Here is a 288358-nt window from a genome sequence, read left to right as displayed (position 1 = left end):
TCCGGACATAAGCATGAAGACGCCGACACCCTCTCTCGTGCGCCTGTCGAACTCGCAACCCCCGACACGGACGACGACATCAGTTTCCTTGGGGCTATCAATTCTTCTGATTTCTCAACCCAACAACGCGCCGATCCAGTGCTACGACCCCTCATCGATTATTTGGAAGGCCAGCCAGCCACCGTTCCTAAATGTTTTTCTCGACACCTGTCGTCGTTTTCCCTGCAACGAGGCGTGCTCTATAAGAAGAACCCTGGTTCCAGTTCGCGCGCGTATCTCCTCGTCGTGCCAACAACACTTCAGGAGGAAATACTTTCTGCGTGCCATGACGAACCAACCTCTGGCCATTTAGGATACTCTCGCACGCTTTCCAGAATCCGCCAGCTGTTCTACTGGCCCAAACTCGCCACTGTTGTCAAACGCTATGTGCAGAGCTGTCGGCAATGTCAGCGCCGTAAGGCCCCGACCGCCAAGCCTCCGGGACTCCTCCAACCTATTGCACCACCACGCGCCCCATTCGATCAGGTCGGCATTGACCTTCTCGGTCCGTTCCCTTTGTCCTCGGGTGGCAACCGGTACATCATCATTGCCACAGACTACCTCACTCGATACGCCGAGGCCATAGCCTTACCCCGTGGCACAGCGTCCGAGGTTGCGGATTTCTTCGTGCATCAGATCGTACTTCGGCACGGCGCCCCGACCTACGTCATTACCGACCGAGGAACCTCATTTACTTCCCAGATGATGGCCGAAATTTTTCAGCTAAGCGGGACGACCCACCGGAAAACTACTGCTTACCACCCGCAGACAAATGGGCTGACAGAGCGGCTTAATAAGACTATGGCGGACATGCTGGCGATGTACGTCGATGTACAACACAGGAATTGGGATACGATCATACCGTACGTGACATTCGCCTACAACACAGCAGTTCAAGAGACGACCCGTTTCACACCGTTCCGCCTCCTCTACGGCAGGGAGGTTCAGACGATGCTCGACGCAATGCTCCCTTGCGCAACCGATGACCATCTTTCTGCTGACGCTGAGGAGTTTACCCACGAAGCCGAGCAGGCTCGTCAGCTAGCCCGTATTCACATCACCCAGCAACAAGACAAAGACTCGCGGCGATACAACCTCCGGCACAGACAAGTCTCCTACCATCCCGGCGACCAGGTTTGGGTATGGATACCTGTTCGACGACGCGGCTTGTCCGAAAAACTCATTTGCCGCTATTTCGGTCCCTACAAAGTCTTGCGGCGCGTCAGCGACGTTAATTACGAGGTAGAACCGGACGCTGAACTTTCCCAGCAGAGAACCCGTCGAAAGCCCCGTCCAGAGATCGTCCATGTTTTGCGCCTGAAGCCGTATTTGGCACGGGGACCCACCCAGAATCTTCGTGCCTCTCTTGTGTGATTAATTGTGCTTGTGTGTGCTTGTGTGTGTGCTTGTGTTCGCGCGCTCTTCTGCGCGTGTTTTTTTTTTTTTTTAAGAGGGGAGGAATGCCAGGTGGCGTTCGTGGCGCTCGGAAAGAAGACGACGCTCGTGGTGCTCTCGTTTTGAAAGACGTTGAAGTTCGCCGTCTCGCCAACTGAAGGACGTGCTGCCGAGCCCTGCCTTCTAACAGGTCCTCTCTTGTCACCAACACCGTGACAATATATCTTGGAAAAAATAGCGAGCCGAGCGGAGATAATTCAGGGACGCATGATTTTGCTGGGAATAAAATAGAGTTTTTAATTCGAAAAAAAAAAGGAGATTTTGGTTAGAAACTCTTCCATATACTTCATAATATAAGGGATGAAATCTAATCAGGAAGGTGTTTTCTCGTGTTCATAGAGGTATACTTTGTCGTAGACATTAGCGTAATTCATATATACCACCAGTTCGGCCTGTTTGTTACAGTAAACCCAAGTGTGCGAAAGTGTGCGTGTGTTATGATCTGGGTTACGCAAGACTGGCCCCTGCAAAAGCCGTGCTTTTCAAAACGAGAAAAGTTGCTCCAATGGAGCAACATACATCTCATGTTACATCTCATGTTATTTAATTTTAAAGGATAAGCTGGTTAGAGAGACAGGGTGATAACTTAAAGGTTTATCTTTTATATAATCATATCATTCTACAATTATTTAACTATCTAATTATCTAGTTATCTAGTTACAAGTTTGTAGAGTGCAAAGTCTTTCTGTATTGTTTTTTTTTTTCATTTATCGAGCAGTTGATTTGCACCAGCCACTGAATAACAGCGAGCACAAGAAATAGGTTCGTGTGCTTCTGGCTTTCTTTAGCGTATTAGTGTGAATATTTTCTATGCTGGCAAAAGATGCACGTTTTATTTTTTTAGTAATGATGATATTTGTTTAGAAAAAAATGCAACAGCAATCCAAGAGTATATATCACGTGTCGGGTCTGATGAAATGACCGGTCGCTTGAAATACAGATGAACTGTTTAGGATGACACAATAAAAAGCTGATTTAATTGTGTGATATAGCTCGGAATAGTGCCTTTAGGTACATGTTCATATATTATGAGGTTGTTAATATATGTATAAAAAGAAAAGAAAAGGTAATATATGTATAAAAAGGTGCCAAATGAGAACCCAATCGGACGTCTGAAAGACACCAATGGCCAATTATATAGTCGAAATGAAATATAAGTATTGGGAGCGGTCAGAGCCATATTCAAAAAGAGGGGTAGAGGGAAAAGCTGCCTCAAAACCACATTGCTGATTTTGCGTGAAAAAATCTATCATTATAGTAAGATAATACAAGCTATATATACCATTATAGCTTTTGTTCAATTGTTAATACGATGTTTATGCTTGGAGGGAAACCGAGCGATTGCTGACTTGAACAACACTTTGTGTGCTTCATCGAAACCAACTTCTGGAATTGAATTCTGCGCATGCGCTACGGTGCTGTACGCACGAGTTGAGCTGCGGGGTGCGCCCACTCATCTGCGAGGTTTTTCCAACAGTGTGCGGCGGGCACCAAACCATGCGAGAAAAGCCTACGAGTGTGTTCACCTGGGTGGCCTAATTAGAAGCACTCGCCGCAGCGGCGCGTGAGTTATGAAATGCGCGGAACCTGGCGACGGCAGCTACCGAACTGCTGACGGCGGCATGTTGCGTGCAGGCGCTGTCGAGCGTCTCGGCCCTCGTGCTCCGAAGCGTGAGAAGCCACGCGTTGAAGTATGATGCAGGAATTAGAAAAACGAAGCAAATATTCCAGAAGCTTGGCGAGCGGTGGCGGCAAATGTTTCGCATAGTTTCTCTCTTCATGATTTCGTTTACTACAGCCTTTTGCCAGGAGTAAAAAAGCGCTGTGACCATATTCATACCCAACATTCTTGGACAAAAATTTTGAATATTGGAAAACTGTGAGGTACTCATATGTGAATATTGAATAGAGTGATCCATTCTTCCCATATGTAGCAAAATATTTTATAGTGTTTCCATCGCTCGCATCGAGCAATTAAGACTGTCATAGAGAAATAATAGGGAAGGCTTCTGACGACGGCAAAAACGTTAACAGCAAACAAAAAAACCTCCTCATAGGACCTCTCTCTTCCTTTCTTCTTTCACTCCCTCCTTTATCCCTTTCCTTACGGCGCGGTTCAGGTGTCCGCCGGTATATGAGACAGATACTGCGCCATTTCCTTTCCCCAAAAACCAATTATTATTATTATTATTAGATGTACAGGTATATTGATTGTTATAGTGAAATCTTACAATATATTTTAAAAATGCGTTCATAAAAGATTTCCTGCTCAAAAATGCTTTTGTCCACATTTTTTGGGTATGTACCAGGATTTTACCTTGTTATTAAAGTATCTTATTAGTGAAACGTTCATTATTCATCTTTGCTTTTGTTGAAATTGGAACAGGTCTTATCAACAGTGTCCTCGCATATCAAAATACCAGTATTTTGATTTCATATATTTTTTTGCACGCAAAAGTTGAGTTTAGGAATATATTTTAAGAATGTTGTCACGCCGTGAGAGAGCTTTCCTTTCCAAAACCCGAAAAAGGAATGACATCGCACGGTGCACGTTAAAGAACCCCAGGTGGTCGAAGTTTCCGGAGCCCTCCACTACGGCGTCCCTCATAGCTTTAGTTGCTTTTGGACGTTAAATTCCATAAGTCCATTTTCTTTTTCGTGTTTTTGAAGGGACACTCAAAAGCACTCTATACAAACTCTTAATCTTAATGAAAGTCGTGTTTTTTTTGCTCTTTTTAATTATGTCAATGTTCAGCCGCCAACGACAAATTTGTTGCTGAGAAAATTTTATTTAAAAAAATGAAGCGTTCATTTCCCACCATTCAAAGCCAACTCGGAACGTTCGTTAAGAGAAGGACTCCCTGATCACTATTGCATTAGGCGGTGCTGCTCGGCTTCAAAGTTCAGCTTCAAAAAGGCCTGACATCAACGCGGTTTATGTGTGAAAACTTCTGATGGGGGCGCCGCCAATATGATTTCTTTTTACTTTGTCTACCTTACAGGATCACTGTATATAGCCAAACTATCCTCGACGGCATTACAACGCGGTAACATGTCGATACGGGCCGACTTCAAGTTGCACTCAGAACTTCTTTATCAATCAACTTCTACAAGTAGAAAAAAAAAGGAAGGCTGAGGTGCTACGGGACTGATTTAAAAACAGGCCCCCTCGAATATATAATTTCAAGTGTCCGATTCTTGGACGTGAATTTTAATTGTGAGGCAACTGTGGAATATTGTAAGGCACTGATATTGAGATATTCAAGGCAATGTTCCATGCGTTCTCCCGGTGCGTCGCAAAATCTTTGTTTTGAAGTTTGTCCATCGCTCGCTACAGTATCTAAGACGGCCGCCGAAAAGCAATGGGGAACGTTTTTGACGCTAGCGAAAAAGTTAACAGCAAAAAAAAATGCAAGCTCCCGCGGGGACAATCCGCGAGTATTTTCATTGTTGTAGCAGAATCTTACGACATATGAAAACATTACGTTCATATACAACTCCCCATTGAAAAATGTTCTTGTCCAGAATTCCTGGGTATGTAATTTTTCACTCGTTTTGCGGCCACTCAGCAACTATCGCGATTTGCCCTTCAAGAAAGCGGAGTACACGGAAACTAAAGAGCAAACTTCGTACTCAGGCAATGCCCACGTCATGCGAGCTCGAAGAGAGGACGAGCCTCTAACGCGCATGTGTTTGACTTGGCTTCTTTCCGGCGAACGCCCGAGAGCAGCCAACCAACACCTGACCACCGCAGAAAGCGTGTTGCTGAGCGGGTGGCTGCTGCAGTCTAATTTAAAGGGGCAGAGGTGGCGAATGCGGTTTAGTAATAGTGGCGGCGGCAGGCCACCAAAATTACTGATGACTCCGCAAGGTGTACGCGCTCCTTAGACCTCGGAGGGAGAACAGCTCCCACCCGAAAAGTCTATTATGAAGCATGTTTTGTTTTTTCGCTACATTGTGCCGTGACAGCCCCAACGTTGGGGATATTGAGTGAAGCCCTTTCGGCGAGGCAGTAGGACAAATTAATATAACATTGTTTTTGTAACGCTGCATTGTTTGGTGTTGCGATTATGAAAACAACTTTGGGAGCGCTTAAACCGCGTTCCTTTCCTGTCGGTTCATCTGAGCGGAAAATGTGACATGAGCTGACTATACTCTACCGATGGTTACCTGGTACATAGTTATCGCTGCTTTTCCGTCTTAAGAATTGTTAAGGCTGTGGTAGTAATGTATGTCCAAAACCAAAAGAGGCCGGCGACAAAATATGCTTGCGTCAAAAAAGTTCCTTTAGAACAAAAACACTTACGAGCAGCTGATGGTGACGAACGATGCATTTCGGCAGGCGTCGTTTAATTAGGTTGTGAGCGTAAATTTATTTGTTGCAATGCAAGCACTGTAAACCATGAGGTCTTTCCTTTTGATTGTTTTGAGCTTCATTCATCACATTCGTAAACACTCGAGGAACTTTTATTTTGAACACTAATCCATATTTTTTTGTTTTTAGTTACAGTTCGCTGTGTAATCGCATTATCAGATGCTTTGTGCGTAAAAATGGAAGACACCTAAGTTTCTGCAGTCAATCAGAGGTTCTGGCCAAAAGAGTATCGTTCAGTCGGCTTGATCGGGTTTGGTGAAGAGAGTAGCATACTTGCCAAGTGCAGAATTAGCCCTTTTGTTTTAAGCAAATTAATTCAGCCGAAATCCCTGCACTTTTTTCTTAATGGTTCGAAGCACGAGCGCACACATGACCAATACACTAACGGTACCGCTTTAGCTTCGAACGAAAGTTCACACAGCCCCCTGAGACAAACCGGTGCGGAAAAACAGGCTGCAGATTGCATTCACAATGTGTGAACTTTGTGCGTACGACTATACTTTTTAATGCGAAAGCAGTACTTCTCGCGGTCAAACCAGCTCGCCGGCTAGTGTGATGCTTGACCTTGAGTGGAGGGTGACCTTGGGCAAACCATAAATAAATAAATATTGCCGCGACTAGGACTAGGAATATTGGCGATGTTTTGCTACCTGCAGTTGTGTGTTTTCTTAGTCTACCTTACAATTTTCGCATTTGCCGGTTTTCGAAAATGCTTTTGGACATTACCACGGTTGTGATTTTTTGTACAAAAATATTATTACCTTCTTTGGCTGCAATAATATCAGTGAACTTATGCTAAAATCAATAGTGCCTTTTTGTATTTTTTTTTTCAATCAATTGCTTCAAGACAAGCCACTTTCCCTATATTGCCACCTGTTGCGCGATTTGGCTCTTTCATCTCGTGAAGTGCCTTCAAAAGCCGTTTGCCGTGGACCTATTCAATGCGAAAATGAAAGAAATAAAATATCAAGTAATGATTCAATCGCAAAGTTGTAATTATTAATAGCCACAAGATCTTTCCAAAATGTTTTCGGGAAAAAATGCATTTTAAACACTTCCATGGAAAACCAGTTTGTCTTTTTTTTTTGCTCTGCAAAAAGAGAGATGCGAAATGTCCAACGTTTTAGCTTTAACAACGCTGTCAACGCGCACGCCAGTAGCAACACCTGTGGCCTCAATTGGCGCGCAGTCACTCCGGCGTTTCTCCCAACGGCGAGTGTTTCCAGAGTGGCCGTGTCACCAAGAGTAAGTTCCCTCGATTCGAAGCGTATGCCTTCAGCGTTAGAGAAATAATAGGAGCCGCATTAAAAGCCGTGACACCTGCTCCGCCAGATTTCATAACCGAATAGAGCGGCTCGTTTTGGTATGAGTGAACGACAGGAGCGACAGTGACCGAACTGTGCACAGCGCGAAACGCGAAGCCACGATCCCCCACGGACGTAGAGTTGTTAGGAATGAAAATAGAATAAGCGTCCAGTATCAGTTTCAAACCACCATAAACATTCTGCGTAACATGAATGCTGAGCGCTTTGCGACGTACGCGTCGGTGGGCTGCTGCTTGACTGAGATTTGCAAGAAATTGTGCCACAGAGTACATCGTGAAAGAAAATGCTTTGCGTCAGTGAGCTGGTTAATGAGAAATGCAGGACGATCTAACTGTGAGCTAAGTTTCCCAAAGCTGGTTCTAGACAACGAACATTAAACCGTTTCGTATCTAGCTTCGAGATCTTAGCTATTTCAAGACCATGCCTCCGTCAGTCCATGAAAGAAGACCCTACTATGTGCGGGATCAGCCAGCAGCTTTCTCTCTGTTCCATCCTAATTTCTGCTTTCGCAATAAGATGTCGAGATTTATGCATGTGAATTGTGGGAATGTATGCATGTGAATTGTGAGAGTTTATGAAATTTGTGTCATTTATGCATGCGACTCGCCACTAACGAATAGTTACGCAGAAGTACTTAGGCACCCGCTACAATTTTAATGGCTACAGGCTGAAAATATGTAAAGGTTTATTACTGCCTCTATCGTAGATTACCAGGCTGAATAGATGGTACCTCTATTTTTTTATGCGTCTTGGGAAAAACATGGCACTAAGTAAAAAATATAGAGCGGGCACTATAAAGCTCTTTTTAAAGGACATTCCGCGATAGCGTCAATGGGTTAATGCTCATATATGCGGAAGTAGTCATTCCAGACTCAAATGTCACTGGGTGTCCTCATACCACTGCTGGAGCAGCTGTGCCGCGCTCATGTGATGCACCCCTGCTCTGCTATAGCAGGCGGTGCCTCCACTGGGGCTTGTCCGACCCGTATTCCTCTTCCTGAGCAACCTCTCACGACCAATCATTAATATAACTGCCACCTCCAACGGTGCGCAGGTTTTGATGACATCATAAGCTCATGTGACTTATGTCGCCCACCTAAGTTTCTTGTGTGGGGATTTTTCGCTCACAGCGCCGACGCTGACGACGCCGGATTATCTGCGGAACGGGAGCCTTAACGCTATCGCGTAAAGAAAGCCAGAAACGATGCTTAGGAAAACGCGGTGAGGAAGGGGAAGGAAAATGTTGGATGTAATGCTGAGGCGCAGGAGGGAAGCGTTGATTACCGATGAAATATGAATCTGGGATAATAAATAGCCTAAATGAGGATGCGTAACTGTGCTTGGTATAGGCTATGTAATGCTCAGAACAAAATCATTTGCGGCGCAAAACATCATAATACAAGAACCTAGTCGAGGTTTTAAGACATTGTATATAGGCGTTGGAAGTCCCCGAGACCATCTAAGTTCATTTGCAGAAGATGCATTTACTGCATGCTGACCTTTATTATCTGTTTTGTTGGGGTTGCTAGCAACGAATTCTTAAATTTCGTTCTGTTTCGAGCAGACTGCGTTTGTGTGGGTCAAATACTTCTGAAGAGGCTTTCTAGATCCTTTGGAATTTTTACAGTCTTGAAAGAAATTACTATTCATCCGTTCAACTCACCCGCCACGGTGGCCTAGTGGCTCTTGCGTTCAGCTGCTCAGCTCGAGGTAATGTGTTCCAATCCCAAAGTGGTGGGTGCATATATTTCAATGGCTCTCAACGATCGCGCTCTTCCCCGCTACCAACACACTCGCGTTTCTTGGCTTTACATGGCAGCAATATTGGTAAACTGGTACTTAGAGCTGTCTCGGGCAGCTTTTAGCCCCGGTGCTCCTACGAGGATGTATCTGGTGAATTAAAACAATTTGACTTGATTTTATTGTTATTAAGTACACACACCTCGTTAATATAATATTCAGTTTGGTCATCCGCGATGCACAAGATCTCAAACAACACGAGGCTCACAAAACCGTTGAGGCCATTCTGCTTTGTAGATTTCCCTGCTCCCTTCCTCCATCCGCCTCTCGGGCACCCGAAAAAAAAAAACAGAAACGTTCCCTCAACAGATGCCTTACCTAGGAGCTTAACGTACCAACTGTGCCGCAACCACCTCATTGCAGACATCGTGTTTCATAGTACACTTGATGAAAAAATGAGATGCCAACCTCAAAACGCTATAACACAATTGTGTTACTCCCTTCCATTGAGTTGCGATATTAGCTGGATTGATATACTTAGATAGTCACGTCTCATTTCTACTCAAAGAACAATCGTCATGAGACACTAGCCCATAGTCATTGTAGAACCTCTTTCCACGCATATAAAACCCCCGGAAAATCCTGGAAAGATGACTAGGGAAGGCAGCTCCGTCTTCTCCATCCTACAGTAGCACCGCGTCTACTGTAGGATGCCACATTCACTGAAAAGGTCTCCACATCTTTAACAGTAGGAACGATTTGCGAACCACTCTAACACCACCTCCACGTATATTGTGTGCCAAAGTTCCCAGACCAAAGGTTTTGATGGATAATGTGTGTGGGGGAAGTTGTCCTTCCAGAACGCCACCCCTTCTCGCCTTCAGTTTCTTAGTAGTTTATGACATTATAAATGAGAAGCTTATCCTTTTTCGGTGACGGGGTGGAAGTCGACGGTGCTGCACTTCAGTCCAAAGGCTCAGCCGCTGCCGCCCAGAGGAAATGTCTCGGCCCCCTGAATGACGCAGGCAGCCAGGCCACCGTGGTGTACTCAGCCGCTAGCGATGACCCCTCGGCTGTCGACGGCTTCATCAGAGTCGTAAGCAAGCAGGCCAAACGGCGACTGCGCAAAGGTGAGGACTCGTCGTCGTCGAGTACGTCCACGATCACGGCGGAGCGAGGATAATCGGCACATACTATCCTATTTGTGCCAGAGACTCCCACCGACAATCTCAACCACATCGACAGGCAAGCCACGTGTGTGTTCCTGGAGGCTCGCGTCCCAGCAAATAATTATGGGAGGTTGAATAGTTTTTGGAATTCCGTCGCCACTGATGTCATGGACCGGAACGCGCATGAGTTTCAGCAACATCAGAACGCTCGGCAGCATCAGCGTTCGTTGCAATGTCCTTCTCGGCAGTTTCACTACGGCAGGCGTCATTTACGACTTCGACGTAGCCATCCGCGACTCTGATCTACCCATTTTTATTCAACCAGCTACCGTCTTGGAAGGACAAAGTGCATCAAGTTGACCTTCCAAAGGGACTGCATTCCAACGTACGTCAAGGTTGGGCACTTTCGGCACGTGGTTAGGCCTTTCGTCCCGAAGCCTCTCCAGTGCCGGAAATGCACGAAGATAGGACACGTGAGTAGCGTGTGCAATTTCTCCATTGTGTGCTCACGGTGTTCTCAGCCACAAAGGACTCTCGATGTTTTCTACTCACGTCGCAGCGCTCGGCAGCCCTTAAGGTGTGCAGGCTACAGCTGCAGCGACATTTTATTTTCAGAGCATGTTTCATTGCTTGTAGTGTCTGCTACGGACCGCATTTCTCTACTTCCTCCTATCCTTTTACGCCTCCCTCATCCGTCTCCCCAGGTACAGTATAGCCAACCGTAACGTTCTTCTGGTTAACCTCCCTGTCTTTCCTCAACCACTTTTGTCTCTCTTTCTCTCTTAAGATGCCAAAAGAGCTACCTATGTTCTCAGAGGTAAAAATTATACTTTTTAACCCTAGAGATGCTTTGCGATTCGGAAGCTACTCTTCTCAAAAGCAGACACTGTGACCAGGAAACTTGTGGCGCATCATTTTACTTTCCTTCGTCTACAGCCGCCGTCAAGGCATCCCTTAATGCATCCTCTTGCTGCAGCGCTCCACCTTCTACAGTGCCATTCGCAGAGGTAGCAAAGCGCCCTACAACTGCTCGTTATGCCCATATCAAACATGATCTCATCTCTTTCATGAGACGTCACAAACGTCATCTTTATATTTTTATGGACTCGATGCCCGGTCATGACAGAACGAAAGAGACCATGCCCTCACTCGTGAAATCATCCGCATTCTGTTGTGAGCAGCTTTAGTTCCGGAATTACATCCACTGAGAACACATTGCCCAACGAAAGGAGCTAAGTCAGCGCTTCAAATACTTCCGCAGTAGCTTCCCAGATCCCACCACTAATGTCACACGCCGAGAAGCAATATGTGCACTCTCTAAATACAAACTCTTTGGTTCCACTGTTACCTTACGACACCCCGCTAACGGCCTTGGAATTTCCTCTTTTCAGGTCTGCAGAAGTTATCCTCACACACAGCACAAGTGCAGGACTTGTCTCAACTTCCAATAATCACCCCACTTCCTTCTCCTACACCTCCTTCCACCCCATGTTCTTTTCCTGTGGGAGAGCATGTCCGCTCCACACACACAACCTCGATGACTCCGTGTTCCGTGTTCTACACGCTAGGTTAACCACTGCGCCCTCGCAGGCTCCTGGGATGCCAATGAGGGCCCCTCTTCGTCCCCCTATTTGCTCTCCCGCATCCACCCGGTAGCATGCACCCCCTCGTGTACACAGTGCACCCCCCCCCCCCCCACTACTCTTACTCACATTCTCCTTGAATGCCCTCTGGACCCTCCCCCTCGGGGCCCGGAGCTCCTGACCACATGAAAGGAATGGGAGATCCTACTGCGCTCAACGGAACCGGCCAGGCAGAAGATCACCACTGACCGGGCCACCCACGTGTTGGAGCTCCCTGAACTCATGAACGTGTAGCGCAGTGAGGTCGTACGGTGACACAGGGACCTACGTGTCCCGAATCCCATGGCCAATAAAGTTACTTCTCTCTTTCTCCTATTCTTCAAAACCTAGATGCATTTTGTGCAATACAATGTTTCACTCGCCTACTCCGACAGGTGCCAGTGCTTCCAAGCTGAACAAACTGGTGCGTTCTACTGGAGGTCAACGCTACAGATGGCATGTGAAGTTTCTATCAGTGCTTTCTCCGTCTTTGCGTTTTCCTTTCTTTCTTTAGTAATATCCCAACACTTTTTATGTTCATCCTTCAGATGGCGCACATTTTTCTCGTATCTATCAATTTTGACATGTCTGTTAATTCTAGCTCATTCTACAGGCTCAGGACTTTCGTACGTAACCTTTTGTGATCGCATCATGCGTTTCATTCTAGAGCTAGCAAAACGATGCCCTAATCATTTTATAAAGCTCCTACATTTTTTGCCAAATATCAGAACAGAGGAGGCTACATTGTTCTTCGCGTCTATGTTAAAACGGTAAACGTTGCTCACTGGTTGCGAGCGTAGCATTAGCATACGCTTGATATGTGGTAATGCGCTTTGTTTTAATACCGCTTTACCATTACACGCATAAGAAGCAGTAAGCAGATGGTAGATTTGTAGGACGAACAACAAATTTTCCAGACTAATAGCCGTCATGTTTCCTTGCTCAGAAAAACCCAAGTTCGTAAAATCAGGAACCGTTTAAAATCTTTTGAGCTCGTTTCTCAGCACCGCGACCCCCATCGTGCGACGCTACCATGCAACATGAGTCCTCGTACATAGTATACTTCCATCTGCAACAAGCTGGCAATAAACCGCGTGCCTATGTGGAAGGAGGACGAAAAGAAAGGGGGCCAAAATGTATTTCTCGCCACGTTGTCTGTTTTCGAAAAAGGCGAAAATGCTAGGGAGCGACGTAAGCGGTAAAAAAAGAAGTGGGCGGGGAGTCACCTGCACCCCCCCCCCCCCTCTTCTGACATATGCCCGCCATAGCTGGCTTACGATCGTGACACTTTAGAAAATATAATAACGTCCGAAATAAATATGTCCTAACCATTACTGAGCCATCATTTCAAAGAATCAACGCGGCAGCGGTATAATTAGGCCACACGGGTCAACATGAAACCCACAAGAGAAAATCTCTTGCAGCGCCGCGAAGAATGTGCACCGTCCTCCCGCTTCTAGCTCCGCAGCCCCACGTTCCACAACACGCCATCGCGCTTAGTTTACTTGCAAAGCAACCGCCACCAGTGAAGCGCAAGGAAAAAGCGTACCGCCACTCCGTGCTCTGATGACCCGCCGCAGTTCCGTATAGATGCGACAGATGTCATGTAGGAACGAGCGAAGGCTAGAGTCGGTGCGCAATAACGTTTTTCTTTTCTTCTTCGCTCTAACCCTTAAATCGTGCTAGGCGACGCAAGCTGCTTGCCACTTCAAGCGGGGTAGGCGTTAATCGCGGCGGCGATAAGCGACTCGTTAGATGCTCATTAGCTGCTGTTAGCTGCGCTCCGAGCGCGCCTCTCGTGGGAACGCGGTACTTTCAGTACGGTTCGCCCGCGGCGCCGTCTTTCCGTAATTCGTTCTCTCAGCTGGCGACAGCCCGTGTAGTCGAGGGCTTGCTTCCGCGCTGTTGAGAATTCGCGAGTCGGCAAGTTGACGGGGCGCGTTTCAGCGTAAATTTTACCTTTGGGTTTCGGCGGTCGGTTTCAAAGTTTCTTCATAACTACGGTGGGCGAAACAGCAGGTTGATTCGCTAACGCGCGTCGAATTTAAGATATCTGCGGTCTCTGCTTACTCCTCGAAACCCGGTTTCGTTCCTCGTGTTCCACGCTAATCGATGTTATATATCACGGGTTATTCAGGGCCATTCAGGCTTCCATTTGCCGATAATTCGACAGCCTGGCAACGAAACTTCCCGGTAAAGGTGAAACCAAAACGGCAAGGTGATTACGCCTCAGCCTTTGAGGCTTATATTCTCACTAAGAGTTGCGTGCAAGTCACTGCCTAAACCTAATTTGTTCGATGGCTAATGTGTGAAAAGGTTCTTGCTCTAATGTAACAATGCAGCTAACCCAAGCAACCTCAACTGATGGCGCGAGTTCCACTTATCTTCAGAACTGCCGGAGAATCTTTGCACCTATCCCTTTCAAACGCAAGTAAGACCAAATTTATTTCCCACGCTGATGTTTAATATGTCAATTATTCCTTAAACTTATCTTAAGAAACTTAATGACACGCTGCAAGAACTGGGTTTGCTAAGGCGCGCCATAGCCTTACCACTGCATGGGTAACGTGTTCTTTAGTTGCGGGCTCCAGTCATCACGTACAGTTGTGAGCAGTTTGAAAGAGAGCAAAATATTAGTAAAAAATTGCTTATTTTCTTATTATTTCTACGCTAAATTTGAGAATGACCTTAGGGTGTTATACGCGAAGAGGATAACTAGTTATAAAAGAAAACAAACTGCGCTAGTTTTATAATTATCCTAAAGTCAATAAATGAATGCTCAAAATTTGTTCCCTCTCGTACTGCTCGCGACTGTAGGTCGCAGTCAATTATTATTGCCTTCGCTGACGCAGGCTGCGATGATCATCATCAGTAAACCATCATCAAGGTTATCATCATCATCTAACTACATCCACTGCAGACAAAGGCCACTCCAATATCCCTCCAAGTGACCCTGTTCATATTCGTCCAGCTGTAGCCTAAGATTACCACAGTTGACAGAGCACTGAGATAGGCTGAGATCTGGCTATTAAAACGCGGCTTTCCCAGGCGCGCCAGCTGGTTCACAGTGTATACTCGCTATAGTAGGATACTACTTAAAAAAACAGCAGTTAAGAATGGGCCGTGCTCCGCGGCGTACGTATTACTACGATAGCCAGTTACAGAAGTACACGAAATCATTTTTTTAATGTTGGACTTTTATTAAACAAGTCAGGTGTCAAAATTCTAGAGCTTTTAGCTTTTTTCTCGTGATTAGTTTCTTTTTTAGGTGACGAGTGAAGTTTTAACAACGGACTACGTCTTTGTGATAGAGGAATTCTGCTCATCGGTCCTAAATATGAGCGGAACTTCATTGCAGACTTGTTGTATCCAACTATAGCATGTCAGCGTCAAGAAAATGTTCAAATTAATACAACTGCCGTGTAACAACCTTGGGCCCGCCACCAGTAAATCAGGGGGAGCACGTCCAGGCTTAAAAGAACATCTAAAATGTGAGGTTAAAACTGTAAAAACAGAACCAACGGAAAAATGCTAGCTAATGCGCATCATAAGGTGCTCACAATAACTCGAAGTAAGCTGTATTCTAAACTGAACCACGCACATACAAACATCCACTCAAAAGCGCACATTCCCAAGGTAATTAGCACAGCACAAAAGTTCCCTTCGTGGTCTACCTCTGATCTGAAGGTCGCGGGATCGAGTTATGGCCCCAGCGGCCGTATTTCTATGCGCGGGAAAGGAAAACGGTCGTGTGCTGTGCAATGCCAGGGCAGGTTGAAGAACCTATGTGATCAAATTTATTCTTAATCTCTGCGCTGCGGCTTCTCTTATATACCATGTGCCGTTTCGGGACGTTGACCTCACGTACCACATACCACTGCTCTCAAGTGTTTGTACCCTCATTTATTAAAGACACTGCTTCGGTTCTTGAATTCTAGGCAGAAACTTCGTGCTACCCTACCAGGAGGTAAAGCTGATGCTTCTTGTTCTAGGGTATCTAAGCAATTTGGTTGCTTTGTCACTATACTTAGTGAAATACATTTCATAACTAAGGCACGAACATAATAATCCGAAGTCGAGAGGTCCACTGCTGAATAATTCACTGCATTGCTCGTAAACATATCTGTGTTGGCCTAATGAAATCTTACCAAGACATCAAATCGGAACACAGTTATAAAACTGCCGCCAGTTGTTTGTTACTTTCAGGAGGCTGGTGGCTATGCAAACTTTGCGCAGTACAGAGGTAGCCTCTTAGATTACTGCTTTAGAGGAGGCTCAAAAGCTAAAGAGGTTTGTCTGATATTAAAAGGTTGTCCATGAAGTTTCAAGCTCCAGAAGCTGCTCCTTGCACGATAAAACGCAGAAATTAATTCCATTGGGGTTCTTCACCCAGGACAGCATTGATGTCAGTGGACTTGCTAGTTAAGCTCAAAGGGCATCTAATTTGTTGGAATCTTCCCGCGTGCGATTGTCTGCAAATGAGCTTGTTTTAGCCTAGCGAGTGAGTATTGCTACTCCCTTGTTACTGTTACGCCAATGGAAATACCCAAAGGGCAGTGTAGGTTCGGCTGAGCACGAGAGGCAAATAGTTGGCCGTGCAGGGGCTGCTTACGACAGTCCTTTAGTGTGGACGCTGAGGCCAGGCTGAACGCTTCGTTATGAGTGAACAACAAAAACGCAATATTAATGGATTCAGATTGTGTGAGCTCGGTCAGGAACAGCCTCTCATAATAGACCAGTTCATTTTTCTTTTAATCAGGCTGCTAGGTTTGGGCATGGCGCGCTCTTGTAGCGATGCTGCTTTATGCACGTAGGCTTGGCTCTTTATATTATCGGACCGCTACCCAATTTTGATGCCTTGAACAGGTGCTTTGTACACGTGGTGGAAGTGCATTTGAGTCTAGAATTGTGTTCTACCACAGAGGAAGCGTGGAAAGCAGCTGCTGCTGCTTTCGGTGCTGCTGGCGGTGCGAATCCCTCGTTCTTTTAACGTAGTATATTATGAATTGGAGTGCTTGTTAACGCTTTGATCCGTTTTCATAAAACAGGACGATGATCGAGATGTAGCTACCTACAACAGGCCTCTGGTTTAATTCACTTTCGAAAGAACACTAACACTTCCTTTATAGCGACTAACGACGCATCATCGTAAGCTGCTATTCACATATGATACTGCCTTCACTCTTGTTTTTAACAAGCGTTGATCCCTATAGAATTATTGCTGCTGCTCGACACACTTCTAACACCTCTTTGAAGTGGTATTGTTGAGACTTCTTACTCCTTCAGTTCTTTTTTTTTTTGTTGGCGATGAACTCTTAGCACGATGATCGGTGAGCATAAACGACAAATTCCTCAAGTACATGTTCCACACAGTACTTCGGCGTACTAATACTCACACAAAGTATTTATAACTGTAATATGTTCCGTTGGTCTTCGTGTTATTTTATTATTTTTTGTTTGCAACGAAGAGCACAGGTTAGTGCGCTGCACCGTCGCAGGCACATGACAACGACCTTGAACTACCACCTGAATTGCCATGCTCGAGACGAATGGCGCTGAAAACCTTGAACAATGATGTCATGCACGTACTTGTCGACAGCGGTAGTACTCCAAGCAGGTCTTTACCGCACGGCATCACCTCTAGCGACCGTCTATAGCCGATGCGTCGAAGACGTGCTCTTCTTTTTGCTTTCGCCTACTCAGCCGAGCTGCCACGCGAAATGATATAGATGGGCCACTTACGCATAGCATGCTTGCGCAAACGCGGCAGGCAGCGGGCGCGCTGGTAAGTGGATCGAGGAAAAGGAAGGACGAATTGGTATCGCGGATGAGAGGGAATGAGGAAGTTATCGAAGTGGGCCGCATGAAAAATGGAACTACGCGAACACACTACGAGTCCAACAGGGAGTACAATGAATAAAAGGATCGAGATGAAAAATAAAGTTAAAAGTGAATGAAGGTCAGGACAGTAGCGAAGAGTCAAGTGTATCATATTAAATGGCCACGAAGGAATCCTATATTGCTCTATATGGAAGTCGGCATATCTTCAAAAGCAGGCTTTGGTTGGTTATCTCACTTTTTTCTTGTTATTGCCATGTGATCACTTCGCCGGCCTGCCATTCCAGCAAGCACTGTGGTGTCCTGAGAAATGATCGGAAGTAACTCGACACCGTTAACGTTGGCCACGTTACAAGTAGCATAAACGCCGACAGCTCTTCTTGGCAGACTGGGGGCAGAGCCTGTCTAGCTGTGTCACTCCGCGAATAGCTCAGCCACAAGACAGCCGTATCGCACTCTGCTCGTTGGGTGGTATTTCGCGTCGTCGCTGGAGGAGGTGAAATCAACTATGGAAACCTCTTGGATTCGGACGCATTTAAACAACTGGTGGTAATCAAATAAATTGTTTTTCCGTGACCCACTGACGTTTAAAATGCACATACACCTGTATATGTTGTAAATATGCCCTAAATAATTAATGTTATCAATAAGCGATGGTTAAAGACGAAACTAACAACTGCAAATTTGGATTATAGCCACTGCGTAGGAAAAACCGCCTTGTTATGTTTCTGTAACCTGCAGGGTTCATTCAGAAATTTAGTATAATTTAGCAGTCAACTATGACTTTAAGATGTATTGTGAGTGTATTTAATAGAGTGCATTAATGTCAGCCACACCGTTTGAGGTAGATTTAAAATCTCTGATTCATCGACACACATTTATTGTTGTATGGTGCAAAATGTTGTAACGTAGCTAGAGGCATGTGATGTATTTTGTGCGGGAATAACTCTTTTTGACCAAAAGTAACTATTTCGCACCGGGAGGATATCAGTGCAAACCTGAAGATGTTCTCTGTTCTTCCTACGCTGGAGCAGCTCGGCAGCTAATACTGTTTATTTATTTATTTATTTATTTATTTATTTATTTATTTATTTATTTATTTATTTAATTATTTATTTATTTATTTATTTATTTATTCAAATACCCTCAAGGCCGGAAGGCATTAAAGAGGGGAGTGGAAAGGACATACATTGGGTCATATACACTGCAGCAGAAAAACAAAATAGAAGAAATGAAAACGCGGCGAAAAAATGAACAAAACAGCCCAAAATAAGGCAAGAGAAGGCAAAGGGGAAAAACAACAATTCCCCCCCCCCCCAAAAAAAAAGAGAACATTTTCGGCAGACAGCAGTAAGACAACGAAAACGAACGCAAATTAAAACTGATTAAAATCTACAAATAAAGATTACATAGGGCAGTCTTAAAAGAACTTGGATTAGAAATATCGAAAATGTGCCTGGGAAGGTGGTTCCAACTGTCAGAAGTGTCGCAGACAAAAGAAGAAAAAGCGTGTTTAGTATGGCATGACGGAACACCTACTTTACGAAGATGATCAATGCGGCCTGAAACATATGTAGGGGAGTTAGTAGCCGGCTCTTAAGGACGGGATTGTAGTAATAGATCTTATGAAATAGGCATAAGCGCGAAATTTTTCTGCGGAGTGAGAGAGGTTGCAAAGATAACGTAATTTTCATAGCAGCAACACTGGAGATACGGTGATAATTGTAAAGTATGAAACGTGACGCGCGGTTTTGAACAGATTCGATTTCAGTAACTAATGATGACAGGTCAGGGTCCCAGACAGATGCTGCATATTCCAATTTAGGCCGAACAAGGGACCAGCGCCACGCGGCCAAGGTACACCACAAGCAAGAACCACAACGAAAGGTTTACTAATACCATAGTAATGCGCGGCCGCGCGCAGAGCAGGCTCTTTAAAGGCAGCCCCCTAAGGGCTGCCTCGTGCAATGTAAGCGGAGGGGGGCGGGAGAGTTTGCCCCCAAATTGCTTAGCAATAAATGTTTTCACCAGCCACCAGACTAGCCGGACAACGACGTCACCCACCACACCTAGTAGCGGGCCAGTTTCGGACATTCATTATCCTGAATATTAATTCGCCGTCATTGTGTACACCGCCCGATAGGATCGTAACTGGAGGAGGAATCGGCGCTTGCATCTGTAATAACTTGCCAACAGGAGGTATAGGGTCTCACAGCCATGGAGTTAGACTATGGGCTTCTGGTTATTTCGCCCACAGCGCACGTAATGGTCGGAGCAGCAATAAACAAGACATTTTATCAGCTGCAGTCCGCGATCGCATCTGAAGCAAGGTTCAGAGCAACAATGTTTAGCGCAGCTCGTTCATAATGCAAACTACGTAGAAAGACGAAAACGCCTGCGAAGCCAGAGAAGTAAGCCCCGTTGTCACTCCAGGTGATGAGTGCAGCACAAGTCACCTTCCCTTTTCGTTGCCAGGGAGGGAGGCGCACGAAAGGACTGAGAGTATTTTAGTCTTTTACTTTCATTTCTTTTTTAATTAAGCAAGGGCTATTAGGATTGAAATGTGGCAGCGTGCCGCATTTCCTTCAGTCAGTTATTGCAGAAGATGCATGTGATTCAGTGATATCATGAGGCCGGTTCCCATTCTGACTTCCTGGCACCTTCACGCAATGGTATGAGGCCTTGGCTGTAAATGCGATAATTAATGCGCACAGGAAGATAAGATGTAGCCAGCGCAAGGTTGGTGCCTTCCTATACCCTTCTCCGGATTCGATCCCAACCGCGGGTTCGATCCCGGCCGCGGCGGTCGAATTTCGATGGAGGCGAAATTCTAGAGACCCGTGTGCTGTGAGATGTCAGAGCACGTTAAAGAATCCCAAGTGGTCGAAATTTCCGGAGCCCTCCACTACGGCGTCTCTCATAGCCTGAGCCGCTTTGGGACGTTAAACCCCCATAAGCCATAAACCAAACCTTCTCTCCCCGCCCCCCTTTTCGACTTGGTTACGCCAGGCTGCGAGGACGTGAATTGACTACGAACACAAACATGCTTTTACAGGGAACCATTGCTGTGTTTCCTTTGGGAAAGTTAGCGCAAGGCACGGGATGCGGGGTGGTCACGTGATCACGTCCCCGTGCGGGGATGCCCGTCCTGCCCTCCATTTGCCACTTGTTCCTCTCCTCCCGGTCACGCTTAGCTACACGCATGCTTTCTGACGCCTACGAGAAACGTGGTTTCCCGGGCAACCTTAGCCTCGACAAATCTGTGAAAACGAAAACGGAGAAACTTTCAGCAAACCTTTGTTCAAGTATTTCGTGCCTTAATCTTGAACGATATTCTTAAGCACCTTTGCTTTACCCTGAGAGCACCTGCTAAATGCAGCTAGGCCCACTCTCCAAAAATCGCTTACCTCGCTGTACCTTAATGTCTATTGGTGACGTGGATGAACCCGGCCGACCCACGGATACTTATTCTTTCCTCCCCAGCAGAAAACGTCTGGTCAGTGCGCTGGTGGTATCACCATTTACACCCTGCAAGGGTGGTATTCTCCACCAAGCCAAGAGGGACCGGTCTCAGTCAAAAATGTAAGAATGAGTAAATGGTCGCGCAGCCCGATTCGAAAGCAGCATTTACCTTGCCGCTTTGTGCAGACAGGCCGAAATGAAAAAGTAATAGCCCCCGTGAACTAACGAAAATATTTTCCTGTGTACTTTCCCCCGCAGTGTACAGCTAGCCTAATTCATATTCTTGACAGAGGATTTACTTAATTCGCCAAGTCTAATTAAGTACTTAAGTTTAGTTTCATCTGCTTTCCTTTTTGTAGTCGTCTGTTTTGTGATTCCCTTTTGAGATGAATAATGAACAGCTCGACCAACCCGCCATCTTGCAATTTAAGTGCATATTCGTAAACCGGTTGCAAATGAATATTTCGCGGAAAAGTGTAGAAAAGCTCGGCATACGCGTGTTCGCGTTTCATTCCTTCCTGACTGCACATGCCGCCAAACGCCTCACAGGAAAGCATCCTCAAATTCATCGAGATCGTGTTCCCCAAAATCTGCTTCGGCCTGGTGGTGCTGCCCGCGGGGCAGTAAGAAGACTGTCACCAACACTGCGACGCACTTCCCGCACTGCAAAGCGGCCATCATCAAACTTGAATAAGCGGAAAGCCCCATCAATAACATTTCCAATCATCCTTTCCTTCAAGCATCACACACACCACCGAGCGCTAACATTATTGGCATCATTTATTTATTCATTGGCAAACTCTCCACGATGGCTCCGTTGCTTTTCGCTAAGCAGCTCCGCCCAAGGCCCTGAGAACGAATTAGGATGCAGTGGTCGCATTTTGGAGGAGGTGGATTTCGAAAAATCCTTTGTGAACACTGTGCTGATAAGATGCACAATGCAAAGGAATAAAGCTGTAATACATAAAAAAAAGGTTGCAGCTTAACAGCATACATCAGTTTTTCTGTTCATACGTTACCTTCCCATTTTTCCTCGGTGGATACGTGTACCTTCTTCAGCCTCTTGAATAAGGCAGTTTTTACCGATTTTTCGTCTAGGTGGCGCACTTGCGGTGGTTGGAAAAAATTCTGTTTGATGTTCGAGCTGAGTGCATATCAAAGAACTCCAGGTAGTCAAAATAAATTTGAAGCCCGCAAATGCGACGCCTGTGCGTCATAGCCAACGTCAGGTCAGGAATTTAGGAGCAACATACCATTTTATTATTTTGTTTATCTCTCCTGTAATTTAGCCCATGCAGGAAAAGCATTACAACAGAAAAAAATTCGCCGCCAGCATAACGCGATACCTATTTGTAACGAAAACAAAATTAACACAAATACAAACAAAACCTCCGCGGTGCCTGAGTAGTTATGGTGCTCGGCTGATGAACTCCAAGACGCGGATGTGATCCCGGCCGTGAAGGTCGCATTTCGATGGAGGCGAAATGCTGGAGGCCCGTGTACTGTGCGATGTCAGTGCACGTTAAACAACCCCAACTGGCGGAAATTATCCCGAGCCTTTTACTACAGCGTCTCTCATAGCCTCAGCTGATTTGGGACATTAAGCGCCCTAAACCCAAACCCGACAAATGCAAACAGAAGAAGGGGAGGAAAACAGATCAAAGAACACCTTAAAGCGTAAGATCAGCTCAACGCGATCGCTTTATGTTTTCTGTGCGTACAAATACGTTTTTTTTTTCTAGCAAGAGGCACTTGCTAGTCAGCCCTTGCATTCAGTTCATTGTCTACATTCTCTAGCCTGCCTTGAAGCCGTGCAGTTATTTTCGCCATGGTTTTATTCCAGAATATAATTCTTGGTGCCAATGATTACAGGACTAAAATTTATACTTGCTCCGAAAGTTCATTGCATGCATATGCCCCTGCACTTCCTTTTGTTCGGATGTACAGCCTGGCGACAGGTGTTCCCACGCATGTTTCAGTTAAATATTTGTACCTCCGGTTTACTCTAAGTCAAATAATATGCTAAAAGAATAGAAGATAATTAGCAGTGCGTTGAATCATCTGACCGCCGGTTCCTCTTCCTATTCCACTGTGTCGCAGTGCATTTTTTTTTTTCAATTCTTTGCGCTACCTCACCGAAATGAAACATCTATTTTAGCTATGCTCTGACCTCACATTGCGTTAAACGGGGGCGTGCTATCTGCCATCCTTGAAGGGCCAGCCCGGGGCAAACAGCATTCCTTGGAATAACGCCGGTTGGTTGCCCGGCGGACGAGACTCTCGAAAAGAACCGTGGCCATGCATGGAAGTCCCCTGGGAATGCGCCCCTGTGTGGCCCGCACTGCGCTCTGGGCAAGGCGGAACTTTACCCGCCTGGCAACAGCGTGGCCGGCTCTTTTTCGGATCTCAGCCGGCGGGAGACGGCGCCAAGCGCATTCAAACTCCCGCGGGACAGGAACGAGGAGAACACCGCACAAAGAGAGCTTTGGGCCGAGGCATTCGTCAAAGCGTCGACGTGCCTCAGCGTCCCACACACAGTCCAGCGCCTTTGCAGGAGAACAGGCTGCCCGGCAACCGCGTCACGCGGAGCACGTGAAAGACACGGGGGATTCGCCATTGCGCGCATTCGCGCTTGTGTCTGTGTGAATATTTTTGCGAGCTTTTTTTTTCTTTTGCGTGATGTGTACGTGGCACATACTGTAAGCTTCAAGGCGTCCTGCAGAGAGTCGAAGAAAAAAAAAGAAAATAAACCCAAAACGTAACGTCGTACCAAGCAGCCCCCGTGGAACAACAAGTGTTTGTGCTTGTTCGGCCCCCTTCCCCTTGCCACCCTGGGAAACGGCATCACAGGGCACGTGACCAGGCACGTGGACTCGGCGTGTTCGTCAGCCGCCGGCGCGTTCCGTAGAGTAGTGGGAAGGGGAGGACTCGCCGCCGTCTGGTAGGCGCCCTGAGAAGCATAATACGCCTCAGTTAATTGCGTGCACCGCTAGAGGAGAACAAGTGCGCGTCAATAAATGAGTGTAGGTTGCTGAACAAACACATTGTGCTACCGCTGCAGAAATGTGGCGTCTTCCGTTTACGGAAGGACAGGCTTAACTCAGTGACCGTACTCTCCGAGTTTCTTGTGGCTTTGAGTGTGAAGACTGCCTGGGAATGGTTGCCAAGATGCGACGGTGGAAGGTAATGACGAGAATGGCGTTGTTACATTGTTGCCCGCAATACTGCACGCAACTAACCTGCGCCGGTACAGAATACGTCTGGCCGAGGGTTGCGACGGGGCGCCGGGCGGATAGAGAATGAAAGAAACGCTTAGGCCTAAAACCCGCGGCGCGTGGGTGTATACGTGCTCCCCACGAGGCCTGGGTGTTGATTTATATCACTCCTAGCGACAAGGACGGATCGCCCCCTGCGGCTTTTTCTTCATGTATTTACTTCCCTGCCCTCTTCCCCATCCCCCGCCGCTGTCGCATGGTGGTGCTGCGATTTGTGGCGTTTCTTTGTGGCGCGACGTATTTGCAGATGGGCCTATCTGCCCCGCTGAAGACCTCCTTTTGATTGATGCGTTTTTTATCCTCTCCCGTGATGTCGCTGTGCGACCGGCGGAGCGAGGCGGAGTTTTCGCCCGTTTCCGCGGCCGCATACACAGCCACCACTGCCAAAATCGTGTGCGCAGTTCCGGGACCAACGCGACCGAATCGCCCTTTTCGAAGCGCACAAGCACGTGACACTTGTTTGGGTGCCTGCCTCTCGTTAGGTGCCCCTCTCCTCGACTAAATGATAATTGTTTGTGGTCGCTTAATTTTTACTTAATAACACCTGCATCCTCTTAGCTAGACAACTCTCTGGTAAGCTATATCATGAAACGATAGATCCGCTCAAGAAACGCCTTTAGGCCTGCAAACAGAGCATAAATTTAAGTACTCTCAAAGGCAATCAATTAATATAAGACGACTGACATAAGGAATAATAATATGGAGAGAATCGACGTCGCTATGAAGGAAGGAGGTAGCCTAAGAGCGGTCAGAAGGAAACTAGGCATAGGCAAAAATATCTGGTATACTTAGTTACTTTTTCGTTCAATTTAACGACAAGGCGCCATTTTTCTACCCACCCCTGTTATAATTCCTTGAGGGATCGAGAGTATCTTGAAATAAAGAAATAAAATCACATGCACAGTGAGGGGGCACAGGGATAATGAGAGGCAACAAGTTTCGAGCTTTTAGTTATTTATTACTGAATAACTAACGAGGACATGTGTACTTTCCCTGTATTATAACTAGCTTTCCTCTACATATAATATGCAGGTTAATCATTCTCAAATTTCGCGCATAAACAAGAAGCAAATTCGCAGTTTTCTGAAAAAGTCTCCCTCTCGTATTTCTCATCACAGTACGAGCTAAGAGAGAAGGAGGACGACGTCATTACCAATGCGGATAACATAGTCAATGTAGCCGAGGATTTCTACAAAGATCTGTACAGTAGCCAAAATAATCAGAATGCTAATGACGGCGCCAGGATTTGGGAGGAATTAGACATCCTGAAGGTAAGGAAAGAGGAAGTAAATAAACCTTTACAAGCAAGGCAAGGGGGGAATACAGCTGGTGAGGATCAGGTTACAGCAGGTCTGTTGAAGGAGGGAGGGGAGAATGTGCTGGAAAAAATTGACGGACGATTGCGACAGTCAAAAATGCGAAGTTTGAGAGCAGCTCATCACACGCCGCTAGCCATCGCTGCAGGTGTTGTCTCACGCTGTTAGATACCCTCCGGCACCTACCTTCAGGCACCTACCCTTGGCAGCCACCATGCGGTTGTTCATTCCTCCGCTCTCGCCGTGGCAGGTGACGTTTAGCTCTGCTATATTACCTGCCACGGTTGTGAGGTATGACGACGACGATGACTACGACGCAGAATCCACGAACGCGCGCCTAAGACGCGCTCTAGAACTACCCACCATGAATACTCCACGCATTATGACCTCGACGGTACCAACACCTTGGAAGGACGCTAAATTTATCCTAATGCATTGGAAAGGGGATGCCAAGAACTTGAAACACTACACACTTATCACCGTAAAGTGCTCTCAATTTCCTCCAAGGCATAATACAACAAAGGTTGCATAGGAGATGGTTGGCGCAACATTTCGCTGGTAAAGAAGTAGGTGCGCTGATAAATGCGCTTTGTTGTGCGCACTTTGTTTTCTGCTTTATGTTGTCTTTTGAATTTGTAAGTAGCGCACAGACTTCGTTGCGAACGTAATTTCTAAAAGGTGTTTACAAAAGTAACCGCTAATAGAATGAGAGCAAACTTAGACTTCCGCATACCAAAGCCAGGCTAGCTTTCTCAAAGAATCATACACCATACTCACACCACATATATATATATATATATATATATATATATATATATATATATATATATATATATATATATATATATATATATATATATATATATATATATATATATATATATATATATATATATATATATATATATATATATATATATATATATATATATATATATATATATATATATATATATAGAAATACTGCCAATCCCAATCGGGATCATCGCAGGAAGGGCAAAAACAGTATTCAACAAAGCAGGTACATAAAACACAGCGTTGCAACTATATGTGAACAGAGGCTGTTAGGTTTAATAGCAATAATAATAATCGGTGAGAAACAACATGGGAGCAACAATACAAGGGAAAAGAAACATTACACATTACACATTAGAAAGAACAATTTTCATTAATTCAAATAGAGCACTGGAGCTGACGAAATGGTGTTTATAATGCACATTGTAAAGCTAGTAGGTGCGCTTTATATGTCCCTAAAAATTTTTTTCTAAAGATGAGATGGTTATACTTGATGGTAGGTTATTCCATTCTCGAATGGCTGACGGAAAAAACGAATGTCTAAAACAGTCTGTGTTGAATCGATATTCTTCCAATGTTTGTGAGTGCTTATGTCTCGTTGTTCTTGTTTCTGATTTTGAAATATACCTTGTACAATCTATGTTCACCATGTTGTGAATAAGTTGATAAACTAGTTTCTGTCGTGCAAGCCTGGCGCGGTTTTGTAACGTAAGTATTCCAGCGTTGTTTATGGGTTCTGTGGGTGATTAAGTTTGTCTGTATTTGTTGTAGATAAATCTTACAGCTTTCCTTTGAACTCCCCCTATTTTCTTTAATAGTTGATCTGTAAACGGAAACCAGGCTATATTCGCATATTTAAGTACAGGTCTCACAAAAGTATTGTAGGAAAGTAATTTAATGTCTGACGGCGCGTCTCGGAGGCGCCTCTTGAGAAAGAAAAGTCGTTTCAGTGCAGATGACGTAATGAAGTTCACGTTCAAGTTCATTTCAGTCCCATATATAGTCTTTAAAGACTAAGAGAAATCATTTGATTTAATCCAAACCTCAGAATCCATGCGGTCATTGTGGTACCAGTGAGTAGAGGAGGCCTACGTAAAGGTGCTGGAAAATATCTATAGCGCCTACATAGCCACCAAAGTCCTCCACAGAGGAAGTGATAAACGCCCACTCAGCAAGGGTATCAGGCAAGGAGACACTGTCAAACGCTATTCATTGGGTGCTATTAGGAGGCATTAAGGTAGCGGTATTGGGAAGAGTTGGGTATAAAAGTGAATGAGAATACCTTATAATCTCTTTTTTTTTTGTGTACGTGATATTGAATTGCTAAGCAACCCAGGGAATCAACTGCAAAGAATTAACGAGAAAGTAGACAGGCAATGCACAACGATGGGTCTAAAGAAAATATACACAAAAAGAAAGTAATATTCAACAGTCTCAACAAGGAACCACAGTTTGCGATAGCAGCGAAGGAATGTAAGTGGCAAAGATATAGGGCACACGTACTTGTGGTAGGTTGTAACCACAGATCCTAAGCACGAGAGGGAAATAATTGGGAGAAAAAGAATGGGGCATAGACAATTAGGCAGGGAGTCAAGGATCACGAACTTCAGTTTGTCAGTATCCCCTTAGAAGGAAGTATATAACAGGTGCAGCTTACTGGCACGCACCTATAGGGGCAGAAATGTAGCGGCGAATGAAAAGGGCTGAACTTAAGTTGAGGCTAACGCAGTGACCTGTGGAAAAGAAAATGACAGGTGGAACGTTATGAGACCGGAAGCGGACAGCGGAAGCGGGATAAAACGCGGTTTAATGAGATCTTAGTCGAAATCAAGGAGAATTAATGGGCTTTGGCAGGGCATTTGATGGGAAAGGAAGAGAACGGATAGTCCTTAAGGGTAACGGATTGCAAGAGAAGGCATATATAGATGGAGGTGGCAGAAAGTCAGGTGGGAAAATGGGATTAAGATGTTCGCGGGATAAGGAAGCCGCAGCTGGCATAGGACAGGTTTAATTGGAAAGACATGGGAGAGGCCTTTGCTGTGCAGGGGGCGTAGTTAGGCTTATAATGATTATGAACGAAAGGAATTGTCTTTATTTAAAGTTGAAACGTTCACAGTACAGGCGGAATCCCTCTCGAAACTTTATCACTCCTGTTTAGGTATTGCAGGGGCCGCACCATGGTTCCGAGTGGGAAGACGCGAGTTGAGTCGCAACTTGAGCGCAACTTTGAACATGTGTTGCCTATTTGATAAACGTTTCAAACCGGTTTCTCTGTGGAAATCATGAACGCTTCCTTTTTTTCAATCTGCATGTTCCATATACTATCTATGATGCTAGATACGATGCTCCCGTCATTCCATTTTCAGTCAGTCTGATTCTCTTAACTGCTGTTGTGTTGTGCTGTTGTGTTTGTCGTAAGAGTTGAGTAACTACGGATTAAGTTCAGCATGTTGGGAGGCAGTATGCTGCTTGAAGATTTTCGGCCTGTATCTATGATTATGTTTCACTGCCATCTTAAGGTGCTCCGCGGGAAAGCCCAACCAGTCTGATACTATAACAGTACGTTGTGTTGGGCAAGTTGGAATTGGCTCATATTTTGGACCAGCGCAAAACGTACAGCGGACCTAGGACAGAGAAGACAACACGGGCGCTGTCTAGCAACTGAATTTTATTGAAAAACCACGTGAAATATATAAGCTTAAAAACGCACTAAAGCAAAAGAACAAAAAAAAAACAATGACACATCGAGGATTACACAGCGGATGGAAGGCTATCTCATTTCACTGTAATGCCACGGATTATTTCACCACACATGTGTCAGTGTTCTTGGCAATCCAATAACCTTCAAAGATTTCCCTGCGTACCTGATAGCTGCTGCAGTATCGGATCTCAGTATTATGCAATTCAGGGAGGCAAGGCTCGTCATTTTCATCTTTGCAAACGCGGCAATGCTGCACTATAGGTTAAAGGAAGGGAATTTTTCGACGTCAAGCGAATTCTCTTGCTCTTTCAGCCTGAAGTTAATGCACGTTTCCGTCTGGCCATAATAAGCCTTTCCGCACGACAAAGGAACCCTATATACGACTCCTCTTTTGCTGTTCATGAACGTTACTGTGTGTGATACTGTGCACTGCCGAAAGTATTTTCTGGACGAGGCTGGCTCCAGCTTCCTTTGCACTGCGGGGCATATCTTTCCAACATTCTGTTTGGCGGTGAACACCACCTGCACATTCTGCCGCGCGGCGATCTTTTACAGACGATGTGAGGCACCGTGTAGGTACGGGATGCACGCGACCTTCCTTCTTTCCTCTTCCTGCTGCACCGGAGGGAGAGGTGCCGCCTTTACCTTCAGCTTGCACAACATTCGTTCTGCTAACCGTGCAAGGTTCCGTTCTTTACATCCTTCTTCACACAGCGCCCGTGTCGTCTTCTCTGTCCTTGGTCCGTTATCTGGTTTGAGCTAGTCCACAATATCAGTCTGATATTACGTTCTCGCGTTGGAAACTGATAATTTCGTACTTTCAGAGAGAGCTCAGTGCTCAATTGAATAATCAGATTAACCCTACACATCAAGCGCCATTCTCGCGTTGTTGGTAATGCGTCGGGAAAAATAACGTTGGGAAGCCAAGTGCTGAAACCTTGTGATGCCTTCTGACCCGGAGATAATGCCTCCATGACAATGAATCTGGAGGAAACTTCTGCTGCTTAAGAAAATGGCGAATGGCGGAAAATTTAGAATTAAAATAGGTGGTGGTGGTGGTAGTGATATTTTATTAAAATAATAGTAAAAAGGAAGGAAAAGATTTTTGCTAGCCCCGGCATCTGCCATCGATACTGAGGCACCTGAGCTGGGGCAGCGGAAATAAAATAGAGTCGGTATTTGGAATCAAAATATTATTCCTGCGCTAGATTCGCAGAGAATAGCTGTCATTTTTTTTTCTTTTGGTCCGTCTGCCTTTCAATCACTCGACAACACCGCCATAGGCTACGGAAGAACGTATCAGAGAATATGAGCATTTACCTCAGACGCGACACTGACCCACCGCAGCGTGGAATAAGTATAAATCGGGATGGAATCAATATGATATACGGCCCGCTGATATCGTTATTATGCGACATTCAAGAGACGAAACAGAAATATATGAATACGTTTTCCAGAGACGGCTGGGGTTTCCACAACTGCATCGACTGCGTTCGATGCTCTAGCCTTTGGAACTTACAAGCTAAAAAAAAAAAATGCTTGCAGCACGCTGCCTTGTGAGACGCGGCAGCCGTCACATTTCTGAAGGATTAGTGAAAAACATCAGGCAATGCTTCCTTTTACGTACTGCCTCCGATTAGCCTAACCTGCAATTGTAGCACCAATGCCATTCGACGAATAAAGTGCTGCCTCGCTTGTTAAACATTACGTTCTCCGCATGGATTTCGGACTGGTTGGAACTTCGGTTCGTCACCGCGAGCTGGTTGCACTTCGTTCGATGTATCTCATCATTTTTGAAAACGGCACCGAAGTCTGGCCATCGCTAAGGGGTGTAGTTTTTGTCTTTTGTGTTGTTGATAAATACTTCCACTTCCACAAGTAACTTTTTCGCATGCAGATACGACTGTAGCTGAAAATGCATATACAACAAAGGAGATAATCAACGACATATACTGTGTGTAATTGTTAATCTTCCACTCACACAATAGGTATGTTCGGGAGGCGGGCGCAAGCTGCCGTTACTGGTGGCTAGCAGTTAAATTGAAAGCGGCTGACCACGCAGTGTTTAACAGTGCCCTAGAGTTTGAGCGCTCGCTTCACATTCGGGAGGTCTGGTGTTAGATCATCGCGGTAGCCGGCGTACCCAGCTGATCAATCCAATGGGATCAGGCCTTGGCCCTGCGCTCGACTTTCCAGGGGGTGCACCGCATGGGAAAGGTAGCCTGGGTCTTTAAAATTCCCTCTTGCTATTTCCACTGGTTGTGCCGCGAAGGCCGACGCAGCAAAGTCGTGACGGAGAAGAGAATGTGTGTCGCCGCCTAGCGTGGTGTCGTGCTACCAATTGCATTTCAAATTTCCTAGCCGTCTCTAGATGACGCTCCCTACATTCTCAATCTCAGCATAAGATGTCTTATTGTTAGCCAGCGACGCTTACTTTGTTCCAAAAATCATCACTATCCTCCATACAGTTTCTTAACTAGAGGGAAAGCGGGCGCCCCGCCTATGGGATTTTGCATGGAGCTTCCTCGAGACTACGTCAGCCACCATGCGCGCTCTAAGCATCATAGGGCGGAGAGCTACCGACTGCAGAGCCAATTACGTTTGGCAAAAAAAAATAATGAAGAAAGAAACATTGTTCGATAATCAAGAATGTTCTAGCATACAATAGCCTGTCTATAAATTGCAACAAACGAGGAGAAAAGCATGTAAATGTATAAAGTTTGTCCAAAATAAGCGATGGCTATTGGCCAAACATTGCATGCCAGGAAAGCCAATATTTCGTGCTCAACAGGCGCACTTTCAAAAATAAATGTTTTTTTTTTGAAAAAATGACGTCGCTTAAACACTTTCAAAAGTTTTTTATTGCAGTTTGGAAAACAAAAACTTTTTATTGGAGTCGTATGCTGTTGCGCTTTCGCTACTATTGTCTTTGCGCAAAGTCGACTGCGCGCGGGGCGCGTCGTGGCCAAAATGGCGAGTCTCAGTAACGCCACTCTGTTCCTGAAAAAACCCGACTGTCCCGCGCCAAGTAGCTCATCGCCCCATGATGCTTTGAGCGCCCATTGTGGCTGAGGTGCAGCACCGCCAGCTTTCCCTCTAGTTACCAGTCAGAAACTCTATGCAGTCCTCACTGCCGCTGCAGCCCTACCATTGCGAATCTGGAGTCGATCGATGGGGGAGTTAGCACTGCAATCATTTTTTTCATGCCGCCGGTGGGATCCCAGCCCATGGCCTCCGCAAGTCCCGTACGGTGCTGTACCAACTTCTCTACGGCGGCGGCTGTCCTCCTTCTATTTCTAAGCGCATTTTCTAATTAATAGAACCACGAACAGTGTGACCCTCTATCACTCTCGAAGCTCAATTCTGGATTACATCAGTCTCCTCAGCCCGTACCTCACAGCAGTGTTGATATAAGGAAACCCCTTCGATGCGTCCATTACTGGTGTGCGCTGTGCGCGTAACATCGGCCGGGGTAGGATGCCCAGCTGACCAGCGTGCCGACCCAGGGTGGCTATCCTATGGCCAACCTTGGGGACGAGATTCTGCTCGGCCTCGCGCCACCCACCATGGTCAAAAAATGAGCCGCTCTTGTGAAAACTTCACGTCCCCCAAGAACACATGACATTGTGGCTGCATCACAGCTTACCCGCCTGATTGCAAGCAAACTTCCCACGCAAGCACTTCTCCCACCATGTGTCACGGACCTCCCTGGCGGCCTTGCACGGTGGGGAGAGGTCTTGCTTCGAAGGTTACGCCTCCGCGTCGCCCTCACCCCAGCGGTAATTTAGTCGTCGACGGCTCAGTATCATGCCCCTTTCGGTGACTCCTGCCCCTTCTGTCCCGCTCCTGTGTGCGAGGCGGACACTAAACATTTGCTTTCTACCTGGTCCTCTTCGCGTGCTATCGGCCAGGAGCGCCTGCTTCGGTTTGGACCGCCCCCAGGCCGTCCGCGAGATGTAGAATGAATTTTTGGGCCAAACCACCGGCTGTTACTAGTCTTTCGTCCAGAGTCTAGTGTGTGCCTACCCAGCAAACAACGTACCTCCCCAGGTGCGCCCAGAAAGGATGGAATTTCCCAGTCCCAGTACAATATTTATTGAACATTTCCAGGCCGTAGAGGCAGGACACAAACACAAGCAAAGGGGAAGTGCGCCCCCTAATGGCCTAGAAACGTTTTTTTCTAGGGTCTTAAGCAGAAACAAAAACAAATCATAGCATTTTGGTCCCAGAAAGGTAACTGGGAGAACGTTTTGGGACCAATGCTTTTCAACAAAAAATACAATTGACTCATCGCTCCCTTTCCTCTCTCCCTCACGCCAAATGCTACGTGGAGAGAAGGTTTTGCTCTTGCACTGGGCGTTTTGAGAGATCAAACAGTTTTGTTCGACCAGCCGAAGGAAGCGCAGTTCACCCCGCATCTCTCTCGTGGGCCGTCGGCTCCATGCTGCGGGCAGGCAGGCGACGGCGGTCTGCCTTTTCATCGCATCGCCGGGAGCGGCGGAGCGGCGGTCACCAACGTGCCAGTCTTCCATAGTGTTTCCAACTTCAGCACGGTGCGGTGGTCCCTGCAGGCATCTCCAACTACCAGCAGTCCTCGTTGCGCCGCTGTCTAGCAGAGGTGCAGTAATGGCCTCCCGTCGCTCACCCGGCTTCCTGGATGGACGGAAACCATCTTGCGCACACGTATTCGCGAAGCCCTTAGCCGCTCGCGCGCAAGCCCCAGCGCGCGGCAGCTCTTGCTGTCATCACTGGGCTGTCGTGAACTTCGTAGCTGCGGATTCATGGCAGCTTTCCCGCGCACCTCGGCGTGCCCACATAAATCCTTTTGGATGCAGCAGCGCATCGCAAGTCTTTCGCGCAGCTTCACGGCCCTACACCATAATGGCGATCTTACAGGCGTCGTTCACGGCAGCGGATTTCAAGGCAATGGGCGACTCCTAGCGCGCACTCTGCATCCCTCAGCGCCTCCGACGACTGTGGCGTGTTGTCGGTGGCAACGTGGTCGTCCACTGCGGTCATAGGCAGGAGAGATGTTGGGAAGCCCACCAGACTCTTGCTGCGAGTGCGCATGGATTAACCTGCTCTACCTATATTGCCGTCCTGTCGTAGCGGTATAGTTTGTGTTGTGTTCGCGTCGCTGATTCCCAACCCACCCCCACAGGATTACTTGTGCCTTGATCTCGCCTCCCACGCCGTATTGTGCCGCGCGCACGCGCGCGCGCTCTGCTGTACCATGGGTGCGGCACGCCAGGGCTCCTACATCAAGACGTCCCCCTTTCCATCCGGCTCCAAGCAGTCTCATCTCCACACTTAGTCACAAGAAAATAAAACGGGGGTGTAACGAGGATGTAAGGCGTATGTTTGAGCGTTCGCTGTGCCACGTGAGAAGGCGCAGGACAGAAGGCTGCGTTGAATTCATGTATATAGTTGCAGCATTTTATTTCATCCCCAGGTTTCCATTGGCAACGTCGTCAAGGTATGTTGGTTTATGCTCGTTTTTTTATTTTCGCCTTATAGAATTAATTTTTTTTCCTCTTTTGATAACACGCTCAAGCTTACTCCGAGGCTCGTGCGAGAGGCAAAGCCTGAGCGAGGTTTCACCCTGCAGAATATCCGCGACCTAGCTGAAACCGCGTATCTGTATCGTACGCCCATATCGTCTTTTCTTTTGGCACCCAGGTTGCTCTTTACATGCGTTTGCTTTTGCGCGTGCATATATGCTTTTATACCCTTTAGAATGTTTGCTTGAGGTGCATCAACTTTCAGCCTGTATTATGTTTTTTAATGCTTTATTTTCCAGATTTCTCAGAGCTAGAGAAAAATTTGGCCATTATTATATGCTGGTGCCGTAGTGCTCCGTACATTGTGTGTTAAATGGTGCATACATATGCGTCTACTGTTTGTATTCATTTAAATGCAAAGAGCACATCTAATAAACTGAAATTACACTTGTATTTCGCTGCTATTTCCTGTTATATGGGCGGGAACGGGCGACTTTTTGAATTCATATTTCCTTTGTGTGTAAAATTTTGGCACATTTCATGTTCTTGTGGCGGGAGCAGCGCAGCACGAAACAAAGAAAAGAGAGACGGGAATCAACGCTGACTAACAACCAGTTTTTAAATCCACGTTCGATCGAATACATACATCTTGATCGTGCAATAAGGAAAGAACAGAAGCATGTCAAACGCATAAGATGTACACGTGGTAAAAAGATTAGGACAACGTACGCAGATAATCAATTTCGCTGTCACGAAACGCTATCGAAAGTATGCTGACGCATATACGTCGCTCTTTTGTCGATTGTTGAAGCCTTCTTCAATCTCCCTGGTCCGTTGATCAAAATATGACGTGATGGCCATTGTGTTGCTAAGCTGCAGGTCACATTCATGCTCTCTGCAATGTTTTGCTAATTCACTGCTGATGGCGCCCTTTAGGGATCTTTTGTGCTCTCGAAGCCGTTCATTCAAACAGCGCCCTGTTTGACTAATGTAGGTGCGTCCGCATGACAGAGGTATTTTACAAACCCTCTTTTAACACATTTCACATGTTTTTTCCGGTGCTTTTTTCTTTGATTAATTTTTCTTTGCTCGCTGTTGACTTTGGTGCACATGTCTTCTTAATTTGTTGGGTGCTGACATGAGCACTTTTACACCAGCTCTTGCTCTTACCCTTTTGAGACTGAGGGAAATGTCATTAATGTAAGGAATGACCGCGTACGGCTTTCTTTCTTCTGATGTGGTTGTGACATATTTTCTGCCTCTAAGTGCTTGCAGAATTCCTTCTGCGACATTGGATAGCAGTCTCGTCGGGTAACCTGCTGCTTTCAGCCGACTGTTCTGGGCGTCAAAACTGCCATGAACTGCATGATGAGAGGATCTCGTCAATGCGGGTCTCATTGCTACTTTTGCTAAGGACTAGAAGAACTAGGACTAGACATAACAAGTGAACTCCCAGAAAACAACGTTATGCAATTTCTTGACTTGACGCTAGCCTTTCTAGGCCCTCACATATGCTGGCGGTACGGACCACGAAGCTAGAAGGGACTGCTCCCCTACACACCTGCGCACTCCAAGATCATCAAGCGGGGGTATAAAAAAACAACAGTGAGAGCCGCATTGACGAGATCCTGTGATCATGAGGTTCAAGGAAGTTTTGACACCAAAAACAGTCAGCTGAAAGCAGCAGGTTGCCCGACGAGACTGCTATCCAGTGTCGCAGAAGGGATTCTGCAAGCACTGAGAGGCAGAAAATATGTCACAACCACATCAGAAGAAAGAAAGCCGTACGCGTTCATTCCTTACAGTAATGACATTTCCCTCAGTCTCAAAAGGGTAGGAGCAAGAGCTGGTGTAAAAGTGCTTATGTCAGCATCCAACAAGTTTAGAAGCCTGTGCGCCAAAGTCAACAGCGAGCAAAGGAAAAAATCAATTCAAGCAAAACGCCAGAAAAAAACATGTGAAATGTGTGAAAAGCGTGGTTTATGAAATATCTCTGCCATGCGGACGCACCTACATTGGTCATGTGGACGCACCTACAAATTCTGCAAAAAATGTTTTCACCATATCGACGCCGGTGCTGGCAAACGCACTACGCTACGTCGCAGTCAAGCAAATCAAGTTAGAAGGCAAAGACGTCGTGATGACATCGTAATCGCCCCTCCGGACAGGGCCCTGCAAGGCATCATCTATCGGGCTTACGATGGCGAAACTCCCCAAGAAATGATGACAGAATTCCGCAAAAGAAACCCTGACATCGTACAAGCACGAACCATGGGAAGAACATCGAAGTCCCTTCTGCTCCACTTCGACGCGGACGAACTACCAGATAGCATCGTCTACTTCGGAGTCCTGTACCCAGTCTACCCTTTCATTCCGAAAGTAGAGGCGTGCACGAACTGCAGAAGAGTCGGACACAGAAGAGACGTATGTCCGGAGCCACCGCAACAACGGTGCCCGTACTGCGGCAACCAGCACCTAAAGGAAGAAATCTGCGACCCAGTTTGCATTGTCTGCGGAGGAGGGCAGCGCACAGGCGATAAGAGTTGCAAGAAACGATTTCAACGACCCCAAACGAAAACATCGGAGCACCAGTCAAGATCCAAATCCCGGACCTGCGACGACCCACCATCCACCCGAAGGAAGGACCGCTCGAGCTCCTTCCAGTCCTTGGACAGCGGACGCAGCAGCAGTCGCAGCGGAGGTGGCAACGGCACCAGCAGCCGGACTCAGAGTCCCGGACCGAAACAGGTGAGCTGGGCGGGAGTGGCCTCTCACGGAAAGAGGACGGAGCTGCAGTCATTACAGTCTAAACTCGATCAGGCACTCCACCACATTCAAATGCTCACGGACCGCATTAAACACTTGGAACAGGAAAATAGTAAACTAAAAGCCCCTGCAAAATCTAAGGACCCTCTTCCAAAACCACTCCCAATGCCGGAGGTCATAGAAATGGAAACTACTGTGGCCGCATCAGTCGAAACACCAGTAAGCGTAGTAAGCAAGGAAGAAACACATCGCAAAAAACGAGCAGTGTTTGACGTAAGAAATACCTCACTGGAAGATAGAGTCCCAAAACTCGAACAACAAGTGGAAGAGCACAGCCAGAAACTCGATAATCTAACCCAAAGAGTTGACAATTTAACACAAAGCCTCGAACAACACATACATGATGTAAATCACAAGTTTGGAGTACTCGACACCGTTTTACAGGAAATTTTACGTCGCCTTCCCCCGTCAGCTCAAGGGGTGCCAATCGATCAATCCTAAAACCATAACAATTTGGCAGTGGAACTCCAGGTCTATGCGCAAAAAGAAAGCACATCTGCAGTTACACATTCAAACGCAATCCGAAAAACCTGACGTAATTGCGATCCAAGAACCCAGAATGTATCGACTAAAACTGCCAGGGTACCTGGCAGTTCTGCCATGTCACATCGCAGAACAGCCATTAACCACTACAATGGTACATAGAAACCTTACCGTGGTTAACCACGAGATTGAAGACGTAGAGCTCGATTGTATATTAATCGAAATTCTACCTAGCAAAAGAAACTCCTCTTCTCTGTTCATACTTAACGCATACAGCCACCCCAGGGCACAGGCTGGACCAGCGAAAGCCGCTATACTCAAAGCCCTACAAATTGCAGGCCAAAACCCAATCCTAATTGTGGGCGACTTCAACGCTCAACACGTGCAATGGGGACACGCAACAATATCCAGGAAAGGCACGGCCCTAATGGATTATATCCAGCAAAGAGGGCTAACCCAATATACGGACCCCATGCAGCCTACCAGGATAGGCAACAGCGTGAACAGGGATACGTGCCCGGACTTCACGATGGGCAAAAATCTCCCAGACTTAAGCTGGAGCAACACCACACAAAATCTGGGAAGTTACCATTATATCATAATGTCAAAAAAAATGGCCAGGCTTAGCTTGGTTAAGCCAAGAATGCGTTGCATATCTCGATGGCGTTCCGTGCTGCTCCGTTGACTCGATAGGCTATTGACTCGATCGCCATTGAAACTGCCCGTGTAGCAGCGCTCGATCGCCTTTGAGTCGATAGACTATCGGTTCGAGGGCCCTCGAAATGCCCGTGTGACAGGGGTATAAGACTGTCCCGGCGAAGGAGCGCAGCTCTTGTATACATATGCCGTGACGTCAATCATAGCGCAGCGCCCCTAGCGGGAGGAGCGGGAGTCTGGTGGTGGCTGCGGCCGCGCGCGACCGCGCGAGTTGGGGCCCAGCTTTTCCTCCGGCTGTCGTGACGTCACGTCACGTGGTTTGGTGGCTGCCCGGCCGCGCCCAAGGGCTGAACTGAGTGATTGCAATATGCAACGCATAAAATCGTCATTGGCAATCTCAAACCCTAACCCAGAAAAAACAGAATCACTGACTGGGACAAATTTAGGACGATGCGTGACCAAAATCAGGGACCGATCGCAGACCTAGCACAGTGGACACAAACCCTCCTATCAGACGTGGGAAAGGCCCCTAAAGACGTAGTGCATGACCTAGGCGTAAGTATGATTGACAGCCGCCTCACACACATGTGGGAGGCAAGGCAAAGCCTAGAAAAAAGATGGCTTAAGCAAAAATAGAACAAAAAGCTTAGAAATAGGATAGTCGCACTCACGGAAGAAATTCAACACCACTCCGCAGAACTAGCGAGACAGCAGTGGAACCATATCTGCGAAAAAATAAATGGCAATCTAGGCACGAGAGAGACGTGGAATCTTCTGCGGCATCACCTTAATCCGGAATCGAACAAAGCTACGACTCATAAGGAAATCACCAAAATTCTAAATACAGACCCAGGCACGGATCAAGATATTATAAACACGCTCCAGCAGAAATACTTCTGCACAACCCGAGAGACGCCGTCCCTACCCGATTATAAAGGACAACCTAACCCCATCCTGGACGCTGAGATAACGTTGGCGGAAATAAGAGCAGCCCTCCTTAAGATACGCACGACATCCGCTCCGGGAGAGGACTGCATTAACAATAAGACACTCAGAAACCTAGACGACGCTTCCATCACAGCCCTCACGGACTTTGCGAACGGATGTTGGAGGGAAGGAAAACTTCCAGCGTCTTGGAAACACGCCATCGTTAAATTCATTCCAAAACCGGGCAAAAAGCTCGCGCTCGAAAATCTCAGACCTATTTCGCTTACTTCTTGCTTAGGAAAAATGATTGAGCACGTCATACTCGACAGACTGCAGTCCCACATGCACAAAGAGAATTTATATCCAAACACTATGGTCGGCTTTAGATCATATTTATCAACACAGGATACGATTCTAAGACTAGCAAACGAGGTCCTATCTCAGGAGCAAGAAAGGAGCACAAGGGCAATCCTAGCTCTAGATTTAACCAAAGCATTTGATAACGTCAAACACAAAGCAATCCTAGATTCTCTTTCACCGTTGAATGTAGGCGAAAGAACGTTTAACTACAACAAGGACTTTCTCTCCGATAGAACGACCAAAATTCAAATTGGCACAATCAAATCCGACACCTTCACTTTAGGAGACAGAGGAACGCCGCAAGGATCGGTCCTCTCCCCCTTCTTATTCAATATAACCCTCATCAAAATGGCACGCGAACTCGCCAAAATTCCAGACCTAGAACACTCCTTGTACGCGGACGATATCACCCTTTCGACCACCAAAGGGAGTATCGGCACGATACAAGATACGCTACAACAAGCGGCAGATGTAGTAGTAGAGGAGGCACAAGCCGCGGGACTTGCGTGTTCCCCCAAAAAATCTGAACTCCTCATCCTACACCCAAAGCGTCAAAGAAAAAATAAAGCACCCGAGATCAAAATATACGCGTAAGGGGCAGCCATCCCAGAAGTGGAAACACTAAGAATCTTGGGAATGCTGATACAGTCAAACCGAAAAAACGACACACTAATTAAGAAGCTGAGAAACACCGTCAACCAAATCTCCATCCTCATCAGACGCATCGCTAATAGGCGAGGAGGAGTTAAAGAAGCCGAGACCAGGAAACTAATCCAGGCCTTCGTTCTTAGCAGAGTCATCTACTCCACACCATACGTCACCCTCACTGTCAGAGAAAGGGACGAAGTGGATTCTCTAATTCGACAATCCTACAAAATTGCGCTGAACCCCCCTCGTCATACCCCAAATGAAAAACTAATACAGTTAGGAATTCATGACACCTTAGCGGAAATGATGGAAGCACACCTCACCGTACAATACGAAAAACTATCAGGCACTGAAACGGGACGTTTCATCCTAAAAAAGGCAGGAATACAATAAGAAGGAATCCGTGCACACACCTTGCCAATTCCAAGACTCGTGCACGAACACTTAATAGTCCATCCTCTGCCCAACAACATGCATCCACACTATGATACAGACAGAAGAAAGGCTAGGGCACAAAAACTTCACGAAAGATTTTCAGTTCAGAAAGACACGGCGCATGTGGACTTGGCAGAACATGCGGACAGAGACGCCTTTTCCCTGGCAGTTGTCGATCATCGAGGTTCTCCCATCGTATCGGCGGCAATCGATAAAACAAAATTTCCGGAGGAGGTCGAAGAAGCTGCCATAACTTTAGCAATTACTTCCACCACTGCCAAATACATCAGCGACTCTAAAACCGCAATTCGAAATTTTTGCAAAGAAAGGGCCCACTCATCAGCCATCAATATATTACAAAAAATCTCCAATACCCACCAGATCACATTGATCCGGGTCCCCGCCTATTCGGGCCATCCTGGAAACGAGGCGGCGCACCAATTTGCCCGAGGATTCGTAGTTAACCGGGAGGTGCGTTACCCCGAGCTCAGGTCGGCCAAGGAGCGAATGACGACCTACAAAGAAATTACTTCCACTTCAAGAAAGACAAATCTTCCCAGACACACATAGATCTCTAAGTAAAACACAAGTCAGTTGGCGGCAGCTCCAAACAAACACTTTCTTTAATCCGTACATGTACTCCATACTGTTCTCAGAGCAGTTCAGCCCCATCTGTTCTCTCTGTGGGCACCATAAGGCAGACACACCCCACATGCTATACTCACGTCCTCAAGACAAGCCGTCGAACAGTCTGCAGCTCTCTAGCCAATCGCAGTGGGAGGGCGCACTGCTCAGCTCGGACACGGAGGTTCAACTCCGAGCCACGGAGCGGCCGAAGAGGTCGCCGAGCGACATCGTCGGTCAGCCACCTGGCGTCCGGCCTAGAAGAGGTGCCCACCGCGGGGAGGGGAACGTCACCCCAACCCGCGCCAAAGACCTTTTCTTTAATAAATTTTACCTCCTCCTCCTCCTACATTGGTCAAACAGGGTGCTGTTTGAATAAACGGCTTCGAGAGCACAAAAGATCCCTAAAGGACGCCATCAGCAGTGAATTAGCAAAACATTGCAGAGAGCATGAATGTGCTCCGCAGCTTATCAACGCAATGGTCATCCCGTCATATTTTAATAATTGGTTTTTGGTGGAAAGGAAATGGCGCAGTATCTGTCTCATATATCATTGATCAACGAATCTGGGAGATTGAAGAAGCCTTCAACATCCGACCAAAGAGCGACCTTCAATAGCGCTTCGTGACAGAAATTACCTGCGTGCGATGTCTTAATATTTCACCACGTGTACATCTTGTCCGTTTTTTGTTTCTTTTTTTCTTTTCTTTTTCTTATACGAGCGAGATGTATATATTCCACGAACGTGCATTAAAAATATGGTTGTTATTCAGCGTCGCGTCCCGCCTCTCTCTTTTTTGTTTCGTGCTGCGCTGCTCCCGTCACAAGATCATGCACCAACCAGCCCAAATTTTCACCTTGTTAAAGCACATTTCATGTAAACAGGTAAGTCTGAATGGCCCAGCCAGCAAGCATTCACGCGAGTGGACTGATGTATTACACCACCTGTAACGTAAGCATGTGCCAGAACTTTTACACGTATGTGCGCTTAGATGCCTGAAGTCTGCATGAAAAAGAAGAAATAATTTTATTGAGCCAGAGCGGAAAAATCTAGAATTAACCTTTTGGGACCGTCCCTGGGACGCACAACTTTTCGGACACGGCTAGTTGTGGGGAGGTTTTTTGGATGTCTTCAGGAAAAATGAGGACCCCTGGGGACATCCTAAATGTCCTGATGGGATATTTCTGGGAGATTTTGAGGAGGTTTTGTGTTTGTTGGGTATATGCACACTGTCGCAGTAAAAAAAAAAAAAAGATTGGTCACGAGAGGATGCTCAAGAGCAGCATCTTGCGTCTCACAAGCTCCACAAATGGTAGCGCCTTCTATAGAAAGGCCGTGGCGCATCACTTAACAGCTGCCCCACTGCGCCAGCAATGACATGAGGACTCCCTGGAATCTACAAATGTAAATTAGAGGATGATTTATACCGCATATGTGAGCATTAAAGCATTAAAACTATCGCGTCATACCCTTCGGGCGGAGCTTAAGTTACTCCGCCAATTTTGTGTATTTTCTCCAGAGAGTTATCCACCGGACCATAGAGCTCTTTGCCCTACAAAATGACCATAATCATTATTTTCACTCTGCATGCGATCTCACGGGTCGCGCATAGGTCATTCCGTCCTTCCTCTCTCAGCGGCGAAATAATTTTGCGCCAAAAATGCAGCTGTGTCGTATTTCCAACCGAAGCAAATTACTTACTGGTTCCTTCCGTGTGCTGCACTTCTTCAATTACTTGAGTAGGTTTTTCGAGGCGGGGTTTATGCGGCCTTCTCGCTCAAGACAAAGCCATTCATCCCACCTAATTTCTTGACAGCAGGCTCACCGCCAGCTGAGTGAAGGTCATGGTAGAAACAGCGCTGACCCGGGACAAAGCAAGAACACAACACTGGTGCTGTGCCAGGGCTGTTTCTACCATCACCGTTAGTACTTATCCTTGTAGAATATGTACATGGAAGCAGTAAGGAGCTCTCTCATTGTGCGTCGAATCATCGCTGCGTTTATGTGACCGCTCCGAACGCACGCAAGCCAGTAAGAATTACTTCATTACGCTGTTAATAAAGCCACCTAAGCTTTCTTTCAAGTCCTGAATCACAGAAACTGCTGTAATGAAAAGCTATATTCCCTTCAGTCATGATGTGCACAATGTCTACACAAATTGTTTTCTGTCGGCTCTGGCTATTGCTCGAGTAGCAGGAGCTGATACACAGGACACCTCCCGACAAGCCACGTCGAAACATTTCAAGTGAGACACGCGAAATAATAATAATAATAATTGGTTTGGGGGGAAAGGAAATGGTGCAGTATCTGTCTCATATATCGTTGGACACCTGAACCGCACCTTAAGGGAAGGGGTAAAGGAAGGAGTGAAAGAAGAAAGCAAGAAAGAGGTGCCGTAGTGGAGGCCTCCGGAATAATTTCGACCACCTGGAGATCTTTAGAGTGCACTGACATCGCACAGCAGAAAAAATCTTCGAGTTCTACCTTGAACGATTAATAACTGGACGCCCCACTCCAGTTGCAGCCAACATTGTGCTGTGCGCGTGGGTTTAATTCCTCTAAAATTGACTAATCACGCGCACAACGTGGACACATTTCTTATTGTGTAAATAGTTTGTATATATTACTTCTCCCCCTATCCTCTCTTCCTGTCCCCTCACCTCTTTCATTTAATTTCTCCATTCTTCCTACTATCCTTTATTTCCGCTGCCCCAGCTCAGGTGCTTCAGTATCGATGGCAGATGCCGGGGCTAGCAAAAATCTTTTCCTTCCTTTCTACCATTATTTTAATAAAAAACCACTACCACCACCTAAAATGGATCTGCCTCCTCTTTAGACGTAAGCACAGTCGTGGCTAAGAAAAATGCTTGCGCTCGTTCGCTTTTTCTCCACATGTAAGAGCATTAAAACCCCCCAAAGTAAGCTGAGCTGTTTACATGGTCAATCTTACTACAGAAAGGTGCCAAGAAAAGTACAACTGACATCCAGTAACCAGTGTAAAGACGCGGACATATCAAGACGCGACTGAACTTCCATAGTTATTCGTTGGGGAGGACTAGATTTTGTGTGTGCTCCGCAGGCATGTTTAAAATTTTGTATGCTTTCCTTCTAGAGGATCATCACTGGGGACTGAAGGCGATAATATCATTCTGCGGGTATGACACCCGCCAGGGAAATGGGATCTACTTGAAGCATCAATTCCATCGGTGTGCTCTCCCAAGACTTCGCAGACAAAATGATCAGCTGGTCTAGCACGCAGAAGCGGCATTTGGGAACTGCTTCATAAAAGCTAGCAGAATTTAATAATTGCGGCTTTACCCCAGGCGGCACTTGTAAAATCACCTTCAAAATCAATAAGTAAGAGTCCGTAAATTTTTAAACTGTGCCCATGACATGTGGTACTTCAACACGGGGTAGCAGCGAAGAAACCCTGACTCGGCACGTGTTTACGGCGAAGGCAAAATGCGTAAACGTTGGAGTGCCGTGCGATGTATGCCCCATAAAGAACGCCCGGTGGCTGAAAGTTTTCTCGAGGTCTGTACTCCGGCTTCCCTCATAGCTTTGCGCGCTACTGCCAAGCGTTCTTTAGTCACACACCACAAAAGGCTTCTGCGAACCCTCACTGTCCATCCCCTCGCCCGCCGCCGCGGTGACTCGGTGGTTATGGCACTGGGCTGCTCACCCGAAAGAACCGGGTTCCATTCCGGCCCCGGCGTCCGAATTTCGAAGCAGGCGAAATTCTAGAGACCCGTTTACTGTGCGATGACAGTGCACGTTAAACAACCCCAGGTGGTCGAAATTTCCGGAGCCCTTCACTACGGCGTCCTTCATACCCTGAGTCGCTTTGGGACGTTAAACACACATAACCCATAAACCATAAACCTCCCCCTGGCCTACGAGCCAGATTCTGCTGGTCCGCTGTGCGAGGGAGAACAGAGCCAGCGCTCGGTTGTTAAATCACGTGGAGCGCTCTCGAAGACAAAAATTTCTAATAACAAATTTTGTCCTCCCACACAAACACATTTTCGGGACTCACTAAATCTCCTACCAAAATGCATGCAAGTTAATGCCATGTCCCCCAAATAATTACCGCAAATATACGCTGAAAGAAAATAAAAACGAGCAAACGGCTCTGATTATTTCCGTGTTTATTAACCGCCAACTGGTTGAGCCATAAATGTGGCGCCCTTCACGAAAGAGCGACGTGCAGGGTGAAGGCCTTCCGAAAGCCGAACAGCGTCGTCACCACCCGTGTCCTTCAGTCCCTACGTTGCTCCTGCGCAGCCCCCTGGCGAGCCTCCACATGTGGCCAACTCGGCTGCTGACTAGCAACTGGCGCCCTAGGCTGCACGGAATAGAATGGCCCGGGCTGGGCCGGCATGCCACCGTAAAGGTACACAACGTTGGAAGGGCCACCGGGAAACTGCTGCTGGGCGCCAGGTGCCAATGGTTGTGGCGCAAACGCAAACATCTGAGGTCCGCCGGGAACCGGCTGCTGCGTGCCCGGAGCTGGCTGCGGTGCTGTAATGTAGTACGGCTGTCCCGGAGCCCCAGGTGGACCGCCCGCTTGAAACGCGTAGGCCGAAGCGTCGATGACTCCGTCCCCCTGCTGTTCTTTGTCCCAGTTTTGGTAGAACTGGTACATTGCATACAGGATGGCACCCTGCGATCAAACACATTTGCACCAGGCAGATGGCAAATGTCTAATTTTTTCGTGTTTAACTTATTCCATGTCAGTACAACTTTAATAGGTTGTTTAGAATGGTGTCAGGTTTTCCCAGAATCGTACAAAACCAGGTTGAAAGCTTTGTCAGTGGTGAAGTGCTACCTTGTAGGTTTTCTACTAAGCCTACGGGCACGAGGTAAGCGCATTGTCAGTGTCTAAACGTACCGGAGCTGACTGGTCTCCATAGAGTTTCTTACTATTAACTTGAGGGAAAGCTGGTGGCGCTGCTCCTGAGCCACGATGGGCGCTCAGAGCATCATGGGGCGATGAGCTACTTGGTGCGGGACAGACGGTTTTTTTCAGGAACAGAGAGTGGCGTCACTGAGATGTCCTGTTCCGTCCATGGCGCAGACGACTTTGGCGCAAACGTAGTGCGCCAAAGCCATAGTAGTGAAAATGCAATGCCACACGAAGCCAATAAAAGGTTTTTGGTTTCCGAAGTGCCATTAAAAACCTCTTAAAGTGTTGAAGCGAAAAAATGTTTTTTCAAAACCATATATTTATTTTTAAAAGGTGCCTGTTAAGCACGAAACGCTGGCTTTTGTTGTCTACAACACTTGGCCAATAAAGGAGAGCAAGCAGTCGCTTATTTTGGGCTAACTTTATATTTAAATGCTTTTCTGCTCATGTGTTTCAATTTATAAACAAAATATTGAATGTTAGGGTATTTTTGATTATCGAACGTTTGTTTTTTTCATTATTTCTCGGCCACAAGTTGTGGTTCTGCAGACGGTAGCTCTCCGCCCCATGATCCTTAGGGCGTCCATTGTGGTTCAGGTGGCCTCGAGGTAGCTCTATGCAAAGTCCCATAGGCTGGCGCCAGCTTTCCCGCTAGTTAATAGTAAGAAACTATATGCTGGTCTCAGAAAGGCACCCCAGTGCGTTTGAATTGGTTTGATGAGCCCACAGGCGCTGCTCAGTACGCACACTTCAAGCCAAACTGATTTTGTCCCGTCTTTTGCGGTATGTTGATGTCGGAAAGGCAGCTAGCCAAAAACCGAGCGTAGTGCTCGCTAAAGAAATTGAACAGCCTATATTACAGGAGCAGTCAGTACTCTGCACTGGTCCCGTAAGATTAGGCAGTGTCTTTGCTTCCGAGATTGGTTCACTTTTCTGCTTGAGTGGACGGCGCTTACGTGGGCGGTAAAATTTTCATGGGCAGTTTTTTTCACGATCATATATCACGACGAGTCTCTGTACTAAGTGCGGAGCTGAAAGAATGTGCGGAAACCTTTACTGTCAGCTTGCTCCCAGAAACAAGCGAGCACTGCGCAGAACCTGGGATGGCCTTATCTGAGCTCAGGCGATTTACGCTAAACATCGTATCGAATAAATGCCATGTTTTCGCGACCCTATTCCGACTGTAGCCTCGTAAATATTGTCACGCCTTGCTTGACGTAGAGGCCGGCGGCGAGCACAGCTGGTGATAGCCGGAGCACAAGAACACACGAACTAGAACACAGGTCCGCCAGCAGCAGCGTCGTCTTCGGCACGCGGCAATCGCACTTCTACTTTCTCTTCGCTACACTACCTCCCCTTATAAAGATGCATCCTCCCGCTGCTAACCCGAGAGCAAAAATCACGCGGCGGAAAACCACACAGGAGCCCAGAAATCTTGCTGGCCTATGTAGAAGGCAGTGGAAAATGCCGGCGATTACAGCGTGTAATACGGCTTAAGCCGGACAACGTGCACAATTTCAGGGCGGGAGGAACGGCGAGACGACGGTCGCAGTCCTACGGGCAGCACCTCGTAGTTCAGCTCACCGATGCGGCGAAGAACCGTATACGGGCCAATGTAGCGCTTCGTGAGTTTCTCGGAGAGACCTCGACGCCGTACGGCGTCCACACCCATACCTTGTCACCGGGGTAAAAATGGACATCACGTCGACGGAGATTGTACCGACGAGCGTCTGTATGCTGTTGGTGCTGGAGGCGGAATCGAGCGAGTTGCCGAGCTTCCTCCGCGCGCTCGCAGACTAGACGGGCATCATCGACTACGTCGACAGACGGCTCGGGTGGCAACATAGCGTCAAGCATCGTGGTGACCTGTCTGCCATGCACCAGCTGGAAAGGGGACAAAGCTGTCGTCTCCTGTACTGCGGTATTATACGCGAAGGTAACGTAGGGTAGTACCTCGTCCCAACTGCGATGGGCGACGTCCACATACATTGCGATCATGTCAGCCATCGTCTTGTTCAGCCTCTCCGTCAGCCCATTGGTTTGTGGGTGGTGCGCCGTAGTTCGGCGGTGGCTAGTGCAGCTGAGACGGAAGATCTCCTGTGTGAGCTGTGCCAGAAACGCGGCCCCCCGGTCAGTAATCAAAACGGCAGGGGCATCATGACGGAGCACAATGCACTCAATAAAAAACTGGGCGGTCTCAGCAGCCGTCGCAGAAGGAAGTGCTCGGGACTCCGCGTATCGGGTTAGGTAGTCGGTGGCTATGATAATGTACTTGTTACCCGACTTCGACGTTGGAAATGGGCCAAGAAAATCTATTCCGATTGTGTCGAACGAAGCATGCGGTGGTTCTAGTGGCTGGAGAAGACCAGCTGGTCGTGTACAAGGTCTTTTCCGTCTTTGACACTCTCGACAAGTTTTACGTAGTGACGGACGTACTTGGGAAGTTGCGGCCAATAATACTTCTCTCGAATACGTGCAAGTGTTCGGCTGTAGCCAAGGTGACCAGCAGTAGGATCATCGTGACAAGCTTCAGCCACCTCGTCGCGCAAGTCTTCTGGCAAAACAAGGAGCCATGACCTCGGGCTGCTGTCGAAGTTCTGCTTGTACAATACGCCATGCAGAATCCGGAACGTCGGCAGAATACGCAGGAAAACGCGGGGCACCACGTCTTCGTGGCCTTCCAGGTGTGCAATCAGCTGACGAATCTGAGCATCATTGCGCTGCCGAGCAGGCATACCTGCCGTGTCCAATGCCCCAAGGAAGCCGTCCTTGTCGTCATTATCGCCCCCTGGCGCCGGATTCACGGGGGCTCGAGACAAACAGTCAGCATCATGATGTTTGCGGCCGGATTTGTAGATGATGGTGACGTCGTATTCCTGTAGCCGCAGGCTCCACCGAGCAAGGCGGCCTGCGGGGTCCTTGAGATTGGCAAGTCAGCACAGGGAATGGTGGTCGGTAACGACGCGAAAAGGGCGACCGTACAGGTAGGGCCGGAATTTGGTGATCGCCCAGATGACAGCGAGACACTCTTTTTCAGTTGTCGAGTAATTGCCCTCCGCCTTCGAAAGAGCTTGGCTGGCATAGGCAATAACCCGCTCGGCACCGTCCTGGATTTGCACAAGCACTGACCCTAGTCCTTTGTTGCTGGCGTCCGTGTGGAGTTCAGTGTCGGCATCTTGATCGAAATGGCATATTATAGGAGGCACTGCAAGGGCGTGTTTTAATTGGCGGAATGCTGATTGCTGCTCCTCGGTCCACTCAAAGGCGACGCTATCCTTGGTAAGACGGTAAAGTGGAGCTGCGATATGGGCGAAGTTGCGAACGAAACGCCTGAAGTACGCGCAGAGGCCGAGAAAGCTGCAGATAGTCTTCTTTTCGGATGGTGAAGAGAAGGATTCTACGGCAGCCGTTTTTTCTGGATCTGGCTTCACATCCATTTGGCTGACGACATAGCTTAGGAACTTGAGCTCACTGTATGCGAAGCGACACTTCGAAGGTTTGAGCGTGAGTCCGGCACCCAGACGCCCGTCGCCAAGGATAGAATTATTGTAGATACCGCGACGCCCCCGATTCGCCAACCGCCATACCGCGTTTCCTTGAAGGAGAGAGAAACCATACAAGAGCAAGTGCGCGAAATGATTAACGGCGACGTCATCCAGCCATCCAACACTCCGTGGGCCGCCTCTGTAGTACTGGTCAAGAAAAAAGACGGGACCCTTCGATTTTGCGTCGACTACAGGCGACTCAATAAGGTGACCAAGAAGGACGTGTATACGCTACCTCGCATCGGCAACACTTTCGACCGTCTCCGTCATGTTCGCTATTTTGCGTCCATTGACTTAAGAGTGGATACTGGCAGATTAAAGTGGATGAGCGCGACCGCGAGAAGACCGCATTTATAACATTGGATGGGCTCTACGAGTTTAAGGTCATGGCGTTTGGCCTGTGTACAGCGCCCGCGATATTTCAACGAGTCATGGCCACTGTGCTCGCCGGACTGAAGTGGCAGACGTGTCTCGTGTATCTGGATGACGTTGTCATCTTCTCCAGCAATTTCGCTGACCATCTTGTGCGCCTTGAAGCGCTTCTTCAAGCTCTCCTAACCGCCGGACTCACGCTCAAGCCTTCGAAGTGCCGCTTCGCATACAGCGAGCTGAAGTTCCTAGGCCATGTCGTCAGCCAAATGGGTGTGAAGCCAGATCCAGAGAAAACGGCTGCCGTAGAATTCTTCCCCAAATGTCACGGCTTGCTTGACGTAGAGGCCGGCGGCGAGCACAGCTGGTGATAGCCGGAGCACAAGAATACACGAACCAGAACACAGGTCCGCCAGCAGCAGCGTCATCTTCGGCACGCGGCAATCGCACTTTCTCGATTCGAACTTTCTCTTCGCTACAATATTGAGTGAATAGTTTCTCCTAATGCCATGTAGTTCTCTCAGGAGTCTGAAGTTTGCTCACAAGACAAAGTGCGACGTGCCTCATCTCCGCAACAACACAAAGTGAACAACGGAGGGGGAAAATAAGAGTGCCAGCGTTTGCGCAAGAGGACTTGTCGACACGCTGGCAAGGACCCCGACGCTTCGCCCTCCCTTGTCCACTTTTGTGTTTCCAGAAACATGTCTACCTGCACTCTAAATAACAGGGGGTCATCTGCTGCAAAGGCCGACCAGGCGAGGCTGCCACTTTCTCATTGCCAACAACACACTGTACAAGGTGTATGGAACACTCCTGCTGGGGATCTAATGCCGAATTTCGTCACCTGTGTAAAAAGGGACTTGTTGTGATGAGTGTTCCGATTTCCCTGTCATGTTTGTCATATTTGTCAACATCCACTTCTGAATTCCTTCGAAGAAAAGTTTTTGCGTAGCTATTTCAGTGCGGTCGTTTCCAACAAGCGGCTAAACGATCGTTGGGATCGGTTGTAGAGTTGGCAATAATCAGACGCAATCGATTCTCTTCCGCTATATTTACGTTGCATTTCAAGTCTTAAGTGCCACTAATGAAGAAGTACCTCGGTTCATCTACCCACAGACAGACAGCTTAGATGGCCAAAAAATGTCACTTTTAATACGGCGGCTGAAGGTACTTCGGCCTCGAATAATATCATTTGCTCTGTCGGGGGTGAGGGTATAGCGTTAGGTACCTTTCCGAATTCTTTCGATAAGAACTGCGCCTTCGGACGTCGCTGCTTTCAGTTTTCGATCATCTAAAGAGTTTAGGGCAGGTTTGTAGATTTATACATTAACTAAGATTACGATGCCAAGAAGCGTTTCAACGCTACATGTAAGCCGCTACTGGGAGAAATAGACGCCTTGGCTTATCTGCACAGACGTGGGGTATCACTCTCACTCGTCTGTTAGTGTTGTTTCAAGCTGGAAAAGTAACACATGTTGCTCAATGCATAGCAGGCTGTGCGGTCACCAAACCGCTTACGCATGTTTATAAATTCGTACTTCCTAACAGCGGCGCTAACGAGACAATGCACACTATTTAACCTTTTAATTTTCGCAGGCACAGGAATAACATTTTTCATATCAGCTTTTTGATCCACTCAGACTGAATAAAGCAGCTCCGGACCAACAATACAGTTTTTTATCACTGGAAGCAGATTTAAACGGTCGTTTGTTGGTAAATGCGTTGATAATTTACACTACAAGTGGTGCGCGCTAAAAGTAAACACCAAAGTAAATGTCAGCCTTCAGCAATAGTTATCATGCCTTCGAAGGCCTGGTTATCCAGAAGTTCACGTCTCTCTCACAAATCCGTAGCTAAAAAATCGCTGTCCACAGTAACCTCAATTACCTCAGGCTGCTTCAGAAGAACGTAAAATCTACATGTCATTGTATACATTCACATCTCCGTTGTCTCGGAAGGAATGCGCCGTGCGACAAGGTACAAATTGCGTTTTCGACATTATACGACTAGTGCGCCATGTTTGTTATTAGCAAGCCGACAGAAAAGGCAAAGAAGTGTGTGGTGGACCACGCAATATCTCATTTTAGTGCTGCTTCTATACCTCCTGCAATGTTATCTTTTAATCGGCAGACCAAACACTGAAGATGTTCAGTCCTACTTGAACAAAACACTACTGAGCATGACTGTAATGTATAAGCGCTGCTATTTCCCCGCAGAATATAATACATCGCATGGTTGCGTTCCATTCTTTTCAACCAAGATTTCTTTAGGCAGAAAATAAAACGGCTAGCGCCCGAAATATCAGAAGGAAAGCATGTCAGGGATGCGTAATGAATCTACTACCCAAATTTTGAATCCTCTATTTTTATAACAGATATTCCTTTTCGTCAATTCCTCTCAGCAAGCCTGAGCATTTGCAGCGTCTTTTTTCGCGTACATCTTTCTGACATATAATATGGTTTTCAATCTAGTTGTCATGAAAAAAGAAACATTCGCTGAAAATTGCGGCTTCTTATGTTCCGGCCTCGTTTGTAGTCTCCTGCCGCAGTGTGTCTGGAGCTAGACACATGGTACCAAAAACCCAGTCAGACACATTTATTTAATATGTGTTTTCAGGTGCTTGTTTTTGAAAATGAAGTTGAAATTTTTATTTCTGTGGATACAATGAAGCCTACAGACGAGGCTATAATTATAGCTGACATGATGTGTCCTGTGTGGATGAATGATGTATGATACTCTATAACGCAGGGGGCGGTGTCGTTTCATTTTTGTACGAGGGGCCAGAGCAGCCGCGCTATTATTTTGACCTTACGCAGCTTATAATTTATTTACGAGGCCAGAACAGCACAACTATATGCCTAGCGAAATTCGACACACAGCTTTTCGCGCCGTGAAATTTCATGAATTATGAAGACGCCGGCGTGCAGCCTTACCTTCACAGTAAACAAGATCGTGTAGAACCCAATTAAGGTCGTGCGAAGTTGGTCCTGCAAACGTAACAGCGTCTCAGTCAAGATTTATCGTTCGACAGTGTGGATCAACGCTAACTGCGATCACCTTAGCGCACCACAAACATGCGCCAAATGAAATGCGGCATCCTCAAAACTGTACGCAGAACCCACCATGGTGGCGTAGTAGATACGGCGCAGGACGGCTGGGTGCGGCGACGGGGACCCAAATCCTGCTGTGGTCGCGGCTTTTCGACATAGGCGCAACGCAAAGACGCCTTCGTGCGCTGCATTGTCAATGCGCGTTTAAAACCCCAAGTAGATGAAACTAACCAAGAAACTACTACTGCCCCCTCTCTCACTTCCAATGTGGAGGTTTGTGACGTTAACCGGCTGTGGTAGAGCAAATTTTAGTAATAATTAAGTTTTTATCACCACAAAATAACACACAAAATACGGAATGAAAACCGTGCAGCGGTGAGAGCGCAGGGATGATCCAAGTCATTCAAAAATGGCGCCAAAAACCACGCCTTCAATATCCGCTGTAACGTTCTGACTTTCATTGAGTCCTCTTATTATGAACCCTCCTTTATGCGTACGAAGCCTCTGCCTCACCATCTGGAAAATAAGAAATTTGGGAAAGGCCTTTACGTCAACGCTTTAAAAGCTGGAAATGAGGGATCCGTCATGCCAGCTGGCCACCCACCCGACCAGTCATGAAGCCGGGAGAGACTGCAGCGTCTCCGTTGCTATAGCAACGCCAGATAATGCGCCTAGCTTTAAAGGGGTAGAGACACCACATTTCTGTGTTGCACCTCTAGGTTGTAAATAATGCGCAGCGATTCTGTAATCATGTCCATTATACGATGTTAGAAGCACGAACTCGTATTATATAATTAATAATCGTACTATTTTTACCCACCAGTTTTGGTATCGGTTCGTAGTTTCTACACGACGTCAAGAACCAGACAATGCGCTGTCACGTGCGCCCGGAAAATCGTGACGTCGAGTGGAGAGACGACGGAGAGACGAGAGCAGGGCAAGTCGCAAATTAATGGCGAATAGCTTCGAGTCAGAAGGCGAAAAATTTTATTTTGGCGAGGACACTGATTATGAGGCATCGAGGGATGACACAGACGATGAAGAAGACGCCGCGTTTGCGGACCCCGACAACCACTTTGTTTTTACACCGCTTGAGATAGACCTGGATGAGTTTCTTCCTCTTTCAATTTGCACCAAACCCTGGCAAATTCCCCACCGTGGGTATGTGCCATCGTATTTGATGCAACAGCAACAACAGCTACTTTATTTTTGACCCGCTGGCCAGGGATTCCGAACAGGAGGCAGGCGTCAGGCCCGACGCAGTTCAGATTCCGCCACAGGGCGCCGAGCATATAGGCAACGTCAACTAGTAGGCAGTGTTGTTGTCGTGTTATTTTGCTGCTCGTCTAAGGAATTTTTGTTTGTTTTCGTCCCAACTTCAGTGCCCGATTTCTTTGCCATTATATCAGTCACTGTCAGTCAAACATATCGCGGACAAAAAAACGAGACCACTAACACGTGCAACCCCGCATGTTGTAGCTCGGTCTCTGCTGTTTGCGTAAACAATGCGTAGATATTTTGTCGCGAGCACCCATTACGCCGTTTGGATGCCATTATTCCCTGAACTGTTTGCACGTGTTCTCCCACGTACATGTGTAGTACCGTAGACTTTGCGTGATTGAGAGGCATAATTTTGCCGCTTCAGAAAGCCAATCGCACACTTCTATTAGTTTCTTTTATTTCTTTGTTCGTGCTCCGTGAAACACACGGTCTTGCGCTTGTCGCATGCTTCGTGACGAGCGTGCGCTAATTCGAGAACTCGCAAAAACGCGTCCTATGCATGCACAAAGCGGTCTTTCCGAAATTGCCTTTGGCTGTGGGCGCGGCGGCTTGCAAGTGTAGTTTTGTGTGCTGCAATAGTAATAATAATAATAAGAATAATAATAATAATAACGACGTTTATCCTAGGTGTGAACGCGGCCGCTGTCGCGCCATGGACACCGTGCCCGAGTCAGTGTGCTGCCGTGAAATCCCTAAAGTAGCTGCCCACATCCCCGAGTGTGCGCAGTGAATCACCAGCAGCAACCTGTTTGTACAGGGGTGCCTTAACATCTACGCTCTGCAACTTGCATATTTGGCACTACTGGAAAACAGACCTGCCCTCGTCAACGCACCAGAGATCCACAGGTAACCGGATGTTGCATGTTCGATCATATATGAGAGGCACTTGCGATATTGTCATGCTCCACTCCTGTATCAGTTTCAATGATGACATTTGTGTCTCTTGCATTACACTCCACATTTGTCTTGATCTTCAAACATAGCTTCGCCACCTTTTCTCTTGCAGCTATACAGTTTGAATGCAGCCACCTTCGTATGAACTAAGTTTTAAGTTTCAGCATAGTGGTGGAAATTTTGGCAATCCCGACAGCAAAGCTGAAAGCAGTGAAATATCGCTACATACTCTCTTATTCTGTCTATACGCCTAGCCGGGCACCTCAGTTGCTGGCACTTGCCACTGATATTGAACAAATAATGGAAAAACTATTAAGGGTTCTGTAACTAACAGTTTTATTTTGTGTTTTGCACATCACCATTATAATGCGGCGACTATTTTTTTTTTTTGCAGTCGTTACAGGTACACGGCGTACCTATAATTTGTGTGCTGGATTTGGCGTCGCCTTAGGAGGAGGAATCTTAAAGTTCTGCCAGGCTGGGTCGTGGGAGAAATGAGAAATGCTTTCCCCGCACAGGGAGACTGTGGGTTTCGCTACCTGGAATAAATCAGTGTCAGAAATGGAATGTGCCCACTGAAGGTATCAAGGTGTACAGTCATTTATTTAACATCAAAATGCAAAGCAGAACCATGAACTCCAGGTAAAACAAAAAATAAAGTGTACATTTGAATTATTACAAGTGAAATTTCGGACAAATGTGTACGTTGTATAGATATACATATACTTTGGCTGGCCTAGCTACACATACAACATATGCATGAAATACTGCCTTCAACAATACAACTGCCGAAATTTACAGCACATAACAGGGCTTGTACCTGTGATAAAATATCACATTGCTCTGTAATCACTACGAATGAACAAACACATTTTCATACGCAACAGTAAAATAGCAGAACAGCTATGCCTGCATTAGCTGCCTTGCATAAAGAGTAACCCCGGCCGAGCCAGTTCGTGCCAAGCATATGCGGGTACAATGAGAGACATCGCTATATAATGGACTTCCTCAGTTGTATGCCCTTTCTGAAAATTCCTGACAAGTGCATAAAGCCCACATACTGCGTCAGGGTGCAAGCCTTGCCTTCTGCAGAGCACTGATTATTATCATGTCAGAATTTCCTCAATATGCATGTTATCCAGACGAACCAGTTTCATAGAATCAAACCCTCTCCCATTATCGTTTTTTTCTCCCATTTGCTCACCTCTGTTTGAAAAAAGCAAACAAATGTTACCCTGATCAGCAGTACACTAATGAAGTTTTGTACAAACAATACAGCACAACAACCTGAGTGCACTTCACACAAAGCAAATACGTGAAAGTAATGAATACTTGAGGGTTGGACAAGTTGCAGTGGGCTAATTTTTGAAGGACAAGGACAGCAGAAAAGTGACACTTGTGCTAATTGAATGAAGGTAATTTGGAATAAGCAACAAATTACAGCTAAATCAAATTAATCGGATGGAGGAACAAAATGGAAAAGGACAGGTAATAGTTGGCAGCAATCATGAACGATTAAGCAAAAACTGTTTGTGTGTATCAAGGAGCTTTCACTGTGAAAGGAACTTCCAAACTCGAGATATCCAGGGTGTAGTACCACCAGGAACCCCAGCTTCTCGCAGTTCCGTGAAAGATTTCAAATTTGACCTTTATATGGGTAATTATGAGCAGGCAGCTACATTGCCTTCATGTAGGTGTTGCGCACATCAGTGAGCACAGGAGATCGATAGGAATGCTGTCAATTTAATCTGAACTCTCGCGAAAGCTATACCCTGGTAAATAAGAATCTGCACATGACCAGATATCTGCTCAACCAAGCTAGCACATCAGTTGTGGTAGGTGTGGTGGCAACCCATTCATAGTGTTTTATAGTAAGAGGTGAGTTATGAAAACAATACTGAGTAACAAAAAGTGTTACTACTTTCAAATAACGCTAAGCATCCGTTCTGGGGCTTCCTCTTGCGGCAGTACCAGGCCTTCAAGCAATAAAAGTGAGCAGCAAGTAAGTGTGAAACTTTTACAGGGCAGTATCCCACTGCAGGCTCGCTACAACAGGTGCATGGTTATGCACTGGAGCACCATAAGAGGTATTCGATCACTGGCCAGCACTGTATGAGGAAAAAAACGCCAACTTTCAAGCTACTAGAAAGCTCTGGGTTGTCTATACCCGTTTAAGATAGCCCAGACTAAATCGTCTAGCCTAGATAAAAGAAAAATGGGCTGCAAGCAGTTGGGGCCATTACGACAATATGTCAGGTCAAATGCATAGCCCATTTTACTCAGTTCTGCATGGGTGTTGTTTGCAGAGTTCCTGCCACCTATGCAAGAATATATAACTGCCAGACATGAGGGGCACTGTGTGATATGTGAAAGAACGTTTCAATTTTTTAAAGGTGTGCCAAAATCTAATTTCTCCACTGTTACTCTTGTGGCGCTATCAATTTGACTTTCACAAAGCAAACTGATCATCGCACTTGCAGAGGAGAAGAAGCCTTTCAGAAGGTAAACAATATTTTTTGTTGCTGTTCTTGATCCTTATACCCCCTGTACACTACCCCCCCCCCCCCCCGCCCATGTGATACCCTCGAAAGAGAGTCTTCAGGGATAAACTGACCAAATAAATAAAAAGTAAGATCTAAGTGTTCTCCAACCTTCCATGAAGAGATGAAACAAGATAGGCTTCACTAACCATTTGCAAATACTGCAGCCTAGAGTTCTAGTTTTAGTTGTCTTTTTTGTCTCATTTTATTGTTATTTTGGCCTTTTACTTCATTTATTATTTTTCCACGATTTACCGCTTTTTCCAAAACATCTCCACCTGAATCTACTTGTGTTACCTCTCTTTTGTCTTTTGTCATCAACTTTCTGCACTGCAAAAATATAAACCACTTGCACACAGGCACGTGCTCCATAGCACCAGTAACCTGTGAGTCTGTGTAAAAAATGCCTTGGCTAGCAGATGCGTAACACTTACTCAACGTGTCACAATAAGAAAAAATTAACACAGGAAGCAGGCCCGTATATGGAGGGCTCAGCTCTATTACAAACGGTTAAAAAAACATACTTTTTACCCAGCACCCTAAGACACATCCAGGACATTACTTCGGAAAGCATACACCTGTGGGACTTTCAGAGGCTATACTAAGCAAGGACATGAACACACACCAAAAGGACGACAGATTTCGGGAATTTTTATTGGACCGATCAACTTGCACAAAGAAAACAGGGCAAAATGTCACTAAGTCTGTGACTGTGGAATCAACTACACAACGAGAAAGAAAGCAAAAGACAGCTTTATGTAGAGGGCTGCTATCATGCAGCTTAGATAAATTACGGTTTATAAATGCTACTTCATCCTGACCCCAACAAGTCCGGTATTTTGTTGGTACTACTCGGACCTACTTTATGATGTGTGCAAGCTATTTTCTGTGGGCCTCCCACTTTTTACTGCTACGATTTTTCTTGTCTCTTAGGTCTGCTTCAGCTGTTTGATTTTTAGAAAAATGTTTCTGAAGCTTCAGCTGCAGAAAGTATTTGTGCTGTACTTGTACTTGCGTGTACTTGGGCCCTGCATCCACCATCCTGTGCAAATATTCACACCTCATCCTTCGATTGCTAAGGCTGATCAGCTAAAGGATAAAGTTAAATGCCTCACTGAGCAGTTTTACTGCATCTATAGAATGTACAAAAGCATAGCACAAGATTCTGCTGTCTTAATTAAACTCAATGAGTAAGAGGTAGTTCTGGCCAAGTTTAAACTACATAGTCTGCAATGTCCAGCAACAGTTCAAGCCAAATGTTAGGTCTGTAAGCGTCCCTTGCACTTCGCAGTTGTTCACGGATCACAGCAGGGATCCGGCGTGGCTGATTGCTATGCTACACTAGAAGATATTGCTTCCACAACAGCTGCAGCCAAACTGGTTTATTACAGCCGCTGTGCGTCTCTTCTTTCAGTTCTTCACCTAACAGCGCACGGCGCTAACATGCCACCACAAGACCTCCCCCTCAGGAGACAGAGTCGTCCCAGAAAAGTCTTCCGGCTAGGTGAAAGAGGGCAGGGAGATGTCGAGAAAAAGTAGAAAGAGAAGTGAGAGGGCAGCTGATGAAGGAAGCACGGTGTTGTCTACGTGGGCAAGCTTTATGTGGTTGAGGTAGATGACTGTGTCATAAATGAAGGCACACGGCGTTTCGTCGCCCCGCGCGACGTCGAGATGGGGTCGAGTATAGGGTGCCTGAAGCAGACGGTAAGCACAATCCACGCATAATAGAGCATAGGCGCTATCTCTCAAATCACGGTTGGCAAAGGTCAGCTTGCACTGGTAGCACGTGGCGGACGGGCGGACATACGGGACAGGAGCGTGGTTAGACGTTCAACATAAAGTATGCCAGGACAGGACAGACATTCCTTTGGGCATGCGGGCACACGAAATCAGCTGGTAGACGCAACGATGCGCCATAGACGAGATGAGAAGGGGCACATACGAGATCTCTCCTGATGGTCGTACTAAGATCTAAAAGGACAACTGGCAAGGAAGTGGCGACGCCTTCGGCTGCATGTAACGTCTTGACCGAACTGTTGGCTTGCCGACGGTAAGCTGTAGTTTTGAGGAGGGTGATGCCGAGAAGCTGGGTCAAACTGGCGATAAGTGCGGACTCCAAATGGTGGCCTCGGTCGGTGATTATCTCCGCTGGCACGCCGAAACGGGCATTCCACGTGGAAATGGGCGTGGAGGCAGTCGTTTCCACAGTGATGGCCTGTATAAGGCTGGCTTCCAGCCAGTGCGTAAGAGAGTGAATTATGGTGAGTATGTAACGGTAACCGTGCGATGATGGTGATGTTCCGACCAGGTCGATGTGAATAACTGCAAAATGGGAGTCCGGAGGCTGGAAACTTCCTACAGGGGTCATAGTGTGATGATAAATTGTGCACTGCTGACGGGCAACAAGGCATGCCAGAGCCCAGATGCGAACGTCGGCGATGAGGCCAGGCGAGACGAAATGCTCCGCAACAAGACGCTGGGAGGCACGGATACCGAGATGAGAAAGGCGGTGAACATCGCTGGAAAGGGTGCGGCGTAGAGGCACCGGTATACGTAAATAAGGGCATGTGTGTCCAGCGACCGGGATCACGTCACAAATAATGTCGACTCCAGGATCTGTACAGTGTACAGGGCACAGGTGCAAGGATGATGAACAAATTGCTTGAAGGTCTTCATCCTGCTGTTGATAACGGGCCTGGACTCGAAGGGTAAAAGAAGGTGTTTCCAAAAAAGGCACTTGGCTGAGGGTACCGGCGGAAATGTTATGGGCGCCCTTGATGTGCGGGATGTCGGTGAAAATTCCGACAGGAAGGACAAATGTCGAGTTTCTTTGGGTGAGTACGTGGTATCGGATGAAGAGAAAGCGCTCGTGAGTGGTCTGTGGTCCGTAAAGATCACAATATTTCGGCCTTCCATGAAGAAACGGAAGTGTTTCACGGCGATGTATGCCACGAGCAGCTCACGGCCGAGAGCACTGTTCTGCTGCTCTGAAGATGAGAGCTTCTTCGAGAAAAATCCGAGAGGACACCACTCGCTGTTAAGAAATTGCTGCAGGACGCCGCCGACAGCGGAACCTGAAACTGACCGTGATGCTCGTGGGTGCGTTGTGCGGCAGGTGAACTAGAAGGGCGGTAAAGGCGAGACGCTCCTTGACAGCATTGAAAGCAGCATTGGCAGCCTCGATCCAGGTGAAAGCGGGTGCCTTTTGGTTGGCCAACTAAAGTAAACGTTTGAGTGGTTGCAGAACGGCAGCACATCCAGGAATGAAGCATCTGTAGTAGCTGACGAGGCCAAAGAAACGCTGGAGCTGACATAGTGAGTCTGGGTGGGGGAAGTCCGCGACTGCCTTGACCTTGTCTGGAAGATGTTGGATGCTGTGGGCGTCGAGGAGATGTTCGAGGAATGCCAAGGATGAAACGCCACACACATTTTTCGGTGTTAACGAGTCCGCAGCCGGAAATATATTCGAAGACGAGGCGCAGACGGCGGAGGTGCTCCGCGGGAGAGGAACTAATGACGAGGACATCATCGTGTGTGAATACGAATGAAAAACCTCGAATAATGACGTAAACGAAACACTGGAAGGCGTGCGCTGCATTTCGTAGGCCAAAAGGCATCCTCATGCATATCTATTAGGTGTCATACAATTCTTACGTAGTAAAATGAGATCGATAATCGAAGCATGCTGTGGTCGTGACTGTACACATAACACTACTCAAGCTCGAACACTAACTCTAGAACAAAGAGAATGGTACAGCGGTGTATATAATAGACACATGGCAGCAAGGAAGTTAGCAGAATCTAAAAGATGTCCCACAGACATACTAAATTTTCAGCACACAGTGTTAGAAAACGTATTTAAAGAAAGAATTTATAATGTCCCCATTTACAATAGACAAAATCCAGGCATTTATAAATTAAACATGCAAACCTTATACACAGCTTGGAACAAGATGCCCTTTTGGACTCTGTCGTATGCGCGCTTTGAAAAGGAGCAGATGCCGGCATTCTCCACGAGTCGCAGGGACAGCGTTGGGCTGGATCCTGTGAACAAAATGGCAGCGGCCAGAAGCACGTTGCCATGTCCAATCTACCTCTGTGTTGGCTGGCTATACTACTTTGTGCTGTGCACATTTGGAGATGTTGTCACCACAACAAGAGAACCGACGACCTGGAATAGCACACAGGGCAAGAATAAACAATTAACGATGGCAGGAAGATATAAAACAGCATATTTAGCATATTACTGTGATCAATTGAGAAAAGTGAACTGCAACCGCTGCAATGGATAAGTGAGACACAGTTACACACCTTCAGTGAAGAATGTGCTGGGTGATGGCACTTCCTGCATAGATTGGTGAGTTGCAGCACGCAGTCCTCATAAACAATGAACCTCCGAAGTGGTGATGGTTCAGAGGAAGACCCGCAGGCAGTTTAGTATTGTCATGTAAATAATGAAACAAAATGCTCAATGTACAACTACCATAAACCCTAAAGAACGACCACCATCAGGTGCTACTATAAACATATTTGCATGTTGATGTTACGCACAGGTTCTACTGAAGCAAATTTGGCCATTAACGAAGACACCTACGTGCTGCTAAGATTGATGTGTGTAACTAGGCCTTGCTTATTAATACGCTTACGCTGCTGAGGTGTCCAAACTTGGTTGCTAAGTGCTGTCATGAAGATTGTCTTCGAATGTTGCAGACAAACCATCCCAGATTGGCGACGAACACCTTGGAGCTGTGTCCTCTTGCAGCACGATATCGGCAACTGTGAAGTGTGTGTGAGATTCTGAAATTGGGAGAATTCAGAGCAATGTGCAGTTGCAAACATTGTGAAAGTAATCGGCCAGAAAGGCAGAGTTGTACCGCAGATGAGTAGTGCGTGTGTCTAGTATCAGAGATGCATTACACTGGTGTACCTCGACTGTTCAGTGCAAAGAAACCAGCATACTGTGTGCATACTTGTAGGTTTATACCACAAAAGCTATGATTTCTATTTCTTGAAGCATAGTACAATGGTTTCTAACTGCTGGGTAAAACACAACTTTTATTGCTGAGGCTGCTCCCTGGTAATGATCAACTGAATAACTAGCTCGCTTACAGCTACTTTAAAAGAAACTTATATCTGGCTTGCCAACACTAAACCACCTTGACGCTTCTCTCAGAGAAGAGCGCTGCTCAACAAAAAAATCACATAATTATTAAAGGATTCCAAAGAAAACCTCACGCTAGTGTGCTTGCTGGTTTGGCTTATGGAGTTTAACGTCCCAAAACGACTCAGGCTATAAGGTACGCCGTAGTGGAGGACTCCAGAAAATTTCGACCATCTCGGCTTGTTTAATGTGCGGCGACATCGCACAGTACATGGGCCTCTAGCATTTAGCCTACATCGAAATGCGACCGCTGAGGCCCGGATCGAACCTGTGTATTTCGGGTCAGCAGTCGGGCTAATGACTATGTCATTAGCGTACTAATGACTATACCATTAGTATTCTTTCTAAGAACACAAAGAATGTTACGTTATATAATCACATGTAATGGCACAATAATGTGTAATTAGTGCTGCTGTTACAGAGATTAACAGCACCAACTACTCACAAAATCGAAATGCATGCATTAAAATATGTTTCTCAATTTTGAAAAAGGAGACAAGTACTCCTTTGCACACGTACTAGCTTTCTTTGTTAAATTCCATGTTTGCACACCAACACTTTTCGTTTTAGGCATGAATGCTGTGCACTGAACCTGTGCATCAGACTTGGTAGGTGCAGGTTTTTTGGCACTGTGAGAAACGGTGCTGCTTGGCCATGGATAAGTGTTAAATCGAAATAAAAAGAACAAAATTGTGCATGGAAACTAATGGCAAGGTTTCAGAGTATACAAACAGGCATTTATACAGACAGACAAACTTATGCGAGACAGTCATACAGGCTGTTTGTCAAGTGCTTGCACCAAAACCCGTGTATCACAAGATTTGATGTGTACAAGTAAACAGTGGATGAATCAATGGTTTCCAATGACCTTCACTGAAACAGGGTGGCAGTGGATGCCACTTTGGTTTGTATTTTTATTCTAAGCCAATCAATCTATGGAACTTTTATTTCAAGTGGAAATCTCGCTACTGTTTAAGCTATTTCAAATCTGAGTCCTGATTTTGTATCATTAGGTCATTGCACTGCTTTTAAACCGCCAATCTTGCAACTGTCTCTGGATAATGTCAGTGATGAACGTTTCACATAAATTTTCATTACTTCTGAAGCCTCTACATGTATCAATTCTGGATTACTACTGCCACATCCTAGGAAGATAGACTATTTGTGTTCTTAAATTACCCGCAATTTCCTTAATTAGTTCTCTTTCTGTAGGCGCGATTGCCGTTTGAAACAGTAGGGCTCAGCATCCTGAATTATCATGGAATTATTCTTTCCCAATTTTCCTTTTCTGTTTCCTACGCAAGCCCACAGCCTTCCTTTCTGCCTCTGTTTAAAGTTCTTTACTTCTGTTTCAGCTGACCCCAAATTATTTTTGTATTCATTTCCGTCCATTTTAAGTCAAGGCTCTTTTTATTGATACCTGAAAGCCTTAAGTGACATAATGTTTTCACCTGATTTCTAACACCATTCCTCACACAAAAATTTTCCCTGCATTTCTCGTCTTGTACAACATCATATTAAGTTTCACAGTGAGCACCTAATGCTGGTATTCCAACAACACTGTGTTTCATTTCTGGAAACTTGTACAACGCTGCTTAAATGCCTGTCTTGCTAAGTTAGAAGTCAACGAGGAACGAAACTGCAGGCACGTCAATTCGTGTGCTCCAAATACAATGAGCACAAATCCCCTAGCTCTACACTGGATTGCATCGCAAAGACATAATGTCCCACTTTGCACTTTGGTAGTGAAGAATTATTCTATGAAGTGCACAAAATCAAAGTAACGCTACACGACTAACAGGCTTCCTAGTACGCCAAGCCACTCCCAGCAGTGCTCCAAGGCGTCCCCGGTGTTGTGCTGTACCAGACTGAGAAGGCAGAGGCTGCCCGGTTTTCTGTCTCATTTCTTTTGCCCTTGGGCAGGCACTGCACTTTCGACACTAAGCTTGTTTCCTCCTCCTCCTCTCAGTCGTTCATACCTATTGCATCCACTCAGAAGTGCTGCAGACTAACCATAGATCGAGTAGCTCAGTAACAATGGTTACAATGTCAGGAGCAATTTCTGCTGCATGAATGCATTGCAGTGCTAAGCTCCTTATTATCATTTGCTACCTGTATTAGCAAAACACGCTTGGGAGAGAGAGGGAGAGAAGAAAAATTTTGATTTTTGGTCTCGAGGGCAGTTCATTTTATTTAACCGTAGCGCTTGCGGCGACGCTACACACACAGCACAATAGCGAAAGCTGGTGGTTGGGCAGAGGTAGAAACAGCGAGGCCATCTTCATACGAAGCTTTAGTAATGTCGCGGCGTTCACACCAGCTTTCAGTACCCATTTATTTAGCGACCTTTTTGTATTTTTCGGGGTTACTGTCATCTTTAGGTAAGCAGCCAACCAAAACATCAATCTCAAGCACCATGAGAAAATCCAAGTAAACCAGATCATCAAAAAATGACAACCTGTGCTCGAAGACGAGAAGTCTGGAGTCTCGTCTATGCCCGCGTATTCCCAGGAGTCAGGAAGCCCGCTGACACCATCGACGACGCACTGCGAAAAAATTTTGCACAAGCTGACGCTGGAGCACGAACATGCACGCCAACACAGGTCATTGAGAAAGCATGCGATACACACCTGACGCTTTGGCACTGTTGGTCCGCTCTGTCAGCTCTCCGCAGCGAGAAGACGCTGCGCTGCTGCGAGGTATAGTACAACGTTGGCATGGCGCCAGGGCTCTGGAAACATTTTTGCTCGAATGCCGAAGCCAACGAGGTATGCCGGGTTGCACTCGTAGCTGCTGTTGTCAAAGTGCAGCGAGCATACAACACTGTACACTTGCTCGGAGTCCAATAGTGGCGCCCAGTTGCACGCAAAAAATCTATCTAGGCTTGTTTCTGGGCGGCATCCCGAGGAAATTTATGCAATGCCGCTTCCGTGCCGGACTTGCTGAGGCAAAGAGAATAACGCAAGAAACCGGAGGCATGGCGATTGGTGTGCCTAGAAGCTCACTGTGCGCGTGAACTAAAACGCAAGCAGGACTGCGTGACTGGCGGGCTCGCTACAACAGCATGCGTTGAATCGTTGGTCGTGAGTCGTAGTCGTGAGTGTTTAGAAAAAGAAAGATTCGCGAGCAAGGTTGCTATAGGCTGCAAAACCGCAAAACTGTGCAATGACGTAAAAAATGCCTCGTGTGTTTTCTTCTCCGTCCCTACGTCGCGTTGATGCACTAGCGATGGGTCGGACTTCAAAGAGCGAGCATTTTCACAAACTTTAAAATGAGATTAAACTATATTCTAGATTTCCCTTGAGTTTAATGCTTGGCTCCTATGGTGCTAGATACCAAGGAAACATATCACAGTCTTTGTACAACCTTGGAATTTGGTGTCTCTACCCATTTAAGGATCAGCAGTTACAGCGCAGCACCTATCGGCCGAGCTTCCTTCTGACGTCGGCACCACGAATAAGGCACAAAGAATCCCTCTGCTCCTCGCAAAAATATAATAAAATAAATAAAAGAGACATCGGTGACTTCCAGCGCGCTTCTGTCACACAGATCAGACAGTTGGGGCCTCTTGCTTTCATTCTTTCATGCTTTCATTCCCCATGGCCTCCGCTCAGTTCGAATTATCCAGAGTCGAGTGTTTCCACCTTGACGACGAAATGGCGTATTCTGCCTTATGCCTCTAACTCATGTTGACTCTACGTACGCCAGTTGGAGTTCTTCCGTTAGAGCATGCATACGTATTTAAAAAAAAGTGTTGAAGGCACCAGCGAAGTGTAGCAAGTTCATCCGCGATCTGCTGTTTCATCTGCGCACGTATTGTCTTCGGCATGCATCAGGCATGTTCCCCTTTCTAGGGCGTGACCATAAGTGTGTGCTTTGCCCTGCATGAGGCGCATCGCCTAAGTCCCTAATTAAAAAGTTATCAGTGGTTTTCACTTACCCGGAACTCCTTTTCTTGCAGATCTTTGAGGTGTTCCTTCTGCAAGGGCAGCTGAGCACAGGGAGATAAAATGCTGAATGTTATTCTTACTATAAACCAAGGGAAAAAAGAGCGCACATGCGGGAACTGGTAAAATAACCTTCGAAGCGTGCAAGGATTATTAAGGTCAAAACTTACAAACGTAAGTCGAAGTCATCACCATCAGCACTATCAGCCTAAATAAGCTTATTTGAGGTAGACAAAACTCCTCCCATTGCCCTTCAATCACCCTAGGCCTGTCCGAGAGTGGCCACATTATCCCCTCAAACTTCCTGATCTCATCCGCGGCCCTGACTTTCTGCGGTCCGTGCTACGCTTGCCTTACCTCAGAACCCATTCCGTTACCCTTAGGGACCACCGGTTATCTCCCCTTCGCACTACATTCTCTGTCCATGCCAATTTCTGATTTATTTCAACCAGAATATGAATAACTGCCGTCTGCTCCACGAAACTTTTTGCCCCATTGCTCTGCCCTAACGCTACACCTATGATTGTCGATTCGATACCTCGTTCCGCAGTCCTCACTTTGACTTCGAGGCTTTCTGTTAACCCCCATGTCTCCGCCCAATAGGACATGTTGGCATACATGTCCAGCATTCTCGGGCAAAATTTTTGAAAACTGGAAAATTGTAAGATACGGTTATGGAAATATTGTAGGTAATGGTCCATTCTTCTGATGTGTAGAAAAATCTTTTCTTTTAAGTGTTTCCATCGATAGCATCTAACAGTTACAGCAGCCATATAAATACAATGGGAACGCTTATGACGACAGCAAGAACGTTAATAGAAAAAAAATACAGCCGCCGCCAGGTGATCTGCGGTTACATTGATTGTTATAGTGAAATCTTACATTAATGAAAAAATTGTGTTCATAAGCTGTTTCCCGCTCAAAAATGCTTTTATCGAGAATTGTTGGGTATTGGCAATAGAGAATACCTTGATAATGTCCGATTAGCTGATGACATTGCCCCTGAAAGTTACTCAGCGGAAGAATTGTAGTGATAGTCAAAGACCGTGACAAGCACAGCAAAACAGTTGGTCTAGAAAATGAATATGAAGAAATCGGATGTGATACTAAAGGGTATCGGGAGGGCACAAAAAGTTTATTATGGGCAAGGATGCTTAGGTAGTTGTTAGGTTCGGCATCTACTTAGGGAAATTAGCAACACCTGCCCCTGATAACAGGAATGAATTACTAGGAGAATAGCATGCAGGTGGAGCGTATTTGGCGGGAAGTCTCAAGTCATGAATGGCAGCTCACGAGTATCCCTAAGGAAGAAAGAGAAATAGCGCCTTGTACTAAATCAGTAGATTTGGTAGACGAAAAGCTAATCACGTCAGTGGCGATGAAATGTTATGCACAGCCGCCTAGTATCCGTGGCTTGTGACATTCGGTGACTTGCACCTTCATGTCTGCGGCAACTTTATTCTTAAAGCAGACATCGGGACAAAAGCAAGTTTCTGAATAAAAGAGGATGTTTGGCGCGTCGCAGCTGACCGAAACAAAGGAGCCCAAAGGAATAATTTGTTTTCTGCTGTTGATAAGTGGTAAATTAATACCAACTATTTTATCCCTGAAACGTAACTAATTAGAAACCAGAAGAAAAAATCCGGACCGACGAACACGATAATCGGTAATGCGAAATGTGAGCGTCGCTCCTAACGTATTTTCACGCCTTCTGAAGCCTGTTTCACATGGTGCTACGGGAACGAAAAATTACGGCCCGGTCGCACTGTCGTTGCGACGGTAATCGCAGCCGCCCTTTCACATGACAACGATGAATTCAGTCGGTGCCGTCGGCACCAGCGCCCTAGCGTCGGTGCGGCCTTTCAGTGGCCGAAAATTCTTCGGCTGCAATAAATGTCAAACATCGTGGCAGGCGTTGATTTCGTAATCATGAGTAATAATATTGAGCTGTGATGCATTATTAAGTTCAATAAGACGTTTTCGAGATTTTCCTGTCATGTCGCTGAACTCCTATTGGCTGACTACTGTGGCCATCGCTGAGACCGCACCGACGCTGCGACAATGCGACCAACTTGTTGAAAGTCTGTCGCAGTGGCCCTGCGACGAGAACGACGCGCATTTCTGTCGCACAGCGGCAGAAATCGCACTGCGCTGCGGCAACAATCGCATCATGTGAAACGGCCTTGACACGGCTGGCGCATTACTCTGCTTGCCACCCTCGGACACATTCCCGTGACAGCCATATTCCGGTTGTCCATTCCTCCGCTCTCGCCGTGGCAGATGGCGTTTCCCTCCGCTCCCTCAGTGGTCAAAGGTCGTGTGGCTCCGACAGCGCAGACGTTTTAAAATTTTTTTAAAATTGTGGATGTGCATGTTGTGCGTGCATCTTTTTCAATAATCGTTCCAGATTTTCGCTCCGGTTTCCCTCTTCTCCGCGCTGAGATGGATACTTAGCAGAGCTCTAGCATTCCCACCCACGCCCCAGTTCACGCTCTTTTAGCAATTTAATACCGACCAGCCAATGAATGCAAGCATTCTTAGGCAAAGCATAAATAAAATGGCGGGGTGACGTTTGTTACGACTGAAGAGGTGACGCCGACCGATGCCCTTCGCATCAAAGGAAATCTATTGTACCGTTACAACTCCGAAATGCATGCAAGGAGGCAACTTCACGGAGTTAGGTTTTTTGATAATCACGTTACCCGAAGCTAGGCTTTCATCTTACGTGTTCACTGAGGAACCCAGCCAAGAACAAAGAAGTGACGTAGCAGAAGGATGTGGAAATGCAGTTCCAGCCCAGGAATGTCATCAGCTTCATCTTCGTCTCTTTCTGCTTCTGTACGGGGGGAAACCGGTCAAGAATGGCAGAGTGTGATTCACAACACTTGCGCAATACGCATAGTTTTTACAGCATACTGGATGCAATGCTTTCCTGCTGCCGCTTAAAAAATCTGTCCACATCGAAATTTTCAGAATTGACCGTGCAGAGATATCTAGATGCTGAGAAGACTTTTGTTATGTTGGGGAGTCTTTATCTGAACTGCGTGTACAGAACATTGCGCATAAATACTTACGCCTATTAGTACAGCGTTTAAACTTAGTGTTACCCACTTCCCCCCTCCCAGCTTTGCAACTACACTTAAGGAGAAGCGGTAATTTTCAAAGTATATTCGCTGTGAGGGTTTATGCACCAGAACTGCGTAGAAAGCGCGTTTTACCTCATATTCGCAAAGAATGTTGGCGAAAGATTTTTCTTCTCCCACATGTGTTACACAGCAGTATGTGTGGAGTTGAGTTTATTACAATTTTTTACAATACAATGCAGCATTGCCAAGGTGCCGGGACAAAACGGGAGTAGTAACTTCCATGACAAGGCCACTAGCGCCCTAAAGTTGCCGCAACACCAGCAGCATAGGCAACGGCACAACATAATTATTCATTACAACAACAATACATAGTACAGCATTTGTACTTTAAATGGATACAAAATAAGATACATTTATTACAAAGCAGACACACATTCAAGCACTTTTTACTGCAGCATTAGAACAAAAAAATTTATGCACCAGACGAAAGTAAGTGACTTTCAGTCGCTTGAACGGAAGGAAATGCACTCAGTGGTTTGCAAAAAAATATTTGTTTTCGAAAAACAGGCTAACTAGAAGATCGTTCTATTATTTTCAGTAATGAATGATGGCGATTTAAAAGCTCAGGAACTTGCTATTATAGTATTTGTGCGCCAATGTAGCTGCGAGACCACTGTGGTGTTACGTCTAGTTGTGTGCTATGTGTAAGCTCTTAGACCTCTAGTTCGTCCCATACATTCTTGACACTGAAGTGGCAACACAGGCAGCGCCAGTACAGCAATGTCCAAGTTCTAAAAGTACTTCAAGGGTAACAACAATCCTTGTCTGCGGCGCAGCTATTTCAAGTCGACTGATCTCGACTGGGCGCGAATGTGACTCCCTTTCATGAAATGGAACGTTGCCAATATACTGATTCTGCTGACACCTGGGCATCCGGTAAGCGGGGAGGTATTGGGTAAAATTGTGGAGAAAGAAATGAAAATCAAGTATATTTAGGACAAAATCTCTCCATCAAAGAACGCAAGAATGCTCATCGTTTTATGTGTGGGTAGGATTCTGTGGACAGGCTGGTTGCAACGTCTTAGTACACGCGCCCGCAATTAAAGATCGTTCTAACAGCACCAAAGTGCTCATCGTTTTATGTGTGGGTAGGATTCTGTGGACAGGCTGGTTGCAACGTCTTAGTACACGCGCCCGCAATTAAAGATCGTTCTAACAGCACCAAAGTAGACGGTTAAGAGATAGGCCACATAACTGTTCGCTGAGGCTTCCTAATTAATTGAGACTGCCTAATTAACGCAGAGTCGTGTCTTGCTTGCGCCGTCCGTCTTAATCGGCTCCTGGCACACCGCTAGAAGTTTCATTCTATAAATCCTGCCCAGTTTCATTCTATAATACCTGCCTAACTTTGTCTTCCATTACGGACCCGCTCTGCTAACCTTGAGAAAAAAGAAGCTAACTCCACCAAAGAGAGAAACATTAATTATGACATATTATTAGCGTTAATGGTTCCCTTGAGGCAACAGGATTGGTGAAGAACTAAGTTTTCTCTTGCATTCGATGCTGTATTCTAAAACATGTTGTAAGCCGCCGAAGGCATAATCATAATAAAACTGCGTTTGTCTGGAAGCGAGACTAGTTACGCGCACATATTCCAGCGTAAATGTAGTAGTAGATTAGAAGCTCAATTTTCTTCTTGTTTACAAAAGAAAAGCAGCTTTCGTCACTGTGTTTTTCGTCTACTTCAAAAATGACAATCGTATAATGAAAGTGAATTTGGCTGAAATGTTCTGAAAACTAAACAAAAAACAGCGATATATGTCAATCGAGGTGGCCTTAACTCGAACATTAGCTGGGGCAGCTTTGGAATTTCGGCATTTCAGTCTCGGCCAGTATGTTTGTATTAAGTATTTCTTTGCGTTACTAAGGCGCCATTGTTTGTGATCATTACTTATCCAACCTATAAGAAACCTCTTCGGAGACATTTTATGTTATACAAAACACGTTTCCAAGCAACTCAGGCATCCGGAACCTGTTCGCTCTTCTATTTTCAAATATCGCAGTGAGGCTGTCAGGTGCAATTTGTAACCCTATACCCTTCAAACAGACAGACGGAAATGCCTCACTGTGAGCTTACTGCACATATGTTCGTGACTATGAGCAGAGATCTCGTGGAAACCTCACTGACCATGCTGCGTCATTTTTTCGCTACTCCAAAATTTAGTTTTAAACCAACGCCTTCTTATTACTCAAAAAACAGTGTTACACCAAGGATAATACTCACGTTTTGTCGCTCGGAGACGTTTTCTCATGTATTGACAATATTTAACTATTTGAGGCATAGAAGTTCGTTTTTGCAAGAAAACAAAATTTTATTGCTCAAACTGCACAAGGGCGCTCAGAAAATAGATATAAGCAAAAATAAAAAAAATTACATACGGCAGCATTGATGATCTGAGGTGGTCACCTGAGATAACCACCGTGCTGGAATGGGGTCTGCGTTCAGTTTCTTTGAAACTCGGCAAAACATGTTTGTCCTCTCTTGGACAAATAGGAGCGTTGCCCTTTTCACACATCCATGTCGTTCTTGATGGGTTTGCATTTGTGCTGCATTTCGCACAACGCCTCGGCGTACACCTGTTGGGTTGGTGCTTTGATTCTCTGGCCCGGACAACTAGAGCTACATATGGCTTCCGCCTCTTTATTTCCACTACATGGATGCTTGACTGTCTTCCCTTTTGGGGAACAGACTACTGCTTCCGCGGTCAATGTACAGATTATATCTCTCCTAAAATTCTACAAGCTCATCTTCTAAACCCCTTTCAGTTCACTGTATATTAGGAAGGCGTTCACGATGCAGCAGTCAAGGAAGCGAAAAAAAAATTCGCTGCCAGCATTTTTTTTAATTCAGATCAATCTGATATTGGTTTTTCTTTGGTCGAATTTATCAAAAAAATTTAATGTTTTGATTGTAGTGTTGCTGTTCATCTGGGCAGGCTAACTTTGTGAGCGTTCCATCCTTGTTTATTCAGTCGACATGTGTTTGAAGTGCTCGACCGTGGTAGTTGGACAGCAAGTAGACGGTTCGCTTGTCCTTCTGCTTCAGGCACGCCAAGCCGTAATCACTCACAGACCAGTCGGTGTCGCCCCTCTCCTATGTTTTATCCGCCTGCAGCGGCGGCTAGTGTTTCCGGTTGGCATTCACCGTCCCACAGGAATAAATGGTGGCATCTCACAATTCCTTGAGGAGTGGGTGGGTGGTGAAGTAGTTGTCGAAAAACGCACGGTGGTGCCTGCCAGTACAAACTTAAGTAAGGCACCCAACTCACGGTGCACACCATTGTCCGACTTTCCGGTATAAATGTCGAACTTAAGATTGTAGCCATTACTAGCGCACAGCATCCATACCTTGTACCCTCGTTTCACGGGCTTTTTCGGCATGTATTGCTTGAGCGAGGTTCTCCCCTTGAATTTTATCATAGACTCGTCAATCGCCAAAAATTCAGTTGGCAAAATAGCTGGCGGCAAATGTCGCGGACAGTTCATTCACGAGTGGCCGCACTTTATACAGCTTGTCAAAACACGGATCTCCCCTGCTCGGTTGCAGGCTATTGTCATTTATATGGAGATGTGATAGCAACCATCCAAACTGATTCACTGTCTTTAGGTTTGATATGAACGGGTCATGAAGGTCCGGAGCACTAGATCAGTGGGGTCGATAACTCAGGGTTCTTTTGATGCCGATCAAAACATTTATTCCTAAAAATGTGCGCGACTCTTCCGCTGTTGTCGGCTTGTATGGCTTGTTTTGTTGCTGAGCACGCAGGTTTGTCTGAAATGGTAGTGGTTCAGTGAACGAGTCTCACCACAAAATGCGAAACACCTCGAAAGGAGTGTTCACTTCAAGGTCCTGGATGCGTTGAGGCAAACCCGTTTGGCACATAAAAGAAAGGGGCGGAGATTCCCTGTAGCTCTGACTCCATACAGGTACAGTATCAGGAGTGTGCTACGCTGCTTCATCGCTCTCCGCGTCCGATGAATCACTCACGGCATGAATACGGCCTTCCTTTGTGGCACCGGTACGCCGACATTTAGCAGTAGTGCTCGGCACCCACTTGTCGTCACTGTCACTGGACATATCACGGCCGGGATAGCTATCAGGACCCGATGGAATGACTTCAAACTGGGATTCTGCAAGAGAAAGCAAAAAATTATGCATACAAAACCCCTCAGACATGGTGGTCGTGACCCCCTTCCGAACGCTCAGCCACAGCACAATTAGGCCCTGACGCTCCGTGTCGTTTGTGCAGCTGCTCTTCTGCACATGCAAGCTGTAAATTATATAGTTATTCACGCCATACTATGTGCACTCACCTTCAGCTTTGTAAAAAACGCTTGGGGTCAATCGCGCGGGGCTCCACTCCTATTGCTGCACGTAAAAACAAAAACGCAATGTACCCAAGGAGGTGGCTCCACCTAGTATGAAGAGCAAGAAAGTTGTGAAAGAGAGTCGCACTAGTCGTTATAAACTTTACCACTGTGGGGCGCTAAAAAAATTTTCAAAAGGTGGTCATCTGAGGTAACCACCGCGCAGCGAAAAACATCATGACAGTAACCCTTTTTCGCGTGCCCTCTGCTTAATAACGATTGTCGAGTTTTCGCTTTATTCACGATTAATTTCAAGTGACAGCCGCAAATTCGTAAAGGTTCCGCGGTTAAAATACACTTAGGACGTACAGCGAAGAAAGAAAAAAAGGCACGCTACACGAATCCGATAAAACTATTCAAATTGATCTCCGAACCGCCGCTTCCCATTTAAAGCCACACTTTGTGTTCTATAAATCGCAGCGGCATGGAACTACACCATGCTTGCTGTCCAACTTGCCACAAAAAAAACGAAAAATCATCGGCATCAGGGGCGAATTTAAGGGGTGTGTGGAGGGCTCTCCTTAAGCGCGAAATTTTACATAAGAAAACAATGTTTAAGCCCGTTTTTCTTTTTGTTCCAACACAGTCGGAGAAGGTTCAAATGTGACCACCTCATAACACCCCCCCCCCCCCCCCCCCGCCCCTCTTTCTAGACGATCCATAAATCTTTCGCTGTTCAGCGTGCGCGTTAATTCCTACAGGTGCTGGCTCTCACCGAAAAACAAGAAAACGAAAAAAAAAGGCGAAAGGCCATGGCCTCTTTCACAATGCCAAATAGGCGCACACACACCTGCACAGCCTTTTTAAAGGGACAGAACGCCAGGAACTGTCTGACTAGAAGATTTATCGAGTACAAGAGTGACCAATCTTCGAGAAAGGTGCATTCTGTTCTTACTTCTGCATTCATACTACGCACCGAGAGCTGCAGGGCTTGCAGTATGATGACGTCACTGACGAGGTTGAGCCCCGTTTCGATTCCATAGAGCACATCGAAGATCCAGCCGCTGCCTGCGGCAACAGGATATGTAGAAGTCACTGCTATGAAATCAGATATGCCAGAAGTTCAGGCTGGCCTCAGCTATTGGACACGGTGTCTTAGTAGGCACAAAAAAAAAGAGAAATGTATGCAACTTAAGGAAAGAAGACCACATCGGAAATCCAAATGGCTGGGGCTGGGATGTCTTCTGCGGCATCTTGTAGTCTATGCGCAGCGGTATATGACGCTGCGATTGAAGCAATCCTGAGAGTGGAAGCCAGATAGAAAGATTGCTGCAAATATGGACGTCTTCTAGAGTCGTAGTAAGGCAAGTGGGACATATTTAAAGTGAAAAAAAAAGATGAACAGAACACGAAAAAAATTGAGAAAACCCGAATTCGGCTTGGAATTTATCATCTTAGCTTCCTCAGGTTGCTGTCACAGAGGATTCGAAAGCTGACAGGCGCCTAAAACATGATATTTTGCGTTTCACAGTATGTTCCTTTATCAGTGGCAGAACTTTGGCAATGACCAGGGGCGCCTTGTAACCGTTCCATGGAACGTCTGGGAGTTTCATTTATCGGGGATCATGTAATATGTTAATCGCTGGGCACTAGAGAATCATGTTACTCCTCCTTCTCCAAGTCTCCGACCATGCACCGAGCAGGAAGGCGTGGCCTGAAATGCCGTAGGCGAGAATACATACCACGTACACGTGATATCATCGCGTGTTCAAGCGGTAGTGAAGTGGTAACGCGTGCGAATCTCAAACATGATTAACGAGCTTCAATTCGCTACACAGAAGCAATCTCTTAAATTTGTTCCTCTACATATCTGGACTCTCCACGCCATGTAGCGAGAATATCTCGGGAAGCTAAAATGCCTGACATTTACTAAATTTGAAGACGCCTTCCTGCGGGGCAAGATGTCGTAGGAAACGATATCAGACCTCAATACTTTTGCGTCGATGGCGCCCATGAAAGCAGTGAGCCTTCATTGAGGTCACAGCGTTAAAGGCAAATTTATCGCATCTGACAGAAAAAAAATGAAGCTGTAAGCGTAAAAAGTATATCGTTCACATACGATGGCGAAATGAAGGCTACCGCGTAAGCTGTAAAAAAATATACAGTCCACTGTTCCTCTCACTAACGCCTGTGCGCGAGTTTACAGCGACAGCGGTTAGAGGCCCGTTCCCTCAGTTTCCCGCAATAGTAGTAGTAGTAGTATTATAGACATTTTCATCGGGCGAGGAGGATGCCTATACTCCTCCTCTCTGAGGTGTTGCAAACCCGTCCCGCTGTGCTTACGTCGGGCGCGCACAAGAGCCCAGCGAGCAACATGGCTTCGCCCAAAGAGCCCACAGAGTGCGCAAACAGAAAGTGGTGAAGGAGGAAGGTATGGCGAGAGCAGCGGATACGCAGAGAAGTGTATTTCATTTCACAGCGATAGCTGCAGCCTGTTAAATGCCCATCTGCGACGAATCGCTTCGCTGTGGTGGTAATAGTGGCAGCAGCAGTAGCAGTAGCAGCAGCAGTAGTGCATAAGCGGAGGGAGTTGCCAAGAGAACCAGCTGAGTGTGGTCATAATGTGGCAGGAGGCGGCTATACCGAGAGTGGTAAGGCGAAACCGGAAGGTGGAAGCTGTGGAAAAAGGATAGCGGTAGCCATGAAAGGAGGGTAGTGGTCTTCCGTAGGAGGAACAGGGCATGGAGAGAGCGAAGGTGGTTACGTGTTACGTTGAAGGAGAAGGGAGAGTATAGGGAGGGCGGAGAAATACAGAACGGCCCCTCTGTGGCAGCTGTTAAGAAACGCGCCGCCCAAAACGATCTAAGCGGTGCTGCCGGCGCGATCATTAAGCGGCGGCCTGGAGTGGAGCACTAGTCGAAAAACGAGTATGGGTGGAAAACAAAAAACAGCGGTCTATAACTGAATACATCTAAGCATGTCGCTTCCGAATTATTTGCCACAATATGTCTTGAAATTAAAATATCACGACAGCTGTTTGTGAATCTTGCGCTTATCAATGGTAATAATCATGCGTGTTTTTTTTTTATTTACGTGAAAGACTACGATTATAGTGTAGAAAATACGACACAGAATCATCTCAATGACCGGATGCAAGAAAAATAAACACCCACCACCACTGCACAGGCCCTTTTTGCGTCCATTGATAACCGATTGGAAGTCTTTCTTCACGAATTCCCTTCACTTTATTCACTTTAAAGACATCCTTCAGGTGGTATTACAACCAATCGTAACTCATTTACTGTCGATGGTAACTGTTTAACCAAAGAATGCAATGCTACTAATGGTTTTTTGGAAAAATCATGACCTAAATGCATGATTTAGCGCTGAATGCTAACTTCACTCGATCAGATATGCCACTGCTACGTCCTTTGCTGGTAACACTTGGAAGTCAGTGAAACTTCTTCCATGCCGCAACTTTTCCTATTTCCCACTCGTCAGGAGTCTCTGCAGGCGCAAAAATGACTCCCTGGAGATGGCACCACGAAATTCTCGATTCATTTCACCCCCCTAATTTAGCTAGATTCGTCGAGCCTATAAGAATCCGCATCTTTTTTCCATTGCTTACCGCGCCAGCAGCAGTTAACCACCTTGTACTCGTCAGCAAGTCAACACCATTTTTCTGCTCCGCGAATGCATTATCGCCTCTGACACGTTCGAGCTGCCACAGCGACACGGGAAAGATTGCCGATGCGATTCGTCCATAATGCTTACCTAGAATAGTTGCAGAACCACTCAGGCTAAAACAAATAATCCTGCAGTTGGCTTTCATCGTCCGCTTAAGAGATTTTTTATAATTAGCCGCATAGAGCAGCGTTTAATCCCCCTTTGCACATAATTTATGCGACAGGGGCGACCGAAAGTCAGTTCATAATATTCACCGTCAGGCACCTAATAAACTTAAATATAGTAAGAAACTTCTTAGCCATTGCAGTTAAGGTGAATGTTGATATTGGAAACTTAGAGTCCTTCGCAGATTTAGACTGTACTTCATTTGGTAAAATTCTAGTACACGCTGGTGCGGACATATTCGTCCCCAAAGGTTCTGCCGATGATTTCGCGAAATTACGCACAGGAGGCGGTGCAGTCGCTGCGAAACTCCTTCCCAGTGTGACGCAGGTCTTGCGTCCAGGTCGAGGCTGCAGGTTCTGCCTCCTAATTCTATAGCCGAAAGTGAGAGGGAAATAGTTACCAGCTTCACCGGTCTCTTTACACCGTTGGCAGTAGAAACTCTGCGTCACGCTGTGAGGAATTTCGTGCCAACTGTCACCAACTTGCAAGCATCATTACGCGGATCGAGATGAAATTTGGAAGCGAATATCTGGAAAGACAGGCGTGCTGTAAATCTCCCGAACTGAATTCTATAGGAATAATACTGAATCTAGGATTGCGGCACTTGCGGCACAAACGTGCCCGTGCAGCCACTAAAATTTCAATAATTGATTTTTGTTAATTTTGTGCACGCCGGTGACAATTATGTCATTTTGTGACCCGCTGGCAGCATAAGTAACGTGCAGAGCGGTATTTCACGAACCTCTTAATGCCTAATATAAGAAATACGCTGGTTTATTTGATCACTTGTTTTCTGTAGCCCCTCCATCTGAAATGGCTCTTACTAACCGTGAAAAAATAAACATGAAAACTGGTTGCATGTTCGAATTCTATTATGCGAAAGAACTGGAGCAGCAGTGAATGGATCTTTGCTAAGACCCAACTAGCTGGAATCGCCAAGGCAGAGAAAAATAAGACATCAACGACTTACTGTGAAGTACCCGGTAGCCTCCTGTGACGTACTTGAACACCTGGATGGCGTTTACCCCCTAGCAGAAAAAAAAAATGGCGGTGGCTTAGCTGTGGTTGAACCTGGAGTGGCGCGATAGCTACAGCTGGCTGAGTGGAACTTGGTCACGTGATCAACCACGCGACGAACTACGTGATCAGCCACGGCGTCGCGTCGCCGGCAGATGCTCAGCACCACGTGATAGCGTGGCGGCGCAGCCACAGGGTAGCGGCGCCGCCACGCTGAAGGCTCGAAATGCTACCGTGATGAAGCTATCGCTACAAAAATTCCTTCAAGATAGACAAATTTGCTTACAACTGGCTTTCGACTCTTGTTGCATGTATGTATATATAGTATGTGTACAGCTTACAACTCAGTGTGTTTGCTTCTGGGCCTTATCGTTCGAATCATTTTGTGTCCCTAGAGTTTTAGATCCCTTGAAGGTGGTAAGAGCCCTCCTCCTCGTGCCTGTGAAAGTGAGATCTTATATCGGGTATTACGAAAAAACCCGCTAGACTAAGTTTTAGCACCCTTAGAGGTGTAAAAATAGGGGGCCCAAGGTATCTCAGAGCTAATATATTTTAGGGTGTTCATAAACACACTTACGGTTTCCATGAACACCCAGTACCAAGAGGTGTTTACAAATATAATCAATGTGTTGGTGAGCAGCCGCAAAGCTGCGTTATATCTGGGGTAAGAGCGTTACGAGTTTAAGGCTATAAATTTAGAGTGTAGGCAGTTTAGATTAAACCTCTTGGGTTCATTAATTTTTCACAATGGCTCCACCTGATCTTTCGTTATGTTTCTCTTTTCAGCACCCCTTCCCTCAGGGCGCGTTTAGCAACATCTCCAGGGTGCGATAATTATTGTGCCTTTCATTGGTTCACACCCGCCGTCCTGGCAACACACTTTATCAAGACAGTGACTCTGATTGTGCCATCTGACGGGATACAATGACGTTTACGTTTACGAACTAATCTGCACTAAACACTAATGAAGTTTGCATGTTCTTGTCGAGCGCATGGTAACACCGCACTTGTGGACGCCATCGCCTCCTGTTCCTATCGCTTCCAGTCCACAGCCAACAAGCTGCGAGGAAGAATGTGAAGTATTCGCGCTTTCTGTAAGAAGCAATAAACCAAGAACATTTGCCAGTCACAAGCGATACAAAACGCTTGTTACGCTACTTTGCAGAGCCACGTGGGCTTCTCTGGACTGCAGAGTGATGTCGTACACGCCACTGAAAACTGGTCGTTCAGATATCCGCCTTATTGAAGCACCTTGTAAAAATACTTTAAACGATATAATTAAATACTCTTGCCCGTCAATGCAATTCATCCTCGGTTGAACCACCCGTGGACTGAATTAATAGCAGCCTATAGCAGTTTGCGGAGTTTTTTTGTTCTATAAACTGTCATTATGAACCATTTGCGCCTGGCAACAAATCTCTCCTCTGCCCTTGTAGCTCCTGCTGTCTTGAAACGGCTCATGTTGCTTCACTGAAATCTCTGGCCAGATTTTTTTTGCTCGAGAGCAAGGAAACCTTCTTTCATTTCAGCATATTCAATTTTTAAACAATGAATGTGGATTAGCTCAATGGCTTTGGGGAAAAAACCTTAGGTGAGGCATCTAGACGTTGCTAGTTAGCTGTCCCAAATTCCTGGTACCGACCGCACTTACACACTGCTGATTTTCATCACACTGGCAAGACAGAGTGCAAAAATAAATGGTACACTGAAAATCAACAACTGCCATGAAATATGGCGTAATCAATGAGTATACATTTCATGCCTTCAAGCAGATATTTTTCGAGAAAACAGTTACGCAATAGTCAAGTAAACATCACTAATATCGCTTGAGAAACAAAGGAATTTTATATTATGCGGCGGAAAGCCGCGCTGCGCCAACGTGAAGAGGTCGCCATACTTAATGTATGTTCGTTTTCTTTTTCTCTGGATGGAGATAATCACGTCTTCTCGTGGATTGCGTAACATATTCGTTATTCAACATGTTCGAAGCTTAGATCCAGTCCTCAAATTTGGGCGTGGGCAGTGCAGAGTGGTCTGAAAACACGCTAGCACAGGTGCGCCAGTTATGGAGCCGAAAAAAATGTTTTCACAAAGTTGTGGAACGCTCCTTAACATCGGGCAGTGGCGCTCAGAAAACCTATGCGCGTAGTGGTGAGTGCTGCTTTAAGGGAGAACCTGCATACGAGTGAACATGAAAAGCTAGCTTATTTTGCACAGCGCGTCGCGAAAAGATTTTTAAGACCCGACTTTTTCGGCCTACTTAGTAAGCATGTTATGGCGAATAACGACTCCCCAGTTTGTCTAGGCTCGCCCAGCATTAGGTAGAACAACGAATGCTTTCGCAGGTGCACCAACCGGGGCTCTCTGTCGCGGCGAAGCAGCAATGACAAAGGAGACGGAGCTCTGACAAAACTATAGCGGCACTTAAAGTGGGAGTAAAAACTTAATTTCTCTATACTCACTGTGCACAAGTAGAGGATCGTCCGCACGAATTTCAGGCTGGTCATGGCTGCCGAAGATCTTCTTCTGCTTCACAGCTTGCACGTTCCGAATGAAAAAAATAATAATAATGCGTGCAGCGCGCGGCTAGCAGTTTCTGTAGAAGAAGGTTTGGTTGGTTGGCCTCAAATAAAGATGGCACAAATCCACTACGCGGGAGTGACCAAGACGAAGGCGTTAAATTGCTGGAAACAGGAGCGTTTAGAGGGTAAAAAGGAGTAGTAATAGTATATAGGCTGACAGATTTGACGACCCAATGGCAGAGGACCTATTAACTAGGATGTTTATGTAGAAAAAAAAAAGAGTATGGTAAGAGCCCCGACTCTGCCTTCTCGTGGGAGAAATTTCAACAGCGGCGAACAATACAACAACGCACACACACACACCAAGGCAGCAAAACACGTTCCCAGCTGTTTTTAAGTTGCGAACTCCCGTGCACTTTCTCGGCGTCCTGGCAAGCGACTTGTCAACAGCCTCGTTCCTGGCACAATCCCTACCTCTTGGACCACTGGATTTTCCCCGCATTTCTGCGCTTGTGTTGTCTCTCCTCGTTCGCTTTTGTCCTCGTTTTTTTGCGCTGTCAAGTATGAATCCACACCAACTAGCCCAACTTTCTGTTCTTATTAGAAAATAAGTGTCAACTAGAAAAGAGCGGTGTCGGCATTCGGCCTTGTGAGAACTCAGTGTTAACATTCACAGCCCAACCAACCAACACGGAAAGGAGAGAACAACATCAGACAGGGGGGATGGTCGGGGCAATCCCCTGCAGTGGGTACGCGCCATTGTCTCCTTGAGGACAACACGAACAAGCTCGGGTAATCGAGGTTACTCCAGAGTCCTTCCTTTATACCCACAGGCACAAATGATTAGCCCAATATTGGAACTGTATTGGCAAAGGCCGCTCATACAAAGGTCCAGAGTGATACCATCCGTTTGCAATATTGGGCCGATTACGTGCGCTGCTTGAAGTTTTGCATAACCAAGGCGTAGCAATGGGGCGCGAAATTTCACTCAATTTGCGGATTAACATTAATGGCGGCCATGCGTTCTCCGGCCGGCCAGAGTTGACCGGTTTTCTCTAGTCGGCTTAGCGTACAGTTTATATTTGACCGTAACAAGGTCTCCGCTTCAGTTCTCTATCCACCTTACGAAGTGGAGATGAAATGCATCAGAACTTTACGAAGCCAAATTGAAAATAAAAAAGACAGAACAGTGTCAAAAATACGACCAATTTGTCTCAAGTTTTGTTGTAACGACGATTTTTCTGTTTTCTAGCATTTTTCTGTAGTACTGTAGTTTTTCTGCAGTAACTTTTTATAGCCAGTAGGTCAGTTGCATTTTTTGTAGTAACCACACAATTTTGTTATCAATGCAAAATATTTCGCTTGAAACTATATATTTTAACATGATAGAATTTCTGTTGTGACGACAGAAGCTTTTCTAATGTGTTTTTCTAATGTGTTTTTGGGACTGCATCAGTAGCAACAGAAGGAAAGCATTGTTCTACGGCTTGCTGTAGCGTAAAAAAAAAACGATGAAGACAAAGCAATGAGCGCTCAGTCCTCTCAGTCCTGAAAATGTTGCACCCTGAAGCTCTTGGACAAGATAATGTCACTCTTGGTATGATAAAAATTTTAGCCCAGGATTTGATAAGCGACCTCTTGGATATGTTCAATGCTTCTTTGGAAAATGCATGGATTCCATGCACGTGGAAGACAGCGAAAATTATTTTTTTTTGTTGCAAGATGCAAGGAAAGGATACGTCTTCGATAATATTCTGCCAATTGCGCTAACTTCAAATTTAGTTAAATTAATAAAAAGAATAGTGCACAGTCGCCTCAAAAAACATGTTCATGGCGTCAACGGTCTCAGCTCAGCCCAGATTATCTTTCGTAGCGGATGCTCTATATGGTCCACGCATGTGGATCTAGAGAGTAGAAAGCGGCTCTCGCTACGTAGAAGGGAAGTTTCAGCTTTGGTGACCCTTGATGTAGCAAAGGCCTATGACAGTGTAGAACATACAATTTTACTTAACAAACTTGCTCAGTTACATCCCCCAGCCTACATTTATGCGTGGATATCTGAATTTCTGAAGGACAGATGCTTTTGCTGCACAGAGGGAACCCTATGTTCTAATACATATTATCAATCAAGAGGTGTGCCGCAAGGATCGGTGCTATCCCCGCTGCTTTTTATTATTTTTGTGAGTGGGATTCCCATGCGTCCTGATATGAAAGTTTTTGTGTATGCAGATGATATAGCTTTTTGCGCCTCGGCCAGGGATATCGATTCCCTTTCCCAGATTCTGCCGGGATATTTGGATGCTTTTTGAGTATGGTTGCAAGGCAATAATTTATCCCTGAATGTTGACAAGTGCGGTGTTTTGGTATGTTCTCCAGACACGCCTTTGCACATTTCATTAGACCATCTCTCTGACCATATTCCACAAGTGGAATCCGTTAAATATCTAGGTGTTACTTATCACCCAGCATTAGATTGGAGAATTCATATAAAGAACAATGCTTTTAAAGGAGAACGCGCTCTAGGCCGGCTGACAAGAATCGCCAATAAAACGTTTGGGATGCGCCGCGACACTTTATTGTTACTATGCAAAGCCTATGTAAGACTTAGCTATACTTAAATTTGGTTGCAAGCGGTTCTCTGGTAGCGCAAACTACAAGATTCAACCCTTAATCTTTCTCTAAAGGCGTGCTCTACGGCTCTGCCTTGGTCTCCCAAAATCAGTTTGAAACGCCCTGCTTTATCTGGAAGTCCGTATCCCTGATCTAAATTCCCGCTTTAAAATACTCACGGTGCGAACTTTCCTCAGGCCGTTGGACCCGGTGACTGATGTCAGTACTCCTATTTTTGTGTCTATGCCGGCCTTACTATTTTCTCGTCATTGGCCACGGTGTCAAATGTCACAAATTATGTTAACGCAGAACCTTTAACACCGAATGGTGTTGATCTCAGTTTTATGCAGTGGGTTGAGGACACGCCGACAGCAGTGGAATTCCATTCTGACGACATCTTCCCATCTGGTGCGAAACACATGCCCGCAAACATTTTAAGCGGTCTTCTCTCGGATCACATAGAGGAATATCCCCATCATACGGTGCTTTGTATCGATGCCTCCGTCAGCAGCGCAAAAAAACCGCAATTGGCATCTTTTCGTACAATTTGGCATGGAGCTATTTTGTCCGCATCCCAGATCATATTCCTGTATTCTTTGCGTAATTTTTGACTGCTGGAATGGCCCTGCACAAAATTTCATGTCATGTGTCTTACGTTATTATCCTCGCCGACTGTTTGTCAGTTTTAGACTCCCTTGAAACTTCACAAAAATATTTGTTGTGCCGTTTCCTGCTATTTTTTGCCCCATGCACTTTGAAGGAAGTCCGTTTTGTCTGGGTCCCTGGCCATGCAGGTATTCATTCAAATGAGGTGGCTGATTACTTAGCAAAACCGGCGCTTGACGGGTCAGTGACACAGTCCATCCCGAATTTTAGCCTGTGGCGATTTCCAGGTTTCAGCGGTTCCAAAACATATCAGCCAGGTTACGTGATCCCTGTCTAAATACCACTGATTATCAGCACTTGGCATATAATTGGAACGTCCGTTCGTGTAAACCCAGGCTGTATGAGGTAACTGACGCGGTTGAGATGCAGCATTCCCAGCTTGAATTTATATCTATGTAGGTGTGGGTGGACACCAGCAAACCTATGTGACGTGCGGGGAGGTTGAATCTGTGGACCATTTTCTCCTCTACTTTCCAAAGTTCGCACTTCAGAGAAAGATTTACCTGGAGGTCCCTCTCTCCAGGTTAGGGCTCCTGTTATCTCTGCCAGTGTTATTATCGTTCGGTCCGAGGGCCAAAGGATTTGCATTGGGTTCAGTTTGCGGGATTCTCCATGTTTGCAAATTGCAACTTTTAGGTTGATTTGATAATTCTCTTAAAATTCTTCCAGCCCTTCTTTTTTCACCAAAATTCTGTCTGTTATTTTACATTAAATAATCTTCTGTCGTTTTTTATTCATACATTTCTCAAGATCCACGCTTGGTGCTAAAATTTTGTCGTTATCTCCTATGGAAATTTGCTTGTTTATGCCACTACGCCTTGGCCAATCCCCCCCCATGTGGGTATGTGTCAAAGTGGACGAAGAAGAAGAACGAGAGCTCTCGTTCTGGCTACGAAGGAGCAGTGCACATATCAGCACCTGCGGGAGAACAGACGCGAAAGGTCTGTCTGCCGTTTTGAGCGCTGATGGACTCTGGTGCCGAAGGAACGTCCCTCTAGCGTACTGAACCCACGCTGCTTGAGACTTTCGCAACAAAACGCGCCGTCATCGACACCGTTGCTGGCTGCCGACTGACCTGGGCTTCGCAACCCCCGGCTGCAGGCTTCGCGCTCGATGTTCTGGCTGTTCACCTACAGCAGGGCTGCTTCGTAGATCAACTTGGTTGGACTGCTGCGTGCTGCCCTTCTAGGATTCGAGCCGCCACTACCACCTCGGCTTTCCACCCTTGAGCGTCGGTGAGTTTGGTTATCTCACTCAGTCTTGGCAGAAGCTATCCCTGTCCCCATATATTTTGCCTATTGTGATGTGATCTAGTCTTATTCGAAGGCCTTGCAGAAGGGCGGACACCATATTCCACCCCGCCGGGAGTCTCTTCTATTCATATGTGTGTGGTTTGTGGGACAGAGTTTGTCGACTTCAGAAGGCGAGAAAGCCTCCAGCAATTGCTGCGTTTTCAAACAGCCCGCAAGAGAAGGCTAACGTGAAGCAGTCTTTTATGGTCGTGCTTTTTTTTTTCATTTGTTAGCAGTAGAGTGCCTATTACCGCGAAACGTGTCAGGCGTTGGCATGTGAAGCCTGGTTTGGCAGTAGGCGATGTGCTCTCCACTTTTAGAGAAGAGGATGGAGAGAGAGAATAGTGGGCGAGCGAAGTGAAAGAGAGAGTTGGAGGTGACGGGCGGCGAGAGCGACACCGGGGTCGCCAATCAGAGTCAAGAGGCGGGGAGAACGGAGACTGGATATGGCGCGTCCCACTGTGATTGGTGGATTCGATCACGACACCCGCTCGCTGGGTCCGAAACCATCAGCGGTAGCGGCTACTCTCTTCGGAGGTGCACATGTGCTAACGCATGAGTCGCATTGATCGTCTGCAAGTGTTTTTTTTTTCTAATGCGATAGGTGAAAATTCTCCGGCAGTGTCGATGTCGGTTTTGGCATCTGTGTGAAGCATCCACCTATTAAGGGCCGGGATACATGGAGCGTTTTCTGGGCGATTTTCGCCCGACGGCGCGCATTTGACGCCCGGCCTCGAAAAAAACGCCCGCCGCTGCACATCTGGCCCCGCCAGATATTGACGCGCGGCGTCCGGCGAGACCGGAAGCGGTAGCCGAAGCAAGCCAATAGCAGCGCAGAAAGCCCGCTCTTCCGGTTTGGCCGCCGCCGCCGCCAACATGGCCGCCATGGCCGACGAGCACTGCTGGGTTTATTGCACGGAAATGTTATTATCGTGAAAATAAACGCTTCACGAGACAGGAAATGTCACTTTTCTTGGAGAACACGACCGAATCTTGGATCAAAATGACCACTTTTCCTCCCTGAAGCGAAGGGGCCGAAGAAAACAGCAGCCGATGGTAGCCACGGCTGAGCAGTCATGGAAATGTACGCGACCGCATGCATTCGAGCACGCAAAACCTTGTAGATATCTATGCACGCGTGCTGCAATCAGTACAGTGGTGTCTAAATCAACAATTTCGTTATTCTGACAGAGGAGTCAGTGTCGTTGCTCTCAAAGAACTCCTCGCTCGATGGTATTTGCCACTTGCTGATCACATTGCTTTCGCGGTGAGATACGTGGCGGCGGGCTGCCGCTTTTTCGCTCCATGTATCTCCGGCCGGGCGTCGCGCCGCCACGACGTTTTCTGCCGCGCGAACATCGTCGGACGGAAAAAACGTCGCATGTATCCCGGGCTTAGGCGCTGTTTAAAGCGTTCTGCCTCTCTCCGCCTGAAACCTGTCAACCCTACCTCTTTCTCCTGTGGCCCCCTCCCCTTGTCCACTTGTAGTGTAGAGGATGGAAAAACAGGACGAAGAATGACTCAGCAAAAATGTAAATTGCTAATGAGGAAATGACAGATAGCAGCAGGCATGGATGCAAAGTGCACAGCCTCACAATAAACTATCTGTGAAAAAATGAGGGTTGCGTGAGCTATTCCTGCTCGCATTGCTCGGCAAGAGCATCGTGGCTTTTACAAGCCCCACTGGCGGCTGTTTGAAACAGCCACTTGCAAGTGCAGTGATGCATTCTTTAACCGCTGCACCACTGCGCCTGTAGTGGTATGAGGACTAAACGCGATCTACGAATGCCACACATTTTGCCTAGTTGTGTAGTGGGAATTAGAATAGGATCAGAAATGAAATATAATGGGGGGGGGGGGGGGGTGAAAGGCAATGAGCACAGAGTTTGAACAGAATCAGAACTGTAATAGACTCATGAGTGAAAGCAGCATCCTATCGCATTTCATCCGCATCGTACCGATTCACCGCCCTTAAGTTTTTTTTTCCTTCGTGTTGCACGGGGGTGGGCCTTCAGTCACTGCATGCTTAGCCACAACTATCAATTGTCGCCGCTTCAACCTTTTCGTGCTCTAACAGTTATGCTATTCGAAGTTATCATCAAACCATTCTTTGTCGTAATGCACTTGTGTCGTTGAGTATCAATCATGACTGTCGGGTGCACTTTTTTATCTAAACATACTAAAAAGCAATTCCATCCCGGTCGCGGTAGTCGAATTTCGAAGGAGGCGAAATTCTTGAAGTGTGTTAGTACACGTTAAAGAACCCCAGGTGGTCTAAATTTCCTCAGCCCTTCACTACGACGTCCCTCATAGCCTGAGTCACATTGGGACGTTAAACCACTACAAAACAAACCATACTAACAAAGCCACAAATATTTTTTTCTTTCTCATCGTTCAAACTTGAGAATATCTGAAACATTGTTCGTGCCACTCATTCCTGCGTTTTTGTCCAAACGCAGGAGCAGCAATGGTTGAAAGCGTACACCACTTATGGTCGTATCTTCTTGTATTTGTGAACTAAGTGATAAACTTTAACCCGCGCGACTCGCATCTTCGACCAATGCTCATAGTTTTGAAATTAGCAACGTAACCTGAAGAGTTTACGAACCCCGCCTGCAGGGAACTACGTTTGACAACGAAACTCACAATCAACTGGTGCTTGCACAAAACTGTTCCAAACTCTTTACTTCAAGAAATGAATCTGCAAATTTCACATTTACATTGCAGGAGTTACGGGAAACCTGAATACGCGGCAGCACGTTGGAGGCCTGCTTTTATCAGCGTTCGAGCCAACCTTAATGAACAACTAACACTCTCCTACGAGTGTCGTCACCTGAGGCGCTGCAAGCTTTCCGCATGTAAATACTTCAGAAACTTGTGCAAGAGCCATGGAAGACATTCCTTCTCATTCGGACGAAGCCGAAGTACAACTCCCGACAAAATCCGAAGAACTGAATGTTAAAGAACCTAAAGATGACGGTAACAAATCTGTAGTCGTTGAAGCAAAGGCACCGCAGAAACTGCCTGTGATCGAAGACCCTCCTAAACGCAGGGTCGAAAAGCACTATCCGTGTCCCATATGCGGAGCTGTATTCGCTCATCGCTCGGTTTTGCTCACTCATAACCGGACCCACACCGGTGAAAAGCCGCACCAATGCCGCGTGTGCAACAAGAGGTTCACTCAACCTGGTGTCCTGAAAAGGCACTCGCTTACGCACACAGGTGAGAGACCTCACCAATGTCATGTGTGTAACAAGAAATTCTCTCAGAAAGCCCACCTCAAAAGCCACCTGCTCACACACACCGGAGAAAAGCCTTACGAGTGTCAGGTGTGCAACAAGAAGTTCTCCCAGTCGTGCCACATGAAAAGGCACGTGCTAACGCATTCCACAGCGAAGCCTTACACGTGCAACGTCTGTATGGCCTCTTTCTCGCTTAAGGCTAGGCTCGACTTTCATCTACGCAGTCACAACGGTGACAAGTCGTACGAGTGTTACGTGTGCCACCAGAAGTTTTCCCAACTGCAGCACATGCGAGACCACCTACGCTCTCACGTCGGCGAGAAGGGTTATTCTTGCAACCGCTGTGCTGCAACCTTCACTCAGAAAAGCGCGCTCGTCGACCACAGGCGCGCACACCTGGATGAAAGGTGTTTCGAATGTCCCGAGTGCTCCAAGAAATTCTTCCAGCGCCAGCACCTCCAAATACACCTCCGCACGCACACTGGAGAGCGGCCTTACGCGTGTGCCACCTGCGGTGCGACGTTCAGGCAGAAGGGAGCTCTCGGCGTTCACGAACGCACGCATACCGGTGAAAAACCGTTCGAGTGTGGCTTGTGCGGGAGGAAGTTTTCGCAGGGCTCGCACCTGGAGATTCACCTGCGCACCCACACGGGTGAGAAACCGTACGCTTGTCCCACCTGCGGTGCGACTTTCAGGCAGAAGAGCGGGCTCGGCGTTCACCAACGCACGCACACGGGTGACAAGCCGTACGGCTGCCAGGAGTGCCCCAAACGATTCACGCAACGTTCGCACCTGGAGATCCACATGCGCACGCACACGGGAGAGAAGCCCTTCGCGTGCTCCACGTGCCCTGCAACCTTCAGGCAGAAGAACGCTCTGGACGTTCACCGACGCACCCACACGGGAGAGAAGCCCTTCGAGTGTCACCTGTGCCCGAGGAAGTTCGCGGTCCGAGCAAACCGCGATCAGCATTTGCGCACGCACAATGACACGAAGCGTTTCGACTCCTGCAGCGGATCCACGCCTGACGCCGCAAAGTTTGGGGGCGGGGACGGAAGCAGCCCAAATGATGTCTTGCCGACAGCGCAACCTTCTGAGATGCCGTATTCTGACGACACTTGCTCACTCGATGACGGACCTGACCGGTTTGAAGCTGAGTCGGATGAGTGCTCACAGTTGTAGCGACCCTCAGCTGCACCCGAGAGCGACGCTAAATGCTACACAGAAGTGTGGTTCACTGTGCAGCATGCATCCAGGAGAGTAATTCACTAGTGCCACTCCAAACCGTCTTTGCCGTAAAACCAGCCGAGGACAACACATTCAAGGTGAACATTGTGTTGTGCTTCTGACAGGACTCAATCGTCTCAGGCTTAGTACAGATGCCAGCAAGAAAAGTACAGGGTGTCCGTACATCAAACAAGGGCCAAATGGTACGGAGACAGGCATGCTTTCTTCTCACACTAAGTCCACGCAAAAACCGAACTGTGCCTTGCTTTGCACTGTGACAATAGGAACATTCGTGCGAATTTCTTTTCTTTTGTCCAGCAAGTAGTGAACTACAACAGCTGCATTTGTTTTTTCTTGAAAATCTCAGTTCAAAAACAATGCATTTCGTGCTTCGATCCCAAAGCACAGTGACAAACAGTTTTAAGCTCTACCACTGCAGTGGCTGATGAGCTCTAATGAAAAAAAAAACATTCTCATGTGTTAGGACGGCTTTGTTAGACATTGCACTTTGTTCTGAATTTATACGTGTTCGCCTTGCAATAAAGCACTTTGAAGACTATTCTTAAAGGTGGTTGATTCAACAGCCACCGCCGGATATCCACCATTAGAAGTGGGTACAAGCGTCCCCCGGACCGACGCCCAGTTGCCTCCAGGGGGTGTGGACTTGAAAGAGGCTCTGCAAACTCCGCAGCGTGCTTACGGGGCAAAGCTAGTTTCGAACAGCAGCAGCCCGCAAAGGTAGTTCCTAATTTAGTTTAAGAGGTTCGACGGAGTTTCGACAGTTCAATGCAGCTCACATGAGTTCGTTCTACGAGAGTTTTGTAAGTCTGAACCTTCGAAGCGAGTTTCGTGTTGTCAAAACAGCCATCAAAGGTGACGCAATCAGATCCGTCATCGAGTGAGTAAGCGTCGTCTGAAGAGTCCGCGATTACGTCACCTCTGATGGCTGTTTTGACAGCTCGAAACCCTTGTCATGTGACACCACAAACCAACAAGCCAACCAGTTAAATACATTCCTCTGCTGGCATTACACATTTCTGTAAATATTTTGAAATGTGTGGTGAAAAACTTGTCCACCATGAAAATTTCCCATAAACACGACTGAGCCGTCCTCCTGGTCGTTATTGATTTTCTTCAGCTTTCTCGGCAGTGATTCGCCGCTGAATCATATACGCAATGTCGGTGTAGCACTCAGAGACTCAGAGTGGTGAATGGCGGAGCCAGTTTATCTTTGCTATATATACAGGTTCTACTTGTACTGTCCTCCTACTGCACTAGTGACCCTCGAAGCTTTACATGGCGGACATAAAATCATAGTGCAGCTGGTTCAGGGATAGCCGCAGAAATGCTGATGCAGTGTGCTGACAAAGTGTCTGCACTATCGTGTCAGCGACGAAGATTTGCGACGTCTTACTGTCAACTGGCCCGACAAAAGTTAAGGAACAGCACAACTTTGCCGGGACGAGAGCAAAAAAGGTGCCGTACTGAGAGCTTACACAGGACCGCTCAGGACTCAGAGTAAACGCGCCATGGCTTCTCGTCCCACGGACGGCCAAGTCAGTCGCTAACCGAGCCACAGGGTTCGGGGATAACAAGCTTGTTCTAATAGCATACGAAAAGTATGCATCTCTTTATGTAGTGAAGTGCATATAGGTCTTGCTGTACTGTACAAGGTCAATTGACGCGAGTCGCGAAGGGGGGTGGGGCCATCCGTTCTAGAAAAAAGTGCCAGCGACATCGTCAAGGGCAGTGGAACAAGCGCCAAAATGAGATGAGTGGACAAATGCAAATTACCCGGCACTGTGGCTCTGTGGTTAGAGCGCTCGGCTTCTTATCCGGAGTACCCGGATTCGAACCCAACCGCGGCGGCAGCGTTTCGATTGAGACGAGACGCAACAGGCGCCAGTGTGCTTTTCGATGTCTGTGCACGTTAAAGATCTCCAGGTGGTCGAAATTATTCCGGAGCCCTCCACTACGGCACCTCTTTCTTCCTTTTTTTTCTCAGTCCCACCTTTATCCCTTCTCTTACGGCGCAGTTCAGGTGTCCGCCAAGATTTGAGACAGATACTGCGCCATTCCTTTCCCCAAAAACCTGTTTCATTTTAATTTGGGCAAACGCAAATAAGAAATACAGGATTGTTCATAGTCGTAATTTATAGCCATGGATTTAAAACATTTCTAGTTACTGGTTTTAAAAATGGTTTAGTTTCTTGAAATTTCGTTGACAACGGTACGCTATTCTTACGAAAATATATTTTTCGCGTTGTCTCACAGCAGCGCTCAACGCATCTTATGCCGTTCACCTTGAGCAAAGCTGCCCGTGTAGGTCTCCTCACCTCATGACTTGGATGAGTGCGGCTGCTCGTATTTTATCAGCGTCAATTTCAAGTGATTCGTTGCTTTTGTAGTCGTGCTACGTTCTTATTGTCTATGCGTGTGCGCTTCTTTTGTTGCCAACCAGCCACAGTTCCAGTCATATGTCTTGGCGCTACTGCCCACAGAAGGACGGTGTAGTTCATGACGAGCAGCGTACAGCACGCGTAGAACTGATTCTCCGTTCCAGAGTGCGAACTGCTCCGCTGGCAGCGCACTGCGACGGCAGGGTATTACGGTCACTTCCTTTGTCACTGCGTGCCTATGGCAGCCAGGAAGATGTCTATAACGCTGATTTTGGTGAGACTTTCAGTTGATATCTTTGTAGTTTGTACGTGAATTCTGTTCGTTTCCTTGCAACCGCAATGGGACAGATTAATTATGCTTCTGCTGGTATACTGGGTTAAATAATGCATGATAATTATTTGCGTTGATGGTGAAGCTTACGCCACAATAAACGTGCACTTAGCAGCAATTTAATGTCTGAATGGTGATGCACAGGTCTTGCGTGCCGTGGAATTTCGGTGATTGGACGTGTGCATGTGCGTAACATCTCTCTAAGTGTTGTGGAACGCTTTCAAGAAACTGCAGCTCTATCCCTCGAAAACGCCAAGTGAACGTTGCCTTGAATCTCTGCACTACTTGCATATTACGGGTCTCTGTAAACTGCAACTGAAAGCTTTGTGTTCATAGAGAGTTTTTTTTTATATATTCTGTTGTCGTTATAGTGCCTTTTATACGGTCTTATACTGTTGGTTTGGTTTAGGGGGTTTAACGTCCCAAAGCGACTCAGAGGGACGCCGTAATTAAGGGCCTCAGAAATTTCGACCACTTAGGGTTTTTTAACGTGCACTGACATCGCACAGCACACGGACCTAAAGCAGTTCGCCTCCACCGAAATTCTACCGCAGCGGCCGGGATCGAACCCGCGTCTTTCAGGACAGTAGCCGAGCAGCATAACCACTGAGCCAACGCGGCGGGTCACCTTACATTGTAGACCACAGAAGAGAGTGTAAATTGTGTTATGCCATAGTCTGCACTCTGCCGAATCTCGATGCTCATAGCAACTTCTATTAGTGCGTTAGGCGCAGAGCAGTCTTTATTGCGGTTAGATGTTGATTAAAATGTTCCTGGTTGAACGCATGGAGAGTGTGCTTCTTTGGATGTTTCCTATGACTACACGCTCACTACTCTTATTTGGTTATTCTCCCGTACCTTCTCTTCTTTTCTCATTGTGTGAGCGTTTTACTCTGTGCTTTATTTAGTCTGCGTAGCTTTTGAGTTTATTTATTTATTTATTTATTTATTTATTTATTTATTTATTTATTTATTTATTTATTTATTTATTTATACAACACTGAAGGCCTTGGCGCGGCCCAGACAGGAGGGGCATACAAATAATAATAATATAGTAGAACAATACGACCAGAGCTATAGACAAATTATGAATATTAGATTAATAAAAGATTAATCATATCAATGAAAGTATCTGTCCGCCCCATGTACTAAAGGCAGCCTTAATTTCGCTGAGAAAGTGCAGTGCTAGCACTCTTATGCTTTAGGTATGCTTTATATATGCCTTGCGCATGCAGATTTTAGACTTGTCTCGTGGGCCAGTTCGGCAGTCACTTCTTGCGTCAGTATTCCAAATCTGAGTTGTGCGTTGTGGTTTTCAAGTAATAATTTTTTACTCTTGTTAAAAATTTTCACTATGCGGCCTTTTTATGTAAGCAAAACTAGATTAACGAAATTCTGCCAAAGCCGTTGCTCGCAAACTCGGGGGTTCAAAAACAGCTCCAAAACAAGAAACTATAACCATACCTATAACTGTACATCTCGAGTATTGAGACGAATAACTCGCCCTGCTTGTAAGTTAACACCTCGAAATTGAGCGCCACACATGCAGAAAGGATGAAGGAAGAAGACAGAGCGGTAGCTGTCTAAAAATAGCCTTGATAGACAGCACTTGTGTCCTCTCTTCGTCCTTGTCTCATGTGTCGAGCTGAACCTGGAGACACTCGAAGTTTAAATTTTTCCGCCAAACAACACTTCGCTTTGACGTAAGGTTCTTGTTTTTTTTTAATTATGACGTCATTCCTTAGTTGTCCGATCATTTAGAAAAAGGCGCTGGCTTTTTACCATATGCCGCCATGTTTTGAACGCATGGGCTTCTAGCCAAGCTACGCTACAACACTACGTATGCCTTGGTGGAACTTTGATGCTCTTTTTAAAACCATTTCTTGGATATTTTATGCAAGCCGCTATTTATGAGCAAGAATGTGAACATACGTGATTAAGACTGCATGACGTTGATACATAGTAAATTGAAAAAAGAATGGTAGAAGGAGTGAGATAACAAAATAAACAACAAACTACTGTTTCGTAAAGCCCATCTTCGGGAGTCATGGAGCCAACAGGAACATTGCATTCGAGTAAACTTATCTCGTTTTCGCATAGAGCACACACACACTTGACACATAACTTTTACTGACGAAACAAGAAACACAAAACTTTTTGTTAAAGCTTTGAAGACGAGCTCACACTAAACCATATATATAAAAAAAAACTGAGGTAAAAATATTTTACTGTACTTTACAATTACCACACTTCTTTTCACCCAGTGATTCTCTCATGCACTTGTTGATCAGTCACTCGTTTTTAGCTTTTAAAAAAATCAGATGTCCTCAGCAAAGCATGGATTTCCCGAACTATACTTAATTGAATACAAAACACTTTTTTTAACCTCGTCTTTGGGGCATGATAGCCTTAGCAGCTTATGCGCTATAAAACCCAACACATTTTTGTTTCGTCGTAACGCACTGAAGGAAAAAAACTACAGCTACAGAGCTTACCACGAACAGCAATCCCACCACTCACAACTGAACTTATCTTGACTTCAATTTGCCACGTGTCCGCAGTTTTCTTTATGCGATGTGCCCGGCGCAGTCCTTCTGCTCATTTCACCCGAAACACAGCTATAGACATTCTGACGCCTTTTTTGCGCTTTCACGTGCTCCTCCGATCTCAGGTGTTCAGAATAGTAAATACGCTGGACCGTTCACTCAAAAAGTGACAGCCGTTATAATGTGCGGTAATTTATGATCGCTTCTTGACTGAGCAGCGCCGTACCTCACTTGCAACTTCGATCGAGGCGCGCACAATCACACGCCAGCTTAGTAAGGAAAAACAGGCTCAGCAAATACCGCATAAAAGCAGGCTGTGGTCAAGAGCGTTCAACGGGACCTTCCACATCGCCTCAGCTGGACAATGAAGGCTCTACTGTGTTTCCTTGGCGTGCTCGCCGCTTTGCAATTCACGGAGCGAACACACGGTACGTGCCATTTGCAACTTCCTCTGTTTCAGGTTGTCCCCTCGTTCAGGTTTGAGCGCCTCGTACGAACGCTTATGTATTATTGGCAACTCGGTTTGATGGTTAATTTCAAGGCGAAGTACTTCTCTCACATTTCTGTTGAGAATCGGACGTCGCAGTGCAACTCGAATCTAAGCTTACATCTTAAATCATGTTCCAAGCCCATACCACTGAGCGAGCGATCTCGTCAGTAGTTTTCAGGAGCTAACAACTTTGCTCTTTACCGCAGAAGACATAATCGAGTCCACTTATAACGAACCAAGGGGTGGATCTATTGACGGAGAGGGGCGAGGAGGTGGCGGTCATCCTCACCTCGCCGCCCCCATGGTACCAAGCTAGAAAGTTTGCATAAAAAAACTATGCCAAACCCCATTTTTTCGACGAGAAAAAAATTCCAAAATGTACATGGTTCGAATGAAACCGCATCCCCCCCCACCCCCCGCAACCGCGTCCTCCAAAAGTGACCCATAAACCAGAACCTGAACTAACCTAACGGTCGCGCGGATAATTTTCCTTTTATCCGAAGTTCGTATCAAGCGGGCTTCCCTTGTATCACAGTCAAAAATACAAAGTTAGATATAAAAGTGGCATTTATTTCTTGAAGAAGCCCGTCATGCACGCCTGCTCGGTAGACCCGATCATGGCGCTGTCCAGGCTCCAGGGCGGTCATGTGCTATTCGCCGAGACACTTGCTGCCATCGAGCTGCTTCGAGCACGAGATATTACGAATACTACTAATGGTGATTAAAGCGCTCACGTCAGCTGGTGGTCGGTAGGTCGACCTCCTCTCCTTCGGTCCTCAATATAATCGTAAGGATGAAGCGGCGACGCTATGATGTCGCTGTCTACGGGCTGCTTGCACGCGATGGAGGTGCAGAAGGCAGGCGACGCACGCCACGTGAGCGGCTGGGCCACGCAGGCGTATACCTTGTGAATGGGGTTCAAGCTTCTCAAATCACTGTCATTCGTTGATCTCCGATGGTTGGCACAAGTTTCACTTTGAATGTTGCCTTGCGGTTTCGCGACCACACTGTTTCTGATTCCGCCTACGACGATTTCTGACCAGCTGACACGCACTCACGCACTGATTCGCATTGTGGCCCGTCGAAGCGCACTTATACGGAGGCTGTACGCAGTTGTAAACCGTTTCTTTTCACGGCTCTTAAGGAGGCACCACATTCTTCCAGAATGGTGTGTATCGGTATGAGGGGCGTACTACTCTTCGGGCTCAGCGCTGGCAGCATGCTCGCGTTTTTCAACCCCGCGGAGATGATTTTAGGGCGCCTCACTGTTCGCTCTAACAGAGTGGTGCGGCAACGTTTGTTCTTTATATGTGAGACGCAGTGTCGTTGCCGTAGTACACATATTGACGTTAGCACCACTGTGGTTCGTAATAAGCTAGCAGTAGTTAAACATGGTTAAAGAATGCAGCGCGAAAAGACAAGGACAAACGAAGAAGGGCACAGGACTGGCGCTGACTACCAACACATTTATTCAGAGAAAAGAGCAGCTTTTTAAATGCCATCCAGAACCCATGGTTGTTAAACAGCGGCTCTTATAAAGCAACTCGACTGTACTGAAATATGGACCATGACTACAAAGTTCCTATTGCAATTCAGGTGGGAAGATGATAACTAACATCAATTACTAGCTGATAACTAACTAAAATAATCTTCAGAATTATTCTCTTCTAGCTTTCCTATCTTTAAAGCTTGGACATTGTACGCCTTCGCTGGAAATATTGATTATCCTCCTATTGGCACGACTGTGGTGCTAAAATTTGGAGCACCTTGTGGAAATATGGGGGGACAAAGCCTTTCGCCCCGCCCGCACTCCCACTCCGCGGATGCAGCGTTCCCGCTCGCTAACCGCGGATGGGGTTCGTGCTCGAGGGACAAAGGGAAGGGACGACACAACGTTAACACTCATATGCTATTTATTGCACCTGCAGTTAATACACAGAGCGGGCCAGCTAGCTACAAAACATCAACGAGGCATTCCTCGGAAGTAGAAAGCTACGTAAGAAGGGCTTCCGACTTACCGGCTGGGGCGGGGGCGCGACTTCGGAGGTATCGGCGGCGAACATTTGTAAGCGCCGACAATGGCGGCCGGGTTTTCCCGTGCGCGCCGCATTCTTGGGGCAAAGCCATTCCCTAGCATTTGCTGTGGAAGGCAACAAGAGCGCGCGTCTGCTGCGCTCGCTTCGCTGCCTGGAACCAGAAGTCCAGCGGCAAGGCACAACGGATCCCCGTGCGCCTGCCGCGGAAGGTGGCGGGAGCTTGCGGCTCCAACCGCTCACGACGCTGGCCGGATCCCGAAGAGCCTCTCTCCGGTTCCGCAGAATTCCGCGTAACCTACGAGGTGGCGCTCCCGTCGCCGTTCTCTTTCCCCCATGAGGGAGACTTCCCTCCTCGCCCAGCCGGGGGCTGTCCGTCCGGACGGCCGACGATGAAGATGGGCCGCATCGAAATGGAGGGGGGAAACAGGTTCTCCACAACCTTGAGATGTTCGGTAGTTTGCTGCGTATGAAAAGAATATATATTCTCGTTGACTTTCAGAAGGCTTCCCACACTCCGTCCCCATGTTTTCATTTGGTATGCATATATTGTAAATCATGCCAGTTTTCGGTGGATGACAGAGACACTTCGGGTCATTTGCTTTTTGGGGCTCTGCGTGCAGCCGCGTTCAGCCGCTTCTCTTTTCTCTGCCGGGCAGAGTGCGCAGCGTCGCTCGCTGCTTCCTTTGCCTGAAGAGCCACAGCGTTCGCCCCTCTAATTCCTCGCTCCTATAGCTGTGCGGTCGGCCGCCTTCGCTATTTCGTCACCTTTGCGTGCTGGTGCACTGCATAAGCTACCGTTGCTGACACAGGTGAGCCTGTCTGTCTCCACCTTAAACGCCTGCATTGCAAAGCCTCACCGGCAGTGCTGCTCGCACCGAGAATTTGGAAGTGCAGAACGAATTGTTAGGGAATAGTGACAAGGGCGACTATTTAGCCGCTGGCAGTGTTCAGCACTACTACCACCGGTAACCAGTAAGCGCAGTGCGAGCGGACGAAATATCACAAAGCAAACGTTTTAGTAGTCAGCAAGTAATCTACAGTATACAAATACAACACGCAGCGTTAGACGCTATGGCGGTGGCCGCGAGGCATGTACCATCGAAAACGAAGCTACTTTGTTTGTGTCTGCGCTTGAACAAATGTCGCTCGGGGCGATGGTATAGCATGGCATGCTATGGTATAGTAGTTTCTTTTTCAGCCGATATTGCTCGGAAGAAAAATTTCTGAAACTTCCTGAAAGGTGCGACCTGATGCTAGGCCGCAGGGGCGGCGTGTTCCTGGACAGCGTGCACACGAGTGGCAGCTGAAAGCGTTCCAGGCTTCATTCACCTTTTCGCGCGCCGTTTGTTATTTCGGTTCAAAACATACACTTTCCCGGGTGAATAGTACATCTAGGCATCAATAAAGCCAGTTTGTTAGTTATCTAGTGCAAAGTAGTAGTAAAGGAAGAGTAGTCGTTTTTTTTTTTTGATAAGGCATGTACAAGGTGCCATACACAGTACTACAGATGCTGAAAATTCTAACAGTGCAGTGCAATGATGTTTCAAATGTACACCCGAATGATACTGGAATCACATTGTTTTGAAGAGGCGCATGGATATGAAATTGAAAGAGGAAAGATATTTTTACTGGGGGCAAAATATATTCACAGGAGTTGATGTGCGGGCAAATAGGTTGATCATATTTATGCACAACGCGAGGGACAAGGACAGGAAAGAAGAGTACATTCAGATAGGCAGAGAAATAGGTTTGCATTAAATGGTGGACATCATGATCGTGCTCCAACTGGTCATTCAAATATTATTTGCAATGTTCGCTTGTAGGCACAGAAGACTAATTTTTGCATGGAGGGGGCTGAATTCACCTTAAACAAAAAAATTCCTGTTAGGCAAAAGCACACACAAAAAAAGCTACGAGCTCGTTTTGTACACAGAGCTGTACATAGCGCCTTAACGGGCTTAGAAGTTTATTTGGTGAAGCCTAACAAAGATTATGAGCACTTTTCCCACACAGAAAGAAATGCTCACTTATCCCCGAATGTTACTTATTCGTGCAGGGTTTACGCATATTCCTTTCGACAGCATAGCAGTACTTCTTCGCCAAACCGCGCTCTAAGGTCATATACTATATATATAGTGTATGTTTCCGAACTTGCCTCCCATACGGCTCCGGCCCTCTAGCTAGCTTGCACCACTGCCGAATGACTCTAAGTTCCGTGCAAAGGCCATAACACCGCATATTAACTCCACAGCTAGTAGACAAGTATCCGAAGACTCTGGAAATAGCGTCGCTACCACGCACCGCGTAATCTGTGGTCCTGTAGAGAGAGATAAAATCCTTCTTTCCGAGCTCAAGTCCGAGTCTTTAAGGTCACCCCTCAGACAGAGAAAGCAGAAGTAGGCAGTCAAATGCCCATCCCATCTTCACTCACTCCGTAGAAAAGTTCGGCGTTCATCGCAAAAACATGCGCACATGTAGAAGAAAACTTTGCACACAGATGGCACAGTTTATGCACACAAGGGACGGGGAACGTTTAAAACCATTCCAGTTGGCCTCCCAACAGTTGAGCTTATTAGGATATATTGTGTCTAGCTGTTCCACTAGGCTGCTTCTTCCAGGCTTGAATGAGCCGACATGCACTTACCTGTTGCCTTCTTTTTTACTTTTTTCCCTTTCTCTCGCAGCCGTTGACAGCTCAATAACCGGGTACGAAAAATACCGTGAGCTAACCGCTGACCTGCGAGAAGTTACGGAACACCCGAAAACTGCGCAGTCACCGCAACATCTCCAGGCCCGTGGTGATCTCGACGCCAGCGCCAAAGAGGCAGCCGAGGGCTTCCGGCGAATGAAAAACGCCCTTGTCGACGTCTGGAGCCAGTTCCGCAAACACATGGACACGGTATTTCAGGAATGAGATTGCCGCAGTGTTGCATGTCGCACTTGAGAGAATGAATTGACTCATTAAAGTGCACTAAGGATGCTCTTTCCGTCTATACTCGAATGCAAATTGTGCTTTCTTTTGCAGGAAATTATATATTTATGCGAGGGATCATGTTTCTGCTGTATTGTGGCTGATTATAAAGAATCACAAGAAGAGTCAATTGAAGGAGAAGAAAGGGCTTTATGACAAGTAGCACTCAGCACGAAAATTACATAAAAAAAGCGAAGCTGCAGCAGGCACCTGTAGTTTCCTAATCATGCTCTCACTTTCTGTGTGTTGTGATTGACATAGGAACACAGGAATGTACGGTGCATTCTTTTTTATGGGCCCAAACCGTTACCCTAGTGAAATAAATACAAAATATTAGTCACTTAAACCTTTCACGCTTTTAAGGAACCGTGCATATCACTAACGCGAGGCCCGAGTTTTTCCCGCACAAAGCCACATCCTTGGGTATTTGCGTCAATTTTTTCTTAACTTCTTAATTTCGAAACCTTTGTCGAGGTCAAAGCTTAAATACGACGAAATTTTTGAGATGGCGCATGGATGCACTCGAATGTGTTGAGAACTGGACCAGCCTTTTGATTTCTTCGAGAGGGTTAATAATATAAGAACGAGAGTTCATAAGAGCATCGGACGCGATTTTCGGAGGTCGTGGGTTCGGATCCCACCGGCGGCATGGTTGTTTTTTCTGCTGCTTTATAAGTAATTTTCTTTAAGCAATTTATTAATCTAAGTAATATTATTCCACTGATAAGCACAACACATAAAAAATAATGTTCCCCTATGCACCTTGGTTTTGGTGACTGTTGGCTCCCATCATAAGTTTGTCAAACGGGCCCCTCATTTACTTTACCTTGTCTGCTAATATATATATATATATATATATATATATATATATATATATATATATATATATATATATATATATATATATATATATATATATATATATATATATATATATATATATATATATATATATATATATATATATATATATATATATGCAAAGTTGTGAAACGCTTCATTTAGCCATAGATTCGTTTTGAGTCGACGTTTCGGACAGAACCTGTCCTTTCTCAATAAATCTTTGGCTAAATGAAGCGTTTCTCAACTTTGCATTTTGCCTCTAGCAACCAAATACGTGTATCTTTCTATATATATATATATATATATATATATATATATATATATATATATATATATATATATATATATATATATATATATATATATATATATTAGTAGACAAGTTAAGGGAAATGAGGGGCTCGTTTGACAAATACGTGAAGGAAGCCAACAGTCACCGAAACCAAGGTGCATTGGGGAATGTTATCTTTTTTTCTCTTTAATTTATAGTGCGGATTAGTGGGCGAAAAGACTTCAATTTAGCTTTGATTTAAAGGAAACTACTTATAAAGCAGCAGAAAAAACAACCCTGCCGCCGGTGGGATCCGAACCCACGACCTCCGAATATCGCGTCCGGTGCTCTTACCAACTGAGCTACGGTGACGGCTGTCCAATCTGCTGCTCTCGTGGGTATTTATGTTTATTGCGTGTAAGCGAACCTTGAGAGTGTTCACCAGCGCCACCCTCGTCCATAGCGGCGGACGTAGCACGTCCTGTATTACCGCGAGTGTGACGTGGAACGTGAACTAACGGCGAGGGCGGACACTGTGCGAGAGCCCTCTTATGCTACCTATGGCATCAAGACTGCCAGAGCCGAGACCCTCGTTAAGCTATTAGCAGACAAGTTACGGGAAATGAGGGGCTCGTGTGACAAATACATGAAGGAAGCCAACACTCACCGAAACCAAGGTGCATTGGGGAATGTAATCTTTTTTTTTCTTTAATTTATAGTGTGGATTACTGGGAGAAAAATACTTCAATTTAGCTTTGATTTAAAGGAAACTACTTATAAAGCAGCAAAAAAAAACAACCATTGCGCCGCTGGGATCCGAACCCACGACCTCCGAATGTCGCGTCCGGTGCTCTTACCAACTGAGCTACGGCGACGGCTGCAAAATCTGCTGCTTTATAAGTAGATTCCTTAAATCAATATATATATATATATATATATATATATATATATATATATATATATATATATATATATATATATATATTGTGGGGTTTGACTTGGGGAGATAAGTACGTTCTCCAGACTCAATCGCGGCTGGCACGGTTCAAAGCCGCCCTGACCCCACCCCGTGATCGCGTACGCTACCGAGCGCTCGCCAACCACGGCGGGCCTTGCTCTGGGGGAACAAAGGAACGACACACTGGCTGACACAAACAGGCATTTATTGCTACAGAAACAATAACGCCAGCTAGCAACACGGTACGCTAATGAATCGAGGTCGTCCGACTCACCAGCAAGGTTCCGAGCGAATGTTCGCCCGCGCTAGGGCAAGGGATGCTCCGAAGGCCGGACGGGACGAGTACGGGAGCCTGTCTCCCCGTCGCTTCCTCCCCCCGCCGGCGAAGAGCGGAGCCGCGAGCGACACGTCCGCCCGCGCCGACGATCCCAGCCGAAGCCCCTCATGCCACCTCTCCCGCGCGCGGGCTTTGGCAGTCTCCTGCACACTGATGCTGGCGCCCTCTCTTGCCAGTTAATGTTACTGACAAGGGAATGCGCTCAGCCTCGAGGTGAGACTGCCGCTGCACGGTGCCTCGCGGGAAAGCAAACTCAGGGGGCTGCAGGGCAGGTCCCCACATCCCCCCAACCTTAAATAGGCCCACACGCCTGAATGTACATGCTATGGAGGAGTCTCCTGGTTTTCATGTCCTTGAGGCACGTCTTGCAGAAAAGCCGAGGTGGCCGGAAGAAAGGTCAGAAGGGCACACCAGGACTATCCTGGCTGACACAGTGAGCGAACCAACGCACGAGCCGGGAAAGACTAAGAGGACCAGCGGGAGCTGTTTCACCGCATGGCGGCGTCAGTAAATGGCTAACACTGTGACAATATATATATATATATATATATATATATATATATATATATATATATATATATATATATATATATATTGGACAGCCGTCGCCGTAGCTCAGTTGGTAGAGCACCGGACGCGATATTCGGAGGTCGTGGGTTCGGATCCCACCGGCGGCATGGTTGTTTTTTCTGCTGCTTTATAAGTAACTTTCTTTAAGCGATAGATTAAGCTTAGTAATATTATCCCACTGATAAGCACAACACAATAACAAAAAATTAACATTCCCCTATGCACCTTGGTTTCGGAGACTTGGCTGCCTTCATAAGTTTTTCAAACGGGCCCCTCATTTCCTTTACCTTGTCTGCATATATATATATATATATATATATATATATATATATATATATATATATATATATATATATATATATATATATATATATATATATATATATATATATATATATATATATATATATATACCAGTACGTCTGCTGCTGTTAAAGGTAGTCTTCTCCTCTCTTCTCCTGCGGAAACATGAATAGACTGATGTCGCGTCTGGGTTTAGAAGAGATTTTCCTGACGTGTTCACAGAAGCAAAAATAATAAGCAAAAAATAATATTCTTTGAGTTATCTGCTGTCGCCCAGCGAACACCCATCCACAGGTGAAGTTATATTGCACGGTACACTACCTATGCTCTGATTATTCCTTCATTCTACGCAGCCCCCACAAGACTTTGAATCACCTGCGTTTTTCCGTGACTAGAGCGAGATATCGCGCTTGAGCCGTGCGAGGTTCACTGACTCAGAACATGACTCCTCCAAACAGCGCCCTCAGGGCCCTAAGAGTATTAAATAAAAAGAACATAATAAAACGCCATCGTGCGCACTGAAGCCTCCACAAGAGCAAAACATTACCTTGTTTCCTTTGTGAATAGTTGCAAATTTAATGCCTGAAAGACAAGAGGACGCCCGTTAGAACGGAATCTGCACTATCAAGCTTGTGTTGGTTTCATGAAAAACCCAGGCGATAATCGGTACTACTATATAGGGAGGGCACGTCACATACATTTATTCGCCTGTTAAAGCTCAAACTCACAAAAACACTGACGACTAGCGGGCTCAGAAATTTAAGTCTTAAAACATAAAGTAGTGTGATCGAAAACAGGTCGGACTGTATTTGTACGGTATACAGCCACCATCCACAAAGACTGCGAGGTGCTAACAAAGATTGGAAAAGTAAGAAAAAAAACTCACTCAACGTCTCTCATCTTGTTCATGCCTGTTTACTCCATCATTCACAAGAATAATATAACAATATTCTTCAATGACAGCTAGGCTTCTTTGGTATTTTTAATGCTAATTTCAACTGTGCAGATAACGTGATGTTAACATATGTCTCATTGTGCAATGCTCTCTCACGTTTGCCTGTGTGCGTTTGGGAGAGCGTGATGAAACAGCCGATCTCCACAGGATGTATGTTCGCTAGGAAGCTAGCATTCAGAAGACTCTAAGATACCATCCGTGCAACGAATCGCCGCTTGAAAGAAAACCTCAGATATACCATAAGAGCGATAACCATCTCCAGAATAGCTTTTCATAACTTTCTTAGCGGTTTAATGTGAGTGATTGAAGTAAACAGCCACGTTCTTTGTATTAATTAAACCTGAACGGGCACGAAAACCTTACGACGCTGCTTCAATAACACAAGATCCCTCAATAACAACTGCAAGCTTTCGTCACCATTGCATCTGCCCTCTGTCGAATACTTTTCTGCCAGTAATCGGATGAAGCGTACGCACTGTGTGCCAGCTGACGGAGATGATTGTTTGCACTGTTAGGCGGCATGTGGCTTGTTCAGCAGCTGCATCACAAGGGCAGCAGGAAACGGTTGTTTCTTCATCTGTGGCCCAAACTGCTCGATAGCGTGCCGGCCATCCGCCCACTTGTAGAGGCTCCTTCAAAAGCGGTCTGCCCACACATTCGAAGCCCTTTCTTTTGAATCGTACCAGCAGCTGCAATCATGGGACGTCGTCGGGACATCCTCAAAGCTTCACTGTGGTTCTCGACGTGCATGGTATTAGTAGCGGGTTCTTCTCTCCTGCTCTGCGATGATTCCGTCAAGCATGGCATGAGCAAAACTACAATGAAGAAGGCCCAAACTTCAGGTACGTCTCTGAGCTCATTAGGTCATCCGTTATATTAGCTTTAGTTTGCGACTTTATTAACATATTTAAGGAATGAGCTTTTTTTTCGTCGTGTCCCCGAAATTATGTCCTTAGTTTTATGTGTCATTAACGCCCGAGAACCGTAAGCTGTCTTGTATCATTAGAAAGTACTCCAAGAGGCAAATCAAATTAGGCACGTTTGCTATCGGTAAAATAAGATTATGAGACATGCGAGAAATTTTCATCTCAGACAAGGGACGAATCATCAACAATGCGGGCAGGGCTCATGGCTGCGGAGCCGTGCGCAGCGACGATAGAAAAGAAAGGAGAGGACACACAACAAGGCGCTGGACAATCAACTGAAGTTTATTCGGAAAAACCTACTTTTAAACACCGCTGTTCTGCTAGTCAAGGAGTTACCCAAGACGTGGAAACGGTCAAACACTTCTTCTAGTCCTAGCACTGGTGGCTGGGGCTCCATACCGCCAGCGCGGCAGGAGACAGTTCCTGCCGCTCCGCCAGGTTTCGCCGTTATGCTGGCGAGGAACACAGATCGAGTGGTGCTTAGAACGAGGATGACGCCGGGTCGAATACAGGCAGTCACGTTTTTAAAAACGATCACATTTCTCAGCATAAAACGCTGAAAACATACTGCTTTGGCAAAGCACCGCTTTAGAAGCACACTCTGCCATTGTTTCGTTCAACCCAATCAAAGATAAACTCCCGTGTTAATCTCATGTTCGCCGCTTTCGAACGCTTAGAATGAACACTCGGCGTTTCTGGACTTGACTATTACAACGACTGATGAAGTCGTTGACACTGAAGGAAAGTTTGTTTGACTAAACTTACTGCCGGTCAGCGCTGGTTAATTGCCAGAGCCTAAACTGTTTTGCATAGTTGGAGAATAAAGCCTAGGAATTGTTTTGGAAGGAAAGGGGTGAGCAGACTCTCACTTTATTCAGTAACTTCGCTCAACTAAGGTGCGTCACAAAACAACAATAGCCTCTTCGGGACACTTTACTCGCATGGGACGTAGTTTTAGTGCACTGGTCACCAGCAACCGTGTACGGTTGGTGTTCTCAGCTGAGATTATCGCTTAAACTGCAGGTGAGATCAAGTCCCTGATGAAAGGCTACAGTGGCTGCTTTAGGTCTAAGATCACAAGGAAGCTGGTCTCGGTAAGCGCTTTTTTTCTTGCTAAAACCACACTAGTTTAATAGAGATATTTCCAGCTGATATCGGTTACTGTCTTTATTGAGACAGCATTAGAAGCCTCATCACGGAATGAACTCGGCGTTGTGGTCTGTGATAAAATCCGCTGATCGCTCGAAGTCAATTACCACGTCATCAGGTCGCGTGCGTGCTACCTGTTACCTCTCCCTCCCCCCCCCCCCCTCTCTCCCCCTGTATCGCCATACACAGGAGCCTCATCCCAGAAACACCCGGTGTTGGGGTCTGTCATAAAATTCATTGATTGCATTGCTATTGTAATCCCCACACGTGATGAAATGAAGTGACCCCATAATAATTTTTTGCACGTAGTTGTGGCAAGTAATTTTAAAAGATGATAATCGCCAGAGATGCAAGGGCAGAAAGGCAGCGTAATGATACCTTTACAACTAAAAGATGTCACGTAAGACTACGAGCAAGGAAGCGTCCATGTCTTGTGTCTATTCCCTTGTGGTTGTTTTGTTCAGGCTACAGTTACGTTTCCAAACGCAAACCAACTTGCTCAAAAGGTCGTCTTACAAAGGTGAGAGAAATCGCTAGGCATTCGCTTCAAAAATTTCGTTAGAAAACCCTCTAATGTTGAAGTATACGGTAGAAGCGCTTGCTGCCTATCCAGAGCTGCTAGCAGGTTCGCACGCTTAGAGGTGCATGTTAAATTATAATTGATGCATTATGAGATTTTTGATGACAAAATATTGCGTATTTTGAAGTAATCATCAACTCAGCGAATGATGACCAGCATTCTTGGACAAAATTTTGAATATTGGAATATTTTAAATTGCTCTTGTGGAAATATTGCAGGTAATTGTGCATTCTTACGGTGCGTAGAAAAATCTTTCGTTTAAAGTTTTTCCAATAGACGCATCGAGTAGCTATGGCTTCCATGGAAAAACAACAAGGAACGTTTCTGGTTTGGTTTGGTTTGGCCTATGGGGGTTTAACGTTCCAAAGCCACTCAGGCTATGAGGGACGCCGTAGTGAACCTGGGGTTCTTTGACGTGCACTGACAACGCACAGTACACGGGCCTCTTGAATTTCGCCTCCATCAAAATTCGATCGCCGCAGCCGGGATCGAACCCGCGTCTTTTCGGTCGGCAGCCGAGCGCCATAATCTCTGAGCCACCGAAGCGGCCCTGGAACGTTTCTGAAATGAAAAACATTAATGGGAAAAAATGCAATCTGCTTACGGGAGATCTGCGGGTATATTGAATGTTGCAGTGAAAGCTTGCAATATATGAAAAAATTGCGCTCATAATTTTTTCCCGTTGAAATAAGTGTTTGTCCTGAATTGCAGGGTATGTGAAATACTAGGTGATACTGACCACCCTAGAGCATTCGCAGTTACCACGAATGGCAGCGAGAAGCCCGTACCTCATTACTTCGGGCTTCCTTATTAGCCTCCATATCTTTGCTAACACTATTCAGGGACAGGGGACATGCAAAAGGGAGTAAAACGATTAAAAAACGCAACTCGCGCGTCATGCACGAAACCTATTTAAACGCTATTTTAATGACCAGTACAATTATGCTTGTTCTCGAATTCAATGATAAAGACCTAACAAATCGATTCAAAGCTTAAATTCTTCAGTCAGCTAATTAGATTAGGCACACATCTGTCAGAAGTTCTATTCAGGAATAAATAGAAACCGCTTGCCCTCTTTATAAACTTCTATAAAAACAGAACGAGCAAGAAGCTGCGAAGTTCAGAAAAAGGTAGCTTGGATCTGAGAGGATTTTCTCTGTGCTTGGAGCTTATAGGCGCGAAAGCGGTTAAACAATTATCTCAGCAGTAAATGCCTGTTTTGCCGCCGAACAAGCATCAACACGCCAAATATAGCCAAATAATCGTTTTTACGGAAAATAAAAATCGCGATTACAGCTTTTTTGAAGAAAAGCAAACGTTTGCTGCAACATTGTTGACCCAGAGCTCAGCCACAGGACGACAAGAAACCATGCGCTCTTTGTCTCTCGTTAATTCGGTTTGGTATTTATGTGATGTATGGCTACATAAGTTTTATCGCCTAAATCTTGAGCTGGCATAAAACGGCCGAAGAACAGAGTATGCTCAGTTAGCACTCAGGTACTGAAGGGCTTCCGAAACCATCTCTTCTTCAGTTAACTGTAAAAAGGCCTTGAGCTGGAGTGAGGGAATTAACGTAGCTCAGAAATGTCAAGAAAATCTCTGCATACTAACCTGAGTTCTTAAAAAAATGGTCAGGGTTTCGCGTAGTTAAACTGAGTATAGGTGAAAAAGGGGGCATTCAAATTTCCACTAGTGCGCTTTCCCACGTAACTTTACTGCCAAACACAAGATGGCCGATTTAATATAAAAAAAACGTGCTTGGACTACAGGACAGGCGCAAAGGATGGGAATAGACTGTAAGAAACGTATTTTGGAAGAACCAAACAAACAACTTTTGGACAACATATATAGTTATGCTGGAAAGGGCACTTGCGGAATTTTGAACATCCCCTATTGGAGGGAACGCTTGAGCTCATTTCATTTCATTTCATTTTGCATTTATTTCAATCATGTACAATGGCTGAGGAGAAAGGAAAAAAAGCCGCGCACGCGGCTTGACAAAGCTCCCATCTCCCGTAGCGGCCTGGCACGGCGATGACAGGCAGCAGTAAAACAATAACAAGAGAATGCATGAAATAACAAATATGTACAATATCTTCATAACAGATCACCAGAATAGTCTCGGTACTGTTACACACCTTACACCTGTTACACACCTGTTACACACTGTTACACACCGCCTTAAAGGTATGACGCGATATGGTTTATGCATATATATGCAGAATTGGTCATTCTCTGCTTAACATTCATTGATGGCTGAGGGCCCTCATACAGCTACCAGCTGCGCTACTGCACCAGGTAGCTGCTTCTATCGCAGCCACCGGTAGGGATTGCGCGAGCCATGTTCCTCTTCCCGAACAACTCCTCGCGCAGCTGGTGCAACGCTCCTCCGAACTTACCCGAGCTTATCCGAGTACTCCCGAGTAGCTCGGGTAAGCTCGGGTAGTAACTCGGGTTGATAGGCAACGGCACAAGATCGAAAGAACGCACGTAAATACGGTGACAAGATTCTTGGTAGGTGTGATAGATAAACGTACGACTGCTTTCGCACTAAAAGCATCGGATGTGGTTAAAGATCACCTCCTGCTTAGTATGTGAAGTATACAGCTGTTAGGACACACATTTATTTGGCAGAGTAACGGTTCCCACACGGCTTCAATCACAGCAGCTCCCATTCGGCTGCACGCCCGTTTTCACCGACGTATCAGAGTACACCGCGCCGGCTTCTTCCGATCCCCACCATCCATCGCCATCTACGGGCTACACGCACTTATCGAGCGCCTCTCGCTAGGGTGCCTCTATGTCCGTCCTGCCGGCGGTGCGGTGGGGATGGACGGCGGTGGAATGTTGAGCTACGTTGACGACGGGAAGCGGCACGCGGCAAAACTGGAGCTGCTTTGGGGCAAAGCGCAGGGAGCCCTAACTCTGCCAACGACATGCCTGTGTGTTAACAGCTGCACATACTACACATACTAAGGGGGAGGAGAGGGGGTAATCTTCGACCCACGTGCAACATGCACATATCGTACGCTTTCCGATAGGGTCCCTAGCTCCGTGAAAAGTTTAGGAGAATCCCCCAAGGTGGAGTAGATTCGACGGTGCAGTAGGTGGAGTAAGAGAGAGGCTTTACGAGGCTAGCATGCCAATTGTTCACCGGTGCCAACCCCTCACCCCCCCCCCTAATCTCCTGTCTTACAGTGTGCCTCGTGATAGCGCTACCTTTAAGCAGCCGTTGCATGCTTTGCACAGGTAAGCGAGTAGAAAAAAGGCCTCTTCCGCTGCTAAATGTTCGGCCACGTCCACGATGCATAACAGACATTGCTGTTTCAGATGTCCATTCAAGTTCCTATTAAATGAGCACACATAACCTAAAATCTGAATAGAAGCACTCAGAGCGAGTGATTCCTGGAATGATGTCCCTATTCCCTTCTGACTGTGAGGTTATTCTTTGTCCTTCACCTCGCTCTACACTGTCGGCTAAAGCGACCCCAGGCAACCACTGTAACCAGCATCTGGAAGGGGCGCAGCGGGGATGAGGATTGAATAGAATTGATTGAATAGCATTGACTGGTCCCGATGGTTCGAAACTGTCTACAGCTCGTCGAGCCGGGATATCCCACCCTCGCCGTTCCTGCCTTAGCTCTGACTCCTAACTTTTTATCGCAGGGTTCAATTTTGCTAATAGGCTACTGGGGATTCCCAACAAATCTTCCGTGTTGTCTTCGACATAAGTTATCTTCACGATAACTCAGCCCTTTCTGTCTTCCAGACCTACACTCAAATCTACAATACGACCGGATGCGTGCCTGACGTGAACCCCGATCTGATCTGCAACGACCCCACACACGTAGCTGAGGTGAGCAATTGTCCAATTTGCGGAGAGGTACTGCTTTAATTTAGTCTCGAGTTTAAAGCTGCCGGAATTCACGTGAACAGTGCACCTCGAGTAACGCGGAAGAAAACAGCACATTGTTTCTTTAACCCACACTGCCCGCGCATATTGACGCACACCCTTTTTTCGCGCAACTTTCTTTACATTGCATACAAGCACCGAACGTTGAAAAGTATGTCCTGGGCGGATGCATAACTTCCATATTACATTTAAGGTGCATATCGTTTGAAATCTTAGCATGATACTACGTATGCAGTTTTATCTCATAGTGTCACCCTTTCATCAACGCTTGCAGCTTCAAGCATTTCTATCATCAGTGTCTGTTCGAAACATGCCGCCGCTTTCCCTACATACGACGCAGGCAAAACCTGTGCGTTGACTGTTCCAGCATGTGTACGCTATGAGCTTTGGATATTCTCGTGCTAGACCACATCCACAAGGCGTGCATTTGGAGTCACAGCTGCACTGATGGAGCATCGGGCTTATCCTCCGCAGTGCAAACTGGAGCAGCTGGAAATGAGCGAACGAAAACAGAAGTGGCTGTCTCCACGGCATCTCCGGAAGTCTTTTGAAATTCTACTCATTTATCGCAGAATACAAAAGCACCCTATTTGCCATCGCTGTCTGCAAATAAACCATTCTCATACACATTAAGATCTTCTGTCTGCAAGACATTTTTAGAAACCATGCATTGGTTTTTATATATAGTCACAGCACCTCCCATGCCAGAACTTCGGCGAACCATCAAAGAAACTTTACAGGAACCTTAGCGAACCTTTCCCAAGCCCGTCTTTCCCAAGTCGTTCAAGCTCGCCTGGCTGCAAGTAAATAACAATTATAGTGTCCCCGTCACACTGTGTAAAACTATAATCTGTCTCAACTCAGGCGTCATTTATGGCAAATGGAAAAGGTAGTGGCTTCAGCAAGCCCAACTCTATAGTCAAATGTCTATTTCGGGATGCGTTTATACAAGGTCATGTAATACATTTTCTGCATACCAGTTGCAAGTATGCGGGTTTGTGCTGTCAGAGAGAGAGCGTGCCGAAAGCTCGATCCTACGCTATCTAAGAATATGCGCTGTGCCGCTCATTAAGTAACGCGGCTAATGTCAAAAAGGGCAGCCGAAACGTGGTTATACTCACTTCAAGAACAACGTTCGCAAGACTGGCACACAAAACACCTAACGTCCAATCCTCCTTATTCTCGTTCTAGTACTATGACTGCATCTTCAAGCGTTCTCCTTCTGCGTACGTAAGTACTGTCGACTCCAGGCCACTTTAAGCTGGAAATGCCAATTTTCAAAGATGTCAAAATTCTTTTTAGCTCTGTCGCTTATGTCATGGAGTTGATTCATTACTTGTCTATGTCCCGCTGCAGCAAACAAAAATAGTAAAAATGGCGAATTCAAAACATTTCGAAACAAGAAACGCATCACCACCTCTGCTAAAACTGGCGCAATTAGTGTCATTCTTATGCTTTGCAGGCAGCCCGATGCATAAGTCACACGAAGCGAAATAGCGTTGAGTTAGTATTACTCCTAATACACTCTCTGGTTGACAGGACGCTTGAGGGGACTGACATTCCAGGGAAGGAATAGCATTCGTATTTGACCGCCTTCAGTGCCACTCAATCAAGAGGGGGTTGTGGCAACGCCCTACGGCCCCATATTGGTCAGCAATGCCATTAATTCTTGCACAAAAACAGAAAGAAATGCTCCAAGAAGCGCGAAAATCTTTATAAACAATTTTTTTTTGTATTTTTGGCCACTCTTATCCAAAAAATGATGCAAAACTATTTTCTGAAGCGATAATCATGCAATAAGCGGGCAGGTAATCATGGTCTGCAGCGGTAATTCTGCAAAAGCGGAATTCAGTGACGGCGCCGGCGGCATGTGTAAGCAGGGCTGGCAGGCGTCACCCCTGGAATATCTAAGGCGCTTGCTTCTTTAATTCATTCTCAGGCAACTTGGTTTTATTCGCCATCAAGTGCCTTGCATGTTTCGTTCGCGCATTCAGTTGTGGCTCTCGCCGACAAGGACCAATGCCACGATGTTACCGGCCAAAGCTTTTGCTCCATGCCGCAATCCCCTCCATCCCTCCCCATGACCTTCCGCCACCCCACTCCACTATCGTTATCCATGAAAGGACATAGCCACCAAATTTTTGCTTTTTTGTTCTCTATGTTCAAACGATGCATTAGTATGAAGCATCCCATGGTGTTCGCCAACGACCGTTAAAAAATTTTAAATTTTCTTCTGGACAATGTTTGGGTTTCGGTTTTACCCCCCAAACCATGGCTATGACGCGTTGAACTTTAAGTCACTTCAGGCCCAACAGAAAAGGGCAATATAACTACTGATCTATCGTTTAATAATAATAATAATAATAATAATAATAATAATAATAATAATAATAATAATAATAATAATAATAATAATAATAATAATAATAATAATAATAATAATAATAATAATAATAATAATAGGTTTTTGGGGAAAGGAAATGGCGCAGTATCTGTCTCATATATCGTTGGACACCTGAACCGCGCCGTAAGGGAAGGGATAAGGAAGGGAGTGAAAGAATAAAAGAAGAAGGAGGTGCCGTAGTGGAGGGCTTCGGAATAATTTCGACCACCTGGGGATCTTTAACGTGCACTGACATCGCACAACACACGGCCGCCTTAGCGTTTTTCCTCCATAAAAACGCAGCCGCCGCGGTCGGGTTCGAACCCGGGAACTCCGGATCAGTAGTCGAGCCCCCTAACCACTGAGCCACCGCGGCGGGGATCTATCGTTTGCTGTAGTTCTATTTCTTGAAGCAGTCTGGTTTAAGTACAGTAGCGCTTTAAATCTGATGTATCAGCGTTTATATTGCAGTTTTTTCTGCTCACGTGACAACAAGTTGAACTGCACGTCAAGCCATCGTTTGTTTGACGAAACCGAAACAGCTTGAGAGAAGAAATTCAATTACTAATTATTTAGCGGTCGCAGACGAATTCCACGCGATAATCCATGCATTCCAATGTCTAACGCATCATTTTAAAGAAGAAAGCATGCACTCAAAACTAGATGTCTGTAGCGCCCTTTCTGATACTGATACTGATTCGGCCAAAAGACTGCGTAATGGACGACCACGCAGTCTGGACGGGCGAGCACTGCGCCAACACGTAGTCTGAAAAGGTCGATGTTGCCGGATTAGCATGTGCCGTATTTTGCATGACGAGTAACAGCTGGCTATCAAGGGGCCAGCGCAAAAAAAAAAGAGAGGAGGGAATAATTAGGAACCATTGATCGCCACTGTGGAGTTCCTCCTAATGGATAGCAGTATTAGAAACAGCTTAATTTGGAAACTTTACTTAGGCTTTGTATGTCTCGCCATCTCTCGCGCGTCTTGAGAAATACTAAAATGCCTCTTTGATTTCGCTCTCCCAGGTGTCCTCAGAGTACCTCCTCTCCTGCCTATCACTTTTCTCGAGTTATTTTGTCCACAACAATATTTGGTTTTTCTCTACGTTGAAGCACGTTTAAGTGGGCACGTGAGTCTTGAAATGATCAAAAAATGAGAAAATTTTATTTTGCATGAATGTCATATTCGAGATCAATACACTCTAAAGTACCTGCCTAAAAAGGTTGAGTGTGTAAATTCGAGCTCTAACTACTAAAATATCTACATATTTCTCGTCGACAAAGCCTGCAAATGGTGATCTCGGACCTAAATACGGGCAGACTTCACGCCTTTCGCTTCCCAGGACAGCGTCCCCGATGGCCGCCATATTACTTTTGTTTGAAAAGTGGACCCCTTCCCCACTACCTGGTAATACTCAGCACTGTGAAATATTTTTGGAACGTCCGCATTCCGCTGTTTTTTGAGGTCTCTGAAACGACCTCCAAATGGCTGGCGCGCACACCTGCTATGGGATTTCCTCAGCTTCGTGTTTTTTGCCAAAGGGACTAACCAGCCTTACGGAATTTTATTGCGTTTTCATGGTGCAATTTCAAATGACCTTAACCATTGAATTAAGAAAGAACTTTAATTGTGCAGCTATGCTGTTTTTGTTTGGCCTAATCAAATATTTCGAGTCATGTGGCCCATAATGTCGCCTAACTATACTTCATAATAATTGCTTGGACAATATTTAACATTTTTATACGGCGATGTACTTCAAAAAAAACAATATAATTAGCATAGCTACAGACGACAGGTCACCCTGGCTACAGCCTGATTTCAATCGAAGCCAAAGAAATGTACAAAGAAAGTGTCTTAACCCGTAAGAATTTAACTAAGTAATCTTCTGTTATTTTCCTATAATATTGGAACTAATGAGATATACTTAAACGAAATATATATTTTAAAAGAGGAAGGACACATACAAATACACGATTAATTACATGATGAATTATTTAATAATAAAAATATTCATTTCAAGACCGGCGTCTACCCTTAATAACTCCACGGAGTCCCATCTTCACAGCATATCAAATGGTACTCATGCCACCAACGCTTTTGAATTGAAATCAACGAGGAAGAAAATAGGCTAGTTCAGGCAGGGATAACAGACGTACTGGCTTATGAGACATTTAAGGAGTGAAAAAACTATTACCAGTATATAAACTATTACACAAATTAACGCAGCAACATATTCCACTCGTCGCTGCAGGGATCGAAGACGGCATGAAAGTAAACGAAACTGCAACACGAGCTGCAGGAATAAACCTGAGACTCAAACACGATGATCGGGTTCAGACCAAAGCTTTAGACTCAGGATATAGTTTTACAGCTAAAAGAAGAAATAACCGACAAACCTAAAAGCTATCCGACCAGGGCAATTCTAGCATTAGACCTCGAAGGTGCTTTTGGCAATGTAAAACATGATATCATACTCGAAAATTTAGAGGACTGCAATTGTGGTGTAAGGACGTATAATTATATCAAAGAATTTCGAACCGAAGAGTTAGGCTCAGTGTCGGAGAAGTCAAGTCGGAGTTCGCGCGTCTTGGAAGGAGGGGCCCACAGCAGGGGGCAGTGCTGTCCCCTTTGCTCTTCATCATTGTACTATTGGGACAGCATACAGGGTGTCAGACACGCACTGTATGCTGGCGACATTACGTTTTGAACCTCCGTAGGGTCAATTGGGAGCATGCAGGAAAGACTACAATGTGCGGCGGACGCCGTGCAAGAATACGCTAATAGCTGTGGACTCCAATGCGCACCCAACCAATTAGACTTACTAATATTTAGTAAGAAAGTAAACTGTGACCCTGCTGTAGTATTAGTGTGTGCGGGGGGGGGGGGGGGGGGGGGCGAGCACTAGTTCAAGAGGTGCCACTTGCGAAAACCATAGATTTGCTAATAGACGCCAAGGGCAACAACGCAGAAGTGATTAGGCAACTGCAGGCAACAACAGGGCAGGTGGCGAGACTTATTAGTAGGGTATCAAAGCACAAGCATAGAATTGAAGGAAAAGAAAATATAAAGTTAATACGGGCTTTTATTGCTAGCAGGATAGCTTAAACTGCACCTTATCTGATATGTAATGAAAGTGAGAAGAACAAGCTGGACTTCATAATACGCAAAATATATAAAAGAACTCTTGGTATTCCGATCAACGCAAGAACAGAAGGATTACTGCACATGGGCATTCACAATACTGTGGATGAAATTACTGAAAGCCATTCGATATCGCAGAGGATACGATTGTCAGGAAGCAGGACAGGAAGGGACGTACTCGGTAGACTAAGGCTCCCATGCCTTTAGTCTACGGAGGACAGAGCGGGCTTGGGAGATCAGCTTACAAGCAAGATGGAGGTGCAGCCCATTCCGAGAAATATGCACCCCGAATATCATAAGAAAAGAAGGAAGGCTAGTGCGAACGCTATCAGCAGAACGTGGGGCGCGATTGAAGAGGCAATTTACATGGACGTGGCAGGAGCAGTCAACGGGATATCAACGATAGCATGCTCGGATGCGCAAGGGAAATTAGCTAATGGGCATCAATTCGATGCCAGAGAATCGCCCAGGCTGAGGAAGTGGCGATATCTTTGGCTATGGTTTCCAGGAAGGTCTCGCGTGTTATTACGGACTCCCAGACAGCATGTTGTACCTATACAAGAGGAAATATTGGTAAACACGCAAACAGAATACTCAGAACGAAAGAAGATATAGACTTTCAATCCACCGTCATATGGACTGCAGGCCACTCTGGCGATGCTCGAAACAAGGGCGCTCACTCCGATTCCCGCGCGCTATTACGCCGGGTCCCCCACCATTGGCAGGAGTATAATTAATCTGAACCAATATTAAGCTATAGGCATTTACTCCAACATTTGAGATTAACCAGGAAAGCATACGCTGAGCCGCACAAAAAAGTAAACAGAGAGCGAGGGGTCATTTTAAGGAAATTGCAATCGAATACTTAAATAAATCCTGTGAAATGCAGCTATAGGTTTCCAAATTCGTACGATCCGCAGTGCGCCTTCTGCGGTGAGGTTGCTCACTTATACCATAAGGTATGGAACTGCCAGAAAAACCTAGCTATACAAAGAATGAATAGCCCAACAACTGAGGACTGGGAGGCGGCGCTCTCCAGTTCACATTCGGAGGAAAAGCTTTCGCTGGTGAACCGGCCAAGAGCGGCGGTAAAAGCCAATGGGCTCCTCGTATGAGGGCCCACCCAAACATTCTATCCATTAAACGTTTCTCTCTCTCTCTCTCTTTCTCTCTCTCTGTGAAACCATTAAAGTAACCGAAATTTCCAGGAGCTAAACCACCACCTCTTGTCTGTAGATTTCCACTCTGTGTCATACAAAGAAGTGCAGGTATTCTCAGAACACTGTGACATAAAGGTAGAACTGCGAAATAGTTTCAGAGTCGGTAAGCGCAACATGATGCCCTCTCTTTGCAAGCCTGGTGCATCGTAAAAGTCGAGGTTAACAAGAAACCCTTTATTCCCTTTTTAGGCGTGAATTATTTGTGCAACAACGCAAGCAGAGAACTTCTTCATATATCCTATCCTAGCTCCTCCTTATACACATCAGCCGAAGTACACTTACTAAGGTACATAAATATGCAGCAAAAGTCTCGCTTATCGCGGCGATGAACGTGATGTTTTCATCTGTTCCTTAATCTCTTGATTTTTCTCTTCTATTGCGTAAGCTTTGAGGTTACAAAATAGAGCAAGAGGTGACAGCGCCAGGTTCTGAATTGATTTTGAGTCATCAAAAACTACAACGCAAGGCATTGAGCATTCATTCTTTAGCAGTTCAGTACATCAAAGCAGGCCGAAAAACTTCCATAAACGATTGATAAAAAAACGCCGGCCCGGTGGCTTAGTGGCTGTGGTGCTCGGCTGCTGACCCGGCCGCCGCGGTCGCATTTCAATGGAGGCGATATGCTTTAGGCTCGTGTACTTCACTACGACGTCACTCGCTAGCCTCAGTCTCTTTGGGACGTTAAACCCCATAAAACCATAACCAAACCATAATAAAAAAAGAAATAAGTTTTTACTGCGTTACTTGTAGTTCAGAAAATATGTGATTTGTCATGTTATTTAGTACTACTGACAGAGGATTGTCCTTTATTGGCACCACTACTACAACCTTTAAGAATGTAAACTGTGGAAGGCAATGCTCAAATAAAATTTATATTATTGTAAACTAATCAGTGATCAGGTAGAGTTGATCCTCGCAGGTATAACGCACGTGTATCGCATGGTAATGTTATTGGGTCTCAGAACGATATGCTCCACGCAGATAATTGTGAAGGCGAAAGTTGGGCTTTATAGTGCCTAAAAGCCAGAATAGACGTTGTTAGTTACTGTAAAAATAAAAGAATATTACATTCCGAGGGGACGAAAGCTTAAATATTTTAGGGTAAGGTTGATCGCGATAATGGTGTGCGGGTTTAAACACGAAGTCAAAGGAAAATGTATGAGAAAAGCGGTCGTAATAAAAACAGTTGACCAGACAAGAGAAGACGTAAATAAGAACGAAGTTAATAGCGACCAAAACCAAGGGAATGTTTCTATATTTTTTTTTTTTGTTTCTGGGGCTGACGGCCGCCTTTATGTAATAAAAACACGGCACTTTGGACATATTCAACGAATGAAGTAGTATTTAACCTGTAGAAGGGCCAATCGCTCCACATCTATGCTTGAAAGCTCGGATGTATGATGAGGTGAGAAGTTCAATTCGCACAATATATAATGAAAAGATTAGCATTAGGCGCATGAAAAAACTACAGAATAACTAATACATGCAGGCATCCGGCCTGGGGGACTCTTGTATGGGGGAACCATGGCCAGATTCTATTTCGAACAAAGGCCAGGAAATTACCACATGAGCTCCTACTCATTAAATCTTTATTCGTACTATTTGTTGCATTTGGGTGTCCAAAACATGGGGAGTACTGGTCCGTGCTACTTGTAACAGAAATGCCCACTGTACAGCCTTACAATCTCTCCCTCAAGCTCCTTTTTGTCAGCCAATTTAAACCATTACAGTATTTGTTCTGCGTTTAACCAACTATTGCGTCTCACTCTCCGCATTTCAGACAAGCCTAAACGCCACGGCTGAAGCAGAAATAAAGCTGAAAACTTTTTGGGCAAGTAGTTTCGGTACATTTTTATAAACATAGCGCGATTAGCATGTTCTTTCATTTTTCATATTTATCAGACATCAGATTCCTAGTCTAACGCAGCGAAGATGCTCAAACAAGCGATTAGCTTCGCATCCTTTCATATATGGATGAATGGAGCGATGATAAAAATCTCTGCATGTAATACTACGATTCCAAACGCTACACGCCAGACCAGCTAAGGTACTTTTTTTACAGCGAAGGCTAGCTATTATATGGTAGCGCGCTATTTTTGTAACTGGTTCACCCACAGCTATGTCATGTTTGTTTTTCAGAAATGCATGAAGGACACCTTCAAGCGCTTCCAAGAAACTTACTTATCAAAGCGTTAACCAGCGATATCCGGCTCAAGTTAGTGCAAACTTGATGTCGCATCACTTTTGGCTTGCATTTTAAGGCAAAGTTTTTCTGCACCTGAACAATTCTCTCAACCTTTACCCAGGTCTGCAGCAATTCGCCCTTCTGCGCAGAACGAAACATGCTCAAAGTTTCCTGGATAGAGTCACGTGGAGGTGACAAGATTTCTTCAAGATCGCCTACATTTCTAAACGGGCTTCAAAGCCAGAAGGCTTTCTCTTTGTGCTAGCATTTCTGCCTTGATGTAACCTGACACTTGCAAGTGAAGCAGTAAATAAAGTAATCAGTATTCACTTTGTATCACCGTTCAGTGTGCAACCCTGGCGAATAATCAGTTCTACTGGCACAATCTGCTCGGACTTCGGGTCAATTTACATGCACCCCTCCTCACCAACCAACAGAGGGGTTTTGTAGTAGCGTTAATAGAAGCTGACACCATTGACTCCTGCCCAACGTAGGCGCTGAACGTGCGTTTATGTGCTTCATACAGTCGTAACACTCCTCCTGTCAGCACTTTCCTAAGTGTTTCGTGTTTCTCATGGTTTTTATACTGGTCTCTTGAGCAACAACTGGCGCTCAGTTAGGGCTAAGGCGAAGACCTCACCATCATCCCTAGCATGGAGCACGCCTTCTTCCCTGGCTACGAGAAATGGGAAAAGCAGAATGTCATGCTCTCCCTGCCCACATCACGGATCACCTATCGCAGGAGGGACGAAAGGCGTGGCTTTGCATAGTTAGCAAAACATTCCGCTGATGGCTGCGTGGTGCAGTAGGTAATGTCTCGTATAGGGACAATTTCCTTTGTTTTTCTCAATGCCCTCGAATTGTTGCGATCGAAAATGCTGTTATCGACCGAAAAAAGACAACAGCATAAGAGCGAAAAGTGGCGATACAGGAGTTTTGGCGTTGCGCAAAGGGCAAAGACACAGAAGTCGATTGGTCCCTGGTGAAAATTTCTAACTGGGAATCTAACTGGGAATCCAACTCCAACCGGTTCCAGTTAAAATGGTTTATGGAACAATTCCCAGTTGGTCCCCATTGCAACTGGTTCCTGTTGGTCCCCGCTGCAAATGGTTCCAGTTGGTCCCCGCTGCAGGTAGTCCCCATTAATCCCCACTGCAGCTGGTTTCGGATCGTACCGGTACCAAAAGCAGGTGTACAGAGCATCACTTTACTTTTTCTTTATTCCTTGAGAGAATTCAATGCATCAACTTTCCGCAGTGCCCTGTTAACGTCTTGTATTTTTTCGGTCAACATCCGAGGCACATTCCGCACAGCCTCGGAAACGTCTACTCCTTTTATAGTGGCCCAGTGTTTCGTTGTGGCTGCAAATAACAAAGTCACTTGTAGTCTTTTTATGAGCACAATCAACATGCAGGACAGGAATGCACTGCTTACCTATCACGACTTCAACCTTGTGTGGCGTCAGAGGTTGTTTCGGTTTCTTCCCCTATGCCCGCTGCATAGGAGCAACTGCGCCACTGAAGCTTCTGGTGGTAAGCACTTTATTACTCCACACAGCTTGAGCATTGTCTTTGCAAACCAGTGTCGGCTTCTTGTTGGCCAATATTTTTGCGGCTTGGCCTCCGGAAATGATGATGCCACCAGTCAAGTGGAACTGAGAAAAAAAGATAAAGCACACAGTAACTGACTGTTGGACACTAGTTTTAAACCTCATCACAACTGCACAAGCCAGGTGTAGCAGAAAGACCCCATGTAAGTGCAGTCTTTTTAAATATCAACTGCCACAAGTGCCATCTTTTGTCAGCATGCTTGAATGAATGAAAGCATTATCGAGTAATTTGCACCCACTCCTAATAAGACATATTAGATCTGCATTGCAAACACAGCAGACAAACACAGCAGCGCTGTGTTTGTTTCTTTCTCAGTCCTGTCCTTCGTGCGCTGTGCCTTCAGTTCGAACCATATTAGATCGCAAGTCCTATTCCTTGATGTATGTTATTACAATCTTCAGAAACATCGTAGGGCATAACTATTGCAGAAACTTGTCACGGAGGAAACAGGAGTTTTTGCATAGCTTGATTCAGATACCATGAGCACCAAGAAACCGTGAAGAATTGACTAAGGGGCTAAGGAGAAAGATAAATATCACTTACCAACCCATCTCCTGTGTAAGAAAAATACTGCTTTGGTGCTGTGAACGAGAGAACATACCATTTTTTTATTAGATGCAGCAAAAGACACTGAACAAAAAAAATCACAATAAAACCCATCCCTGAGAGTAGGTGAAAGCATGAAATGTATTGAAGGAAAGGAGCACCATGCTCAAAGGCATCTCAGTTCTGCTAGGGCACATTCATCTCTTCTCTTACTGTGTGGTTTAGGAGTCTACCAAGAGAGGAGGTAGTTGTGAACCTTTTTCTGAAGATCAATTGTTTGCAGAGCAGCACAAATGAATCAAAGATTACTCAACATTAATAATGAGAGGAGCCCACTGGCACTGTAAGCATACAGTGCCTTTTTATAATCATTTGCTTTGCTAGGAACAGACACAGCCAGCTTTTGGCAACATTCTTTTTTTTGTGACACTTATTACACTAGTGAATCTGGTTATGATAAATACCACCCTTTTATTGAATTCAGTGCCATGAATAGAATGTACAGTGTGTATCTACTCTCGCAGCGACCACTGGGGAAATTGCTGCGATGCAGCTATATCTGTTCTGTTCAGGTGGGTGGGGATATGGATTGCATCAGGAGTCGCTTAACCATATGTGGTTTCCCAAGGTCGTTCAGATTCGCCTCTTGGTTGTCCAGATGTTCTCTTTGGTTCCCCTCTAGGTTCTCTCGTAGCTTTCGCACAAACTAATCTCAAGGTTGCTGTCAACGAAAGCGCTAAAAGCATTTAATGCTTAAAAAGGTCGTTACTCGCTAAAGGATTCCTTAAACAGTCTGTCAGCACATGCCTAATCACTCAGGTAGGAAGGCCACTACTCTTAAGTTTCTCCTCATGCTACTGCCCCAGTGTGGAGGCTCAGTGGAAGGAATTCGACCGCTGACCTCAAAGGATGCGAGTTTGATCCCGGTGGCGGTGGCCACGTTTAGATGGCGGTTAAACATAAGAGGCTTGTGTACTGTGAATGTCGGTGCAAGTTAAAGAGCCTCAAGAGGCAAAATTTATCCGGACGTCTCCAATATTGTGTCCCTCACAATACAGGTCATTTTGGGATGTTGCGCTTCTATCCTGTCGTCTCTACCTCCTTTTTCCTGTGAACGTCTATTTAGCGCACGGCGTTTCAAAAATGAACATGTACCAACTAGCCCGTCAGAAAGAATTACTTGGGATGCTAAACTAAAAAACCACGAACATTGCATGCTGCTTCCTTTAACTAATACATCCCAAATAGCCGCCGCGGTCGCTCAGTGGTTATGGCGCTCGGCTGCTGACCAGAACGACGCAGGTTCGATCCCGGCCGGGGCGGTCGAATTCCGATGGAGGCGAAATTCTACAGGCTCGTGTACAGTGTGATGTCAGTGCACGTTACAGAACCCCAGGTGGTCAAAATTTCCGGAGCCCTTCACTACAGCGTCCCTCATAGCCTGAGTCGCTTTGGGACCTTAAACCCCATAAACCAAATCTCATAAACAAACCACAACACCTACGCCTCGAGCTTTGTAACTGACAATTTTCAAATGCTGCTTTGGTGTGAACTGCTGAACAGAAAAAGCACATTAAAACTAACACACTTTATTCTTCATCCACTGTAGTTGTGACACTTGGGACCAGTAGACATAGTTCAAGTGATTTTAAATAAGAAAGCAGAGATCACATTGCACTTTTTTATGCCTCATGTGACCTAAAGTAAAGTTCGCTGGAACACATAGCAATTTGGCTATTGTAACCTTAGGAACATGAGAAAAGAAGCTTAAGTGTAAATTATACCCCATGCGACATGAATTCTACATGGCGATCGATGTACATAGTGCTGCCACACCAAGTAACCACAAATTTGGTGACCATACATTTTTAACTGTATTCCACGGCGCATGCTGGTCTAAAATGTAAGCCTACCTTGTGGCTGGAGAGCTGCCGGTGCTGCATTTTGAATTGGAAGGGGCAGCTCCACAAACTCTGCATCCTTTGTCTGAGCATAATTCCATGAGCTGCACCCAGGGCCCTCAGAAGCACCGTGCTCTGCATCCCTTGTCTCAGCAGGATTCCATGAGCTGCACCCAGGGCCCTCATAAGCACCATGCTCTGGCACAGTATGGTCCGAGACAACAGCTGAAATTGCATCACAATGGGTAAATTTAATGACCGTAGTTAGGCTGCCTTCTAGCCTTAATGTGAGTAAAGATATCTCGGGTTTTTCCACAAATTGGTAGGAGTTAGGTGAAATTATCAAGCCTACCATTCACCACGAGATTTTGCCGCCTTGCAGCTCCCTCGCTCTTTGAATCGGTTGCACGTGCTTCCACTGAAAGCCAGAATTCACAGACAAAAGATGCGACACAGAGACATAGCTGTTTAGGTTTTCCTTTGATGTGAAACACTTACAGTGAAATATTTTTGCTTCAAGACATCGCTGCAATGAAGCAACCTGTGACAGAAGCAGCTCATTTTGCTTCTGCAAATGCAATGCCTTGCTTTTCCACATCTTCTTCTCCGTCAGTGCTCTATCGACATCGCTTTTTGCGCACAAAGACTCTTCATCACTCGATGTTAAAGAAGGTGTCCTTGAGCGTTTAGCACCATGCAGAGATTTAAATTGAACCATTTTGTTCACCATGGCATAGAGGAATACTAAGCTTACCACTTTAGTTCCCCCCAGCACTTCCTGACACTTTCCAAATGCTGCTCGCCAAGGAAGCTTGAAGATTATTATTCAAAATTGTCTTGTACGCAGACGATTTGGCAGCTGCTCGATTGACCTTCCATCTCTGCAACAAGGAAAAAATTGCATTGCTGAAGCAGTGGCACACATAACATATATTAAAAAAAGCATATATTGATACGCGCCACATGACAGCAAGCAGTAATTATTTAAAGGCCACCTTTGTATTTTGTTCAGCAGAAAACTAATGGCAGCTCTTGTTCTGCTTCAGCCAGAAGTACTGGTTCAAAGTTCTTTAGGCAGTGCCTATGGTCTAACATTTTGCCATTAAAATAACGATTGCTTTGTGGTATTCAAACTGGCTGACTTGCATAAGAAAAGTACTCCAGATGTTTTATGCCACACAGTGCAGAAATCTTCAGCAATAGAAAGGTGCCGCACGTTTTTTCTTCACAGTTATGCACCAGACAATGCTATGCATTAGCCACCACATGGATTTCGCCCACACCAGCTGAACAATTTATAACTGAATCTTTTCCCGTGTCATTTTCGTTTCAACAGTCGATGGCGCATTTCACAGCAATGATGTCAAATACACATTTAGGTCACGCGAAGTATGCAAGAACAACGGCAGTCATCACCGCGCCGTCTCGTCGCTCTTTTCGCGCACCTGGAACTCTATGCTCGATCGCTTACCTTCCTCTTTTTTCTTTGCTGCTCTTGCTCATCCGCCTCGCTGTTTGTGTCTAGTTCTTCAGCATACAGCTTAGGGATATGCACCCTCTTCGTTGCGTAGCGCTTTTTGAGGCCATCTCCGGTGCCTTGGAACATATAAAAAGAACAGCTCACCTTTACTGTTGATTACATCGGTGTGTGTACACACACACATGTACAGCACGTTAAAAGACTGCACTTACAGTCCAGCATAAGAACTTGAGCACTGTACGTGCCCGTGTTCTCTTCATTTACGGAGTCCCGCCACATCACTGAATACAACAGTCTGTTGTCGAAATCCGTGGTGCTTTGGGGGCTAAATCCATCAATATCATCAATTGGCACCACGTGAAGGCGGTTACCCTCCTCGTGCACAAAGCGCACAAGCGCATACATGATGCCCTTCGTCGTCATCTATAACTTCAAAAACAAAAAAAAAACAAAAAGAATTCCAACTGCCGTAAACTGCAGAAAGTGAACGTAAAATAAATTGCTTGAACGAAAGGTAAAAAAAACACTTACACAGGGAGGAATTTCGATTCACGTGCGAACTGCATGCAACACCAAACTCTATAAACCCACTTTGGTGATGTTCATGGCGCTGCGCTTTCAAAATCAGTAGGGTCACCGGGTCACGGGAGAAATACGTAAACTCATGGAGGAAGGTAAAATTAATGACATTGCATGGGTACTACTAAATTGAGTATAAAACATATTTGTCACGATTTTATTCATTCCTTGAATAGAGTATTAAGCTTAACATCAACTTTACAACATTTGGACATACCCAGTGTTCTATCCAATCTGCAGTTCAATCCAATCCAATCTTTTGGAAGATAAACAGCGTGGCGACTTTGCGGTTCTATTTGCACTAGTGCGGCTTACTGCTATCTAGTTTTAGTTCACCATACTAGAGCGTTCGAACCTACATCGATTTAGATATTTTGTTAGCGCGCTGTCAGCTCATTGTGAGAACAATGAAGCGGCGGAAGCGTTACTTTGAATGCGGCGGTGGCATAGAAGACATTCCAAAGACCACTAAATATCGAATGATGAATGGTCCGCGATGCGGACCTAAAGTTACAGGTGCGCCGAACACCGACTCACCGTGTGGATCTCAACCTACAGGTGCACCGAACACTGACTCAGCACTGCAGCGTGCGAAGTGTACAGTGAATTTCAACAACCATCTGGTGCCTCCATGCATCAGGTGAGAGATACGCCGAACACAACATAGCATCGCAAACAGCAGAAAGCCCATTAGACATTCAGCTTCAAGAGTCAACAGGTGCTTCTGTGCCTCGGGTAACTGGTGCGCCGAACAACGCAGCACCGGAAACAGCAGGAAACTCTATCGACTATGACAGCCAAGAGTCACCAGGCGCCACCGTGCATCGGCGTACGTCGAACACTGACAAAGCACCGGAAACAGCAGTAAGCCCAGTCGACAGCCGGCTTCAAGAGTCACCAGGTGCCGCCGCGCCGCTCCTTGGGTCTTCTGCTACGCAAGGCTCTGCAACAGTGCACAGTGGCACTTCTCAAACAGGGTCTGTTCAGCCTGGTGACACTTCACAAGCACCTCCCGATGAAGAAACTGATACTTGCGCAAAAGCTCTTTCACCGCACGATTTACTGGCCCTGACGCTGAACTTTGCGATTGAGTTTGGGCTACCTTGGAAAGGTATCGAGGCAGTCCGAAATCTCATAACGCACATCCTTAATTGACAGACAGAATTTGCCAAGAACAAAGTACTTGTTCAAAAAACACGTTGGTGCAGGGGTTGAGGCTGCACATTTTCATTTTTATTGTGCAAACTGTGTGACTACTGTACAGGAGACGTCTGGAAAACTAAATGAAAGGAACAGCGTTAAAGGATGCTGTCCAGTGTGTCGTAATTCCTACAGTGGCAAAAAAAATGTTGCAAGATGGCCACTTCTTTTTGACTTTGCCTCTTGAGTTGCAATTAAACTCATTACTCTCTGACCAAGCTGTGTCAAACGCACTTCTGGGCCAGCTTGAAAACACTGATGAAGGACGAACCAAAGGAATGAGCGATTTGACGGATGGTTGCTTGTATAAAGAAGTTCGGACCTATCTTTCTCAACACGATCTCACTCTGACGCTCAACGTGGATGTTGCACCGATGTTCAAGTCGTCCAAATATTCAATATGGCCAATTCAAGTCATGATTAATGAACTGCCTGCACACCTGCGCTCCATAAATATTCTCATACCAGCTTTGTGGTACGGCCAGTCACATGCAGATATGACCCTCTTCATGCAAGCATTCGTCAAGCAGATGCATCAGCTTGAGCAAACTAGAATCGCCTGGAAAGCTGGGCTGCAAATCATGCACTCCAAGGTAATTTACTAGACGATTAATGTTTAACACTTCGTTGTTTTTGTTCTTTGCCTGCAAGTGCATTAGGCATGCAAACGATATGGAGAAAAGATTTAGTGCTACTTTTCTAATTCGAGTTAATTTTATTACTGCAGGTTTACCTCCTCAGCTGTTGCGCCGATAGTCCGGCACGGGCACTTTTGCAAAACATGGTTCAGTTTAATGGCTGCTACAGCTGTGGTTGGTGCCTTCACCCAGGACAAGCCATTGACGGTAGGCAAATTTTTCGTGTATCTGTGTTGATGTTTATTTCATTTTTGTATTATATGAATGCTTGCATTGCTTGAAAAATGTCAGTTGTAGTTTTACACCTGTCATAATCTGATTCCTGGAACCTTATTGATTGCTTTGGTCTTCAGTTTCAATCCATATTTGGAATTATTTAAAGAAGGATTCTAAGTTTAACGTTGCAAAAGTTGCAAATGCTGGAATAGACGATTGTGACAACTAAATTTCATCCATTTCAATATAGCTTTATACTAAATGATTGTGGCAGTATGGGTGTGGATACTACATCCTTTCTCTACCTTTCACTTCTTGCACGCGCAGGGACCATAAAGTACCCGGTTGGCACCACTGTGCAAGAAAGGACCGATTCTGCGACCAGAGTGCAAATGGCTGATGCTGCAGCATTGGAAACAGTCATTGCAGGAGTGAAGGGGCCATCTCCTCTTATGAACTTAAAGCGCTTCGATGTAATCTGGGGACTTACCCCAGATTACATGAATTGTGTATTGCTTGGAGTGACACGGTAGCTTACTGAGCTCTGGCTAACTACGGTGCATGAGCCATACTATATTGGCTCACCCAAAATTTTTCAGCTTTTAGATGCTTGGCTCTTAATGCTGAAGCCACCACAATGTATCAGACGACTTCAGCGTTCGTTGTCAGTGAGAAAGTTTTGGAAGGCCACAGAGTGGCAGCAATGGCTACTGTACTTCACATTGCCGTGTATTGAAGGCATTTTGCCCTCACGGTACTTAAAAGCATTTTGCTCTTGTTCAAGGCATCTATCTCTTGCTGAAAGACACAGTGACTGTGACAGATGTGACTGAGAGCACTCATTGCCTCGTGAAATTTGTTGTGGACACACAGTTTCTTTATAGCAAGGGGCAGTTGACATTTAACGTGCATCAGATTACGTACTTGCCAAAGAGCGCGATGCTTCAGGGGAAATTATGGGCGCATTCTTGCTTTGCTTTTGAGGCAAACATGGGCCATTTAAAAGAGCTGGTGACGTCAGCCAAAGGTGTTCCACTGCAAATTGTGGAACGCTTACTGATGATCAGCAACAGTAAAAGCCTGATGGCATTGGCCTCTGCGCAGACTTTGAGCTTTTTGTCAAAAGCTCCAAAGTTGTCTAGCAGGAATACAGTGCTGCTCCTGGGTAAGCCACGAGAAGTATGTGAACCAGTACTGAAGTTTGTCAAATCTAACATGGGCAGCATTGTGAATGAGCAAGTTTTATAGCATTGCAGAGCTTCAGTGTCTGGACATATATTTCATAGCGAACAGCACTGCAGGCCAAACAAAACAGACTCAACAACTCTGATGTCGTCAACAGCTTTGGCCATCAAAATTGAGAACATAGTGTCTTTTATAGACACAGCAAATAAGATGAGGGCTTCTGCAGTTGCCAAAAAGTATTTTACCTCGAAAGCGCTCATAACTGATCACATTGTAAAAGGACAGCTTCACCTTCAAAAAATACTGGTTGAAATTACTGCGGACGTTGCTCCTTGTATCCTTATGGACCTAGGTGACAAATTGTATTTTGCAAAAGTAGTGCGAAAAGTTTTTTCATTAACTTGCTAGTGGCATTGGAGTGGCACATGTTGGTCTCCCTCAGGCGATTATTTTCTCAGGGAATGAAAATGGTGAAGCACTGAGGTTTCACTTTGAAGCTTGCCAGGATTACCCAGAAAAAAAAATGGTCCCTATTGGCTTATAATGCAGTTCTTGTCGGTGCCTAAAATCTCTACATTGTGACTCAACACTGATTTGACAGTCTCACTTAAGCTGCTTTTGGTTCTGTCCTGTCATCAGGGCCTGATATGTAGAGAAAGCAGTGCCCTTGAAGTACTTAAAGCACTAATTGTTGCAAAATAAGCGAAACAAATGTTGTATTGACCAGAGGCGTACAACACCAGCCATAAAATACAGAATTATTTATCTTTAAAACAATGTATTGTGATTATTTCGCATGCTTTACTTGAAATTATGTGCAGGATTTTTGCAGACTTCAGCACTTGCAATACATCGGCCCATTGCATGCATGCTTTATACAGAAATTTGACAGCATTGGGTATGCATGTACTACTGTGAATGTAACGCCTCAAGGAGATATGCATGTATTCATTGGTGAACGTTGCACAGCATTTGTTCACAATCGCCATCAGCTTGATGATATCCACTACTGTAGATGGGTCTCTATGATATCTCAATTAATTCCTGTACTGTGCCAGCCACATTGCCGGAGCAAATTTTCAATCTCATCTGCCCACCCGACCCTTTGCCGTCCTTTGCCATGTTTGCCATATTTTGGAATCCACCTTGCTTCTGTAAGGGACCATTATTTAGCTTCCGTTTGAATTGCTCATCTTGCCCATGTTCGTTTCATCATTTTAGCTAGGGTATCATCAACTTCTGTTCCTTACAAACTAGTCTCTCAACAATATAGCTGTATTTTTCTCTTGATCGCTCACTGTGGTGTTCTCAATTTTCATTCGGGTCTTTTCATGACCCTCTTTGTAGTGAAAAGCAACATTCAGATAATTTTGTCTTTTCTATAATATTTTTTCTCATGTAATTTTGGCTACTTTAATGTTAGGTACTATTAATCTCGAAACTAAGACTAGCCTTAGGGAATAATGTTGGTAACTGCACTGAGAGGCACATATTCATGTTTATGTTCTCAGACATTCATTTCACTGCCTTTGGTCCAGTGTGGATTTTAAAACCATCCATGTCTTCTGTCAGGCATGCCTGCTCTGTCAAAGTAAAACCTCTGCATTTGTAATTTATCTTGCACTGTACCCATGCACATTTACATTTTCCTTTTATTCACTCTCAGTATAGCGGACCGTCAACCATAAGTTGCACATTGCATTCCTTGCTCAATTCATATTCGTCAGCGACATGGTTCTGTATAACTCGGTGCTGTTTTTGTCATTGCTGTATTAAAGTTTTCTTTTTATTGAGGTGTGTTCAGCTAAGTTTAATAATTTTGCATTCAGCATTTTGCAAACTTTTCCTTGCAACTTTGAGCTTCGTGGGTCTGTGCTACTGGAATAAAGCAGTGATGTACATTTCCTTGTGATGTTTGAAACACCCCTTGTTTAAAGTGCCTGCCTACATATATCATCTGTATATATGTTAACTACAGTTGAGCCTCATTATAACCTAAGCTGCTTGTGCAAAATAACAAACACAATGAAGGATTGAATGTTGAAATCGAAGCTGTTTGGAAACCCTTAACAAAACCCACTACACCGAAAGAAATTGTGGGGGCCTCTTCAACTTTGTTATGATGAGGTTCGACAGTGTCTGAATTTTCGCACACTAAGAGCACTCACTTACCAGTGATCTTGATGTTGTCTCAATAACATGAAAAAACCTGGCATGTGAAAGCGCTTTTGCTTTGTGTTCATATTTCTCAGCCTAATGACTGACATCCCGGTTTTCTCTATTAGAAGAGTGGAATTAAGGATGGGATAGCTCCTTTGATCTATAGGTCAAAGGACACTCGTCACAGCCTTAGTCACTTTGAAACACCTAGCCCTACACATCACAAATCTTCCATGCGCACCAAGGATGACATCACAGTTCCTCTGGTGACTCGTGTAGTATTGTCCAGAAACATGCGAGTGCAGATGCAGCAGGACACTGCCAATACATATATGAAAGGGTGTGAAAACACTTATAATGTAGTGAATTCTTCCTGACGTGGGTTAAGCGGTTGCTCCACGCTATCTATAACTATTTGGGAGGTGATGCTATAGACTTTCCGCTCACTAGATGTTAAGGTTTGGTTGCGTGAGTGGGCAAATGATGCACCTTGGAATAGCTGCTCAATATTGCATGTCTTGGTATACTGAACCCTCCGAGCTTCATATCAATCATTTCAATATGATTCTGCTACAGCTAGTAGACTTGAAAAATAAGTTAGGCTGTAGAAGCAGTCCTTATCTTGGCTTAAAATTTGGTTTCAAAACTCTCCCTTTAATAGGACGCTGTTGTATGTGTTCACAATGGAGCACCATGACCTTGAACTTCCAGATCAATCCAGTTTGCTTGTTTTTTTCACTCTGCCTGCATGGGCATGTATTGAACTGGCTGGTTGTGTACTGTTATCAGTTTTAATTTTATCTGTGAACAAATATCCAACAAAAATGGCAGTGGTTTAATACAGTTAAATCATTTAGGACGTGAAAAATGGGTTCACTCAATTCTTGAATAGGGTGAAATCATTTTTGAGGGTGGGATAAATCCATTTTCGGAGTGGGCAAAGTAGGTTTCCGATGTGGGTTGACTGAGCTTTTGGTTTGGCAATGTCAATTTTGAGGTTGGCCACCCAAATTTGGCAGGTTCCCAGACTGGCTCCTGGGACCTTGCAAAATTATTGGTTGAGTTGACCCCATGAAGCAGTGCTTTTGCACTAAAATTGGTTTTCTATTGCCATGCTATTCCAACTCAAGATTTAGGCTAGAAGCAGCCTCTTATCTAACCTCCCGAGTAGATTGAATCTACTGCTTTCGAGATGGCCTCCAATTGGAATCAGTTGCTTCTCATTTGGGACTGGTGGGTTCCCTCTCATTTGGCTTGCAGCGGGGACCATTTGGTTTCCAACTTAGCCCTATGGGGCCCAACTGCTTTCCTCTCAGTTCCAGTGGGGACCAGTTGGTCTCTGTTCCCATTCTAATTGGGACCAGTTGGTTTCCAACTTGGCCCTGTGGGGCCCAACTGCTTTCCTCCCAGTTCCAGTGGGGACCCGTTAGTCTCTGTTTACATTCCAATGGGGACCTGTTGATTTCCATCTCCGTTCCAGTGGGGACCAGTTAGTATCCAACTGGGACCAATTAATCCCCACTGAAACCCATTGCTCCCATTTAATCCAAGCTGCATTTCCAGTTGGAGATTTTCACCAGGGGTGGCAGTATCTGTAGCGGGCACTTGATTGTAATTAGATTTCCGCGTACACTGGTGCGCTCACGTATTTTGCAGCAACAGCTGTTGAGCACCCGCTCCTAGGTTTCGCGTCGTAGTAGTTTGTCGTAGTTTGTCGTAGACGCTGGCGTATCCGTTGGGTGCGTTGCCATGGGAACCACTCAGAGGGTGGTTACCGCGCGAGGAGGAAGGTGCGACGAGAGCGGGAAAATGCATAACCGGTGGGTTATTAACACAGGAGCCATCCGGAGGTTGGTTACTGCGGAAGGAGGAAGGTGTCGAGAGAGCGGAGTCATCCGCTACCGGAGGATGGCTGCCCTGGAAGGAGGAGAGTATGGCGAAAACGTAAGAAGGCGCTGCCAGTCGGCGGTTGGCATGAAAACCACCAGGAGGGTAGTTACCCTGGAAGCTTGGACGAGGAGTGTTACGATGAAAGGAGGCTTTATGACGAGGGGCGTAGGAAGGTGTAACGAGAGGACGGTTACAACAATAACCGTACAGAAGGTGGTTAGCGTGGAAGGAGGGGGATGTGGCGTGTGGAGGAGAAATCCCCATCCGGGGGGTGATTACTGTGGACGGAGCAGGGTATAGCGAGAGCGTGAGAACGCGCAACCGGTACCGGGTTGCCATGGGAACCTACCAGAGGGTAGTCACTCTAGAAAGAGGAGGGTTGCCGTGGAAGGAGGGTACGGTAACTGGAGGAGGGTATAGTGAGAGTGTACAACGGCGTACCGTGCACGCTAACCATCCGGAAGGTGGCTACCGTGGAAGGAGAAGGGAGGATACTGCGAGAGCGGAGGAATGGAGATCGGTCCATCTGTGGCAGGTGCTGCGAAATGCGCCTCACATGGAGAGGACCATCGGCGGAGCTGGGCTTCCGGAGAGCAGACCTAGACGAGAAATGACTGTATGTGGACACCTAAAAACAGCGCCCTAGAACTGTGCAGAAGCAAACTCGCTCTCATATTCTCTACCACAATATATCGTAGCATATAAATGCTTTAACAGCTGACGCAGAATGACGCGTTAACCAAGTGGTAACCGTCCTGTCAACTTTCATAATCGCTCGGCCAGCTGAATGCATTCGGCAGCAAGAAAGTCAGTTTTTTGTACGTTTCTTGGGTAAACTACCAAACCTTTACTGCGTTATTGTACTTCCGAACGATACCTACTGTAATCACGACCGATCGCGCTCTCAAAGGCCCGGACGGTGTGCGATCGCTTGAAGTAGCTGTTGAAGCGCTTGTTAGCCAGTCAGTTTATTCCTCCGCTGCCACATTCCAACACGGAATCGCAACACACGGCTTTCGAGCGCTATCTCGCCCAAGTCGAAAAGCGGTTATTCTTGCGTCATTTAAGTGCACTCTTGAATATCAGTGCATTAATAAATAAATTGGTTTTTGGAAAAAGGAAATGACGTAGTATCTGTCTCACATCTCGGCGGACACATCAAACGCGCCGTAAGGGAAGGGATAATGGAGGGAGTGTAAGAAGAAAGGAAGAAAGAGGTGCCATAGTGGAGGGCTCCGGAATAATATCGACCACCTGGGGATCTTTAACGTGCAGTGACATCGCACAGAACACGGGCGCCTTTGCGTTTCGCCTCCATCGAAACGCTGCCGCCGTGGTCGGGTTTGAACCCGGGAACTCCGGATCAGTAGCCGAGCGCCCTAACCACTGAGCCACCGCGGCGGTTAGAAACGCGGCCGCCTCCGTTTGAATACTACGCAGTATGGTGTAAATGCGCTCAATCGGCCGCTATTTTGTTTACAGCTGCTTTTACGGACACGTATCGCGTTCATTATTCCGCACTACGCTTGCCCTGGCAGCGTGCGCCCTAGCAATGATATAAACTGATTTTCAGGCAGGACTTAATCAGAGCGACAAGAACTAGGAATCCCCGTACTTTAGACAGAAATTGCCCAGCCAACCACGTTGCTCACGCGTACGCTTCTGTCTTCGCTCACGAACGCCCGGACTTCGTAGGACTCGGCAGTCGCTCTCTCAGGGAACGTTAGAAATCAGTTCCTGGTGCCGGGGTCTGAAATAATCCGCTTTTGAACATGCCCGTTCCCTGCGAGGTCTTACTGGTTTCAAGCGGTTGGTAGGATTTCAGTGCAAGCGCTCTGTAAGGGCCAGGCTTTTTCTATGCACAAGAAAATATTTACGGAGAGTATTACTGGCAACACTTTTCCAAATAGCAATTGCTTATGCGTCCGGATACTAAGAATTGCCCCTTATTTGAACTTTATCTTAATATCACTGACACGCAATTTAGTGCAAAAAATGCACGTCGTCAGACAGCACTGCGACTCTCCACAATGTAGAGGGACCGGACCGAAAAGGGCACTTTTGCTAACCAAGCCGGTTTTCTTGCAATGCGCCCACTAGCCCAGGTGCACCCCTGACCTCACATATTTTGCAAACAGAGAAATGCCTATAGACCTTTGCAATAAAGGCTCCTTGGCCGCCGCGATATTGCTCACTGCACGGCCGTGCGCACCGTTCGCTAGCACGATGAAAGCGGCAGCGGAACCGGTTGACGACAGTTGTGAGAGGAGGCCTTTCGAGAACTTCCCCTAGCTATGCAAATGTCTATTCACTTTCTACTTCAGAGTGGTCGCCAGGGGCAGTCGATGACGGCGGAATAGCAAAATAACGCAGTCCAACAGTTACGTCTGTGGTTTATGGGGTTTAACGTCCGAAAGCATTTCGGCCTGTGAAGGACGCCGTAGTGAAGGGCTCCGGAAATTTCGACCACCTTGGGTTCTTGCGTTGACGTCGTGCATTACGCGCATTAACGTGCATTGACATCGCACAGAACACGGGCCTCTTGCATTAGGCCTCCATCGAAATGCGACCACCACGGCCGGGATCAAACCCGCGTCTTCTGGGTCAGCAGCCGAGCGCCGTAACCACTGAGCAACTGCGGCGGCTCCAACAGTTTTTCTTTTTTTGTCATATTAATGTGAAAAGCGGGGGACGTTGCCGCAGAGTACAGTCGTTTACGCTCTCCCTCCGTCGCCAAGTCCATTTCGATGCAGCTGCATTGTTTGCCTTCGCTTGCTAATTGTAGGTTTCCCGAATATTTTATTTATGAGCCATTTTGCCTTTGCTTGTCAGACACTAATGCAGACGTGGCAGTAGTTAAATTATTCTAATGAAATTACGGTAATTTTGTTACTCCTTATGGTAGTTGGTATCGCAATGCATTTCTTTCATGGTCTGGAAATTTTGCAATTTATGCCTATTTTGCTTTTTTTCCAGTGCATTCTTTGTCTGTGTTGCAGCGAATTGTGTTGAAAATGGAAGTTTGTTGCAGTGACCTGGCAGTGCACTTTGACTTGAGTTTGTTCTGTTGCCTGAGATTTTGTGCTGGGTTATATTCCCACCCTGCTAAAATTCCTTGTGGCTTGAACCACCTGCAAATAAATAAATAACTTACTTTGCGGCAGTAATTTCGCAGCATTAGTAATGGATTGCTTTCGAAACCACTTTTTCTAAAATGTATCAGCACTCTTTGTGCCGCAAAGCTTCGTCCTTTTCTATGCATTGTATGGGGCGTCGAAATCAGCAACGACGTGTGGTGGTGGCGGTAGTGGTTTTTTTATTAAAATAATAGTAAAAAGGAAGGAAAAGATCTTTGCTAGCCTCGGCATCTGCCATGGATACTGAAGCACCTGACCTGGGGCAGCGGAAATAAAGGATAGCAGCCAGAATGGAGAAATGAAATGCACGAGGTGAGGGGACAGGAAGAGAAGATAGGGAGAGAAGTAATATATAAAAATTATTTACATTATGCCAAACCTGCGCCAGTGAACGGGACACTGGGGATATCTTTTTTTTTCTGTCAGTAAAATCTGGTAGTTCTGTATTTCGTGGCTTTTTTGTCGCTTGTCCGGCGGCGAAAGATGCATTTATTGCTAAAAGATTTATATTTTAAAGTTCAAAAGCATTTTACGCCGTTCTGATTCAAACTCGACACTCTCTGAAGGCGAAATAGCTGAAAAGTGGCGTAAACTGATGTAAACATGTACTCCGCGATTACTGAGAGCGAGCGGTGCAGCCTAGAAGCAGCAGAAGTTATACAACCTTTGTTCGTAAAGTTTTGAGACTGATTTATTTTTTTTCTCTATAAATGTTTCCAGGAAAGAAGTGTTTGCGCGTATGTGTAGCGCCATCTTTTCGGGTGGGCTTACCTGAGCAATTTAAGCTAATTGCTGTGGCAGCCGCTAGATGGCACTACGTGTACAAAATACATTGTCACTAGTCGTCGGCGCATTCTACTGTGAGTGAATGACGAGAGATGCACGTCCACCCCGAACAGCGTGTAAACATAAAATTCTGTGTGAAGCTTGGCTAGGCAGCCACACAGACCTATGAGCTCCTTCGTGACGCTTACGGCAACGAGACATTATCGCGGGTGCGAGTTTTCGAGTGGCACAAGATGTTCGTTTCGGGGAGAACGTCGGTAGAGGATAAACCAAAGCCAGGGGCGCCCTTCAACCTCACGGAATGAAAACAGCGTGACTCTTATAAAGGGAAATCGTACAGCAAGACCGCACCATTACCGTCCGCATGCTATCAGATGCTCTCTACATTAGTAAGACAACATGCCACCAAATTTTGCGTGAGAACTTGGGGAACGAAAAGCTGAATGCCAGACTTGTGCCGCATTCCCTCAAACAGGACCAGAAGGACACGTGGGCATCAATGAGCGCTGATTTGCTCTCCGAGGCAGAGAAGGATGCTGCATTCGTCGACAGCACCATTGCTGAAGACGAAACACAGTGTTTTCAACACGATACTCAAAGAGGCAGAGCGCGGAATGGCGGTCCACAAGCTCTCCGGCGTCGAGAAAGGTGTTGCGACAGAAGACCAAAACAAAAACGATGTTGATAGTTTTATTTCGATGCCAGAGGTGTCATATACCACGAGCTCGTTCCACAAGGGCAGACGGTGAACCAGGAGTTTTATATCCGCGCGCTCGAACAGGTGCGCCATGCATTGCGACGCCGTCGCTCTTACTTATAGGCATCTGGACAATGGAGCCTTCTCCACTATAACGCAAGGCCGCACACTGCTCTCAGCGTGACAAAATTTCTCGCCAAGCACAGCATTACTGTACTTCTCTATGCGCCATACTCGCCTGACCTCTCCCCATGCGATTTTTTTTCTGTTTCCTTGTGTGAAGAGAGCCCTAAAAGGTCGTTGGATGGTGAGCGTGGAGGCCATTCAAGACGCCGCAACAAAGGAGCTGGCAGCCCTGCCAAATGAAGCGTTTTCCAACTGTTTCCAAGACCTCAAGATGCGTTTGAAGCTGTGTATAGACTGCAAAGGAGACTATTTCGAATGGGTGCCGCCCAAATGATTTCAATGTTAAACGCATTTTTTTAATGGACTCAGTCTTGGAACTTTACGGACAAAGCTTGTACTTAAAAAGTTGAAGGCCTGTATCAGCCGTCGCTGCCATCGCTTCGTTTACGTTTGCACCAGCGTAACGATGGATCCCGTTCCCGATGCCGATAACCAAGTTCTCTCAAGAACTGCGGCCTGAACTTCAGTGAACTCAACCCCACACAGCGTGCAATGTTTTTGAGAGCTGAGGCCGCGTGTCTGACAGGATAGCTCGAGGGTCGAGGAGTCGGAAGCGTCAGCAGCAAGTCAAGCTACAGATGCTGCAGCTGTCACCGGCGAGTCGCCATCAGAACTGGTTAGCAGAAATTGGTAGTTACGGACAGAATTAAATTCTGTAATAACAGTCCTGGTAACGCTGGTTGTGCAGCACAGTGTCCTGGTGCGTTGACGAAGCCAACACGCTCAACAGTGAGTTTGCTAGCATGTAGGCTCGTGCAACATAAGCTATCCACTGGTGTTTTCCTCGTCGCAGGTCAGCGCCGCTTAATGAACTTCGTCCGGGGAGCATTTAGAGGTCTACTTGGGGCTTCCCTACTGCTTCGCACTTGAAAATCAAGGCGCGTCATAAACAGAACCACGGGGACACGCAAAGCGCATAGCCGCGGAGCACCAAAACATACATAGTCAGCTGGCCGCCTGTTTTCTTATAGGTTTTCTTTGGCTTCCAACATTCAGGTTGTCTTTTTTTTTCGTCTTTCTCGGGTGATAAATTGCACTACCGGTTTCAAAATAAAGGTTATATGCTTCAATACGCGTAACCTTCATGCACTTTTGTCAGCCTCAAAGTTCCGCGGTATTTTACGGCTTTTTCGTCATTGTAAAGTTGTATGGCGCAAGGGGACGAACACAGGACGACGCAGAGACAGAAAGAGCGCCTTTCTGTCTCTGTGTCTTCCTGTTTTCGTCCCCTTGCGCCATTTAACTTTTTGATGAACCATCTAGCCCAACAGCAAGTACTTCGTCATTGTGCTTGCAATTGCGGGATTGGCCTGTGGAGGCGATACCTGTATTTTAGTTTCTGCCGGTTTCTACTTTTGTTACAAGAGCTTTCCTTTCAGTAAGACTGGTCTTTTTGTAGTTAGGAACTGGTATTCTATCGATACAAGCCGACATCAGTTTCACCTCAGTGTCCCTTTAAGGGATAAACAAGTAAACAAAAAAATAGTACGATCGTGCGCCCGATGCCGCAAATGTCCTGAGCTGACGCGTTACCGTCTGTGTGTATATAAGAGAAAGGCGTGTACGTGTACTTGCCGAGACTTGAGAGCATCCCCAAGCAGCAAGATTTAAGTCCGTGCTTGTGGCTCCGAAGGGGCAGATGGCGCGTTGGAGTTCAAAATGAGACAGGAGGTGCACGCAGGCACTCACTCCCATGGTTACGTCTGCTAAAAGGTCTCAGAGGTGCTCGGTTACGTCGCCAGGGCTCAGCGTAACTGAAAACAATGCGCACGGGGGAACATTCCCTAGTGATGGTTGCCGGGATGTATTCATGAGACTGGAAAATCAATAAATAACCTGCTTCGCAGGCTTCGAAGAGCGGAGAGAGCTTTGGGCAGCAAAGCGTTGGGCTCGTCGCTCGTTTCTGTCTTGGCTGCAGTGATATTTACAAAAGCTTTGCCTTGCTTCCGTTTTCATTGTTTTGTTCGTGTTGTCTTAATATTTGTACTTACCAGCGCCTTAGGAAAGAAGAGGCATGGGGAAATAAGATTAGTGGAGGGGGGGCGTAATTTGGCGGAAAGACCAAGGAATGTGCGCGTAATGTCCAGAAAGAACTTGGTGTTTCTTCTACTGAGTTTCTTTTGGTTCTCTTTGTTCATGGATGTTATAATGTTACTCAGTATTTAATTGCATTACTTTTCTGAAGTAATTGTAATATAATGTCATTCTGCATTTCTACTGCCCACGCCAGTCTTTGAACCCTGAATCAAATTTTGCAAACAGCCTGTCAGCCATGTCCATAAGCGGTCGATGGTGTGACTGTCAAGTGTTATAAAGTTCACCTTACCTCCTAGCTTAAAGGACGAAACTATCTAAGTAAAGCTAACTCATTTTAAAAAGGATTTGTGCTGCTAAAAATGCCGCTCTGTTTGGCATTTTCACGGGCATCAATCCAGTGACGAGGAGGAGCTTGAAGGTTTCATTCAGGAGAAAGTCCTTCTGTTCAAATGGTATCTCTTTTGCACCTTACTAAGCATACATGAGTCAAATGCACGTCAGACATATATGAGTCATGGAAAGGAAAATGACACATGTAACACTAAAGGACATGAAGAGGGCAGAGTGGGTCAGGTAACAAAAACCGTTTAATGACCCCTTAGTCGAAATCTATATGAAGAAATGGGCTTGAGCAGGGCATGTAATGCGAATGCAAGATAAACGATGGTTGTTAAAGGTAACCGACTGGATGCCAAGAGAAGGCAAGCGTAGCAGGGGGCCGCGCAGAAAGATAGGTTGGCAGATAGGATTACGAAGTTTGCGAGGATAGGCTGGCCTTTTTCCTGCTGTGAGCGTAGTCAGGCTTATGATGGTGATGATGTTTATTAGTAAAATAAACACATGAAAGGACATGGTAATGGTGGTTTGTTTGGCTCATGTTGCCGCTTTGAATACCATGCCTTGGGGCATGTTGGGTATTCATCGATTGGTGAAGCATAGAGCAATAATCAATGAAAGCACAAGAGATATTACATTCAGCACCTCATGTACTGCATCCACCAGGGCGATTGTGACTGGTACATTATTAGTGTTGCCTTTGGTTTGCATCCCACTCTGCCTTAAAACGGCAGAGTCGTACGATCCTTGATGCAGAGAAAAAAGAACATACTTGTTTATTTGAAACAACTTTTACTTCGCTATATACACATTTCATTCAAGGAACAGAGCAGGAATTCAATGACACAGGCACTTTGTTTTGTTAGTACACGAAAGCAAACAAAGCCATGCTCACTCACTATGCTCAAACACGCACGCTAGAAGTGTAGCATACCACTCCTCAATATATTGCAGCGAAAGATTGGTTGCATAAGACATTACGCGCTGTAAGTCATGCTCCGCAGTCACACATATAGGAAATAGTGCAAGCTGAGTTTCTGGAGCTGGTCCAGCTTCTTACTGAGTATGGCGGTAAAAAACAAGCTCTTGACAACAAGCGTCACTTCGAATAGAGACCAGTCGCGAGTTTGGCACAATATTGCGCACGAAGTCTGCAAATTAACGAGTAGGAAAACTAGCATTGCGCCATGCTCACGATTCTCATTTCTGTCGTCAGCTGCAGGAGCTGACTGTTGCAAAATCTTTAAAAAGATGACCCACCTCGGCGTGAAAATCAAGGCACACCTGAATGTTGAGGCTTTGATGGAGGACGCGATAAATTCTCAAGCTCCAAGCATTCGCATAGTCTTAAGCGCCACGTATCTGCGTGCAGGTAACGCATTTGGAAAAGAAAAGCGCAGCAGAATAATGGGAGTTCCAAGTTGCAGCGAAATAAAGCTTGAAGAGAGCTAAAACTGCAATAGTAAAAATACAACTTCATCACGTTTTCAATATCTATGTACAGGAGGACAGAAGTCCCCGTTACAAAATGAACAGTGACTACACACAGGTCACATTTCGTGTGACTTATGAGCCATTGTTGTGACTATTAAGTAAACTGGCATGGTAGAGTGCCACACTCGTCTTGATAAATCACTAAGGAAAAGTTTGAGGAGTTGAAAAATACATTGTAGACGTGGTTGTGGCGACCAGTGGCAGTAAGTCAGGCCTACTTGCGTTGACCCAGATGCAATATGCGACTGCTAGGTATTGCCACATTATCATCTGCCAATGTTGCTTTGCAGGACATTTAAATAAACCTACAACCTCGGCTGTGATCACTGTAACGCTTTGGCGCACATTTAAACAATGTGCCTCGTGAAAAGAAAATATTACACAAGTAGCATCTCACTCTCCGGAAAGTTGTGAATTATACTCATTAACCTTCAATTTTCAACCAGAACAGAAGGTCACATTACTTAAGCATGAATTTAGCATTGTTTTGCATATATTACAGACCGATAGTCGTGATTTCAGACATGCCTGCTTTTACCGATACTACTTTTTGAGTCAAAAGGTCAAAGATAGGAAAAACAGGAATCAGTCTAGAACCAAACACGGAAGGACCACATGGAATGCGATATGCCAGCAAGAGCTGAGCGCCAAAGCCCATGCATATTCTTCATGCATTAGGACAAGGCGATTACCAGATAAACTCGGAGTCAGCATGTTGGTTTGCATTTCATGCTGGGCAACAACTGCTACCCAACTCTAAAATCAAATCAAGAGACGTGGTCGTTTAAGTTGTGGAATGTGGGAAGACATCTCATAAGGGAACAGCCATAGTGACATTTAAGGCACACACCGTTAAGTATATGTGGATGGCACACCATTGCCTCTGCTTTCAAAAAATATATATAACCTGCCGGTTTCAACACTCGCTATGATGATCTATTCAAAGCAGTTCAAAATCTCTGGAAAAATTTTTTGTTAAATTGTAGCATTTATTAACTGAGTACTCCCCACTCAATTTTTCTTAAAAGTACCACTTTCTTCTAGCTCCTGGCGCTTTTACCTGCTAGAAAGGCTACGTGTAAAAAAAAACTACGCACATGTATATGATCTACGGCAGCAACTTGAGGCAGTGAGATTTTCTTGTTCTAAATTCTACTCTTCAGTAACATTTCCAATAGTAAATGATACACAAACCGTATATAAAAGGCGGTATTGCCTTGAAAAACATAATTATGAAAACATTTCCTATATCTGGCGTCCCTTCACGTGGTCTTCACGTGGTCTTCACGCGGTTATTTAGCTACCTCATGGAGTACGCCGGAACCATACATTTATACAAGTACACATGTAGAAAAAGCCTACAACCTTCATCGCTTAGAAGTCAACTCTTGCTTTCACAACCAGTGTGACAAACTCTTTTCTCACTGTGGTTCCGACGCGCGTTCTGTTCTGTTAAATTTACGTAGATAACGCGCTGTTGCTTTTGTATCTTGAAACCGAGTTTCATATTATTTCAATGTTCGCCTAAAATACACTGCTCTCTATTTGCTAGTAAGAATGGTCATCTTAAAACAGGTGCATTCTATTATACGCTGCCGCTAGACATAAGACATACATTACATAAGATTCCATTCAATTTGTTTTCTATATGTCGGGCAGGGTCCTCAATTCGTAAAATACGTAAAAAAAAACCATGCACAATGCAGTTTTCCCTCTGAAACATGATCAAACAAAACCAGAGGCGGCCAAATAATAGTTTTTTGTATTAAACAGTTCGTCTTTCATTCGCACGAGGTATTCACCTAAAATTATTAATAAAAAAGAAAGATCATCAAACTCAACCACTCCCCGAAAGTTTTTTCTTCACTGGACATTTTTTGCTACGGCTTCCATGGAATGCATCTGGCAACAGCCCGAACCAACGTCGGCCGTGCGCTCAAGCCACACAGCCGGAAGATGAGTGACTGAAACGTGACTGGTCACTCCCCCAGCTTGTGTATAACTTAAGTAAGGCTTGCACTCTCGCGCTGACGGCGAGAATGCGGCTCTGAGAGCACTCGACTTTGCCGCGGCAAAACCGAGCCCGGCACAAAAGACAGTCCGCGCAGAGAGACCAGCCTGCTCGGCCTCTCCGCTGAAGAAAACCATTGCATGCGTCGCCACGCACATGAGCTTCCCCAAATAACGTTTCCAAGACTCCTTGGCTGGGGTGCCTCTCCAGTGCCGTGGCGGGTGCAACGAAGTTCTTGGGCACAGTCCTCGTAACACTGGATTTGACGACAGATGCGCATGCTGCCGAGCTTCACCGAGAGTCACTTCTACAGCAGTCGGCACTTTGTGACAAGATGCGTTGCTCAGACTGCCGTGTGCCCCTTGCCGTGTCTTCTCTAACCCTTTATGGGATAGTGGGACATACACTGTGAACATATTTGTCCCGTTGTCCCATCAAGAGTTAAACAGCCAAAGCATGATGAAGGCAAGAATCGCTGGAGAAGGTTTTCAGGGAACTGCGGTCTGCTGGTACAATGCTCATAATGTTCATGGCGGCTGATCAGGTGAAAGTTATAACGATTGCTCGTTGTTTGTCTCAATAAACAAATCCGGCACCGGCGCTGCGCTCTGCCCCTCAAACGTACGTTCGTGCTTCTATCCAGGAGACATGTCCTCTATTTTCTTGTCGTCCCAAGCTTAATATCCAACGTGAAAACTCGTGAATTCTATTGATATTAAGTATTGTTCTCACTCATTACTAATAATTAATTAAATAGTGCGGCAAACTGCACCCAAGTGTAAGTATGAACTGGCTTTTCTCGAGAAACGTAAACAGCCATGACAAGCTAACTCAGCATGGCTGCTCGACTTGCCGTGTGTTCTAACCAAAAAGAAGATTTGGAAGCAGACCTTGCTGTGATTCCTTACAGTTAGCCCGGTACTCTGCTACATCATCGTTCCGCAGGTCTCCGCACGCGCACAAGCTAACTGCAAGCTTAAAACGATAAAGAGAATCTGGAAGTCACTTTGGGTAGGCGTGCCTTCTTCCCTCTACCTTACTCCTAAAAGAAGAGTGTAAACTTTCTAAGAACGCACCTTCTTCGCATTCCGCGAGTTTCGGGCGACAACTTCGAGCATATAAACAAGCATCAGCCGCCATGACAGTTAGGCATGATTACCGGTAGGCCGCGGGCCCCTGGAGACATCGCTCCAGCCATTTGACAGGGGCACAGTCCTTCAGAGGCGCGTGTCCTGGGCATCGGTGGTGCTCTTGCGCTCGCTGACTATCTGGGCGTACGGCACGACCCAGCTGTCGCCGTTGATGTGCGTGCCGTTGCCGTTGAGTCCCTCTTTTAGCTGGGCCTCCTCCTTGAGGATCTCGTCAGCCGGCCGCAGGTCGCCCATCTCGGCGCGCATGTGCGAGTCCTTGGTGAGCTTCTCCTGCGCGCCCAAAAGACAGGGTGAGGACAAAACGTCAGACAGTAACACTTATCGAGTTCTATCTCATTGCCCGATATCGTAAAAAGCTTGGATTTGCAGATACCTTCAAAGTTTAGATTTCATTCTCGGATAGCTAATAGCTTGTCATCATGACTATTGTTGCCCCTAGTGTCTAACTTAGTCAAACAAATGCTTCATCGCCGCGGTGGCTCAGTGGTTATGGTGCTCGGCTTCTGACCCGAAAGCCGCGAGTGCGTAAATTATCTGGAGCCCTCCATTATGGCGTATCCTTAGTCACTTTGGGACGCTAAACCGCATAAAAACCACAAACCAAACCTGGTCCGCTTCTTGTGGGGGTTGTCACTTCAGTGTATTTGAACGTACACCTCTTCACTAAACGTCGCTAGCGTGCTCAGATCAGCGGGAACATGAAGGAAGTGCACCAGGTGCAATGCTTGCTATAGTCGCTAAGTCGCACTGAACTATGAAGCATTTGTAGCATTTTTTTTGTAAGTGAACACATGAGTGCGCTCTTCTCGTTTCGTGAGAGGGGGTCAGCCAATGGCAATGATTTATTTTCACGTCACAAAAAACGGAGAGCAGGCTAATGCCACTGGTATTGGCCATTGCCAACAAATAAGAAAACACGAAAATGCGAGCAATAGTTGTTTAACCTCTCAAAATAGAAATAAATGCAGTCTAAGCACTGGATATATAAAAATAATTATTGATTTCAATTCGTACAAAACAGTGCCTCATATGCAAACCCCAACAGAGACTTTTCCAAAGTCTCACGATCCGCAGGGTATTATGCACCAGGAGTAGCCGCGAGCGCGGAAGAAGTCAAACTAAGCACTATCAGTTTTGTTATTGTTTTCCTCAAAGGTATACAATGTCCTGAACATGCAGCTAGAAATGCAGGTGAGCTAGTGTGCTTAGCTGCTTGTGTCACCCAACCTCGTACGGCGATCAGGTGGCGAAACATAATATCCATAGCTACAAAAAGAAGCAATGGGGGACCTCGAAAGCAATAGAGATACCCATAACAAACACGCACATACACAATAGATTTAAAGGCGACGCTTATCCACTGATTATGGCAATTAGCTTATTCCTAAATGTACGTGTGTTGGAAACAAACGCTGTTTCCTAACCCGCATAAGCATTCATGAAATTTAGTGTGTTTTCCCTCTAGCTAGTACACAGTACGCAGACGTACACTGAAAAAGTATTTGACTTTTGGTTTAAACGGGAGGTACTTATTCCTTATAACATACCCAGTTTTGGGAGCATGCGTGAAATTTATTGATGTTATTTGTTAATTGTGTCCAGCGGAGAATTCTAGTCGAGTAATACAGCCACCTGTGCTCAAAAATTAAATCAGCCAGGTTTAGAATGTAGCAGACTCTAAACTCCTCTGTGCTGTTGTAGTTTGTTTCTTTTTGCTTTCAGTGTAATGCACGTTAAAACACCTGAATACGAAAGGTTGAGCATCAGTACATCAATTCCTTAAGTTCCGACCGTCAGTACATAATGTTACGAAGAAGCACTATCATGTTCTGGAGCCTGGCCATATATTACAGGCGCAGACACTGGCATACTTTAAAATTTTCCAAAAACCCACGACTCGGTTGCCGATTCCTTGCTTTCGGTGTTTCTGCACCATTTGTTTTTGCCTGAACTTATTCTTTATTTCACTGCATTAGGAGAGAAGCGGCAAACTGCTGCAAGAACGCATGCGAACTTCCCCTGGCATCAAATCTAGATAAAAAAAAAGCAAAAGATGAACCTGCCAAGCCAAGTGCTCGTCATATATCTTTTTGGGCTGCCCGTTCTCAAGCCATTTCTTCAACTTCATTGTGAACTTGCGGAACATACGATCCGTATCATACATCCTGCTGCCATGTGATCTGTCAAAGCTATGCCTCTGAGTATAGGAAGTGCATATTCAAGGCCGCCTATGCGCTGGCCAAGCGCGCCCATTGAGGTGAATGGATTTCAGCCGAACTTGACATATCTGTCAGAAAATTTTTGAACGTGTATCCGTGCCAAATAATTATTGCCTACTACGCCTTAACATTATTATGTGCCTGGACATGTGCGTAGTTTTACTATTTATTAATATATGTGCCGCAATTAGAAGTCCGACCAATTGTCACTGCTCAAAATATGGAAATATTAGGCTTGCATAAAAGTTTTAACAGTGAACTCTGTAGAAAAAAACGACTCGGCATAATTTACTACTGGAAAATCAGTCATCGCATTATCTTTATCGCCGCCAGCGCGCAGCCTTGTCATTCCGGTGTCTGCCATGCGTGGAAATTAATCTCGCGTATGGCTGTTAGACTCGACTGAATTGTTAGCAGTGATGGCCGGGTGATCAAATGCGGCTGGTGCTGCACCGTTTGTAACTCTTCAAAAAAGCCAGCTGTTATCCGGAATGGCCTGGAGCATGCTTACGGAAACACAGCCGACACGCTGGAATTGCGTCGAATGCCGAGTACAGGTGTCCCTATGCTCGCGGCCGAGCTTCTTTCTTTTTTAAGACATTAGCTCACCCGAATAAGCGGTTATCCTCGATTTCTGCACGACAGTGCTGGTTACGCATTCTCGCACGTTTTTCTCGTCTCCGAAATGGCGGTTAATCGTGTGATCGGCAGCAGCCGCACAGTCGGTCGCTGCCGCACGGTCCTATCGAGTTCTGGCGCGGAGGAGCTGGGTAGAGCGCATACTGACCGCGTCAGGCGAGTACTGGTGCGAGGACAGAGTTCGACACTTGACCATGATGACCACGAGCAACGCCAGCAAGAGCAAGGCGGCCAGCGCTGCACCCACGATGACGTAGACGAGGCCCAGAGAGGAGCCCAGGAAGCCGGCCACACCCACGTCCTTCTTCTGCAGCACAGGCAGGCCGTAGAACACGTCCGTGATAGCTGTGCCCAGCTGCGAAAGGCAAATCAGACACGAAGTCGATCATCAATCCAGTCATCAACGAGGCCCTCACTCTCGAAGAGTGCAAGTTTCAGCGAACCATCTGCTGTCATGGTCGTCCTTGAAGGGAAACCTTGAACGAGAAACGTTGCAGAGAAATTGGGCTTCGATGCGGTCTAACGTGAAAAAAAAAAGATAATATCCCCGGAGAGACAGAGAGAATATTATGCAATATCTCTCACGGAGCATTTTTGTTCTCAAAAAGCTAAAAATCCTTGTTGCGCGCGCATTTGATGCAACTCTACTGCGCGTTCTTTTAATTAGGCAGTGCCACAGCAAGACCACGAGAAGGTTGCTGCTTCATGAAAAAAAAATTGCAGTGGCTTAGCTCGGCTATGCCAGGATATACGAAGCCAAAGCTAAGGCATATCTTGGTTAGCCTTTGTTAATGTTGATTGCAAGTCCAAGTTAGTCTGGTTGTCTCGCTAGTTGTTGTCACGTGGTTCGTCCTGCGGTTGGTCACGTGATCAGTCACGTGGTTGGTCACGTGGTGCTGTGCGATCACGGTGGGAATGCGAACACCACGAAACTGTGAGTTCGTGGCCAATGTAGCTTTCGCTACAAAATTTGCTGGCGTTTTAGCATTGCTAAGAATGAAATAGTGTGCGAAAGCACAATTTTTTTCATGTGGACACCATCGCCACATACTTAAAATCGCGATTGAGGTATCCACTGACCAAGTGAGCCAGTTATGCGCGTCTTCAATTTTTTCACCGTCAGTGTCAATTTGGCCAATGTACGCCGGTGGGCTATGCTTCAGTGCCGCGTTTCTGCAACAATGTTGCCAACGCCAATGCGAACTGGTCTATTGTAGTGTTTCTGCCACAGTGCTGCCCATGACAACGCATGCAGCACGAATCTCTCTGTCACTACCGCCACATAGCTCGAAGCGCGAATATTTTTTTTTTCATAGTAGTATTAATTCATGAGGAAGACGATGTGCAATGCCCAGTGCTAGAGTGTGTTCCAGTTTAACACAGCCCATGTTAGACTGCGGTGGCAGCCTACCACAATCGCGAAGTGGCCAGCGAAGCTGATATGTTCGCGCCACCTTGAGTTCGAATCCCAGTCGCGGATATTTATTTTATTTATATTTTTATCTTTATTCCTTTTACTTGGCACAAACCCACAAACATCGCAAGATCTTGCTCGGGGTTTACCCATCGGAATATTGCTTTTGCACCAATACACTAAGCGGAGGTGTTTTCAAGCCTGAACAGACAAGTTTAAAGCGCGTTAATTTAGGCTCATTGTAAATCTTGTCCTGCACTTCAGTTTGTTTTTTTTTTCTTCAGGTATGTCAGTCTATTCTCAGCTTTATGCACTGAACTGTTCTTTGGATAGCTGGTGCCGCATTCGTCTTTTTCAGTCGGATGTATAAGGACTCTCGTTTATCACGACTGAGAAAATGTTTCCTGCTCGTGCTACGCCATTGCAGTGCGAAATTTTCCAACGAAATATCTGCATGTTGGAAGAGCACCTGCACTGCTGCTCAAGCCGAACACAAGGTCTCATTCTCATTGAGAGTACGTCCCGACGGTGAGGCCACTTTGTCTTTGCGAGTATGGCTTCACGAAACAAAAGGATGCGCAGAGTATCGCAGCGACATTCGCTCACATATTACAACAAAAGGCACGCTGATCGTCGGGTTATGATGCTTCGTACTCGCTCGTTTTTTTGTTTTTTTTTAACTTGCCGAGAACCCAGGAAGATGTGACGTCATAAAGTGACGCCAAAGTCCCCACGTGGCATGCAGTTGCAAATGTAGCAGAAATACGGGAACAAATTTCCGTTTTTTTTTAAGAGGGGATTATCTAATTGCGGAAAAAAGAAAAAAAACATTCTTGCAACTGGCAATGGTCAATACGAAAGTGTGACGCAACCACTTGTTTCGCTTACTTCTTCTAGGTAAGTGTTTATGTTAGACCACAAGTAACCACCCACCCTTCTAAAATTTCATCGGCATAAAAATTAGTAATCGCATTTGTGGAGCTTACTTTCTTGCTAGGAACCTTTGCGAACCGCAGTTTTTTAAAGGCTCGTTTTAGAAATCTGATATGTTCTTCAAGCCTCAATAAATGTTGTAACAAGATATGGTTATAAAGAAATTCTTATTAAGAATGCATAATATGATCATTTCTCTCAATCGTACCAATTATTCCGTTGAAGGCCTCTCTGTTGTCCTTACTTTTAAATTTTGGGATCACGTGTGAGTGCACACGTGTTGTCAGAGCCGAGGGGCCATATTCAGCTGCTCGCACGAATGTCTCTCAATACTAGTGCCTTGCACCACAGAACAAAAAAAAAAGCCGCTATAGGGTATGTAATTGGGTCCGGTCTATTTAATGCCTTCTCGAACTCTCGCGTGATTAACTGGACCATCATTTTTAATGTCCAAGAACTTTCGATGCTCATGAGGTGTCGGAAAAAACTGCCAGAGAATGCACCTCATAAAAATTCTTGAAAAAAAAATACCTAGAGTAATAAATGAAGTAGAAAACTTTAGAGGCTGATATCAGTCCCTGTGAAAAAGAATTAACGGTACATTTGTGAAGCTAACAACATGGTGCCGTTTCAACTTTCGCTTTTTGTTCAGGAAACGGCTGTACAAGGAGTTTTGTTGATAAGCGCCTGAAACAGGTCAAAGCATTTTTTTTTTCCACTGAAATGAAATTTTAATCATCTTAAGTTAATGGCATTCGCTGACCTCAGGGTGCTCTATGTCGCAATATAAAAAAGATCATAACTTCATGCTAGGCAACCGAATGTAAGTCGAAGTGTTGAAAATATCTTGTAATTCAAATGAAGAATAAATGCGCGCCTCAGTGCACATGCAATCCTCGAAACCATAATTTCTGAGATCTATCTGAAATATTTTTCTTATATAGAAGCACCCAACTGTTGCAATCAACATGCTTCAGCTGTTCCAAGGGTGCAAAGTTATGATGTGCACTGATATAACGGTTACACTGTGTTAGGCATACCTTCTCTCTTCCGATTGGTGCTCCTGAAAGATTGTATCATCGCATGCCAGCCTAAAATCGGGCTTAGCAGGAGCAAGAAACACAGAATACCGAGAAGACCAACACTTTGTGATGTCTCAGTTACACCGCTTAAGCGACTCAAAATTAACGCTGGTGCAGCACGGCGTTCAGGGACAAATAGTACAGAACACGCAAAACTGTGAAACGGAAGTGTTCTTAAACACTACGGCTAGGCACGCTAAGTATCGTGCAGATTGCCAAACTCCACTTCGGCTCTTTGATGCTTGGCGTAGTACGTCCTCAGTTGTCGCTGCTTCACTTACCCCAAACTGCTACTGCTTTTTAAAGCCGCCAACTCTGCGGTACAGTAAACAGAGTGGGTACGGACACCTTGCGTCTAATATGTGTGAGTACCTTGTCTTCGAAGGTCAGCTTCATGCTGTTCAGCACAGCGACGACTGTCTCACTTGGAACCACTGAACCTGCAGGGAAATAAGGTATTGTAGAGCATATTTTTAGAATGTGACAGTCGAGCTTCATACCATCACGAGTATTGCAAGGAAATAAAAAAACCCCTATCAGTTTGATGAAGTAACTATCGGGTACATTTTGAAAGAACATTAAAACGTTCACTCCAACGGAATAAATGCTCACAAGGCACAGTTGAAACGATAACTACTGCCGTAGAACATTTTTGTCCGTCGTTGAAACAAATAGCCGATTTTCCAAACTAATGTATTTTTCACACCAGTTATGCTTTCATATTTCATTGCTTTATACAGCAGGGTGAGAGTTGTCGGATAATTCACTCGGAAAATTTGTCGGAAAAAACAAGCGGCATGTGATATATGGTGTCACAGGAAGGAATGGGGGAACAAAAGCACGACCGGGACACAACATGAGTACGCCACTTCCAACGTCTTGTTTTGGCGCGGCATTCCTTCCCGTGAAACGATGAAGCAAAGCCAAAAGCCGCTCTTCTAAAGTTCACATTTGGCGCAGTGCTCTTTTGTCATCTAATTCTTGCAAATGGAATATATGCAGGATTCATTCGCTCAGCATTATAAGAAAATTATTGCACAATGACCTCTCTCTGTCAATTAGCAAACACCTGCTGTTTTTCCATGCAAAAAAAAACATTAATTTCCCCTAAATACATTGCCTAATTCTTCCTAAATAGGATTTAAACCGTAAGACCTGGATAGGAGACAAGTACTGCAGATTGTACGCCAGCTGTTTCCACGGTGCATTCCCGGAAAGCCCATGTTGCAGCTTTTTGCAGCCACAACAGCTAAAGGAGTTTTTCATGAGACCGCCTTAGATGTTCGCTGAAAACATTGGACCAGCACTATTCCCGCTTCGAATTATTGATCAGTTCTCTATAGCCCTACCATTTGCTAGCCGTCCCGCATAGCTCAGTTGGTACAGCACTGCCCCGATGAGGCTGTGGTGCCGAGTTCCAATCCCTCGATTTTTTCTTCAACTGCGAAGCTCGTGAGCAAGCTTTCCTATGTAACCGTTTGGCTGAGCTTCGGTAGATGCTTATGAGTAATTGCTACGTTATAACAAACTTCACATTACCTCTTACCTCATCACAGCTTTCGTAATACTCTTCGCCAGTCGCCATAATTTTTCATTTATTTTTACTTTCTTTCATTTTTTCTCGTTTATTGTTTTTCGCGCAATCTATACTGGCATATGTAGTCGTACGGACATTTATGGAGCTTCGAAATAGGCATTTGCAGCAGAAGAAAAAAATGTCTCGCTGTCAACACAACAAGCTCGCAACAAGTTCTCAACTTTCTGCTTTGTAAATATCCCAATTTTCTAATGCGTCAGAAACAAAGCCGCAGAAATTTGACGTTCTCACCCCTCGTCCGGTTGACGACGAAGAAAGAGATGAGGTCCATGCCGCGGTCTTCTCCGTTCAGGAACACCACCGTCGGGTCACCCAGGGGGATGCCATTTTTCTGCCGGGACAAAGGTTCTCCTTAAACGGCGGGCATATATTGTATGCAGCGGCAGTCGCGGCAGCATATAACGCCACCCCTTATTGTGCGGACCCCCAGACTCAGTTAGAAAAGGAAACGAGTTACAACTGTTAGACTTGCTAACATAAAGTTGCACAAAGCACAACACAAGTTATAGCAGGGAAAGAAAATAGTCACACGCTAGCAATTTCACACCCATGATTATGTCAAAAGAAAAAAGAAACTCGAAAATTTTCACGTCCACTTTGATACCCCGCAAGTTAAATTCCAGTGTGAGCACAAGAAAACGCATCAAGCTGTCACTTACGCTGCAGTAGTCAAGCAGCCAGACCCTGGCTTCCGTGCGGAAGGTTTCGGCCCTTGTTCTGTTCAGCTGCCAATTGAAACAACAGCGTCAATTTCTGACCGCAAAGCGTACAAAGGCTCACAATGCAATGCATACAGTAAACCAAATTTCTCTTAATGTACTGGCGCCGCATGAAGTATAGGCCGGTAAAAATAATCGCCACACCAAGAACTTCGAGTCATCTCAGCTCCGCTCTTCACCAGACCAACTCTATCGCGGGAAATAGTCGACTTCTAAAGTGGTTTATCAGGAGTCATTGTAATCCGTGACAAAGAGCAGACGTAAGTTGCCAGAACCGCAGGTCAGTCGTCATTACAAATACCAGTAATATCCCCTTTGAATAGAAAAAGGAAATGAATTTCATAGCGTTATGAACGACCCTGTGCCCAGGCTATTCGCCTAAAAAAGAAAGCATCGCGTGATTTTCACATTTCCTTGCCACCGTATTGAAACATATATATCGCTTCAAATACGCCACTAAAAACCGACCACTGTGAGAAGCAGCCAAGAATTTTCGTCAAGCTACTGCTTTTGAATTCATCGCGTTTTTCTTAAGCTGGTTCACGCAGCTCTATGGCACGAAGGAGCAGACGCAAGTGCTGTCCGCACGGGAAATCACTCTTCAGTAATCAAGGCACTTTTGCAGACGATTTACTCGGCGCCAGTCGTCAGTGAACACCATAATGGTCATCTCGAGATAAGCGTTCAATATGATCCCCCAGTTACCCGTAATATTATTGCTCACAGAACATGACTACAACAGTGCGCTCTATGACGAAGCAGTAATGTCGAACAGTTTTGTATCTATCAAACCAGCTGCCAGCAATAATCTTCTTAGAGTTCACTCATCATTCACTTTCACTCTGCAACTCAGGAAGTGTCCATCGGGCGGGAACGGCATGACCTTTATGACAAAAAGGATTTAGGTAGAGAAAGGACCTGAATCATAGATACCATGCTCCAAACACTAGACGAATTGTTTCAGCAATTGGCAGGAAGCACGGAAGTACTAAATTTTATTCCGTCTGTTTTTTCATAGAGCAGAGGTAATGGTTTTACAATCCGTTCAGAGATGGTAGTCCTAATGGTGCAGAAAATAAACAGCATCGCTTAGCACTCACGTCGGCAAACTTGACCGTAACCGTGTGGTTGAGTTCCTCGGGCAGCAGGCAGGCGACCGGCAGGGAGCCTTCCACAATGTTCTGCGGAATAATACAGAGCTGTTGAAATTTAACGCTCAACCGACGACAACACTACAGCCGCGTGACCGGCCGTCGAAAACGGTCGTGCACGTCATAACTACGACGTGCACATTCCAGCAGAACCCCTGCCAAACACATACCAATACCTCGTATCACCAGCCAGCGCTTTGTGAATAGAGACCTGCCTTGCTGTGACATGTGTTCTTTTCTACATCTCAGTGACGCGTGCATGTACCAGCTTGTTCCCGAAATGCAGAACCGGAACCGTCGCTGTCAAGGGCCTTCCATTTTGCGAGAAAGGCGGTGACGTCATAACCGAATCCGAAACTGAGCTACAACGGACTAGCCTTACTGCGCAACAGTTAGTCTTGGGCAGGGTAAGGGCCGTTGTACGATCGTTTTGGAGCGCCTTCCGCCTCGTCCGTTTCGCGAGCGGAGCTGGCGGATCCGCCTCGTTCGGCGAACGGATGGAAATTTTGTGAACTTCAACTTTCTGGCGGACGAGCGCATCCGGCCGGGGACCGGATTGCAGCTATTGGCTGCTTTTCCCGTGACGTCAGTGACGTCCGAGCCCCTCCTCCCTCCGCCTCGGTTCTGCTCTGCCCCGGCCTGCCGGGGCAAAATGGCCATCCGTCGACTGAACTGGGGAGCGCGGCCTGGGCAGTGGCAGCGATGGTGGTGGTGGTGGTGGTTGTTGCTATGAAGGGGGGGAGGGGGATCTGGTCCCGACGCATGTCGTTCCTTTGGGCATCACTCTTGGGGAGCGGAGGGGGGGGGGGGGGGGGGGGGCGCCTATGCATCGGTCCCTCGCGAGCACGCGAGGGAGAGAACGCAGCTTCGCATTTCTTTTCCCAGCGCGAACTTGAAAAAAAGAAAAGGGAAAAAAAAGGAGAGAAAAAGTAAAGGGAATGTGGAATTCAAAGTGAATACCTTTTCTGTTTTGGGGCGGTCATTTTCGCAAAATACTTAATTTTGTAGGTGTGGCTGAGCAGGTCGGTGCACGCAACTCTGTTGGCGAAATAGTTGGCATTTCGTTTCGTTCTTCGCTGCATAAGAATTGCAATATTTTTTATTTCAGCATAAAATGAAGTGCCCATAAGGCGATACGCGAGGCTGAAGAGAAAAACTAAAACACTCACGAAATGCGCCTAGCAGCTGCTCGCTTATGGCTAACGGAAAAATGATCTAAAGTTAATCTACCACTGAGATAAACGGCTGGTGTTTTTATTTTAATGCCGATCACAGCGTACGCGTATCCCCAAAACGATGAATGTGCAGAGCCGTCGCTGATATGCAAATGCTCATTCAAGTGCAAGCAGACATTTCGACTACTTTTACTTTTAGTAATTGTTTAGATGTAGTTAGGTAACTTCGGAAATTAAGCCGGGCATCACACGCCGGAACAATAAGCCGATCATTGCCCTTGTCTCACATGCGTCTGCATAACGCAGCTGTTGATGTCAGTCTCCAAAACAATATTTCGCATTCCCGGACTGGACTGGCGCAGGGCTTTACTGGCAAAAAAAGTGTTTCGTTTCTAACGAAGAGGGGTGCATAGACACATTTTTTCTTATATTGGAATATTTGGCTATAACAATCACGCATCTACAGGCTTGCTATTAACGTTTTGGTATCGTCAACTGGCCGATGCGAGCGATGGAAAACTTACAAGACACTGAAGGGATAGACCATCACCTTCAACATTTCCATTAGAGTACCGTGCAAGGTAGTCGGGCGCATACCGATCTGCCCCTTGGGATGCGGGAGCCCGTTTCGGCGCGTGGAGCGATGCTGGCGGTGCGCTCGCGCCGGCTAGGTTGCCACCAGCCGGAGAAGGCTATTGGACAGACGGATATGCCCGGCGCGCCAATCGGCATGCTGGGACCATCCGTCTCGCTCGCAAGCGCCAAAGTGATCGTACAACACCTTTCCGCCTCACGTCCGCCTGGCGGCCGAAAACTGGCGGACCGCTCCCGAAACGGACGAGGCGGAAGGCGCTCCAAAACGATCGTACAACGGCCCTAAGTGGCTGCTGGGTTGCGCTAAACACGGAAGTAATGCCCCTGTGTCTGCGTGCACCGTACGGCGTCAGTGCCACATGTCATGGCCGGACGTCACACTATTGTACTTCATTTGCTTCTTAGACATCAAAGTTGCAACCGGTCTCTGCCAGTTTGGCATAATCACTGGCTGTGCGCGCTGCAAATCTTTTGATTCATGATAAGCCTTGAAACAAGTGAGCAGACAAGGCGCACTCAGATCATTCTCCAACGGGCCTGGCCTTTGCCCTGCTCAACGCATGCAGCGATGCTGCCTACTGTGAGATAACAATCTCTTTTTATTGTTCTCATAGCGATATTCCGTGAAACACCATTTTAAAGATCCATTGCAGTTTTACTGGGTTCGCTTTCTCAGCTTTGCTGGTTAGGAGCCCATGGACCATGACGAGGTCGAACTTCGCCCCCATATATTAGCCACACTCCGCAATATTATGCGAACACAAAGCGCCGTCGAAGGGCCATTCGAAACTTGCAAATGTCAGGCCGGCCTTTCAAATAGATTCCCCTCAAGTTCTTCTGTCTCAGTCATAACTTCATAATCGCGCAAATGGTTCGCCCTTTCAGCCTCTCAATAGTGCCGGGCATGCTTCCGTTACTACACTACTTTTCTCCTAAAATATTTCGATCGGTCTAAGGATTCCTGTGCATGACAAACGACACATTAATGATAGCCAACCAGCAATCTATCATTTCATAGAGTTGTTAAATTCACGTTTTTATTTTATGGATATTTTCCGATAAGCGGCCAGAGCCACCATTAAATGGCTAACACATTCTTCTTTTTTTTTTTTGTCACCATGATAACTCATAACCTACAATACTGTTTAAAGCATGGGTCTCTTCCCTATCCTATGGACACATCTGCCGTGCTTTCTTCCTAAAGTGTGCGTGTATTGTACACCTTTGTCAAGAGTCCAGAGCCCGTAGGGTTTGCTACCGAGTCTGCCGGGCGGGTTGTTGCGCGCCGCCGTCAGTCTAAATGTCTGGGAAAGAATCGTCCTCAACTTTGCGAAGGTTGGGACTGCCGCAAATGCTACAAAAGTTCCATTAATTATGAAAAAACCTGGCGCTATCAAACGACGACACAGAGGGGACACAGCGCTACTCGCAACTACAAGAAATTTTATTCAAACGGGGCATACATGTGTCAGTGACCCTTCAGTTGGATTGTCTGAAGGAGAGATAAGTTATTTGAAAGAGCGATTGAAATCCGTGTGTTAATCTCTTCCTGTACTTCGGTCGGCATGTGGCGTGCGATTACTTTGGGTTGTTTTGGTTTTTGTTGTATATATAGAAGCCTCTGAATAAAATTTCTTGTAGTTGCGAGTAGCGCTGTGTCCCCTCTGTGTCGTCGTTTGATAGCGCCAGGTTTTTTTCATAATGAACGTGTACCAACTAGCTCAACTTTCTGCCCTGTTGCAAAAGTTCCATTACACGGTTTAGAATCATACCACATTTTGACTTTTCCTCTTGACAAAGGCTTCAATTTTATTTTATTAAAAGACTGCCTTGGTCCGTTCATTTTGTGTTCTCAAATTCCGCAACGCCACACCAGAGGTCAATCTCAAATTTATCCCACCGCCATCCCCAACGTAATCTCCATGTGTACAGCCATCGCTCCGTCCAACGACGCCGACATGAAATCGGGTTTTCCCCGAGCGTGCAGCAGCTCAGCGCGATGAGCCCAAGGGTTGGCGAAGCCGGCCCAATGGAGCAGGGTCGCGGGTACTCACGCAAGACGCGTCAACGGTGCTGCCAGTTTCCGGCCCGGTTGTCGAACCTGCGAATCAACAAAGAAAAGGAAGTCGTAAATAGCTGCGGCTACAGCTGCCGGAGCATCCAGTATCGCACCGTCTGGCGCGGAGGGCCCGCCGGCAGTGCCGCTGATGTGTGCCGACCGCGCCGGGACTGACGCAGTGATGCAGGGCGTATTTGCGGCGTCACCCATGATTATCATGGCGGCTACGCGCATTACGCGCTGAGGCGGTGCGTCTTTTTTAGTTCTGCTTATGCGGGGAAATTTTTTTAACGTTTACAGATTTTTATTTTGAAAATCGCGAGCGCTACTGCGCTGCGGTTTGCGCAGGTGAGTTGCACAGCAAGGCAGGAGTTATTTGCGCGACAAAGCCCAATAAGTGAATGATGAATTAACTGCAATTAACTTATCGACTTTTTTATTTGTGAATTTAAGGGTTAAGATTATATTGAGTGGTCTAGTCGGTGGTAACACGTGTCTTGCAAACAGTGCATAAAGACGTCTTGCTTATATTTCTCGTTCACGTGGTAACTTTTGCAGTTTAACAATGGGAATCTTGGTAATAAATATTAATTTTACAGCTAGAGTCTATGTTATGTCCGGTTTCTTCTTTTCCTCTCCCATCGTTTTTCACTGTTTGCCGAACTTTTTTCTCTGCTCTTTTCCACGCGACCAGCAATATTTCATGAGCAGTACGCGCTTGCGAAAGCTTCGTCCTTCTCACCTGCAGTGAAGACAGGGCGATGTGTCGTGGAACTCCATTCCTGGACCTCGGGAGATGTCGTGACGCCTTCGGTCCACTGCAGGTCTTCAGAGGTTGCCTGTTCAGTGGTGGGTTCCTCTGAGGATGCGGGTGGGGTGGTTTGGCGACGAAGTGTGTACAGCCGCGTTGTGGAAAACAGATCGGACGCCGTCGTGAAGCTATGCATGGTGTCCTGCTTGGTGGTGGGAGGCTCTGTCGTCAACTCGAGAGTTGGCGGCAACGTAGTATGCGTGAGTATCTTGGGACTGCGGCTTGCACTTGAAGACGCTCCACTCGTGCCTGACTCTGTCACGCCCACAGTAGGTTTCTCTGTTGTCTCTTCCATTGATGGTGTCGTAGCATCGCCTACAAGTAGCGTCGTGGCCGCACTAACTGCTTGCGTCGTGGTTTCAACCACTGCTGTTGTCACAGCGCCGTCTCTCATTGGTGTAGTCTCGTCTGGTGCTGACGTCGTGATCTTAACTTCATCTGCAGTTGTACTTTCGTATGTCGCTGTTGTAGTCCTGCTCGACGCCGGTGGTGTAGTGCCTTCTGTGACTGACATTGTAGTCTCACCTTCCGCCGGCGCTGCAGTTTCACCTACTGCTGTCGTGGTAGTATCGCCTGCTGCTGGTTCTACTGAAACAACAGTGGTGGGTGGCTCTGCTGTAGCCTTGCCTGGGGTCGTTGTTTCCCCGCTGGCTACTGTGGTCTCAGTCTGGCCCTCTACAGTGTGCCAAAAGCCAGGTGAAGTGGCGGTCGTCGTTTCGTGCGTCGGCGCTTCCGTCGTTTGCGGCGACGGTGGCGTAGCCGTTACCTCCTCAGTCGCGGACACAGGAGGCTCCTCCGTCAGGATGGGTGCGGTAGGTTCCACGCTCGACGCCCCTCCACTCGTCGTCTCGACGTCGCCTACTCTCTCAGTGCTTCCGGATACACTTTGTGCATCCGGTTCCGTGTGAGACTGCAGTGTCACTTCCGTTGTCGGTTCTTGCGTTAGAGCAGGTGTAGCTGCAGTGAGGTCGTGCGTCGGGCCTGATTCTGAACTTGATGTTGCCTCTGCCTCTCCAGGTAACGACGTTGTGGTAGCTGTTCCCGTTGAAACCTGTTCGGTACCGGTTTGCACTTCCGAAGCAATATCCGGAGACTGCGTGGTGCTTTCACTGCCGTGAGTTACCGGTAACTCACTTGAAATGTCCGTAGATTTCTCAGGTGACTGCGTGGCACTTTGAGTGAAGACATCGATTGGTGGGCTCGTGGGTGAACCTGACACTCTCTCGGTGGTAGTTTCGGTTATTAAACTTGTGCTCTGCTCGCCAGCTGATACGGTTGTGGTGTCATCTTTCGTTTCCTGCGCAGTAGTGTCGCTGACCCCCGGCGTAGTGCCCTCGTCTAGTGCTGCCGTCGGAGAACTCGTAGTTGCCGGCAGCTCAGTGGCAGAAGCCTGAGAGAAGGCAGAAAGAACTGGGGTCGACGGTGCGCCTGTTGTAGCTGCTTCCGTTACGCTCTCTGCAGATGTGAGTGCGACATCTGGAGAGGTGGTGGTGTGGCTTACCGCGGTGTCTGCAGAAACGGTGTGTGTCACTTCTGTCGTGACTGCTTGCACAATGTCAGAAGTTGTCGTGGCAGCTTGCACATCATTAGAAGTTGTCGTGGTGGCTTGCACATCGTTAGAAGTTGCTGTACTGCTTTCCGGGGCGACAGTCGTGAGCTCACCTCCGCTCACCACGCTCGGAGTACTTTCCGAAGTCGTGGAATGGATTGACTCAGAGCTGGGCGGAGCTGTACTTTGGGCTTGTGGAGCTTCATCTGTGGCAGAAGGTGGAGTGTAGGCCGTCACTGTGTCCGCGGGTGTTGTCGACGTTGGCTCTTTGGATGGCTCGATAGCGTTGGTTGTGGTTGCGTCTGTTTCTCCAAGCGCTCTCCCCATTTTAGAGCTATTGCTAGTGGACTGCTCTGTCACAGTTGACTCGGTAGTCGTAACGTCGGCCGCACTCTCATGCGGTGTGGCAGAAAGCATGTAATCTGCGCTGGTCGTCGTTTCCTCATGTTGCTGTGCAGCTGTAGAGCTCGCAGGTTCCGTTTGGTCTTCGACGTGTCCCGCGTCGGGAAAAGCATGGTGCTCGGTCGTTCCGTCATGTTGGGTTGGGGGCGTGCTGCCGGCTTCGCTAGGGGACTGCGTTGGTGCAGGCGTGGCGTCGACGGGGTAAGGGTATGATGTAGTGGGAATGGTCTCAGCGGGAATGGTTCCTTCGTTGACATCGCCCGCGTCAGCCGAAGACAGATGTGTCGATGTCGTAGTGGCTTGCTCTTCTGGTTGCGCGCTATGTTGAACGGGCGTTCCTGTTGCATCGTAAGCGTGGCCCTGCTGACTACTTGCACCTTCCGACGACTGCGTCGTACTAGCAACTGGCTCCTGCTGTATGTGTTCAGTTGTCGGTCCTTCCGCAGCAGCAGCATCGTGCGTGTTGCCATAACCCGTACCAAACACAGGATAGGAGTCAGTGTTCACCCCTGTTGAATAGAGATAACTGGGAATGGTGGCGCCGAGGTTTTCTGGGTACGTTGTTGGACCATGAAAAGACCCCGTTGTTGCCTCATGAGAATATGCGCCCGCGGGAGTGGTTTCTCCTTGAGGACTCGAGTCGCTTCCATGGGCAGGCTCACTGTAAGTGTCAATGAATGGCTCTCCGGTCTGGGGCACACTTTCTCCAAAAGCGCTTGAAGACTCTACAGGAACTTCCGGCGGGACTGCCACATATGGAGGAGACTGCTCAGTACTGAAGGGCCCGTAAGACGGCTCTGTTTCTGGCCTATACGGCACAGGCGTCGTTTCCGAGCTGACGCTAGGTTCTGTGTTTACCCCATCGTTGTACGATCCAGTCGTTAGCTCGGATGACGTGGCGCTCCCGGTCGTAAGAGGAAACAAAGACGGTGGGCTAGTGGTGGCGTCATCACTCACGTGACTAGATGTCGGCGCTGCTTCTCCGGTAGAAGCCACAGATTCTTCCGTTGTCGTCGGCACAGCGGAGGATTCAGCGAGGTTGTGTCCAACCGGGGTCGTCGCATCAGCCTCAGAGGCCGCTTGGATGGGCGCTGTTGCCGTGGTGTCGTTGGGCAGTTTCACGGCGGGAACCTCGGTAGCGGCGGCGCTGCTTTCAGGAACCACGGAACCCACTTCCTTTACTGACTGGTCAGCATCTAATTCGTTCAACTTGTCGCTTTCCTTTTCGAATCCGGTCGCGATGGAATTCGCCACGCTCCCGTCCACGTTCGGGTACATGGTCGTCCCTCCTTCTGCAGTCGGTTCTGATGCGGAATGCTCCACCCCCGGGGGAGACGAGGGCACCGTCTCGCTGTGTATGCTAGGCAAACTCTCCCCTGGCGACGTCTCTGGCACATCATTCGAAGACTCCGTCATCTGCAAGACAAGAGAAAACAAAACAAAAGTAAGTTCACTGCTTCAAGTACAGCCTAACTGCTTCAAGTACAGCCTAAGCAGCAACCGCAGTTTTCAGTAAGCGAACAACTTCGTTAGAAAAGCACGCAAGATAAAAAGAAATGTTTCAGAAGCTACAATAAACCATGCTGTCCCGCGGCATGGAAGGGTACTAAAATAGCGCTCATGGGTTCCGATTCTTCAACTTCTTAACTGCGCTCTGAAAACACTTGAGCCAGTGAATGCAGAAGTAGCGCTGTTCTCTGTGTTCCCGCATTCGAACCTGCATCTTCGCGCACATTCTAGTGGCACCCGCGAGAGGGCACGACGAGCGTGTACGCGATGAATGACACTCACGCACAGAGGCGAACAATGCAACATGGCAGGTCGTATATGCGGGCCGTATCACGACGGCTGGGTTTCGTGCCTTACAAGCAGCACCAATGGAGACGTCAACGTCTGCCGCGATGTTGGCCCGTCTCCTGAGCCGCGCTGCTCTCCCACGGTCGTGAAGAAGCGATGGCCAGAGAGGGTGGCTACAGCAACGCGCTCCTTTTCGGCGCACGGTGAATGCGAGCGTGCTTCGCACAATGGCGCATACCTGTGGCGGTGAAAGGCCGCACCTCTTTTTGGGGGCGCCGCGCGCGTATGGTCGAAGAAGAGCAGCGCAAGATCGACGCCATTAAGGCCAGCCGCAACAGCAAACAACGATATAAGGGGAGATGCGAGGGGCGAGGGATGGCGCGCTGTTCGCTTCGTAAGGAGCGCCGCCCTCGCTCTTCGCAGAGCATCCCGGCGCCCGGGAGAGAGTTTTTACGATGGCACGTGCTAGTGAAGTTGCCGCGATCTGGCTCCACCTGCTCCGGGAGGGTGAAAGTACAATGCTGCGAGGTTCCGACCAGGGAGTGCAGCAGATGACACAGTGGCACCAAGGACGCCTGCGCACAACCCGGAACTGGCTTCGGAAGCTGATTCGATCAACGGAGTTCCAATTTTGGTTCGCGAGTGTTGCTGACGGCCGCCTGCCTGGCCACGCGAGCATTGTTTACAACATGGAGCCGATGGTTGAATACCAGGCAAGAACTCTCCAGCTAGCCTTACGGCAATCGTTGGCCTTAACTGTTCTTCTTTTTGAAGGCAACAAAAAAATGATATTGAAGTTCCTTTTTCTTGCATACGCGATTCCCAAAGTAATAGTCCGTTCCAGAAAAGTCTGCCGATGGACATAAGCTATACCTTTTGAGGTATCACCGCTTGCAATAAAGAAATAATAAAAAGTCTAAGATTGTTCTATTAATAAACTAAACAGTTATTTTATTGAATTAATTTTTATTGATTGATTGATTGATTGATTGATTGATTGATTGATTGATTGATTGATTGATTGATTGATTGATTGATTGATTGATTGATTGATTGCCGAGAAAAGCTCACAATGTTGCTCAGGCACTGAGACGCGCATTGATGACTTGGGCGAGTTGAGAATCCATCCATATCCTAGTTTGTGCCCCAGAAAATCGAAGAACAGGAGCTAGAAAAGAAGTACGAGCGCGCATTTCCAAGCTATTTCATTTCACAGACAACGCAAACATGCATGTCGACGCTTCACCTCACGGAGCACCCCGTGCGATAAGGAACAGTTCAGAAGCAGCCGCTTCTACACGGCTCGGCTGACCTTTCATGGTTCCTTGAATCCACGCCAAAGCTGTTCAACCCCTCGCTACGCACTTTTCGGCAGACAAACAGGCAGTGTGACGCAAGGTTCGTGCAGTAGACGGGGTGGGAACAGCGGGCCTGGCGCAACGTATAATGACGCGGCTCTTAGCAGGGTCAGCTCGGCATGCCGGGAAAACCCTGCATGCCAGCGCTCTGCTCCCTCGCAGCCCACACAAGGCCCACGCAAAACGTGTCCAGGAGCAGAACAGACCGCGACACGGGAAGTGAAAATGAGCAGGAAAGGATGGAAAACAAACCGTAACGCGCGTCAGGCCGGGTATCGGGTTCGATGGAAAGTTGTTGCCGCGAAGAAACGCGAGGTCGTTCCATAAAGCAGCCAAGGACGATCGCCACGCACTGGACGCCGGAGCGATTGCTTCAGGGTCGGCCGGCTGTCGCCTACATTTGGCGGCGATATTTGTGCGGACACCGGACGCGTGCTTTGCTATATACTGGTAACGACAAGTAACGCGACGTTGTCCTCGTCGCGGCTTAACGACTAGGACGGGGACACAGAAGCAAACAAACACGGCCCAAAAGGGATACTAAACAGTTCCCAGATAGCGGGAGTTCATATCTCCAAAGTCTAGCGCAAGGTTATCGGCGATGCAGCTGAGACGGACCTGCACTAGTTTAATGAACGGTGTACGCCGGAAGTAGAGAGGTGTATACAGTGAAGAATTCATCTGTGAGTCACCCACGAGGTCTACCCGCGTTTTCTTGAGGCATTGCTGCTCACCCTTACTGCCGCCGAGCTTCATTCGGGGATATGCAGTAGAGAACGTCTTGGATTTCTCCCACAGCCGTTGAAATTTCGCCGAGACATCAGATTCCTCCATGTTGTATCGGTTAACCACCAAAACCCGGGCTCGAGCTTAAGTCTTTGGTCCGCGCTCAGCCCGACCCTTTAAATGAGACCCGTGCATCGTTATGATCTGGGACACAGGCCTGTCTTCCGGTTCCTGTTGCAATGCTGCAAAATTACTGCTACACTAAACCAAGAGTGGGCAGTGAAGTGAAGTTGTCGGTCGCATTATAGGATCATAGTGTATACGGAGGTTCGATGGGGGCGACGCTTACCGATCTCTCCAGCCTGTTCACCATCAAACCATAAAACCATGCTAAGAATATGCCTGCCAGGCTACACGTTACTGTGGCAGGGAATACAATGCATTGGACAGGCCACATGCCGAGCTGGACGAGTGGGAAAAAAAGACGACGTTCAGTCTGCTACCGAGCCGCCCTTATAGTCCTGACTAACTCAACAATTTTTATTGCGTTCTTAAACATATGAACCTTTCACTGCAGCAGCGCGGAATACGGCATGGTCTCAATAGTTTTTCTCTAACTGGAGATCAGTGTAGCGGCGAATCAGGCATGGCTGTTCGATCATCCGTTTAACAACCACCCGAACTATAGGAGCAAGGCGACATCAACAGGTGAACACGCGAGGTTCTGGGGCACGTCACACGTACTGCATCGCGACCTGCCTGTTGTGAAATCGATCGTCCTCGTTGATGACCTGCCTGCACTTCGCCCTCGTCAGTGGCCACTTAGGCGTTCTCCGCGTTGCGCCAGGCTCCCAAGTTTTCGGACGTTATTAGCGTGACGTCACCGCGGAACACAGAGACTGCAGGAGTGAGTCAGTTGGCTGGCACAGGGAGTCGCACGTGCATACCACGCGGGGCCGATCGATCAAAACGCAGCGTGCTGTCGGCGCCGCGAGATAGGCGAGCAGGCGCCGATGAAAGCGACGCCAGCGCGCCGCCGCAGACGCCGGCGAGATGAGCGTCGCTTTCCCGGAAACCCCATTTTCGTCGGCACTCAGCAACATCATCCAGGAGGTCTGCGATTTCGTTGGCATGTCGACGTTCGCTTTATTCGCCCTTTTTCTCTCGCTCATTGGCTCTGCTGCAGGTTAGCCAGAACCCTTTGTCACCTGTAGTGACGCGGAGACAGGGCGTGGGCGTCGCATACCTGTTGGCTGCGCTGTGCCTCGGCATGATTAAGAAATCAAGCGCATTACTTTCGGGCCTGCGATAAATTGCGCAACGCCCACCTCACTTACTCTCCGCTGCTTCAAGTCGCAGCAACGATGAGATATCAGAGAGCGACGAAAATTGCTATCGAAATCCGGAAACGCAGCCCTGTACATCTGGTTTATGCAGCCAAATAACGCTCTGCGAAATTTGCTACTGGGAACGTTGGAACTTTTTATCATTATTAAAACCAAACGCTCTGCGCTGAATGTACCGCCACCGCAGATGACGCCATCATTGGCCCTTGCCACCTGGCGCTGCGCGCTGCGGAGAAGCCAAGAGCCGTCGCGGCTTTAATTGGCGATTACGTCACCATTTCAAATGCTAGCAAAGAAAGACTTCGCATCCTTTACCTAAACGTATCACGCATTCGATCCCTTAAATCTCTAACAATGCAAAAACCTCTTCAGCTGTCCTTTAAGTGCGAACGGCTTAATGGTGGAATCGATGAGGTTGGAGCCCGAGCAGCGTCACAGCATCTCGCAATTTCTCGCTGTCATATAGCCCTCGCAGTCTCGCAGCATCACGCGGGTCGTCATGTGGCAAACAGAGGAGACCATGCATCCCTTGTGCAAACAGGAAAGCCTTCGGTCTCAGGACTCAAAGCTGAACATATTCGTATTCTTCTAGCCCGTGAATATAAAAGCTACGATGCCCAGCATTCACTCTAGGGAAGTGCTCACGCCGTCGATAGGCGCAGTGCTTGACAAAAACAATTCTCCGGCTCTCCCATCTGCCGTGACGGCCACTGAGAACACCATGTAAAGGATCTAAACTTAAGATGCAGATTTCCGTTGTATTTTCAATTTCATGCTCAGCGCAAAATCAGGTTTGTTCGTCACTTTGCTTTTTCTCTTTTACTGGTAGCTGATTTCTTGTTCGGAATGCCACCGCGACGCTTTTCCATTTCTGGTCTTTCTTTTTTATGGAAACTCCTCCGTTCGAATTCCGAAGCATGTCACCCACTATTTAAGATGCATTGCGCCCTCAGCGCCGTGTTCTGTCATTCAAGCCTCCGATACAGACATATGCAAACGCCTAGGTCTTCCTTGGCTAGCCACACGCAGCTGTGCACAGCCAGTGAGCTATCGACGCAATGCTGCTCTGTCAGGGACATCCGCGCCGTTGGTCAACAGCGCCTCGCAGACTATTTTAGTGCAACGAGTTGCGATCGTCAGAAAGATCACTTTTTAAACAAAGTTGAAGAGAAAAGGACAAAAAAACGCTAAGTGCAAACACTTGAGATGCCGTTCCAAGATAAAAAAAATCCCGGCTGTGGTCGCAAATCCCTCGCCGACCGAGTCCACTACGCGACTCTCACAGGTAATGAGCGCTACGCATCCTGCATTGATATGTCTTTTCGGACCGAAGGTTCACATCTAATACCAATTAGTATGCATCAAGGCTTCTGCGGCTACCCCAGGACTCCTGACCACGTGACCAAACTGACCAGTAGCCTGGAATAAAAGCAATTTTAATGTCGCGGCTGGTGGTCGCTCTGCCTGCTGGGCAGAAGACTTTCGGGTATGTACTGAGCAATGGCGCTGAAGTCGGCTTCCTACGGCGCACTTTTTTATTAAGTGAGCTGCACAAAGAGCGACGTTCGCTTTCCGCACTGACTATCCACGATAGCCGTAGTTAATACTTGGGTAATTTTCTCCATTATCGCCGCTCAGCTGTTTTGGGGTAAAAAAAAAACACTAAATTAAGAATGGCAAAAATGTAAACAAACTTGTTGACAAGCTGGCTTATGCAAAAAGCCTTGCTGCCTAGCGCAAAAATCTGGTGAGAGTTCCTTCATTACGTATAGTATTGAACTTAGCAAACCAAGACACGGTGATCATGCATCGCTATTCCACCTCGGTGCAAAACTTCGTTCTCGTCTCGATATGATTCGCACGGGCATTTCTGAGAAGCTCTGAAGCTGTGCGTTAATTGACTCATGACACTTGTTGTTTTATTTTATTTCATAGCCCGTGTTAATTTCACACATTTGACAAAGGGAAATTTCAGTAGCGAAAGTAGTCTAATCCCACGTCTCCATGAAGTATGAGAATAATAATTTTTTGTTGCATAAAAGGGCTTAATGATACTAGATAGTCAACGTAGAAGGTAGTTATCTGCAACCCTTACAAAAATTTCTTTAGACAGTCTAGATACTTTCCACAGACTTTTGTCGATACAGTCTCTCGACTTTCTCTACACAAGTCCCATACACCAGTCTGTAGGCAATGCAAACTGTATAGAGTCTATAGACAATCTATAGATTTATGGCCCTACATATTTAGTAGAATTTTGCCTATACAGAGTCTATATACTATGAACAGACAAAAGGAAACAACCTCACTCCCTCCTTTATCCCCTCCCTTTCGGCACGGTTCGCGTGTCCACCGATATTGCGAGACAGTTACTGCGTCATTTCCTTTACTCAAAAACCAATTTTCAATTCTTAAATTTTTTTAAATATCTATAAAAAGGCAATAGAGCCTATATGAAGTCTATAGAGTCTACAGACCCTTTTTTATAAGGGCAATGGGATTAACGCATTATGTAACGTCGTACGTTCGCTTAAAGAACGAATAGTCAGTTCGATTTGCTTCGCCAGCGCGAAACGAGAGGGGCTCTTATGAAAACCTGCACAGCTCAAACTGCGTCGTTCTTGAGATACGCGACGCAAGTTTTGCAAAACGCGCACTGCGAGTCCTCAACCACTCGCATTGTGTTTTTAAAGTGCATCAGTCGAAGTAGCCAACTGTACGAAGGCTATAGAGCACAGATCACAATGTATTGAGAGAGAAGAGCCATAACGCTATTAAATAGTACTCATCATTGCATGTGCTAGATGGTGACGGTTGTTATTAATTAATGTAATCATACATAGCACAAGAAGTTTCCAAGACATTCCATTTTTTTTTTAACAGATGGCCCAGCAAACCTACAGCTGCAAATGTTGCGGTCTATACCAGCCGGAAAAAGAACTCGTGCGTCAAATTTCAGCATATACGCCTAACGCCGGTGGTGGTTACTAGCATTTCTGAAGAAAATGAGGCAACCAGGTGCGAACAAAGTTCCGAAAACCTCCTTTCTCTTTGCTACATCCGGAAAAACGCTTCTCCTCGCTTCGCACTAACACAATCCTCTTTATTTTTAGCCTTCGACTTGTAGATTATGTTTGCTCTAATGACCAAAAGTATTAAATCGAACGCGACCATTGCCGGTTCGTTACACTTACTAGACGAGCCGTGTGCCAAGCTTTCTCTACACTTTCTCTTGTACATACATGTGAAACGGTGTTTTGTAAAACACTAGCTTAACGAGGCGTGTAGCGTGGCTATTACAAGCGTTTCCGCTCCAATCGCTAACGGAGCCGTCGGCTTGTCTCTCCTATCTTTTGCACAAGGCTTTGGCTCCTGCTGTAGAGCAACACCAGGCCGGCAGCGCTCTTAATAGGCGGCGATTTTCCGAGGCAGGCGTATCCGCACTGCTCCAATTAGCGCGCCCTGTCATAAGTGACCCGAAACGGTTTCTGTGTTCTTTTTTCGAGCTTGGCACGAATGCCGGAGCTCAGAGTGGGCGGAGGTGCCACTTCAAGTTACGAAGTTGCGATAGCGCAAAGCGCGAAAAGCGCGAATCACTCCAACATTCATTATCCTGACTGCCAACTGTCATTCACACTTGCCTTCTTTTGCGGGATAAAAATAAAAGGAGCAGCTGACAACTTTCACTTAACCTTCGCTTTATTTCACAACATGGACCATCCTAGTGTGCGTCTGGTCGCAAATGCCGCACTGCCGTAACTGCGGACAGCGTTAATATTGAGGGTGACAAGGAAACAGAGGTTTCGAGTGGCTATTCTACTTTTAAGAGCGTTAGCTCTTACTCATCACGTTTCGAGATATCGTAAGGTCTGCTACAGCCCTTGATCACAGAGCCAACTGTGGCAGCAACTACGCACCACGTTTCGAGATTTCGTGAGGTCTCCTACCACCGCGAGATCAAAGCGCCATCTGTGGTTGCAACTAGAAAACAGCGTATTCCGCATTGAGACTTGTTGCGCCATCTACAATAGCATTGTAGAAACAACCACCTGCCGCGTGCCCATGATGACGTCCCGGTCCAATATGGTAGACAGAGGAGGAACTATGTGAGTATGACGTCAGGGGACGAAATAGCGGCATACTTTCGGTTTCTTGAATCCAAGATGGCGGCCATTAACATTGGTTGTGCACTCTCATTCCTTTCTCCCTCCCTCACCAAAAAATAACCTAAACAAGTAGGGAAACTGTACCACTACGGGACCGCTATACATGTATACATTCGTTCCGCTGTATATCCTCCGACCACAACGGGCACCCATTCGGGGGCAGTTGTATAGCGAATTTGGTTGGCAAATAAAATCATATTGGTTTTGGTATAGAAATAAAACCACAACAGCGAGAACTGCGGCTCGATCGAAACTCTGGAACATATCCTGCTTGAGTGCCCTGCGTATGCTGACAAGTGTGCGTACAATGAACATTGTATGGAGAAGCTATCCCCACTGCCCCTAACAATGGACAGTCTTTTAGGTCCCTTAGCCTGCCTTAGGCAATAGAAACATGCAATGAAGTTTTTGTTTGCATACTTAAATGACATTGGACATCTTAACAAGCTCTAATTTCACCTTGCATGCTGCCCTCATGCATTCTACAGGCAGTTCACTGTGTTAGCCCATTTGTCGGACTATGCACTTAATCATTTCATATGCTACATCATTACTCGTCGATGCACCTAAGATTGCATTTAAAGTCCTCATTTTATGTTCTCCCTTTTTTTCTTTCCTTTTACCTTTTCCGCACCGCTCTTCTTCCGCCTCTCTCTATCTCCCAATTTCCCTTTCCCATGCAGAGCAGCATTCGAGCAGTTTTTAAACACCGGCTAAATTCACTGCATTTTCTCATTAAAGAATTGCTCTCTCTCTTTCTCTCTACTTTCTTGCTAATAACGGAACACCTTCACGGTTACCAGAAAGAAAACGGTTGAAAAAAAAAAGGAGTTGAAACCGCGTACATGTAATATGAAACCTGTTTCAGCGCCAGTTGTTGCGAAAGGGAAATATGAAAGAATGCGTTCGGGTGGCTAAGTTGATTAATGAGTCATTACTGTCTTATGTGATGACGTCATGTCATGCCCATGACGTTCACGAGGTCCCCGAGGGAGGTCTACGTAGGTGACGCCTCATCGCGACGCCACGTCACGACCATGGCGCCCAAAGAATCCCATTGCAAAGCAAGCCATGATGTGGACGGCATTGAAATACATGAGGCGTTGCCTCAACGCTCAGAAGTCACGCCCTGTGAATGTGCTCGGTGCTCGGGTTCACCTTGACCGAGAGTATCCGCTCTACATTGTCCAGTCACATGGCTGACGTTCCCGTCGCCCAGCAGGTGAGAGCGACAGCTTAAATCGACACTGAGAACTTGGCTTGGAATTCGGCTTGTGTCGTTAGACTGCCGCCTTTTAAATACAAAGACATAGCTTTCAATATAATCGGCGTGTTTACAAGTTAGAAATGTCCAAAAATACAATAGAATAAAGATTCCGGCATCCCCGACCTATTTTGCAAGTAAGCTGCCCTGCGTCGACGAAGTTTTCAACATCGGATCCCTGAGGCTATGCTACCCAGCCATTGACTTCAAAATGCTTATCACGGAGTCATTTCCGGTGCAGGCGTCACGGGTTCGAACCTTGCGGCAGGAAATTTTTTTTCATTTGAATCTTGATAGCAAAAACTTTTGCTCCCTGGTAGACATCAACACTCCAAGAAAGAAGCATGTGATTGAGTTTTGATACGAAAAAAATTGTACACATTTGCTCTTAGTGCCCCCTTTAACCCCCCCCCCCCCCCCTTCCCATCTCTAATACTGCACTGACATAAGGGACAACGCCGACATCGAAGAACAGAATGAGTGCTCTAAAAATTAAAAACCGGGTTAATGACCGCACACTAGTCTCGCTACAAAAGCTGCTCTAGCCCAAAACACCATTCGCACGCGGCAGACATGCAGTCGTGACAACGGCTGTACACGAATGGATCACTGAAATTACCTCGCAGAAAAATACATTAAAAAACTGCCTTTTCTCTAGGGTATCCGATACCTCTTCAAATATTCGAGTCAAGGGGAAGAACTAGGTATATGTGTAACCTAAATAGCCCAACGGGAATAGGTTCGCGGGAGGCAAAGACACACCCGCGCACGCGCAGGTCACTCCACTCGAGCTCACGGGCGATCCCGCTGGCTTGTTGAGAAGCGTCCAGCCGAAGCGGGCCGGTTTACTCAGCACGTCTTCGCCATCGAACGAATCGCGCGCTGTCTCGAGAGAACTTTGATCAAACAGCGCAGCCTGCCGTTCGCTTGCAGGCGCAGGCTCTCGAACCCATTCGCGCCGGCTCTGCCATGCGTGCGCAGACATCGCGTTACTGCTGCGCGTCGGTCAAGTCAAGTCTCCGGATCAGGCTTCAACGCGACCAAAAACGGCCGCGATTCCGCAGCTCGCCTGTCGAGCGCGATCGTCGAGATTAGAGGGGAGGGGCTTCGAAAACGGGTTATTAAGCGCGCCCAAGAACAAGCCGCGCAGTAGTCGTCTTCTTCAGCATCTAGTTCCCTGCAGCACCGTAGAAGCTACCGTTTACGGCGTTATGCACTCGGGACACGTTACGAAAGCTCTGCGCGCTCGGTTCTTCATTTTTCCTCCATACTTCTTGCTCCAAGGTCCGACTGAATACCATCACGCGTCGAGGCCTTAAATACGTCTTGCACTGGGGTCGGTAGGTAGGCCGGTGGCCCGCTAACCTTTCCGACCACCCGCCAAAGGCATTCGAGATCGGTGATCATTGAGAACTTATAAGCGTCGCCGACTGAATCGCTCATTCACGGAGGAAGGCCCCCCCTCGGTCACTGCACCCAATTAAGGAGCGTGCGGACATCAAACGGCGGCCCTACTTGCATGCGGCGGGTGTGCGCGCTCGGCTCTTGTGTCCGTGATAAGCTCCCACGCGGCTGTAGGGGTGCTCCTACGGCTGCCCGCCCGAACGGCAGACAAGGAGGCGTCGTCGGACAACTCTGGAAACGGGGCAAATGGAACGCTGCTTAAACGCATAGCGGTTGGTCGGACCGGCTTCTCGAATTCCTCCTGGTTAGCTTTCTTTCTTTCGCTGTGCCTTGGGAGGACAATCCCCTGTTCACGTCTTATTCCACCGGCCGTTACGTGATTTCCGCGCCACACGTGTAGCTCTTTCATCGTTTCTTTTTTTTTTGTGAGGGTCCTTTTCTAGAAAAACATGCGCCTTCTTGTTCGTCCACTAGCTTCTGTGGTAGCGCATAACGAATCTCGGGAATAGGGCGATTTGCTTGGTTTGAATTTAACATTGAAGAAAACAAAAATTGCGATAGGGAAGAAACAGGTTTCTCCTGTCATCTATTACTGACGAGGTATAACAGGATGCAACTATAGACCTCCTGCATGTTTGTAAACAAACGAGGTGGCGCAGCAGTCGCTAGCGAGCTCGTGGTAGGCAAAAGAGCGGGGAGTGGCGTCGCGGATAGGTGTTGAGTGCGGGTTTTCAAGGCTTGTAGGCGCGTTTCCAGTTTCTGCGAATCATAACAATGGTCGATGCTTCCAACTTAGTAATTTGTCGAAGTACACGAGCTCGCGTTGGCCGCGTGCGGCCTATAAAGAGAAATAGTTTGCACTGTGTATTGTATATATGGTTAGTAGTAAACATGTAGAAAGCGTTCCTGCCGTTTATTTATGCGCTACGCATTGAAAAAAAAAAAACAAGTTTTGACACTCTGCACTAACCGGAATGATTTTACTTTGGGACAGTAGTGAGGGGAAGTGCTGGCCTTGTTTCAACGGTGCAGACATGCGCTCATCGTCTGCTGACATACGTATGTCGCGCTGTGCGAAAAGTGGGGACAGCGTCGTGTCCCTGATCTCCTGTCTCGCTTAGCGCTGTTTTTAGCCGCATGACCACGCACCAGCCGACTTGTCCTCTTGTTAAGCTGGTCGATTTGGTGAAATTTTTTGATTTCTAGAATTATTTTCTTTCCTAGCCCTGAATTCTAGTTTCGTGACGAAAAATTATAGCAAAATATTGAGTACAAATTTATAAATTACGCTTTATAGAAGTGTGGTCCTCAAAAATTGTGAGGTAATTTCTTTGATTTTAGTGCCGCATTTCTTTGACCAAAGCGAAAGCGATGATGCCATAAACGAGGGAATAAACTTTAAGGTTTGTTTTCTGACCTCTCACATTTTCTGCGACTGGATCACTCACCTTCGTAATTCGCATGAAAATCAAATGATTCCATTTGTCGCAAACTATTCCTGAGACGTTGAGGAGCGTAATAAATCTCTCGATTTTTTTCCCTACACGTGCAATACTGTGTTAGTTATTTTTTGTAAGAAACGTTTTCATGTAACTATGCATGCATAAGTACTGATCATATAGAAAAAGAACTAATCGCGTCATCGTACAGAACAGGGCTTTATGTACATGCTGGCATAAAAAAACTGCGCACTATCTACTCAATTATTTGAAACCTTGGGGGGACTTGATGACGGTGTGAATTATAATTACCCAGAACTGCACCAGGTATAGCTATAAATAAAAGGAATTACTGAAACTAGCGCAGGAATTTCATAGTTGCACCAAGTTTAGTTACATATCGCATGCATGAATAACGAAAACACTTTTCATTGCCGCGTCCCGTCTCAATCTCGCCACATGTCTGTTAGTAGCACGCCTGCGGCTGCTTCTTTGCAAACAAGCTTCGCGATCATGTACTACCTCATGAAACATGACACATTCATGATGCAATGAAAAAGCATATGGCGTTTAGCACACTTAAGGTACGCTATTCTAAGCACACCAACGCGACCGCTCAAGATTGACGCAACTTACCAGACTTCTTTCTACTCGAATGAAATAATTACGTCGTCATATCAAGAAACAGTTTCAAGTAAATATTAAATTTCATAAAACGCGCCATTAAAACATGGTGTGCTATTAACAAAAAAAACGCATTCCTTGGGGGGCGAGTGAACCTGTCGGCGCCCCGTGCACTCCGGCTCAAGGTGATAAGTACGTGTGCAGCTGCATGTCTTTTTTTTTTTCCTTGAGCAATTATCGGCCTACTATCCTGAAGTTCAGGTGAATGAACGCAGTAACTTGCATGCTATTAAGTGCATTGAGTGGCAGTTCCGATCGACTCCCAGACTTCGCGCTTTACTATCGTGGCCCAATGCCTGTTAGGCAGTTTCCGAATGCGGCATTTAGGCGCGAGAAACCTATCGAGGCAAATTTAATATTTTTTATGCTACTACGCGGATCCAGCAGTGACGCAGCTGGTCAATACATGCTGCTTCTGCAGTGCACAGGCTTGAAGCAGCCGCCGGTAGCTGCGGCAGCTGCGGTAGGCACGGCATGCGGAACCTGTCTTGCCTACCATGCGAAAGTCGCTGCTAACATCAGCGCCACCGCATCTTCGTGACGTCGCGGGGTGAAGGAGGTCCATAGGGGAAATGTAGTCCAGAAACGACATGAGGTTATGGACAATGGGTCATCATTGAAACAAGGAATGTTCAGAAACGGCGTCAGGTTTAGCCTAACGGACCGTGGCGACGTGAGTAAATGAGTCTGTAAACGAAACGCGACTCAAGGTAATGGGATATCGCAAAGTGGGCCATACGTCATCATTTCTCGTAAACGGCGGGCCACTGTGAATAGTTCAGTGCTCCTGGTACAGTTTTTCAAACAAACCAGAAGGTAACGATGCATTAAAAATTACTCGTGCTGTCTTTCTGGTAATGTTAAATGCCTTCTCCGTCAAATATGAGCAGCTTACGGAGAGCGTACGCTTCATATTCCTATTACGAGGAAATGTTAACAGGAAATAAAATTGAGTAAGTACAATGTATACGAAAATGCTATTTTTCCGTGTCTAAGAAACTCCCTCCAGGTTTTCCTGAAGCCAATATAGCATCAAACAATTTTCTGCCCGACAAACTCATGGTTTTGTATTCCTTTCTGCTCCATTGTCATTGTAACTGCTAAAGAGAAACATGACGTTTCACGTGCTTAACCTTCTTACCGTAGCTAATAGAACATTTTAGCATACCATTATGGCTTCCCTTTACCATTACCATGTAGGACTCTAGCTGCACACGTCCAGCATGCGCATGCGCAATTAGTTCCCAGTGCTATAATGGTAGCGGCATAAAGCAATAAAATTACGGTACACGTTCTGATACCACCCGAAAAGACGTGATTTTGGATAATGATCGTTGTTTGATTTGATTCTTGAAAGAGAGCGTTCTTTGAGGAGCTGCGAGTGCTTCCCACTATGTCTGGCTCATATAATAAACTTTCCCACGCAGGGCGCTGAAAAATAAAATTCACGCTATCGCCAAATTTGTTTTCTTTTTTTTTCAATTGGCAAACCAAGTCATGCTGTTCGTGTGCAGAGCTCTTGAATGAAGTAACGACTGTGACGAATTTGACGTACTTTGCTTCGTTCATGTCTTCACCTCTTGTAGTGCAAGAAACAAAGTTTGTTTGTTTATTTTGTCTGTGTCGTCCCTGTCAATCGTTCCCTTAAAATGCTTTAGTTTTATAAGGGTGACCTAGTAAGACTAGCACGGGGCCGCTAACTAGCCGCTCAGTCTATCGGTTCAGATAAGTCCGTTATAACGCATTTGCATGCAACCACAGCCCAATTCACTCGTTTCGGCCACCTCCGAGCACGGCCGACATCGGCGGTCGTTGCCTCAAGCGCCGCTGGTTCACTGTCAAAGAAGCAGCCGCCAGCCGTTTTTCGATCGCTTCCTCAGATTGCGCGCGCGCACGCGCAGTTTATAAGCGGCCGCGCGTGCTCCGTCCTGCCTACAAGTGTGTCGTCGTGGTCGTCGTCAAATAAACGCAGCAGCACGCGCCATGGAGGAAGAAAAATGAGGCGGCTAGAGCGCGATGCAAATCGGCCACCGCGCCGGACTAATCCGCGGGCGGGAAGCCGCCGCAACGATTATTTCACGCGCGGCACGCGACACTAAGGGGAAAAGCGTGTCGCCAGCTGCCCCCTTCTCCTCGCTGACGATAAACCCCGCTCGAGCGGTGAGCTAAACGGGCACGCCGTAAATATCTGCGCAACCGTCCGCTGCGCGTCGCTTTGGTCGCTCGATCCGTGCCGTGCGTGGCGCGAATGTCCTCAAGTCTTGGGTGCTGCTCCAGTTCCTCGCTTCCTCTTCTACTGCTTGGTCGCTCGGAAACGCTTCCTTCTGTATTGTATCATCGGTGACGCTGATTTATAGCCTCTTGGGGTTTCTTTTACGTTTCTTTATCTGATCCGAGATTAGATTTAACTGATATAGACCCTTCGGTCTCTTTAAATATGTTTTCGACATGTATTTCGTAAGACAGCTGAAGGAAGCTGCCGCCCAGCGCCCGACTCCACGAATTACTCATTCATTTCCGGGAATGGGCGAGCAAAGTGAACGGACCTCAGCTTCCGCCAATCACTCCGTATTCTTCGTCCCTGGCTTCCCCTTCCTGGCACGCGTTATAAGGAGGAAAACACGGATACGAAAGTGGCTGTCCGCCCCTCACTCGTTCATTCGTGCTCACAGCGAGGCTGTCAAGGAGTTGGATGTTCCCCGATTGCTATTCTAGGAACAAAACGTCACCCAAAGGTTCCTGGACTAAATTAGGGGCAATAAACAGTCCAGACGACGGCACTCAAGTTTGCGTAGCTGGTTCCTACCGAACGCTGGCCGGTTTGGAGTTGATTATCACAGCTAGGCAAGGCTCCCACGCAGAATGCCGCGAGCGAGCTCGGGGGACGTTGGAATCTGGACCGCCAGGTCAGAGGTCCCACTCGTCGTCGAGGTGCTTGCATGTCAAGTGGGCACTAAATGAGAGCGCGCCTTGCACTGCCCTTAAGCAGTGCTCTCGAACGAACGACGCGGTGCCAGTTAAAACTGTGCATGCCAGCTTCAGCGCGAGGACCAGACTCACAGCTGTCCATATTGGGGCACCTTGTCCGATGGTCGAAATCATCATCAGCAGCAGCAGCCTGACTGCGCCCACTGCAGGACAAAGGCCTCTCCCATGCCTCTCCAATGTACCATGTCCTGTGTCAGCTGCGCCCACCCTATGCCTGCAAACTTCCTAATCTCCTCCGCCCACCTAACCTTCTGCCGCCCCTGCTACGCTTGCCTTCTCTTGGAATTCACTCCGTTACCTTCAAGAACGATTGGTTATCTTGCCTTGGCATTACGTGCCCTGCCCAAGCCCATTTCTTCACCTTGATTTCGACTAGGTTGTCATTAACCCGCGTTTGTTCTCTCACCCACTCTGCCCGCTTCCTGTCCCTTAACGTTGCAAGATCATCTTTTTTTCCATTGCTCGGTGCGTTGTCCTCTATTTAAGTTGAACCTTTTCCTTAGGCTCGACGTGTCTGCCTTCCTCCTACACTTTATTTCTCTTTGCTTGCAATTAATCAGTGCAGCTCGTGTGGCAGCATATGAAACTAGCCAGTAAGGAAGAAATTAACCGCCGGACATTTCGCTCTGCCACGAGGAGGAGATAGTTGTACAACACTCCTTTCACAAGGTGGCACACAAGACTTGGAGGATTAATAGGCAAGGTAGCGCGAGAAATCGCCTCAGCTCAAAAGCGATGTCCATGTATCCATTCAAAATTGTTACTAATGGTGTGCTATGTATTCAACTCTGTTCCTCAACACGAAACAACTGGCACGGTTGGTGTTTCAATTAAGCTAAAGCGTGAACGAAAATTACATCATCGCAGTGCCACTTCGCAGAAGCATACCTTAAGCTAGTGGAAGCAGTCAGTGCTTTCGAAACTTGCGCAGAGAGAGCGCAGATGGCCGAAATAACCCGGCTGGAATAACGAATTTTCCCGACAACATTCTTCAAAGATGGTGCTGCGCAGACTGCCACTGTGCAGCACCAGGGGACAGCACATTGCAGATTTCAAATATTGTTGGTGACGTGACTGCTGCCATTAACTTGGAATATTTCTGCACTTTTCTCTGAATTCTCGACAAGACAGTTAGGATTCTCAGGTCTCAAATGCAAAATGTTTGCTTTTTTTTTAAAGTTCAGTCGAAGAATAAAGTGCAACTATTCTTCAGAACAGTAATCGCTCAAGATGGGGACGGGTGGCCCACCTACGCCCCGTAAAATCCGCTTCTGCCAGGCATCGCGAGTATTCTCCGGCTGGCAGAGTCAGACTAGGGAGAAGTCTGAGCCAAGTTCATGACCAGCAATTACGCTTATCTGACCTTTACTTAACTGCGTGATGGAACCTAGTGACGAACTGTGCGTAAATGTACGGGAGTCGCGCTTCATGGCGAGTTGCAAAACTCTTGTGCTGCTCCCTGGCAGATATTCACGGTGCAGTGCTCTGGTCACGGGTTGCTCTGCAATACAGTCAGGTCAGTTTGTAAAGCTTTCTCGGTTAGCGGGGCGTCTTTATGCAGCGGTATTTCGGGTGCACATGGCACATTTCTCTTCGTATTTTTGTTCAATTCAGTTCTCGTTCGATGTCCCCATGACGTATGGCTTTGGAAGCTGAAGAGCAATTTTCTAAATGCAAATTTTCCACCAAGCCCCGGATTGTGCATGCTTAAAAGCTATAATTCCCAGTGTACGTGTGTGTGGGCGCCCATCAGAGCGCTATGCGAACTGCATAACCCAAAGTGTAGTAGAGCTGCTATCTATCAGCTGTTCTCGCTCGACAAAAATAAACACAAATAAATATAGAGAAAGTATGGATTACAAAATCGATTTCTGACGAACAGCCATTCTTCGACATCTCGGCACTGTTGATCCGAAACCGCAGGGAAAATGAAACTGTCATTTTTTTTTCAAATTTCGTAAATATTTGCTCTTCCCATGAAAAGATAAAGCCCGCAGAATCGCGAATTTTCAGGTGGCGTTACAACCGGTATGAGAAGCCGATCCTTCAGCAGTTAGAATACAGTCTGACGCGCAGTCTAGTCTAACTTAACGCGCATACACTAGACTACGTTGTTTCCATAGATAAAGACATCCCTGGTTTCCGACAATGTTTACAGACTTCCTCCAGGTGTACCACTGCGGCATTGCCTTCCCCGTCCAGGATTATAACTCCTCGTGAATCGCCGGCACCGCGTCGCCTAACCACTCCTCTAAATCCAGCTTAGGCACCGAGAAAGAACCGCAGCGCTAAGGAATCCGGCGCACATAGCTGCAGCGTGGGCCTCTGCAGAAGGTCCATGCGGCGGATTTCCAGGCGCTCAACCGCGTTTCTCAGGCGGACATAGGCCCGCATGCTGGGGGCCCATCAGTCACTGCGGGCCGCCGCTCGGGACCTGCTGCATTTACTTTCGCGGCTCGATCCTCCTCTCCGTTCCTTCCCCTCCCTCCGCCCAGCTTCGGCGCGTGCTGGCGCAACAATGGGGGAAGCGTCGTCACTCTCGCCGCTGGAATGCGAACAGGCGTCTCCTTTACGAGCCACGGCAGCGGCCCGAACGGCGTTTAGTCCGCCGAGGGCATTGACGTACGGCGTTTTTAGAAAGGCACGAGAGACGCTGCCCTGCCGCGATGAGTAAATCAGGGCTGCACAGCCTGGCCTTCCACAAAGCCCCGTTTAATATTTAGAACAAGGAACGCGATTGCGGGTTAGCTGGCGCAGAACAAAGACGAGGTAAACTCGGCTTGCGGGAGCCTGGCTGGCAGTATAGATAAGTTTGGAAGCGGAGACTAACACGAGGGTGGTGTGCAGGAGGGTAAGCGTCTGACGGTGAATGATTTCAAGTGCATGCACGTAGTCTCTTGACCTGTAGCTATGCAGCGTAGTCATGGCGTGTTTAAGGGAAAGCTTGTGTTTGAAGAAACGCTGGCCGCAATTTGCAGTTGCGTACAATGCGCCGGGTTCAGAGAGCCGAAGAAGGAGATGTCTATTTTCATGTACCAGAGACAGCGTGATGACGTTACTTTCTCTAAGCAATCCTCGGATCAGAATGCAGGATATAATTTTATCCTCATATGTTCCTCTAGTAGCTACTCATTACCTCACTACGCAGATGGCAATTATACGATCAGCGTATGTCTCTGAAAACGAATGATGAATCACAGCTAGCTGTGTGCGCTAGATGGAAATAAAGTCATGAATAGTAAAAATCTAGTCGTACGTATGTTGACAAGTGGCTTCGTGCCCCTTTGTGTTCGTCTGTTGGCGCTCCGTAAACTATTTAACCATGCAAAGAAACAATAATTGGCCTCACTCTTCAGAGCTTCGTAATGACATGCGCTCAATGTCCACCTTGGTAACCCCAGCTTTCCCTCTTTGATTAATTTATTTGGGCGCATAACTTTCGCCTTTCATTTGAGGTAGAGCATCTGTGACAATGCGGCCCCAGGGACGCATTTTTGACCATGCCTTTTTGAATTCATTATTGCCTCTTTGCCAGTAGTCAGTCTCGCATTATATTTGTGCCAAAACTGACCACTTACAGAGCATGTCAGCTATCAGCCGACAAGCAGAGGGAAATGATAAAGGGGCAAATAATGCACGCGCGAGGCAATCGTTACATAATACGGCTCAGCTGCTTGTCAAATAACCCACCCGCGTGTCCACTCACGCAACGTTGTGTATAGATGTGCTAAAGGAGCTGGTATGCTGCTCAGAGTGTAAAGGAGTGGGGAAGAAAAAAAGAAGGGACAGCTACTCGGGAGAGCTGGGGAATTCGTGTGTTTCACTCGTTTTCCTCTGTTTTTGTTCGTGCCTCTGTGCTAGGACGCTCAACCAACTAACTGCCCACAGGGGGTCGCGTCAGCCTTCCGCAGTGGTGTACTCACCGGAGCAGGCGTTGTCGTCTCGGCCTGGCCAACGCTCCTCGCTGAGAAGGCAGCTGCGAAGGGAAGAAGGCAAGACGGTCAGCGTCATCGCACATCGGAACGCGCGACACGCAAAGCTCTCTAAACGTTTCGGGTAACTAACCATGAGTCACCTCACGGTTTACGCCCGTCAGCTAAAGCCCGTACACTAGGTCGTAGGCAACTGTCCTGGGTCAACTTTTAGGCAGGCTGTTCTAAACGCATTGAAAGCAAGTGGCCTTGAGACAGAATGTGCGCACTTTTTACGTTAATTGCCACGTCCAATTTCTCTTTTGTTTCCTTTCTTTATTTCTCAACGTTAGCTGCATGAAAAAGAAAAAGAAGTGCACGCAAACACGTAGCCACGAGAAATAATGGTGTCATCAACTTTTGCGTTGCTAACTGCGGCACTAATCGAGAGAAATAAAGCTTTTTTTTTTTTTTCACGCACCATAGTGCACCATCTTCCCGATTACTGGAAGATAGCGAATTGCCGTCCATTCGCTGAACTATGTGGATTATTTCCTCAACATGCTGGTACCAACAAAAGCAAAATTCGTGGCGCCATTTCTTAGATGAATAGTGAAATAAATTAAGAAAATAGCGATGTTCCTTATAAACTACTATTGTTCGTCATAAGCAACTGCTATACTCATAAGCTACTGCTATACTCATAAGCGATTATGTACGTCGTTAGCGAATGTTCGTCATAAGCTAATATTCGTCATAAACTAATATATCGCAGCACCATAATTTTACAAGGACCACGGTAAGTGAGAGTTACCTCAGATTCCTTTATTTCATTGTGCAACCCATTTTAACGCATAATTAATGGCGAGTAGCAAAGGCAATGGCCGCGGTAATTTGTCCTCCGGATACATTACAGAAACACTATCCCAGTCCTCAAAGTCACAACGTGATTCGCTGGCTGTGACGGCGCTTCCACGAGTTCAAAACGACAACCGCAAACCCTCAAGCGATTTAGTTCGCTCAGGCGTTTCTCAAAGAAGCGTACTGGGACGCTACTATTTCTTGTTGGCGTTAATGACCTGCCCTCCCAGTTGTCCACAATAATACGTCGTTCTGAGGACGATTGCCTTTTACGCAAGACTGAAAAGTGCATCAGACTGCAATGGTAGCTCCCAGCAAGACCCACACAAGTTATCCTTCGTGTATGGTTGGTGGATATTGATACGTCTGATAGCATGCACATAATATTCTAGACTCACAATATGCGTGATGTCTGTAATCTAGCCGTAGAGTGCCTGAAGACAGTGGCTCAATGCAAGTACACGGGGGGGGGGGGGAGGGTGGGGGGGCGTCAAATTCCACTTTTTTCTGCGACGGCCACATCGATAGCGTGTTATTGTAATCTAGCCGTACCTTAGGTTTTGTACATCAGTCTTTGCGTTTTTCTCGTACCAACACTAAACTTATTACCAACAAAGCCCTCGTTAGGTCTAAACTAGAATGTGCCTCTTTAATTTGGAACCCTCGTTCTCAAATTGTGACTAACCGCCTTGAGTCCCTACAGAATAAAGCAGCCCGACCAATTGTATCCGATTTCAACCGAACATCTAGTGTGTCTGACATCAAGAGAACCTTAGAGGCTTTCTGATCTGGCTGTATTCGAAGTGGGATATTTATTTCCGAAGCATATTATAATATGCCTGGCCAGAACCTCCTACGAATGTTTCTGCTATATCCGGTAGTTCTATAAAAGTTTTGTTTTTGTTCCCCACTGGCTCGTACGGCTTCGTTTTGTTCCTCACCTGTAATCGTAGCCATTCGGTCATGGAACAAGCCACCTGCCTGATTTGTTATCATAACTAATCTAGAAAATTTTCGCTGCGCTGTGACCGACCTCTTGAAGTGTTTTTACAGGTAATTGTTACTCTTACGATTTATCACTTTTTTTTCGTCACTGCTAAATCGTCTGCAGTCACCAACCTTCTTCAGTGTTTCTAATTTTCATTTTTCTTACCTTACTGTCTTATACCCGGTCTAAAATCTGTGTAACGTTCTGTGACACTGGGGTGTCATTATTAGGACGATTATCGCGATGACGGGGGTGTTGATTAAGTACTATGCATCAGCTCTCTCAAATGGTTGGCGTCATTTAATCACAGAAGAATTCACGATGCTGCTTGCACTTAAGAACGAGTCGCATGGAGCTCGACTTTCGGCGATTGCCGTTGGCTATCGTGATTAGCAAAGAACAGATGGCGATGACCCATCGCTAAGCGATGCAATGCTGCGCGTTTCTGCCTTTATGGTTTGGACCTTGAACAGCAATGGCGAGCACAAGTTTTACGAGCGTAATCAAGGACGAAGAGAATGGCGCTTTTTCACCGCTCATATCGCTGTCAGAATTCCAAAAAACAGAGGCCTAATCAGTGTTCCTCTGACTTTTGTCTCGGTCTTTTTATGTTTCTCTCTCTCTCAAACACGCACAGTGTACCCCAGCACTGGCACGCTATCTGAATGCTCGGGAGTTTTCATCAGGGCCATGCCAGCACGTTTCTGATGAGGATCATCCGATCTTCTTTTAGGATACAGATGAACACATTTCTTTAAAGCCACTGCTTTGTTCCAGGTCGAGTTCATATACTCAGGCGGCACTGTCTGCTAAGTAAGACAACGCTCCGTTTAGGCGGCCTTTGGATATGTTGGTCAAGTACGCTTATTTTAGCCTCCGCCCCCTTCACTGCGACCTACAAGGATGGACACGGCAATGGTAGGGCCGTCGTCCCACGACGGACTGCAGGGGCCTGGGAGATCCGTCACGACGGAATGGTGCCAGAAGTGGCGGGCTCGCTCGCTCTCGATTGCCTGTCAACGCTGAGGTAAGTGGTCGTTCTTCAAAAACAAAAAAGATTGCAAGAGACGCACCCGGGACGGTGGCCAGCACTTGGAATAAAAAAAGCGAGCTGAAGGACGCTTTTGCAAAAATAAAAATAAAGGTATCATCTTTCGAAGGCTCAGGGCAGAAAAGCATGACATGCGAGCACTGTTTGAAGAAGAGCCGCCGCTGTGGCGCTCGGCTGCTGGCCCGAAAGACGCGGGTTCGATCCCGGCCGCGGCGGTCGAATTTCGATGGAGGTGAAATTCTAGAGGTCCGTGTACTGTGCGATGTCAGTGCACGTTAAAGAACCCCAGGTGGTCGAAATTTACGGAGCCCTTCACTACGGCGTCTATCATAGCCTGAGTCGCTTTGGGACGTTAAACCCGCATAAACCAAACCAAACCTGTTTGAAGAAGAGGCTGGTATTCAGTAACTACGACGAGCCTTCAACAAAACCACCTGCATGCCAACGAAGATGGTGTTTACACTCGGTACGACACAGTGTAGCCGACGGCCAAAGTGCAAGTGCGCCTGTACTACAACTATGGCTCAGCGGCTGCCGTAATACCCGGAGTTCGAAGTCCAGATGAATTTGTTCAGGTATTCGGCGCGGTTCTCCTCCGAGGTAGTGCCAAGTTTTACTCGTGCAGAGCCGTGCTTCGTAAACACTAACGTATTTGCTGCGACTGCCAACTACTCCATACGCAAACCATACCGGTTTCTCTCTCGCTGCCTTTCCCTGTCATTGCCTCTGCCGTAGCCAGTCCAGTTTACGGCCTTCAAAGACGTTCACGCCCTGCCTCAACGAGGACGCAGAGTAGATCGCGGCGGTGTTGCACCGACCGCAATAGCGTTCGCCCACTCGAACGAAGTATGCCGCGACTTGAAAGGAAAGGCCTAGACAACCAAACAGGACCGACTGATTAGCCACGCATCAGCGGCTGCGCCCGCGGCCGTAAAAGACTTCGGCGCCTTTCTACCAGGAGCCGTAAAAACGCGCCGATGCCGTAAGGTTATCGCTGCGCTGTCGCCCAGCGGCCACTCAACGCCGTCATCTTCGTGCTGTGCATTGAGTTCAATAAGTCCAGTGTAAAAATAACAAAATAACAATATTGGCTATCGACGTGAGACTGAGGGGGAAGGCAATATGTGTTACTATTTTTAAGGCGAAAGCCTCTCTTGCGTCATTAGTGTGCGCAAGACATGTCCGCAGGAAACGTGTACAAGAAGTGTCCGCACCACCTGTCAATCAAATCAAATGTCATTCAATGTCATCAAATGCCATCAATAATTGATATAACCAACTGATCATTAACCCTGGCAAAGGACAGGGCTAATTGGTGAGACATGGGATAGTCTTTGCCCTTCAGTGGGCGTAGTCAGGCTGATGATGATGATCATGAATAAATTATGATATTTACATGGTATAGTATGTCGTAACTTGAAACCCGATATAGCGAACACATCAGATATAACGAACGTGTAGTATGTCGTAACTTGAAACCGAAACCAATTCCTGAAGCGTGAGGTAATCGTGTTGAGTTAGCTCAACAGGACGACACAAAGGCTTTGGCCCTGATGCACGTGAGGGGACTTGAGTGCTCCCCTGAATTTTTTGCGTCATTCTTTAGGCCTTCAGCCAACTACGCCTGATCAGCAGGTCGTCGCCGTATCGTCGGCAGTGGAATACAGGTGGCTGTTTTCTTTCTTCTGTTTCCAACTGCTCTCAAAATTTATGCCTGTATCTAGACCGGTTTGGTTTGCACCTCTCACTGGTTAACGTGAAAGCACGCGATGGTGGCATAACGAAAACAATAACCGCGCTCTAGAAAGATAATTCAAGTTTTAATATTACCTATTACGTTGAGCACTAGAACCTTTGCGTCCAATGTCTCGACTGCTTTTTGTTCTGCTTCAAACCTAGTTTCTTAATATAACTATTGGGAATGCTGGCGGCGCTCCAATTGATCCACTATGTATAGGCGCACGAATTCCGGGAAGACGAAGCTTCTTACTTGACTTGGCTATTGCTGGGCATAAAACGTGGATTCAGCCACAAAAATACGTCTCTTCTCGGGGTAAACCTCGAAGTAATGCTGTGAAAGTTTCAATAATAGCCTAACACCGAACTTTGAATTGCGTTAAAGGTGCTGAAAAAGAGAAAACGCATACTGAAATGACGTAATCTGCACACAGAGGAGAGAATAGCGGCACAACTACCAATTTCGAGGTGCAATCCAGGTTTGCGGTCTAACATTACTAGCCAAGTCAATACACGAAACCACGTCTTCCCAGCATTGCTGCGGCGGATGAAGTGCTCTTTTACGAAACTCACATAGAGGGTGGCGTCAGTTTTCCCTCTAGGCAATGTTTAGAAACTTTATGGCTTCAAACACCAACGCTGGGCAGAAATCGCTGTAATCGGGGTTCTGATGCTGACGCATTAAAAATAGAGAGAAAAAAGAAAAGGTGGAAGTGCAAAAGGTCTTTTTCGAGATAGCGTACGTTATGCTTACACGAGCATTTCAGCCATTCCCTTTTTATCTTGGCTCCGCGATTTTCCTCCGTCGCTTTCGGGCGCGTCCAGCCTTGCGTACGCACCGGCGGCAAGCGTGTCGGCATTTGGCGACGCTTGGCTGCACAAGCGCGAACGCCGAGAGACGAGCGTTTCCGTCGCCCTCTCCCAACGGCGCCCAACTCGAACGTGGGAGTGCGATCGGGCGCCGATGGATATGATATGAAGATGTCGCGTGGGGGGTCCTCCAGAAACCGACTGGAAGTCGCTGGCGGTAATTGCAGTCATAAGAATTTCTTTTGAATGTCTATAGACAGTCAATGCTCAGTCAATTGACTGCTTATTGACACCTTTGTGAGAGCGAAAGACAAGCCTAGTTTAAGCAAACCAAGCACATCATACATTTTACAGAACTTGGACATCAAGAACTTCATAAATGGCATTATTTTCAGGATAAGAACGACAGCGCACAAAAGCCGCGTCAAAGTAAACAGGATAAGAGAATGTTCAGTCCCTTTGCGTTCGCTGAGTTATTGTACTTTGAGGTGGTATACACAACAAATAAGGAAATCAGAAACAGGCTTCTTACATTACAAAGGAGGATGATTGTTCATATAAGGAAGATGGAACCAATCGCCACTATAAAAAAGCCTGCCTCTAAGTTATTTGAAGTAGTTAGTGTAGAGCATGTTTTTGTCACCATGCTTTCTCACACAATCTCCCATTTATACTAAATAAATTCGTATACACACATTAGGACTGAATCGAAGAGGTTTAAGGTCTGTTTTCTTTAATTATGATGTTCTCGTTTTACTTTCTTCTCACTAAGTTACTGTTTTCTGTTTTGTGCTATATTTCTGAAAATTGATGATATTTAAAGTCTCATTCTGGAAATGTGTTCTTGATGCATCGTGTTCAGGTCCTGTTGTTGAAGTACTAGTATTTTTTTTAAAATGTTCGGCATTCTTGTATCAACTTATTCCCAAAATTGCAGTTATTGGTGCCACATTTCTGTTAAATGCAATTCTGTAAACCGCAACTGTCAAGTAATGGTCTCCCGGTCGTCTATGAAGCTGCTTGAGAAGCTTTTAGGCCTGGAGGCCCTCCAGCTACTTTTCTGGAAAAATAAACTTGATTGAATTGAATTTAACTGAATTTAATTTAATTTAATGCTTTCGCCTTGACTGCAACATTTTATTCCACTTGTACCATCTACTGGTGCCTGCATACTTCGTCAACACGCTGTATTTCAGTCTAATCCCGTAACTGTGCATGTTCAGTTCTGCGTGAGCGAAACAACCAAGCAGCACGCTGAATCACCCACCGGTGTTGATGCCCCGACACACAAGCGAGCCAAGGTGCGTAAAAATGAATGCGGCGTTCGGCGCCGATGAAACAAAGGATTGCGGCGGCCACTGCGGCTCGCGTCCCAAGAATGCCCGCCGTTATCTGGAAGCCCCCGGCGGCGAGGGCACTCGCCCTCACGACGTGCTCCGTACGAATGACCCCGGCATAGCGGCTCGAAGAAGTGCCGCGCACGTGACGCAAGCGGGCGACCGGCACCTCTGCGATGGCCGGATGTCGGGCCACCTGGAATGCCGCCGCTGTGCGGACCGCTTCTCAAGGCGATGCGCGCATTCCTGCGGGCGCCACGCAACCGGGCTTTGCTTCTTTGTACGCGGCTCCAGGTTGTACCGGGGCCGGTGGCCGCGTACAGAGAGTGTGCACTGTTGTAGCCAGCTCGCGTGAACGATGGCCTTGGTCATGGGATCTTGGAGTCAACCGGTGACGGGTGGTGGCGAGTGACGTCACCGGGAGGCGTAGTCAGCGAGATTCCTGAATGTATAGTGTCACTCAGTACGTCTCTGGAGGCAAGGTGCACTTGAGCAAGAACTGCAGGCTGGCCTAGTTTGTTGCTTGACTTCCTTATAGTCGGCCGATTGAGAGCGCTCGTCCTGTCTGGTCTTTTCATCCGTCCTTGTGTTTTCCCGCTGTCAACCACCAAAGCAATGCACACGTCGAAGCTCAGGCCTACTTTAAGAAATATGTAACCTAAAACGAGTTTTTGATGGACTCGCTCGTGCTTAGCACCCTAACAGTTTGGCCGAGCTGGTCATTCATGCTGGAACTTCTGTAGCGCATGCTCCGCACAGCACATGAGGACAGGACGGCATTCTGCCGCTCATCTTTTTTGTCTTTAACCCTGTGCAAAGTCGCAGCTTGAGAAGTTCCACCTAGTTGATGTCCTTCTATAACTCGCGCAAATCAAAAGTGCCGGTCCCGTCAAAATCTGTACCTTATTCTCGTTTCTGTAATGATTCGCCAATCATAGAAAAATACCGACTGGCTCATCAACAAATCCTTTTTGTGTGTTAGTGCGTATGTGTATGGGGGGGGATTTGACTTGTGATCGATCGACGCAGTTTTCCAGTGCACGCGGGCTGGTAAATCAGGAATAGAACTTCAACTTACCCCTTTCACCTACACTCAGAACACGAATACGCCTGCATGGCAGTAAAAACAGAGTAAACTGTCCTGTAGCGCACTCTATTTAATAGAAGAGAGTGCGTTAGAAGAGAGCGTACTAGTCCCTTTTTACTCCATCGTGTGTAGAGTGTCCAAGTTCTCTTAGCCCATTTGTAGGGGTGCGACGGAGTCTTATGACGACCACATTCTGAGCCGTCTGCGCGTTTCGGTTCGTAACACCCTGCCACGGCCTAAATCAAACGTTTCTAATGCGGCGCCTCGCACTATTGTGCCCATGTGCTTTCTCTGCAACGGCGGTCCCTAAGCTCGTTACCAACACAAAGGGCACCAGTCGTCTGTGGCACGCGCCATTTGTTAGGCTGGCGCGTGCACGTCACGCTTCTGTAATGGAGGGAATGGGATTAGCGCCTCCGTTTGTCCGGCTCATCCGGCAAGCGTTTGCCGCTCTAATCCCCTTTCTCTGGCCGCTGTGCCTTGTTACTTCGGCGTTCTCCGCTGCCGGGCGCCCCGCGGCGTCTGCAGCGCTCGCCACGTCGGCCGCCGGGCAAGGTCGCTCGCCGGTCGCCCTTCAAGGAAGCACGCCACCGCTCCCCGTGCTCCACATTGCGCCGCTGCCCCGCACAACCAGCCCCCGCACGCTTTCTTTTTTCTTTCTTCTTCTTACCTTTTTTTTCTCTCTTTCTTTCGTGCACTCTTCCTTTCTGCGCGTGGCTACTCGCTTTCGCCGCCAGCTCCAGGCGCATCCAGCGGGCAAGCGCAAGTAAAGAACGCGAGCGGCTACAGACTCGTGTATGTGACGCTCCTCCCGCCGCAGGCATTCCTCGGGATCCCAGGAGGAGAACAACGCTCCCGTGTCCACCTCAGATGTGGGCGCGATGAACTGGCGCGTTCTCTTCTCGCTTCTGTACGAAATTCAGGGCGTGCGGCAGCCAGCGTCGAAAGTCGCCGCAAGGTCATCGGTCGCCGCGCAGTAGCTTTGAATACCATTGGGAGCTAAGCGGGGGAAAGGTGCCGGAGGTTCGGGCGGATTGTTTTATGTAACAGCGCTACGTCATTGACTGCCACGCCAGCGCCGAGTCTTCTGCAACTACAGCCAATCAGGGTAGCTCAAAAGTCTGGATTGCCCCCAAGAGGGTGCCAGTTGCTGACAAACCTTGCACGCGCGAGAACCCTGCCCCTTAATGCCGGGATAATGTAGTGATTGTAAACTCCACTTCCACTGCAATCTAACCATTTTTCTCCGCATCACCACGTGCAGTAGATCAACGCTCCAACTCGTGACGGTATCGCTACTCTTTGAGGGAAGCGGGTGTTGAGGACGCGATAAATTGAGAATAGAATTCTTGAAATACAGACGCGTATTCTGTCACATTCCTAAGTTTCGAGGAAAGAGGGTGTCTATAAGATAAAGCGTAAACTGCAGAGTTTTAAGAGCAGCGCTAATCGCGCTTCGCGGGCTAACGAACACTCCTTTGCCCGCCTCCTGCCGGTGTCGTTCCACTGGCAGCAGTGTGACAGCCCGGGTGACGAGAGACTTCTCTTTATCACCGCCTGCAAGGCTTTGAAGCAATGAATGATGTTGCATGAAAGTATCATCGGTATCACGAAACGATCATTGCTGGATCGTTAAGAAAGATAGGCAGGTGGTCCCGAAGCGACACATGGGCCATGAGGCACTCCTCAGCCAAGTGCTCCGGATTATTTTCGACCACCTGGGGCTCTTTAATCTACACTGACATCGCACAGCACACGGGCATTTGTGCACTTGCTTTCCATCGAAATTCCCCGTCGTGGCTTGGATTCCGTCCCGAGACCTTGGGATCAGCCGCCGGAAACCACAGCACTTGAGCCGCCGCGGCGAGTGATCTTTAATAAAGATCTAAACCCTGATACCGCAGGAGTAAAATACTTCATTCATGAAGGAACCTTTAGATAGCGAACGCATTGGCAGCTCTGCGTCTCGCCTTTCTCCCCCCCCCCCCCCCCTTTCTGTCTCTCACTTCGCGCTAATTGCTTCGAGCAAGGTTATATAGAGAGCTGTTTAAGCGACGGAGTGAATGTGCGGTCGTAGCAAGAGAAATTCGCAGTGCCGAGTAATTCGCAGTATTGAGGACGTGGTCGCCCGGGAGAAGACGTACAGCGACTACGCAGCCTATACAGCACGCTCATTCAGCTATGGGCGGGCCACGGCAACTCCTTTAATAACGCAGCGCCACCCAGGGGACACAGAAGGCGGGTGGTATACAGCGCGGATCCCATGAGACGCCACACTCGCGCTGAAGCCAAAATGTATATGGAAGGGGCAGCGTGACGAAATGCCACGCTGCGCGGGACTTTCCGTGCATCCGCGGGTTTATACGCGCACAATGAAGAGCGCGGCGTCGCCAACGCAGCCACGCCCGCCACATGGCCCGGCGGAGTCCCCCGTGCGCGCACAGTGAAGAGGCAGTTGCGAGGTCTCGGCGTAGAAATAAGGCCGCAACGATTAGGGCCGCGCGCCGGCGCTTTACGTAATGCGGCGTCTATTTACACGGTTTGTGTTTACCCCGCGCGCAGCGGTGGCTCGAAGGGAGCCGGTGCCTCAACGCGGTTCCTCTGCGCAAGGCGCAGCGCGAGGATTGTGTTCGCGTAAGTACTCAGCGTTTCCAATCATCGCAAGAATGTAGAAGCTTAATTTTGAATTGTTCTCTCTTTTCCATGAAGCATCGTGCTTTGCTGTAAAATGAAACATATACACGCTATAGCGATAATTTCGGCCTGCAGCAGCGCCACGTTATCGAGATCAACATCGTCCTTTGCCAAAACCTCTCGGAAAAGCAATGTTTCAACCATTACCAGGAATTCAGGACAAGTACCCTTAGTTCCCTTGGGTGCCACCATGTGGCGCATGGCTTTTAACATTAAAAAATAGCGCGTTGATACATCCGTGACGTAAGAAAGAAAGAGAATGAGGGAGTCGCTGCAGAACAGAATATGATACGCGGATAAGATTGGCTGGGCTAGGTCCGGAGGTCCTAGACAGGACACGCTCCGCGGCTGTTCCCATTCCACGCGATATGGGCTGAAAACTCAGATAACTCGTCTGTGATTCGTAGCAGTCGTATTTAGCTGAGGTACCCGCAGTAGCATCGACGCTGCATCCAGTCCGTTCATCCCGATTCCTTTAGCATGTAGGGGCTATACGCCGGTCTCCGGCTACGGATCCTCAGTGTCACACGTCGATCGCGCGAACTAAAGCCTCGAGTTCACTGAAGCGAGCTTCGGTTAGGGTCGCGGTGCAATCGCAGCCGCAACGCCAGAAAGCGCAATGGGGACCGCGCTTCCCATCTGTCGTAAATATTCTTAACACTGGGCGTGAGCAGTGCCACGTTTTCTGCCCTTCGTTTCCTTAACGCCCGTGGCAGAGGTCGTCGCACCGAGACGCGGAGGGCACGACGAAATGCGTGCAGCACAAACGTCCCCTCAGGTCGGCGGCCCGCACCCCCACGTAAGAGTCGGTATACGACGTTTTACGTTACGCCAGCTGCTATGCAGTCCGGAAGGAATGTGCGTCTGGCCCAATGGGGAGAAGTGGCGGTGCCGCGGAGGCTCAATGGTTAGGGCGCTCGGCTACTAAACTGGAGTACCCGGGCTCGAACCCGACCGCGGCGGCCGCGTTTCGATGCGGGCGAAACGCAAAAGGCTTCCGTGTGCCGTGCGATGTCAGTGCGCGTTAAAGATCCCCAGGTGGTCGAAATTATTCCGGAGACCTCCCCTACGGCACCAAATTTCTTCCTTTCTTCTCTCAGTCCCTCCTTTATCCCTTCCCTTAAGGCGCGGTTCGGGTCTCCACCGAGATATGTGAGCCAGTTACTGCGCCATTTCCTTGCCTCAAAAACAAAATTTCATTTCAAGTGGTGCTGTGCGATGTCAGTGCACGTTAAAGATCCCCAGGTGGTCGAAATTATTCGGGAGCCCTCCACTACGGCACCTCATTCTTCCTTACTTCTTTCACACCCTCCTTTATCCCTTCCCTTACGGCGCAGTTCAGGTGTCCAACGATATATGAGACATACTGCGCCATTTCCTTTTCCCAAAAACCCATTACTATTAGTATTATTTCAAGTGGTGCTGCAGCCTAACACTTCTTTCCGTTAATATGCAATACGTGGTGCAGAGTCTTAAGAGTTCCGAGCCCTTCATGTCATGTCCCGTATTTCTCATGTCCCTTGTATCGCGAAGTAAAGACAACCGAGTTCTAACTGCAGCAGGGTGCGCTAGAGGGCAAAACAACGCCCAGGGCATGCGCGCCCCATGGCTTCGGTGTTGATTGCCTGCGCTTTCTTCTAGTTGCCGCCATTGTCTTCAAGTCGTTTTTCCCGTACTCAGGGCGTTGACAAACCCGAGATTCACTGTTATTTTTGTTGTTGTTGTTGTTGTTACAAACGCATCAATGTTTTCACGCTACTGTTGGCCGCCTTAAAATCTTCCTCTTGCTGAATCTTCTTCGGTGTCACTGTGCGATTCGTAGCTTTAAATTCTATAGGCACAGTTTGCTGAGCGGCTTATTTCGTTCTGAAATACAAATGACGTTTGGTTCTCTTAAGTGGTTCTTTCCTCCCTCCCAACACTCGGCCCACGATTTTCGTGGTCGACGGATTTGCGAGAATCAGCTCTGCCAAAATCGCGGGTTACAACCCGCGCTCTCTGCATCCTTCTATCTTGCTTTCCGCCAAAAAGAAGGTAGCTGTGATGGCCGAGATGCCGGACACTTTTCCGGCTCTGACTTCAGTATTTCCTTTTCTTTTCATAGCCAATTATATTTGGCCAGCGGGAGCACCCGTGTCTTCCAATGAGTTATTTTTGTGTGCCTACATTTGTAGTGCAGACCCCACAGATGAGACAGAGAATAATGTTTTTTCCTTCTGGCATCGCCCGGTAAGGTGATATCTTAACGTCGCGACAGGAAAGGTCGTCCCAAAGGCGTGGCCACATTTGTTTCCGTTTAGCGGCTTCACGGATTTCGATTTTAACATAGGATAATCAAAACTCTTGCCTATATTATAAGCGATAGATATATAAATGAACGATTCTGTGTCGCAATGCCGGAATTTGCAACGCAAATCGCGTCACTTCTGAGACGGGAAAGCTTCTAATCCTTTCACCGTTAATAGAAATCTGTAAGCATTTGCCAAGCCAGAACTGTCACTCAAATTTAGCGGTATTCAAAAATAGCGCTCCCCTTTGCTCAAATAGAAAAGCAATGTCACGCAAATATTGTTCGCATTTAGCATGAGCAGTCACCTCGCATGATGACGCAGTCGCGAAGAGGTTATTTTGTGCGCATACAGTGCTTAATGTAGGCGCACAACTTGTTCACTCTAAGCTGCATATATCCCCTTTCTCCCCCCCCCCCCTCTTTCGAAATCGTCTCCCCGCAGGCCCAAGTCAAAAAGAGGGTGCGTCTTTGACCTCCCTCTGGGGAGCATCCATGAGGCCCTTGTACAAAAACGACGCATTTGCTACGGCTGACACTTTCTCTGAGCAAACACATCTCAACCTGATCTGTCCTCAATGCAAATGACAAGCACTCATATTTGTCAATTCAAAATGCCGCCGGCTTCCGTGTTGTGCGACGCTGTCCCCTTCTCCGCCTTGGCAGACAAGCTCACCTCACGGCCACGCGTTCGATCGCGAGCTAGCGCGGTCGGTGGGTCGGTCGTTCGGCCTAAGCCGCCGATCGGACACGCCGCAAAAACAAAAGCCCGCAAAGCAAACAGCGTCGAACGGCGCCTTCACACGCGCGGCGTATTTTTAGGCCGTTGCGGCAACCGCGCTCTCCCCGTCTGACCACGTGCTGCCGGCGGCGTCTCTCCCCCTACTCTCCTCCTTTCAGCCTCAGGCAGCAGCATTCGGGTCAGGAGCGGTGCGGGCGCGCCACAATGCGTCAATGAAAGGGCGGCGAAGGACGGAGAGTGCGGTACGCCTACAGACCGCGAAATGGGGAACCCGCGCGCTCACACGTGGACCTCGGTCGCCGCTTAGCTGCCGGCGGTTCTTTATTCCCAAATTGGGCTTTGCCTTCGGGGACGGTTTAACGGTTCTCCACCTCTGCCGCGGAGACCTCCGTCAGCTGAGGGGGTCGCATGGTGCCGCGCATGCTGGCGTGAGGCTCCACATATAGGCAGAACGAGTCGGCACGGGAGCCCGTGGCGAAGCAGTCGATTTGCCGAAACACGGTCGGTCGAAGACGGGAGCCTTCATAAAAGGCGCAGCTTGCACAAACGCATAAGAGAAGTCGGTACAGGTTCGCGGACGGGACTTCAGACCCTCGATGTAACGTTTTCGTTTGCGGTGATTTTTTTTTTCTTACGTTGACAGCTTTCAGCCAAATAGGCAGGCGGCGCACCGTATTAAGATGGGAGGTCAGAGTGCTTGCATGTGGCCGCTATTTCCAATGAATGCCCGAGACATTTCTTTGCATATAACACGCATGATTGAACGACGCATTCCGCCGCCTATATTATTAACCCCCGGTTTTACATTTTAAACAGACCGAGGGAGTAGAGAGGTCGCTCTCGGTTGGATCCTGTGGACAATAGTAAGCTCCACAGGTTAAGTTCGCCGAGCACCAGGTTGCTCCTGTAAGCCCCATCGCACAGTCAAAGCAAGTCAGTGGCATACGGAATAATGGCGCGTCTCTTCAGAACTCCTGCCTCTTCTCCAGCCGTGTCAGGCACATCTCAACGCCACAGCGTCTCTTGGCGCATAAACATTTGGAGCACGTGTGCACAGGAAAACGCCACTTTATATGACTACGTACCTCAGCATCTGTAAGCCCACATTTAAGCGTTTCTCACGCGACAAAAATTGGGGAGTCACCAATCTCACTATCAGAGAGCAGTTCTTTTTTTTTTTTTTACTGCAGGTGGGACTTAATTATGCTGTAAGCTCAGTACACCACCAGTACAGAAGCATTTCTTATCTCGAAATGCCAATTTTCGTATGCAAAACATGGCTCTGGAATCGATTCGTTGATTTCAAGTCAATATATCAACCTTTGTTTCTTTTTACGCAAGAAACGCGTTTCTTTTTTCGAGTTTTTGAATTGCCTTTAGCGTTTTTTTTTTGTTCAGTGGACGGCTTTATTCTTTGAGTACTTTTATTTCAGAGTGTCAAACACGATCGACCGACTCGCGTACGGGAGACTGAAATCACCGTGCCGTGAACAGCGCCGAATGAGACACCTGAAACCTCAAGAGAAGCCAGCACAACTGCGAGACTCTACGGCCTGACGGAGTGCAAAGCACTGTAGCCGGACCAGCAGGAACGGGCGATGGAGTGCTCCAGTTTGTGCGCAAGTGCAAGCCGTGCGATGAGCGGGATCATGCTCTCGTTGCGAGAAATGCGCAATCACGGCACTGCGCATTTTGCGCATTAAACTTCCATTTTCTTCTCCGTCTTTCCATTCATGTCTCATGCCATAATAAGTAATTAGCTAACAGCTCAAGGTTCTGGCAGTTAGCTGAAGACAAGGGAAATTAAAATAGCATTTGTTTTTTTTTTGTTGTTCTATTGCAGGAGATGCAGTAGTATTTCCATAGGCAAACAAAGTGGACGTGGCGCAGCATTTGATCTGTCTTTTAGCTCCCAAAAAATGCGCTTTTACCGTGATCATGCTTACAACAGGTACAGCTCCATAACAAGCTTAGAGGTTCGGTGCTTCAAACACCGCGAAAGGACGTTTTCGTTGCGGGCATTACCTGTTAGTTGTTCACTTTGTTTACACCCTGCTGCTAGCTTACAAAACGTTTGACACAAAGGAAAAGCTTCGCAAAACACATTGTTCTACATTACATGCATCAAACAGTATTGGGAACCCTTTACTAAATAAAATGGTCGAATTATTCTCCATCACTCATTTAGTTGTATTTGCTTGCAATTACTTAATTTATCACACACATTATATATATATATATATATATATATATATATATATATATATATATATATATATATATATATATATATATATATATATATATATATATATATATATATATATATATATATATATATATATATATATATATATATATATATACGCTCCGTGCGGTGGCGAGCAATCTAGCGTTCAGCAGTGATTTTTTCCCGACCCACCACCACACAGCTCGTAGCCCCGGACTGTTGGACAACACGATGCTTGATGCGTAGTGCGCGCTGCTCCGACTGAGGGGGTCAGCAGACCCAGACGCATCTCTCCACCCCCCCCCCCCCCCCCCCCCTGCGCGGTGCACGTTGTAGTACTCGGTTCCAGGCCAGTGGCGCCGCCATCGCGATGCTCGGAACGTGCCTACTATGCTCTTCTCTCCCATAATGCATCGCGCGAAGGCGGCGGGAATGAGAGAGAGTGTCCACCCAACGAGCCGGAACAATGCGCGTGCGGCGACGAGCCGAGTGCGGGCGGCGAATGTTGCGCAACACAACGATCTGGCTTCCGGCACGATTGTCCCCGACAAAACGGCTTTCGCCACGACGAAATCTGCGCCCCGCGCCCTTCTTTCCTCAGCTCTTTTTTCCTTGGTTCATTTCTCTTCTTACTCTCTTCCACTTTCCTTCCCTCTTTGTTTGCTTCTTTCGTTCTGACTTGGTTTTCTCCGGAGCTATCGCGCACTCTCTTCGTGACGCTCCTTTCAGGTGAAACGAGAGTATGCAGCATTCCCGCCATATGAACGTGCCGTTGGAATTGCCCAGTCTCCTCTGGGGGGCTAAGAGCTATGAAAAAGGTGAACCAGAAAAGTTAAAGCTATATTTTTTCCCGGAAGTGAGAGAGCGACCAGAGGAGTGTGCCGAGCAGGAAGTGAAAGTGCGAAAGAAATGAAAGCGTCCCGAGATCTTTCTCACTTAGGTTGCGTTGAAGTCCGCGACCCATGGTCGATTCCAACAATGCCAGAGCCACTTTGCAGACTGACTCCTGCGGCAACAGTCTTCTCTGCGGCAGCTTTCCAGGAGCTTCTTGTTGAGGTTCGCAGGCTCTAAGGTCATTTCCTGGGTTACTCTGACTGCAGCCAGTTCCAAATGAGTCATTGTTGTCATATCTTGACTTGAGAATACAAGAATTGTGCATCGCTAAGTACCTTCAAGCGACTGCTGCTTCCTGGGTTATTGCCTAATCCACAATGAGCTTCTCTTGGGCGCCTGATTGGAATATCTGTAAAGCTCAAGGCGCAGGAAGACGCTCCCTTGGCTCTCATGGGAAAACAGGCTGAACAGTTGTTTGCAATGCACTTGGGGGCCATCATTTTGTGTTACACTCCTCTATGTTTCGTCAGCTGACCTTTCTAGAGCACGTCCACGGCAACAACTACGCCCAACCTATTAGCATCAACTTTGAGAGAAACTTTTATACAGTTTATAAAAATGCCCCTGACCTATGCAGGGGAAGATCATGTCCACCCGCGACATCGTAATTATCATTCCAGGAAAGTAGCGAAGAGAAATTTAGCAGTGTATGTCATAAAAAATACCAGACAAGTTAAAAGTCGACTCAGGAGGAAACATCGCCGCAGGGAAAGTTCAACTTTATCCCTGCTGCGGCGACCTCTACCTCTGCGCACCTCGCGAATTTCCTAACGTTGTCACTGCACCTATACTTTTTGGCCGCCTCCAACTACTACCTTGTCAGTCTGTCCATCCTACAGGCCGCAATTTTTTCCAGGTACGTGCACCTTATCTCCTGTCTGTCCAATTATTGGCCTCAGTTGGAATCTCAGAGAAAGAATTGGACGGGCCACTAATAGCATGATCGAGATGACGGCCTCGTCTCCGAACTTTGACTCAATTGAACGTCGGCCAGACGTTTGCAACGAGGACAAATAGACTGTAAACAGCTTAGATGCGTCTGTAGGCACCGGAGCAAAACCGACGAAAGCAGTGGCACACTTTTGATGAGATGACTTATGACTGACAGCTTCACGGCTCCTGCGCGCAGTAACCCGAAATCTCACGGCGATTCTGACTTCAGACAGAGACTGTCACACGCTGTTTAGGCTATTCTTGTACGCATGCAGGCGTATAGACCGTTCATTTCCCGCGCACATTCGGGGTTCGGGAAGTGGGAGGCACTGTCCTGAAAGGTCCCAAAGAGAGTGCCGACAGCTGCGCGGCCCGGCTGACCTTGATCGACAAACACATTGGACGCTTTCGCCCCACGCACCCGTGGAAAACCTCCGCCCGCGTTCCACGCCGAGTTCCACGCTGTGGAGGCAGTGGCCAGTCGTCAGCAGCGCCCCTTCTCCCCCTCACATACCGCGGTGCGCTGAACGGCACATTAGCCAAAACGGACAACAACGGCGGCGGCGTGTTTGGCCCGCCGTCCTACTCAAATAGGGCGAACCGCTTCCTTGATGTCACGAATGATGTCGCTTCCTCCGCTGTCCCGGCCGGTCTTGCCTGGACGCGCGCGAGCGCAGGGAATTTTGGGTACGCGGGAAGAAGCGACAGCGGGGTCTTTCAGCGCGTGCCTCCATCTAGGGGCCATCTCTCCGTGGACGTCGCCGGCAGGCCGAAGCCGAAATCGGCCACAACCATCGCGGACGCGACTCGCGTGGGTTCCAAAGACTGCCACTGCGAGTTCATTCCCGGCCCCGAAATGACGAGTGGCATGCGCTATGCGGCCCCTTTGCCGGAGGCTCCTGAGCCGTGAATGGAAGCCAAAAGGCCGCAAAGGTCCGCTCGGAGGACCCAGTTTGGCATCGCACTATTCGACCTGCTTTTTCAAGCCACTTTTCATGAGACCCTTTGTAGAAAATGAAAGTTTATGCACGCTGGCAACGTCTTTGCATCTTGTTCGTTCCGAAGATTGTCGTACGTACAGACTTCATCAAAAGGGCCCAAGGAAATCTTAAAGTAGTAAGCTCTTGACCACCCGTGGAAGTGGTAACATTTGAAGGCTGGAGATGAGAGTTCCTTTGAAGGATTACTGTGACGCTGGCAATGCATGACGAGGCACACATCGTGGCACAAAAGGGAACTCGTTGGGCTCTCTATACTCCTGACGGAGGATACCACGCAGTACAATGTGCAGCGGTAACAGTTGCGCCAAGTGTTTCAATGAGACAAATGCGTCATTCGACCGAAGCGAGCAACTCTGGGAGACAAGGACAACGATGTGATTGGCGTCTCTCTTTTCGGCGCTAGCGCAAGCACATCTCACTTCCATGCAGTCGTGGAGAAAACTATCGCAGTTGACGCGTCCTCCCTATCACTGATTTGGTAGCGTTGAATCGACATGAGTCTGCGATGGAACTACTCTATACTACGTTCCATACATCAGGTGCAACGCTATGAAAGGTACGGAAGCCGTCCGCAAGGGGGAAAAAAAGGGGAGCCGTGTTAGTCCGCGCTTGTTCAGTGGCCGAGTGGTCTAAGGCACGAGAAAACGACAGCATGTCGTTAGCAACAAGAGTGCATTTAATGATCCTCATGACAAATGTGTCATGTAATAAGCCTGCAGGCAAAGCATTTAAAGTGTTTCGTCCACCACAAGGAACGCACTACTTTTTCGTCGCGGATGCAGGCAGCGCAAACAAGAGCGCTAGCTTTGACAGCGTTGCACCTGATGTATGGAACGGAGTATGGTACGATGGGCAGTCGCAGGCTTTCGGCTCGCCGCCATGCAGAAGCTGGCAAAGATGTTTCTGGAGAGTCAGACCTGGCCCTCTAATTAGTTTAGTCACGTACCAACCATCCAAGTGCTAAACAAATAGCGGGAAAGGCGGAATCGCACTGCACCAGCATGGCGGCTAGTCCTACCTTAATGCAACAGCCGGCCTTAGTACTATGCCGCAAGCAACTAATTGTATGGGAGCGTAAGGCTTCCGTGAACGAAAGCACGAAACTGCTGAAAGCACAAAAGCGCAGTTCGTTGCGAATTTGTGGGCAAATATATGAAAGTGGGCAGGTAGAACGCTATATCCCACACATACTTTATTAGAAGTAGTCTCAAATTTCTCTGGGAAACACTTTTGCAGGAAGTAAATCTCAACCAGCGAATTTGCCTTTTTAATTGCATGCGTGGGACAAGTCGCTATATAAGGAATATGCACGCAGAATTCGCGGCCTTCGCAACAAGAACGATAGCTCAGGCGAGACCGAATTCAACAGGGCAAAAGGCGCCTTTTCGCGAACACAGCCTGTGATAGAATGCCGCACACGTACGAGCAACGTTAAAGGGAACACTTGGTGCGCGCTGAGTTGAGAAGTGAATTGATGTTTACCTTTGCGCTCACATGGGGATAAATAGAAAAAGGATGGGGAGTGTTAAGGATGTTTAGAAGAACTTCTTGTTGGGCTAGTTGGTACATTGCTTTGAAGAACCACGTTGCCTATTCAAAAGAGACAAACACAGGAAAGGGCCAAGGAGACGGAAAGAGCGCAAACTCTTTCCGTCTCCTTGGCCTTTTCCTGTGTTTGTCTCTTTTGAATGCGCAACGTGGTTCTTCAAAACGTGTTAAGGATGATAACGTAAAAAAAGAGTGTGCTCTTCACTGATATATCTGGGGAACTATCGTGCCATCATCGTCATAAGCCTGACTGCGCCCACTGCAGAGCAAAGACCTCTCCCATGTCTCTCGAATTAACGCTGTTCTTTGCAAACCGTGGCTACCGTATCCCCGCAAACTCGTTAATCCCATACGGCCACCTAACTTTCCGCCGTACAATGCTGCTGTACTGCACTCTAATGCAATCTTTCCTTTCGTGATGCTTCATGCCGCATACATGCCAGGAGCCTCGTTCGCAAAACACGGATGAGACTCGGTATTTTCTCATCGGGGAAGCGTTCCTAACGCCCTCTGTCTCGCAAACGTTCTGGTGATTGGCTCAAGCAGTGAACTCTCGCCGCAACCGTTCTCGCGGTATAGGCTCAACGGGCAGCGTGTAAGGTTCGCACGGGATGAATGGCTGCGTGTGACAGCGAACGCGGCAACCGGTTGGAGGGCGGCGATGAGGGCTCGTCGGCCAGTGTCAGCAAGACGTATGTCATGGAGGTCCCGGAAGTGGGTCATCGCGCCGCTCGTGGTGCGGCGAGAGAACTGGCCACCGAGTCGAACAGGCCGGCAGCCGCGGTTTGGCATGTGCCTACTCTTCGGGTGCGGGACGCAGAGCCCGTTGAGCTATCATCTTAATTAGTAGCGGAAATGAAAACTAAATCTTCTTAAAGTGGAAGCCCGCACCAGCAAGGGTTAATGCCAACTGAAAACTAAATGGGGATGGGTACACGCAAGCACAATTTTGTGGAAAATATGTTCCATAGGTTACTAAAACTTCCATCCCTGTGTCACACGGGCAACCGATACGCCTCATAGAAATTATACGTAACACCGCGAGTATAGGTACCCAGGTGCTCCGATAGGCCCTTCCCGTGGATATATCACAGACATTAGTTCAAGGCCAGAAGGTGCTTTTCTTGCGTCCGAGGTAGTCATAAGGGTCCGATTTAACAAGTGACGCGGCATAACAAGCATTACTTGATTTGTGACCTGCTCCTTGGTGTCGGTGTTATCCGTTCTCTGCTTGTTGTAGCAAGAAACCGCTAGTATTCACTTAGTGTAGAACAATAGCACAACGCCGTAAAAATGACTCACGAATTCGCAGAACGCATTTCTGGAGCTTACTTCAAGTTGTCTCCTTATTTTATTCTAACCGAATGAAGCGTTCATTCCATGCGAATGGTCCTCGTTGTCGCCATGGTCATCGTCATCATTAGAGTGCTTTAGCACAACCGTACGGCTATTACGGCCAGTACGGTAACGCGTCGCCCTTGCTACCATTGTCGTGCTTGCCTGTAGCCCATTCGCCGTTCGACTGTAGTAGCCGTAGTCACTGGTTATGCCGCACGATGTTGCTAAAACTCTGTGTTATCAGCAGCGAGCCGAGTACGGTAACGGTAGCATCGGCTAAAAAATGCTGCCAGTTGCAAGCAGAAGCAGCTACTTGGAGAAATTCGAGCGCAATTAGCACGGACGTACGAAAACCGAGAACAAGTATACTTTTTCAATCACCCGCCTTCCCTCGTTTAATTTAACACGCCGTTCGGCAGGCGTGTTTCACGCTCGTGTCCCCTCCTCACGGCGCATTCGCCGCAGCTGCGTGTTCATTTCGCGGTTTGTTGGCGACCGACAAAATGCGCAACCTTGCGACGGAAAAAAAGAAAACAGAAACCAGTGCCAAAGATACGCAGCATTTCAACGCCTGCGACGCGTTATCTGTGCGACCCGCGCATTCGGTACAGATGCAATCGGCGTCCCCATTTGTACGACACGGCTCGCTTGGCAAGCTTGTCGCCCGATCTGGCCCCCATCAGTATGCATGGGACTGCCTATTGCTTTGGCTCGCTTCAATAACGGCGCAGAAAGGCTTTGTAAACACGTAGGCGGATGGCGGCCAAGGAAAAGCGGTGTGCAGACAGAAGTCATTAAATTACATTTCTAAATTACTTTCTAAATTGAAAACTTGTGTCCGTTTTATTAAATTATGATTCAAATAAACGAAGGCTAGAAGCAGACGCATTTCATTGCAGTTTCCGCTGAAATTAATGGGAGTATAATATTGAGTTTCGTTTTAAGCCAAAGTTCGCTTCACAAAGGATAGAAAATGTGCTAACGCTTTTAGTTCGCGCGACTGCCACCATTGGTCTCATGGCACCAAAACGTGCAAAATTATTGCAGGAGTTTCGAATGCGTGGTGCACATTTTTGCCTTTCTAGAGCTTTCACAACTAGTCCCGCGTGTAGGGAGAGTATTGCATCGCTATATAAAGGTTCCCTCCGCACACTATAGTTTACTAAACATTAAAAATGGGAATGTCCTATTGGTTTAAGCCATGATCGCTACTGGCGGTCGACAAACAGCTCGCTGGTTGTGATGTCCCGAAAAGCTGGGCTTGTTTCACCTTCTGTGATGTCATGGCTCACTTTTTCCCGTTTGACATTAAACTTTTGCACAGATGTGAGACAACGGAGAAATTAATACGCACTGAATATCTTTGCCTCGGCGGGTTCTGGATCAGTAAGAGGGCGATAGTTTCCTTATGGCGTCGTAATATGCTTTCTACAAAACTGTTTCAACGCCTTTTACTTCAGGGTCACAAGAAAAATATATTCAGAAAACACTCGCCGTTACAAGCAACGCGAACAGCCAAACGCGGTCATTACGTTATTTCGCCGCTTGTCAACGCACACAGCAACCCAAATGTTATACGCTGTGGAGAAAGTTTAAGCGAGTGGCCCGTGTTTACAGTCAGACGTATCCGGCAGCAAGTCGATCGCGCGGAGGTCGTTTTCTGTCACGCCAGATTTCTCCAGCGCAAGTCAGTGAATGGTACACAAGGCCTTTTCAGTGACCGTTCTCTCGGATTATACTCGCGGCCAAACGAACTGTCGCTCGGCCAGAGATACTTTGCCATTATTTATCGTCGTTTATGTCCGTACCTGAACCGGAACACTCCCCCCGAATGACTACGAATTCTTTCTGATAGGCAGCACGCCGCAGTCAAACAGCTGCTGAGGAACGCGCGCCAGCCATTCTTACATACGCACTGCGTACCCGCGCACATACATGTTACACGAATTCTGTACTGCGGAGCTTGTATTGCCGGCAGCGCGAAAAACACGTCGCGGAAGGGCAGCACGACAAAATTTAACGACATTCGATCTCGGCCTGCGTCCGGGGAATTTTGTCCGCCGACCCATTTACTCCGCTTTCTTCTGCGAGAGGTCGCCGCGCGCGCAGTCAGCGGGGGAGACGGCCGTGGCCAATGGCCAGTGACACGTTGACGGCGAAAGAGCGGCGCTGCAGCTCCCCTCTCGCGCCGGCAGCGCCTGCTCCACTTGCGGCCGCTGGCGCAAGTGAAGCGAGAGTCCGCGTTGTTTGCTTATCAGTTTGTGGCTCGCCTACCACGCGTCGACTCCCGCAACGCGAGCGTTCTGAGCGAGGCTGATTTCACCGATGCTGGTCTCAAGCCATTTCCGAGCGCATTTAACGAGAAAGAGTGCAAGGAAGGAAACAAAATTGAGACGAAAAAGAAAGCCTTTCCAGCGCTACGCTGTTCGTTTGCTGTTCGCTTTGGCAGTATATCAGCGTCGGCGGTGGTCTGGCTCAGACTTGGCCGACTTAATTGGCACCGTTTTGATTTTGTCGCCGCCGACTCTCCCACGTGCGGGCACGGAGAGAGTGTTTGTGCAATGACGGTGGCGTAAATAATTACTCGCTTAATAAAGCGTTTTGTAGGTTAAGACAAGGCTGTGAAAACCGAGGGGTTAGAAAGAGATCGACCAGGTGACTCAGCTTTGCAACGACTGGCGCAGCGGGAAACGACACGTACAGTTCCCTTTAATATCAAAGGGAACAATCAGTTTGGACAAAAAAAAACGACTTTTTTTTCTTTGTTATATACTCAAGTTGAAAATGGCTTTTGGATTTTATGGAGGAAAAACGCTGAGGCGCCCGTGTGCTGTCAGTGCACGTTAAAGATCCCCAGGTGGTCGAAATTATTCCGGAGCCCTCCACTACGGCACCTAATTCTTCCTTTCTTCGGGTTCGAACCCGACCGCGGCGGCTGCGTTTTTATGGAGGAAAAACGCTAAGGCGCCCGTGTGCTGTGCGATGTCAGTGCACGTTAAAGATCCCCAGGTGGCCGAAATTATTCCGGAGCCCTCCACTACGGCGCCTGTTACTTCCTTTCTTCTTTCACTCCCTCCTTTATCCCTTTCCTTACGGCGCGGTTCAGGTGTCTAACGAAATATGAGACAGATACTGCGCCATTTCCTTTCCACCTAAAAAAAACCAATTATTATTATTTCACTCCCTCTCTTATCCCTTCCCTTACGGCGCGGTTCAGGTGTCCAACGATATATGAGACAGATACTGCGCCATTTCCTTTCCCCAAAAAACCAATTATATATTACATGCCAAGAGGAAAAGTAGTTATCAAACAAGGAGAAATGTGCTTGTCACAAATAATTATGCAGTAGTAATTTAATGCTGGAACTTTGTTCCCTTAGATATTGGAGAAACCTGTATATGAATAAGACACACAGAGGCGTCACTACAGAACCTCAGAGAGCAGTTAGTTACTGGTCTTGTCAATGCAAAAAATTCAGCAATTATAACATTCAATTCTGGTACATTAAAGCATTCGTTAGTCGTAAACAGTTACTGGGAGGAATTAGGATCACCAGGGTGAAAAACCGGCAGTTATTACCGTGTTGGTTCCCCCTTTATGCATCGCCTTTCGATTCGAGAGCGCTCTAAAATTGGAATTCCTCCCTGCGAAACCAATTATTCATTCATGCACTTATCCCCGCTATAAAGGCCGTTGCACATTAGATCTGCATTCAGCTGGCCACCATTGCCATCAAGGATGTCCTAAATCAAAGACCACCGCAGTGAGGATTCTATAATCTTAACTCGCTTACTCCTTTCCTCTCCTTTCTTCGGTATATTGACGTTCTCCTGTGCACATTCATCCGATGTTTTTCTTGTATTTTTACTTAACTACGACCATTTCACCCTCTAATGCCAGTGCGTTTTGAGAGTACATTAAATTAATCTTCTCAATCGCCAGAGCTTTAAACTAGCAAAGAATTGTCGCCACACCGATGACTTCGCATTTCGCCTCCAACACTTCTAGTATTGACTCCTGGGCCCAGTACTGACACCCCCCAAGGGTGAAGTCTTCTCGTTTCGTTGGGACTTGGTAGTTCGCTTTCCCTGTGTTCTGGCAATATTCCTCTCTAAACTTAGCACTGTAAGCAAATGAGGTGGCCGGAGTTCGAATCGCATCCTGTCGGCTGCGCCATGTCACCAAATGAAGTCTTCTAATCCTGTAGACTGCGCCATGTCAGCAACTGAAATCTTTGCTGACGTGGCGCAGCCGACAGGATTCGAATACCTCATTTGCTGACATGGTGCAGCCTTCAGGATTCTAAGACTTCATTTGCTGACAACGCAATGCTGAAACCTTATAAATGTTCCCATTATTTCCCTGCTGACTAAAACTGTCACCTGACTTGAGAGATCGTCAAAAATTTAATTTGTTTACCAGCAAATAGTGCAGGTCTGCTCTAGTTTTCTTTTCCGTGCGGAAGACATAACGCCTAGCGAACAAGAAGACTTGGGCGCATATTGCGGCGCCACAGAGAGACAGAAGAAAAGAGAGATAACGCGTCTCCTCTGTTTGCTCCCTCCGTACTTCGTTTACTATTTCCACAGGGGCCAGCAGATGTTGTAGTTTCATCGGGGAAAGCAAAGTGAGCGACGTCGTACGTCGTTAATGGCAACTCTTTCAACCCATCGAAATGTTATCCTCCAAGTGTAACAAAGACTAGGTGCCGCCGAGAATTCACACTGTGTATTCACGGGATTCTGGTCAGTTCGGTTCATGTAAACGTCCGAGTGAGCGCTCTCATGAAGTTGAATGGAAGTAGTTACATCCATAGCAGTTCTTATTCACCAAGGGGTGAGGAACGGGTAGAGACGGTGAACGCCGGAGCTTACCCGCCCTGTTCCTGACAGCCAACAATGGCCTCCGCCACCTACTTGGGTTCAGCTGCGCGGGCGTCGTCACAGGTCCTCGGTTTTTGTGCACGCACACCACTGCTACACGAGGTGGCAGCGAAGGGTGAGTATAGTGCGGCCAGGCCATCGTCGGCGACCGCACCCTACGAATCCACGCGCCCATTCATGGGCGGACGCCTGCTGAGGACCGCCCGGGGCGGAGGGGGCACGCTTGTGCCATTAATTAACCGCCGTTCGGCTATCGGTGCCGCTGTGCCAATTGTGTGCACTAGGGTGGCGGGAGACGGCTGGGAGAGCGCGTCGAGACTCCAAGTTTCCTGGCAGAGAACAGACGGACACTTGCAACGAATACCTATACGTATATGAATCGCCACGACGTGCAGCTAGACATCAGCGCGAATCTCTGAGAGGTGCGCTGGTGTTTGGGAAGTTTGGTAGCATTTACCCAAAGCAGCACTGCACACGTGCACAATGAGGCCTACCTATGGAGAAGGCAAACAGAAAGGAGTAAAAAGAGAGTAAATAAAAGCTTTCCTCCAGGACACTCCCTTTCATGAAAAAGAGTGTGGTAGAGGACAGTTCACTCTTTTTTTACCTCCATATATAGGCGTATTGTGTTTAGAGAGTATACCAACTGCAGGAAGAGTGGAGAAAGCGCTAAGGAACAAAAAGATGCGACAAAGGCACTGAAACAAAAATAGACAACTGTGACGTAAACGGAGGGGTAAAAACCACAAGGTCACCATCGCCATACGTTGCACAAGATGTGGTGGCTTGCCTTCAAGACACTATATGGTGCTCCCTAATAACGACCATGCATAGCTCCTTGACGCATAATCGGCCCTTATCTTGGCGATGAAGAAATTCTTAATCGTTCAAGCAACGCGCTCAACTGAACTACTTGTCTCATTGTTTGAGAAAAAATAGTCTGGGAACGTAAACACAAAAGCGGCGCAGATCCGGCTGTAATGTCGCTTATCTCTCTTTGTTTTTCTTCGCGCTCTTGCGTTTCCGGTCCCGCGTCTGTGGTTAAGCTTTAACCCTTCGTGACGTTCGCGAGGCCCTGAGGTGGTTTAAAAGTCCGCTGTTGCCTCCTGCCTGATTCTATTGCGTATGCCCTGCGCTAATCTAGGTGTGCGTCTCCCATCGGTCTCACAGGCCGCGGGCGCTTCCCACGAGGCATTCTGGGACAAGTGGAAACCGCGTGCAGTCCTCAAGGATTGAAACCACTATAAAGCTAGCCTGCAGGGCATTCTGGGCCCTTGACAGGCGTACTTGCTAATGAAGGCACTTAATAAAAACCAGTGCGCAGCACATGTACCGCCAAATTATTTTCATGAAACCATCCTTCAGTGCCAAGTTGTCGTGACTACCCGCACCCGACCAAAAATTCTAACCAGGACACGCGCTCATCAAATGGCTTTTCAGTAGTTGTCGATAGAACATGAGGACGAAGTGCGACTTCTAAAGTGGAAGCAATTTTTCGAGGCAGCAGCGTACTCAAGCCTGAATCCACTTGTAGTCAAAATTCTGTGTCGGTGTGCCGTGTGCTGGAAAGTCGTGGAAACCCTTCTTCCAGGAGGTTCAGTGTGCAACACCATACAACGGAAACTGTCCGCGTGGCGCGAAAGGGGATGAAGAAAGGGGCAATTTCGTTTCAATGAAATGTTCTGGCGTGAATGGCGTGTCACACCGAAATTATCCGCCATGAAAGTACGCGTCTGACCACGACCGTCCAGCTGTCCCGGATTTCTTCTGGAAGATGATTTCGTCGTCGCAGGAAAGGCATTGCCAGACCCCAAGTGTTTCGTTCACCTCCACATATACGGCTGTCGGTAAGATCGACAAAGCGCGCCTAATCATCGCCATTGCAGTGGATTTCATGTTTGCAAAAAGTTGTTAAGAACCTTCCTCTCCATGCTGTTTCATGTGAAGTCTGCGCTTGCATGCTGACGATTATACCCTCACTTGGTACCTATCTGAGGAGTTAATACTAGTACCTTGTTAAATTGACTGCAGAAGAGCTTCAAGAAAAGCATGTAAGGAAACAGAAGCAATAGGAACTACGAGCTAGCGTTCATTAGAAGCGACAACAGAACTTTCATGAGAAGCATCCTAAAGCTCAAAGGTTGCGATGAACGGCAACTCAAACCGTCCAGTGGGCAGTATTTGAGTCCAGAAAACGGCTTCCGACCGGTCAGTCAGAACCGATAACAGATTCGGCAAAACAAGTCACCTTGTAGCAACCACACCGTGTTCGTGTTTGGCGGATGAATAAATATCATTATACGACCCAGTAACGGCGCATCGACCAACCTGCTCGCTATCCCAGCCGAAACCGCGACGTGGTCTCCCGTTTACCCCTGAAAGCAACGCGTTCCCCTCGGCTCGGCTCACAACCGCTAAATATATTTGCACCGACGTCGCGGCTTTCTCTCGATCGTGGAACCCTCCTCCTCCCTCCAAATAACCGTGTCCCTTCCCTTCCTTCAGATTGTATCACAGCCCCCCTCCGGGCAGAGCTCGTATATAGAGACCGACCGTTCTGCACGCAACTCGCCGCACCAATGAACGGAGTCGCGTAAAGGTGCGAGCAATTAGGCGGCGGCTGCGCGGGCGCCCACAGCCCTTGGCCTTGTTCGGGCCGCGAATTCAAGAGCGGCGCCGCGATTACAGCGGCCGCGATGCACTAGACCCGGTGCGGCCCGCAAGTTACGCTGGTATGGTGGTGGAAGAATAAAAAGAGAAACCGAAAGCAAGGAATGGAGAACGGGAGATGAGAGGACGATCCCCGCCGCGCGAAGCGCGTTGACTCGCTAATGAGAGCCGATGAGCCGCGCGGTCATGAGCCCCCTCCGCGATGGTGCTGCGTATCAGCGGGCAAGGTAGAGGCGGCGTGTGCCTTCCGCGAAAGATCGCTCCCTTAAGCGGTATGCTCGCGATGTGTAGGTGGGAGATCAGCAGAGAGATCAGGTTCGGCATCTAATCGCTCTCAGTATCCCCTCCGCCGCTGACCCTCCGCATTATATTTATCCTGCGTCAGTGCCGGAGGCAAAGCCCCGCATAGCTTTGTCACACTCAAGGTAACAAGTCTTCGGAGCTTCGTCATAACACGGTTTTCTCGTTCTTGCTTGCACTAGGTCAAAACCTTGCGAAGTCAACGTGCAACTCGCGTACTTGTAAACTAATGGCATTCATGCCGTCTAAGTTGGCTTGCGACGTACAGGTTGCTACAACTGCACAAGGCGTCAGGCCTTTACACAGGGAAGGGAATGGGCCTGTAATGCCAGTGGTAGGTTGAGACCAAGATTCAGGGTTCTAATATTACTGCGATATGGTTCTTTTCGCCCATTGTTTCTGTGTCGAGAGCTACGGCTAACGGTGGTGTCGGTTGCTAGGTGCCGCATATAATCGGAAGATAATGTAAAAAAAATGTATATCCTAGTACTTTATCGTCCCTGGGTACTTTGAGCGAAGCGGCTTCAATGTGAAGGCATCGTTTTGGGGCCTCACATGAACATGCGCATTTTGTTTGAGCCGGAAGGTATTTTCCGCGTGCTGACGTTTACAAACAACAGCGCAACAATCTCAAGGCCAAACAGCGTTTGTAATTCATAGTTCCGTATAACAGAAAAGACTGCCACTAAACGACAGCCACAGTTCGTTTCCTATTGACCTGAAAGATTGCGCACCTGTATGAAGTCGCTAGGCGTCAGGTGTGAGAAGAAACGCAGTAGCCTCGAAATTCGCGCTGTGGCTCATGACTCACGTCTTGAGCTTCCAGTAATGGCCAGCAAGGGCGGCGCGAAATGCAAAACAGTGAATCATTGCTGCGTTCGGCCTTGCCTGCTTCGACGCCGCGAGCTTATCAGGGCAGGAAAGAGCAAAAACCGGATGAAGAGAGTGACCTTTTCCTTGACTCTACAGCGGAGGCAGTTTCTGCTGCGATTGTTGCTCAGTCAGTGCCACCGTCGTTCGAGGTATTGCCTCAGGTCAACGGGTTTTCGCTAAAGCAACAAGCAAAGAACCACTTCGCGCACTCTTGTATTCCACGCGCATCAACCAACAGGTGTTGCTACCAAAGGCTGCCACACCGAAAGCATCCGCAGGCGCGACGAGGGGAACACTTCGTCTTTCGCACAGGCGATTGGGCTTGTTGCGGCATCATAAAGCGCTTTCACTACTATATAGAATTCAGGATCTGAGCTCGCATTTTGTCTTTCGTTCGAAGTGAAAACCGGACACAGGTCGCCGCAACCTATAATGTAACGTATGTGGAATGTATGCGGCGAAAACTGAACCAACTCAAATGACTACTGCGCGAGAGTTCTCTAAGTTGCTTACTTCATTTCATTTCAGTCAATGAAAAGCAGCCGCTAGATATCTCTGCTAAGTTCATTTGGCCGACACAAAGGGCACTTAGACAAAGCTCAAAGAAGGGCAAAAATTACGGTGTATTTGCGTAGTTAGGCCAAATATAAATTGGGCGCGCCAGCTCTTCGATTTTCACATCAGTTCCAGTGTCAAGATCCAGTGTTCACAGAAGGCAGTTTTAAGATAGCGATAATGCGTTAATGTATATAAATGCTGAATCGGTCACTCTCTGCTTTTGCATTCATAGATCCCGGCACTCTAGTCACTAATACGCCTATATGCGATTAAAAAGGGAGCAATTTGTACTCCTTTATAAAAGGGAGTGAGTGAGATGACTGCTTATTCCCTTTTTACTCTTTCAGTTTAGAGTGTGAGAGTTCTTATATCAGTCCTGGTGCAGTGGTGCAGCGGTTAAGCTATTTTCAGCATTCGGAAAATGCCTGCATTCCCCCCCTGAGTAAATAGGTACGAATGGACCCCTCCGTTATTAAGCACTACATCTAGACGACACAGCAGCAAATTAAGTAGTTCGGGAAGTCCGTGCAGACGTGCGCAGGATGGAAGAGCTCATCTTTTTCCCCTTCGCTGAAAAGATACCCCATGTGTTGGTCACTCCGTGTTTGTTGATTATCACGGGAACATGGGCGTTCCCAATGTATACTACAACATCGCCACAAGCACCAGTGCGAAGCACCACCGCACAGCTGAAACGCCTTTCCCGAAGCCCATTTTATCGCCCAGTCCTACGCAAACGCCAGCTAGCCCTAACCTAAATTGCCTTCAACTGACAACAATGGGCTGCCAGGGGCGGCCACCTCCCAAGTTCCAGTGACTTTGTCCTTGTCCTTGGCGAAAGATCGGTGGCGTGCCGTCGCGGCCGGCCACGCGCGAAGGGCCGTAATGGCGGGGGCCTTCCATTAAGGCTGCCGCCGGTCCGCTCTAGCTGTTCCGCGAACGGGAGCAGAGAGAGCCCCGGGGCATCGAACGCGCCACCGGTGCGACGCCGCCACCCGTTCCGGTGGGAGGACGTCCACCAGGCACGCTTATAGCTTCGTGGGAAGATCAGTCTGAGTCAGCCCATGTAAGACAGCAAAAGAGCCCATTGATTGTTTCTCTCTCAGGCAGCTTTCAGCTGGATGCAATCTGTCCGGTGGAGAGAGGCCATGGTCTTTCCCGTTGCAGTCAGCGATCGCGCGTCGAGCGGACTTTGGCTTAGTAAGCAGTTAACGCGCCGTCTGAATTGCGCTGACTTTGCCTGCGGACTCTGCAACAATTTCGTGGGTTATCGAATTGGAGATAATCTGCAACACAAAGGGTCCCGAGAGCACTGCGGTTCGATTCTTAAAATAATCCTGGCATTGAACCAAGTCACCAGCAGGCTGATAAGTTCCCATAGAACACTTTCAGAACTGACATGAGATGGGTATCGACAGATTTAATGAACCTATTTGTTACCGTGCGCTCTTGAAGCATTTTGTCGCCACCAATATTGAAATATACGAGGAGATATCTTTCTCGGGAACCGACGGAACGATCAATGTTGTTCTGTGTGTCACACGGGCGTGAGGTTTCTCGCTCTTTGAAAGTTACGTGTCCAAGGTTTTCGTTTTACGCTTTTTGCTCTCAGCCACCGCCTGCCAGTGAGCGTGATTCCTTGAGGAAAAATGCTGCTCTAAAGGCAGATTGCGTACGGGACTGTTCAAAACCAACACTTCACGTTCCATACGCTAACGTCTTGCCCTTTAAAAACAGGAATAGATTGGTGCTGCAAGTATTCGGCGACTCTGAAGAGTCAGAGGCGCAGCTCCTCAAACGTACACGCAACCGTGCTACTCCAGTGGCAGGAATTACCAATGCAGAACGAAGGCAGCGTGAGAATGTGAGAAATGAAGCTAACGGTAGTTCTCTCTGTCTCGACAACATCTCGGTCTTCACTTACAGTGCGCTGTTATGCTGCAAGATGTTACAAATACATTGTTCTATTTAAAGTACACCTTAGCTCTCCTCTTTCACCTCCACTTTGCAAGCTGCGCTCACTATAATTGTACTTACACTGAGTGACTGTTCATTCTGGGAGTACTACTGTACTGCCTCCAGAAGTAATCAGGAGATGATGGTTAAGTTTTCCTTCGAGAGGTTAGGAGAGCTAGCGGCGCAAAACCCGACACACTGCAAAGCCTAGCTAGAAGCGAATCTGGCACCCGGCATGACTTCGACGCAGGCTCTACACCTTCGCTTTGCTCCTCTCTCTCGCCTTGTGCGTGCAAACGCCACTACCACTCCAAAATCTGGGCTGTGAGATAAACCGGTTGCCGCACACATCGCCAGCACAATGGTTACCCAATGAAGCGGCCACCATCGCGACACCATGCTGCCGAAGCCTGCTTCCCACCGGCGTCGGAATAGTGCCAGCTCACCTGCACGCACTGTTTTGCAGTCACGCACGCCTGTCTGTGGTGCTCGTGCTTGCTTTGTTCGCCATCTCTCCTCATGTAACTGGAGGCTCACTAACAATACGCTTTCCGTCGAAAACTCCCTGGAGGCCAGGCGTTGCACTTTGAGCACTCCTCACACTTTCACTCCGTACCTTTCCAGATCCTAACCATAAGCTGTAAGCGTTTAGTTTGTGGGTTAGCGAAAAGAAAATTCAGAACCCTCATCAGCATAAGGCGCAGGAGCTCACGAGCGCTCAACTTCAAATCTCAAGAGATGCATTCTGGAATCGTGGCGAGGGGCTGTGGTTCAGATTCGCAGACAATGACTTGAAGCGCGCCCTTCACGGATATCTCACCTCTGCATCCACTCCTTCATCCCTTTCTTTCTACCATTTTTTCTTGTTTTTTCCCTGTTATTTAGATAAAGAGGAGTCCGGCGTGACCGTGGGTCGGGTTCGTGTCTTTGTAACAAGCGGCGGAGTTCGTGGAGTGCGGCTTTCTTCACCCGCGTGCGTGAGCACCGGAAGCCGGCGCCAAGGCGGCCAGCTCCAGCCTCACGCGCAGACCTCTTCGTGCAATGCGTGCGCCGTTGGCCGTCCAATTAGACGTCATTGTGAAGAAGAGGAGGAGGACACGACGAGGTCGTTGCCGTTGCTTGTGGTGAATCAGCCGTTTTCCTGCCGCGTAGCCCGCGCAGACTACGTAATTGTTCACCAGACAACCGCAAGCACGAGCCCAACGTCCAGTGGACGACGTCAAGCACGCATGCTGTGAGGCTTGAAATCGATTGTGTACCAGATGCAGTGCCTATAGCCAGAATGGTGGAGGGCTCTTGCACGTACATCCCTATCAGACCTGAGCAAATTTTCGGGTATTTCCATGAACGTACACGCGCAAAATAAAAGTTTGCAGCTGCAGGTTAAACAATTCTTTCTCTGTGTCCTTAATCCATGCCTGGTAGCACGACCCTGTATGCCTCCATAAACATGCAACGACGTCGTATGACACTTATATCGTTATTTATATAAACGTAAGAATACATATTTCCATAAATGTTATGAATCCTCTCACGGCGAAGACAAAGAAACTTCAAGTTTTTGATCGCTATGAGGCCGCTAGGAGCAGGAAGTTGATTTTGACAAAGCAGCAACATGAATGACAGCTCAGAGCGCCCCTATTGCTGTACAACTCTTGCAAAGGTTACTGCGTGAGAACCAATGCTTCTTTTAAAAACGTCACAAAAGACAGATGTGCGTTTTAATGCACGCGCGGCCTGACAAGTTTGAGAAGGATGCACTGCCACCGTCGCCCACGACGCTGCTCGGGGCATCCTATCGTATTCTGCGCACAGTTTTCAGCGTAAAGAGTACACCGTCAAAGTAAAAGAATCAAGGAAACTCTCCGGACGAATTCACCCATAGTACATTTTCTTTTGCTTCGGAATACTTAGGCACAGTATCTCAATGACAATTCAGTGCTCTTAGCACATGGTATGGTGCAGCAGGTCGTTGCAGGCCGTTGATCCTACAACGTAGAAAGGGATGCCACTTGTTCTGCAGCTCGGTCTAGAAACTTGTTGTGTCAAGTCATGTCAAGATACCCTTGACATGAGTGACACTTTCCCGTCAGCCATGTAACAGCGGAATGTGCCAATTGAACGCGAAGATCAGCTCGCTGTTCTAGAGGCGAAACACCGCAGTATTTTGTACGCAGTATTTTGTTTCTCGCTATCTGATTGTGTTTGGCTCAGCCAGGCGGCCAGGTAATCTGGCGAGAGTCGTAATTAGGCCTAAAACACAGCACCTGTGCAATTCCAAACGCTACGAAAACGCAGGTCTAAGCACTTTCTGGACGGCATACGTTTGTTTAGGCACACCCGCAGTCAGGCCAACACAATTGAGCTCTTGTTAATATTGATGTATGCCAGCACATGCCGGAAAAACACTTTCAGGCATGCGTTTCGTAGCACGTTAAGCCCTTTCAAAATGTACGCAGATAAATCTGGCGTGAGACAGGAATTATCGGCCATCCTTGAGGTGTGTATTCTGTCTCATTCCTCGCGCTAACGTATTAGGCAGCAAAAACTGATTGCCTTACTCAGTGTGTGAATCTAACAGACTTTGCAATAAATGTGCAGCAAATCTATGATGTAGACTGAGTAAAAGCATGGCGCGCATCTTGGAATACGAGTTTTTGCAGAGCGCTTTTCCTAAGAATAAACAATTTATAATAATAGGCTTTTTGAGTCAGAAGAGCGCTTTTTTCGCCATAGCAATGTCAGCAGGCTGGTTGACAAATATTGAATAGTTAACTTGTTAACTATTACAGTTCGGCTCCTCAATACTGACAGACATGTAGCCGACCGAAAGTAATATTCATAACAGCTTTTAGAATTTTGGAAACACGATTACTTTCGGCGCTGTGGCCCAACAAATTTTGGCTATTTCGACGAGTAACGTGCACTGGAGAGGCTGCTTTGCCTGCAAGCTTCTGGAACGCACGTGTATTTTGGCGTTAAGTAGCCAAAATTTGTGGGCCACAGCGCCTAGGGTAATCTCGTTTCCGAAATTCTGAAAACTGATATGGATATCACTTACCGTGGGCTACATGCCTCTAAATAATTAAGTGGATTAACGTTCGTTAGGTAAGGAAATCTAAAAAGATTGAAAAATAATAAGCCCCTTAACATTCGTTAGGTTGGGGCAACCTAAAAGGAATGAAAAATAATAAACCCCGGCCTGAACCACTAACGTGCAAAAGGCTTAATCCAATCTAAAGATAAATGAAAAGGCCCGAAGGCGGTGATATAATTTTACCACCCGCAGGTGGGAAAAATGGAGAGAAAAATGAGGGGGGGGGGGGGGGGGGGTAAAAAGCTGCATAGCGACCCACGGCCGGGGGAGCGGGCCCGGGGAGACTTCCCTAGTCTCTCCTGGTACGTAGCGGAAGGGGTTGGATGAAGGGTTATGGGAATTTGGAGGGGAAGGGGAAGAGTGGGTGTTTTTGCTGTGATACTTCATATATCTCGACTCCATTACTGGCCTGCCTGGCTAGGACAGGGAGGGCGTCAAGATTGCCCAATGGTGGGGCCCCGCTCACGGGATGCCCGACCACCCGCAAACGCAACGGGCTCCGACCGCCGGAGACCGGAAACTCTAGCCTGGGGTTAGCCACTTCGGGCCCCTCCACGACTTTCAGGGCTTGTTTCAGACCTGCCAGCTACTTGCTGTCGAGTGCTTTTCGCGGTTTCGCTTGTCGGCCTATTGGCTAAGATCAAAGTGAAGCCCCTTAACAGTAATAGTTAACAAGCTAACTATTCAATATTAGTTAACCAGCTTGCTAGTTACTATGTCTAGAATGTATTCTGATGTACTACACCACTGGCCAAGCTATGGCGAAATAAGCGCTCTTCTAACTCAAAAAGTCGATTTTTAGAAATTGTGCAAAATCTTAGGTGAAACACCCTGTATAACACGGCGGGGGATTGTACGACCGCTTTCACTATAGCATCTCAGCCACTGCACATTAGTGTGATCACAACCGTGGTTCCACCTTCGTCATGGCGTTTTCTCTCTTTATTCCCTGCAATTCTAGCTCAGAGTTTTCATGGACGTTTTCATTCTTTACCTTCAGCAAAAACATTCCTTCCAGAAAACAGCGACGCTTGCGTCTCGATAAGTTTGTGACTCTTCGTGTCTTCGGTGTTCGCTGTGCCCTGCGCATGGCAGCTGTCCGACGCTAGTGAGTTCAATGGGAATGGGCTGAGGCAGAGATCGCAAGCTGGTTCCCTTGAAGCTGGGTCGCAAGCTGGTCGACCGCGTGGATTTCTAATGCCGCACAAACAAACAGCAAAACAAAAGAAATCAGATCCTCTGTGGGTCGCCTAAGCAACAACGGCGAAAGATGTGCGTTGCGTGGCCCCGCATGCCGTCGCCATTGTCCGTCCATTGTTTCGAAAAAAGGGCGTTTCCCGATCGAATGGTCGAGCGTTCCCAGCGTAATGGTTTCTCTTATTGCAACTGCCCTCGAGATGAAGCCTCGCCACTTCACGGGCAGCGCTTTGAGCTATAGTCGACGCGCATCACGGAGTCCGTGTGTATACAGCACCTCCTTTCCAGGCCATGTCTCCGGGACAGACGCCAGGACGTGACCCGCACAGAGACCCAAGACTGATGTCATTATTAGGCTGCTTAAATCGTCTTAAAATACCAGCAATTTCAAGCAAGTAGGAAAAGCTTCGGGCGATTGGTTCTGGCCTGACGGGCTTCCGATGGTGTGCTCATGCCGACTGTTCCTAGAAACACCAGCTCTGTCCGGTGCGCACTTTTTACCACAGCAGAACGGTGTGGTGCTCACAACAGTAAAAAGAAACAAAATCTGATGAGCGCATTCATAGTCATCATCATACTAACTACGCCGATAGCGGGAGAAAGGCCTCGCTCATATCTCTGCAATTAACCCTGTCCAGTGCCAGCTGCGGCCGTGCTATCCCCGTAAACATTCTAATTTCATCATACGCACATCTGACCCCCTGACGTCCCCTGCTACGCTTGCCTTCGCATGGTGTCCAGCCCGTTACCTTCAGCTACCATCGCTTATCTTGACGTCGCATTGGCCATTAAAACACCTTAGAGCAGTCTGGTATCAACATCCGAGTACTCTTCACAGCCTAAAGTCGCCGCGGTGGCTCAGTGGTTACGGGGCTCGGCTGCTGACCCGAAAGATGCGGGTTCGATCCAGGCCGCGGCGGTCGAATTTCGATGGAGGCGAAATTCTAGAGGCCGGTGTACTGTGCGATGTCAGTGCACGTTAAAGAGCCCCAGGTGGTCGAAATTCCCGGAGACCTTCACTACGGCGTCCCTCATAGCCTGAGTCGCTTTGGGACGTTAGACCCTATAAACCAAACCAAACCATCTTCACAGCCTATAGTGTTCGCGCTAAGAAACGCCAGAACTCACCAAGCCCTTAAATGTGTTCTGTACGACCGGGATTTTTTTTTTTTCTTGCATCTGTTTTCAAGTCCGACTCAATGCTTTCCTTTCTCGTTCTTTCTTTCTCTCATGCGCTCAAATGCAACGCGCAGGCGAACAGACGCCAGTCATCTGGGATGTCCAGTGTGAAGTTCGGCACCGTGGCGTGAGAAGAGGCGAGCCTGCGTAGTTGTCGAACCTGCACGCCTCCTGTTACGGGCGGGAAACAGGAGGAGCCCGGCTTCTAGACAAAACACGAGCCTGCCGCGACGGTTTGGGTTGTAAGCCGCAGCGACAGCCGTGTTGTCTGTGTTATTTCATGCCGCGGCTGACGTCAAACAGTCCGCTGTCATTTGAATCCATTGCAAGCAGGTGTTTTCAGCTGCCTGTGGGAAAATGGCATCGAGCTAAGACAACGCAATGCTCTCAGCCTCTTCTCGTACTGTTGTAACCTAGTTCCCCAAACTCCTCTCTCTCTAAATTTGGTCTTTAGTGTCAGCGCCAGATTAACAAAGCGAACTCTCTTTTCGAACCACGAAGTGGACGCTTGTAATGCGCCTCTCAATGCATTAGTGCCAGCAAAAACCTGTGCCACATCCTTGACATTGGCACCAACGATCACGTCGAATACCAACCAGTTGTTGATGTTTTCAGCGCATCGAATTGGCGATGGTCCAGTTAAAACGCTCGTAGTTTTTTTTTCAAACAACTCTCGGACGCGCAGTTTGCAGCATTCAGGGCGTTGGCGATAACTTCGCCCAGCAAGTCTGAGGAACTGAACTTGTAAGTGAGGGTGCACGCTGACATTTCCCCCTAAAAACTGCCTTTTCTCCGTATCCGCGAGGACTTCCTGTAGAGTTGTTCTTCAGTAACATGTGTAACGACGAAGACCTGCCTAGTATGGCTGGACATGAAACGGAATAGCGAGGAAAGTGATATTAGGCGACCCGTCCCACCGGGTCACCCAGGGTTCCCAGCCCCGAACAATGCGACTGCCGAGGAAGAAACGACGACCGTCAAAAAAAAAAAAACCGGATCAAAGCCAACAGTGCAGTTTGCGGACAATAGACCCTCTCTCTGCCTCGTCGTCTGGTTGGCTTCTGCAGTTGTGGCGGTCCCCAGACAGTGAGAGAACGGAAAGGCGAGGGGAACGCCAGAATCACGGTCGTTGTCCACAACCCCGCCCATGGGTTGCGCGTGTCTTACCGATGCCGAAGGGAAAGGGGAACTCCAAGAGTCGAGGAGAAAGGCGTAGCCTCCTCAGTGCCCGCAGACGACTGGGCACTGGAGCGCTGACGCACTCACGTGCACATACACACGGGGGCGTTCATCTCACGGGACTCGCCACCGAGAGGAAAGCCGCCGGCCTTAACGATCCGCTGCGGGATCGGCGTCGCCGTCCAGCCGCCGTGGGCCCTTTGGCCGCGTCCATTCAACTCTGCGCTGCCGTCTTTCGCAAACCGCGAACTACGTAGAGCTGGCTTCAGCGAATCGGCGGCCGCCGACCCGTTCGTGCCTCAAAGGGGGCTCACGGTTGACCGTCCTAATAGAGAGATGTTACTATGGTCAAGCGCGGTGGTCACTGACACCATAGCTCACGCAGTGATCCAATGTCAAACTGCTGCCTGAGCACCGTTTTTTATTGCTGCGGTCATTTGAGCGAACGGATAACGTTCGAATATTTGCGCGTGCGTGCGTTCGTGCGTGTGTGTTTCTGTTTGTGCGTCCGTGCGTGTGAGAAAATTATTAACTGATTAGTTCTCAAGAATGTTCTGCGACTTCTTTAAGTCACCCGAGCAAATTATTCTGCACTAGACAATCAGCCTCCCTGTAGAGTTTCGAGAAGCGTCCGGATTTTTTTTTTTTTTTTTGGCGGCAGGGTATTAGCTTGAGCGTAGAACAAGGTTTAGCAGATTTCATTGGTGAAAAGGAAAATCCTAAAAAAATATCAATAAAGGAACTCCTGTCAAGGTAGCCGCTCTCACCTCTTTGTACACGAGGACGGGGAAATGCATCGGAATGCTTTTGCATACCACAAGCACAGATGCGCACAGAGATCTCTTGTCTTTCGAATATTTACGTGCACGGTCATTTCCCCTCACGGCTGCCTTCTACGAGTTGTACGTACGAGGTGTAGGCGGCATTACGGTAGTTTCGGCTGATGCCCGTGCCACAGCCCACAAATTCTCACTTGTCCTTCGCTAATCCCAGGATATATATGCACGGCTTATGCCGCCCCCCGTCCTACAGGACGTACCTGCTCTACCCCGCGATTACACTACCGGAAAAAAAGCATCAGAATAGAATTTTTCCCTGGGGAATTGTGGTCTGAAGCGCGAGAAAAAGTACTGAATGCCCCCACCGTTCCATCGAAGCACAACGCCGCCCATTATAAACCGGTGCTGGCCCGAAACTGCGCACTATAGCCTGGCTCGGTTTTTGCCGCTTTCTTTCATTCTCCGCGTTAGCCAAGTTAGGTGCGTGCGCCAAGACGGGCTAGATTTTTCTGGCTGTCCCTTCCCGCTACGATAAGAAAAATCTCGTCCACTCTGGGCTGGAAGTGACGCCGACCTTGCTGCGTTCCTTGGTCACAAGGCCGACATGCCAGGTGGGGACTGGCTCGGCAAGCACTCATACGCACGTTATGCGTCTCGCGCGCAATTTTCTTGTAATGAAATCTGCGGCAGGCATGGGTACGTGGGTTATGGACTACGTTTGTTTTTCTTTTTTTTTAGATGCATGACGAACCGCGCAGTACAGCTCTCTGCCGCATTGCAAACGGGCTTACACTCAACAATCCTGGACAAAAGCCTTTTTGAATTAGAGAAAAGCTTATGAGGGCATTTTTTTCTGCATATATTGTGAGATTCCACTATAACAATCAATATATCCGCAGATCTCCCGTCGGCTGGCTTGAACTTTTTTGCTATTAACGTTTTTTCTATCGTCAAAAGCGTTCCCCATTGGTTTTCCATGGACGTCGTAATTGCGCGACGCGATCGACGGAAACACTATACAAGAAATATTTTGCTACATATCGGTAGAATGGACCATCACATTCAATATTTCTACACAAATGTGTTACAGGTTTTCAATTTTCAAAATTTTTGTCCATGAATATGGGACATGTCGCGTGTTAATCAAACTATGGGAGTCATACATATTCATCATAGCCTCCTCAAAGAGACGAAATGCATCAATATCCACGCTCCATCAAGGAACGTCTGGCTATTGCTATCTCCACTAAAAGCCGCTATGTAGGCTAACAAAAAAAAATGTCCCGTGCCTGCTGCAATAAATTTCGTCCTAATTATGTTTTCATCGCAAATGCAATCAGCACATCCCATTGCACCCGACGTTGCTTTGAGGCGATCAAGCATTTGTTGATTTTTCACGTGTTTTTAAATTTCTCAAGGAAGCCATCGTTTTAAACGAACTATAGGTATAACAAAATCTTCCCCTTTAGCACGATACTCTAACCCTTTGTTTGGCGCATCATAGCCTTAGCATGCTTTTGCGCCATTGAACTCCATATAAGTAACGAACCTTTCGTCGCAAATGCCGAAAGTTGCCCATCAGCTACATATGATTTTTGAAATTCTTTTCGTCGCACGGTACAACGCCAGTTATTTAAGGAAGAATTTCTTTGCGTTTGAAGGGTAGCCGTGCTATCACCGTTGCTACTCTAACTATAACGTGTCATTTGTGCGCATAGCAGTGGTAGCACGAAGGGGCTCCTTGAGAAGTCCGGGTTGCCTGACATGGTCTTCAGCATTCCGCCGCTTTCCCCACAGAAATTGCGAGAAAGCTGCAAAGCCACGCGAGCAACGCCAGTCCGCATGCCATGGCAGCCGTTGCCTTCTCCGACGACGGGAATGCATAATTTCGGAGAGAGCTCGTCAGGTACGATGCGCACCTGACGGCCCGGAGGCGCTCGGCGTACGTTCTTGGCCGTTGGCAGCGCACATGATATGCCGGCCATTGCAGTCGGGTGCAGTGTGCAAAGAGATAATAATCGTCAGTGCCGGCCATTCTGGAAGTTACGTCGAGGGGTCGTTTCGAACACCGATCGCACATGTTAAAGGCAAATCGACCAGAGACGGCTTTTAACATAACATCACAAACTAGAGAATCTTCATTTGCATTTATTTCGAAATAATGCGATCAAACGACCTACAATTCCCCAGATATCCCCAGATTAGCTCGTTCTTCGGCCACGCCGACCGTATATTCATTCAAAATGGTTAGACTAACATAGCCACATGTTTTAGCACCGGTTACGGCTAATAGATGCATGTCTTCGCCGGGTAAACAAGAATGTCGTTGGTGTCGCGATAAACAGTTCCCCTCGACTGACATGAGCTCCACACTGTTGCCCTTCCAAAGAAATTCGTGACGTGTGGCACCTGTGGTGGACGTGCCCCGCAACGGCTTCTGTGCGGAAGCACTACCTACTTCAGAGCGTGCCATCATGGCTATGCAATCTATGGAGACCAGACGATGGTAATACATCCTTTCTTCTCGGATTTGTTCTTGAAATTCAGCTGCATTCCTTCTCATAGCAAGCAAGACAACCTACATTCCCGCCACTTTTGTTGCATTATAGGAGATGGCACCTTGGTCGAATAAAAAGAAAAGAGAAAGAAAGGGGACGCCAGTCCGTTTTTTTTTTTTTTCCACTTCGTTAACTGGCGGGCTTGTTACCTATTTATTGAGCAAAATGCAACGACGACCAAGATAGGAGGAAAAACTACACAAGTCCGTTGTCTGCAGTTAGCGGCAGCAAAAAGAAAGCGAGGGTGGAGTTGGTAAAAAAAAAATGGGGGGGGGGGGGGGGGTAGAGTGCTTTCTCTTGTGGCATCCCAGACAGCAGAGAGGTGGGGGGAACCTGGCCTGCGGCGCGGTTATTGCTTCCCTGACGCCGGCGCACCACAACCACCTGGCGGTCGACGCAGCGTGCGTGCCCTACCGAGGGAGCAGCCGCTGGAGCCTCGGCAACGGGGGCCCCGGGAGGGGAAAGCCGCCTCCGCTGGCAGCCGCTGATGGAGCCGCAGCAGAGTTCAAGGGACCTACCGGCCTCCATTGCACACGCGGTAGAATTCCACTCCCGCCTGCACTGTGCTCTACTGTGCGCGGGAGTGCACCTTTCACTAGCGCTCCAAACCAGTCCCCTTCAAATACCGCATCTTTGCTTTTCTTTCTGTGTCCTTGGTCGGCTTACCACATGGCTGAAATCGGTTGCGCCCTCTGTTAGTCATGCAACAGACTGCGGAGCACCGGCCGACTTTTCTTTTGAGAGCCAATTTGCAGTGCCTTTATACTGATTTTACCCAAGCCCACGGGGAACCTGCATCATTGTACTACCAATCCAATCAACGATCGTTTTGTCAGAGCAGGTGCCGGCACATGTGTCGTACTTTTTGCCATATAGACAGTAGAGTGCATTTTCAGTCATGGCACCTGTAGTTCAGTTACAAAATTTGCGAACGTGCGCCGTGAAGGACCTTGTGGGTTCTTTATGCCCTATCCTCAGTGGCGCAAAGGCAACATTGTTATACGACAGGTAGATGTGAGGCTTGAAGCCCTACAGACAGCAAAGCTCCAGTAACTACAACGACCAATGTTTGACAATGTCCAAGATGCACTCTGGTAACCAAGACAGGTGCGCAACCCGCGCTTAGCATTCAGTCATTCCTGTTCCAACATCAGAACCAGATTGTGGCTATGTATGCAGTGAAAGGCTGCAAACGACACGCGGCTAGACATACTGAAACTTGCTTTTGGTTTTTTTTCTCTGTCAGCTCTCGTCAGTCCTGCTGCCTCGTTCACACCGCCGCAACCGCCCATTTCATTAGGGGCCTCATTTAAGCGCGTACTGCCGCTCCGGGTGGCGCATAGCGCAACTTGCCGCGCCGGCTAGGTCCGGAAACGAAAGGGCAACCCCCTCCCCCTTCTCTGCCTCCGGGGGGGGGGGGGGGGGCAGCGCACTTGACGGAGACGCGCACCACCTGCTCTGAGATGTTGGCGAGACGAGGAGCGCCACTTTCTTCTCCGCGGCCGCCGCCCTCGCCGTTGTGTTCGGGCCGGCCGCAACGACCACGACGTGGACGGCTTCTTCCGTCCGCGCTCTTCCCTTCAACGTCTCAGAATGCGGCGCCGTGCGCTCACGTGCGGTGCGCGCTGCACCGAGCTTGATGTGTTCATGACGACGGGATCCTAGTGCGAACACAGCCAAGGATGGTCCCGGTCGAGTTTATCTTGCCGAATTAGCGACGTCCACTAAACCAAGTTCCCGATACCATGCTGCTTCGTTTTGAAGCACATGTGACACGTACTACGGATGCGATGAACCCTTGCTTGACCGTATTTATCGTCTTACGAGTCATTCACCCAGCGAGGCTGCCCGTGAGATGCAGTGACGGCCTGAAATCCCATTCAAAATGTTAAACCTTAAATGTGTGACAGGTGCCGCTCTCAACAAAAGCAGCTTGGTTAAGATGTAAAACGGTAGCAGCTTCAAGTATTTCTCGCGGCTCATCGTAGTTTTTCCAACTACAAGTGGTGAAGATTTTCCAAAGAGAAAGTCGGCTGATTTCGGCTCGCTAATTGACGGTGTGCCCCCTACGAACCATCCTGGGTGAATTTACGTCGCTAATTTTAGGCGCTTGACTAAGGTTTACTGCACTTGTTGAGCTGCTCTTTGAGTCAGTTACTCATCTCTGAAGGCAAGGGGCAATTTAGTGGTGCTGACCTCGGCAACAAACTTATTTAATATAATTACCCTTTTCATTAGCTGCATGATGTGGTATGTTGTTTGTAATTATCTGAATGTTCACAATTAATAGCACTCGAAGAGCAATGCACGATAAAACGTATAATATTGCCATTCGCGGGGCGCATGGACTTTCCGTATGCGGCTATGATATTCAACTGACTTAAGTGGAGATACACTTCGCTCTCAACTCCAGATTTACTGGGGCTTCCTGGCTAAACTTGAAAGGGCGTCAAAGAGATCACGCGTATATATTATACACGAAAGCGGCGAGCTAAAATTTACAGTGCTTCCCGCTCATGCATTCAGAGGTTTGAACGTCTTAGGCTTTATAATAAACCTTTGGCGGGCGTTTTGTTTTTCTTTTCGACATAAATTAGAGGTTTATCGTTGACAACATGCCAATAAAGCGTTCGCTTTTAATTTGCTTCCACTACGAGCCACGAAATCGTCATCACCTAAGCCGTCGCATACCCATGTTGTTTCCCAAGATGTTCATCACCGCACTATTTGAATCGGTTGAATAAGACGGCCTAAAGAGAAACGGTAGTACGAAATCTCTTCAGTGTCTTCTTATTTCCCAGACTTGCTTTGAAACAGAGCTGCGGGTCTGAGAAACACACTAAACAGTGCGTAGTTACCAGGTCTAAGAATGCTACCTTGAGCGCATAAAACACGAGCGAAATCCAGTCATGATCGACTGGGTCTTATCCTCTAGCCGCCATCTTAACTTGGCACATGCGTCCCTTTCTGGAAGCTTTTCCTCTCAGAATCTGAGGAACGAGCCGACACGAAGTCAGGTCCATGCCTCGCTTCTTTCTGCATCGGCACAACGTAGGCCAATTCTGAGCCGAAGGTATTATCCGGAGATTCCTTTCTCTACGTGACATTTGTCTAAAGTGCCGCTGTACGATGCATGGTACGGTGCAGCGCAGTACAAAGGCTATAGCCCGCCAAGCAGCCAGCAAACACCTCATCCCCAACCTCATTGTGAAAGCTCACACCGCGGGTGTTCTTGGTGTCGCGCGCACATAACGGGGTCGCGAGCGGTCGCGTTCGACGGGCGGGGCTGATGAAGGGGAACCCGGAACTCAAGGGCGGCGACACAGGACCGAGGTCATCTGAATACGCGAACAGCGAGCAGAGATCAGCCCACCGCGATCTCCGTCGACGACATGGCTTGCAAATCGAGTCGACGCGTCTGCCGCTTCCGCGAAAGGCACGGCGCAGATTGGCCAAGCGTGTAGGCAGAGCTGGTTTCACTCCTCGCTTTGCGTGGCAAGTTGTTTTGAGAAAACTTGGCACTCCATTCCGATCCCGTCTTGATATCTCTGAGATGGTACTCGTTCCGAGGGATATGAGAGGCTCTTAAATTGTAACTGTAAGAGAAGTTACAATTTCCGAGATGTGAATTCGGAAACAGCGCTCGAAAGATATAATAACGCTGGAAAAACCAAAATCAACACTTTTACCAAAAGACGCGAAACACGAGGTATGTTTTCTAACCATTCTTCCTTTCCTTTCCACCGCAGTCTACAACGGCAAGAGAGTGTTCGAATGTTTCACTTCGACATTCTCTCACATAATCACGCGTCACTTCAAAGATATGTCAATTTTTCTTCGTTTTTTTTATCTCATGAAGCCAGCAATCGTCCGAAGGGGAATAGGCCACACTAACCGCATGATCGACCGAGCGCGAGCTGTTCACATCTAGCAGCCAGCAATGAGAAAAAAACAAACGAAAAGCTAAAGCAGCTCATTGATAAATGAAATATACAGTGATGTCCTTGTGTATAAAAGTAATACACCATCGACCCACTTTTTCATTTCGTTGTATATACGATGCGTTGTGTTTAATCTTAGAACTAGATCTCACCATCAGCTAATGTCATTGCACGCGCCGCAGTGATCGAACCACTTCGGACTATCAACGGTAAAGATACGGCGAAAAGCCTGCTGTTAGTAGGAGCTAAATTCTACGTCTGAGTGTTTGCTTTCTTTTTTTCTTTCAGGAAAGATGCAGCGACTGATTGAAAGCACTTGAATTTCTCAGACAATCAGCGTAGCCATGTTTGCACAAAGTGGGCAGTCTAGCTGTCGAGGTTGGGAACATTCATTATGCCTATAGGTCTTAAAACAAACAAACAAAAAGTGTCTTCTGCTGCACTGCTCAGGTAGTGAACTTTGCTTATAGAGACTTTACTCCGCATTACCTAGCTGTTAGTATCTCAAGCTGTGCCCTCATCACCTTAGCGTTCTGAATCCAGACTTAGTATTTCATTGGAAGAGGTTGGCGCGCACTCCACGCGTATTCCATGCCGCATTGATAAGATCAATCGCAGCAGTTTCAGTCTCGAAAACTCGTAAATGGAAATCTTCAGATACACAACACTTATCAGCGATCACTTTACCGCCTTGCCAAGATGTCTATGTCGATCGCCTACACATCAAGCTCATAGCAGCAATATTTGTTTCTTGGCTAAAATAAACAAAAGGATTGGTCTTCCAAAAGAGCATACTTCAAAGCTTGGTTCTTTGTCGCTCTCTCAATCTAACTTGTAAAAATTTAGACCGCGTACGGGTCGCTTAGTCGTCGCATGGGCCTCAAGGTCGAACACGCACGCTTCAAGGCGGAAGGGGACCCCTCTGAGGCCGGTTATATCTGGGGCTCTGAATGTCAGTGTAAAAGCGCACCCCTCCACACCCAACGAGCCTATTGATGAGGGATCGCAGCCCACTTCGGTGTTCGATGTCAGCTGGAGCCATTCTCATCGGACGACTGGGGGTGAAAACTGACCCTACCTTTGTGTTCTAAAGAAAGAACTGTCCGATTGTACTCTTCCACTGATGGTCCGAACAGCTCCGCCCTAAAACCCCTCCCCCTGACATGGACGTAATGCTCAGTCTCCAACACAACGATGAAGGAGCGTCGCTCCAGTAACCTTGGCGGTGACTTTCGCTGGGAAGACTGGTCAGATGCATTTCTCACGCATGCGTTCAAGCTCTATCGTAGATCTCACGTCTCTGCGTTGGAATATAAGGCTATTGTAACATTTTTATTTGAGCTTATAAGCTTACAACGTAGATTTAGCTTGTTAACCCACTTCCGAACTGTGCCCTCGGAAACTAGTAGAAAGTTACGGTAGCCAATGTGACGGATGTTTCAATCGCGCGGTGTTCAAACTCGCGTGCTTACAGCTTGCCCACACTTCATCGATAACCGTCAACTGTGCGAGGAGGATGCAATAGGTAATAGAGAGGAGGTAATAAGGAAATTGAAACTTTAATGATTCCTTTAAAATGCACTTTGTTTCATCCGCGAGCCTGGTCCAGATGCCGCACATGCACTTGCCGCAGTTTCTCGCGCAGGCCGAAGCCTACAACAGCGCTCCACGGTATATAGTATTCTGCTAGGAATATTGATTGGCCGCATCTTAAACGCGCCCTACTTACCAGCTTACCTGATTTTAATCGCGAACTCCTTAACCGTTTACTTTTAGTACATTTTCTCGCAAAACTACCGCACGCACATGCAGCTCTGCGGTGATTTCCTCTCTCATAATGCATCCATTGCCCGACCACACATTGGGCCGGTTTAGAGCCCCCGGTAATTCATTTCATTCACGTCGCTACGGGTCCCCAGGTACACATACAATCGCTCGCAGCTAGCACAACGACTACCACCCCACTCGCTCCGAATGTATTATACGGGTCCAAACAAATGGCGCTCCGTCAAGAGCAGCGAGCAACCCATGAGTCGGACGGGGCCGCTTCCGGCGTCCCACAACGAATGCGTTGCGTGCTCTTCGCCGACGCGAGCGTCGCGTCGCCGCCTTCTCACCGCTGCACTGCTTTCTCCGGTCACGAAGATCACTGCGCTCGGCTTCGGAGCGCGCGCACGCGACCATGACGTGTCCGCCGCTGCCGTGCCAAGGACGGCGCGGCGTTGCTCCGGGGACTGGATGAACGCGCGCGCTTTGCCGCGCAGCGGCTTGTTGCATCCATCGGGCTGCAACTTTCGCAGCGACGACGAGAAGCCCTTATTCGTGTTGGAAGTGTATTCGGGTTCAGTAATGTTGCGCAAGCTTTCCTCACTCCTGAACGCACGCTTTCTCACGCACGAACCTCACGCAGGACTCTCGGGGTCCACTCACGGGGTCTCCGATGAAGTGAAATAATAGAACGCGCAGAGCGGGAAGTGTCGCTATATAACGTCGCCGGAAACCCGCAGATCACGCAGGCTATTTTTCATGAATGAGCGTGAGTTGCGACAGACTGGAGGTGACGGATGATGGGAGAAGGTGGACCGGTTTGCCCAATGGAAAGGCGGTACGGAACTGTGGCCGACAACAGCGAGTGCGCCGGTTTTCGTGTATATATATATATATATATATATATATATATATATATATATATATATATATATATATATATATATATATATATATATATATATATATATATATATATATATATATATAAGTATAAAAGCGTGGGGCATTGAAATTATGACTCAAGCTCTTGGCTACGGCGGACTGCCTCTAGCTTGTGCATTTTCTTTTTGTATATATATATATATATATATATATATATATTGCCACAGTCCCAATCAATCCAGTGGCGCCATGCCGCGGCCGAACTGTTTTAGATGGGACTTGCCATGCGTTGCGCTCTCGATGGGCTAGAGGTTTTTCGTCTTCCTCGCACGAGCTCCCGGCTGTCTTGGACGCGTAGAACGTCTAATTAAACCTGACTTTGAGTGCTTTGACCGTTTATCGGGGAGAATATATATATATATATATATATATATATATATATATATATATATATATATATATATATATATGACAGCAGGGAGCTCGTGCGAGGAAGACGAAAAACCTCTAGCCCCTCGAGAGCGCAACGCATGGCAAGTCCCATCTAAAACAGTTCGGCCGCGGCATGGCGCCACTGGATTGATTGGGACTGTGGCAATATATATATATATATATATATATATATATATATATATATATATATATATATATATATATATATATATATATATATATATATATATATATATACAAAAAGAAAATGCACAAGCTACAGGCAGTCCGCTGTAGCCTAGAGCTTGAGTCATAATTTCAATGCCCCCCGCTCACTTTAACGCCTGCACTTAATGCAGCAGTATCGCCCAAAGAGACATAAATAAACACTCTTGTTTTTACGCCGCAAGCGTTTGTAGCAGATATATAAGAAGGGCGAAAGTAGAGTTTCGAGGACCTAGGGGATGGAAGACAGCTTATGTCTGCTTCACTGCCGCTTGCAGTATGCATAATAGCAGGAAACCTGTGGTTAAACTCCCTTCGGTGATTTCAAGCGAGGTTCACCGCAGCGATATAGTGATCGCAAAATAATACTTGGCGAGGAACCTTCCTCGGCATTTATCTAAAGCAGCAATCATCCCGCAGAAATATACCGCGGCACGCGCCCTTAGTGAGCGCTACTGTACATCACTCCACTTATTCCTTGGCTGCTGCATTTCAATTCGTCACCGTCTTGATATGCGGACCATACAAGCCATACTTCGTGCGCAGTTTTATTTCTTTGATTGTGCAGTCCCTGATTTCTCTGCTCCTGTAAAAACGGCCTCTGTTTCTCAACTACTTCCCATTTTCGGGGCGCTGTTACATTTCTTGTCGCTTTTTTTCAGTAATCCCGTCTTTCATCTCCTCTCCGCTGTCCTCGAGACTGAGTCGGCCAGTAATATTGTTCCTCTCTCTTTCTTCCATGCCCGTGAGCTGCGGTTTGCATGCTTCAGGACTCAAGGTAAGAGCAAAAATAACTGCAATTCTATACGTTGGCTCAAATGAAAAACGTCGCAGCCGACGCGTACGCGTGAAACACACGACCGGAGTGAATTAGAAGAGGTGACAGGAAGCCAAAGTAAAGGGTGATTAAAAAAAAAAGTTTTGGAGAAAGCTGCATAAATCGGCGCCGCCCCTGCTATAAAGTGCTTGTGAGAAATGGGACGTTGCAGTGATCGCAAAAGAAATGAGCCCCTCTGCCAACACGGGACACATTTTTGCCGAAGGCGTGTTCCTCTCATTCGCGAAGCAGCAAAATGGATCCGGACGTGACGGCAGTGACGGTACGAACCAAGCTTGCTGCTTACCGAGTGCACTTTCAGGAATTGTGAAACGGCTGAATGAAAACAAACGTCCCGTTGTTTCCACGACGCCAGGATCTTTCATTTCTTTCCCACCGATCTGCTACGCCCACCTGGAACACTTCGGGGGAACATCCTGGGCTTCTTTCCACTATTTCCCTCCGACGTATTTTACGGGGAGGATACACGGCGGTGCTGTGACGTATGCACGGCAAGCAAGAGGGAGGGATGCGGCGGAAAAGATGTATTCGCTTTCCAGAGAACACGGGGAAGAAGTGGCTCGGGGTCCAAGAACCCGGAGGACGTTGCCTCATGACTTGGAAGAGGAGGCGGACGTGTAGAGCAGTGCGGAGCCAGAGAGAGAGAGCAGAGCTCCCACCAGTTGCTCTGGATTCCGCGAACGACGCTGAGTCACGATGAAGAGGTGAGAGGAGGAGGGAAGGTAATGGAGCCTCCCCGCTCTGGGAACGCGGCAGTTCTCCGTGGAGAAGGGGGCATCGCTGGTGTTGCGCGGGCGGCCCGCGTACATTCATCTCCGATAAGCGGCCTCTAATGGCAGCCGGCAAGCAGGGAAAGGGCGCTGACAATGAGGGGATGCAACGAGGGGCTCCCGGACACTCGGAGGCTTGGTTGAAACGGTGAAGCGCCCTGACGATGTCCCAGAGTGTACACCCTGTCTGGCCATCGTCTTGGTGTGAGCGGATAGTGGAGTGGACGCAATGGTCCTCGGGTCGACTCCTGGTTCTGGTTTCAGCCGGGATACAAATTTGGTTGCCTTATGCGCTGTGCACTTGCGGACAGGCTTTGAGGCAAGCTCGGCAGCTTAAGCGCGTCTTCATCGTAGAAGGTTACTTAGCGTGAGGTCTGTAAAAGGCACCTCCAATGTTCCTTTACACAGCCTCAGACAGCCCGGTAATTTCGTGACTGTGACTGATTGCAAAAAAGTAAAGTACTGGTCTAGCTATATTGGAGGTAATAGTACATTCTTCCGATATGCATCAAAATCATTCTTTTATGGTTTTTCCATAGCTTGCATCGAGCAAGACTGGCATCGAAAACCAATGGGAATGCTTCTGGCGATAGAAAAACGTTAACAACAAAAAAATGCAAGCCTGCCGGCGGGAGATGTGCGGATATATTGATTGTTATAGTCATAATGGTATATGAAATATTGCACTCATAAACTGTCTCCCGTTCAAAAATGCTTTGTCCAGAATTTTTGGGCTTTTTTCACGCGAAGTCCTACGTGGCTCTAGCACAATATTGTCAAGGGAGATAAATCAAAGACTAAATCATTTATTTGTATGACGATGGCCTCTCTAAGAAAGTGTAGAATGTGTAACTTAAGGTTAACAAGGGTTTGAGGCAAACTTACTGCTGCGTTTAAATGACCGAGCGAATCTTTCAGATGAAAGAGCCCAAACAAGCATGAAAACAATGACCAACGGTGCCGTGTGACGCTACAAAGAACATCGGAATTCCACCTTTTTGTCTCTGAAAAAAAAAAAAAAGTTGAGTTGCTCCGACAGTTCCACGCATCAGCATTTTTCCCTCCCCGACTCGGCTGCCAGATGATGCGGCCACAATAATAACTGCGATTATCGATAAGAAAGAGTGATGCAATCGCTTCCTGCGTAGCAGCGGCGACTGACACGAATTCCCTTCATGCAGGAGAGAAAAAAGTTATGAAAGCAGCGACCGGGGACCTCGCCGGATTTTCACAAGACCCCGCCTACGTTCGGGACACGCCTCGCAACGTTCGGAAATCGGGAAATAACGGTTGGCGCCACGGTTTACGCTCTTCCTTTCCACGCACTGCGCGGGCAGGTGGCAACCGGAAGCGGCGCCAGCGACCGGAAGCGACGTTTTCACGGGCGAGCGAGCGCCGGAATGAGCACCGAGAGCGCGCGTCTCAGCGCGTGCGGAAGCCATTTCCGGATGAATGGTCGCCTCTCGTCGTCGCCACTTCTTTCTGCGTCTGGCGGGCCCTTCGTTCTTTTGCTTTCTCTCTTCTTTCAGCCCCCCTCCTCTCTTCTTCTTGTTTCGGCTTTTGCGGAGTGGGTCAGAAGCCGCGACGGTTGCGGGCGCGCTTTGTTTCCACGAACGGGTGGCCGTATTGTCTTCGCCTGCCAATGGCTGCCCTGCACGTCGCGGACACTTCGCGCGCGCCTGGACCGTGCCGTGGCCGCGGTGTCTTATCGCCAGCTCAGTCTCTTCGGCAGATACGGTGCCCGTCGTATCGCTTGCAGCGAGCTCGGCCTGCACGTATGGAGCCGTGAAGGGACCTCCCCCCCCCCCCCCCCCCCCCCCCCCCCGGCTCGAAATAATAACGGAGAGCAACAGAAAACGCATTCTGCTCCGTAACCTACTGAGATCTACTATCTTGAGCAGGTGCCGTATGTACGGACTACCTGCTGCTGTCGTCGTTGGCTTCAAAAGGGACGTGGCTCATACTTTCTTCGGTGTATTGGCCGCGGGGCTAACATCAGCTCAATGTGCGCGTGTCCGTGCATGCCCGCATGCGTTTTCATTTATAATAATGTCTATTTAGTAATTGTTGATTCCATCCTCGCCGTTCGTGTTCGTCATATAGTGTATGAGCTGGTGTGTGCGTGCGGGCAGTTTACCAATATCTCTCAAGAGAAAAGCATACCACAGTTGTATTATCTTACCGGTACTCGCATATGCGGCAGAAGTGTGGAGGCTAACGAAAACGGTTCAGCATAAGTTAAGGACGACGCAGTGAGCTATGGAACGAAACATGATACGTGCAACGTTAACAGACCGGAAGCGGGCGGAGTGGGTGAGGGAACACACGCGAGTTAATGACATCGTAGTCGTAATCAAGAGGAAGAAATGGCTCGTTCAGGACATGTAATGCGAAGGCAAGATAACCGCTGGTCGTTAAGGGTAGCGGGGTGGATTCTAAGAGAAGGCAAGCGTATCAGGGACGGCAGGAAGTTAGGTGGGCGGATGAGATTAAGAAGTCTGGGGGGGGGGGGGGGTGGGTACGGTGGCCGCATCTAGCAAAAGGCAGAGTTCTTTTCAGAGACATGGGAGAGACCTTTGCCCCAGCTGCAGTGGGCGTAGACCGTGTGGCGATGATGATGGTGGAAAATGAGACCTGTGGTCCTTGTTTCGACCGTAGTGAGTTGTGGGTTTTCATAATGGATTAAAGCATTCCAATACATGTGTAATAAGCACATGACATGTCTACTGTAGATGATGGTGAAATGGGTCACGCGCCTCTCAAACGTATCTCTTACAGTATACGGTCAATGAGCGCATTGCTGGAAGGCATTAGAACTAAGTAAAACTAGGGGCACTCCCGAATCGTCACTGCTGACCTTTACACCAGTCATCATAGGCGTCCTGGCTCTGTTTACACTCCAGTACCAAACCTATAGCCCCACGCCCCGATTTTCGAGTGCAAAGCACGTAGCCTCACCGACAGTAATTCGGCCAGGACAGAGCCTGAGTTTGGAACAAGGTGTAAAGAGTGCTTCTCTAGGTACGGCTTCTGTAGGCACTGGTTCATTCAACAGGCGTTGCTGCTGAATCAGTTAACGCTTCGTCATGCTCGCACTGGCTCTGCAGAGATTCTTTCTGCGCAGAAGCCGAACTTGCAGGGTACAACGGCGTGGACACAGCTCGGGACACCGAAAAAGGACGGATCGGACAGAGGATCCTGTTCGCTCCGTCCTTCTGCCTCCAAGCACCCGCTGCAGCCATCGCAAGGGAAACAAAGATGCGGGCCCTCCGCGAGTGTAAGGTCACTTCCCCTGGGCCTCTCAACAATGGCGACCGCCGCGATGACCCCTTCGGTGCCAGACGCATCGAGTGGTCCCGCGGCGCGTCGCCGGCGAGCGTGCGCACGGGGTGCACGGGCGGCCCGTGAGAACGGCCGCGGTGGGGGCGACGCCAAGACGTTTCCGGCCGACGCACGCGACGTTAGCGGCGACGCGTGCCTCTCTCTCTCTGCGAACGCCGCGGTATCCGGTCGCTGCCGAGGCGCTAACGAGGACGCCCCGGGGAAGCGAGACCGGGGTCACCCCGTTCGGTGCGGCCCACTCGTCTCCTACTCGGCCTCAGAGATCTTAAGCGTTTGCCGCAGAAGTGCCGTACGCTTCCCGCTCACTTCGTTAAGCGTGATCTAGTTCGGGCCATCTATGGAGCTGTTCGGCGGAATTCCACCGCCGTATAGGCAACATATCTCCAGCGCAATGAGGGGCCGTTCCGGGCAGCGCTATATTCAAATCTTGGCGCACTGGTACATATGGCTACGGTCGACTCATCTTACGAAATGCGGGTGCCAACCCCACACCCCTGCATCCCACCGGGGCCCTCGGAGATCTCTTCAGGTCACTAATATATTTCGAGCCATGCTTCAGGGTTTCCAGTGTTGCTCGCTCGGGCTTTACCCTGCCGCCGGATTATTATTATTATTTTCAAAGGAAACCTCCTTGTCCACAAGAAGAGTGGCGCTTTCGCGTAGTATTTTCACGAAGCTAAAGTAAAGTATCATTTCCTCCTCTTTTCTTTTTAAACCTTGAGTGCGCTTGGACAAAACTGCAGCCGCAAAGTCTTGGTAATCAGCCGCAAACGGTAAGCGGATTCAAAGCCCAGGGTGACAGAGACTGCAGATCCAACGCTTACTCTTATCTTCCGGCCTTGTATTTGTACTGATTTCACGCCCCAACGTGGACGTGAGCATGGCGGAAGACGGTGAGCGCAGGTGTTTGTCGCTGCTTTTATGAGTGTGGCCTATCCTCGCTCTTTGTGGCCATTATGTCAGAAGAGTGCAGCATCGCCAAAAAAAAAAAAGATTTGGGCATTTGCGTATGCCGAAACAAACAATCACCATTGACAGATATGCCGCAACTCCCGCCAGAGGGCCACTGTCATGTCCAAGTCCACCTCGCGACCAGTAACGGCACATTCCAGAAAGCACACACTCAACAGCCCACTTAACTGGCACGCTGTAGACCCACGAGGATATAATATTATCATCCAGCAGTCGAAGGCGGGAGTTTTTGGACACCAGATGCTAGCGTCCTTCTCTTTCAGAAATATCGAAAAAAAATTCCAACTCGGCCCACACGAGCAAGTCAACGAACGCAAACGAGAGCACATCAGAGCAGAGCGACCCTTAGGTTCCCTCTGCTGATTCAAGGCAGGTATTTACTGTTTTGCAGTTTTCCGAGCATAAGCGAACCCGTCGAATAACTGCATCGCGCGCGTCGCACGTCCTCGAAAGGCGCCTCGGCGGCCGTCTCATCGCACAGTAGGTTAACAACCGAAGCGCCGGCTATATCTACCACAAATAAGGCCAGCGCCTAGATGTTCGGGTGGTCGCTCCTCGGCGAGACAAGACACGTCGAAAAAAACCAAGCCTCAGCCCGGACGTGGACTCCTTCTGGAAGCCTCCCCGCCTGAAATAAAATCTGACCTCTGTCACCCTTCTCGTGTGTGCGACTGCGAGCAGAAAGACGCCGACGGCCCGCTTTTTTCAAAAGGGCTCCGAATCGAACTGGTCCCGCAGACGATTCGGTGCGCGATACTCCGAAGGGTCCCTCTCCTCTCCTCGGAGCGGGCTCGGTGCTGTTCCTGCTGGCAGGCGCAGCCAGATCTTCGCCGCAGGCCAAAAAAAGCGAGTCGTGCTGGCCGCGCCTGCACCACTCTGGGCTGTTGTTGTTGTTTGCACGCCTATGTGGACGATGGGTACCCTGCGTGGTGTACCAATCTTTGGCCCCATCAGAGCGCGGCCTGGCTGGATTTGGCCTGCGCGTGCTCTTTGCGGCCATTTAAGTTTTGGAAGTATCATCGTGTTTTTTTTTTCAAAATGGGCGTCATTAACTCGCCAAGGTCCATTTGACGTCTTTTGTTCTAGCTACACTGAAGGCTCCCTTTCCATGCGGCTGAAAACAAGCCTGATGCCATAAAAGCAACAGAGTTACAAAGTAGCCCCGTTTTATCCAGGCAGAGATTTCTGATTAGTCGCGATTTTGTATTCGGTTCTAGAGTTGTGACCTCCATCAGCGCGCTTGGACGGAGCCCGAGGCCGTCTGTTTTTACTGGTCAGCGGTTTTTGCATAAGACATGGGGACTTAGTCCGTTTATTAAATGATGACATTGATAAAGTAACGCATGTTTATTTTTATTTTCATGGAATACAATTCTGGGGCTTTTCCCTTCAATCTCACCGCCATTCAGAGAAATACTATGTACCTATATGAAAAAAAATTGGCGGTGATTTAGCTCTGGTTAAACCAGGAGTGACGCGATAGCTACAGTTGATCGAATGGAACTCGCTCAGTTGAATTGCAAAGTCAGTCTTTCGCCTCTCCGTTTCGCCGGGCGTTCATCTCCGTCCCAATTGATACGGCGCGTGCGCACAGCTGTTGCAGCTCGGTTTCGCCGGCGCCCCGCGCCGCCAGCAGCAGCAGCTGCTCCGCACCACGTGGCTGGTCACGTGACCAACCACGTGATCTGCCACAGCGCCGCGCCGCCGGCAGCTGCTCCGCACCATGTGACCAACCACGTGACAGCGTGCCGCCCCGCTGAAGGCTCGAAATGCTAGCGTATTGTAGCTATCGCTACAAAAACATTTTTCACTCCTAAACCCATACAGCTGCTCAGTTTCTGCCATCTGTATCGAAACACCTGCTGCATCTTCCCACATAGCAGATTCCTCGAAACACAGGCAGGTTTCGAGTGAAAGAAACAGCGTCCTCGTGCTATAGAGATAGAGAGAGATAAAACATTTATTATTTCATTGAAGTGTTCTACGAGTCAGGTAGGCGGACTCCTCAGTTCAGGACTCCGGTGGCTTGGGCGGATGCCTGGACCAGTCTGATGATGCGACACTGGTCCTCCAGACCATTGCTGGTCAGGGCTGCCTCCCACTGCTCGTATGATGTCTGTAGTGTTTTTAGATGAGGTGGTTTTTAGGGACAATTCCAGGAAATGTGAAACAGCGTAGGCTTATCAGCGCACCATGGACAGAAGGGGCGGTATTTGGCAGGGTGAATGAAGCTGTACAAGTAAAGGTTAAGGAAGGTATTCGTTTGTATTCGCCTCCAAAATGTGGCTTCTTCTGTGGTGAGTTTATATGGGGAGGGGGATATATTCTACGATCTAATCTAAGCATCTCCAGCCGTTCCCCATAATTTGATGGTAGAGGGGGGAGGTACGGGCAAGGATCCGCTCGGTTTGTTAGCTCACGAGCTAGATCGTTTGCCGCCTCGTTGCCTTCAAGACCTGAATGGCCCAGGTCCAAGTAATGTTATGGGGGCGTTGAAGTGTAGGTGATGCTGCTGTAGACGCCGTCTTGCGAGCGTGCAATTACAAGTTCATACCGCTTCTAGAAAATCGGGATGTCGTATTTGATTAAGATTCCTATCTATACTTTCTTTCCAACTAGCTAACAACAAACCTTGACTCCACAGGCTAATCAGTGGCTCAGGGGGACAAGACTGAAGCTGTCTTCACGTGGCGGAGAATCGGCACACCCTGCACGCCATAACGAGAAGCGAGATCCCTGCCTCGTGCGGGCAGTGCCGGCGGACGCCAGGCTATGCCGGTCGCACGCTTTGCAGGTCCGATTCCACGCGTGTCTAGCGGCACGAATCACCGCCGGCCGCCGAACCGGAATCGGTCGGCGCCGTAGCGAAGCCACGCGAAGGGACGTGCCGTTCACGGACACGCCGAGAGCGCGACGCCACGCTCGGCGTCCTTAGAGATGTGCCCGCTCGTGCGGCCTACGCCGTATGGTGCGTTGCACGGAGGCGTCTCGCGAGAGCCAAACGCGAAGTTGTAGTCCAGTCCTTATCCAATATTGCAAATTAGCAATCACCTTCATTGTCCAGCGCTAATTATGGCACACATAGACTGGGACGAAGAAGACAGGCGAAGCTCCATGTCAGTCTGCTTCGTAATCCTCTCTGGTGTATTCGTGTACTGTGTACTGTTACTGTACTGTGAGGATCAAGAAGCGAGAGGTTCACTATCTTGGAATCCTAAATATTATATACAGAATAATTTACGTGGTACTTAATTTTTCGTCCTTTGTTATCTGGCAGCCTGCCAAAACGTGCTTCAGAGAGATGAAAAATGTTTTATAACTGAACTGAACTTCGAAAATCACCCCATCCAGAGAGAGCAACTGTAGTGGCGCCAGCAGATGTTGCGTGCCCTCGCTTTTATCAGTCTTAACGAAGCAGCGTTACTAAACAGTTTGTTAAGTACAACGGCCTGCGCCCTGTCCCGAACGCCTGCACGGCGTAAACCCATGCTGTTGTTAGAGAGCTCGGATCCAGTGAAAACATGCATGAAAAGTGTGAATAGAACGAAGAGATTTGATGCATCACATGTTCCTAAGAACGGGAAATGATTTTCCTACGCATACGTAGCCCGTATAAGCTGTATCCGTTGTGGAGAGGGAAAAGAGATTGATACACAAAAAAGAAGCGGACACGTGGGCCCGAGGTATTAGTTTTCCAGTCTGCTGCCCTGCATTGGCCAATACGGAGGATGAGGAGAAAAGCTGAGAAAGAGAACGCGTTTAGGTTTAGATTTATTAAAAGCAAATCTCCCTTTTTTAAAATAGTAGTGCTCCCTCGTAATTTATATCCGCACCTGTCACCCACCCAAACATTGGATGCTATATCGCGGCTAATTTCCTGCCTTTCCACTTTCACTAAGTAACAGACAGAAAAATGTCTCAAGCGCTTCTTGTAAGCGTTCCTCCACAGCCCCTGCCCTGAACATAGCAGTCCTATTGCATTCCGTGGAAAGCTGACTAAAGCAGGTTTCACTGATTAGCGTGTTGCTTGATGATCCGCATGTTTTCACTGCATAACACCGACGGGCCTTTATCGTTTTCACGCATTTTCCAGCACAGACCTCTTGCGGGGGTTCAGTGGGATTTGGCAGCTGAGCCAAAGGTCGCGGGATCGAATCCCAGCCGCCAAGGCTACGTTTCGACGGAGGTGAAACTAGTGAAATACCCATGTGCTGTAATTTCGCTGCACGATAGCCAACCGCATGTGACCGTACGTAATCCAACGTGCTTCACTATACGGCGCGTCACTACAGCGTACACGTATACGTCCTTGCCAACTGCTGTCCTTTGACAGGCGGAAATCCGCTGATCCGCTGTGTGCTGGCAACGCTAAAACCTCCGTATATTGGGTAACAGCCAATGTTAAGTTAGAAGAGGTCAGTTTGTTTCACAAGTACAGTGCTCTGCTAAGGACATGAAGCTGCTAAATTTCTAATTTAAATACGACTTTGTGCATGTGGCAGACCCGCCGCGGTGGTTCAGTGGTTAGGGCGCTCGACTACTGATCCGGAGTTCCCGGGCTCGAACCCGACCGCGGCGGCTGCGTTTTTATGGAGGAAAAACGCTAAGGCGCCCGTGTGCTGTGCGATGTCAGTGCACGTTAAAGATCCCCAGGTGGTCGAAATTATTCCGGAGCCCTCCACTACGGCACCTCCTTCTTCCTTTCTTCTTTCACTCCCTCCTTTATCCCTTCCCTTACGGCGCGGTTCAGGTGTCCAACGATATATGAGACAGATACTGCGCAATTTCCTTTCCCCCAAAACCAATTATTATTATTATTATTATTATTATTATTATTATTATTATTATTATTATTATTATTATTATTATTATTATGTGGCAGCTGTATTGGATGATAGCGTGGCCTATACAGTGAAAAATGCGGCCTTTCCGAATGCTATTGCAAAACAGCAAAATTGAGCTTGCGATTCAAAATGGCGTCGTCGTGACTGGCGTAAACGGCGAAGCTGACTATCGAAGCACTCCATACTAAAGACCTCAGAAAGCGGTTTTGCTCGACCAGCAACAGTGGACGCTTGCTGCGCGTAACTGCTCGCTCAGAAGTCGTCGCACTCGAACAGCCGCTCTCGTTACGGTTATGAAAGGGGCTCGCCTCCCTCCCCCTCTCCCGCTAAATGTGCAGAGAAGGGTGAGTGGGGCGAGAGGGACGCCCCAGTCCGAAAGCGGTCGCGTCAGGTTGCGCTATGCGGGAGGGATTGCCCCCCTCGCGATTAGCCGATCGCCACCGCCTCTCTCTTCCCCTCCTCCTAACTACGCCCGGCTGACGGGCGCGTTCAAAATCGGGCTATCGCTGCTGCTGCGCGAGTTTTCTGGGCCGAGTCGAGGAACGCGCGCGCGGTCGCTCCGGTTACGTGACGACTGTCGCGAGCGCACTGCCGTTATCGCGATGAACTGCATGCGCCCTCTCGAATCGCATCCCGTTTTGTCGATTTTCTTCGCACGAAATGTGCGTGCAGTGCAAGTACAGGATGGTGCATTGCAGAACAGAGTACGCCTCGCACGAAGAGGGAAGTAAAATGGACCAGTAATGAAGCAGGTTAGCTTCACGGCACGCAAGAAATACACGGAGGCGGTTGGGAAGGCAGCTCAACTATGACACCATGCACCCCTTCTGTTAAGCACTGGTGATAATCGGTCTTCTAAGGCGGAAAAGCTTCAGAAGCAAACAACTAACAATCTCCTGATATTGACTAAATTTCACGCGGCTTCTAAGCCGTCCTTTATAATTTTTTTATGTGCCTTGAGGGCCAATTCGCAATTCGCTGGCCATCTTTCCTGTTCCAACGAGGATCGCTTTGAACACAGTGGCGGTTGCCTGTCCGCGCGTGAGTGTGCCTCACATAATACTCCGCACCTGAACAACCAGGTGCATATCGAAAGTCAGAGCTGGCATTGCTTCATTTTTTGAACACCGCTTTGTGTTGTCTTATCAAAAATGAAGAAAGGGGAAACGAAGAAGTGAGAAAATAAAGGAAAATCAAGGTAAAAAGCAGAAACAGGTAAATCATGACAAAGAAGGAAAGGGGGAACCACCAAGCAAATTCTGATAGTATATTTCCAGGCGTAATATTGGGGCTGAATGTTTTATAAAAATATTTCCCCAACAATCTTTTGAAAACATTTAAATGTACTCAAAAGTTCGGTACAGAAACGTAAAACTGCTTACGCGTTAGAATGCGAAAGCATTAGAGTGCTGAGTCATGCAACGTTGCAGAATGACTATGAGTCACGTCTATGGCTACGAGTAACGCTTTTTGACGAGCTATTTGGTTCATGATATTTGGAAACCAACTGTGCGCTTATCAGACGAAGACAAAGGGTCGTGTATGTTCTCTGTCTTCGTCTGTTAAGGGCAAAGTTGTTTTTCAAATATCATGACTATGACTACGAGTCATGACTTTCATAGGTAATTGTACGTTACGTTTCATAACTCACAACTATACACATTGTTCGCTTAGATGTCTTGTGATAGAGTACACCGACGTCCTCACATCCTATGAATGTCGTGCCCTGGGTTGCGTATGCCGGCTTTTGTGCTAATGGGGTATACGTATAATCCTTTCGCATTAAAATATTTTTGCTGGACTGAAAATAGCAAATCCCTTTTCGAGTCGGAAAATCCGAGGGAATTTCGAAGGAGTCATTTTTGCCTGGCTTGAAATAAGTAATAGGAATATTACGCGCCAAACAGGCCACCGCAGTCACGCACACGCACAAAGGAAAGCTATTTCACCCCGACAGCTGAACAGACCAACGAGAAAAGCGTCATCGGCGCGTGTTTCACCTTCCGCGTCTTTCGTAATCACCACGTTATCTTCCTCGCTGCAGGGTGGAAGTTGAGGTCCGCATGCACGTACAGCCACACAACAAGGTATAGGTGTATGCCCCATAGTACAAAAAAGTTACACAACATCCGACTTCGTTTCGGCGTCATTTGGGCAGAAAGCCAGAATTTCCTTCTTCAAGGTGAAAGGGACTGGGTGGTAAGTGTAGCAGAGTCTTACGCGTGCATACGTACCTGGCGTCACCATTTCCATTTAATTTGTATTCAGATATACTTCGTCCGATTCGGTCGGCGCTTTATTCTACACAAACGCCTTCCATTTCCGCCTCGTATGCTGCCAACGCCGCATGCATCTACATGTCTGGCGGATAAGTTAGATCGCGAGCTCAGCCCGCGATTGCGAAGAAAGCCAAAGGGCGCTAAGCAAGCTACGGAAGCAAGGCAGCCGCATGGGCGGCTGTCAACGTCACCGCGATTGTAGCAGCACACAGCTTAGTGGAGTCGGCCGCGTCCAGCACATTCCGGAGTTTCTCGGGCGCTGCAGCAGCGGGCGCAATCTAGCCGAGCGCTGAATCAGAGGCCGCATTCCGCCCCAACTAGACGGAATAACCCTGGGGCGCCTGTATAGTAAGCCGGCAGGAGAGGGGGGGGGGGTGGTTAGCGTAAAACGGGTTTTCCGCGGTTACGTCTCGAGCCGATCTCTGCAGAGCGATCTCAACGGGGCGCTGTGCGGAGCCGCATGACACGTGGTGTTCACGGGGTTTCTTTTCTGAAGCCTGACGCACTGGTTTCTCTCTAAGCCTCCCGTAGACACCGCCACGTGCGGTATGGGCGGTGGTAGCAGTGGTTATGCGCCAGGCACCTCAGACCGCGTCGGTTGAGCTATCAAGCCCTAATGAAAGGCAAAGTGTACTGGTTGCGTTTTGGGTCGCTTGCTTCCAAGAAAGGTTCGAGCTGCCAGAAGCGTCAGCGAGGAAGCTTCTTGGTGTTGCGTGTTCGCAGTGTCTGTACTTGGCATCAAAGAACAACTGACCGCATTATCAGTATGCGATTAAGGAAGGCGAAGCTGCACTGTAGCCGTCGGCAGCGCGGATGCTACTTCTAAACGGTCGGTGCGGCTTACGACACAAGGAACATGGGTTAGCTACTCTGGTCGGCATTTACATGCCAACGTGCGACATGTCCCATTTTCCTACGCAATTCTGCGCAATTCTGCAGGAGCAACCACGGCAGGCGCGGACACACATGCTTTAGCGAAAACCATGTAAATGCTGTGAATACGGACAGCCCATATAATTCAAAGCGACTTTCGGACTCTGTGGTTTCGAGCGGTCGTGCAACGTCCGTCACGCAACGACTTCATGCTACAACGGCCATGCAACAAGTCCGGAAATGCGTTTCGCGACCCGGCGAAATTCAACGGCCAGAACATGTTGGGTATCCGGTATCATATCGGCTCAGTTTCCCAGAAAGAATTAATGCACTGGTTTTCACCAGAAAGTGGTGATGTTGGTTACTCCTGATTTCGAAATGGTCGAGCGAGTTTCACATAGCCACAAAAGAAAGAGCAGAAAATGCTGTACCCGCAAAGCTGGGGCTCTCTTTTCATGTGGTCGAGAAATGTTATTACCACGCCTAACGTGAAACTATAAGCGTTAGTGGCTTCGCTTGCTATTGACTTTACACCCCAAAGTGTGTTCTCTTAGTACGAACTAGCATTATTTTAATTAAGCATGGTTTTTTTTTTTCATCAGGCGCATCAAGGCTGCTGGCGAGGCACCCAAGTCATCGTAATGAGGGCACCGTTTAGGGCGCCACCTTTTGTTGCAGCCACTGCTTCGCTGTGCGCAGCCTCTAGCAGCCCTGCGCGCACACAGTTGTCCCTGACCCGCAGACGTCCGTGCCACTCGCGAGAACTGGCGAGACGCTGCGTCGGTAGTGAAACGCTGATCGGGGCGATAGTGGGCGACAAAGACGCCTTATTGTCGATAACGGAGAAGGCGGCCGCAAGATGTAGCCTCTATGGCTGCACGGCCTCGGCACATACGCATCCCAGACCTAGGCAGTGGCCCACGCCTTTTCCGGAGCAGTTTCCTTGGGGAACAGTGTATTGGCTCTTTAGTACGCTTAGCCGGCTCACAGCTCACGTGTTATGTAGAATGCGAAAGGCACGGGTCCCAGAACGGGGGGGGGGGGGTCTTCCCTCTCTTCACTTTGATCCAGGGCTGGTAAGCGCCACCCCAGACTCCGACTGCTTGCGCTGAGGTCAAATTTCCGACAAACGCTTGAAGCCAAGCTAAGCCAAGGTGGCTCAAAAGTAACGGGGCTCGGCTGCTGACCAAAAAACATGGGTTCGATCCCTGCCGCGGGGGTCGAATTGCGATGGAGGCGAAATTCTAGAGGCCCGTGTACTATGCGATGTCAGTGCACGTTAAAGATCCCGAGGAGGTCGAAATTATCGGGAGCCCTCCAGTGCGGCGTGCCTCATAGCCCAAATCTCTTTAGGTTGTTACCCCGTAAAAGCTGACAAGAGCTCCATTTCTGGAATGTTATCAACGCAAAGCGCAGTGGGGCTGAGCTAGCTGGCTTCGTAACCAGTCGTAAATCCTTTCGTTTGAATAACCTAAACCGATCATGTCCCAACAGAAGCCGTTGATTGTCCGGGCACTCGGGTTTATCATTTTGTTTGCGACGCGAGATGCGACCATACTTATCCCGAATGATCTCGGCCAGGTTCGACTGATTCCACGTTGTTCCAGATGGTTGTAGTTGCTTTGGCACCTAATCTCGGTGGTACTGGCGACTTGTGACCTCATTACCGACAGCTAGACAAGCAACGTCATTCGCCGGCTCTGGCATCGATGTCGAGGCTGACCAATGGCACGACAGGAAAAGAGCGAACCGCGAAGAGAATAATAAAAATTGGTTATTATAAGGAAAGCCGCAACGTCAGAGAAGATATGGTGGAGGGTCGTGAAGGAAGGGAGAGAGAGAAAGAGGCGCCATAGTGGAGGACACTGGATAAATTTAGATTGCCAGTGGCTTTCTTAGTGGGCATCTTTTCAATACGTGGCCACCGCAGCCGGGATATTTTTTTATTCGTACAGTGTTTGGTGTACCACACGGCAAAAGAGATAGTCAAGAGGGGTATAAATGAACTGAGAGGAAATAAAAATGGGAAGAGAGATTAAACAAAAAGAAGGGGTCACAGGTAGGCATGCAATCCGGTTTTGCGCAAATAAACACAGACTGCGAGCGGAAGAATCGTCCACGAACTAAATAAAATTGGAAGAGAAAGTTACTGTCCTGGCGCATCACAGCCCCGCTAAGAACCCGGGCGTGGTCCGCTGCAGTTGCAAGGGCATATCCATAACAGGCACCTCACATCAGTCTCCAAGGCAAGTACTGCACAGTGGGGCACCGGTTAGGCGTTGGTATAGCCGCCGTGCCAAGAGCCACACCGACCCTCAGCTGTCTCCCGAGATGCTTCCCCCATCAGATTGAGATTGCGGGGAAAGCTTGCCGTCCACGGGGAAACAAGGGCTCGCGTACGCTGCATGAGGGAGGCGGATGGGGATAAATGGGAAAAGTGGGGATCTCTAGGGAAGGGGGTAAAGGGAGGTGGGGAATGTCTCTTTTAGTATATGAGAGAGCATCGGCTGCAGTATTGTACAAATCTGCGGGAGCACGCGCTAACTGCATACACGCATGGGTACGGTGTACGGCAGACAATCAGCATTGAATGTTGGGCAACCTGATGTGCACCGCGTACTTTCTTAAAGTGCTTGGGTGGGCCCTTTGAGAATTAGTGAATAGGTGAATTCGGCGGTACGGAGGGTTTGCAGGTACAGCTTTGATAGCGTCTCAAATTGATTGCAATTCGAAGGCGAGGAAAGCCGGAGTCAGGATGATGTGAGCCATGCGGTCGTTTAGGTGAAGATGAGTTGGGGTAGAAAAGCGGTGGAATTTCCTGAAGTGGTTAGGGTGGCATGCGTAGAGAGAGCGCCACCAATAATGCAATGTCTTCTCGAAATACGGAACCACTGAGCCACTGTGTGGTCGGGTATACCATAGTTACAAAACACTGCCCCTGGCCGTCATCCGTCCCCCACAGGGGGGACACACTGACCAACTCCAGCATGCAATCGGCAAGAAAGCTTCAGTTGATGATTGACGCAAAAACAGATTTGGCGAAAACTATAAATTAGGGCGCCCGACTACTGATCCGGAGTTCCCGGGTTCGAACCCGACCGCGGCGGCTGCGTTTTTATGGAGGAGAAACGCTAAGGCACCCGTGTGCTGTGCGATGTCAGTGCACGTTAAAGATCCCCAGGTGGTCGAAATTATTCCGGAGCCCTCCACTACGGCACCTATTCTTCCTTTCTTCTTTCAGTCCCTCCTTTATCCGCTCCCTTACGGCGCGGTTCAGGTGTCCAAAGATATATGAGACAGATACTGCGCCATTTCCTTTCCTCACAAAAACACATTATTATTATTATTAAAACTATAAAGCTATAAAGCACCCAATAAAGCTTATTCCTCACCCACTGTGCATGAATGCCCTTTGACGGAGGACATCGAACTGTTTCAACACAAAAGGATAGACGCGAGGTTAACAACACGGCTCGCGGCTGCGCTGACCACAACGGCCGATAACTGTTCCTCTAATCTGCCAGGAAAGCGGAGGCGCGCTTTGGTATAGCAGCGGATTAGGCCGCCGCGGTCGCCCGAGCATGTCTTTTCCCTCGTTGTGCGGGCCTGTAGAATTAAACGGGCGGGGATTTTAAAGGAAGGGGTAGGCGGGGTGGAGAAAGTCCTTCCAACCGCCGCTACACGACCGAGCAGACACTCGTCGATGGTTCCTGCATTGCAGAGCGGCGCTGTTGCAGCGCGCGCAACGCTTGGTCGCGCGCGACGAGTGGCTGGCCGACGGGCTATCGCAGGCATCTGCACTCGGCTCGCTGAGGGAACCGCGCAGACGAAACGCTTTCCGTTTTATCGGCGGAGCACCGCGGATGCAGACGGCCGAGTCGCGCCGTGGGCCGCCCAGTGAAGCAAGCGTCGCTTCTGTTGCGTGCCGCGTTTCACAACGTGCGAGCAGAAATGGCGGCAGATACGAAAACGCAACCAGTGGCGGTCTCAGCGATTGTGCCAATCGCTTACCGGCGCACGGTGCCAAGGACAGCCGTTCATTATGTATTGTCACGGTTAACTAATCGATAGCAAACTATTATCGTGCGCAGGGACGCTGAAAGAGAGCTATGACTTTGGTTACTGCCTTACGGGGAATATAAACAGCATTATTTTATATTTAGTCTTATTTTGGAAGACGGGGGCGAGTGAGGGGGCGGGGGTGAAGAGTAAATTTGCAAGCGCTGCATCTCAAGACACGTGCGGTGTGGTGGGGGACGAAGGCCCCTAAGAACCGGAGTAGTGGGCTCACTGATCAAGTGCTAGACGAAAAGCGCTTTATTTGGCTAGGAAACCGATATTTTATAACTTTTATTCACATCGCATTAATAGCGAATTATAAAAAACACATACACAGACACTATACTCGATAATCAACTTAAACTGATCCAAGAATCACAACGACACATACATCAAGTGAGAAAGAGAAGAAGATGGGGGCAGAGAGAGCGTGCTGCTAAGCTCCAAAGCGGGCTCAACATAAAAAAAAAATTCCACTATGTGTCGCCTCACATTTAGCCTTTGAAAAAACGGTGTGAGATGATGGAGAGTTGGTTACCGCCTCACGTCGCTGAAAATATTGTCGAAATGCTTCCGCCCACCGGTTTTCGGCCTCACACCTTCAGAATAAGCGGATTTTAGAAAGGGGAACAGAAAAAAAAAAGGGGGGGGGTGACGCTTCAAGCGAGAAGTTATTTTCTTACTAACCACAGAGAACCTCTCCCATCTTGCGCGAATAAAGCTTAAAAAGAAAGCGCGTGTTTCATAACAAATCATCCATCAAGATTCACCCACAAATGTACGTCTGCTCTTAAACCGCATTCGGGTTATGCACACCATGCCTACTCCAGCCAACTACAGGAGCTAGATTAAGTTCACGCATATATTGGTTTTGTTCTCAGCGCATTACACGGTGCTAATGACTGCGGCGACGGCATCTATAGAACGTGCGCCGCCGGGAGCGAACGACCGCCGGCACAGGCGGTGCAGCGCTCAAGGCAAAAAACAACAAAAAAAAACGGGAGCGAAGCACGCGCGGATCGCGAAACACGCGCCGGCCGCGCGTCTCTCCAAAACCGAGGCGCGGCGCCGCCGAAGGAGTTCGATCACTATCATCACGCCCATCAGGACCATCATGCGTCGAGGCCGGACCGACTGGAAGCCTCATGGCGCACGTGAAGAAAGCGGCGAGTACTGTTTTAAAGCTCCGCGAGTGTGCGGTGTCTTGCCAGGCGTATGTGCGAGTGCCCACGGCGGGGCGATCTCGAGACCAGTTCCTGGCCGGAGCCGTTGAAACCGGTCACCGCGCGACAGACCCGGCGTTACGTGTAGCGGCGGCAGACGGTGGGGGCGAGGGGAGGAAGGTGGCGGAGAGGGGTATGGCCGTAACCAGAACGTCGTCGGCGGCGGGCCAAGAATGAACGGGCCACACGTAGCCGCTAACGTATCGGGCGGCCGGCGGGCGACCCGAATTTTTTTGATAATGCGCCGACCCCGTTCCAGCAGCATCAGCAGCAGCCGGGTGAACGGAAAAGGACAGAAGCTCGTCCCGAGGGCCGGCGCGGAAATCGCCTCGGATATATCACGCCGACGAGGCGCGGGAAGAACCTGTACCTACGGCTACCAAGGGTGGCGGCGGCGGTGTGAGGAGGGGGGGGGGGGGGCGCATACAAATGCTGTCTGTTTAAGGCCGCCATCCAAAAGCTGCTCGATGCACGTAGCAATACGCGAGCTGCTGCTGCTTCTGCTCGAGCCCCGAATACCCCATCCTGACACACTTTGCCTTGATAAGCGTCTCCATGTTCCCCTTCTTGGAGCAAATTTTTTGTGATGAACTCTGCCAACGAGGGTTGCGCGGTCGGGGTCGACCTTGCTTCGCGCATCCGGCTGGCCGCGGGCTGCCTAACAGCTGCTTTCCGCCTATTCCCATTGAGGCGTGCTGTTCTGAATCCTTCGCGAAGGTTATTCTTCCGTTTTCAGGAAGTTCAGGAAGCCGCCCGAATCGAAGCGCTTTTAACGGCCCGCCGTCACTAGAACTTGGAGTCTATACCAGGACGTGCCCTACTGGAACGCCCTTGGCATGGCGTACTTGCGTCGCTGGAGTATTGAGTAGAGTGCATTTCGGGTCAATCGGCATACCTCTGCGCTTAAGGTATGAATAGCCGCTTTCACCCACTCCTTATGTGGATTGGCTGGTCGTTTCACAGCAAATTCTTGCTTTGTAGATGACTGTACTCGCCTGAAAACTGTCATCTTTAGGACCACCCAATACAGCTGCCGTGTACGACGCTGAATGTACAAATCAAGCATCTATATACTTCTCCAAACTGGTGGTGGTAGTGGTTTTATTGAAATTAATAGTAAAAAGGAAGGAAAAGATTTTTGCTGGCCCCGGCATCTGCCATCGATATTGAAGCACCTGAGTTGGGGCAGCGGAAATAAAGGATAGCAAGCAGAACGGAGAAATGAAATGAAAGAGGTGAGGGGACAGGAAGAGAGGATAGGGGGAGAAGTAATATGTACAAACTATTTACACAATATGAAATGTGTCCAGGTTGTGCGCGTGATTAGTTCATTTTAGAGAAATTAAATCACACACGCGCACAGCACTGTGTTGGCTACAACTGGAGTGGGGCGTCCAGTTTTTAATCGTTCATGGTAGAACTCGCGGAGAGTTCGGTCACTGCGTGTAACTACCTGACGGAAAACAGACGGGACGTCAAGCCCGTGTGTTCGAGGAATGCACAGAGGCTCACCAAAGTTCGCTCACGAGTGCGCGCACTGCCCTGCGGCCACAATAGCGAGCGTCTTGATGGAGTCTGGTAGTATGCCCTGCGCCCTATAGGCCGCGAGCATATCGCGACGAGCTTCTCCAACCTGCTTTATGATTTTACACTTTTATCATAGTTAACCTCATATTACAGACGCCTGGCTCGCACGTAGGACTCATATCGGGGCTAGGTTAGAGAAGTCCCTCCCCCGTTTGGTTTCGGTGTAGAAATGCTGCTGTAATCTGCTGTCTTCGAGCCCTTAGTAACTTGCTTGAATGAACAAAAAAATAGACTCAGTGGTTTAAATACGTCACTTACTTATTCATCCTTGTGAACCCTCAAAAGCTGTCTCACCTGGGTGATTTTTTTTTCTAAGAAGCGAACCAACACGTGTTCCAAGAGAAATATGCAGTCGACAAATAGACGCCACACAGGCAAGAACACCCGTATACGAGGCTCGTACTTGTGTTCTTCCCTGTGTGCCCTCAGGATGTCGGCTGTAGTTCTGTGGGACCGTGCACCAACTAGCTCCGAAACAAAATCTTCCACAACGCATGTCTTAGTCGCAAGTTCGCGAGCATGTGCAGTGCTGAGTGGTGCATTTTACGTGCCTTGGTCTCGGAACTGCGAAGGAACGCAGAAAGACGCTGAACACTTGTGCACAGTTGCCGTCGGTTACCAACTAATCCTAGATACCGTTTTTTTTTTCATTTTTAGTGTTCGGCCTTCTCTGTTATTCTAGGCTCTCCAAAGCTACGGAAGGTGGGGAATACCGCGTCATTTACGCCGTCTACAGCGCTTCCAGGTTCCCGGTGCCGTCAACAGTTTAATCGCTACAACGCCTGGCAATTGCTCCTGCCAAGTGCGCAGTGACATGCCTAATTTTAACGCAGACTGTACACTGCAATTACTGCACTGAAGCTGTAGCCCAACCCTCGCAACGTACACTGCTTTCTTCAGCAGTGTCACCTCAGAACTACACGACTGCCCTCGTGCCTGTCATGAGGCCTAGTAATAATCAGAGCAAGCCGTTCGGGCCGCAAGGCCACGCGACAGCGTGTGGAAGGCTCGAGGTGTCCGATGCTGGCGATCGTGCATAGGAGCTTGTATGACTCAGAACAGAAGCGAAGGACACAGCTGGCAGGCGCCCCAGCGGGTTGTCTCAAGCAGAGCGGAACATGCACGGACAACTCAACGGTTAATTTTTTTCCCCTTACATTAGGGCTTCCGGCGTCTCGACCGCATGCATCCGCTCTTGACAAAACTCGATGTGCAGAACCCCTCCCAAGGATCCGTTTATTGCCCCATTTAACGCTGTCGGCGTTGGCTGAATGCCACGTTCGGGTAAGCGCTTTCCTTTTAATACGCATCAAGTATTCTGCCTTGCCTTACGCCCCCTTTACACTTGACGATGAATGCGAAACCGAGCGGCAGCGTAGGTGCGAAAGCAATCTTCAAGAAACTAGGCCGGTCGGGCCTGGAGGCTGACTGTTTGAAGAAGCAGTGGTGCAGTGCATGGCGTTCAAATAAAATAAAGCAATCATGCGGGTGAAAGTAGCTGTAAAAATTGAAGTGGCATTTTGGATCTTGTAATAATACAAACAAAATGTATTTAAGAACCGGCCATATGCATGCAGAAAATAACAGGATGGCTCTGGGTTTGTAACATGATCGATGCAGTTTGTCTGGGCCGTGATCCCGAAGAAATGGTGGCATATTAGAGTATATTAATGCGGAATATATAACTACTAAGCCACCCCGGCTGTAAGGTATGAGAGGTGCTGATTAGGAGTTGCTGAGATCATAGCTGAGAGATGCGTTTTTACCAATGGGTTCACAGGGTACAGAGGGGCGTTCAGTGGAGGGTGCTCCCTCCGGGTGTCTCGGGGTGCGGGAACGGCGCTGCCTATGCCGCATTTTTGAGCTGCGAGCCGACAACTGAGGACGCTGGAAAATAATATTAGCCACGGAGCGTGATGGGCGGATGTGAAAGGGAAGACATCGTGAATATTGCCTGGACCATAAGGACTACGGTTTTGTATGACAATTGCAACTGAGGTAAAACAGCAAGACAAACCCTTCGAGTCACGTAAGCGCCAATGGCCACAAGAGACGTCATAGCTATTAAATACTGCCAGTGAGGGAATCTGGGAGATTAAGAAATCAATTCGCAAATGCGACACGAGAGTTGGACTTCGTGTTAAAATCGATTACGCTGTAGACGTGAAGGCGTTGAAGCGTTTTGATGTTCCGTGCGGATGCCATAGGAGTAGCATATATGAGTATGAATCACGCCAAAATACCGACCAAAATAACACAGCTTCCATGCGGTCTTCTCCTCGTCATGTCGCTTCCCAGAGAAGGTCGTACTGAAGCGTTAATAGGCTTTATTCTAATCCTATGCCGGTAGGTTTAATTGCAACGTTTTTTAGAGATCGCGGCTCATCACTTTGTTTTTATTCGCAATCTTTTACTTGCGGTTCCTTATTGAATATTTCTCAGCACTCGGTCAATTATGCTTCGCCTAGACAGTCGCCGATAAATAAGTCTAACCACAGATGCCACCGCTGTAGGTCTGTGTAAGAAAGAGTTATGTAGCCAAGCATCTGGTATTCATATCATTCCTTTAAAACAATATATGTAGCAAAGGATATCTTGTAAACAAAAGCGTACAACGAAAGCAAAAATAATAAAGAAACAATGAGAACACGACAACAACCTAACCAGGTGGCCCATTCTGGCGGCGAGCTTGCTACATTAAATGACAGTGTCGCCAAATAAACACCGGGTAATCATTCTGCTTAACGACCGCCTTCCTAAACGGCGGAGCGCGCGCTCACTGATTAGCACTGCGCACAACCAGGCCGCGGTGGCCGCTGCTTCGTGCCTATCGTCACTCGACGCTCAGCGACGCATTCCGCGCGAGTGTGCCCGCTGGCAGCGCGGGACAAGTTGCAGCTGCGCCAGTGTCGATGTAGCTCGGAAACCGGCTCCCTGTCCGCGGCTGGGACGCCGACTGCGTTCTGGCGCCCGCGACAGCGGCACAATGGGGGCCAGATTCCGCGGTCGCGCTTACATATGCACGCCCATTGCGTGCGCAAGACGCAGAGAAGAAGGACTAGCGTTGTCCTCCTTGCCATTGCAGCACCTTTGTTCATCATGCCTCCAAGCCAGCTATAATAAGGTGCGCGCTGTCTTCAACCGTTTGCACTGTACTCCGGTAGGGGGTGTCGTCGTTCACGAGGACGAGGTGTTGAACCTGGCAGGTGTACGACGCTGGCTTTCTGGATATGTCGTGTTGTTTCTTTCTATTTTTCTTTCTTTCTTTCTCTCTTTCTTCCTTCCTTTCCTTCTTTCTTTCTTTCTTTCTTTCTTTCCTTCCTTCCTTCCTTCTTTCTTTCTCTCTTTCTTTCTTCCTTTTTCTTTCTTCATTTCTTTTTTCTTTATGTATTTCCTTATTTCCTTCTACCTTTCTTCATTTCCTTCATTCTTTCCTTCTTTCTTTCTTTTTTTCTGTGGCCACAACCTTGAAAGTCGAGAGACTCGGGGATCGTGCTGGTCTCGAGTGCGCGACGTATACCCGAGGTGTGCAGCAGCCCTGGTTTGCACCTGACCTCCTCGCGGCAAGGACGGGCAGCTGGGCCAGTTTCTGAGATAACTGTGCCAAAGCAATGTGCGAAAAGGGAGATGGCAAAATGGCGGACGGAGTTGCTGCGCACCGTTGGCTCAGCGGAGTGTCTCGGTCCCCTGCCCAGCTCTCACGCGCCATATTGCTTGCCGGGCAACTGTCGGCTAGGAAGCAGTAGCGCGTCACAACGGACATAGGCCCATATTACGCATTACACTTACTTCTTCTCTTATCACATTCCGCTTCAAGCTTCATATTTCTGCTGTTTCCCCCTCCTGACTGGATCTCTCCTTTAAATATCTTGCCAGTTCTTGTTCGCTCGACCCTGATGTTATGAAATTAACAGATTCTCCACAGCTTTCATTTTATTCCTTTCCTTGCACACAAGAGAGCAGCTCACTAAGGCACTGCAAATTAAACCATAAACTTGCCGTTCACCACCGTCTCCAATTCGTCGTTTACATCCCAAGCCCGTCACCTAAGCCCCAATGGGCGGTATTTCTCAGCCAAAATAAAGCTGTGATATTTGCACTGCGTGTCATGGCGGTGCAAAACCTTTTTCACCCACAAAAGAGCTCTTTTCAACAGCGCTAGACAGCAGGACAAAGGGCAAGAAGAGACGAGGTGAGCTTGTAGCTCACGCTATTCATTTCGTCTAATATTTCTACACGGCCTGCTTCAAATGAGAACTAGTCATGATGCTCACGAAATTTTGTGATTTCTAACTTGGGCGAGTTGGTACATCACCTAGCGATAAAATAAAAACACGTTTAGAAAAAAATCAGCAGACAGGACGGGAGAAAAATCAAACGGAACAGGCAGAGCACAGGCTTGTTCTGTGTCCCCTTTTATTCTCCTCGTGTAGCGCTGCGTGTTGCTAACATTCGTTTTTGTTTTAGTTACGTACGTAAGCGTTCTTGCAATGCTGTCAGCAGTTTTTATCAGACTGCCGGCACGTACATGCTTGCGACTATAGGTTTTTCTTTATCCTATACGCACTGGCCACGTTAATTCCATCAACAGAGTTCTCTGTCTGCGCAGCTCTAAGTGAACAAATTGTGATTTTTATTTTGCCTTGTTTGTCACTAATGTTTTTTTTCTCGCATGTGCGCTAATGCCTTTTTTTTTTATCCACAGGCACGTGTGTTGATACGCGGCCGCCTCTAAAAATATTAATTTCCATTGCTCTATTTCCTCCTTTTTCAAACTATGCCTACTCTTTCATTTAGCTTAATATGTGCACTGCAGTGCTCTTCACGTAACGTGCAGTGTCCATATAGGTTGCCGTCTTGTTGACGGAAGACAAATAAATAAATGATTAACTAATAGTGTACCAGCACCTTTCCGTGGGATTGCTAGACACTCCAGCCAGCAATGAGCTCCTTCAGCGCACAACGGCTGCCAAAGAAAGATGCCAGGAAGCACATTTATTTCTGCCCGTTCCTGTTTCGTTTCCCAGCTTCGGAGACTGGGACAAAAAAGGTAAAAGAACCAGCAGAGCGCGAGCCCGCGAAGGTTTCGCCGTGGTTGTTGTGCTTTTGTTTTGTTTTTTCGCAAAGAAGCAGCCCTCCGTCAGAGTGGAAATCCGATCGTTGGATTTCCTCCTTTGCGACAGTCAACCAGCGGCGTTCCCTGGAAGCTGCCCGGTCCCGAAGCAGCTCATCCGCCACGCAAACGTCTGAGGGAAGTACGTCGCCGGCAGGGAACGTTAGAGGTGCCGACAGGACGTCGACGCAGCACTGCACTGATAAGGCCCTGCTCTCAGCGAAGGGGAAAATCGCCTGTCTTGCTAAGGGCCGGACACTGCTACCCCTCTGCCAGTCTGGCCCTCCAACCGTCAGTGGGCGGACGCACCACCGGCAGTGCACAAACCTACGGTAGCAGGTGCGCTGCATCCTGGAAGCTACGCTGCTTCCAGCGAAGCAGACTCTGGAGTTCTCACTGACACCTTTTACTGAACGCGAGCTTCGTGGTACTCGAAGTTGTCCAGTTGTGCATCCTAAATGGAATATGTATTGCTGAGTAACTGTGGGTGTTCTTGGCCCGTTCATGTAGCGTGGAGACAACAGCGATGACTCTTTCATCGCGTTCGCTAGAATCGCTGCGCGGAAAACAGGAAGATGCCGTCAAGATAATTTTCAGCGTGTTTACGGCTTTCCCAGCGGCTTCGATGCCCGAGAATCTGTTGCTTGTACACTGCACAGTTGCTGCGTTAAGGTGAGCACTTATGTGGGTAGCGCGACGAGAAACGGAGGGGGATGTGGAAGGAACTGTAATAGAATAACAGAAGAGAACGGTAGAAACCACCTGTTCCTGGCTATAGCAACGTCCCGTAACCGATTAAGGTAACGCTGAAATCAGCAGACCGTGACGATGTTCAAGAGCGCATGGCAGCCTATTTTGCCTGATTTCTCAGCACTCCAAGAGGGAAACAAAAGGGCTGTAACTGTGTACAGCCGGCTGCGAAAGTTTATGGGATGCGGCGGTGCGGAATAACTTCGCTTCTGTCATGCAAAAAAAAAAAAACTATGGCCTAAAGTATGAGATGAATTTCATGCCCCGGCAGCATGCCTGTTATACGTAGTGGCACAGGCAGGAGCTTATTGGTTTACGTTTTTTTTTTATGGCAGCTCCACCACACTTTTTGTATCAACACCAGGCCAGTGGGTAGCGAGGCAGCGCTAGGATAAATTTGTTCCCAAGTACACAGATTCAGTGAACTTTTGGCGCCGACTGTACGTACGCCAAGTTGTCAACTGCAGGTTATTACTGGGAAGGCTACGAGTATTCGCGTAATGTGGACAATTCAGAGATCGTTCTTTAGAAATTCGTCCTCTGCTTGTTAAAACGGCGATGAATGAAAAGAAGTCAACAAGTAGTTGGAACTTCAAATAACAGTTTAAGAATGAATAAAATCTGACCACTTCTCCTCAATTTTCTGTCTATCTATGCTTTATCGACGCCGGGGCTGACTGCACAAGTCGCACACATCCCGTATCGCCGTGAATCTCCGCACAAAGCCAGGACAAAATCATTTTGCATAGTAGGTGGCAAACGTATGCAGCGACATAGAAAGATCAGCCGCGAATTTCAGCAAAGAAAAACCTAGCCGATCCCTGGCTGAGGCGAGTCTTGTAAACAGGTACACATTAAGCGAAACAAACAAAGTTGAATTGGCACGCGACTGAGCGACGGAATTGAAGCGGAGGAACTCGGCGGGATCTCCGCAGGTCAGAGCGACTGTGACATCTGGAGACAGTTGTGAGCGGTTATATAAAACTTGCTTCGTCGCGGTGTCTCTAGATATTGCTTTCTTAAAAAGCTAAACATATGTGAAGGCAGCACTAAGACCGGCTGCAACGTTCACCGCCTCTTTTTTGTGTGACGAGCTGCTCGTCACTGCTGTCTTGAAACAGTTGATCTGTGGTTATGAGGCGAGGTGTTCGGTACAACTGCTGAGGGGTGTGGCTGAATTACTGCTGCCACTGCCACTGTCAGTCAGCTGCCAATAAATCGCACTCACTATGAATGACCTAGGCCAAGGCGGCTGGAACGAGCTCCCTCTAGCCAAACACAAACATCATTCAGCGTTTCAAAAACGCCCATTTAACGCCACTATAAGACTTGGCAATCGTCTGAAAAGCAAGAATTGAATCATTCTTCTGAAAGAGTCTCGCCTCGCAGCACCTCATCGCTTACGTGTATTACATATCGTAAAGGCGTCACCTCCACACCCGTGTTTCGCTGCCCAGCGGGTGCGAGCGGCGACCAACGTGCTCTTGACAACGATCAAACTGGATCTCAGTACACAACGCCGCACATGGAGGGCTTCGTTTTCAAACGCCCTGCTTCGCACTGCACGTAATAGCTCGGGGGCGAAATTTCGCCACCGAATCCCGCGGATTTCGGTGCGGGCTCGCGCGGGTGGCGTTCGCTCGGTCTACAAGGGCCGTCGCGCGCCCTATCCCCGGCCGGCATCGCTTAGCGGAGGGGCCGATCTAGGTCGGCGAGCCGGGGAGCAGCAAAAAAACTCCGGGCGCGCGGGTGAGCCGGCCCCCGCTACGTGGCCGCACGGCCGCTTAACGTCCACGCAGCCGAGGCTTATATATCGCGCACATAGTGGCGAAAACAAGAAAGGCATCGGCACGAACTGCAGCGCCGAAGATAGAAGAAGAAAGAAAGGAACGAAAGGCAGAACCAAGAAAGGAGTGGACCCTGAAAAGAGGCGGCAAAACGGGCTAAAGGCGAAAGAAAACGCGCGGTATAAAGAGAGAAGAAGAGGGGAACAGTCGACTGGAAAGGCCAGGCACGCGCGAATAACAATCGCGCTGTAACCGAGGCGGCACAGGTAGGCAGGCAGGTAGGCCTGTGAAAAGGCCACATGTTTCTTTCTCTTCAATTCAATTTTTTTTTTCAGAAGGCGAGAAACGGAATAGAATCGTATCAGGACGGGGCAGAAAAGCTCGCGAAACGCGAGCAAGTACAAGTTGGCAGCCTCGAACCTCGTGAACTGGTTATAGGAAACTGACCCGGGAGTCCCCGTCGACGTAAGAACAAGAGCAAAAACCACACGCACGACACGGGAGCAGAGATAGTATTATAAACGGGCTGCGTTTTTTGGGTGCGTGCGCGCCTCCTGCACGGTGTGTTGCCCTCATAGCTTCTCCGTGGTGACCAGCGGGCGCTTCGGTTCTGACCCAGAGATTAAGCCGCGTAACCTAGAAACGCATCCGGGTATGTAGTCAGGGCTGTTTATTTCTCGTTTTCGTTGGATTTGCGGGGCAGCGGATTTCCCAGCCGTTGCTATAACTGCGAACATGCTGCTTTTAGCACAATAACCAACGTGACTCAGGCACAGGCGACCTTGGATGCTGCGGATGGCGATGGGGAATGTGAACTGGAAAAGTCCAGTGGAGAAAAAGCGAGGTATGCTTTACGTTGTTGCTTAAGGCAGTTCAACTTCCGGTCATTCGAAGTAGAAACCTTATTTGGTCGATTCCGAGATCACTAACCGCGCCGTGGTTAGCAAATATACCAGAGGCAAGGTGCAAGCTTTCCAGGGAGTCTATATAAGAAGAAACACGTGTCTCGTCGACGAATATGCGTGTACGTTTCCTTCCCAGATGTGATGGGAAATGATACGCTCAGACAGGGCGTCCATGAAGACGCTGCTTCACGTACAGTCTTTGTTAAAAGTTTGGAGTCCACGGTGACAGTGGCTATACAGCCGGAGCTCTGCTGAGCAGCTTCGCTGTCATCACCGTTGTTTGTGGTATCGAAAGCGCGCCAGAAGTGGAGGCATGTCTGTCTTTCTCTCGTGCTCTTGCTCGTACTCATGTCTCGCGAGGGCTTCATTGTCACTGCGCTGTCGCCTTACCTCAGGCGCCATCGACTACACCTTTCACGTACGGGATCGTGGTGGTAGGAGTTCTTGGCACAGGATAGCTACAGACAGAGGACCTTGGCAGAGAGAGAGCTTCTGGTGTTCTCCCCGCCGGAGCGAATGTGCTTGTCTGCGTTCGTTAACGCCACCATATTGAATTCATAACACAACACACAGATAATGCGTTCTACTCAGCCTTCATATTGAACCAATGTGTTGCTTGACCCTGTGCATGGTCACATCATCAACGTTGGAAGCCTTGAGCCACACTATCTACCTCTGTCATAATCCAAAATGAGATAACAAAATAACAGCGCTAGATAACAAAGCCGACATGACTCATGCTGAGTTTAAAAGGGACACAGAGGCCACTATTTTCCCGGAAATGTCTTTTTTATATCTTTTCGTTATTCTATCGAAAGAAGAGATGAGGTCCGGGAACGATGCGTGATCCAAGGTGTGGTCCAAGCGAATCCGTGCCAGAAAGAATAACAACCCTCTAAAAGCGTCCATAATTTCGAAGCGGAAGCTTGCCAGGCCAGTCTGGTTCGTCGCGCACTGTCTACATTTGGGCCGGTGAACGAAACAGTAAACGAAGAAAATAGGCTTTCAACACACTGAATCATTTGTGCCATACGTCCTTTTCGGAAAAGTGATTTCACCGGTGTGAAGCTTTAGTGATACAGGTGTAACTTACTGTTCCCAATGGGATCTTGCGTTCAGCGATGTCAAAATGTGGTCCCAATCCTAAATGTAGCGATCGTTCATCATGGGTGGCGCACTGGGCTTCCGGGTCTGCCGTGAATCCACCCAAAGCTTAGAACCCGGAAAAGAGCTTTCTTTTCACAATTAACTTGCACCACCGCTTTGCTCAGCACAGGCAGGCACTACAGATGCAATTTTAGGAACGCAAACTACATACGGTTCGGCAAGCAAAACAATGAAGCCACAGGACAGCTCGCGCGTGACCTGCGTAACATATACGAAGCAGGAGCAACAGCAAAACGGCGCACCGTTGCGGTTTACACCCACACAGGAATAAAGCGGCCGCACCGCAAGCCACCTGCGCGCGCAGTATTATTCAGTCATGAAGCAAACATCAACGACCTCCGACTCTCGGCGTTGCGTGTCAGACAACACACACGCGTACATCGGCGGCGTATAATGAGCGCTCGCTTGCTTGCTTCTCACTGCGGTTACTTGCCCGCTTGAACGTTTCTTCTCTGGTGTGGTTGCTGTGTTACTTTGTGTCTTTTCTCAAGAATGTGCTCTTTGTATTTCTCGCAGTGCACACAGACTACTCGACTATTATAGCACTTGCACACGTGGCCTTCGATGCTTTCTGCGCCGTCTCGTGACAGCGTTTGCCGCTATCAACAAGCGACGCGATAGCGGTGCTAAAACCGCTGCTCTCGCTGATCACCTGCGCGCGCGTCGTGTTACGGGCTGTTATGAGCCTTCAACAACAACGCGCGAGCCAAGCACTCAAGTGTTGTTGCTATAGTATACCTGTGACGTCAGTATAAACACGGCGTCCGCTTGCGCGTGGCGAGAGCACGCGTTCTAGCTAGACGGCGCGGTACATGCGCCTTCTTCACTACATCTACTCAGAACATGATCTCCACGCTGCCTGGGTTAATATGCGAAGTTATCAAAAGCCACGCATGAAGTCATGGTCTGGAAAGAAAAAAAACACAGTTTTGGCACATTCGTGCTACCGGTTGTACTTGAGAGAAAGCGTCGGTACACACGTTATTTGACATCCATTCCTGCAGCAGACTTTGCAATAAAACGATGTCAATGCCCTGTCTAACAGTGTGCTTCCACTAAAATGGAAGCTTTAGCGCCTTGAAACCTCAGCCCAAGTGTTCAAGTTTTCTACCGCCTTGGGACCGTGTGTGCATGTCCATAACTTCATGCCGTTGTGCGCCCGGCTATACAATGAACGCCAGAGTGCTGGGAGAAAGTCAATCGCCAAACGCGATTGCGTATACACTCGCATTCAGTATAAACTGCAACGTACCAGAAGTGACCGTACCACTGTCTTTGCCACATAGTAAGAGACTAACCATGATTCATACCGGTCGGAGTCCTACCGTCTCTACTGGCAAATAAGCGAAGTACGTTTCACCACCCCCTAGCTCGTACAGCATTGTGACGCAAGCTGCCACTGCATCTTGGTTGTTGCAAGATACACTGAGCGCACCTATACGCGCGGGATCCTGTGGCGTTTGTGCCCCTGATCTCTAGTACCACATTCCAAGATTTTTACGTACAGAGTGCAGCTTCATTAGCCTGTTCTAATTAATGCCCATTAGGGAAGCCTTACCGAATCCGGGTGATACGAGCTCGCCTTCGCCGGCGGCCGTGACATTGCCGGAGCAAGTAAACGCGCGGCTGGCGGAGTGTCCCTGATGGCGGACCAATACCGGAGCTCTCCGTATCTCTAATGCGCACGGCGCGCGTGCTCAGCGAACAGATTCGTCTGGCAGGATACTTATCGCCCCCTGGGCGCACGCCAGCTGTCGGACCCAAAAGCCGCAGGTCTTTAGCTAACAGAGATGGATGCAAACGCGCAAATGACAGCGCGCAGTACATATATAGAGACGAGCTGACTTCTACGCAGCATAGAAAATGTCGGATTTGTGGACGTCAGGCGAGACTAATGCACATTTCGCATGCGTGCCTACTGAGCGGAACCGCGACAAGTTCATCTGTGGTGCCCTCACTAAAATGGTTTATAGACTGTGTATAGACTTCTTACAGCCTGTATTGCTTTCCTATAGACATTTCTTTTTGTCAATTCATAGTGCATATACTTCTTATAGACCGTAATGCCTTCCTACAGATATTTCCTTTTGTCTATTCCTAGCCATAGATTGCCTATAGACAAAAGTCTACTAAAAGTGTATGACCATAAGTCTATAGACTCTGTATTGAGTTTGTATTGCTATAGACTAATCTATAGGATTTGTCAATAGAAAGTTTACACACTTTATAGACAACAGTCTATGGACAGCTTATAGACTGTCTAAAGAAATTATTGAAAGCGTGCCCCCAAACGCGGAGCAGCATTTTCTTCGAGTGCTTTGTTCTAAGCCCTCGTTTGATTTCGCGTGCCTCAGATGACAAGGAAGATTCTTTGCGTCCCTCCTATTCTAAAAGTTTTCTCTTCTTATTCTTAATAAACACCACCCCGCAAGCAGATGCACCATAATTGAGTAATATTGCGGATTGCCTTTCTCGTGAAAAAAAGAACTGAAAACTAGATCTGTTTGTTGAGAACGAAGCCACTCGCCATTTCAGGTGCGCCCTGTTCACCAAGTTCTCCCTATTTATCGGACACGCTGTGCGGAATATACTTGTTCATATTCTGCCACATTCGTTCCATAATCACCAGGTCACACTGACGCATTGTACTGTGGAAACAAGAAGCTACAAAGGCTGACAACGTTCTTGTTCGCTGCGCTGACAGCAGCCTCAAGTGTTCTTCCCATACTGTAGTCGGCTTCCAAGTAGACGTTGAAAGCGATGCCCAAGAGGACCGTTTATTAGCGTTGTAGTAACTACGTACAGGTCGTGTACGGACAACCTGTTTGCACCAGCAGAAAAACACCGACCGACCAAAAAAAAAAAAACATCATTCGATATTTCAATAGTGTTGAAACACCATCGCTATGCTTCACGTAAGGAAGTGCGGTAAAGTTAGGCATTGATTGTATGCATAAAGCTAAAATTGAATTCCCAGCGGATTAGACTGCACAGAGTTGGAGGAAGGATTGGTACTCCTCAAGTTAGTCCCTCCGGGGAAGTGTGCTTTCAAGTGGCGTAAAATATATCGCGAGGAGTAAATGCGCAGAATTACATGAAATCGCAATAGCAGGATGTAATTTAGCTATAACTTTAGCTCCTTAGGAAATTGGCCGTCGCAATAACATCAACGCTAGTTTACCGTACTAGTCCTCTAGCAAACCGACCGTGCTCGGCATCTGCATGCCGGAACTTCGTGGCGAAAATCCTCGACGCAGCCACCTTTGTGGACGAGACAGTGCGACTGCAGTGCCATCACAGCACGGGCTCGAAAGAAAACCTGTCGGAGGAGGAGGCCTAATTTAAACGCGTAAATTCACGACGCGAACGAAATGCGATGCTCCCTTCACTTAAATATGCACCGAGTGGACGGCTGGCCGGTGTGCGCCAGCGTCTTTTCCAATCGTTCGTGAGCGGTATTCGAGATGAGCGTGTCGACAAGCTGTGAGGTTAAGAAAACAGCGGTTTCGTCACCCACGTGTGGTGCGTTGCATCATATGTTGCTTCCTCATTTGCATGAATGCATAACACTGAGCCTGCTAGACATCTCGCTTTTTTGCCCTGCACGCACAGACAATGCAGGGACCCTCGTCGTGACTTGAAGCGTATTAATTCGCTGCGTATAGACTTGCGATAAACACACATTGCTCTTTACTCCGTCTTCATCTCCCGTGTGTCAGGTTGTGGCATAATTATCATTTTTTTGCGTAAACTGCAGAGTTGTAGCACCGTTTTGATAAACTTCGAACGTAAGTCGGTAAGCTATCTCTCCTCCTCTCATCTTTCTTCTTTTCCTGCGGGGGGGGGGGGGGGGGGGGGCACTTTTTTTAAGGAAACCTTAACGTGTGTGACGAGCCAGTAAAGACTTAAGGGATGTTTACCCAGATGCAGACAAGAAGGTTGCCGTCTGGATTGCCTACGACAGAGAATAGCAAATCCTTCACGGATTTCATAAAAAAAAATTCGACCATTCAATACGCAACTTTTCACTAATTTATTGTGTATCCTCTTAGGACATTAAAAAAATTACAAGATGGAAACTAGGCCATCATTCTGTATATACACAGCTGCTGCGAAGCACAGCGTAATGCCGTTATTTTTAACGGGAAACTCACGGTTCAGGGGGGGGGGGGGGGGGGGGCGGGGGAGGAGAAGTGATTCTAAATTTCAGCAGCGAGATTCGATTGTGAATTCGACACGCTATCCTGTTAAGTGAATTTGAAAAGCGTTCGGAGCGCCTCGATTACGTCTCCGACTGTGCGGCAGCGCTGAGAGAACGCGCTCGGTTCCCGTGGCCGCCGTTCTATCCGGGTCGCGGTATACGAGAGAGCACGGCGCGCGCCTGCAGCCCCTCCAGATGGATAGTGGATCGATATGCGGATCGCGTATTGGGGCCCCGCACCAAGCGTAGGAAGGGGGCAGCCTTGAAGAGAAACTTTTCTCAAACCGGCGGTCTTGCTTCCAGCAGTTCACTCCTGCGACGTTAGGTGACTCCCTTTTTTTTTTCTCTATTCTTCGTTTCATTCCCCGTACTTTCTATCTGGGGACCCTAACTTCTTTCCTCGCCGCAGCGTTGTTTCCGAAACGAAAGCGGCTACCAGCCGCGAATGAACCGCGGACATGAGATGTGTGCCGATTACATGCAGTTCTCGGACGCGTGAACCGCACATTTGTTGTCCCATTACGCTGTCCACCATGTGGCCTCGAACTGGATGCAATCCAAGTGGGCTGGGGCTCGAATTGGAACACCTACCCGATCACGGCGACGATCTACAAAATATAAATGGACAAATAAACTCGCCGGGTGGGCGTTCGATCCCAGCGTGACACTTCCATTCTGGGAAGTATCGAGTGCATTTGCAGTGAGCGAGTCGAGACGGGAAGATTAAAATGGCGTCATCATTAGTGTACGCGTGCAAAAGCGAAACTAAGTGAAAAATGCTTACTCGAATCAACGCACCGGTTTTGCGTAACTGTGAAAATATAACGCACATGTAAGTGAAAAAAGTACCTTCAGGAGCACATTCATGCCACCGGGCATATCAGCATCACAAGGATATGTTTCATGAGACGTAAGGGTAACATAAAAAAAAAAAACTAGAGTAACCGAGAACATCACTGCAAAACTGCGCACTCGTTTACTTCAGATCCATCGTTACTGGAACAAACTCCTCTCTGCTTTCGACGAGCCTTCACGTAGTTAACCGCGACGAACAATCTTACGCGGAGAGTTCCACTCACCCAGTAGCAGGACGACGGCTGTGAGGCAGGTGGTATCCATAACTGAATGCACGCGGCGGCCGCTAGGGAGCTGCCGCGCACGGGGTTGAGATGGAGAACAACAAACCGGCGTCTCCGCGGAAAGATTTGCCCCGAGTCAAGCCAGAGTCGCACGGCTTCTCACAGCGTTCTAGTCCGACAGCGACTGCTTTTCACACACAACAACACGGGCCGGCTGCTCGCATCCAAGTTAATCCCTCCGCTCGCATCCGGGCGTTTCTGTCAGACGCGGAGAGCACTCGCTGCCAACATCCGAAGCGTCACAGCGCACAAAGCGGAATGCCCGGACCGGTGCCTCTCTTCTCCCCTCGAGCCGCCGGGCCTGTTTGACCGGTAAGCAACCTCATTGGCCGTTGCCCGTGGCAACCGGGACGACGCTCACTCTCTCATTGGCTGCTTCCGTGCCGGTCGTCTGCTCGCAACGTGGTCGCGCGGTCGGTCGCCGTCGTCTGCTGCTGCTGCCGCCGCGTTTTGTACGCTTTGTTTCTTTGCAACGCCGGGGCCGCCATAGCAGGGTCCGGTCGCGCGCTACTCCCCTTGCCCGTGCGCTTGTTTTCCACTGGCCGACGTTCCGGCCTACCCCTCCGACCGAGGGTATCGATTACACACGGACGGAACTCGGGTACAAAGAAAAAACACAAACTGGCAGGCGGCTTTTTTGGCGCTCTCCGTCCGACGCAGTGTTCAGTTACCGCGAGCAGCGGCCACTATCGGCTTTCGCGCTGTGTTTGCGATCTCCAGCGGCCTGATGCGCACGTTTTCTCTTCGGAGCACTTTGCGCTCGGCCGAACCTTCACTTCAAGCACGCAGTTAGGGTCGCAAGTCCGCCAAGGTTTTTCTGCTTTTTCTCTTCCTTTTCTTGCACCCTGGTTCCAAGTTTTAACGGTTAAGTGAGGCCGGCCTATTCCTGGAACAGGGAGCGGCCCTGACGAGTAATAAATCCTTCCATCTGGTTTTCCACGGTCCCTGAGAAAGCTGTGCATTCTTGAGCTCTTTTGACCCGCGAACCACTTGCAAAACATTAAAACAGAAACAACGCATCACGCTATCCTTGTGGAAGCTGTGGTATCCCTCAGGCCCGAATAGCCCTCAGCCGCCTCTTTCGTACAATGCAACAGAGTTTGAAAAATGCCCTTGATCTTTAGACGCGAATGAGAACGAAATTGGAGCGGCTTAAGGGTCCTAATGAGTATTCTCAGTTTTGACTAGAAAGGAAGTTCCGTTCTACAAGGTGACGGTGTGGTCTACGAGGTGACAGTCACCATAGGAGGCAAGCAAAGAGAGAATGCATTCTTTGCTTCTCCATATAAATAAGTGAGACTAACTTTCAGCATAATAAACAAAAGCAATGAAACATTACTTGGCAGTAAAGTACTAATAAGTATATAAATCTGTATTCAAAAAAACATACCCCTCCAACGCAAAGAGACACGACATATCAAAACGAAATTTATTTACCATTCAATGCTGGAAGCTGCCGTATTTCATTTTTTTTACAAGGTAAACACCAGTTTTGTTGTAATCAATCAGGGTGTTGGCAGGGTAAATTATAATTTATTTTGATTGGGCAACTGGTTCGAGGTGTTCCGGAATTCCCTTTTTTTATAACAGAAAAAGTAGGCTGCGGTGCTACCTTTATTTTAACGGTGATAATTCGAGTGCGAACAACATTCTATTATCCTTAACTTTACGTTTGAAGGCAACATTTAACATGTAGCTGATTTTGTACCGGTATAATGTGAAAGTAAGTGACTGGTATATGGGGAGGTGTAAAGTATTCTGAGAAAATTTTTCTGGAGTATAAATATTTTTCGGAAATTCGTACACGCCGTTGTACTCAAAACCAGAAAAAGATAATTAATTATATGAGCAATAAAATTCACTATAAATGGAAATGTTACTTCGATTATCAAATACGTTCTATAGTGTGATATTACGGCAACTAAACGAGCAAACTGAGTAAATATAGTCTGGATGATTATAACGAATCATGATTTTAGAGAAAGCTACTCTAAGAGTTTTAATATTTGCAATTATTGCCAGTTGTTGAACCGCATATATTCAAATCACATGTAACTTAATTGTTTTGGATAATAACATGTTTTGGGTTAGTAACGTTTGCTTTTATTAACGTTATAAGCAAAGAGTTTTCCTTGTTTTCAAGTCTACGTTAATCTGGAACTGGTAAATATACTGGCACCATCCGCATTTAGGGCATATTTTCGAGCCGCAAAGATGTTTTTAAGATTAGTAATACAAATATTAATAAACGGTGGACGCAGAATGCAGCCCTGAGGAGATCCTCTGATAATGCATAGTTTTAAACCAGACGGACAAAAATAAATTTTAAAAGCAGAGGCTGATCATTCAGCTATGACTGCATGAATGAATTCCGATGAACGTTGATTAATTCCATTGATTTTCATTCCAGGTCTTTATGTAATGTGCAGTGATAATTACTGTCAAATGCTTTGGAGGAATTGACATAGACATCAAGTACGCACACTGGTTCTTCGGAATTGATATAATATAAAGTTCTCTCTGCTCACGTAACGCTTATTCCATACGTCTGTTTTTATATGTTCTCACTTCTCCGATGAGACAAATGTTTTTGATGAAGTAATGATGGTTTCAGACACACTCTTCTAAATCACCTGCGAATTCCTCGAATACAACGCACATCAATATTCTTGAAACCGAAAAATCTTATATTTGAAAACGGCTCTTCCTCTTTCGTACTTTATGCAGTGGCCGGGAACACTTCGACGTCGACTCTTAGCTTAAATAAGCCTCGATCTACGGTGCTGCTGCTTTTTTTTTCTCGTTTCCTGGCCAATCAGGCTGCGCTACGTGTGATGTTGCGGTGATTAGTGGTGGTGTGACATTTCTTGGTCAGGTAGGCACAACCAACCGCCTACAGCAGTACTTTCATTTCACACAACTAGACGCCACCAAGCTTTGATAAAGACGAGTTTCATTTTGCATAATACGAAATCAAACACAAAAGTTTCACTTAAACAAGGAAGTCAATGAAACGAAGTTTGCAATGCAGAAAAAAGCTCATGCCTCTCACCCAGTCCTCTTGCAAGGGGCATGCGATAATATAAACATATTATGAGGTTTATGACAAGTAATAATGTCGCATTTAAATGTCCATCACTGTCGTTATTTAGCTAACTGCCGCACTGAGATACAGCCTCTTGCTGGTGAGAAAAAATGAAGACAAAGAATATTTTTGCACTTAAATAAGTGAGACTCACTTTCAGCATAATAAACAACAGCAATGAAAAATTACTTGGCAGTAAAGTACTAATAAGTATATAAATCTGTATTCAAAAAACATACCCCTCCAACGCAAAGAGACACGACATATCAAAATGAAATTGATTTACCATTCAATGCTGGAAGCTGGCGTATTTCAACCGTTTTATCGTACCTGCCGCAGCCAGTGCAGATTGCCTAGAACTATTTAAAACACAGGTGTTATTTATATCGGTAATTTTCTGGTCATATTTACATCAAAAGGAAAACATTCATCTATGCATGTTAATTAGGCCCAGTTTAAGCTTGAATGGCTGCTGGTCAGCACCCTTTTCTAACGTACTCTGAGAATGAAATGCTGAATGCACAGTGACAAAAAAAAAATAATAAAACCTTGTATTGAGGAAGCTTCGTAAGATGTACACAGCCTTTTGTTAAAAATATCGTTGCAATTCATACTTAATGTACCATTCCGAGTGTTCTTTCGCCCCGTTGTTTCCGTGCCCACGCCCGTTCAGGGCAGCGGTGACAACTCATGCAATATGTGTACGGTTGGTGAAAAGTTCCCAGGCCACGCGGTCTGCTTTTGAGCGGCATATCTTGCCACTTATGATATAACAAAAAGCATATCAAGGTTCTTAGAGGTGAGAATGGTACGTGGGAATTAACGCTGGGAACCTTTGACTGGCCCTGTATTTTCTTCACGCTGTCCCCTATTAGCGTTTTCTTCCATGCACAAAGTTGCTAGATCTCTTCAAAAACAAGTGGTATGGATATAGAGTAGACACTAAAACATTGCTGCCTGCCCGAGTTTGTTAACTCAACGATGCCTCGTCCCGAAAAGTTTTCACCCTTGCTAAGAAAAAGCAAAAGATCACGTTGAAGAACCCTGAACTGCACTTCGGGCTTTGGTAAAGTGGGATAGTTTTTGGGTTCAGGTTGTCCAGTGAGCTAGCAAGGATACCCGCTTTTATTAACTGGGTACCTGTGTGTGTGTGTGTCTATCAGACTTTTAGAGCCCCTTCTCGCGCTCTTTATCAATACATTGGAGTCATATCGGTCATGAAGAAAAAGGAATAATGACCTGGTCATCGCTGTAAATACTTGCAATATAAGCGCATAGTTTTCACCGCGACCAAAAATGCAAATCTATTTGCATTCATCTAAAGCTGCAGATACATCTGTAGCCTCGAGCAGCTCGGATCAACGCAGTGAAAGTAGATATAAAGGCGCCAAAGAACCACACACTCAAGAGAATACGATGGGACAGAAAAAAAAAAGAAAGGTCCCGTTGACTTGTCTTGTGTGCGCGTGTACTTTTTGACGCCTATAAATATCTACAACGAACAGTTCCCAAATCGCCCAACAAGTTCTAAACGAACTTATACTCTGCTAACAAACGTAATGAGGAGAATAGGCTTGCTCGACATTTCAATACATACATTGATTTTCAGAAGCGTTGAATCAGCCGTTCAGCCGGCTTTATTTAAGGAAAAAAGAAACACGCGCATGGTGTTCACGCCCATACCTTTTGGACTTTACCACCATATGGCGACATAAACTTGAAAGGTGTTTCTGCGCTCTTCAAGCCCTCTCATTGGTATACTTCGTCGTCTTTGTCTTCGTGTTTCAAAGTATACGGCTTTGAATCCAAGCGTCACTGAAATACCACAACATAAAACGGCAGGTACACACTCCGTTTACTTTGTAAGTGTTTCTCGTTATTGCATATTAGCACTTCTTTGTGGAAAATAAAGCTTGTATGTATGTATGTATGTATGTATGTATGTATGTATGTATGTATGTATGTATGTATGTATGTATGTATGTATGTATGTATGTATGTATGTATGTATGTATGTATGTATGTATGTATGTATGTATGTATGTATGTATGTATGTATGTATGTATGTATGTATGTATGTATGTATGTATGTATGTATACTTGTCTTTTTTTTTCTCCGTCAGCCACGCAGAACCAACCCGCCCGCACGAAGGGAACCTTTGAAACTTGTGATACTGTTAATAAGTTTCTCTGAATTATGTTTGGCTTAGTTTGTATCCTGTTTTGAGAGCTTCAAGCGTTTTTAAGCAACCTACGTGCTTAATATGCACGGTCCACTGCTGTGGTGAAAACTTTAATATACGCAGGGGAGTTTAGGGCACGCAGGCCCTAGACTACACTGCTGTCTCTTCCATATCGGCCTGCTGGCCCGACAAGCAAGTCTGGCCGTCTGCGCGCTTGCGCTGCAGAAATCGAAGCATACACTGAAATAGCGTGAACGAACCGCGCACACAGCAACAGCGTCATCGGCTCAGCATTTTTGAACGGCGAACTATCCTAAAATCGCTGCCTTCGCCAGCATCAGACGTGTGTACGGCATTCGGCGCACGAAAGGGCACCGCACAGCCTTCGGGCAGCAGCCCGACGCTGATAACAGCGTCGGGGAAACGGGGAAATGTGAGAGGATGACGGTGTAAGCAGGCTTAGTAAGTTGCACTTGTTGCGTCGTAGTGCTCGATTCAATAAGCTAATGAATATTACCCATCAAGGAATGCCAGACACGATGCCTTGTGGTTTCTTTTCTCTAATGTGAACATGTGCGCACACAAATACCGCATGCCTGCCGCCTCAAAGGACCACTAAAACAGCTTGGATGGTTACGCACAAATCCCCTTTTTATTTCATCAAAACTAAGCGAAGCAGTGCGCTTATTCAACACAAAACAAACGCGCCTGAGTTGAGTCAGAAGACTGCTCGAAATCGCAAAGGTCCCCATCGTCGAGGAGGGAACACCTGGCGTGAAGAGAGGGTAAGCTTTGGTGTAAAGGCTCAGACTTTCTGCTCATCAGGCCGCACCCACCGCGTTTTGTACTTGCACCTACCGAAGGGGGGGTATGACTCGACCTATATTGTCGAAGTGGGTTTATTCAGCATCCGAAGCAGTTACTGAACCTGACCGTCTGGCGTCTTGATTAGCCCGGCGGGTTGTTGTTGAAAACAATTTATTGAACATAGAGCATCAGTAGGTGGGTCCCACGTACACGTGTCCATTGGTGCCTTTGGTCCAAGTGGCGATTTTTGATGCGCAGAGCCCAAGTCGGTTAGGACAGCCTCCTGCTGGGCAGTTTGGGGTTCGGTAATTGAATCAAGGTCTTGGTTGCTTTGGAGCTCCCATATCAGATGAGAAGCTGTTCCTCTGTTGTCGCAATGCGGCCAGTTTGGCTTGTATATCGTAAGGTACCAGAGGTGAAGTAGATATGGTGTTTTGGCTAAGTTGATTTGTATGCTACGTTAGAGGTGGTCGTATTTTTTAAACTGCTAGGCGGATGCGAAAATTTTGTCTCTTGTGTAGTGGCTAAGAATTGTATCTATGCAATGAGTGGTGTGGTATACCACATTAGTGATCCCATTGCGAAGGTGCTCGGGGGAGTTCTGGATCGTGGCTATTTGAAAGCCTTATTACTCACCACAGATTCATGTTTCGACGTACAAGCTATATTCAGTCTATTAAGGCGGTTCTTCTGATAATCTTAATGGAGAGGTTTGCGAACCATCCTTTGCCGTTATTTCTGCATGCTGCTTGCGACTCCGATAAAAATGTTGCGTTTGGGTTTGCGTTAATAGCCAAGACAATGGCGGCCCCCTCCGCTCTGAGGGAGTCAGCTGCCCTGATTAGGCATTAAGAGCTCGTCTTTGGCGTCGGCAACTGACAGCGCCGTAGTTTTCTCCATTAGACTGGGAGCATCTACGTCTTGTGTCCGTCTTCTTATCCCGTCTCTCTGAGAGCATCCATGCTGTCGCTCTTCACCTTGTCCGATTTAACTCACAGTGCATACGACTTGCGATTGGGATGGGTGTGATGTTCTTTCTCAGTTTTCTGCCGAGGCCCTCAGGGAAATTTTAGCCCCCAAACCGACTCGCCCTATATACTTCTGTCGGATTGAGGAAAGCGCACTGTATGTCTACCCGGCTGTCGCGAGCTTCCTCACAGTTTCTTAAGAAATAATGAGAACGCAAAAGTGAAGCACACAAGCACGATCGTCATAATCATCATCAGCCAAGTTACGCCCCATGCAGGACAAGCCACTCTCCTAAGAATCTCCAACCTCGGTCCCCCGGTTCCAAAAAACCTCGTATTCTTATCTTGCAATGCGCATTAGTTTCGGCTAGCTTTCCTTCCCTCCGAAACCACTGTGTTACCTTAGCAAACTGCCGGATATCTGCTCATCGTATTATATATTTCGTCTATGTATATTTTTCTTCTCGATTTCAGTTAGGATATCATCAACTCAAGTTTCTTCTCCAGCCCACATCAATACAACTAAGTAGAGATGAAGGCACAATGCAAACAGCGCAGACTTCACGAAGGACGCAGAAAGGGAAGACGAGACACAGGCGCTGAACTAACATCTGTAGGTATATTGCTCGGGCACCTCGGTAAATATACTGAAAGCATCAAAACAACAAGAAGGGCAAGACATGATTGATAAACTACTGAAGCACGAAATGGGCTGGAAATAATCATCGCTGAGCTGTCAAAAGGAAACAAAATTTCTTATCTATAGAAGCGCTATGGACGGAGTGCTGACACAGCTGTCTTTTAGGCTCACGATGGTTTTGGCCTGAATAATTTCTCGCGTGATTTGGTCTCCGCACCTGCTCAGCACGCTCATGTCACTCAACTGAGGTGTACGTTTAAAATTGCGCAGTTGTGTTCTAATAGTCCTTTGTTAAGGCATCAGCCGACTTGGCCTACGTAAGCATGTCCACAAGACAAGGGAATCGAATAAACTACTCCTTGAGCACAGGAAACAAACCGATCGCGATGATTTGTGATGCAACCGACGTATCTGCGACCCATGTGCTTCACGCACTTGCACACGCTAGACAAGCGATCCGGAGCTGAAAAAAAAAACATCTATTCCTACTGTTTTTCCTGTTTTCCTAAGGGGGTGAGAAGTCCCGTGTGCGTAAGGAATCAGAGTAACCTTCTTATCCTTGTCCCTTTGGCATGCTTCTCTTTTAGTCACCATCGCCTCGGCCACTGAGGATCAGAGCGTGAGCGGGTAACACTGCCTGCACAAGTCTGCTCTTGTGATCGCAAGCTTATGACTGCATTATTTTTTTCACTCCGTTATAAATGCAAGAGTGAAATATACTGCGCTTAACTAAGTGTGCTGAGTCAAAGGGTAGAAGGGTGTTGTTGGCTCGAGGCTCAAAGGCCCAGCACACATGACTGTTCTTAAAATATATTCCTAATTCTAAAATCCATTAGGTGGCAGTTCGTGGGTAACAAGCAAAGGGCTCAGTATGCCGGAAAAATTACAATGAACTTTCGGGCCTTTGGACGGGAGGGTCCCATGTTCGCATTCTAGGATGACAAGATAATCGTCGACAAACCAGATAATCTGCTTCACATTGCTACATTGGAAGAGTCTGTGCGACGTTCTGCTATGCACAGCTAAATAAATATCACTGAGTACCGGAGCAATGGAACAGCCCATACAAATGCCTTTTTTAAAAAGTAAAAGCGAACCATTTCATTATGCGAAGGTCGACCTTAAGTATACAGAGAGTAGCTCGAGAAACCCGACAGTTCAAATGCAACTCTCGTTCTGGAATATTACAGCTCTATACAGGTCAATACAAATTTTGATGCAAATGATCAAGTCGTCATGAGGTATGGCATAGTATAAGTCCTGTATGTCAATATGTCCTTTATGTCCTTTATTCGATTCCCTTGTCTTGTGACCATGTTTACGTAGGCCAAATCGGCAGGTGCCTTAACAAAATACTATTAGAACATAACTACAATGCGAGTATGCGGATTTCAGGCCACCCGGTCGTCCACTGCCACGATTGTAAATGCACACCTCACCTGAGTGACACGAGAGTTCTGAGCAGGTGCGGAGACCAAAGCACGCGAGAAATTATTGAGGCCGAATACATCGCGAGCCTAAAACCCAGCTTTGTCAGCACTCCGTCCATATCCCTTCTAGATAAGGAATTTAATTTATTTTCGACTTCTGAGCGATCACGATTTCTGTCCGTGTCCTGGTTCGGTCGTTTATAATCATGTCTTGTCCTTCTTGTTGTTTAGATACTTTCTGTATATTTACCAAGGTGTCGGAGCAATAAACCTTCAGTTGTTAGTTCAGCGCCTGTGTCTCGTCTTCCCTTTCTGCATCCTTCGTGAAGTTGGGGCTGTTTTTATTGTGACTAACAATCAGCTAGCTCATTATGTGTTCTTCAGAGTTGAAGGCTACAAAAGAATATGTTTTTGTATATCGTACAGAGCACGGATCATCTTTGCGCATCTTATCTGTTGTCGTCTTCTTCGTTTCCTCCAGCTTCTTTTGCAGAATATATGAGTTAATCTGCATTCGAGTCCTCAATCGCCATCGGGTTCATGGCGACGCATCGCGAAGGAAAAAGAGCGTGCTAATTATGCGAAAGACGTCATAAGGTTCAACGTACGTTACAGGGTCCACCGTGCCATCACAGAGTCATAAACGCGGAGATGACAAGATCTGTTGAAAGAATAATTTTAACCTCTATATACTTGTAATGGTGCCTAAACGTCTGTCTGGCACTCACAAAAATCTCAGCACATTTTCTACAGCCTTGGTGCATTATAGACAGTCTATAGACTACATAGAAATATATTCGCGATGCCTCATACCACAATGCGGCAAAGTTGGACCACCACGCCCTTCACATGGACGGACTTGCTCTCTTGCAGTTACCCAGTGAGCACCCTTACTCTTAGGTCAAATTTAAACTTTTCCTTACACTATGCACATAACTGCGTGCATAGCGAGTTAGCTGCTTTTTCTGAATGTGTACGCAGCTTAGCAGTGAATTTCTTGCTTCAGGCGAATTCAGTTCTTTTCATATCGCAAATGGCATGCACTTCAACGTTAGGTAGCCAGCGTCAGTGACTTTGAAAACATTGAGATTGGTAGTACATGCTTCGAAGTAGTCATTAAGACCATGTTCATCATGTATTGTTCATGGTTTCTGCCTTAATCTTCTGCTATGGAAAGACAAAATATTGCGCAGCCGCTTCATAACATGCCTCTTTCTTCACTCATCGGAATGGTGATCAGTTTTGCAGACAACAAGCTTCTTTACACGATCGTGTATTTACCTTACAGGAAATTAACAATGGGTCTTTTGTGTTGCAAAACGAATCAATGAGCTTTTATTAGACATGCGTAACCTATTTGCGCTGAAAAATTTACTTTAATGAAAATGGCGAGTGGCGTCTTGAAACGTTAAAATTGCGTTTAGGAATTGCGCTGGCCCGTCAGAGGTCGCACTCACAAAATTAAAGAAACAATGCTTGGACGGCGTAGGTGGTCGGGGTATGGAAGTGGCAAAGCGCGACTGCATTTGAAATAAGTGACGTTATGTCGAATAATAGACCAAGATAATGTTGGTATCTTGGGCAGATTTTCTGAGTACTGGGGGCTCTGGTCAGCTCGGCGGTTCAGGCGAATGTAACTCGACGCAGAGGAAGAGGAGAAGGAGCTTGTGAAGAAAGTAAACGCTGTGTGACAGCAGTGGTTAGGTTGGTTGGTTTGGTTTATAGGGGTGTAATGTCCCAAAGCGACTCGCAGGCTATGAGAGACGCTGTATTGAAGGGCTCCGGATAATCTTGGCCGCCTGGGATTCTTTAACGTGCACTGACATCGCACAGCACACGGGCCTCTAAGATTTCACCACCATCGAAATACGACCGCCACGACAGGGGTCGAACTCGCGTCTTTCGGGTCAGCAACCGAGCGCCACATGGTCTGGCATTCGAGTTTTCCAGGGCTGTGTCGAGTCAACGATGATTAGTAAAAACACTTTCCCTGGCCTATTCCTCGCAATTACATGGGGCAAATACCTACAATCGCATTAGCAGACCGTAGCTGACAATGAGTCGTGAGAATTTTTCTGGAACGCCAACCCTCACTTTCTTTTTGTAACCCCATTGATGAAGATCCTAATACGCTTTCCGAAATCGAAATCGGCCTCAGGTGCCTCGACGCAACCTCGCATAGCGCTTGCACACCATTCCGATTTCCTGTTGAAGCCACCGCGGTGGTTATGGGGCTCGGCTGCTGACCCGAACGACGCGTGTTTGAACCCGGCCATGGCGGTCCGATCTCGATGGAGGCGAACCGCTAGAAGGGCATGTACTGTGCAATGCCTGTGAACGTTGAAGATCTCAGGTGGTCGGAATTACCCGAAGCCCTCAACTACCGTATCCCACATAGCCTGAGTCACTTGGGGATGCTAAACCCTATAAACCACTAAACCACCTGTTAAGTGGAAGCCCACAGGGCCCATGGGACCCCCCCCCCCCCCCCCCCCTCCCGCACCTGTTACCAGGAGCGGTCATGCCCGGGGGGGGGGAGGGGGGAATCGAGGAATGTACGTCGAGGCGTGACGCCCGCGCTTAGGGTGAGCTGCGGCACTAATCCTTTCTGTCCCGACGCGTGGCAATCGGTGGATCGAATGCGCATGCAGCGAGCTGTGCATTCCACTGGGCTCGGACCGGCGAGCCCTGGGCTCCGCCCACTTGCACATACGGTGCCACTGCACCGCGGTTGGTTAAGATTGGGCGAGAGGTAGATTACTCAAGCTCCGCCCAATCATCGAAGGGGTTAAAACACGTGGGAAACAACGTCTTGGGACGAGCGCGCCGAGTCTCAAGCTCGGCCGTTTTTAACAGCCTTTTTTAAACAGCCTTTCTTTAAACTGCCTTTTCTTTAAACTGCCTTGTCATCACTGCCTTGTATTCGGTCCCGTCTTTAATAAATAAGTTTCGATCTAAGAAGTTGGAATTGCTGCCCCAGCCGGCAACGTGTCGCCGGACGAAGACCTGAAGTGCTCTTCCTACCGCTAACCGCTGTTCTCATCCGTAGGAGGGCAAGGAAAGTTTAACTGGTGCCGTGACCAGGATCGTCTGAGCGGCTTCCTGCAGAGCGGTTGGAGGCAGTACCTTCCGGAAGGTTGACGGGCACAACATCTTGGTGAGAAGCCCCGGGGACCAAGGCTCAAGGAGGCCATACCCTTGTGCGAGGCCTCGGAGTCAAGGCTCCACGTCAGCGCTGACAGCGAGGAAGCGGACCGACGGAGCGAAGTGCGGCGACTTCGGCGGCATCTGTGGCTGGCGACTTCATCGGCCTGGAGGACGTGACGGGCACCGCAGTGAGCACCTGTGGGACAACCACCCCTTCCGCCACCAGCCGAAGGTGGACAGCGGAAAGACAGACACCGACCCAGCGCAGCACGAACAAGAAGTCTGCAGAACACAGGTGGGCCCTTTCCCGTTTTCTCCGGGAACGCGATGTCAGTCACTACCCGAGCACAGAAGCTGCGCGTGGGAAGTCAAAACGCTAGTGACACGGACTCTGACGGGGAATGCACGGAGAACGTGACGATTATGGATGGGCAGAGCGCTAACACCCCTGCGAGTGGCAGCAGCCAGGGTAGCACGCGCTTGAGGGAGCAGGAGCTCGAGATTGAAGCTCTTAGGCTAAAAATTCAGCTCCAGACGCTGATTCAGAGAGGTCAGAGCACCCCAGGAAATGGCAGCAGAAGGGAAAAATTGGGCCGGCACGCGGATGATCTAAGGGCAGTCCTCGCGCCAATGCCACAGTCGGAAGACATCATTCCTTCATGGTTCAAAAGCGCCGAAAATATGATAAGGGCCTGCGAGATCCCGAATGACATCGCGGGGCCAATTATAATGCCCTTCCTGAATGAAAAAACTCGGGCACTCGTGGCTAACCAGTCGGTCGACACGGTAATGAGTTTCGAGGAAATTCGGGAGCTAGTACTCGCGGAGCTCAGATTAACTGCTGAAGAATACAAGCGGAGGTTCTACACTTGTAGAAAAGATGCCGAAAGCTGGGGTCGGTTTGTCACCCAATTGGACGTAACGCTTGGATACTACTTGCAAAGTAGGAAAGTGAGAACATTAGAGGACGTTCGGGCCTTAATGGTGGCAGACCGCGCTAAGCAGACTATGCCGGACAAAATGCGCGAGTACATTCTCCAACACGAGACAGATAAGTGGTTGAAACCCAAGGAGCTTGCGCAACTTGCCGAACAATATGAAGACAGTAGGCGTAATTTTTGAGTCTGACGGATTGTTTGGGGATATAAAAGGTGCTCCGGAATTGCATAGTGGGAGTTGCACCTTTGAATCCACACTACATGACTCCACGCATCTGACCCAGGAACAAATCAGGGAGCCGCCTGTGCTAGGTAGATGGATCAGACATCGCGGGCCAAGGAACGTACGGGACGGTGGCCCAACCTGAGTGTGTGTGTGTGTGTGTGTGTGTGAGTGCTTGTGGACTGCCATCTCAAGTGCATTAATGATGGACTCCTTGTGTGATGAGTGTTTCGACTGTTATTTGCTCGCAAAGAGAAAAATATGTAAATCTGAGTGTAGATGCATGCAACAAGATATCCTTGTGAACATACTGTTTTCGCTATTGCCATAAGTAGGATGTGAAGTGCCCCTCCTTGGTTTTTGTTTTTTTGTGCTGGTACTTGTGCTTTCGCGCGTTTTGTATATTGTGGGCTTCGGTATGTTGTGTGTACAGCAAGTGTCCCCCCAACATTCTTGGTGGGGAGGTGTTAAGTGGAAGCCCACAGGGCCGATGGGACCCCCCCCCCCCCCCCCCCTCCAGCACCTGTTACCAGGAGCGGTCATGCCCGGGGTGGGGGGGAATCGAGGAATGTACGTCGAGGCGTTACGCCCGCGCTTAGGGTGAGCTGCGGCACTAATCCTTTCTGTCCCGACGCGTGGCAATCGGTGGATCGAATGCGCATGCAGCGAGCTGCGCATTCCACTGGGCTCGTACCGGCGAGCCCTGGGCTCCGCCCACTTACACATACGGTGCCACTGCACTGCGGTTGGTTAAGATTGGGCGAGAGCTAGATTACTCAAGCTCCGGCCAATCATCGAAGGGGTTAAAACACGTGGGAAACCACGTCTTGGGACGAGCGCGCCGAGTCTCAAGCTCGGCCGTTTTCAACAGCCTTTTTTAAACAGCCTTTCTTTAAACTGCCTTGTCATCACTGCCGTGTATTTCGGTCCCGTCTTTAATAAACAAGTTTTGTTCTAAGAAGTTGGAATTGCTGCCCGAACCAGCAACGTGTCGCCGGACGAAGACCTGAAGTGCTCTTCCTACCGCTAACCGCTGTTCTCATCCGTAGGAGGGCAAATAAGTTTAACTCCACCACTTTCCAGTTGCCTGAGCTTCGTGGAAGCTTAGGACGTGCGACATGACTACGACAACCACCGTTCTGCCAAGTCTCGGGCTTCGTGACGCTTCTGGTGAATGGTACGCGAGCAATTATTCAAGGAACAGCGCAGAGCCAACAAAGCCTCCAGGTCACAGAAATAAAGAAATGACGGGTTGCGGACATCGAACGTTCAACCCTCCAAAGCCTTTCCTTTTTCCTTGTCGCCGCTGTCACTCCAGAAAGTGATGCATGCGTATCGACGCCCGTGTCCAACGTTCACTTTGCACTGACGTCCGAAGCGCATGATTGACGCGTAGCGCAAAATATAACGCGCGACGAAGATTCCCCAGTCGCCTTGCCGAGCATGGATGGCGGATACAGCAGCAACCCTTTCAGGTACCGCCGTGCAGCCTCTTTCCTCCTGATCCTTGCTGCCGATTCCAATTCGAGCTATATACGTGCAGAGGCGTACAGATGTTTGTTCGTTCGTTCTCGAAGAAAAGCGCGGAGAACCGGTTGCTCGAGCAGCAGTGTGGTATGCGCGGACAGCCGTGTGCCCGTTCTCGTCGCTGACCGAACAGGCGTCCTTGATACACCTATTTCCGTGTCTTTTTCTTTAAATCTTTTTTTTCTCTCTCTCTCTATCTCGGCTGCCAAGTTGCATTCTTCTCACATTTGTCGGGCCTTCTCAGAATCCGAGTTTTATATTGGGGTTTGCACAACTGCCACAATATAGGAAACAATGTATAGGTAAGGTGAGGTCGTGGAGGGCGAAGCTCGTTCACGCTTTATTGTTGATGATTATTCATGATGTTGCGCCGTGACGCCCGTGGGCGAGTTTCTCGGGTCAGGCGTATGCATTCACTCCCACGTGCCTCTTTATTAATCGCTTGAAACATCTATGCGGTGTCTGTGCATGCTGATACAACGTTTCTATTGGCCGCAAATTATCTTTTTCGATAGCTTGTCATAAATTACGTAAGAGAGAAAAAGCTATACCTTTCGACACTTAATATGGTTTACGGCAGAATAACTTGCGCCAAACGGACTTGTGTCAGCTAGTAATATATTCTAATGAATTCATGCATGAACTAAGATGTACTGACGTAGTATTTAAGCATTCTTCAAAAACTGTCGATTGAGATCTTTTTAAAAAAACTTATCAAATTGCAACGTACACGATGGTGTTCATAGCTTGAATCTAGAACCAATAGACTGGCATCGATTTGTGACATAAGAAAGTTGTGGGGGCGCTGTTTTCGCCGGCTGAGGCTGACAGCGGGGGGCACGGCACGTAAGAATAGATTGAGAGAAAAATGTAAAAAATAGCTCTCCAGTTTCATAGTACAGCTCAGAGGTGGTCCCTTCATTAGCACTTGCCGAGTAGATCCTATAACAAAATGCGAAAGTCTGGAACGGCATTTCAATGGCGACGTATTTTTCAAACACCACGATATGTGCCTCGGGTCGTGGTACTAGGCGCAAGCGCAGCCCTTTGAAGCAGACGTAAACAAACTTTCTAAAATAATTTTCTAATTTTCTAGTCCACCTGTGAAAGACGGAATTCGTTAACAGCTGGCCAGTGCTTTTTAGAAGAGCATGAAAAGTATGTGATGTCTTTTCGAAGCTGATATCTTTTTAAACCGTCAGGATAAATGCTCGTAGTGTTACCGGACATGCATCTTATGGCGTCTAGACGCCCAATCAGCTAGGGGCTTCTCCTCTGAATCGGACAAGCGTCTCGCGTAGTCCGGAATGCTGCCACGTGCACTATATTTGCTCGCATATACGGTCATACTTTGACCAAATCAAATCAAAATTTATTCGTCTGTACGCGTACATATTCATACATTCTGATCTGCCTAAGCACATATTGCTTATTGGCTGATCAGGCAGCAGGTGGAGAAATAACACTGTATGAATACATTTCTTTTCTAAACAGTGATGCTAACACGTATACGGCATCACACCAACGAACGGTATCACGCGTTCGCTCCTTTCACTAGTTTGACTTCTTGCGTTCTTTTCGTATAGCAGATTTTCACTGCTTTTTTAACGCATATCGGAATTACACAGCGAGCTTGCTATAAATCGGGTCATCTTTCGTTATGTAAGCTCTTTACTTGTGTCGATATTTCTGCGTCGTGGTGACAAAGCTATGCGGCACACTTCGTGGCTTTGCAGTGCGTTGCAGAGAACGCGTGCTTTCAATTCAGCACGCAGTGTCGCCTTATCAGGCGCATGCATATTTGTGAAGGGCAAGTGACTGAAATGTTTACTTCCTTTCCATGTCGCACTTGGGAGGCGAAACTGTATCAATCCAAAAGCCCGCTGGTTAATCCGTGCTGCACCTGGAATGATTCAATGCACACATTCTGTACCGTCTTCAAATATGACCCATGTATTCTGCAGTGTTATGGTCGGTGCTTGTAAATAGGAGGGTGCTGTTCTATTTTCCAACTGACCTTCGGCTTATATTTGTCAAGGCTTCTACCGAAATTCCTGTACTACAGCTGTGGGTTTTCGCGGTACGTGTGCCCACTTCACGACGCCGGACGTACTGTGGGCGGTAAGCACAGCTGCAGTCCATTGGTAGGTTGGGAGATGAATAAACGGGCGAACGCGAGGAAAGCGGACACATGGAAATCGAACATGTTTACAGTTTACATTCATTAAAATTACTTGAAAGAAAAATGCTCAAGCTATTTCACTGTGCGAACTGGTGGGGCTTCTGAGACCTAATTTCCTCTTCCCGAGCAACCTCTCGCAACCAAAAACTAACTGCATGATGGGAAGTTTGCTCACAATCGGGTTGGCAGATTGTAATGACGTCACAAGGTAACGTCACCTAGGCGGTCCACCTGGCACCCTGGGGAGCCACCTGGGTGGCCCATATGGGCTACTTCAAAGTCAAGCAGGCTTCCGACGAATACCGGAGAAATCGCGGAGCGCAGACAAAAGTTCTAACGCACTGTGCGTAGCTGCCCATAAATCCTGGACAGGCAGGTTGCCCGGAAACAGGTGGGCAGGTTGCCACCTGCCCACTGTGGCAGGTGTCATAGCAGCGGCGTCAGACGGACAACGGCGAAATCTGTGAGCGCGGCCTTAAAGGCTAACCAGCTAAAACAAACAAAAAGACAACACCGCGGCGATGGTAGTCCCGTGGTGCACACAGTTCGTACTCCGAGAAGTGTCCCCCTATATACAGGACAAAGTACGGGGCTGCCCAGTTTTCCCTCCACATACAGGGCCGGATATTGGGCTACTCTGACACACTCTGCTTTTGCCTCCATTATTAAAGGTGTGAATGCTCTCATTTTACTTGTATTTCTTCCTCGTTCATTTTTCCTTCCTCAGCGTGTTCTTATATTTATTTTTATTTTGTTGCCATCTATTTCTGCGTGGTTGGTCCTCTCCGTGGTGCCGGGCGCTGTCGAACATCGCAAACAGGACGCTTCGAGGCGATCTCGAAACGGGACACAGCCTCGTGTAAATGGACGCACAAGAGGAAGACGCCGTTTGTGGAAATACGTTCACGCCACATGCGTATACTCACGCTCTAACAACCTGCTGCGAGTGTACGGCGTGTCTCCGCGTGAACTTGCACGCGGGCGACGTCTCTACAGGGAAAGTGCCGCTGGTAATAGGTTATACATCCTCCCCCGC

At 47.5% G+C, this 288358-nt stretch overlaps 4 protein-coding genes and 1 long non-coding RNA gene across 7 annotated transcripts; 3 read left to right on the top strand and 2 right to left on the bottom strand.

Annotated features, from left to right (window-relative positions):
• Positions 1 to 45724: 45724 nt before the first annotated feature.
• On the bottom strand, positions 45725 to 82134 carry LOC144099505 (uncharacterized). 3 transcript variants are annotated; one of them, XM_077632858.1, is made up of 7 exons: positions 82053 to 82134; positions 79544 to 79601; positions 75698 to 75789; positions 69993 to 70103; positions 67261 to 67311; positions 53328 to 53381; positions 45725 to 46237 (listed from the first exon to the last, which is right to left on the bottom strand). In XM_077632858.1, the coding sequence occupies exons 1-7, from the start codon at positions 82095 to 82097 to the stop codon at positions 45833 to 45835; spliced, it is 816 nt and encodes a 271-aa protein (XP_077488984.1). In that variant the 5' UTR covers positions 82098 to 82134; the 3' UTR covers positions 45725 to 45832. The 3 variants fall into 3 exon arrangements, with proteins under 3 accessions (XP_077488984.1, XP_077488985.1, XP_077488986.1); XM_077632859.1 differs by lacking the exon at positions 53328 to 53381; XM_077632860.1 differs by lacking the exons at positions 75698 to 75789; positions 79544 to 79601; positions 82053 to 82134 and adding exons at positions 74402 to 74544; positions 74728 to 74808.
• A 4145-nt stretch (positions 82135 to 86279) lies between these two features.
• Positions 86280 to 91633, top strand: LOC144097407 (uncharacterized). The gene is made up of 2 exons (XM_077630134.1): positions 86280 to 86623; positions 89408 to 91633. Exon 2 carries the CDS (start codon positions 89569 to 89571, stop codon positions 91102 to 91104), a length of 1536 nt encoding a protein of 511 aa, XP_077486260.1. The 5' UTR covers positions 86280 to 86623; positions 89408 to 89568; the 3' UTR covers positions 91105 to 91633.
• A 5060-nt stretch (positions 91634 to 96693) lies between these two features.
• Positions 96694 to 101946, top strand: LOC144097406 (uncharacterized). Its single transcript, XR_013307006.1, has 2 exons — positions 96694 to 96853; positions 101636 to 101946. It is a non-coding gene; the product is annotated as an uncharacterized LOC144097406 (long non-coding RNA).
• A 4908-nt stretch (positions 101947 to 106854) lies between these two features.
• On the top strand, positions 106855 to 121941 carry LOC144097405 (uncharacterized). The gene is made up of 7 exons (XM_077630133.1): positions 106855 to 107001; positions 108109 to 108179; positions 112584 to 112670; positions 113919 to 113957; positions 121253 to 121303; positions 121612 to 121687; positions 121779 to 121941. Exons 1-6 carry the CDS (start codon positions 106857 to 106859, stop codon positions 121666 to 121668), a joined length of 450 nt encoding a protein of 149 aa, XP_077486259.1. The 5' UTR covers positions 106855 to 106856; the 3' UTR covers positions 121669 to 121687; positions 121779 to 121941.
• Positions 121942 to 143000: 21059 nt separating this feature from the next.
• LOC144099503 (uncharacterized) lies at positions 143001 to 270621 on the bottom strand. The gene is made up of 10 exons (XM_077632856.1): positions 270132 to 270621; positions 184337 to 184389; positions 161222 to 164657; positions 160475 to 160521; positions 156601 to 156681; positions 155441 to 155506; positions 155013 to 155112; positions 153557 to 153624; positions 149904 to 150110; positions 143001 to 147167 (listed from the first exon to the last, which is right to left on the bottom strand). Exons 1-10 carry the CDS (start codon positions 270169 to 270171, stop codon positions 146964 to 146966), a joined length of 4302 nt encoding a protein of 1433 aa, XP_077488982.1. The 5' UTR covers positions 270172 to 270621; the 3' UTR covers positions 143001 to 146963.
• Between the last annotated feature and the right edge of the window lie 17737 nt (positions 270622 to 288358).

Source organism: Amblyomma americanum, chromosome 7 (genome assembly GCF_052857255.1).
Source record: "Amblyomma americanum isolate KBUSLIRL-KWMA chromosome 7, ASM5285725v1, whole genome shotgun sequence".
NCBI lineage: Eukaryota > Metazoa > Arthropoda > Arachnida > Ixodida > Ixodidae > Amblyomma > Amblyomma americanum.
This window is presented reverse-complemented; position numbering and strand designations above follow the sequence as displayed.

Bases quoted from the DNA above. Each gene is read 5' to 3' on its own strand.
- LOC144099505 (XM_077632858.1), bottom strand. From the start codon at position 82,097: ATGACCAGCCTGAAATTCGTGCGGACGATCCTCTACTTGTGCACA. The intron at 75,790-79,543 runs GTAAGTCGTTGA...CTGTTGCCGCAG, and splicing joins AGGCTACCGGGTACTTCACA to GCAGCGGCTGGATCTTCGAT. The intron at 46,238-53,327 runs GTAAGGCTGCAC...GTTTGATCGCAG, and splicing joins CGATCTTGTTTACTGTGAAG to GGTGCCATCCTGTATGCAAT.
- LOC144097407 (XM_077630134.1), top strand. From the start codon at position 89,569: ATGGAAGACATTCCTTCTCATTCGGACGAAGCCGAAGTACAACTCCCG.
- LOC144097405 (XM_077630133.1), top strand. From the start codon at position 106,857: ATGGGACGTCGTCGGGACATCCTCAAAGCTTCACTGTGGTTCTCGACG. The intron at 107,002-108,108 runs GTACGTCTCTGA...CTTAAACTGCAG, and splicing joins GAAGAAGGCCCAAACTTCAG to GTGAGATCAAGTCCCTGATG. The intron at 113,958-121,252 runs GTAAGTACTGTC...TCCGCATTTCAG, and splicing joins AGCGTTCTCCTTCTGCGTAC to ACAAGCCTAAACGCCACGGC.
- LOC144099503 (XM_077632856.1), bottom strand. From the start codon at position 270,171: ATGGATACCACCTGCCTCACAGCCGTCGTCCTGCTACTGG. The intron at 164,658-184,336 runs GTGAGTACACCA...CTTGTCTTGCAG, and splicing joins AGACGACAACGCCTGCTCCG to ATGACGGAGTCTTCGAATGA. The intron at 155,113-155,440 runs GTAAGTGACAGC...TTGTCCCGGCAG, and splicing joins GGCTGCTTGACTACTGCAGC to AAAAATGGCATCCCCCTGGG.